Here is a 288,358-nt window from a genome sequence, read left to right on the forward strand (position 1 = left end):
CTGCATTCGTTCATTACTAAGGCACAGAGTCATATACAGAAGGACTAGAACTGCACAGGCAGTTTATCTTGCTTTCCTCACAAATACAGAATTTATGACAAAAATATAGGGAGGAGACAGAGAAACATAATATCGGTGAACAGCATCAAGGGAGTCTCCACAGGAAATGCAAACTACATCTGTATCTTTTTGAACATCAAACATATTCTCCCTTTACACTTCATTCAGTAGAAAAAAGCCCAACCATTTCAGCTGAATGACTGGATTTTATATCTGTGCTCTGGAAGAGCTGCTTAGCAAGGAAAGGCATTAATCTATTTTCAAGCTGGTACTAACAATTAGCTCTTAATGAGTGTTTTTCGTAAGAAAAGACAGAAATAATCTGGTTTAAACTAAGGCGATTTCTGTACCTACTGCAGCACGAGGCCCCGGCAACACATGTCAAGTGCTCGAGAAAAGATTGGCTTGTGACCTGCGTCAGGGACACAGATAAATAGCAGATTTCAGAGTTCAGCTAGAGGCGGCATCACCTCCTACCCTTGCGTTGCCAGCGCACTTCATCAAAGGCCTGCAATGAGCAAGCACCCACTCCACAATCTAGAAAGGGAAGGGAATGGCCATTTTTCAGCCAAAGATCTAACAGCACTCTATAAACCTGAAAGGGCTTGACTGTTGCAGTGCGCTGGCAGCACACCGACTGAGAAGGGCTTTCAGGAGCAAAGTGAGACTGTAACTTGCCCGCCTCCCTGAGGGTGCCCCGTCTGACCCTACCCTGCGTGGGCCCATTCTGGTAGAGGCACAGACCTCTACCAGTTCTGTATATGGCACTTCTGGCACTGGCCACCGAGGCAGACAGATGGACAGACAAGCATTTGACCTTAATACTTGTGCCGATAAACAGGAAACTGAGCCAGTGAGTCAGGCTAAAGTGATGCCAGGACCCAGGAATTTTCTTCACTATTCCACGCACACTCGCTTTCACACCCCCATGAATGCTCCCCCAAGCCCAAAGTTCGTGGCTGGATCCAAGCCGTTTAGTGCTGTTTCAACATAAGCAATTAGCGCAGGGCAGACTATTACCACAGTGCTGCTTGATAATGAACTACTTAATGGTTCAATTAACAACTTTTAACAATTGCTCTTCTAATTTCCTCTTTTCACTGCTGTTTATTTATTTATTTTATTCTACTCCTCCTTCCTCCTCTTGTCAGGCAAATATAACTAGGAGATATCTAATTAGCTGAGGATATTGCTTCTTAAAAACTTTGCTAATGACTTACTCTTGCCTATAAACCCAGGGGTGTCAGCTTCTCATGTGTCAACAGCTTCTTGTGAAGCCTCGTCATTTCGTATGTGAACTTTGATCCACACCAGAAAATTAATGACTAACTCGTATAGCTTAATGTATCAAAAGAAGGCAATTCAGAACTAGCTGAAGAGATCTGTTCATTTGTTTGTGGATCTGCTTATGTATTTGTCAAGAACATGCCACACAACTTTATCACATAAAAAAAAACATCACAGTGAAGTCTCTGACTTCAAATGGGCCTTTTTTGCCTAGTTCAGTGCTCTCAGCCTCAGCTGTCTTTAGCTCTTAACTTTAGGGCAGGCTTTTCCAAAAGGGCACACCTTGAATATGACCAGAATAGCAAATGTTCTCAGCCATGCCACATAAACTTCTGTCCGAAGCAGACAATGAGGCTCACTCCAAACTCTAGGTGCTGCCACCTTGGAAATAGACTCTTCAGACTTGTGTTTGTCTCACAGACCCTAAATCAGCTCTGAAATGCTGCTGCGTCCTCACATCTTTTTCCACTGGGAGGATGCAGGGTGATAATGCTTCTCTTTCAGTACTGTTGGTGCCATCCGAGTTTGCTTAACACAGGGAGAATACAGCTATGCCCGTACCCTCCCAGGGTCAATAACTCTCCCAGGGTCAATAACCCTCCCAGGGTCAAACCCGCTGCTTTCTCCTCATGCACCAAAGCACTTTATCCCAATGACTAGACCTATTCCCAAGCATTCAACTGAACCTCTCCTTGTTTTAACACCTCCGTTAAGGTCCATCTCAGTCCCAGAGCAAGAATGCAGCCTACGCCATCTCCAACGGCGGAGTTTCAGATGCCCTTGCTATTTATTTGTAAGGCTAAACTTTGATAGTCAAGGAAATGTAATAAAACCCACTCTGCTGGTTCCTCTGTGGTATGTATCATTAGCATGGTACTATGGATCACAGGACATGACCTGGCTTGAATTAAGTCCTTCAGTTGCATTTGTCCCACCATCTCCTCCTCATTCATGATGTAACTCATGACTTCTAAGAGGTATTTTGCTGTAATTGTCCTAAATGGTGCTATTACCACTTCATAGATTTCATCAGAGCAAGATAAGCTTTTGCCAACAGGAAGGAGAGGGTGCATTTCTGGGCAACAGCTTTGCCTGGGAAAGTTTCTCTGAAGTCATATGAAAGAGAATCAACCAAAAGTATCAAAGAAAATAAAATATTGGAAAATATTCTACTCCTCAGAAATAAATAACCTATACTCTACAGAATAATTATATAGATGATATGGCATCCATGCTCAGGGTGGTCTGGTTGGTAGAAGGTGGCAGGACTGGCGAAGCATTCATGATCACAGAAAGCTGCCAGAACACAGATAAAAATGTTTACATGAGATAAGAGCCAAATCAGAATCAAATCATTCGTATTTTCAGTCAGGTTGCAGTTTCCCCTTGTGTCAAAGCCAGAAGAGGGGTTACTATCCTGGGTGTATAGCACCAGAAAACCAGAAGGAAAGCTGTTGCTGCAGACAGAAGATCAGGCAAAGGCTCTCAAAAGCTTTCAATAGTTCAGGAGTTACATGAATTGCCCTTGTCTCCAGACCCTGCATATGATTTCACCTCCAAGACAACATGAAACCTAGGTCAAAATCAGACCAAACAAGAGCTTTCAGCTTATCTTTGAGTAAAGGATGGTAAGCAGGAAAATCGGTTCAATGCTCTCTTTCCAGGGTATTTTTTTTCCCCACTGTATCAGTTATCTTCACACTTTTCACACTATAACGCGCTTCCCTCCCCTCCCAACCATATGCAACAGAAGAATCTAAAAGTACTTTTCCTTCTTTGTGAGAGGCTGCAGCCTCACCAGTAACCAGTATAAAGCAACTCTCTCTGTGACAAGGACTACAAGCAAAAAATCTGAAATGCAAATCTTACCAACATTTATGTTTTTTATAAACTGTATGGACAGTAGCAGATTGAGAAATAGGGAACGGTGTGCTCTAACTTTAAAAAAATGCGTGCCGCAGTTTCATTGTGTCAGACAGTAACTGAAAGTCATCTGAGCTTTAGGGGAGGCACAAATGGGAACTTTTAAAGATATAATATACACCACTGACATTTAAAAAGACAAACAACAAGTACAGAGCAAAGGGAGCTCATTTAATAAAATAAGGGCTTGGCAGTGAGTGTTTATTTGTCTTGGAGGGCTTTTTTCTATTTTTTAAAGAGCACCATTCACATTGCTCATTTTCAGGTTTGGTTACATCCCTGATGGATAATTTTCCAGTTACTACCCTTATTAAAAAATACTAGACTATTTCACAGCAGTAGTCCCAATCACTGTAGCAATACAATACTGTGTATTATGCTATTCATCTTCAAAATGCTCCATAAATATTAAAGACTAGACCATAACATTGCAATCTACCTTGAATAAAGGTAGCCCGTAGCTCTTCCAGCCTTAGAACTTCATTCTCTGGACCCAAACACTGCAGTTTCCTGCTTGCATCCTTCTTGCTCTAAGGGATTCAATGCAAGTAGGAGTCTGTTTTTTCCTGAGTTTTTATTCCTGAGGAATAAGAGCCGAGGACTCTAAAAATCTAAGTGCGAGAGTGAAAACCCATGAAAACTGGCCTTTCTAAGGTGTCCTCGATGCCCTATGAAGGACTAAGTGGCCAAGGTAGAATCTCTACTAGAAGCCCATGTACTAAAATGGTTTTCCTGAATTTAAACAGCACTGCATTATACTACAATAAAAGCTTTCGAAGTGGCCCTCTGCAAAAGCCATGTCAACACGTAGTCCTTAAAAAGCTTTTTCAAATCATTCTCTAAGATGCTAGGTCCACTTATTGGCTTCAGAGGAAACTGAAGAGGAAATGCAGAGACAGGATAAGAAACTAAGTTTTCCCAGGTTGGAGGTTGTTTCTAACATTACTCTTTCATGCCAACAGTGCTATTAAGAGGTTATTTCTCATGAAGACCACTTCCTATAACCTTCAATAGGCTTCAGCTTGGTTATCAGCAGCTGCTTACCCAAGACCTTGGGGGGCAGAGGGCAGGTAGCAGGCTCTGTCTGCACTCCAGTGTGAACACACACGATTTCCAGGTGGGGAGAAACATTTTGATGTTGTTCTAACATTACATTGGGTCTACATAAATATATTCTGTACCAAAGATGAAGAATGTCTTGTTGGTAATTTATCTTCCATCACAACAGATATACAACATTGTATCATTTAGATGTCTATTCTATCTTCAGAAAAATGATAGAAGAAAGCTACAACTTCACTAATACACTGTTTATTTTAATGCAGAAGCACCTACAATTATATAAATGTTAAGTAACCATAGCTGATTAACTCTGTTAAGGTTAATTGCAGTTGAATGTAATTTAAAGATTCATTTGAAGTTAATTATATGTTCTTTTAATAATCAACATTTTCATATTGCATAAAACAGCTGGTAGGAAAATGTTTCTATGACTATTAAGTCCCTGTTGATGTCTAAGAGATACCAGGGAGATTTCTCTACTAAATGCATGCAACTATATTCCCTCTCAGCTTCAGACACTGGAATAGGGCCTTGTTATCACAAAATGTTGAGCAATTTTTTTTCTGGACTCCAGACTACCTTCGGTACCTCAAACTGGTATCTCAAAACTTGAGTAATGTATCCAAAATCAGTCTGGAAAAATCTTGACTGCAGGAGGCTTGTATCACAATAGGGTGACAGTCACTTCTGTCCTGGATATACCAATTCATCAACGATCCAATCCTTTAACTTTTGAAATGGATTATTCAAATGATGGGAGAGTGAATATTCTAATCTCACAGGATGAAATGCTTTCAATGAGAGTGGCAGTTGACTCGAGATTTGTGTAATGATACTAAGACATTCTGAGCATTTCACTGCAGAATACAGTCTCATTACTTTTCCTAGTCCAAATCTTTGTCATAAGCACCTGGACTTCCAGAGTGGTATGGCCTTGTAGTCTTAATGCAAGATCAAACACAAAAGTTCAAAAATATCATCATTTCTTGTTTTTCCAGCGTGTTGCTTCAGGGAAGCAGTTTCGGTTACCTGCCCTGGTTTCTAGGAGCGATAAAAACTTTCATTTAACGTTTTAGAGGTGATATTTTGAACAGTTCATAAATTTCTTGTAAAATACCTGAAGTTACTATTCTAAAAGCACTGAACACTGCCAAAGTGATACTTATGTGAGTTAGATCTTTCACCTACATTTAGGCTATACTTATTAGAAAGTATAGCCAAATTCTGCTATGGGAAGACAGGCTCTCACCTCCTAATAATCTACCAAACACTGTGTAAACAACTAGAAAAAACAGCTGTAAGAAACAGAAAAGAAAAGGGATGCTGACAGCAATATTTGTGAATTACAAGCAGGGAGTTCTACGAGAACGGAGACTGGAAGTGAGAAGTCCCTCTTCATTCTACAAGCTATAAAAAACTAGCTGAGCTATTAACCAGCTTTTCGTTGACTTGACGGTGGATCACGTTGGGTCTGTGTTCATACAAACGTGAACACCTTGCTGCCGCCAGAGTATAGAACTGTGCTGCTTCTGCTTCACACGGGGGTAAGACACAAGGTGTTCTGGCTCTTGTTGAATATCTGGACCTTGTCACTGTAGCTGTGCTAAATTAGAGAAATTCCACATCTGAGACAGTGTACCAGTCCTATGAGAGGGAGCATTTCCATGACTTAACATAATGGTGCTGTACACAGAGGAGACAGCCAAAGCTCAACAGAAGGATGGCCAGAAACAATTGTCGAAACTTTGTCTAAAATTTTTTCCTTCTCTGCATTTCTGTTCAGCTAGTTTAGCATTTTTTGCACATTGTTTAACTCTAACAGGCTACATGCTGAACAGTCAACTATATTAAAACAGGTCTTGTTGGTTTTTAAGGTTAAATTCAAAAGGCAGAAGGAAAACTACCGGGATTACTGGGGGAGGAGGCTCAATTAATCAATTTCCACATCTCTAATAGAACCACAGATTTTCTTTTTTAGTGACACTTTCTACGTTTGAGGAATACAGATGTTTATTTAAATAATTCTGTAGCATATATTTCTTTCACAGAAGGCTGTTTCTAGTGGACTGTAGATGTAACACAACACTGGCAGTAGTTTTCTAAGGTCCTAGTCCTAAAACTCAGACATTACACCTGGTTATACCTCTCTTAATGCCATAAATACTGAAATTTTACTCTGTATATCTTGAACCATGAATAAAGCTGCACCATCTTAACAACATTATATGGATTCTAAGTTCTCTTCATGACAGCACGGGGCTATCTTGCAAGAAATACTATCACAGACTTTTTAAAAATCTATACAAAATACAGACTTATTTTGGACATAGTCCCATCCTTTTTCTAATACAGGAATGATTCAAAATACTTGGCCCAGAATACACCTATTTTTTAATGATTTTTCACCCTCCTGTCTCCTTTCTGTAAGCCGTAAGCCTCTAATATGAAATACAGATTTCATATTATACTGGTATAAGAGTTTGGTGGCTGATGCTGTAACTCTTACATTCTGGGTTGTCTCCATATGTCAAATTTGTGCTCGTGATTCTTTCTTCAATACTTCTGTAAGAATTTGCCAAATGAACAAAGTAAGTGCACATGGCCTTTAGTCAATTTATTCTGACTTTGATAATTACATGGAAGTACTGTCAGTCGGGGCCACTTGGTTGTATTCACATTGTTTTCTCTTCAGAGTGTCATCTTTGCAGTTCATGCAACTATCTCATATTTCTTTGCTTTATTCACATAACATACCTTTCAAGTTATCATCCTTCATTCTGTCAATGGGAACAGATATACTTATATGCCGTATCCCTTTTATCTTCACTGAGTTTCAAAGGCAAAGGATAATGTATTATCACACATGATAAATCCATTTTTCACTAAATGCCTTATCGTCTTTCCACCAGTGTGAAACAGTTCAGATCTGAGACACCCCTCGTCTGGCCACCTCAACACCTGCAAGACTGAAATGGTCACAAGGAGTAATTTTTAGTTGTTCCATAACACTTTAGAAGACTTCCTTTAAGTTCAAACAGTTCCCAAGTTAAACTCCCAGTTCTCTCCACAAGTAACACTAGTGTCAATCTCCTCTTCTGAGGACTGAGCACCAAGAATTTCTTCACAACATTATTTTCCTTCATGGACAACCCCAGCCGCAAGGTCTGGTGTCATCTGCTCTTCACAAGTCTTGTGTCCCACTAAGGAATACACGTGGTGAACAGGCAGACACAAGATCAGGAGAAACATTCTCTAGACCCTTCCAGTAAATTCATGCCTCCCATTCCCCAGTAATTACTGACAAATATAAAGAATAAAGCCACAAGATGATTCAGCTACCTGACACTACTAACTTTCAGAGACCTATTTGTGTGAGAGTACTCAAGAGGGTTGTATTGTTGGCTTGGCAAAAAGACAAACATTTATTCATGCCAAGAAAAACAACTTGTAATACCATCTCATCTGCCAGAGCATATCATCAAGATGATCTCTCAGAAAAGAAAAGTTAGCCAGACAGCTATTATTACTTCCCTTTATTGTGAAAGCTGTACCTTCTCCTTGCAGAATAATATTTCATCTTCAAATTCTTTTCCTTTCTCACTTACTGGCTTTGCTTGTATGCAGAATTTTTGATGCCTCCTCTCCCCACCCCATCCCCTCACCCCAGTGAACTGCATAGCTTCTGTTGTCAATGTTTCTGAGCATCCTTGTGCTAGATGACTATCCTATTTAATTGCTTGAGTTGAGGCATAAAAGCAAGGATAACTCCTTCTTAAACAAATCTGAAAACCTAAGCCCTTAACTGAGCCTCCTGAGTCATTCAGGCTTGGAAAATATGGCTTTTAGTTTGGCTGTTCTAGGAAAGGCAGAATCAGAGAATTGTACTTACAGGAGCTATAGTAAAAATCACTGCACTACATTAAGAAGTCCTCTATTTTTTTGGTGTTTGTGTTCTGCAGCTCAGAACTGTAAGCGTGCAGGAACATGTTTAAATTATGGGAACTACTGAGGGGATCCAGCAGTGAGTCCCAGTGCTTGGGATGAGGTTGCAGCCACCAGGCTGGGAGAGACGCTGATACCAACACTGTATAAAGGCAAGGTCGGGAACTGAGAAGTTAAGGTGGATACAAAGTTGAAAGGCAAGGTAACAACGTTGTTAAAAGTCAGAAAAATAAGGAGTCAAATATGGCCACAAAGGCTGTTGTACAGGAAACGCAGGACTGCTGGTCAGGAATCTGGCTCCAAAAGGGAAGGGACAGAGCAAGAGCAGAGCGTGCAAAATCCAAACAGCTGCTCGAACAAAGGAGCAAGGATCAGAACCGGGAATCAGAAATGACTGCCCAGCTCACACATGCAAACAATAAGCAGCCCAAAGGAACCGATGGGTTAAATCTTACATCCGTTTGGATGTAGTACATCAGCCAGCAGTTTTACAGATCAGTTCTCAACTGGTTGGGTTTGCCTGGCTCTTTACTGTCCCAGCTGAAGCCCAGACGGGGACAGAAGAGTTTGGCTGCCCAGATGAAATCTAAAAGACTAATAACAGTTTTTAAATAAATCATATGACTTTCAGAACTGCTCAGCAAACGCTGGTTCTTGTGACTTCATTTTTACTCAAGCATATACCGAAAACTTCCTTCACCTCCCAAGGGAAGCTTGGAGTCAAGATACAGACCAAAGCACCGAAAGCTGAAAAATTAGTTGCTGTGGGATATAAAATTCAGTTAACCCTAACCAATACTTGGGACCCCTCTTTAAGTAGCATCTAAGTTGCTCATTTCACAGCCTCCAACAAATGCAACTGATAATCTACCAACAAATACAATTTACTTATAGCTTTAAAATGCTGGTGTATGACACTTGTGGATTCAGTAATTGCAGGGGAAATAAAAGCCAGATTAAAAACTGCAGAACAGAAATTTCCTGACTTTGATTATAGTGGGCAAAATGACACTTTAGGATGCTGCAACTGCCATCGGTGTTTTACACAGAGTATGAAGTGCTGAGAAGAACAGTGTCTGATAGGGTAGGAGGAGACGCAGTTGTGTTCTCTGGATCTTAGTTAACCAGCCCAGAAACCTGTGAGAGGTATTACTGTCACAGCTCATAAGCTGCCTGCCCTCCGTGGCCTCTTTGTAGAAGCATAAACATGTCTATCGGGACTGTTATCATGACTGCTTGTCGTGGTTTGGGCATGGAAATTATTTGAAATTATTTCACTTAGAGTCTCTCGTCCTCCTGGAAACAAATGCTGCAAGCATGAACTGCATGTAGGTGTGGTTACACCTACGCAGATACTAATCATAGATTAAACTAGATACATGAAGCATCAGAAGTCAGCACCTTCTATAAACACAGATATTTAATGCATGGATACATGACTGGTAGAGTAATTGTCTGCTGATAATCTCTGTTAGTTTGATGTAATAATATAAGGCTTTATTTTAGGCTCAAGCCACAAGTACAGGATAACCTCAGACTTATTTAGCCAACTTTTAGTCCAAAGCAGAAAAAGGCAGGAATCCATAGTCTGCTAGTCCCTTCCGACAGCAGAGGGGACAGAAAATGCACTCTGTATCATACACTGACAAAGGATAACTTTGAGATGGAGTAAGGAGACTAAAACACCTCCAAAGACACACCTGGGTTTGAGTAAAATAACACAGCGGTGTTTTAAAATTGCATCCCCAGCTTCAATCAAGTGCATCTTGATGTAACAGGAATACAGTTCAGAGGAACTCGAGTGACAAAGTGCTAAAGAATGTTTTACATGAGAGAGTCACAGCATGAGGAGACTTGCTAAGAACTCTGCTGGCAGGAGTCAAGAAAGAGCTGAGCAACTTTAATAAGAAGATCAGGGAAAATGAAAGCAAAATTAAAAAAAAAAGTCAGAAGAAGAAAAGAAAGGCCAATGTAATAGAAATCTTGTCTGACTACAAAGGCTGAAGAGATGAAAGGCAAAAGGAACTTCGTGTGTTTTCTACCTTCTTGTTTTTGGGCTCAGATGCATTGGCGCATCTCTGCAAATGTCAGCGAGACAGAAAGCAAATCAAAAGAAAGAGCTCTGATCTGGGGAGTGTGCTTTTGAAAAGGAATACAGCTACCGAGGGTGTAATGTGGCACATCAGGCCACCTGGATAATGAGGGGCAGCAGATGAGAAGGAGGACGAATTATGTCAGCTCCTAAATGAGAAGGCTGATGGCAGAGATGGGTCCGTTTTGGTGGAGCTTTCATTAGGAATCATTTGTGTAGCAGCACTTTGGGCCTCAGCTTTGGCGCTGTCTTTGCTGTGCAGAACGAGTGCTGTTGGACGTGAGATTTCAGGGAGCTAATCTCCGGCTTGGAGCCATGGATGACCAAGCTCTCAGCTCAAAGCATTTCCAGAAAGCTTGCAAAACACCGAGCTGAAGTCCAGTTTTGTCTACATTTTGCTAGAGCTTCAGAGAATATTGTGAAGTTAAAAGGAATTGCCTACGTGTCGTGACTTGTGAACTGCATCTAAAAATGTTGATTTATCTTTTAAGATTGTTACCTGATTCGAGAATTTCGTCTGATATCCAAATATTTTTGACTTAAAATTGTAACAAGTAAGCAAGTTATATTTATACAGCAAGTTTCCGGTGGAAGTTCATTCCGATGAATAAAGAAAGGTTTCAACAGAGCACGTTGAAAATGGCATAAAAAGGAATAGCCATGGTCTCTTTCGTTTACTTTTAGCAACATGTTCATTTGAAGTCTTTACCTTTACTGCGAAGTAAAAATAGGATGGCTGTGTAAGCAAGAACAACTTGTTAACTTGTGAGAAATACAGAATTAATCCTGTAATGCTATTGCTATGGGTTTTCTCATTGAATTTTGTGTTTTACTCCTGCAAATATTCATGCAACTACATTTACTATGCAAAGGGAATTTCATCACTTGCTTCTGGTATGCACAGAGGGAACTTTACATTCAGTCATGTGAACGTTCAGGCTATTCAAAGTGCTGAAGTAATTGAAAAGCATCATCTGACTTAATTTACAGCTAATCAATTAAACTAAAATGGCTAAATAAAAGCAGAACAATATTAAATCTTTTTGATTACAAATACATTTGGCGAATTAATTTAGAAACTGGACATCACTATGTTTGTCATTAAAACAAATTCTCTGCTGGCTAATCATCACTTACAGACACCATGACAATGGGACAAGAAAGAGGGTGGGTTGAGTCAGATAATGATTAAGCACCAGCATTACATTTTGACCAGTGTTTGGACTTCCTCTGCTGTTTGATTGCCTCCAGAAAATTTGGTTCTTTTCTCTTGAAATTTTGTATTATTCTGCTACCCAGTTTCACTTAGAGCTACAAATGGAAATATCGGGGAAAAAAACCCATACTTGAAAACAAAGCTATGAATGAGGCTATTTCTGTTCTGTTTCAAAGCCAGCCAGGGATGACAAAAAGCTCAAAGGAAAGTCTGTTCTAATGAGGCTTCTCCTCCAAAGATTTTTGGATGCACTTGGATACACATTTGAACCCTTCAGGATTTATCTGACCAGAAACAAATTGCTGGGAAATCCTCGTATGCTCATGGGTCCAAGTCATGACCTGGAATCACGGAATCACGGAATCTTCAGAGTTGGAAGGGACCTCTAGAGATCATCTAGTCCAACTCCCCTGCTAGAGCAGGATTGCCTAAACCACATCCCTCAGGGCTGCATCCAGGCGGGTCTTGAAAATCTCCAGAGAAGGGGACTCCACAACCTCCCTGGGCAGCCTGTTCAGTGCTCTGTCACCCTCACTGTAAAGAAGTTTTTCCGTGTATTTGAACGGAACTTCCTATGTTCTAGCTTGTGCCCATTGCCCCTTGTCCTGTCGCTGGGAACCATTGAAAAGAGCCTGGCTCCGTCCTCCTTAAACCCACCCTTTAGATACTTGTAAACAGATACTTGTAAACTTGGACCAAGACTTGGAACACCGTCTTGTGCTAGAAGTGGTAAAGCAATGAAACTAATGGCTTTATCAGAATTAAAAGGTTGAAACTGAATCAGGAGAAACACCAGACAATTAATTGTAGCCCAGTAACTTTTCCAGGGTGCTTGGTATCATATCTCAAATGCTATTGCAAGGCATTTGTACAAAAGCAAAGGATATATATTTCTCATGTTACAAATGAAGGTGCAATCTCTCTTGACCTAGACACATCCACATTGATGCTGGCTTTCATTTGAGGATGCAAAATTGAGGTGGCAACAGAATGACAGCAAGACCTTAATTTGCGTGGTCCAGGGCAGAGTAAATTGATGGAAATACACGGTTTTGCAGAAAGCAAAAGGATCTGCTGGCTGACAGCTTTTAAGCACAGCTGCTTTCTGGGCACTAGGGAACTGTACATTTTGCAGTTGCTTCAGTATGTTGCCACTTTAGTCATTTAAATCTCTGCCCAGGACTGCAAACATTTGTGAATGAAATAGTCTTTTTCCTCTCTCAGAGGAAGAATAAGCTACAACATGATTGCAATCTGTTAACCAAAGTCCTTGTAATATCATGGAGACACAAGTCTTACACGCAGCTCAAAAGCCTGCCCTCATTCTGACCCAGAAGCTCCAGCTGAACAGAACTGTGGGAAACGCAGACGGTTATGGGTGGTGATTTTGGGGACTAATGCAGGTTGAGGTGGAAAGAAAGTTTGAAGGAAAAGGGACATACAACTTCGGTTTTATGGGGTAACCAGCACTCAAGCACAAGTTTGTCCAATGAATAAGTGTTGCCAAGAGTGAGGGAGATTTCTCCGTCACTTTTTCTTCTTTCTGTTCTGAATAACAGTAGGGAACACACAGCAGCAGAGAAACACACAGCAGCATCCCCAGTCCATGGGGCTGATCTACAGTTCCCATGGAGACAAGTAAGGTTACTTAGTCACTGAGAGAGAAAAGCCCTTTCTCCTGTCACATTTTCTTTAAAATTTTAGTCACTGTATGGTATTGTCAGCCTTCTTATTTTTTAAAAAGGTAACGCAGTTCAAATCAATCATTGCAATTCTGCTCCTTACAATTCCAGATTCAGTTGAAGTGGTTTTAAGACTTAATTGCATCACCGCTCTCTCATTGAAGTGAATGGAGAGAAACAATTAAGGGCAGAATTTGCTTCATTGCCTGCAAAGCCCAAGGGCTTTCTGCAAAGGAATGTAGGGTTATGTCAGGCATAAAGAATGAACGAGTCAGTTCTGTTCATCGTTTCTGTGTACTTGCAACATTCTTGCTATGTACACATACTCCCTTTGCTCTCTACAACAACCTTTTCCATTATTATCAACTTTACCTTCCTGAGCAGCATCCTGTGTTTTCCAAGCCAAACACAGTGTGTTTTGTCAGCAACCCTGCATTTCTGGAGTGGACAGGGATGGGTAGTATTTGCATAGATTCGTTTGGCCAAAGATTGCCATATGTTACTTCAAAGATAGTAGTTTACCTTTTTTTTTCCTTTTTTACCCCAGTATGTTACTTGCCAGAAGTTTTTGAAGGTTTTGAAGCCAAGAGCAGATTTTAGTTGGTTCTCAGCACTGATCTCTTATCTTCATTATTAGAAGTAGGAAAAAAAAAATCTGGAAGAAGAATAATCCAGACATACTATTCGTATTTTGACATTAACTGCTGTGACTGTGAATAAGCTTCAGAACAAGAATTTCTCACAGAAGCGAGCCACGAAGGAATCAGAAAAACTGATCTACCTCAGAAACTTTTAAACATAAAGGGTGAGAGATTCTCTGGATAGTGTATTCATTTTCACCGAGCATGCAGAGAAGAAAGGCTTTGCAGAGACTCAGTTGAAGGTCTAGGTCCTTAATTAGCTCAATGGATTTTTGCACAGAGATGAGCAAGGGCCAGAAGGATGCCAGATGGGAGCAGCAGCCAGGCAGGTGATACAATCATCATATGACAATACAAAATGCAGAACCAAGTCAGAGACAAAGAGCTGTTGTATTTATCACAAAGAACATGGGCGACAACTGGAAGGAAGAACTGCAAGTCCTGATGTAGGACACGAAACCGGACGACTGTAAACACAGTAAGCATGACTGGACATTGCACTGAATAGGATGGGCTGTTCAGAAAAGATGGAGATGGCACTAAAGCAACAGAAAGTGATATGGATAAACGAATTCAATGCATGTCAAATCAGAGACAGAAACATGCAAGTCAGGAATCAGAAATGCGGTGGCATTATTAAATAGAGGAGGAAAAGTGATAGTGGCAACTGCAAGGCCTGATCTCAATCAGGAAAAATATGAAGGAACAAATACCGGTAAATAGAAAACACCATGAAGAATAATGTGATCTTATTTGTTAGGGTAACTGATTTTCTAGGTAAATTAGGTACCATCTAATCCATCAGACTTAAGGAAAGCAATCAAATGGTCTCAGATGAAAAATTATTATTTGGCATGAAGAAGATACGATGTAGTTCTGAATTGTAAGATGAGTAAAGAGCTAGCTAGCATGAGGAGAGAATTGTTGGTGATTACAGTTCTATGAGAGTCTAATGTAATATTTTAATTAATTAACAGGACATAACAAGGAGATGCCAAAGGTATTTTCTGGTGGCAAAAAATGGAGAAGTATTGTAAACATAAATGAAAGCTTTTTTATTATTTTTTAAGTTGCTGATGATAAGTTCCAACAGCATTCAAAAAAACAGTATTTCATAGCAGAGAGATGTGATTCTGGGCTCTGTACCAGAACTACAATTGTGCTATTGAATGAGGAATCATCACTTGGAAACAAACAGAGAAAAGCCCAACAGTCTGGGAGTACTATCTCATCACTGTAAACATCAAGAAATGTGACTCTGAATATGACAAACTCAATTCCAGGATATGTACAAGGTAAAATATTTCCAGGGAAACAGAATGGTATTGTACAATCGCATTGTACAAGGCAATAGCAGAATAATGTGACTGTACTCGTTCAAGAGAAAATAATTTAAATTGGAACAAAGTAGTGCTCCTGAACGGAAAGATGTTTTTTCAAGAAATGGCAACTGTTTGTCCAAGCAAAGTGTGAGCTGATGGAGGGTATGACTGCTCTCTGTAAATATAGAGAGGGGTAAAATTCATTAGTTAAGCTAAAAAAAAAACCCCAAAACCAAAAAAAAAACCTTATAAAAATGTGTACAAGCCAACAACAAATACAGCCATTCTAACCTTTAAAGCAGACGGGGTCTGGAACAATCAGAAATTGGTAGGAGTACCAGAAAAATTGCCTAGGTTTACAATGGAGCTAATATGTGACGAACATTTTGTGATAGGACTTGAAAGACCCAAGCACCTGCTCTTTTCCCTTCCTTGGGTGTGCCACACTACTCCCTCATTGATCCATGCCAACCTCTCCACAGCTTGCCAATTTACGTACCACCACCTAGGCAGGTGCTCTCTCACATCCAGCCTGAGCCTGACGCAGCGACTGCTCATCTCAGTCCTGCTACCAGGATCCTCCCATCACACAACCTTTTATCCATGCCCCCTTAAATGGAATTAAAATATATATAAAAATGTAAAAGGGTTAACAACTAGCTGTTGTATAGAAAACACTTTATAAAGAAAAAAGACAGTTGCACATATGCTAGAGATATAGTGTTTCTATTACTAAAAGATATTCTGGAGTGTAAGTAGGGGAAGGACTAAACTGGAATCAACGCTACATTCGCTGGGCTCTTCATTAGAGCCACCAGAACGCAAGGTGGGACAGATGTCTCTATCAAACACTACAGAAACATGACAACATTTGAATGTTGGGCAGAACACAAATTCATGCATTCTCGAAGACCAGGCTCTGACTTATAACTGAAAGGGTATTGCTGCAGCAGAGGGTCTATGGTGTGCACCTGAGCAGTCCAGCTCCCTCCCGCTAAAGGACTTAACACTATGCACCACTGACAACACAGTGAAATTGAGACTGATGATCATCTGCTAACTCCAATGATTTGGTGACAGCGCACTTGAAATCTTTATTATCTGTTTTCTGGCACATTAACTGGACCGACTTACACCCTAAACTGCCATAACGGTCAGAGAAGTCCCTCTGATGGCCATTATAAACAGTTGCGCTGAATTCTTCCTCATTATTCCTTGTGAAAGAAAACCACTACGTCTGGATTGCTACAAATCCTTTTCTGCTAAAGCTGCTCTGCACGAATCATAGGCTGTGGCAGGGAAAATACTGTAGCTCTCCAAGCAGCTCTATAAAAAAACTCCTTGGAAATAAGGCTCCTTAGTACTGAGAGCATGTGACCTGCAGAGCTCTGTTCCGTACCTTCTTTGAGCCAAGTGGGCATGGGATAAGTAACCTCAGCCAACAGTGTGGGAGCTCTTTTTCTCTTCAGTAAGTGGTATTAAGCGCATTCACCTTACCAGTGAGTTGTACAGGAACCCATTGAGTTCAGGAGATGGTGTAATCTGCATGGAAGAAATGGAGACCTCAAGAGAAAAAGAAATAGACGAAATGCAGAAAGCATGAAAGCCCAGGCAGGATCACAGGTGCCTCCAAGAGTTTCCTTGGTCAGGGTGAGTTTCTCTCAGCAGCTGCTGATGCCCCTGACAGATAAATTGACAGCTTCCCCTCTTCCTTTCCTCCCCATTCAATGTGTTGATCTCATTTACAATAGCAGATCGAATTTAGAGGATACAAACATTAAGTTATACTGAGTCTTATTCAGAAGCGATCAGAGAGCACTACGTGTCAAGATTTTCTCTGATGAGGATATGACATCAGAAAGGATGCCCTGCTCTGTTTTAGAGACAAAAATTCCACAAAGTAGAAAGAGGAAAACAGCGAAACTCTGTTTTAGAGTCAAAAATTCCACATAGTAGAAAGAGAAAAACTTCTTTTTTCTAAACCATAACAAAAATACACATTTTGTCTTCACTTTTTTTCCATGAGATTCCCTGTAATGATTTCAAGAACACCATTGTCTTGCTAGAAACTCAAATCCTGAAAGGCACTATTGTGCCACAGTCCAAAAAAGGAAGTATTCCCTTCCAAAGTATCAAAATATGTTTAAAATCATCTATGTTCTGATAAGACTGGCTGGTAACGCAGTTGGACAAAAAGTTGTTCTGTACCTTGCACTTATACTGTCTTATTACTGTGTGATGCATTTATATTTGATGCTTTTCTCAAAGCTTCAGTTTCTAGAGGCCTCAAATCCCTAAGGCTTTCTACAGGATAAAAAATAGAGTGTATTTTTTAATGATGTGGTGAATTTCCGTGAGGACTCAAGATACTAAGAATCTTCAGTTGCTCTAGTAAATCAAGATTCACATTTTGAGGTCGGCACATCAGCCCAAAATTTCAGGATTTAGGCACCTCTTTCACGATCTTTTCTTGGAAGTGTATGTCCTTTCACCCACTGACGTAATGCTGTTTCCCCATTGCCTCCATGCTGTCAAAGTCAAACCACTGCACAGACAGGCTGTGAGATGTCTCCGACTGCTTCACGATGCCGTTAAAAAGGGCATTCACCCTCTGCCTATTGTCATCTCTCAAGGAATGTTTTTTCAGTATGTCAGCCTTCTCTGTCTGTTAGAAAGGAGAAAAACAGGGATGTATAAACATACAAGGTCAGGATGCAGAGGAATGCAGAAATTCTTTGGAAGAACCATATTCAGAGAGGGGTTTGGGCCATCATGGTGCATATATATCCATGTTTCCTTCTACTGCAAGCAATTTCATGGTTCTTAATTAAACCTCTCAGATGAGCCCATATGACTTAGGACTCAACAGCTATTTAAAGGAGTTTATTTCTCATCCCATTGGGGAATCATCCAAGAGCTATCTGTTTAGTTCAAATATAAATCATATCCCTGTTGGGTCATCTCTGAACTCTTTACAAGATGGCATCTGTGCTGATGCACAAAAACAGTAGCACAGCTGACAGTTCTAACAGATCCTGTGTATTAAGAGTGGATGCAAATCCAACAGCTCTACTGATCAATTTATATGCAGAATAACACATGAGATGCCTAAGAACTCTTAGAGGAATCTGACCAGAGAAGAGGAAGCAAGACAGGAGAATTCTCCACTTCTGAGTGTTGGTCACAAAGAAGCTAGCTGGATAATTAGTTTGTCGGATAACACGACGTTCAGCTTAACAAAAAGACCACAAGGTCAACAGGCAGAACAGCTACATTGCATGAAATTCCTTCTGACAGAATACCACCCACAACTTCACTGCACTGACGGTGCTTCGAAATGTGTGTAGGTGGCAGAATATTCCAGGCCCAGAAATGTGCAAAAGCAAAGTCCTGAAGTCCCTGAAAATTCTTTCAAAAGTTAAATTATTTTCCATCATCATCACACCTTCTAAGCAATTTCATCCAGCATCAGTTGTATCTGTGACTTAAGACTTGAAAGAGTGCCCATGTGTTTTCATATTCCACACTTCATACATACAGCAGAAACACTGCTTAATAACTTCATTAAACTCTGCAAAATTCTTATCTAATGGAACAATTAATTTAATTAGACAAAGTTAATACAAATACTCTTTACTGGGAAATAAGCTGTGCTATTTGGTGGTTCCCGATTCCACAATTCCCATCACACACCAATTTTTCCTGATCAAGATCCTTTCCAACATAATTAGAGGGTGAAGAAATATGTGAAAATTATATTAATTGAAAGGCATTTTCAAAGGTAGTCAGTGCTAATGAGTCCAACAAGAAAAACTATAGCCAGCTATACAAGTAAAATAGCATGACTTAACCCTTTGCTAAGGATGGTAATTAGCAGGAAGGTCAGGCTTAGTATTAATGAGGTAGCATTTTTATTTCATTGAGATTAAGTTTAACAAGGCAAGTGGTCTAGGCTGGGGAGGAACAGTTGCTAAGTACCACCCAGAGCAACATGAAGAGGCAGACACAAAATACTCTTATCAGGAAATATTAATGAACACACTGTTATCTATGGAAACCTATGGCATGGGGATACCTCTGGTGGTTTTAAAGGCATATGCATGATTAAGGAGGCCAAACCCTTGAGCTTGTTATCTGAAGTCATTTGGCCACTCTTAGAATTCCCAGCCTACAATCTATTCTCTGCCAGGAGCAGAGCACTGTTTCCCACAGCATTCTCCTGGAGAAACTGGCTGCTCGTGGCCTGGACAGGTGTACTCTTCGCTGGGTAAAAAACTGGCTGGATGGCCGTGCCCAGAGAGTGGTGGTAAATGGAGCTAAATCCAGTTGGTGTCCGGTCACAAGTGGTGTCCCCCAGGGCTCGGTGCTGGGGCCGGTTCTCTTTAATATCTTTATCAATGATCTGGATGAAGGGATCGAATGCACCCTCAGTAAGTTCGCAGATGACACTAAACTGGGCGGGCGTGTTGATCTGCTTGAGGGTAGGTTGGCTCTGCAGAGGGATCTGGACAGGCTGGACCGATGGGCTGACACCAATGGTATGAGGTTCAACAAGGCCAAATGCCGGGTCCTGCACTTGGAACACAACAACCCCATGCAGCGCTACAGGATTGGGGCAGAGTGGCTCGAAAGCAGCTCGACAGAAAAGGACTTGGGAGTGTTGGTTGACAGCCGGCTGAATATGAGCCAGCAGTGTGCCCAGGTGGCCAAGAAGGCCAACAGCATCCTAGCCTGTATAAGGAATAGTGTGGTGAGCCGGACTAGGGAAGTGATCATCCCCCTGTACTCGGCACTGGTGAGGCCCCACCTCGAGTACTGCGTTCAGTTTTGGGCCCCTCGCTACAAGAGGGACATTGAGGTGTTGGAGCGTGTCCAGAGAAGGGCTACAAAGCTGGTGAGGGGTCTGAAGGACAAACCTTATGAGGAACGACTGAGGGAGCTGGGGTTGTTTAGCCTGGAGAAGTGGAGGCTGAGGGGAGACCTCATCACCCTCTACAACTACCTGAAAGGAGGCTGTAGAGACATGGGGGCTGACCTCTTCTCCCTGGTGACAAGTGATAGGACGAGGGGAAACGGGTTCAAGTTACGTCAGGGGAGGTTTAGATTAGATATTAGGAAACATTTTTTCACTGAAAGGGTTATTAAACATTGGAATAGGCTGCCCAGGGAGGTGGTGGATTCACCATCCCTGGAGGTGTTTAAAAAAAGGGTAGATGGGGCACTTAGGGACATGGTTTAGAAGTGGCTCTTGTCAGGGTAGGCTAAAGGTTGGACTCGATGATCTTAAAGGTCCCTTCCAACCTCAACGATTCTATGATTCTAAATGCGCAAAGTGGAGGTAAAATATGGGGACTCCTTCCCTTCTCCCAGTGCAACCAGCAGACCAAAACCTTGGCACAGCACTCAAGCAATCTAAACTGCACAGTACAGTCTGATGAAGGACATCACAGCCTACTGCCCTTGGCCTCACAATGACTGTTCAGCATCTTCATCTAAGCAATGATTTTATATTAATGAGAATGCTACTTTCTGAACTATCTGCATAACACCTTGACTCTTCAATATACTCAAAAAATGCTTTGTAGAGAAGGGAAATATTATTAAAAGGAACCTTACAGATCATCTCCTACTACTACGTTACGGTTACTTCACCAACTAGATGGCAATGGATTTGAATTTTCTTTCTGGAGTGCTGAGAAAGAGGTTACATACACATCACACCACCTCTGCAAAAGCAACCGTGAGGCTTTAGCTGGCTTTGAGTATTAATTTTCACACCCCGTGCCACACTCACAGACCCTATTCTCATTGCATCATGAAGTGCTGAGCTCGACTTTTCCTACTAAGCATATTTGCGGCTACGTGAGGAGATAGTGCAATGGAAAACACAGACTTCATTCTTCACTCTTCTTCTATAAGAACTTCTCTCTATTCTTGCATATGGGCATAAGGGCATATGTAGAACAGCATGCATCTGGCATGTGACTCTCCCCAGGTGCACACCAGTGAGAGCAGCGTTTATAGCCAATGTTTTTTGGGCAGGGATTCTTCTTGCCACGCCTTGTCCATTAATTCAGTATCCAGGGGAGCTTTGAATTCTCTTTGTATGTTCTCCTTGTTCTCTACACCATGAAGCATACGCCAGGCCCTATCCTCCAGACACTACCATCCACTTCAGAATTAACAGGGCTATTAACAGGGAAAAGGAAGAAGATGTGTGTCATGGTTTGTGCTGGATCGGCCAATGATGAGATGAGCCAATGATGAGATGACAGATGCTCTCCTCCACCTCTCACTCCAAGGAGAGGAGGCAAAGAGATAAAGAGATTTATGAGTTTAGAAGGAACTAAACTACTTTAATGAAATATTAATAATAAAATAAAAATGAAAGAATGAAATAGATACAATATATACAAAACCCTATCAAGCTCCCAGGATGACGATCACATCACCGGCAGGCACTGGGGAAATCCCAGACTGGACTTAGCAATGGACGGGAGCTGGACTCTGGATCTGGATTCAGAAATGCATAGATCAGGATCAAAGGCAGATGAACAGACAGAGCCCTCCTCAGATAGCAACCACTGAAGAAAGGGGCTGACCCTTTGATCCCTCAGCTTTTATACTGAGCATGGGGCAGATGGGATGGAATACCCTGACGGTCAGATTTGGGTCACCTGTCCTGTCTGCTCCACCCCACAGGTGCAACCCCTCTATGCTTTTCTGTTTCCAAACCTCCAATGGGGCAAATAACAAAATTAGCTGACCTTGGTTGTTATAGCAATAAGTATAAGCAAGAGCCTCTCTGCATACCATTCCTTGGCATAAATTATAAACATAAAAGAGAACACTCTGAGAACGAACAGTTTCTGCACAATATGCTGTTAATTCCAGAGTCAGAAGAGGCTTAGCTAAATAGCAAAATTACTGAACATAAAATTGGTTCTGTTTTACCTCAAACAAGGACAATGTGGTTTGATTAGACCTATCAAAAATAAGTTCTGGGATACTGGCTGGTATTTGGCCAAGTGGTTCTTTGTCTTCCTGTTTTAGTACCTTGATTCTCTTCAGCGAGCTCTGTACCTTGGCAGTTGCTCAGGAATCCTGAGTCGTTTTCAAATACCAAATATCATTATTGAGTATGATATCAAATATAGCCTCCTACTCTCGAAATCCCATCTAGACTCAGATAAAACATCTCCTCATAGATCATAAGAAGACCTGAACGTTCAGGAAACAAACATTGGTTCCTAGAGCTCTCAGATCAACCTTTTTCATCTGCCTACTAGCAACAGATTTTTATCCAACAATTTCAGGTGGTCACAATATTCCAGAAGGCCTTATGAGCAACAGACAACCTTGAATAAATAATAATGCCACAGGCATGGGTCTGACACAAGTACTGGCAGATAATTCTCACAATCAGGTCTCTAAGAATCCTCCCCATTTTTTCAATACAGAGAGTTGTACATATTACATAAAGTGATTACTGAAATCTATAAAGCTTGAGAAATTGCTTATCTCCAGCAGTTAACAGACAAGACTGCCTGTTATTGCAGGTTAATGTGCTAATAAACCACTTGTTAACAGCAGTAATTGACCAATTGTGAGAAAATATGCTGTATTTAATGAATGTCAAAGACAGTGCCCAGAAACTTGCTGGCATTGCTATTCATATTCTTGCTATCTGTGGTAGCGGATATGGGTAAATGGCTACTTCTAATGGCAAATTGCTGTCAGAGCCCATTACCCCATGCAACAACAGTGCTGGACTCTGTGATAAGCTAAATAAAAACAGGACCTCAAAGTAAACACAGAAGTTCTGTCTATAACAACCTTTGCTCCCTACAGGTTAAAACTTCATATATGATCTCCCCTCTTCATGAGATTCACTAGTTTAACGGAAGAGCTAGCTTTTCCAAGCAGACCAGCAAGTCCTATATGTTAAGCAAGAATAGAAACAAGACCTTTGGGGCTCTGTCCTCTCTTTCGTTGAGCCTCTGAAAGGGCTAAAACATAATATGAAGTCCCAAATTATAAGGGAAGGGGGGAAGAGACAAGTGTTTATGTTAAAAATTCCCCAATCATTCTCATATCCTCAAAAGATAAAATTTCCTGCCCAGCTTGCTACCAAAAACTAACAAAATTAGTCCTGCCTGATGAACCTGATCTCCTTCTATGACAAGATGACCTGATTATTGGATGAGGGAAAGGCTGTGGACATTGCCTACCTAGACTTTCGAAAAGCATTTGGCACTGTCCCCCATAGAATTCTTATGGAAAAACTGATGGCTCATGGCCTGGATGAGCATACAATCTGCTGGATCAAGCACTGGCTGGATGGGCGGTCCCAAAGAGTGGTGGTCAATGGAGTTAAATCCAGCTGGCGGCCGGTCGCAAGTGGTGTCCCTCAGGGCTCAGTGTTGGGACCATTTCTGTTTAACATCTTTATTGATGACCTTGATAAGGACATAGAGTGTATCATCAGCAAGTTTGCAGATGACACGAAGCTAAGCGGGAGTGTTGATCTACATGAGGATAGGGAGGCTCTACAGAGAGCCAATTGGATAGATTGGACCAATGGGCCAATGCTAATGGAATGTCCTTCAACAAGGCCAAGTACTGGGTCCTGCACTTGGGCCACAACAACCCCATGCATCGCTAGAGGCTTGGGGAAGTGTGTCTGGAGAGCTGCCTGGCAGAAAAGGACCTGGGGGTTCTAATTGACAAGCGGCTGAACATGAGCCAGCAGTGTGCCCAGGTGGCCAAGAAAGCCAATGGCATCCTGGCTTGTATTAGAAATAGTGTGACCAGCAGAAAGAGGGAGGTGATTGTCCCCCTGTACTCAGCACTGGTGAGGCCACACCTTGAGTATTGTGTCCAGTTCTGGGCACCTCAATACGAGAGAGATATCGAGGTGCTGGAGCGAGTGCAGAGGAGGGCAACGAAGCTGGTGAAGGGCCTGGAGAATAAATCTTATAAGGAGCAATTGAAGGAGCTGGGACTGTTCAGTTTGAGGAAGAGGAGGCTGAGGGGAGACCTCATCGCTCTCTACAACTACCTGAAAGGACATTGTAGAGAGGTTGATGCTGGTCTCTTCTCACAGGTAATTAGTGATAGAACAAGAGGGAATGGGTTCAAGCTGCAGCAGAGTAGGTTTAGGCTGGACATTAGGAAAAAATTCTTCACAGAAAGAGTGGTCAGACACTGGAATAGGCTGCCCAGGGAGGTGGTGGAGTCTCCATCCCTGAATGTGTTTAAGACTCATTTAGATGTGGTGTTAAGGGATATGGTGTAAGGGAGAACTTTGTAGAGTGGAGTTGATGGTTGGACTCAATGATCCCAAGGGTCTTTTCCAACCTAAATGATTCTATGATTCCATGATTGTATGAAAATGTGCTTCAACAGAATTTCATTATTTTTATCCTTCCTCCCCTTCCCACATTTCTCTTACACTCTTATTTGCAATTGAATGCAACAGATTAAATAGCATTCAGACTTTCTTTCGTTGCTTTCTTATCACTCTTCTATACTCCTTTTTGACAGTACAGTTTTTCAGAGGTTGAGGTCTTGAAACACCAGTGAGAAAGAAAAAAAGGGTAAACAAAAAGGAAACCATTTAGTTGTTTGCTTCCACTAGCAAAAAGTAGGAAAAAAGGGACAATAGGGAGGACAATAAAAGAACTGTATGGCACTGATTCAGCATCTCTAGTTTTAAAAGGCACGGATGGGAGAAGGAGGAAAAATGTTTGTGGAAAGTTTTGCAAATATACTTTAAAGACTCATGGCAACTTCTGATATTACAAAGACAGTAGAGGCTCTGAACACAGTCAAAAACAAGGTAGGGCTCCAAAAAGGTGTAACCAGGTAGCACTCACACAGTAGAAAATCTAGGTAAGGACCATCAGCTTGGAAGTTTTACAATATTTACATAACAAAAAATTAATCCTTTCTGATATTCCCAACAAAACAAGGCTGTTGTAATTCCTATTGTCGCAGCAGAAATTAATTTCTCTATGGCACAATTAATTATCATAATTTTATTCCATATTTTTACTGAAATTTGATTATAAAAATCAATTTGAGCTCTCATTTACCTTCTTGTTTGCAACCATTCTGGAATCATAATTCATCATTCACAGGCACTCATTGGATTCCAGGAAAAAATACAGGATTTCTTTTAGAGTATGCTTATCAATAACTGTGTAATGGCGTATAAAGGAAATATGGCTCTAAATTGAGACAGTTGAATTCAAGTAAAAAACCTACTCTAACATAATTATACCCTAAAAACAAACAAACAAAAGTTTCCCAGTTTAATTCTGAAAAGTACCAGTTTGAAACGAATTAATTTTGGAGACGTTGCTAATAAATCTTAATATTTCCCAAGGAATAAAGAATGGCTTGTAATTTAATTTTTATTAAGCTGTTACTAATTCCTATGCTAATTAAATCCAGGCATCAATAGCAATTCCTTCTAAGATATAAAAATGTAAATAATGTATTCATATAAGTAAATACCATCTCGTTACCCTGAACAAGATGAGCCAAGAGCACAGAGAGAGAACTAAGGAATTGAGAAGTAGAGGAAAATTCTATATGCCTGTCTCTCTCGTGTAGATTTGTTCAATATTTCATAATGCCCACTGAATTTTGCATGTATTTCACATCAACAAATCTCCTCTCCGTGTGTTAAGAGTTGGCAGCTGAGGTGCCTTCTGTGAGCAAAGGGCTTGTGAAGGAGCCTTTCCCTTGGGGCTCAGATGAAATAAAAGATAAGGAGGGATGAGAGAGGATCACCAGACAGAAGAGCTGCCCCCAGGGGCTTACAGGAACAGACTCTCAGAGCATAGAGACTCTGGTGCCATACGCTCCTCTCTCTATGCCCAGACAGACCTTGTTCCAGCTGTGCCAGGAGTCAGCGACAAAACTCCAACCGATTGCATGGGAAAGCAGCAGACTCGGTGAGAGCAGAATTTTAGGTATGTGCATGTTAGGTTTTAGGAGCGTTCATGGGAAAGTTTAATAGATGGATCACATCATAAACGAACATGGAGGGAGAGACTTTTGAATCCTCCTCTCCTTCCCTTGCCAATATATTAATAAGTCTTCTTATCTGTATTAGAATAATCTCTTGATTGAGAATAATCTCAATCAAGCTGGAGTTCCACTATATTAAGTATTCATATGGTAAGAGTGAATCCTGGAAGATCTTACAATGTAAAAATACAAGGCAGGAAAAAAAGCAAGGAAAAACTGTTTAGCACCAGATTTTGGAGCTCAGTTAATGCCAGAAGATTCCCAGCAGCACCACTGGTATTTGTTCATCCACCTCCTGGCAGACAAATTAACCATGCTAATTTTACAAATTGAAAGTGAAGGGCAAAAAGGCTGAAGAAATCATCCAAGCTCACATGAGAAGTTGCAGAGATAGCAGTAAATAAATCCCTCTGTAAGATGACCAGTTCTTTAGGTCTTTGAGAAATGCCTCTCTCTTAGGAAGAGTTCAGCTTCCACGTTTATGTTTGGTAGTGAGACCAAAATACTGAATCTGAATATCTGGTCAGGTATACTATGATTAGGCATCCCAATGAGAGATTATGCTGTATACTCAGATAACAGGACATGCTAAAACATTCTGCCCTGAAATGAGGCAACAAACGCAACAAAGCAACAACAACTAAAATGTTGCTGTTTTCTTTTTCTTTGTAGTAGAAGAATGTTGAAAAGTCTTGTGAGTGAGCTGACAGCCACAGAAAAGTTTTCCATTTGTTTATGTAACCAAAACCAGACTGTGTAGTCAGCCATCCAGTCTCTTCTGAACAGGGATGGCGTACAGTCTTCTTAATGCACTGCTTTGTAGACACGGCTAACCTCCTCCCAGACACAAATAATCCATGCTGAAGAATCGTTTCTTTGCTGAACCATATCTAATTAATAAGGAAACTAGTTCCAGCCCTCCCTCAGATCACTCTGAAGTCTGTCTCTGCCCCAGTTCTCCTGACAAGAGTTGGGTCTTGCAGAGCTGGACTTTGGGAAAAGATAAGAGAAAAAAAAAAGAAAAAAAGAAAATAAAAAAGTAATTATTCGATAGGAGGAGAAAATTAGAAAAGAAACTGGGCTTTACTTGAGATTCATGCTACTGCATGTCCTTCAGGTTGACTTCCCATGATAACTCCACATTGCAACAACACAGAGGCCAGAGACGTCCACAACTAAGGACCAGCCCTATTTCAGAATGTGAAGAGCAACATCCTTCGGCAAGACCCAGCGAAGTACAGCACAGAGAAGTGGCCAAGACAATAGGTTCTATTTGCATGTATAAAAGGGCCTCCAAATAACCAATCACATTAAAGGAATGTTATTTCTTAATACTCCACTGAAACAGTTTTTGAGAGACTCAAATAAAGCCAAGACTTCTGGTCAGCATCTACCTACAGGCTGCGGGAACCCATTAATGCCTGTGATCTGGATATCAAAGCTGAGAAAAAGGACAGGGACACCCCAAGCCCTGTTTCCGGTCTCTGAAACAGCAGGACGCATTGCCCCTGCTCCATGTCTGCAGCTAACTAGTTCCCCAAGAGGAGTCAGCAGATGATCCTGAAGACCAAACAGCCTAGTCCTGTGTTGTCCCATTACTGATTCTATCTATCTCATGTATTTCAGTTATTTAACATCAGTCGTGATTTGGGCTTTAAGTTCTTCTCATGCTTTTACTCATCTTAAAAATTCTAATGCTACTCAGCTCTCTTACTATCAGTCAGTGGAAGTGCAGAGGCCTCTTTGCATGTTACGGAACAGGTTGCAATGGAAATGCATAAATTCCAAGAAATTAATGCAATAACACACTCAGAATAGATGCAGAGAACATTGCCTTGCACACATGCTAAAAGCCAGTGACTTTATACTCTTGCAAATATCCTGTGGGCTTTGAGATTATATGTCCCTGCCTCTTGGAGAGGCAAAATTTGAGATCACCCAATTTGCTGTCTCCTGCCTTTGCAAAAGGCTCGGGCTCCTCTGCTGTCCTCCCAGTGCCACACTGGGCAGACAGTGGGAGCCTGATGGAAGCCAGCATTCCCACAGAGGGGAAGGCGCTACAGACACACGTCTCACTTAGGTGAGAGACAGCAGCTCCCAGTTCCCAGTGACCTCTGGGACCGCAATCCCTGCTCCTAGCCCTGGAATGGGTTTCCAAGGTCAGAGTATCTGCTGTACCTCCAGCCTGTAAAAGGCACAGGATCCCACAGAGTTTGTAGGAATATTCTTCTCTGACTGCCAGCTGTTCTTGGTACATAAAAAGCCAAAAATAACGGTGACAGTGCATGAACACGTAAAAATGAAAGCTAATTGTAACAAAGAAAAGAGCAGAGTCTCTTCTCACTGTTCAAGGCGTCACTGCTCTGTGCATACAAAGAAAATGCAGATTCTCAGGTTAACACATTTGGTGTTTAATGTTAGCGTAGGAGTGGAGTGCTCTTCTTCAGAAATGCCTGGTGGTTTTAGCTCACTTTTTACATTTTAGCTGTATATTTTCTTGGCTTTGCATTTTTAAAGTAAGTTCCAAGAGCTTCGGCAATCTTCTGTGTTTGAATTGTGTTTTGCTTTGTTCTGAATGCCAGTGCATTTCTAGGCATTAATCCTGCCTGTTTATTCTACGCACATGTTTGTTCGTTCAGTTGGCTTGGTATGTAATGAGGTTGTTGGCAGTTGGGGCTTTTTTTATTTAGCATCATTAGGTTTTATGATTTCTACAAGTTCCACATAGCAAAACATTCACCCAGATATTAAAATGCACAGAACAATAACCACCAATTAATACTGGCTCCAGAAATGACCACGCAGACACCAGGAAATAAGTCTAATGAAGAGAATGTATTTTTTCAGTGCTGACCTCTCTCACATTTTGTCTTCTGAAAGAAGACAAATGTTTCTGGCTCTTTCCAATGCCACATCCTCTGGTAAAGTACAGAACAAATACATACAGGCGCCACGTTCACACACCCTCACAAGCTCACTGAAAAACAGACAACATAAAAATAAATTTTAAAAAAATCACCTTTGTGTCCAAACACCAGGTAGTCCCTCTAGAAACAAGAATCAACCCAAGATGACAGTAAAAGAAAAAAGCAGTTATTAGAGTAATGACTGTTCGCAAAAGGCACTCCTGTGACACAGCTTTCCAGTCTGCACACCTTTGCAGGTAGAATCATAAAATCATACAATCGCCTAGGTTGGAAGGGACCTTTCAGATCATCTAGTCCAACCATCAATCTAACTCTGACAAAAACCATCACTAAACCATATCTCTAAGCCTTATGTCTACCCGTCTTTTAAATACCTCCAGGGATGGTGCCTCAACCACTTCCCTGTGCAGCCTGTTTCAATGCTTAATAACCCTTTCAGTGTAAAAATTTTTCCTAATATCCAGTCTAAACCTCCCCTGGCGCAACTTGAGGCTGTTTGTTCTTGTCCTATCACCTGCTACTTGGGAGAAGAGACTGACCCTCACCTGGCTACAACCTCCTTTCAGGTAGCTGTCGAGAGCCGTAAGGTCCCCCCTCAGCCTCCTTTTCTCCAGGCTAAACAACCCCAGCTCCCTCAGCCGCTCCTCATAAAACTTTTGCTCCAGACCCCTCACCAGCGTCATGGCTCTTCTCTGGACCCACTCCAGCACCTCAGTGTCTTTTCTGAAGTGAGGGGCCCAAAACCAGACACAGTACTCAAGGTGAGGCCTCACCAGTGCTGTGTACAGGTACTTAAGACACCTCCCTCAGCAGCTGCAGGGTAAGGATCCAAAGTTACAGCCACCCCAGATGTGCTCGTTCCTGGGGCTCTGTAGACGTTTACACCTACTTTGCTCCTGTCACGCTCCTCCACACCCTGGATGATGCATCTGCAATAAATCTGTGTATGGAGTCATGCTGTGGTGGGGAGGACAGAGCACTGTGTAGCAGAAGAGAGTGTGCTTTTCCTAGGGATAACATGGACAGACTATTCACCCATAGCTGCTGGTATGGAGCATCCCAGCTCTCTTCCTTTACCAGGACCACTGCTACGAGATGTACCCAGCCAGCCCAGAGCCAATCATGTGTTATACAGAATTAAAGATGAGGAAGAAGAGAGGCCATGGGAGCTGTGCAGCAAGTATTTGAGATGCAGATGCAACAGCCAAGAACACGCAGAGTGAATGAAATGTAAAACTCCCACTGAGTGTATGAGAATGGATAAGCTAGATCTAAGAGGCGTGGAAAAGGGCTAGCCGAATGGTGTCCTAACCCCTAAAGATGGAGGAAGGGTGTAGGGAGCGTGTTGCAGACAACTCATTCCAAGAACATCGTCATGGGAGCAAAAAGACCTTGTTAAAAACATTTTTAAAGATTTTAAAGGGTACTCAGGAAGAAATTTGAACATTTTTAATAGTTCTTGTAAAAAAATCAAGTGGTCAGCCTTCTTTAAAATTATGAGGCAGGAACCACAACCATGGGTGGTATTGTTCATATTTCTCTGACACTGCAGAACACTCAGGCATGGGGGGTACCACACTAGGGCTACAGCTTTTGGTCCTGTCTGGATGTGCAGCTTATGTAGGCTGCTATGAAGCATACGGGCTCGAGGCAGGGTTGCTCCCTAGACCTTTATAGACTAAATGTCTCATTACAGCGCTGTGCTGGACTGGATTCACTGACCCTGGTGATACATTCCTTTTCTATGCATCTGTTTCCTAGTGCAGCGTTTATGAAGAACAAATGGAACATTTAGAACAACTGCACAGAGGATAACTTTGAAAAAGGCAGAACAAGATTTGTCATCTTTGGTCATCAGATTAAACATGCTTAGGCTAATTTACCTATGTATCACCGGCATAACTTCTTTTATATTGCTGATTAGTCTGAGTTTCATAGGTAAGGTCAGGGTTAATACAATGCAGGCATGTAATATAAATCCTGATGTTTCTTTGGGTGGTTTTTTTGGTGTTTTTTTAATGTCTGAATGCTCTATTTATCATACTCCAGCATCTCATAAATAATTGTATACATTGCGCTGTAAACCCTAAAGAGAAAATCAGCTATTATAAAGAATCTACAAAAAAACTCACATTCAGAAAACCAACCCATCCATATATACTTTTTTCCTCATAAAAATCTCCCAGCCACTTTCTGATTTGTTTTAGTTACAAACTTCTATTCAAGGAACAAATGGGTTTGTGCACTATGCAAGATAAATAAAAATAGCCACACATAGAAATCTCTTTTCCCCTTAGACTGACTGAGCTTTTCAAATGTTTGCCAGCAGGTTAACAAATGCTTCTCACAAAAGCAATTATAAGTAATGCTACAAATAGTCATTTGAATCCAGTCTCCTATACCCTAAGTATTTGTTGTCTGGACAATTGTGCTTAAAATAAAAGTTCCTGTGTACTCCCTCTGTTTTGCACTCTCGCTCCTGCAACGTTTTACTCTCAATACTCTTAATGCATTCAGCTCTTCCAAAAAAAACCCCAAAACGATGCATTTCCATGGAGGGTTTATGTGTCAGATTATGTTACTTGCTTCTCTTCAGTAATTCTTGCTGTCATCATCCTTTGAGATGTCACTTGGAAAATTACCCAAATCTAAAGTCTCTGAAAGGTGCTTCTATTAAACTGCAACAGGAAACCATGGATAGAAACAAATTCCAGGTCTCCGCTCGGGCACAGACTAGGGCTGCCCTGACCTGCAGTTTTCCCCGGCTCTGCTCTGCCCCAGCCTGCCCAGGGCGGCTCACCCGACTGCCCACATGATGCGGACATACAACTGGGTGTCCCACGCTAAACTCAGCAGCTGGCTGGGGGTTTTTTCTGCCTTTTCCTTCTTAAAAAATAAATTCAAGTTCCAAACAGATAGACGACTTTTAGGCATAACACAGTAATGCAAACAACTGTAAAGCAACCTTAAGAAGCTGTCCCATTAACATGACCATCCCATTCTATCTAGCACGCACTTCACAATTTCCCTGCTACAGAACAGCACGAGTTCTACTAATGAGCTACATTTAACCTTCATGTACTACTTTTATGAGCCAAGCTTATACCATTATGTCAGGCTGCTAAACACAGTTAGAGCAATTTTGTAGCTGGAGAAACTGAAGCACTGAAAAGCAGTACAACCCATCACAAAGCAGGATCATGTTGGAAAGACGGGAATCTTCCATCTTCCTTGTTTTTTCACTCTACCCACCTTGCACTGCTATATGTAACACGCCAGAAGAAAACTACCACCAGTATAAGAACAGGAAGAATTTCATCTTATTTCAGACATGGGAAATGGGAAAGTCATATATTAGGCAGAATGGGAACATGCATCTGACAAAATCAATTTCAGGTATCAGGCACCACAAATCAAAATGCTCCCATACACCCAATTCTTCTATTCAAACTCATTAATTTATTGTTATAAAGTTACATATAATTAATTCACCTTCTAGTTGTGCTGCCAACTCCAGAAGGTCTAAACAAGGATTCAGAACTGGAGGAAAACAAAGTTTTTTTCAGTTATATTTTTCTGCCTGTTGTGGGTTTTGGATACCTCCTACTTTCCACAATTCTTGAGAAAGATTCACAGGTAGAAAAGTCAACTTTCCATGCATGTACAAATGAAGGAAAAAAAAGACAGAAAATCCTGTGATCACCCACCTCACTGCATCCCCTTTGCAAACAGGATAGACAGTAAAATTATTGTGCTCGTTGCCTCACTGTAAGATCACAGGTACCCTTTTTCTTTGAAAAACTGTTTAGTAAGTACTCTTGCTCTTCAAGTTGCTTCTCTACCCTCCTGCTTACAAAATTTAAAATCTACATGAATAACACAGAGCTAGAACTGTTTTCTTCATTACTGGTTAAATACCCATACTTCATATGAATTTAGTATTTATTATTTCATTTATGTGCAACTGCTTTGTAATTTAGAGACTGTGAAGTCTGCTTCATCAGGTGATGCTGTATCCAGGGAACTTCCAGCAGAACTGACATCCAGCCTACACACTAACGGTGACAAAATCCTGCCAGCTGTAACCATGATAGTGTCAGCTCTCCACGGGGGCAGGGGGATTGACCAAGTGTCGTCCAGAGCTTTCTTCCAGCTCTGCTATGCTATGATTTCTATGATTGACCAAAAATTCAATTTTAAACCAGGCTGCTGAAATGCAACCCATACGCCTAGTGGTGCATAGTCAAGTAGATGCTGTCTGCTCACATCATAAACCTTGCAGGTCTTAAGCTGCAGCCTCCTGGCTTTGGTGCTGAGTGTGGTGGAAAAGCCAAAATGAGGCATGAATAGATGGATCGTCTCCTACAATTAGGGTAATATGCATTTCTCCAGTCTTTACAGACTTTATGCTGCAAACATCTATATCGAAGCTAATTGTTTCAGCTTTTTCTATAATCAGTGGAGATAACTTGCTGTTTAATTCACCTAATATATTTCAGATGTGTTTTAACAATAGTATCCCCCTGAGAGCCTTTGGGGGCTCTGATGCACGGAGCAGAGGGGAAAACTGAATTATATCAGGAGATCCACAAATGTATCGGATAAGGAGACCTAGAGCCATGAACTCCTCCTTCATTGCATGGTACAGCTGCATCTGTCCAAACCTCTCACCCAGTCAAATCAGAGACACATATACCCCAGAGGGCTACAGCGTATACTATCAGAGGGGCTCTGGACAGCATTACTGTCCATAAAGAGGATAACTTAGTGCAGATTACTATTTCTGACAGGCGTCACTATCTCCCCCCCGCCCCATTTTCTCCTTAAAGACAGAGGAGAGACTGTGTTTTTAAAACCAACAGAATATGGCTGCAATCGCCAAGCCACACACTAGATTCTTAGTGGTAAGAGCAGATTTTTAGATATGACATATGAAAGAGGCGTTTATGATCACTCATTAAAGAAAAAATGTAGCACCCCAGGAGTACATGTGAATATATTCTCCAGCTCACCCACAGCCAACAGTTCCCATTCTGTTAAAGAATAAAGCCCTTCTAAGACCGTTAGTAAACAACTAACTTCTTTGATCTGTTATTTTGATTCTGGAACAAAGAGTTTCTGAGCAGCATAACAAATTAGTTCACCCGTATTACAGTATGTCAGACATACTGTTGTCTTGAACATTTTTCATCTCCCAGCTCTGTTTAAGATACGCGGTACCATCTACATCTTTTCTCAGCAATCATATATAGACACTGACCTCTCTGCACAGTCCAGAACAGATACTGAGAAACTACAAGGTCCAAGGAATTAACGCAATGAGCCCCACATTCTCCATTTCTTTTATTTTTAGACTGAGTTAAGTCCATTATATTTCCTCCAATTCAAACCAATGTGTTTTATTTAGTTTTAACCTTTATTTGAACTCAGTCCAAACCTCTTCTGTCTTCTCCAAAATGCTCCTGTGTTAGTAGGTGTGACACTTTCACCCATACACCAGAAGCCAACAAGTAATGCACTAAATATTAAACCCACAACACACGCAGCTCAGGAATACTGGCATTAAGCGCTGGCAGAGTCTGCAGGAGCCAAGAGTGCCTGGACTCTAGTGACAATGATTTTTAGCAGGAGAAACCTGTGCATCGTAGCTCATTACTTTAATGCTTTGTGTGGAGTATTATATTCAGTACAGATAAAGGATGACATCCTTCATTAACAGCCTCAAGACAAAAAGCCCTTAACTTCCTATTACTCTGAACAGAGTTGTATCCCAATTCAAGAGCCACTTACAAAGCATACAGCACCTTGTTTTTTCTTGTAGGCACTTGCATTGAATTTAGTCCTCACTTCTGCTTATGGCAAGGATGACACCTTAGACACTTTCACTGTTATAAACTGTCATGGCAGAAGAGTAATTAATTTATTGGGGGATAAGAATATTTTGCCTCCCCTCCCCCTTACTACCCATTCCTTTGTCCTATTCTTGCTCCTTGAGCAGAGTTACAGAATCTATGACGTCTTCAATTGAAGCTTTTGTTTTTTGAAAGATGTCCTTCTATTCCAATTAGAAAAATCTCAAGAAAAGATATTAGTACTTCTTAAGGAAACAAAAAATCAAACTTTTGGAGAGTTGCACTTCCTTTATGGCAAGCTACATTAAAAACTAGATGATCAATCACAAACTCATGTTTCCTTGTGCCACTGGGCAGCTGTTCTAACCCTGGAGACAGTTTGAGAAAAGGTAAGCACTGAAATAAAAATGAAAACAAAAATTGAACAAATTTGGACTTTAACACATACTGCACTTATTGGCAAGAAGAAAAGAATTGGCAGATTAGAAGCATGAAAATTTGTTTTCCCCCCTACAGAACATTATGCTTTAAAATGCGCGTGCACCAGTTGTTTCCTTTTCTAATCTTGTTCTAACTCTATTTTCTGACAACGTCCTGAAGAGTTGATTCCTGTACCCTCTACTTGCATTGTAAAGCATTTTACTTTGTGATTACTTCCAATCAAAGGCAGAGAAATAATTTGCAAAGCGATCGCTAGCCTGATTACAGGTGACAAAACCCAGTCTGTATCTTGCCAAGATCATTAGGGAGAAAAAATCCAATTTGGGAAAATCTGTCTTCTTTTTTTTTTCCTTTTTTCTTTTTTCTATTTTTTTTTAAACCTCTGAGAAGCACAGAATCAAAAAAGGGAAAGAAAGTATATATAGCCAGTCCTCAGTGCAAGCTAGAATGATCTAGAAGACAGACCTGCATCCTGATAGCAGCTGTCCTCAGGCACTTTTGCTAACCCAGAAACTCCAAAGAGTTTCTTCCCCTCTCCTGCTCCATTATGTGGCTATGGGTTGGGTAAGGGGTTTGTGTCACTCCTCTCACACACAGAGACACACAAACCCCTACTGGGACTGACACAGTCGTGACTGTAACCTGTTAGACTCAACGCAATACAGCCTTTTTCCTAACTTAGTGTCCCTTGCACCAAACGCTCCTCCTCTACCCTTGTATCACCATCCATATTACCTTAACACCTCAGGCACCTTCTGCAGGCCATTGCCACATGCTCTTCAGCATTTGTTTGTGTAGCATAAAAAAAGCTTCAATGAAAGAGAAAACAGAAATTTAAAGTCCTAATAAAAGTTTATTTCATTATCAGTAGCAATAACTACTATATTTTCAGCTGCCCAGTAAGTTACAGACTTCCTTACTCATTAAGTTATAAAACAGACCAACTCCTTTGAGTTCAGGCACAGTAAGTCATAAACTATAGAGCTCCTCATCACTGCCACACCATGTAACTTGAATTCTGCTCTCTTCATTCAAAGCGGCTTCCTCATTACCTGCTTCTGACATTTTTTCGCCTCAGTTCTTATCTGCTTTGTTCTTTTCCCATCAATTCCAGCCAGCATTCCTTTTTCTTAACTACGTCCTCCTTTTCTAGACACCATATTCACTGGGCAGGTATGCTGTGATGACAGGGGCTGAAAACGTGATGTGTACTGGTATCATCAAAAATACTTGTTTCGGTATCATTAAAAGCATTTGTTGAAGCTTTCCTTTTCTAGCTACGCATGAAAATGCTAGCCTGAAATGGGAAAATACATGCTTCTAATATTTCGTTCCTCCCCAGTGGATAAAAAAGCCTTGATGGACTGTAAAGAAGTGGATGGGAGTAGAAAGCAAAAGAGGAGCACTGACTTGGGGTTGAGGGGAGAGCAATTCAAGTCTCTATTGGATGGACTGTTCTTCCAGACGCTGTGCATGAATGACCAAAAAATGTCAGAAGGAATATAACACCACAGGTTACAAACAGCAAACCTTGATTAGTTGAGAAACGAAATTTTCCTTATTATCTTACCTATTTAAATTCTTGTATAAACATTAAAGTGAGGTAGTAAGGGGGCAGGGGGGAAATAACAACACGCTAACAACTAGTAGGAGAGAGTTCTTGAGTGTAATACTCAGTTCCCCTCACCAGCATGTTGAAGGGATATGAAAGCTCCCAATCTATTTTACTCCATTGCTATCTGTCTACTTCTATGACCCTGCCAAAGACCCTGCCAAAGTCAAAGAATCACTCCAATTTTTTAAAATTACAGCTATTGATTTCTCTCTTTTTCCTGTCCTTGTGGGAGAAATATGACTTATGAAGGGTTTCTCTGGTTGGTTTGGGCTTTGTTATTTCTGAAAGAAGACTTCTCATTCTTCTTCCTATTCGTTCCTCTCTGTATTCCAGACAGACCCGTACTGAAACCAAGAAAGAAGAGACACTGACAGCCCTGGTCTTTCTAAGGTTAACCACCATAGCAAAGAACATCCTCTGTGGTTTCCTGACTCTACTGGAAAAAGGGCACACACAAAGCTCTCACGCTAATTGCAGAGACACTGCACGCAACTGAATCCCCACATCAGATAAAATTTATTTGGACAGCAGGAATCGCATTATCAGCCTAAGGAAACAGGGATCATTTGGGAATGAAATAAACCCAAACCTCTGTATCACAACAAACAAATGAGATCACCCTGTACTACCAACCTCAGCACTTAAATACAGCTCTTAGTTACTCTAATTATTGATGAGAATTCCTGGTCCCAAGGAAGAAGTTATTTGGCCTTCTCAGGGCTCTTCTAAGGGACATAGCATTTACAAATATTGATTCCCTTTCTCTGCTTAGTGGAAACATTGTTCACAGACAAAGAAAGGCTGGCTGCTGTGCATAATCAGAATTCATTTTGGTAGGATTTCTCTTTTCCATTTTCCCAGTTTAATTAATATATCCTGATTTCAAACTATTTTTAACAAATCATTTTTCTTCAATCAAAGGGCAAGTGCTTTTTCAAGAATGTCATTCATTTAAATTACCCATCATTTTAAATTTTCCTGACAAGCCACGACAGATTCTACCACAGAAATAAAATCTACAGCTGAATTAACTTACTGTCTTATAGGGGCCTGCAATAACAGCAGTGCACTGAATCTTGAAGACCACCGAATGCTGTGGTCCTTAGCACGAGCTTTAGTTTTTGCAAAAATTATCCTATAGTACACAAGGATACTGGGACCAGAATTTAACTTTTGTTGAAGCTACATAAAGCTGGAAGGACTCTAATACCATCAGTGAAATTATTCTGCATTTACAATGGTAAAATTGAAATAAAAACTTGTCAAAGCTAAGAAAACCCTGTTTAAAAAAGGGGGGGGATAAATGGGGGAATTTGAGAACACGTAGATGGCCAACTCTGTGTTTCGTATTTTTGTTTAATTGTTCTGAACATTAAATAGCAAGAATGTCTAATTTCTCAAACTCAGGCTCTCCTGTCAGTGCAAAACCGCCACCAGCAGCCCAGATTTCTTTCTTGCTTGGCTGATGATTACTGATCTTGACACTTGCTGGTACTCTGTGTTGTGAATAATTGAGGGATGCTGAGTTGTTCAGTGACAAACTCTGGAGGGTAAAATGAGATCTGACATCTCAGCCTACCTGTTTGTGCTTCAAAGCAGAATTAATAAGCAGGATCTCTCTGTTAAGCCCCAGGATTACTGAGAAGTCTGAATCAAAATGCCCTCACATGCTCCAAAGTGTTTGTCCTGCTCCAGCTGAAAGGAACACAGCAAAGAGGGTCTTTGCCCAACATTGTTGAGGAACTTAAAGTTATTCCCTGATTGCTATAAATGAAGCATTTGACTGAAGTCTAGAACAATGCTGTTTGCTTCTCTGGAAAAGAAGGAACTGAAGGTCACAGACGCTTTCTGCTAGATCCAGCTATGCCACTGTAGAAGGGAATGGTTACCATGTTCTGCTCCACTCTTTGCTGGAGGCACAAACATCTACAGATCTGCCAGCTGAGCCCTTCAATACTTCCAAATTTGTTCAGACAAAATCACTTATGTTATCTTGAGCCATGATTTGAGTTGACCTGCATGATTTTACCTGAATTAGCAAACTAGAGAGCCCTTTCAGCACCTACTCTAGAGGAAGTTGATAGAGTGAGGTTAAGCTCCAAAATGGACCCTGTCTCCTTAGGCTGAGAGCATTTGGAGAGGAGGAATCTCGGGTCCCACCTGATGTGGCTGTGGGGAATCTGTTGTGTGTACCAGTGCTGCATCCTGTCCCCATCTTATATTGGGCTCTTTTTACACTAAGGTTAAGAAAGCCCTAGAGTGTGTTCTTTACGGAACTTGTTACTGGACTTTAGAAATATCAGCAGAAATACTGGGAACAATGGAGCATAGCTGAGGTCAGTAACTTCTTCCACAGACATAGCTGGATCCAGAAAACGATGTCTATGAAGGACATTGCCTTCATAGCGATGGAGCCAAAGGCCAAGAGCCTGTAGCCCAACCTGAGAGAATGCTGTCAGGACACAGGCTGAGTTTTTTCTGGGGCAGAGCTGCAAGCCTCAGGACTTTTATAACATGAAGGGCTTTTGCAAAGAAGAGACTGGCATGAACTGAACCATAGTTAAAGAAAGTCTGTACGGCTACTGACTGATAACACTGGTCACCTGCGCGGAGTCTGGCCTGCTGCATTAAGGGGTTTTCCTTACCTCAGTAATATTTATGTTGACTTCACATTTTTGAGGAGAGGGGTTTGGGGACTGGAGTCATCAAAACACACTTGGATGAAAAAATGCAAATCCCTGTAGTGCCCTGCGTTTTGGCAACATAAAACAATGGTTTCTCCCCATGATTTGCATAACAAAGACACCAAGTCCCTCTTTTCTCTAAGCCCATGGGGAAGGTTTCCAGTGTGCTTGAGGCACAGCAGATTGGTCCAGCCAGGCTGAGGCAGAGGGAAGAAGGCATTAATACTCCTAAGCTTTCTGTAGCACAAGAGAGGGTAGACAGCGAAGCAGTAAGAGCTTAGTTTCTTTAAATCAAAAATAAAAAGGGATGCTAGTACAAAGCATAAGCTTTACAAAATAAAAATGAGGTTCTGTAAACCTTAAAGTGCACCTGTGATTAGCAAGCATTAGTAATAGCTCACTGTTAAAGACCACTAAAACTTTCCCTGAAGGGCACCAATTCAATTAAAAAATTTATCTACAGCATTAGAAAACCAGTACCATGTCCAAGACCGAGAAATCTTTAGCCAATCAGGTGCTGGCCATTGAGCTGACAACTCTCATTTTACTGCCTCAGAGGCAAATGGATTCACACAAAAACCAAAAACACAGCATCAATAATGAAAAATAAATGAGATGTATAACCTGCATCCGGTTTTACGGATCTACCTTTCCGCCACATCTATGTGGTGTCACCGAAACACGGTAGACGTCATGAGCTTAACAGTTACTGGACTAATTTTGTCACTTGATATGAAAAACTTTTTGATTAGGTTAAAAGTACTTTTGCTAATAATAGTGGTGAAAAAAAATGATTTTGTCTTTACTTTATATAGTGCTTGCAGTAATTTTCTTTCATTTTTTTTCCTAACTTTTTATTCCTTGGTTTGATTATTTTTATGATACCTGAAATAGAGACGCTGTTATCCTCAGCTGTTTTAACACTTGCACTGACCCCTGGCCTGAGAAGGCTGGCTTTGTACTATGTCTTTGCTCCCATACACTGGATGCCATACACAGCCCTTGTTAACATCTACTTACTCAGGAGTCCTCCACTGAACAGAAAAAAACCTGCTGCTGTAGAAGCACTTCTAAGTGCAAGATGACGTGCTATTTTCTCATTTTATTTCTTTATGAACCCTGAGTTGGACAAAGATGTTTTTTAGTGTTGCTAAAGAGTCTAGGGCAGGCTAAGCTGGCTTACCAAGGTCATTAAACTTTATGAGTTAGTTGAATTGCTAGATAATTGTGGAGGGAGGGTAAAACTTTTTTTGGAAACTTTTGGCAAAAAGCAAGCACAACTGTATCCTAATTTTTTTCTCACACATATACACATGGTCCCCATTTATATATTTATTACCATCTGCCCCAAAGCTGCAAAAACTCCAGGAAATGCCCGGTATTGTCCCGCTGCCATGTAAGGCTGAAAGCTTGAAGCAAATCGTTAGGCTGAGCAAATCTCAAGGGAACTTTAGCCACGGATCAGCACTGCTGGGCAATAGCACTGACTTTCTTCAGGCTGCTTCTGCCTACTGAGGGTTCCCATTCTTTTATTTTCTAAATTTTCCATGCATATTTCAAATACAAAAGAAAAAAAAAAAAGTAGAAATGGAGATTAGCTGAAAAATGACCTTGTCCTATCCCCCTCTTAACTCTTCAGGTGATACAGTATTAATTTTCCATGCCCAGTAGGGAGCCAGCACACTCTGTTGCATAGGTGGAATCTTTTTTCAGGTTGAAAAAATGAATTTGGGCCATTCTGAGCAGTAAATATTTCATGACAAACAACATATGCAGAAAAGCCCCATACCACAGACTCGGCCAAGCGGATTTTGAATTTTCCATGTCCATATTGAAAATAATGTTTCCTGTTCTATTTTTGCTTCTGACATAGTAAAACTGGTGACCTGAAAGTCAATTTGGTTGGGTTTTTTCCCACTTCAGTTCTGACCTGTTCTGTGCTCCTGAGATACCCATAAATGTCACTAAGACTAAAGGCTGACAATAAGTGAGGAGATCAAGGAGGAGGGATCAAGTATCATTCACGTAGCTGCAGGAGTATTGAGCTGACAAAAGTCACTTTCAGGACCATGCTTGACCTCAGGGGTCAGTGTTGGCGACATGGACAGTGGGTGCACCTTCAACAAGTTTACTGAAAACACCAAGCTGTGTGGACCAGTCAACACAGTGAAGGGAAGGGACGCCATCCAGAGGGACCTTGACAGGCTTGAGAGGTGGGCCCATGCAAACCTCATGAAGTTCAACCAGGCCAAGTGCAAGGTCCTGCACCTGGGTCATGGCAATCCCAAGCACAAATACAGGCTGGGAGGAGAATGGCTTGAGAGCAGCCCTGTGGAGAAGGACTTGGGGTGTTGGTTAATGAGAACCTCAACATGAGCCAGCAATGTGCACTCGCAGCCCAGAAAGCCAACTGCATCCTGGGCTGCATCAGAAGAAGTGTGGCCAGCAGATCAAGAGAGGTGATTCTGCCCCTCTACTCTGCTCTGGTGAGACCCCACCTGGAGTACTGCATCCAGTTCTGGGGCCCCCAACACAAGAAGGACATGGGCCTGTTGGAGCAAGTCCAGAAGAGGGCCACAAAGATGATCAGAGGGCTGGAGCACCTCTCCTGTGGTGGCAGGCTGAGAGAGTCGGGGCTGTTGAGGCTGGAGAAGAGAAGTCTCCAGGGAGACCTTATAGCAGTCTTCCAGTACCTAAAGGGGGCCTACAGGAAAGATGGGGAGGGACTCTTTATCAGGGAGTGTAGCGATAGGATAAGGGGTAACGGTTTTAAACTGAAAAAGGGGAGATTTAGATTAGATACTAGGAAGAAATTCTTTACTGTGAAGGTGGTGAGGCACTGGAACAGGTTGCCCAGAGAACCCCATCCCTGGAGGTGTTCAAGGCCAGGCTGGATGGGGTTTTGAGCAACCTGGTCTAGTGGGAGGTGTCCCTGCCCCTGGCAGGGCAGTTGGAACTAGATGATTGTTAAGGTTCCTTCCAACCCAAACCATTCTCTGGTTCTATGATTCTATGACCCAGATTCATCCCTGGCTCTGTCAGCTTCTGACAGCCTACATTTGGGGAAGGACTCTGATTGTGACAGCAAAAAAAAAGACTTTCAGAGGTTTATTTTGGACAGTGGAACATTCAAGCAGCCTTTACAACACAGAAATGAAACATGACATGTTTACATTTTTAAAATAAATGACAATTTGCTGCTTCCTGCTGTGAGTCAGATCTCCCATCAGAAACAAGCCAACGCTACGTAGAGGCAGAGGCGGACAAGAGCTGCAGCATGTCCTTCTGCAGAAGGGCAAAAAGACAGAGCAAGGTGCTACCTATCAGCAGGCCTGAACGCCACTCCACGTGGCCACCACTAAAAGCTCTATTAAAGCTCCTCTGACACAAGGGATTTGTACTTACTTATTGTATAATATGAATTGCCTAAAGGCCTTTTATTCTTCAAGGGACTGTACCTGAAATACGTGGAAGTAACGAATATTTAGCAACAATGTGCAGTCTTAATTGCTTCTCTCCAACTGTTCCAAAACCACAGCATTTTTGCCTGGAGGTAAGCTTGCACGTACAGCTAGATTTCTTACGACATGTCATGATAACATCCCACAGTGCTCTTGCATTAATCAGGACAATGGTCAAATTAGTATCATAAATGAAATAATAATATTCTGCATTCAAGGGTAGGTGACAGTAAAGGCAATGGCAGCTGAACTTCTGTCTCTCTCCCCACTTCATTTTGATGCTTTTGCCTACTAAATCAGTCTAAAGACATCCTGAAAAATGACATAGTTTATTGAAATGTATCTGAATAGTTCTCACTTATGACTCTCAGAAATAGCATTAGCACATGTTCTCTTCATAAGTTCACAGCTTATGATAATATGAAAAATAAAATTATAAGAGCATATGAGAGATCCTGAAAAAATGAAGCAAATGCAGAAATATCAACTTCCCATTGGCAGAAAATAAATAATGAAGAAAAAAAGACAAACTTGTAAAAGCCACTGCCTACATACTTCTGATATACCACCTGCTCTGACAATAAATTTTAGATGTCTATATCTTCTATAGGGTCTTACTCTCCAACCTAACTTCTTCCCTTCTTTGTCTGAACTATATACTTCCTGAGACACCAAACACTTGTCTGTAAAGTATTGCACGCATACAAATGTAATATTAAATGGTGTCTACACCATTAATGGTGTCTACACAAAGAGCAAGACAATCTTCAGAGGCTTAATCAACCTCATTTTAAATTGAGAAAAACTACACAAAAGGATGAAGAATATACAACAATATATTTTTTGAGTCTTTTCTATTGTGTTGTAGCATTGTGGTTTCCATCATGTGGGTTTTTTTCCCCTGTAACATCATACCTACATCCCATCTCACAGACTTCAACTGAACTTGCAAGAAAAGAAATCTCTCATAATGTAAAGACTTCACAGGAAACAGAGTTGAACCAAAAAAGCACACAAATTGGACTTTGGATATTTACCCTGATATGAACTTGGTTAAAACCTTTTGGTATTTTCTCATTCAAGGCCCTACCTTAGAACAGGATTTTCCAATAATCTCCGTTTGCCTTCAGTTCCAGAGAACAGCAAGGGCTATTTTCTTCTCTGTGCTCTTTAATACATGGCTTCTGTACTGGATATATGAAAAATGTTTGTGAATCTCAAGTGGTCTTACGAATTTGTATTGTAAAGATGCACAGAGAGGAAATAAAGGAAGGCTGAGTGTAGGGAGCCCAAGTACCCCAGCATCCCATCCCCTATTGGCCTGAAGAAGATGCTTCTCAGATCTCTCTACTTGCTCTAACACAGCCACATCAACAGGAACAATATGAAACTCCAGTTCTTTAAGGTTGTCCTACCTCATCACACAAAAGGTTCGCATGCTGATGTCCTCTGAGAAGCTCATCATGAGTGACTGCATTAGCAGAATGATGGCAGACCTAGATTCTGTCAAAATTTTCCATGTCAGAGCTGTGACATAACACCTTCCCTCCAGACTGAGGAGTGTGGGAAATTAAGGTATATTATTAGGTCAACTTTCTAAATTTTATATCTAGGTAATTTTCACAGATAAACTACTTTTCTGCCTTCTCCCTCCACATCAGCCTTTTTATAGTCTCTTTCAATGCTGATTATCAGTGGTTGTACTTAAAGTGTGGGTAGAACAGAAAAGTAGTCAAGTTGGCAGCCTGTAAATCCTTGTGTGGATATCAGGCTCAACGACCCTTGTATTATTTACTTCACTTACGCATGCTAATGGTCTTAAAAGCGCTATACAAACTCATCAATGAACCAGACAAAAGGTTGTCTTTAGCCAGCTGCTGCAGTGCTGTATAATTGCACATAGCAACTGGGTGCAATACCTCCAGAGAGAAGTGACTGACAGCCCAGCCGAATGACAGCACTTGGAGATTTTACTTCACTGACCTATGGCAGTAACATTCAGCCCAACTGCAAATTGTTCTCCTGCTTCTCACACGGTCTCACCACGGAACATTTACAAGTACGGCTATGGTTGTATCACCAGTTGTAGAGTGTCCCACCAGCACAGCTGTAGTCTTGGTATGCTACTCTCCCTGACAAAACGTAAATCCTTACAAAGGTACCAGAGATTCAAGCTGTAAATGCAGCCTGGCAGCAACCCATTCAAGAGCAGAGTAAGCATAAACTTTCTACACTGGTGTAAGAGACGGCCTGTACACTCCCTGACGAGGGGTAGAAGGCCCTCCAAGCCTTCAGTGGAATGCCTCAAACACTCGCAAGGAAATAATTAATGCAGGCCTGACATTCAAAGAACTGATAAGGCTCACAGGCGCTGGAAAAGCAGCAGGACTGTCTTGTGAAGACAAGATAGTTCTGCCACTCGTGTGGTGAGCTTGCTAGTTCTCTGTTCTCAAGGCCATTGTGTCTGACGTGACCTTTGCTTCATTATCCGTGAAATGCATATGAAAGTGCACACCCTGCATATGCTAATGAAGATTATAGAGATCATGCTAAACATGTAAGACTGTGGTGCTCATCTCTCCACCCAAATCATGCTACACATCACCTGGGAGAAGGGAGAAACCTGAGTCAAGGCTGTCCTCAGCAAGAGGGGGGTGGACTGTGCTAATTCAGCAAACATAAAAGGGGACAATAAGTGCCCCTAGAAGAAGAACAAAGAAGATCATGCCTAGGAGGATTTTTCCCAAGAAAGAAGATTATGCCTGGGAAGATTCCCTGGAAAAGACACTGGAACCAGGACCAGTGATCTCTTTATCTGTGTCTTTTTCTCTGTCTTTTCCTTTCTCTATCCCTCGGTTTCTCTTTTCTCTTAGAGTTGTTAAGTACGAGCTTGCATAAGCTTTTGTATACCTGTTGTTAAGTAACACAATGCATACCTCACCGCTTGCCATAATTTGTTTTATACCTAACCAGTTATCATGGACTTGTTAAGACCTATATTAATCATTTTGGGAAACTAATAAATGTTTGTATATGGACCTTGAGATTTATCCACGCCACTGGGGATTTACGAATCTGAAGTCACTTACCCCCCCTCTTTCCTGAGAGTGGGACATGACAACTGACAAAACTACTATTTTTGGCTATCATTCTCTCCTGTAATGCCTCTCTCCAGAGCATGCCCTAGCCATGGGAAGCGGCAGCAGTAGAGGAAATAGGCTCAGCAAGTGCAAGAGTCTTCATTGCACAGGCTAGTACAGCTGATGCCACATCCAACAGAGGCAAAACAGATCATCAGCTATGCCCGACAGACTCATGTCCTTCGGTCAGCACCTGCTTTGCCTAGTGTTTTGAACTGGCTCCGAGAAGCGGTTTATGTTCCAAGAATAAATCCTTGACACAGAGTACATTCAATTTCCCAGAAGTGCTGATACTTAGCTATACTGTATATGCAGCCCGGAACTGGTGTCAGCCAAGCAGGCAGATGACCTTTCTGCTGATAATTATCTTCAAATAAAATTAAAACCTCAGCCAGCTATAAATTTGCTTAAATGTTTAAAAGTCACTTTCATTGACAGTCCTAGCTGGGGACTAAACACTTCCATCCACCAGTTAAGTAAAATATAGCCAGTTGCAATGCCATCTCTCCAGTGAGACAGGACCAACTCTGTAGATGACAGAAGGGTTCATACCTTTTGGTTTATTGTGTCTTGTCTCTCAAGTGGCAGTGTCAGCCAGGGGACCAGCAGGGATATCTTCTCCTGCCTTCCAGTAGCTCAAAAAGAACTGAACAACTAGCCCTAATGACCTGGACTGCATTTGAACTAGAATCCTACATTGTACAAAGAGTCTCCACAGCTGCAAGCAGTTCCTTGCCCTACTTAAAGCCAAAAAACAATCATCTTTCCTATACACAAACTTGAAAGTTTACCTGAGTTGTACGTTCTCCTGATTTTTCCTCACATGTCCACTACAAAAACAGGTTAACGGAAACTTTAATAGATACAGAAACACAGGTTCAAAGCACACTATATGGGTAGAAGTACAGAATTGCAACATTAACCACCTGTAGCAGTCTCCTCCCCCTAACAAATACTCTGTCCCTTGTAAATAAAAAGAAGGAAAATAAACAAGCACAAGCATCTTACAGACAGATTTAATCATCTAGAACTCCTCTTGTCAAGCGGCTTTATATAAGAAATTGCTTTGGCTCCTCAGCTGCCTTCAAATCAGATGTGTGAGAGGATTTCAATTCAGAAAGGTGCTGACCAGTCTCACTGTCCTCATAAAAAGTTTTGCCATTTCTTCATTCACAGGAAATGACTGAAAACAAAACGACAAAGAAAGTCAAACGGAGAACTGAGGAATAGCTCCGATTTTGAAAGTTGGTCCAAGGTCAGAACAGGCATAGCCTAAGCTTTAGGTACATTTCAGTACAAGAAGATGCCAAAGATGCTTTTCCAATTTTATCTCGTGGTTGCTTGGGATACCGCTGAAAGAAGAGAGAATACTTAATAAAATAGATGCTCTTATGGACAATTTGTTCTGGGCCTGGCTAAATAATAAATGAGCATGTTATTTTGAACAGTGACAATTACGTCTCTTCAATAATAGCACTCTGTTGCTTTTAAAACTTTTGAATGATGGATTACTGGGGTGATCTCCACCACAGAGAGAACCACTTAATCCACTTGCCATGCCGCCCAGTGCCCCAGCGAAGCAGCAGCACCGGGCTGCTGAGCGTCCCACAGGCAGAGACTGAGCCAGCGCACACTGTGCTGCCAGGCGTTCTCCGGGCTCAGGGCACTCCAGCAATAACCACCTGTGGGCAATAGCTGGATTCAATGCCCACAGGATTTCTTATAATCACTCATATGTGTTGAAACAGCGCCCATAACATATTTTACCCTCAGAAGCAACAATTCCGAGAAAAATCAACTACCCCAAAAAAAATAAAAAGGCACACACGAAGAGAGAGATTCCTCTGGCACAATTCAGAGCTACTCTCTTAACATAAAAGAGCAGTAGCAGATAAGGATCTGGCCCATCCGATTTCAATTCTTTAATATATGCATTCTTTAAAAATAAATAATTGAACTGTCAGCTCCATCTAACTGCCTCATTACTGTTCATTCGTTTCCTGTCAGCACCACAAAAATAGTTAGGAGAAGGGTTTTGCATAAGGAGAGAGCTCACAAGGGAAAAGGGAGGGTGTTATACGTAAAGGGAGAGCGCAGTAGGCAGCGCAGAGACGAGCGTAGGGGGAGCAGAGCAGTGGGCCAGTCAGTGCTGAGGTATGGCATCAAACACCAGAAAAGTAAACTATACCTGGGGCAATGAGGCTTGGAAGGTGTTAAGAGTGTAGGCAGCTATTTAAGTAGCTTCAGTTAAAGGAGACATTATGTGCCAAGGAAAGACAAATTTCACATCCCCTGTGTCCTCTGAGCATAAAAAAGGCCCCTAACAAGACAATTCTCCACAGCGGAAGGAGACTATACTAATGCATACCCTCCAACCCAGTATTATCACATCCAGAGATCTCTATGCCACTAGCAGAAGAAAGCCTCACAGGCAGCGGTTTTCATTGAAAACAGCACTGAAAACTACCCACCAGGCAACTAATGAATAGGGCCTTATTTTCCTGCCTTTCTTACATTACAGGCTGTGAGACTGGCTGATCATCTGAATTTCAGAACAGCTCCTGTGTGGAGAAAGTTTAAAGCTTTAACGCCTGCCTGTCTGTATCTAGTGGCAGCAATCCCTTACAGTTCCCCTGACCTGCCGGGAGGGAGGCCGGTGTTCTTCCCCTGCTCTTGTTAGCGAAGAACAACAGCCAGCACCAGAGAGTCAGCCAGAGGTGTCAGGGTGAGAGGACATCAGAGTTCAATGCTCAGGTCCTGCTGAATCCCAGTCCGACCCGCACTGCTGCTGTGTGTTCAGAGGACAGCTGGGGAGTGACAGAACAGGTGAATGACAACACAAACGGGAACCACTCACACTAACCAACTCTTCTCCTCTGCCTTCTAGTAGGAGGGCACTTAACTCTGTCCTTTGTTCTACATGGGCAGTGGATTCATATATTTGCATATAGGTGCTGGAGCACCTCTCCTATGGTGGCAGGCTGAAAGAGTTGGGGCTGTTCAGCCTGAAGAAGAGAAGGCTCCAGGGAGACCTTATAGCGGCCTTCCAGTACCTAAAGGGGGCCTACAGGAAAGATGGGGAGGGACTCTTTATCAGGGAGTGTAGCGATAGGATGAGGGGTAACGGTTTTAAACTGAAAGAGGGGAGATTTAGATTAGATACTAGGAAGAAATTCTTTACTGTGAGGGTGGTGAGGCACTGCAGCAGGTCGCCCAGAGAAGCTGTGGATGCCCCATCCCTGGCGGTGTTCAAGGCCAGGCTGGATGGGGCTGTGAGTACCCTGGTCTAGTGGGAGGTGTCCCTGCCCATGGCAGGGGGGTTGGAACTACACAATCCTTAAAGTCCCTTCCAACCCAAACCATTCTATGATTCTATGCTTTTTAATAATGAAAAAATAGCTTTAACATTATTTTGCAGTCCTTATGACTGCATCACTACTGTAGAGTGAATTGCAATCCCTTCTGGCGTTAAAGCAGCACTGCAACGGCTTTGCCTTAGACCCAACGCTAGGGGAAGTGCCATCAGGTTCATTGAATTAAATAAACTCTGTATATAGCACAAGAGTAACTATAGACCTTCAAACCACCATTCAGCTGCAAACTTTGGTCATCTTGTGTGGATGTCTACAAAGTTCACATATATATGCAAATCAAACCGTCATAAAAATAGATATCAAAATAAACAGTGGAAATACAATTGATCATACAACTATAGTAAATCTTTGTTTCTCTCCTCCTAAGTGCTGACTACAACAGTAACTATTAAATATGAACCATCACTGTATCAGGTCTTGGTTCAGGAATAACACTTCTCTGCATCGTGAGAGTTTAAAAAATGGAGTACTTATTCAATTGTGTCTGATTATGAGACTAATGTAATTGATTCTCTTACTAATAAGCATACTAGTGGGAATTTTCTTGGTCCAGAGAATTCAGTGACTAATGATGCAAAGCCATGTTTTGGCAGAAGCACCATACAGATGTTTTACATAAAAGTCCATAGTCTAGCCAGCTTTAGAAATCCAAGCTGAGATCCAAATACATCAAGTTGATAACAACTGCTCCAGTACCACACAGTAACACATGATTATTACATACCGTTATCGCACAATGTTATCATATGTAGCTTGTTTCTCTCTACACTGGCAAGAACCAGACTGTAGTAAGTGATTACCATATTACTAGGGTGAATAAAACCACAGTTTTCTGGGGCTGGGTTTGTGAAAATGATTGCTGCAGATCAAAGTCTAATGCTTACTGCCATTCTGCTCTTCTCAGAATGCTGACAATGTCTTAATTGTCAGTACGTGTCTGCATAGGCAAGGACCTCCAAGGCGTTTCATGGTGCAACAGATACGCCAAAAGCTGGGAACCGTTCCTCTTCAGCACAGCTTCACGAGGAGGGTTCTTGGGAAACATCTATAGTCAGGGAAACATTTGTAGAAGGGGATGGAAAGTCTCAAAACACTGTACTTAACATATAAGCACTTTCATTGTAGCATTTTGGACCTTTCCTGTTCCCCACCTTAACTGCCCATTTAAATTGCATTTTCAGCTTTCAGCAGAGCTGTGTGAAGAAACATTTATGTGTTTCATATGGTCCCTCCTCCTTCTCCACAAATTATCATTTCCCCACAATAACACAAGGAACTAGCTTTCTGTTAATTGCTCAGTAAAAGAGAGTGCCTCGGGGCTTTATTAAGAAAGATTTCTGAGAGACTGAACCATGTGTGACCTAAATTGGCTTCATAAGTGGTTTCTGGAGGGCATAGAGCAGTATTCACAAGCATAATCGCCTTTCACCTTGACGTTAATTATATACTTTACCATTCAAAATAAGTCATGGCCATGAGCTGAAGCATTTGTAAAGTAAACATGTCAGGAAAGCAAGATACTGTAAAATGAACGAAAATAGTCAATTCAGCACTATTAAAAATTCCTTTTCTTTTTACCCTCAATCTCTAGTGTGGCCTGAGCAGAAAACAACCATTGGCCTCTAAAAGGAAGGCAGCAAATTTTCACCTCTTTAGGTTGCTTTGTTTAAAAATAAAAGTATAATGCACAGCTCTTTTCCTCCAAATATGAAAATAAAAGGGCCTTGCTGGTTAATAACAACTTGAAGAGCTATAAGAGCCTCAGGGTCTCATGAAATATGTTTGCCCTAAAAAAAACCCAAACAAAAGTTTTCCACAACCTACCATGTCTGCATTTCAATTTCTTTTTTCCCCCTCCCTTTTCTAAATCAGGGATATTTATACAAAACCAGGATCTTTATTTCTGGAATGTGCTCTACTCCACCAAAGTCAATATGCCCCATTTTTGAGAGTGGCTTTTTCTGCTGGGGTTTGTTATATACTGCATAAGTGGGGATCACAAGAACCCAACAAAATTCACCATGATCCAGAAAGCAGTCTTTGACCCAAATTGATGGCATCCGGGATTTACTGATTGCCAACAACAAATAATGATGAGTTTGGAACGGCAGGTTCCAGAGCTGGCCAACTCTAAAGTACTGGCTCAGCTGAGACAAAAGTACTACATTTTACAAGCACATTTTTTGGCCATTTAAGAAAGATCATAAAGAAGATGCATATCCAAAAGAATAATATGGGGTTTTTTGTCGGTTTTAAATTGGCATCTGCCAGTCTGTTGCCAGTCCTTTGAAGATACAGTACAAAGAGATAGTTCAGTTTTTTCCTGTCGTTTCAAGCTTTGAATCACCCCACTCACATCCTACTGGGTAGCCTGCCTGAGCTCCTCAGTAGCCCGCCTGAGCTCCTCAGTAGCCCACTGGGGCACTGCCTCTGAATCCTGGCTGTGCTCTCTTCTCCTAAGTCGTCTCCTACTTCAAACTCCAAAATTCAACGTGAACAATTCCTTTTCTCATTTGATCAAGATCTCCATTTCACTCTCTTTTCTGTCCACCAGATACCTAAATGCTGTCCTCAATTCTCCTCTGTAAGCCTGCAAAACCAAACTAAAATACAAAAATAAATGTATGCAGCCTCAGAAAAGCGAATTTATGACAGATTTATGGAAGACAAATCCACTGAAAGGTTCAGTACCTGGGAGAGTATTTTGGGGAAGTTTATTTTGTCTTTTTGACGTTCTCTAAACAACTGCTGATGGATCTTGTTAAAACAGACTGTTGACACAGGTAATCCTTTGATCTGAGCCAGTAGGGCTGTTCTTATGCGCTGTCTGTACAATACTTCCATTCTCTGTTAGCTCTTTTATGTTCCTTTACAGAAGTGAAGACTAAGCTTCTTGCAGAACAATGTTGTTGATATCTGACATACCCTATAAACTAATATTTAATAAGCCTGCAACATCACCCCGTTTAATAGATCACATTAAAACTAGAAGTAGTATTCTGAAGCACTTTCTCTAAGATTACAATAATAATGTTTGTTTAGATAAAGGATTTCTCACCTCCTTCAGGATATTAACTACAGACATAAAAGGATGATGGCATTGACTAAGCACACAGTAAAATAAAAAAAAAATGTAAGGAATATTATTAAGACTCTTTTAAGTCATTATTTTCATAGACAAAGTTTAATTTTTCCTTTATAGGCTACAGTTTAAGTCTTCAGTCAAAACTCTGGAAAGGCATTCTCAGTTTTCAATTCTCTGTCCAAGCCGGTCCTCATCTAAAATCCTCTGTGAGATTCTTAGCGATTTCAGCACATTTCCTATCTCCTTTGTAGCACTTCACTTTACACATGCTGCTTGAAAACATACTTAGTACTAAAATCTGCTCATGCTGATAATGCCTATGACCATTTCAAGGTGTTTTGAAGGAAGATGCAAGAATCCCCATTACAGATTATTAGCAGAATTATTGTATTCCACTCTGATTTTCTTTCAAATTTCACTGATTTCTGTTTCCTTTCTTAGGAATATGAGTGAACACCAATACATAGCTGATCATTTTTCTAGCACTTTGGATAACTATCTTATGCCCCATTATTAATATTGTTTCTGAAATGTATCTTTTGGCCGGTACTATATTCCTCCCTATTTTCAAATTGTTAAGTAACAGCTGAGAAGTCTTATATGCAGCAGTTGATTCAGATGCATTATGTTCAGGTGGCACTATCATACCTTAAGGCATCGCTCTGTTTGCTCTGGCAATCAACCTTTTCCAGGTCTTGCCATAAAAACTGCTGGCTCGTAGCAAGCGGTAAACATTTTGGAGATGACTCTAAGCCACTCTCCTAATGTGATGTTTTAGGCATATAAATCAACACCCACCACCAATAATAAAGATTCAAGGCATCAGGTTTCTACAACAGTGATGCAATTTATTAAACTGCTCACTGTAACTTGCAAAATAAGCAAAGTCGAGTTGAGATAAATAAGCTTAAAAATGTCATAATGAGGAGTTGTAGCCGAAAGGGCTAAATTGCACATGGTAATGAACTGAGACAAAATGATCAGACAGCATTAATAAGTCAGAGGAAGACAGACCTTCACCTCATCATAGAGTTGTACCATCATTAACTATCAAATATCACATTCTTAAAGTATCTTAAGAGATACCTTACCTTATACTGAAATGTTTTTAAAGTAACCTTTATTAGGAGAGTATTTTACAGAAACTAATACATGCATGTAATCAAGCATGAGTGCAACAAATACTGACTGACTGAGCTGTAACTGAAAAAGAAGGAAGAAGGTAATAAACTACTTGGAAAATGCTTAAGTGTCAACATGAGAGAGATCTGATGCAGGTAAGAAAGTATACGTGAAAGTACAACAAAGTCTAGCTGGAGCTGCCTAGGTCTCACAGTGACAAGGAGGTTCTATGCAACAGAAGATGAGGTATTAGTTATTCCTCAGTATTTATTACTATTAGCTGTAGTAAATCATTTAACACATTTCCAGTTAGTTACACCATACTCATTGCATACACAAGTTATGGCTGCAGTAAATTATTTCAGTAGTTATTCTTAAGAGTAACTTTACTCCAAAGAATAAGAAATCATAAACAAATCAATATTTTCACCACGGTTGGCTGAAGTACAGATAAAAACCCTATAATTATATCCACCAGCTTATCCAATCATTGAATAGGATCTAGATTAATATGAGTACAATGAAAACTATGACATGGAAACTAGCAATAAAAACCAATCCCAAACTGGTACAAGAACACCCTTTTAATTTCTTTCCTTTGTTCTCTTCAAGCTCGAGGCTGCAAAAAGAATGTGGAGGTCACAGCATTAATGAAATATACAAGTAACATTCATTATTAATCATAAAGCAGTGTTTAGTTTCAGGGATTTACTAGGACATCTAAAATTCTTCATAAATTATTATATGTCTTTTTCCATTTTGATCTCATTAAATTGACTGGGAGCCATTCCATAGACTGCCTTAGGCCTGAATGGGATGCACAGACTCTCCAATAAAAGAATCCAAGTAAAAGCAGTACAAGTAATGAAAGGGTTTATGCAGCAAATATAAGAAATATATAAAAAGCTAAATGAGCTAACATTAGGTATGGGTATAGTTTAGCATGCCGAGTTTGGCAAAATGAGAGCTATCTCCAACAATGAGAAGCCAAAATTCTCTCTGTTGTTCTTCCCGATTGACAGAAAATCCAGCTCTGTGGGATAAGAAAAGTTTAGTTCCCATGGGCCATTCAGTCCCCATTCCCCTGCTAAGAACATTAGCTGGTCTGCAAATTAGAATCATAGAATCATCTAGGTTGGAAGGGACCGTTAAGATCATCCAGTCCAACCATTGACCTAACACTGCCAAAACCACCAATAAACCATGTCCCTAAGCACCGCCTCTACCCTTCTTTTAAATACCTCCAGGGATGGTGATTCAACCACTGGGCAGCCTGTTCCAATGTTTGATAACACTTTCTGCAAATAATTTTTTCCTAATATCCAGTCTAAACCTCCTCTGGTGCAACTTGAGGTTGTTTCCTCTTGTCCTATCACTTGGGAAAAGAGACCAACCCCCATCTCGCTACAACCTCCTTTCAGGTAGTTGTAGAGAGTGACAAGGTCTGGGTGGATCCCATCCAGCCCCACAGACCTGTGTCTGTCTAAGTGCCATAGCAGGTCACTCACCATTTCCCCTCAGATTACGGGGGCTTCATTCTGCTCTAAGGGCTAGTGATTGTGAGACTTCTCCCAGCTGCTTATAGAATGCATTATCTGCCTCTTCATCCTGGTCGGGCCATCTGTAACAGACTCTCACCATCATACCTGCCTTGTTGGCCTTCCCCCTGATTCTTACCCATAAGCACTCAACCCTATTGCCACCATTATTCAGTTCTTGACATTCATAACACTCCCTAACATACAGGGCCCACCCCACCTCCTCTCCTTCCTTGCCTGTGCCTTCTGAGGAGTTTATAGCCATCCATTGCAGCACTCCAGTCATGCAAGCCATCCCACCACATTTCTGTGATGGCAACTAGATCATAGTTTTCATGCTGCACAATGGCTTCTGGCTCCTCCTGTTTGCTGCCCATGCTGCATGTGTTAGTGTAGGTGCATTTCAATTGGGCTAATGGTCCCACCACCTTTTTGCTGGGAGAAGCCCTAATTCCTACCTGACCATTCCCAGGCGCAGACATAGTTTCCAACCCATCAATAACCCTTGCATCTTTGCTGCCATATGGATCTCCATCCCCTACCTTCACTGAAACAGCATTTCCTAGAATGACATTTCCTACTACAGGGGTGCATGTCCCACTAAGGCTACTTGGACACCAGATGGTACAATCACCTTGAGGAAATTATCAAAGGCTACTGGGATAATCATGTACTTGCTGGTATCACTTATTCTTGCTCCTCAAACAAAAGCCTTTTCGTATCACTAACTATACTAGAGCTTTTGATATCACTCAAACACAAATGACAAACTACACTGTTCATTTACAGTAATACAGGTAGTATTTCTAATGTTACAAAATATTGTAAAAAACAAAATCCAATGACTCCTTTCACATTAACCATTAAAAACATGTTGGATGCTTTCACTTGCAGCTATTACCTAACCAACTGGGATTCAGACCAGTTGCCAGGTATTAAGAAACTGCCATCTCCTGTCACCGACTCAGAAATGTTTTCAAAACTTCTGATGAGCATTTCTGTTCTTTCTCTCTTTGCAAGAAAAACCTATATACATCATAGCTCCATCTTCAGTAAATTCAGTAAGCATACCAGGAATTAGCTGTTCATCAACATTTGTGAGATAACAAGTAAGGACAGGGACAGAATTAAAATAAATAAATGCTGCTGAGAAAAGAACTCTCTCTGTCATCCTTTTGATGATTCCATCCCCATTAAACTTTCACTATGTGTTCGGTTCAGTGCAACAGAAAGAGAATAGTATTCCTTTGCAGTTATTTACCAAGAGGTCAAATTAATCAAAAATTAAAGAACCTCAGCTCTGATGAAAAGTTTCACATGTCCTACTTAAAACTTCAATCATACCTGAAGCCGTCTACCAAAAAATGAGTTACTTTTGCCAGGCCTTTAATTTAACAATCCAAGATCATAAATATCCATAAGCAGTATTTCACAGCATCTCCATTGAGACAGTCATTGTTTACAGGTGAGAAAAACTAAACTAGGCCAAAAAAAGTGAAACAATTTTTTCCCACACTTACACAGGAAATTGGTGGCAGACCTTTGGAACCAGAAGCCTGGTCTGCTGTTAAGCCATGAGGCCACACTCAACCACGGCACTGAGGAAGACATTAGAGTTGCATTACTTTTATCACTGTACTTATTTCATGCCTCTCACATCTTAGATAGAGACATGATAAACTGCACCAGGATAAAAAGTAGTGCTCATTGACTTCTCAGAGGGCTTTTCCTCAAGCACACATACCGAATCTCCTGAACACAGTTTTCAGAAGCTCCCTTGAGGTCTTCCATAGCTCTTTTCTCCTATCAATGATACCATACGCTTGAGAAGCAGCAATGTTTGTGCCAACACTTACGTGTGTGGCAAACAGCTGGTTATAAGCCATCATGGCATGAAGTTTGAAGCATACCAGGTAATTTCAATTTAATGGAGTACTTTCCACCAGCAAACATTGCTAGTGACTAGTTTGTAATTATTTATTGAGCATCTTTTAACGTCTGCCAAGGTCTCTTAAGCTTCTGCTACCATGACAGTAGCAGCTTCTTGTCTGAATAATATGATCTAAAAGAATAAGAAAAGAATGGCAGAACCCAAAAATTCTAGACTTGTATTTTTGGATCAGACTGCAATTTTAAGTAGAGTTAATAAGTGCCAACAGCAGTGAGGTTGCCCGATCATTCCTCTAAAATTCATTTTTCAGTATGAAAACTGTCAAACTGCAAAAAGTTCCAAATAAAGTTTTTGGTAACAGGTGCCTGCCTCAAGCTGGCTCTTTATAGTTTCACCTATAACCATTTAGCTATTTCTAAGAATAAGGTTAAGAGAAAACCATGTAGGCCATCATACCCTTGACCCTCAGCCCCAGAACCATGCAGTCATTCTTGATATGCTCCAGGTCTTCTCTGGGAGTACCACCGGTGCCCCCACAGAAGAGCAGCAGGGGAACAGGCCAAGGGCTGGACAAGCCTCAGCAGTCTCTTAGCAATTTTCCAGACCATAAAGTGGTTTTAAGCAAGTGGTTACCTACTAATGCTAATATTCATCTGTTCATCCCCGAACACTTTCAGAACTCCTGGCTGAATACCATCCATACATTTTTACTAGTATGTTTTATAAAATTTATAAATATCTTTACAATATTCTGTATATTTATTAACAGCTATCTAATTTTGAGTATAGATGATCTCCCCTTAAATCTGCTCAGATATCACTCCAGCAGTGGAATTTCACTTTATTAAGTGGAAAGTAGTTTACCGATGCAACTCATGCCATAGGTGCTGTAGCTAATAAAAGTTTGCCTAGATTCAAAAAGCAATCATCAGACAGATCAAGGGAACAAAAATCTGTCAAAGGCTATTAAATATTAAGACTTCCCTTCAGGCCCAGGAATACTTGGGAGTATACTCTAGGGAAGTATCATTATAGGTTTTACCTGCTCACACAGTGCTTTGGCATCCACCATTGACCACTACTGGCCATTCTTTTGTAATTATGTAATAGAACAAGAAGAACAAGACAGGTCAAAGAGAAAGAAAGTTCCCTCTTTTGCCTGATAAAATGCCAGACACTCAGAAATATCCATCAGTGAGAGCCAAATCTCAGGATATAAAAGAAATATTTATTTCTTTATTTCCTTTGTGTAGCAAAAAAATATCTCTTTATCAGCCTGCTCCATTACGTCAGCTCTGGTCTGACATGCACTGCAGCAGATGTAAAGTTACTGTGATGCTGATGGACAAGTGTCCTCTGCGTAGAAGCAACAGTTTTAGTTTAAAGTTTGGTGAGCTCAAAAGACTCTCTAACGAATCAATGAGACTGAACTTGCTGTTCTGTCTCCTGGGGACCCTGAAGATGTGATGTAAATTGTACTGCTATAGGCTGTGCTGCATCACTGCATAAATGGAAGCAAGGCTGTCAGGCTGAAAACGTTCACCAGCACAAAATACCCTCGCAGACTCAAGAAAAAATATAAATATGAAGGATGGGAGGAGGGAACAATCCAACACCGAAGATAATTGCTAGGGATAAAGAATAGAGCTGCTTAGCATTTCAAAAGGGGCCTTTCTTCTTATATATGTTCACAGCGTTCCAAATCCGTCAACAAACTCAGAAATCCTCAAGCTAGAGAAGCAGCTGGTCTGTTCCAAAGGAGATCACCCTGACGGATTGTAATATATGGAGCTGTATGTCATTGTGGGCTAATCTGAAGCTACAGGGGCGATCTGTCAATTCTAACAAAGATAAATACAGCTTCTGCCTCACAGTGTTTTGTAACGCCAGGCACTGGCCATTGGTTTCCCCAGTATGATGGATTTTATGGTCAGGTGTGGTGACACCTCATGACCTAAATAGCTTTCAGAGAACGCTGGTGTGTTTTGAATGATGATGGATTACACTCCAGAACTCCCTGTGAAAAACGATGTCTCAGGCTTGCAAGTATTGCATGGATATGGATAAACCCCAGCCAGCTCTTGGACTTTCACTTGGTAAAGCGTCTTTATGGTTTTATTGCAAGTGCCTGTCTGTATTTTTTCCACACCTTATAACTCCCTCCCTTGTTTCTCAGTCACCTTACACAAATTGATAATTGTATCCTGCTCCGTACATCCTTGCAGGGTTACATATGGAAATGTGAGGAAGACACTGAAGTCAGAAATATTGCTAAATGTAGGTGCTAAGCAACATCTGATTTCAGATGGAGATCGTGAATTTTAGCCATGATGGCAACCGTGACAAAGATATTAACAGCTGGGAATCTACTCTGACAAGTGGGTTGATCTAATCCAGACTTGAATGAGGCGCTAGCTATCCCCTCAGCAGGAAGTATCTAACTGAATAAATAGGAGATTTATTGGAAAAAATCAGTTCTAAAGATAGCTCATTAACCCAAGCTTAATCACTCGATAAAGAACTTTAATCACTTGATAAAAAAAATTTGTATTCTATTTGTCAAAAAGATCCAAGTCTGGCATACTGCAACATTTTACATTAGAATTTCTGCAACATTTTATCATGTTAAAATCATCTTTAGGAATGTAAAGGTAAGGAAGGAAGAAAACAATAAAATCCATCACCTACGACTGCAAATCCACCCCTTCCTTTCTTGTGGTAAGTCCCTGTGGAGCAACACTAGTGACGTCTCTCTCTGTCCTAGATGTGCATACACGAGCCAGCACAGAAAGTACCACCACTGTCACTGATTATGTGCTCCCACATCCCCAGAGGAAGATCCTGTAAGTAGCACCGTCGGGCAGAGAGAGCACAAGGCAGGAAGCTCTGAAGGTGACGGAGCCACCTCTGCTCAGAACCAGACCGAATCCAACAGATTCCTCTGGTTACGCTGCATATGTGCTAAAGCTAAATTTAGCCCTCTATGCTTTACCACCTGTCTACAAAACTAATGGAAAAATTGACTACCACAGAGCATTGATACTGCATCACAGAAGAGGGCCAAGTCTGAATTATCTGGAACAACAGTTCTCAAGCTACATCTCTAAATAAATCTAACTGAGTTGTGGACTTTAATATGGACTGATGATTCAAGCTTTCTTGTACTATAGGCTAATGCACACCAATAATTTCTGTTTTGACCAGGCAGAGCTGCTGTTTTCCTCCCTTTCCAGCATTTTCCACTCTTTTCTTCTCCAAGTGTTGTGCCTTTCTCTTTGTGTTAGAAATAAGCATTTTCAATGGAAGTTGTTTCTCTCTCTGAATGCTGAGTGTCATATTTTAAATATCAGGCAGCATGCTGACAGCAGGGGAGAGCAGGGAAGCTCCCACCAGCGCTGCCTAATGGAGTAGACAAACACCACCAATTGCAGGAGAATAAACGGAACTCCAGAATATTCCTTCCATCTGTTTGCTATACTCTTGCAAAGTCCCTTTTCTGTGTAATAGCCAAAGGGAGTTTAAACATGCTTCAGTACTGAAGGAATGCATTTCCACTAAAGAAGTTACTGTACCACAAGCAATGACCTCTTTCCTGTTTGAAACGCATTAATTACTGCAGTTCTTCAGAAAGCGAGTGACTGCCTGTGGGCACAAGATTAACCCAGGTGAGTGTTACACAAGCTTTTCACGCACTGATTTTTGGAGTGCCTGCCTCCGACCTGCAGCCCCCAAGCTGCTCCAGCTCTTCCTCAGCCCCTCATGGCAGTCACACCACACATCTCCATCCAGACTTTGCTGTTCTACTACTGAATATCTATTCAACACAGTTCAGCTTGTGCCAGACCCTTCTCCCTCAATGCAAGTACATACCCAAAGTGATTTCTGCAGAGGAAAGATCCATGCTAGCAGAGCTATCTAAAGCCCCTTAATAAACTAGCTTGAAATAGAGCTGAAACCCAATCCTACCATTCTGATACAAGCAAAACTGCCACGGAAGACACTGAGAATATTGCCTAAGCAATGATTGCCTGACTAGACATTCTGGCTCCTAGTTTCTGCTATTTTGTTGTTTGGAGTGTGAGTGTTTTACAGGACTGGCAATAAAGCCACAAGGAGATTAGCTGCTTTCTGTTGGATTAGTAACCCTGCAGGCTGGAGTCTCATCACTCGAATCAGAAAGAAGACAGGGAATGCTAGAAGTCAGCTTTTAAGCTCAGCCAGCCACATACCAACCCTCCCCTCTTCCCAGTAATCACATATACAGTTCATGCTGGGAATATCCAAATTCAGCCACGGTCACACTTCAACTTCAGGTTAATCAACTGTATGCCAATCATGCAGGCAACGCTCCTGCAATGAAGAAGTATCAGATCCATCAACATCAGGGGCATTTAACATGACATACAGACAAAATAAGCCCTAACCCAAATCTTCACCCAAGAGACAGTTCCTGGGAGACAGCTCCCATTAGTAATTTGCATGTACTGCAATATCAGACAGACTCGTTTCATCTTCATTTGTTTAAACAAATGCAGCGCTACCTACGAGCAAATGGTCTCACTGACAGCTGAAGGTTATGATCACTTGTTCTCCTCTTCCCTTAACAACCAAAGCCTTCCTTGAATGCCTGCTCACTCCGTACACATGAAAACTGTGTTTAAAGGATTCCCAAACTAGGCCATGGGAGCATATATACGCCTAGGGAATTTTTCACAGGAAACAAATACAGGAAATCAAGCCAGTAAATCTGTACCAAGGAGCTAAAGATAAGTGGTTCGGTTTTGTTTCTTTCAGAACTTGACATTTAAAAACAATTCCAGAAACTCTTCGGGATTTGTTTCTTTAAGGGATGGAGAGTGTTTTACAGCCAAATTCCTCTTTACTACCTCACGAAAACTGCAAGGAAAAAAAAACACAAAGCCATTCAATTTTATTTGTTACAAGCAGAACTCTCACTGCAGGATGTTTAGTATATATCGGAATCCCGATATATCCTCTTCTGTGCACGAAGAATAAGGCCAATGTTGGAAAGATTTTCCTCTGACTTAACTAAAAAGAAAGGGAGAAAGGAATAAAAAAGTGAGAAAACACAAGTTCATCGCTTACCTTTCTTAGACACTTAGTAAAAAAAAAAAAAAGCAAAGCCAGTTTCCCAGTTGCTAGTATGCAAGATATTATAGACATTCCAATGTATCTGGGGACAGAAGGGGCAGAAGTCCAATCCCGCCTGCTTCAAAATGCACAGGTTACCAATCTGAGCCTAAGAGAAATGTCCTCAAGCTATTACCACTGCAACAGCCATGAGATTCAGTAAGCACTTCTTATTTTATTGATAATGTTTGTCCCTGCCCAGAATTTAAGTGCATGGCTTTATTAATCTGAAATATTCAGTACGTGGTTGTCATGCCCTAAGGTTTCCTTAAACAGGCTGATATCTTCAGAGCTTTCTAACGTTCAGTCTGCTTGTTAACAGCATGGCAACTTCTGTCACTTCAGCAAAAGACTTCTGTTGTACTTTATGAATTCCATTGCATTAAAAAAAGAAGCAAGCAAAAAGCTTCTAAGGATATTTGGAGAGATTTCTATTTCTCTGCTGCTCAAATTCCCCTAATGCAACACTCATTCTGATTTCTGGACCACATGCAGGGACAGGGGAAAATAGAAGATGAGCTGAAGAAAGCAAAAATTATCTTCAGAACTGCAAGCAGATGTCTAATGGGAAATACGTCTTTCTCAAAGGGTAGTGGAAGTCCCATGGAAGTTAAAAGTAAATTTACTCAAAGATCAGCCTCAGGACTCAACTTATTTAGTATCATTAGTAATTCAGGCCCAATAAGGAGGAAAAAGTACCTATGTCTATTCAATCTCAACATAACCATGAGTTACTGATGTGAAATGAACGCTGAAGATCCAAACATGATTCTGGGAGGTTTCAGGTAAATATTGACAACACACAGTAAGTACAAATGTCACTATGATCAGCAATGTCATGCAGTTGCTGTGCAGGCCCTCTGCTATTCCCACATCAAAGAATGATATCACAGAAGTAAAAGTTCGGGGAAGGGTGATAAAAATGGTCAAGCGCTTTGAAAAGATCACACAAAGAGGCTTCAACTGTTTGCCTTAGAAAGGGGCTACAAAGGACGGAACATGATAAAAGTACATCAATAAAGAACTGTACTAGTAAAGGGAGATGGGGAGTTTCTGTTCTCTGTTGCATAATACCGTAACAGGGAGACGTGCAATGAAACTGTGAAAGGTGGAAATTGAAAACCAGCAACAGGAAATCATTTTTCATACAACATGTAGACAGATGGCAGGATTTATTTCCACTGGAGGCTGAAGCTGCCAAGAACTTAACAAAACTTTGTAAGGAATCGAGTATTTACAGGGCATAATCCTATATTCTGAAACCACTGAGACGCATGCACTCGTCAGAAGATGCTTCTTCCTCACTAACATTCATGTTATCAACCCCTAAGCCTGCCTATCTAAGAGAGAAACATCACGTTATCCTTGGGTGTTAGTCTGTATTCGAGACCCTAAGACTGCATGAGCAAGCTCCTACCCCACTTTACGTAACCACAATAACCAGAAGGCAGCTCTGAAACCAAATTTAACCCAAGCCACGGTGAAAATAAATCTACTTGCAAAATACAAATACAGATTTTAAAAATACAAGACTTACAGTGGAAAAAAGTAAGAGACTTATATTTGTATCTACCCACCCCTACGTAAGCTCCAAAGGTTTTTTTTTCATTATATACTGCCCAGCTGGACAGCCAATCTGAACTCCTATGTACCCGTACGGCTGAGAGACTTCCCTTGCAAAGATCTTTTTACCTGAAATGACTGGCCACCTCAGCGCTATTAACAACTACTAACAAATCATCCACTTTCTGTAAGGTGAATGTGTACCTTTATGCCTGACCAAGCGATGTTCAAACCTGAGAGTGAAGCTTTTTCACACATTCAAGCACACACTGTGACCCTTCACTTTGATATTTAGTTAGTATTGCTAATACAAACCAGACTCCTTTGCCATTTTATGAACAACAGAAATGTTTCTAAGAAGGATGCTTGCAGAAGAATTGTATGATTAAATCCTGCATTCACTGTGGCAGAAAAATGTGAGGGTAGATGTGAATGACCACCTGGGAGGCTAAGCTGGCTTTTGACATACCTCTTGATCAAAGCATAAAGTGTCCAAATGTATTTTTCATTTCACTCTTAAACTGAGAAAAGAGGGGTAAAAAAAAAAAAAAGATAAAAGAGGTGAAAAAGGTATGTAGTGAGCACAAACAAGTGATACTCTGCTCTTCCATTCAAGGGCTGTGGTGGGCAGGTGTGGCCTTGGAAGAGGACACCTGACATGGTCCAAGGGAAGGAAAACTTGTTGGAGAGCCAGACTGCCCCAAACATGTTTACTGTCCATCTCAGATCTGCCCCCAGATCTGTTTCTCTAAGCTACACATGCCCAGAAGGAAAGGATTCCTGGTGCCTGCACCTTGCTGCCTCTCCACCACTCAGATAGGGGAAATCTGGAACATGAGAGAGGATACCAGAATTAAACAGTAAAAATAATACCTCGCCTGAACAGTTTTCTTCTCACTCAGAGAAACATTTTCTGCTCTCCTACATAGAAAAAACAATGCAAGCAAGATAGCCACCTCAAAGGTGGATACTTAACTGATAGGGCAGATATTTACCTGCCGTGCCTATGGGGAAAGGAGAGAACCTGACCTTAAAGTCTGCCCGTGTTTCTCTTTGCTACTGTTTCCTGACCTCCTATCAATTATAGCTTGAATTAATTTTGCTTCCAAATTCCCTTCATAAACCACCTCCCTCTATCTCCTTCCCCTCAGTTGCTTTCAAACCTGGTAAACATGAATGAGCATCTCAGGCACAAAATACTTCAGCAGAGAGCATGACTCCATCAAAGCTTAATAACTTCACTCCCAGCAAGAATAATGGAAGGGGAGCTTCTTGGGCTGTATCCATCAATTTTTATTAAACATTTCCTCAAAGCTGTCAGGCCACTCATTCCCCCATCTAGTAAAAGAAAAGCTCTGATGTGGGGCAGTGCTGAAAGGCTCTGGGAAAAGAAGATGAGAGCCAACAACGTGACCACAATCACCAAAACTTCAATCTCACCAAGGCTATTAGAGGATACACTGCTGGTTGCTATGAGTCACACAGGAAGATAACCACTCTGCAGACTTCAATACACCTTGAGAGAATTAGATTTTTCTAAGCTGTGGATTGCATTTTTTTTCTCCCTTTTCCTTTTTTTTTTTTTCCTTCACAGCTTACTCCATACCTCATTCAATCAATTTTGCTTCCTGTGTGCGGCAGGCAGGGGACACTGCGCTAAGCATATCATCGGCTTGGCACCCAACGGACTTTGGTATCATTTCAACAAGGTTCTGGTGTACACCACAGGAATGGTTTCAGTATTTAATAAGGATGACGGCAAAGCTGGCAGCTAGAGATCAGAGTCGGGCTAAAGGGAAGCCACAGGAAGAACAGATTACCTCACATCTGCTTGCAACAGGGTACAGTAATGTCCCCTGAGCCACCTGAGGACTCCAAGATACAAGAGAGGATGAAACAGACCTAGACCCTGATCTGATCCGCGCATCCCATGCCCTCAGGAGAACCCAACAGCAGAAACGAGTTAAGTGACCTGCTTTTCTAAGTCAAAGAATATCTGCTACAGCCTTGCCTTTCAGGAATGCAGAGCACTCACTGGAACAGACCCAAACTGAGCCATGGTGAACGTTCCTGCGGCAATGGTGACAGACCTGAAAAGCCTATAATGAGATGCCCTGCAGTTAAAGAAAGTACACTAGAAGCCAGAGCAGGGTCTTCCACGTGACCTACCGAGTGACAGTCTTCTTAATCTATTCTTTGTGTGGATTATCCAGGTTATCAACTGTCCATGTCATAGATGCAGAGACAGTTCAGGTCCAGGTGGATAATAAATTAAGGCACAGCACCAAAAATGTGTCCAGACTGGTTTTAGTATCATCTTGGTTTCAGTAATGGCACAGCCACTGAAACACAGCCCAGAGCCACAACTAATAAGCCTGGCACCGTGCTAGCTCTGGGATTCACAATACACGGATGGCCCAATGCTTTCCAACGTAGTCAGCCAAAGACCAGCTGCACTTCCTTGCTTTAGCCTGACCTGACTCCAGACACTCTCCACTCTCAAATCCCAGCAATTGTGTACTTCAGACCGAGCTGTCATGTACCAGCATCGCTCTGTGTGGAGACTGATGAGCCGTTCTGGAAACCAGAGTACCGGGGAACATAATGAAGCAACCCTCTAACTCTGGATCCAGCAAACCTGGTCCACAATCAGCAGTGATCACAGCAGTGGGTTCCAAGCCCTATTTATGATGGGAAGCATCAAACGCCACACCACATACTATTAAACAGAAGCTATTTAGGTTTCTCTGTTTTCTTGGATAGCCCAACCATCTACTATACTAAGTAATGAAAAGCTTTAAAAATACATAAAAGTATAGTAGAAGTGACATTACATCTGTGGGTTCAAGGTCTTATCTGCTAAATGTGAATGATTATTGTTCAGCTCAAACACTACTGCTATAGCAATCAATTGATTAATGGGCTAAATTCATAAGTGAATTCATCTCCCACTGACTTACAGTAGAGTCAAGGTAGGTCCCATTCAAAGCTCATAAAATCCATGATAAAAGTTGCTTAATCTCATATTTTAATATATAGATCCTGTTTAGAAAGTAGAGAGATTGGAAGTTTGTGATCTGTGTACTGAAGTGACAGACTTGTTTAGCTGCAGGAATTGCTGTGTAAATTACCCTTTCCCCAGTAACATCAGAAACCTGGAAGATACTTCATGACTCCATCCTTCTTTCCTCTCCAAATACTCGACTATATTGTAAATTATATCTGTGAAGGAATGCTTGAAAGAGAGTACTCGATTACAAGATGAGATTCTGGCTCTACTACCAGTCATGACACAAGATCTGACAAGACCACAATTGTATGTGACAGGCTTAGCAGAAGATGCTTTGGATGTTTTGAAAACACATCCTGAAGACTGTCAGACCAGGATTCGCACCCAAACCCAAACTTCGCCCAAAGTAAGCAGTGTTTGATTCAGAAATTTGCTCCTGCCCACTAGTACATCATATAATCCAGAGAGCGTTAATTAGAAGTACTTGTGTAGGAGGGAGCTCTACTCCAAGCTCTGCCATACAATGCCTGTGCGCGCCTTGCCAATTACTGCTTTCTTCATGCCTCGGTTTGTTCCCCTGCAAATAGGGCAATATTTTTTAAACTGTGGAACACTGAGACATTAAGACAGAGAAGTAGAAGAATACAGACCAAATCTCCAGATGACACGAAGCAAAATTATTCTTCCAGTTGTTACCACCCTACCAAAATTGTGAATGAAAAAATGTGTAACAGGAAGCCATATTAATATCCCATGATCCACAGGATATCAAAGGAAATAAAAAGGTTCAGACCCTTGCAATTGCAATGAATCACATGTGGAATGCACAAATGTGGAAAACTGAGGTCTAGAACAGAGAAGCACACTAAGCAGGACAGCCCCTTCTTGTTTCACATCCATTTGCCTTAGGCTCTGAACTCTGTAGTACCATGAACTTTCTTGGGCACTCAGCCATTCAATTCAAGGAATGTATAGAAGATCTTCAATTTTTTGCAAACACTTCCGATATGTCTGTTTCTCTAAGTATTCTCCTCAGTTACTTCTTCATTTTGTGCTGTTCGCATGCAGTCATAAAGATTCATTGTGCTCTTTAGCCTCTCAGGTCCTCAGAATTCAAAGTTAGTCACCCTAAACTTCAAAAGAAAAGGTGTGAAATTCAAGCTGGAGGGTCACAAGCTCCAGAAACCAGGAAATATCTCATGTTTCAAATGGACAAAAAATGGATCTTAAGTATCTCGCTACCCCCCTTTTCTGAGAATCTTTAGAAGGAAGCTTTGAACATTTTTCCTCATTAGTTCTCCAATTTTGTGACTGTGTTTGTCTCTCCTGACCTTCCTCCAGGATATCTGGCATAAGATAGGCCAGCTTTCTGCAGCTGAGATGCCTACCAGCCCCAGTCCTTCAGCTGGGTCCTAGTGAGGGCTCAGACTATTCACCAGCTGGAACAAGCGTTCCATTCCCCCACCTCCATGATACCAGCCACAAATGGACTTTGACTAGTATGTATTCCATACAGTATAAGTGAGCACCTACACGTTTGAACAGAAAATGCTACCCACCCACTTAGTAAATACATTTCAGATTTGATGTCACTGAGTGCTGTGGGTTTGTTCTTGTGGTTACCTCACCTTAAATTCCACCACAGCAGAATTTTGCTTCTCTATAGCCATCTTATTACTGGTAATTCAGTCACAGTGGCATGGGGCTGAGCTGTGCCTGGAATCTGCCCCATGACCCAGGCACTCAGCACAGCCCAGGGTCAACCGATTACTGTTTCACAGTCTGAGGAAATTTATCCTTTTCTAGCTACAAGTTAGTTAAGTCTCAACCTTCCCACAAGGAGTTGAGTGAGAATGAATGGCTCTGTGTCCAGCATTCCTCGCCTGAGGGCAGATTCATTTTGGTCACAGTTATTAGTTCCAAGATCTTGCAGATGAAGGAAGCTTTAATGAAAAGACACTGAACCGCATCTTAGGCTCCCAGCTGTTTTGTGATGCGGGTGATGAAACAGACTTGCTAAAAATATCTCATCAGAAATATGATCCAACCAAATATAGCTCTAGTTCCTTTATGTAATTTTAAGAGAGTGTACATGGAGACGAGACATCTTGGCACACAAGCTCAAGGGCTGTGCTATTATTTCCTTCCTTTAATAAAGCCTTCTTGCAGCCATGTGCTAAATAGAACAGCATTGAAAAAAACAACAAATGCATTTTTGGCCCTGAACCTAATGGGCTGAAATAACTATACTTGCAGTACTCTGTTAACGTTTTCTGGTATGTTTTCATAAATCTTACAATCTTCTTCCATGAAAGAAGACTCCTTCACTGGGCACTTGAGTGCAGACACTTCTTTAAAGAACACATTAGCTGCTAAGCAGCACGAGGAAACAGCACGTAGCTGGTCAAAGCAGGAGCTGAATGAGACTGCTCCATCCCTTTGAGCTAAAAGGAGGGTTTTTTAGTCTAAGAGACAGAAGACTTGATATAAGTCAGAGGACTCAATGTACCAGCTTTAGACAAAGGGTTTGAATTAGGGAATCCTCTAATCTCTAGTAGCGATTTCAGGAACAGTTTGTCTCTAGGGGCTCTGTATTCTTGTTCTCACATGCAACATTACTGAGGCCACTGAAGTGGGCAGTAAGAACCTTTCAGATGTTTTCATTGTGTTCCAATTCTGTCTAAAAACTGAGACAGAATATAGGATAACTAAGAGTTACTTAGATCTTCCATTTTTTAATGGGGTTCTCTTATTCCCCAGGGAAATATGCTGGATAGGGTAATATTAGCTATATTCTGCCTCAAGGTCTCTACTCCATTCTAATGCAAGACCTCACTATATTCTGTATGCACAGCAATAAGGATGCTACGCAGCAAAATCACTGCTTCTCTCCCGAAGGCAAATGTCAAGTTCCCCACCCCAAGCAGGATGCCATCTGCTTCTGCCCCCAATGTGTTTCTGCTAACCCTCAAAACACCTGCTTTGTGACACACAGAAAATGCAGAGCTGCCAAGCAGGAAGAAGTAGGAGTCAGGGAGCATGGGAAGTCTTCAGGCCCTCCCTCTCACCCCATTACCATTCATCCTGCTGGTCCCAATATTTGCATGGTCAAGATCTCTTCCCAACAGTGACAGGGTCAGGTGCTTGACTGAACCAAGATGCAGGCGGCATAGCTGTTGTCATTTATTTCAGGGACTAAGCAGTACGTGCTCTTTCTCGTCGCTTATGGCTACTTACAGAGGACAGTGCTTCTAGCTGCTTAGTTACCATCTCTGAGCCAGTAAAGCCCAAACACAGACACGAACAACGCCAGGAGACTGAGTTTCCTTGCTTGCTTACCACCATGCTTTAACCACCACTCACACTGTTGCCCCAAGTAACTGCCAGTTTACTCACACTTAACGTTGGCTCTGCTCAGGGATATTCATACTCTACCTAGTCCGCTAAGAAATAGTGAAATAAAACCTAAAGTAAATCAGGTATAGCTAAAAACAAGCTCAAAACAACAGGATAGGCAAAAGACATCTTACCATTGGAAAATTCTGCTATTAGAGTTGGGACAGGCCAGGCAGCAGTCATCTGATTCTACAACTAGTTACAGGCAGAAAAGTTTAAGTAATTTTATACAAACAGCTAAAGTTAAGCTACAATAGATTTAAAGACCATATAAACCCAGACAAGGCCTGACAAGTTTTAAGGCCTGGTATGGCTGATCGTTATTAGAAAACTTGAGGTCTGTTACCAGCACTTGGCAAAACCAAATTGTCTGGGGGACAGGACATACAGAGCCATGGACAGGAAACAGACAAAGCCAGGAAGGCACCATTTCAAAACACTATAAAAACACAAGCATTCAGTCCCAGTCTGGATCCCAGCTAGTCTGCATGGATCAGTCCAAAAGGACAGAGCAAGAACACAGAGAGCAGCCTGGAAACCAGACAAGGCACAGGGAAAGCCAGGGTGAGGTTTGCAATAAAATCACAAAGCTGAGTAGGAGCTGGAACAACTGCTCAGGAACCAAGGACTATCACGGAAAAGATGGAATCGGGCAGGGAAGTGGCCTGAGTAGTGAACGGCTCTCATGGAGCTTTTGTGCAGATACCTGCTTTGTGCCAGCTTAATACTCACCATTACTGGGCTTGAGGAGTTCACCACCTTACCCCCTGCTTGACTGTAAATGCAGTTGCTCTCTCCATTCATTCACTCCAAGTCAAGGAAACAAGAGTCAGACATTACAACAGGTCTCCTATAAACAAAAGGGCTTTTGCATGACCCCTGACGCATTCTTATTTTTCTGGATATTGTTGGAAGCATAAGCTTTCAATTTAAAAGATAAGGAAGGCACAGCAGTGAGCTAAGGGTATGTAGTCATAAATATAGCCAAAGTAGGTAACGTGCCTCCAAACTGAAAGAGGCAGCCAGGGCAGTATCTCTTACATATAAATCCCATAATACATTTGACGTGGCAGCTCAAGCACAGAAAGTCAAGACAGAAACAACTCTATCTTATAGTTCATCAGCAGTAACTTCTTTGATTTCATTTGCTTTCGTCCTTCCTTATAATTTTGTAATGGCAGAAATAAAGCCAGAAACCTCTTAAGGCAAAGCGAGAAAGAAACAATGCATGAGAGCACTTCTTTCTCCTAATTGGCAGACATATGTATTGTCTGATCTCATCTCACCACCAGGGAAGGGCCACAAGTCAGATCCTTCAAGGTAACATCAGAAGATCTAGTTGTGTTCCTGACAAGTGAGAAACGCCAAACTAAGGATAAAAGATGGGTTGCTGGTCTCCACAGGACATCAGTACTGACAATGAAGAAAATATAATCCCAGCAACCATTAATTTTACTTCGCCCTTTCAACTTGTACTGACACATAGAGACAGAGAGAAGAACATGATGAAAACACACAAAGGAAATTATCAGAGGAAAAACCTGCTGTAGGTAAACTTTATCCTAGAAAAGCCCATGCATTAATCAGTAATTATTTAATACTCCTAGTAAAGCTAATAGAGATTCCTACATCTTACTTTATGATAAATGACTGTGTGAATTGTAACCAGAACTATGTGTAGTCCTTGTAGACCCACAAGAGGAAAAGGGGGAGGGAAATGGGCTCCAGCACTTTCTAGGTGTTTTTTGCTTCCTCTGTACTCACATTTTTCAAGACAAGACAGCTCTACTTGTTAGGCATAGAATGGCTTTGCCTCGAGGTTACAAGGTCTTCAAAAACTTAGTAATGAAGCTGACAACATCTAGAGAAGGACATGTCTGGTAACAGGAAAGCATTGTGAAATTCAGACAAAGCCACACAGTATTTAATGCATCTGCTCCTTAGAAATGATTGATTTCGATGGTGATTGAAGGAGAAAAGCATTTCTATTCAGAAAAGTATGTCCATTTCCTTGAAGGAGCAGTTATTAGTCTAAAGGTTAAAATAAAATATTGTCTACTTGCTTTTGTAAAGGTCTAATTATTTAAAGTGAGAGTTAAAAAAACCCTGTGCCACTCAAATATGTGGCTTTTTCTCATTCTGTAGATATTTAACAATACAAATAGCTTGACATTCACCTCTCATGACCACTTTCACAAGCACTAAAACAAGTTTCTTGTCCTGATATTGCAAATGCTGCAGGAAGATGTTTATTTAATGTGGGACCAAAGGTTTTCTAAAGCTTTGTGCCTTTTCGCTTCCCAAGACATTCACAAGCCTACGATGCGCATACCAGCCTGAAGAACGAATCCATAAATTCAAAGTAATCATTCAGGACTGAGTGGGCATTACTGTGTAAGAAGCTCAGACAATTGTGCATACAGAGAAGACAAGCTTTATTCCCACTCAGATTTCAGAAAGAACTCCGGAATTGCTGTTACGAGACAAGTTATGAACTGCATATGCCCACCATCTACCTCTTTTGTGACAAAATTTGATTCCTTTAGCCCTATTTCATTGCCTTCTCCTATTTAGGTAAGCGTAGTACTGCTTGTACCATATGCACATACCTACAGATTAAAACGCACCAGTTTTAAATTACATTCCTTCCCCACTGCAGATGTGACAAAACTAACTCATTCATGTGACCAGAGTAGGAGTCAGGCTAAATGGAAGAAAGAAGTGCGCATCAAAATTACCGCTGAAATGCAAAGAAATTCAAGCTGGCAATACAGCTCTGACAGCAAGAGAAGCCGCAGCGCCCTGCGCCGCTGTGAAGCATTGCTGGCAGCAGGGATGGCAGCTCTGGCAGCGCTCCCACGCCAGGGACGCCCACAGGTATCTGGTGTATCCCTGGTGCCTGCTCAGGTGCTCGTTTGCATCCAGGCAGCCAGTCCTTGAAATTAAATGCAAAGTCAAGAGACTAACTTCTAAGTGCTTTTCTGCATAATGAGTAGATGATTGGACTTGTTTATTGCTCCAGCAGTTAAGAAATACCTCTGGTAATACCCATTTCCCAGAATCCCCAATCCCATTCCCCTCCCCAGCCGAAAAAACTTCTGTGTTCTCTACTGTTTAACCATCATCCTGATCACGAAGTTTTCTCACTGTGGATAGGAGTTACTACTATTTTAATACAGGCTGGAGGAAAGTAGGTAAGCTTAGCAACATGATTTCGCAAAGCGAGATGTGAGCACTGCTTCCTAGATACGGTGCTGGGTGTGCACGAAGAGCCATACCACTAGCCGAGACGGGACGCGGGTTGACGGGATTGTGGGTTGGTGAATGACGGGGTGACAAGAAAGACATGTAGTTCAATAAGGGGAAGCACAGTGTCCTAGGAAAGCAACAACCCCATGCACCAGTACCTGCTGGGATCCACCCAAATAAAGTTTTGCTACTAAAAATAAGTAGAGCTTTTCAAATGATGTGAGCATAAAAAGTGTTTGCTTTTTGGTTCTTCATATTGTGTAACAGCTCCCCTCCCCCATTCCCTAAGTAGTAGGGGAAGGACGATACAATTGCCTTGTGTTGTTCAGGAAGTGGGTAATTTCCTTTTTGATGAGTTTTTTAATTTTTGGCACAAGCTGCCAGCACATATTTGTTGAGCTTCTTGGCATTCTGATCTTGTCTCTGGCACTAATGCCTACTTAGAGCTTGTGGAAAGTGTTTTGCTATTCTTTAAATTTCATCCTCCTTCTTCTGTCCACTCTGAAATCTCAGTAGCTCTCACAAAAACTGGCTGCGATACCAGTTCTCTTGCTGATACACGGTGAACTCTTCATCTCATTTTTCCCCAGCAACACATTTGCTAATTTCTCCCTGGCACTGCGTATAACCAGATGTTAATAGATACTGGGAGAACCCAATAGCCAATGATTTAAAACAAGCACAGAGGGAGGACACAGGAAAGGTGACTTTTACAGTGGTTTGCTAGCTACCAATTTTGACCCAGTATCATCTTGTTTCCTCCTCTTCTTCCTCTTGTGCCTGGAGCAAGGAGCAAGCTGCTGCTTAACAGGCAATTTTCTGCTTAGATAGCTTTGGGTGTGGAAATATAAAGCAAAGAGATCACCAATAGATGCCAGCGTTAGTTACAGGAAGTTTCCCAGCCTTAAATTTTAGAACACGTTACACACGCACACACTCACTCCCCTTTCCCCACTATGGTTAAAATAATGGACCATCATTAATCCATTTCGGAAATGGATCCTCAATGAAACCTCCTGCCAGCACCTAGAATATACTTAAGGCCAGCACTCAATCTGACCCCTCTCGGGAAAGCAACAGTCCAGATACTTTGGGGCTTCTAAATACCCCAAGCCCGATTCAAATCTGTTGATATTAAAAGTCATGTAACTTCTGCTATCTCAGCTCTGGCCAGTCAAGCTGCTGTTCTCATCTCTTCTCACTAGTAATAAAGGCTTTTGCAGCAAAATGGTCAGCTAAGTACAGCTTTTTGTATACATGGCGTAAAACCATGTATCTTACTGCCCCGTGGTTGTATTAGGTCTGCAGAACTAACAGGAGAATTACTGAATTATATGATTGTTTTATTACAAGAAAGAGCTTATATCCTAATATTTTTAGGAAGCTGCTGTCGAGACCTAATTCTACTTATGTCAAGATTTTAACTGGGAAAATAAATATCAAAAGCTATGAAAAGTATGAGCAAAACATTCTGTTCTGATGATGCACTACTATGATCTTCAACATCTATAAGTGATAGTACAAAACTGGACGCTAGGGTATAATTAATTTCACTGCCTGTTGAATAAAAATGGGCAATTTTCATGATACCTTTTCAACAGTAGTGAGTTTAAGATGGGAAGTTATCTATTATAGCTTTGATATTTGGCAACATGCATTTGGCATGCTGTATGTTTCCATGTAGGATTGTTTTATGTGATTATTAAATAATACAGATGATCAATCGCTCACAAATATAGTAGAGCTATTACTTCACATTATATCACCAGCTGACTGCAGGTTTGCCTACGTTTAAACTTTTTAGGAAAGTGACAATGAAGGAAGTGTGGCCTTCTCCTCCTGGCTTTCAAGCATGCAGAAGGCTGTTTCTATTTTGGCAGATAAGGTTCATTTGCTGCCGTAAAGGTTTCTGTGAACACTGTGCCTCCTTAAAATTATTCAGGAGCAAAATTATTTGTTGATCACCTTGCGAAGAAGTGAGAGCTCCTTCTAAAAAACACTGGAGAAGGTTTAAGCTCACACCAAGCTGGGAATGTAGGACCACCTGTTAAACAGCACAGCAGAAATGTTTGCCAGTCTTCCCACAAGGGGAAATTCCCCTTTCATTTGCAGCATTTCCACAACTCTGGAAAACTGAGTTTTGAAGTGAAAGCTGGAATACAACCTAAAAAATTGCAGGTTTGGTTTTTAAAGGGAGAAATGATACTCTGCTCGCTCCATCACACAGGCTACTCAGCAAAGAGGAAAGGAAGAGGTCCTTTCCATAAAAGAGCCAGCCTCTAGGTGCAGGTAGATCACAGCAGTCGGGAAGGGATTCCAGCACCATCCTCCAACCCTTGGACCGCGCTGCACAGGTGGCAAAAAATTTAGTTGAAAAGAGGTAGTAGAAAGAGAGAAATCAGAGCTAAAGTCAAATCACCAGTGAAAATGCACCACTCGGGTGCATCGCCATGGATTGGATGATTTCAGCCTCTGAACCAGGCAGGACTGGGCTGCAGCAGGTATCACTACAGTCCACACTCTGCGGACGGGCTACTGTGCCCCACGGCACATGGCTTGCATCAGACTGTGGTGCACGTACACCGCTGTAGCTGTGTGTAAATTACATGCTATTTATGTCACCTCTGAATTTGGCTCATGCTGCTTTTTCCCTTTAACACAAATTGGCTTCTACATATGGCAATTAAAACTAACCTGGCAAGTGGGAAAACACCTGTATAAACCTCTCATTAGCCTGGCATCCCACACTACTCATACTACATTTTAAGAATTTAGTATTGCCTGAGGTGGATGATTTTTGTGATGTTCTACAGCCAACAAACTTCCACCAGATGAGCTGCTGCTTTCCCTAATCCCAAAGTTTTAACATTATCAAATCCTGATTAGCTTTGTGGATCAACCAGGTTCCAGGCCTAACAGCCAAGATGTATTTTACCTAAAGCTCTATTCACAGTTGACTGGGAAATACCTGTTATAATTTATAGTCACTGGCAGATCTGCTTCAGATAGCTCCTTGGAAGTAATTATCTGCTCTGCTTCGTGGATGCCATATGTAATATATTCCAAACCCCTAAATTGCATAGAATTTACTGATTTCTGAAGATTTTTACTTTACAAAGACTCTGATCACATTCATCAAGAGGATCACCAGCCTGGAACCAGTTTCCAAAGAACTGCAGCTGTTTTATCATGCAAAGATAGTGCCTTCACACTGCTTTGCTGAAAGAATAAAACAATTTGGATTTGGAACATGTTTTGCTTTGGCAATTTAAGACTATTTAATCCTGAAACTAACAAAATTCACATCAACTAACAGATATTTGCCTGAGATTTGAAGAGAAACTAAGCTTCACTAATCCTACTACCAAGGCAAATTCCTTATAATGAAAGAGAATCTTTGTATAGGATGCAGTTGTAAGGAGTGAGGAATACAATGTTCTTACACATCCCCTCCTCTGTTCTGCTAGAGGTCAGTAATGTTTTAAGCAGGCAGAAGACTTCATACACACAGAAAAGGACAGAGATATTATTTGGGTTAAGCCCAAGACTGAAGCCATAAGAACTGGACTTTGTTCTCAGGTCTGCCAATAATTCATCAGTGACCTTGAAGAATACTCCCATACCTTTAAAAATAGAACAAATAAAATACCCAGTCATTAACAGGCTTGTTGAATTCATTAGAATCAGTAAACTGCTTTGGAGTTCAGAAATCTCAGTTTTCTTCCAGCAATAACCTTAAGAGTGGTAGTAAAATTAAGCCTGTTTAATACAGAAATCTGCTCCCTAATAGCGATGGAGATAACAACAGCTAAATGAACATAAGACTTAGTAGTGGAATACACGTACTGATTTTTTTTTTTTAAAGTTATTGTCCTGGATAAAGAAAGACAAAATAAAGAGATGCCGAAGAGATTTGAAGAAAGGAACAAGATACCACAAAGAGGACATTAATGTTTTAAACTCTTCAGGCTTGCAAAAAGACTTGAAAGCCTCATGAGGAAGTCTGAAGAATATCTCAAGAGATCAAGTTATGCTTTTTCAACCACTTTGTCGATCAATCAGGTAGATACTTTAATGATTATTCATACTTATATTACTATACGACAAAACTTCATGCTGCTTGCTCTTTTGAGCCTTGAGGGCACTTTTTGCCTGACCTTCACAGACCAGCAGTGATCTCCGTATTGGGTCTGAGGAGGGAAGCAAGTGATCATGTAAGATAATCAAGCAGGGGAAAAGCTCATTAGTTCTTGAAAAAAATCCCATACCCAGGTCCACTATGGTTTTTTGTTTGTCTCACCTGTGATACCTTCTAAGAGATCCATACAAATTTCAGAAATCTATCTCCTGTGTGATCCTAATATACTTGGCTCTTCAAGAACTGCAGACATTCTAAATAGTCCTTGTTAAAGAACAAGGGGAAGGGTGGGGGGAAAAATTGCAGTGCAATGTTTCATTTTTTAGTAGCCAAAATGATGCATGAGCCACAAGCCAGTGTATTATTAATCTCACTACAGTGAGAAGAAAAATAATCATAAAGAACAAATTAATTCATTATTTGTGGGTTGACAGTTTCTTCATTCTACTGAGATGAAACACCACATGAAACTAGTAACACTAGAAATTCAAATACTGGTGTACATACTTTAGTATGTGCAACAGAAACAAGCACAGATTCCCCAAAACAAATCTCTCAGTACCAGTACCCCTATTAACCTTGAAATGTTCAAGTATGCAGCTGGGCAAAGGTCAGCTACTCCAGTGTGTACAGGTCTGAGAAGAGTCTAATGTTTTCATGTCAACCTCTGTCCTTTTGTTTTGCCATTTTACCTGCTTTTCTTTATTAATTTCCTTTTTTATTTTTCAATAAAATCTGCAAGTTATGGATTCCTGGGGAAAGACGGACATTTCAAACGTTGTATTTCTTGTCCTAGTTGTGAAGAAGACTCCAGAGAGGTTACATTAGACGTCTGGAAACAAGAAGACAAATCAAAACCTCAAAACTTTTGTCATTTTTTGATCTTTGTATTCATTCCATTGAAGACAATCTGCATCCTCACCTTAAATTCCTGAAGTGGCTAGTAATGGCTTTGAGTTTGACTTGGTCCTAAAACGTAAAGCACGTTCCATCGAGTTTTACATAACAGAAACAATAAACTTCTGTAACCTACTCTAATTTCACTTGCATCTTTTAATCCAAATTCAGTTCTGGGAAGTGATAACAGTAGCAGCTGTAAAGTTTGGATTCAGATCCATTTTTGCCCCTAATGCTCAGACCCAGGTTTCCAGTGCAGCTTGCTACAGAAATAAGAGTCATCCACAAAACAGCTCAAAATCCTGAAGTTTTTTAGCCAGGTGCTTTTCAAAACCTATCTGTTTAGGAATACATACCTCATACTTATGAATCCTCAGGAGACATTAGTGAGTGTCAGCATACTTTCTCCCTTCTAACAGTTGAAAATTCTCCTTTGTACTATCCTGTCCATAAGGAGCTTTTTTTTTTAAAAAAAAAAAAAAAAAATCTGTTTCTATTTACAGCTTCATCTGATTATGTTTTGAAGGCAGGTCTATCTGAGAGTGAAGGATAGTGGGAAAAGCTAGGCAAAGTAAAGGAAAAGGACAGCATGATTACGATTCCCAGCAAATCCCGGCCAAAAATCCTGAGGAGAAGGATGCAATAGCGTAGTGGGTTGACCCTAGCCAGCAGCCAAACACCCATCCTGCCTTTGCTCACTCTGCTTTCCTGTGGGACAGAGATTTGGGAAAAAAAAAAAAACCCACAAAAAAATCAAAGGAAGGCAAAGAGCTCATGGATAGAGATACTGAAATTTTAATAAGAACACCAAAAGCTGTGTGTGCAAGAAAAGCGAAAAAGAGGTATTCACGTCTTGCCATTGGCAGGCAGGCCCGTGTTCAGCCACTCCCTGGGAAGCGCTGCCTCCCCACCTAACAGCTGCTTGGGAAGAAAAATGCCATAACCACAAACGTTGCCCCTTCCTCCTCTTTTCCCTGAGATTTATTGCTGAGCCCAACAGCATGCGGTATGGAATATCTCTTTGGTCAATTCAGGTCACTATCCCCACTGTGTCCCCTCCCAACCTCTTGCCCACTGCTAGCCTACTCGCAAGGGGACACTTTGACACTGGGCAAAGAGTGTTCAGCAGTAGCCAGAACACCAGTGCTACCAACACTGTTCTAGCCACAAACACAAAGCACAGCACCATATGAGCTGCTAAGAAGGTTAACTTCATAACTCCATCCCAGCCAGACCCAGCATAAATACACGTCACAAATGTTCAAACCCAGTCTAGGGTACTTCACCCCAGAAAGTTACTTTCCTTTGCTTTTAGGACTCCACTTCATGTATTTAACTGCACCCTCCCATGGTTGTGGGACACACAAGAAAAAATGCAGAACTTCATTTTCAAATACTTATCTGCAGAGTAAATGCTACAGAACATGGGTAGGATGATTTCATGAAATGAAAAGGAAGAAGTAAAAGCAGGACAACCTTTCATTCTTGCAGATTATTCTTAGACTTTAACACTTCCATTTCTTGAGAATTCTCACCCTCATGGTCACTTCTCACCCAATCTACCTCCTTACAATCACAAGAGCCCAACCAAGTTAAGGTTTTCTCCCATGTTCTGCACCATCTTTTTTCCTTTAATTTTCAGCCTTAGCTGAAAATGCCCCCCCATCAGTGATTCACCTGCCAGTCTTATGCCTGATTGCTTTAATTAAAAGGCCAGAGGGATGATCTAAGAGTCTCATCATCAGGCTTGACATAATTAGACTCCTGGACTCAGTGTCAAACGCTCACAGGGCTGCCTCAACCTTTCATCCTTCTAAGGCAGCTGTAGGCAGTCCTATACAACATCCTTTGCAGCAAGAACCATTTGTGAAAAAAGCTTTAGAAGAAAGGTTTTGTCTTCTTTCTTGAGACATAAAAGATCCCCCTGGCACTTTTTTTTCCACAAAGTCCAGATTTGCATTTATAACCTCAGCCAAAGCAGTCCTAACATCTATGCCAGAAGTAGCTTTATTTTAGTAATGCCAAGTGTATGAAGTTGAAAATTGCCTAGTGATCCTCTGGAACAGAACACAGTATGTAAATAGCTTCACTATTTATATCCTGTATAGGGCCAGTTTTAAACTAAAATGAGAAAATTAAAGGGGAAAAAGAGGTCATTGCACTCTCAGATATTCTCCAGCACTTGTCAGCATCAATTAAGCACAAAAGATCAAAGCATCAGAAACAGAACAAGATTGTTTTCAAGGTGTCTCAGATTCCACTACACTGAGTTGACAACTGGGTATGCACCACTGAGGTTTGCCAAACAGAGCCAGAAGTGATCCACTTGTGGACCACCAGTGGTCATTGATATGGCTCTAGTCTCCTAATTACTACATTCTGACTCAATTGTTAAAAATTCTTACTTGTTGTATAAAGGTAATATCGTTACAAACACAAACAAGCAGCTAAAATGTTAGTTTCTGGAAGACCAAGTTAAATAGGACATACACATTACTGAAATCTCACAGCTGGGGTCTTGTAGGTAGAACTTACAAAGATGCAGCCAGCTTAAACAAGGTACATAGTATTTTAAGTAAGCAGTTACCGTAAAGGATGTATTTTCTGCTGAGGAACCAAGCTTTTCTGCACTCCCTATTTCCATAAGTGTTGTTGTACTGCCATCAAGTGGGGAACACACAAAGGAAGAAGGATAAAGACGTATGAACTGAGGCACTACAATGAGCAAGAGTAACGGAATTCTGAATTCCCAGTTCCAATAGCCACATCTTACAAGCCAATTCCAAAGTACCATGCAGATACCTGGATACCTGCCGTATCATTTCTACACAATAAAGAAACAAGATGCAGTAGTTTAACCCCAGCTGGCAGCTAGGACCAGGCAGCCACTGGCTCACTGCCCCCAGTTCAGATGGGAGAGAATCAGAAGAGTAAAAGTGGGGAAACTCGTGAGTTGAGATAAAGACAGTTTAATAAGTAAAGCAAAAGCCGCACACACAAGCAAAGCAAAACAAGAAATTCATTCATCACTTCCCATCAGAAGGCAGGTGTTCAGCCATCTCCAGGAAAGCAGGGCTCCATCACGTGTAATGGTTACTTGGGAAGACAAACACTATCATTCCAAATGTCCTCCTCCTTCCTTCTTTTTCCCCAGCTTTATCTACTGAGCATGATGTCACAGGGCATGGGATAGCCCTTTGGTCAGTTGGGGTCAGCTGTCCCAGCTGTGCCTCCTCCCAACTTCTTGTGCACCTGCTCACTGGCAGGGCAGGGCAAGGAGCAGAAAAGCCCTTCAGAGCATAGCAACAACTAAAAACACCAATGCTCTATTAAAAGTATTTCTGATCCCAAACCTAAAACAAAACAGCTGCAAATAAAAAAGTTAACTCTATCCCAACTGAAACCACGACACAAGATCGGGAGACTTGGACTGAGTATCAGGGAGAGGTACGACACAGGCACCAAAGGCTTGTGACCAGACCACAAAATTAAGACATGTGAACAGATACTGAGATAATAATCTGAATTATCTGAAGGCCCATATGCACAGAAATATTTTCCAGGGGAAAGAGGAGTTTAAGTTCAGTAACTAAGTCATCAGCTAGGAATTATTCTAAAAAATTATTCAGAAGTGCACAGTGCTCAAAAGGCACATGTATCTCTACGGATGTATCCCTCCTTCCCTTCTTTGGGTTGGTCTTACAGTCGAATGCACTTAACTGAAGGGCAAACCCCAGCCAGTTTTAGTCAACTAAACAAATTAGTTTCTTGCTTGTGCCACAGGCTTTAATTGACTTGGGAATACAGTGCCCATTCCAACTTAGAACCCGTAAAAGGGTCTTATTTACCCCATCTTCCCTTTGTGAAGCCCAAAGCCAGTAAGGTCCAGAGAGGAACGTCTGCCCCTCTTTAAGCAGGTGACAGGTGCCACAACTGGAAGTGGTGCTGATTTTTTTTCTCTGCAATGTCCTGCCCCAAGACAGAGGGTGCAAGCAGCTCTGCGTGGCTGGCTCTGAAGAGGCAGCAGAAGGGATATTCCAGGGTAGAGAAAGACATCCTCTCACATCAGTGAGAGCCAACTTCCAAAGACAACAAGAAAGTTTTCTGAAGTTTTGAAGGTTTTTTAGCATAAAATGTATTCCCTTGGTTGCCTTTAGCCAATGAATTTCAGGCAGGGACTTTAGATAAATGGCATGGAAATATAACCGATCTATCCATTAAAAAAGCATGTCACCACCAAATGATATTATTTATGTTTTATGAGCCTAAATGTGTTTTATATGTTGCCGAGCGTGCTTCCATTAACTCTCAGGCACAAAGGAACACATTCACATTTGGCAGCAGGTTGTAGACAGCATGCGAAACCAGAAACTCGGAGAAATGCAGCTGAGGGCTGCCATTCCCAGCAACAGGCACTAACTGGCTGGATAGCAAAACTCTGCCTTTTACAGTCCGTGTTGAAGACCAAGGTTCATCCTTTGCACATACCTCCCAGGAAGGCACAGTAGAGTTTAAGAGGTCAATGCTTTCAGAATGACTAATCTGTTATTGTAAAGAGAGCATAATTCAGTTTACACATACGGAGTTGTCAACCAAACCAAGGCATTCTTCCTCTCTGGGCCATGTCAAAGTTGAGATACCGGGTATCTCTGGATCTACTCCGATGGTAATACGGTCCTCTGGGTAGGTTATGGGCAGTGCTTGATCACAGCCTTCAAAGAGGAAGGGACTGATTCACTCTCCATGACCCTGTTTTGGGTACAAGAACACATTGAATTACCGTGAGGTCTTCTCCTGGACCATTTTTCTATGATTTTAGGAAACTAACAAGTGACAGAGCAAAGAGCGTGCATCTCCTTTGCTATTTGGAGGACAAACTGATGACCTATTCTGGCTAAGTACTTAAGATGATACAGAGAAAACAACACAAAAAAATCCAGAATATGCCACAAATTTTGAATAACATCCTTCAACAGACCATCAAGCACTTCTAACAGTGGGGCCCACCTAACTTGGCTAATTCTCTATTAAATGGGTCAGATAATTTATATGCATAGTCAGGATTTGTCCCATAAATTATATCAATTTATAATCCAGTCGTGAGTTTGTTCCTAGGTGCCGCAGAGATCAACTGTTTTTTCTTTTTTTCTTTTTAAACATGCGATTCTGCAGCCGCTGAAATCCACAGACTCTCCCAGAAGAGTATCTTTTCACTTAACAGGAGAGGTGGCTGACAGGCAAAAATTCACACTACAGTAAGCAAGGGAAATGGGGAATTTTCAGAAAATTGCAATTACCTCCTCAGGAACACCATACAAGCTATCTGCTCGAACAGACAACAATGCATAAGCTGAGGAAAAGGCCAGCAAGAACTTTCTGAGCAAGAGGGAGGTGTAGGGACAGACTAGTGATGAGGAGGTAACAGTGCTGCCACTGTTAGCATCTTTTGCTGTTTGCCTGGGACTTTGATTAGAAACAGATAAAATAACCTACACTTACGACAGTGAAAAGGTAACTGAGTAAAACCAAATATCTCATCAACAGATACTTCAGGAAGAATCATAAATGCAGATGAAGCAAAAGTGGAAGCAGATGCACCTCTGGGACAGAAAAGACCAAAATATGATGAAGCTGTACTTCAGAATCTAGAGGGAGACAGACAGCCTGAATGAGTTGACTCAAGTCAAACATGTCATATCTCCAACTGTGTGAGACGGATGGTCCAAAAAAAAGAAAAAAAATAAATCAGTAAATTTACTTTCTTGGTGATGTTATTTTCTCCATAATGGCTTATATAAAAAAGGCTCAAAGACCACAGGCAGGAAGGTAGGCAGATGGATGAATGGATAACTTCACCCTGCAGTTCCACTGTGTGGAGTGTGATGGATGTTTAAGCGTTCCCAGCCACACTGTCAGAAAATAGTGAGGAAGAGCCTTGCCTCTTAACTGCAAATGCTCAGGAGATTTGGGAAGAGAGGATGCCATTACTCAGTGGGAATGAAACAGTGACAGAGTATTTGCAACAAATACTGCCTACACATTCTACCTTCTAACAACAGCAGTGACAGTCCATTGCCTTGGAACTTCATAGCCTGGAAAGACAAACTGGCCAAAGAAAAAATGCCAGGTGTAAACCAAGATCCAGACCTTGTATTACTACCCAGACTTGTACCAAATCAGACTGCTTCTGAATTTCTCAACAAGCTCCTATACTTAACAAGTTAAATCCAAGTAACCTTGAACTTTGTGTTTAGGGAGCAGACAATCCGAAATCCAGATCTGGATCTAAAGCATGGACAAATACTCCTGGAAACATCACCTGTTCTTCCAAGAATTTCCAACTGAGTAGAATTCCTTTACTTACCAATGAATCCCTGCAGCGCAACCTGCTTCTGCCCCTGCAGCACAATGAATGAATGAATGGATGGATGAACCTTCAGGTTCTCTGGCTTTATGAGCCCCCTGCCCCTAAGCTATTTGCAGTCTCTGATGTCTGTGATTCTTTGAGCTGGGCATTCCACCATAGCCCTTTGGCCAGACTTCATACTCTGAAATCCTTCAGCCAGGGACCAAAGGTAACAGCAAGGTAAAGTCTTCTGATCCTCACTTTTAATACAAGAATATATGCTAGCGATAAAAAGCACTGAAAAACCATCCGTAATTCCACTGTGAAATTAACTGGGCGCTTACAACCAAGCTGAAAAAATTTCCAGCTATTTTATGCTACTCATTTAACTTCAAATATTTCAACCTTAAGGTTTGTTATAATGTACTAGAGGCAGAGAGTCACTAAGTTTCTTCCAGTTCTCCACTCACCAGATGGTTATTATTCTTAATAATGCATACAGAGGCAGAAAGCACTTCTCTTCCCATCACTTGATACAGCATGCAGCCTTTTGGACTTTCCATTGTAACCTGTCCCCTGTCACAAGTCTACCACATTTCTACATAGCAGGTTCCTCCTGCACCCCCCTTGGCATCTAGAATGCTTTTAAAATAGAACAAAATTAATTTCCAGGGAGATTGCTGTAGTTGGATTTTATTCTTGTGTTGTCTCACAAGTCTAGAGCTATTTTGGGAGTCTACTAAACATTTTTCTGCAAAAATTAAGGAATGTCAAATGAAAGGAAGATATAAATTACAGGTACTGTATTTCACTCTTAGCTACATAGACTTCATTTGGGATCGTGGCCTTGTTGCACGAGGCACACAAGATGATTAAATATGTATTCAACAATACAGTGGAACATTATGAGCAAACCTCACAATATAAAAAGCCTCACCAGTTGGTGTCAAACTTCTGTGTTATTTGGCAGTGGCTGCACAGTTCAGATCTCATATTATGAGACTGTTGCAAAAGAACATCTGAGTTGTATCGTGTCTCCACAAGATCCTGCCTAGCGACCGCGCCAGAAGACCACAACCGATGTTGTCACACAACACTGTGACATCTTACAGGGACACTCCTGAATCATCGTTGCTTGATAACAGCACCTTTCTGTTGTAAAGGCATATCATCTCTGGGCTCCAGCACATGAGATCATTAACATCCAACATGTAGTCAGATACTGCAGGGTATGGTGAGAGATGCCAAAAGCAAGCAGGTTTCATATCATCTGCTTTTGGGTGCCTAAATTAGAAGGTTAATCACCTCATACCACCCAGAGATAGCAACACAAGCATTCATAAGAAAATTTATAGCTACAGCTTAAACGACATTGTTCTTAGCTGCCTCCTGAAAGAATCCATTTCTAACACTAGGGAACCTGGGGAAACTAGTCTAAGATAAATGTCCACATTTATATATCCAGTGTTTGACACAGACTGCAATGATTTAAATAATCGTTTGCAAGACTATAATGCATAGGGCACAGGAGAGGACACACCGAACTGAAAGAAACAGAAGTAGTGAGCAAATCCTTGGTAGATATAAGTTAACATAAATCCACTTACATTGGTGGAGCTTTGCTAGTTTCAACCTGTCAAAGAACCACAGCAAAACTAGTTTGCTGCCGCATTTGCTTCCTGTTACAAACGGGCAGCCAGCCTCCCAGTAAGGGTATATTCAAAAAGTAATTAAAAACCGTAACACACAAATGCAAAAAAACCCCCAAGGATAAGTTGGTGCTACAGCTGTTGGTGTAAAGTTTCCTTCATTTTGACAGCTTCCCTTCACAAAGCAAAGTGATTTCTTACAAAATGCATTTATAATGGTGTGGACACGCACCTCATTGCCCTCACTGAAAGCCCGACTGCATTATCACCTTTTTAGTCCTGTTGCTAGAAGGAACTGCATCATGTTTACATGCCTAATAAAGCATATCAAACCAAGTTTTTTAAACCAAATAGAATAATTTCTTTGCAGTATTCTTGAAATACACTGTCCTCCTCTTTCCTTTGAGCTGCAATTGAGAATTATCAAGATCTCCCATAAGGCTACATGAAAAAGATGAGCAGCAAGCAAACCAAGCCAAATGCTTCCCCAGCTCTGCCAAGAATTAAACACACAGCTCCATCAGCAGGAGGGCTCGCGTTAGTAACAAAATCTGTCTCAGCCTGTACCTAAAAGGTTTTCTAAGGCTGCAGATTAAAGTTTAAAGGGCACTAGTAAAGCCTCAAGACAGAGAGAGCTCCTATAGGAAAAATGCTATATAGAATTTCCAGAAAGAAAAAGGTAATTATTACTTTTAGTAACAACAGCAATAGCGGCAATAGTCCCTATCTTTAATGATTCTCTTTCCCTAGAGATCTCAGTGTGTTTCATAAGTTATATAAGCACCAGTGTGTGCTTCACATAATATTGAAATTCAGCCATCTCTGAGCACAACTGCAAACGACAGTATTAAATTTCAGTATGACAAAAAATGCTATATTAATTTGAAATCACAAGGGAAGTTTCACAAGACATTTGGAAAAAACACCTGGGCTACAAAACACTCCCTGGAAAAGCGCCATGGAATATTTAACAAACTGAAACGGCCAATATTTCTTGCATGTCAAATGCAAAAAGAAGGTGGCACTTCATCCCCTTCCCCTTGCCAGTACCACACCGAATAGAACGGGGAGGCAGTTCATCAGTAACTAAAAGGGAAATGCAAGGGCATAGGAGCTATTTAGAAGGTATGCAAAAAGCACAGGCACTCCTTGCCCTGGAAATGGATTGATTAGCAGAAGGATGGTGCAGTCCGTTAGTTCTGTTCTGCATTGCATACATGCAAGCATGGGCTGTCACAGACTCACAGCCGATACCTCTGACTGATAACGTAATATTAGTCTGCTTTGTCTTAGCACAATATGAAAATTAAGACAAAGGTGTGGTATGATGAACAAAACTGTGGTAACACAACCTATCTCTGAAGGAAATTAGTCTGATTTGACAAGAGTCTGCAACCTAAAGATAAATGCTAGCTTGGTTTACATCTGTCCTACAGCAATTCTGCTTATTACTTAGTGACAGTGAAGAAGGAGGCTGAGCATTTCACATTGTTCCCTTTTCATTAATAAGCACAGTAAGTCAAGGCTTCCATTGTACAAAGCGAGCTGGAACACTCTTAGATCTAGCCCAACCGACCACATGGACCTCCTGTGATGTGTCACATAAAAACTCTTCTGCTCCTTCTGCTCAGCTTTTCCATCACCCATTGTTCACTCTCATCACTGAACGCCACCAAGCACGTGGTATGACTCAAATAAAGATCAAGTGCTTACGCTCAGAAAGTATCATAAAGTTAAAAAAAATTGCAACTGGAAGTAAAAAAATTAAAAAAGAAAATTCTTTTAAATCAGTCTTATGTTCTCCCAGACCAGAACCACTAGTCTTGAACATCTAGGCTTGGAAAAACCTACTTAAGCTATCTCTTTGCAGCTCCTGTCATCTTGGCTGTTAACTGGATTTTAGGGCTAACCCCCCTCGCACCCCCCAAAAAAATAAATGGGAAAAGCACATCAGAAACATACTTCAACTCATTTTATATTGCAGCCAAAGCAAAGGGCATCAGTCCTAGAGCTGATAACCTAGTACCACCCCACCATGATTAAAACATGCGCCATTTACTTTAATATAAAATAGGTAAAGACAGCAAGACAGAACTGTCTTTTAATTTTAACCTGCTTTGATGGCTCAACAGCCTCTGATTACATGAGGCTTACAAGTCATCTGAACACATTAGTATGCAACTATTTAATAACACTACAGTGATTAAGTGTCTGAAGTTATCTTAACCAGCTCAGTAAATGTCTAGCGCAAAGTGAGCTAAATTAACAGTGGAGGCACAATGGCTCTGATTACGGCAAGAGTATTACAGCCATTTCTTTTAATAGCAATCTCCTGTCAAATTGATGCCCAAAGATAATATAGAACAGTTTAACACTGAAAAGCGGCCATATTGTTGTCATTCACAGAAGACTTGCCACCAAAAGGAATGGACCACAGAGACGTTAAACTGCCCATTAATGCTCGTAAAGAGTCATCTTAGAAGGTGAAGCCCTGCCAGTGCACTGGATGGAAATTTTTATTCCCCTGCTGCAGAAAAGACAGCAAGTAGCACATTTTATTAAGTTCAGAAACTTAGCAAGGAACAAAAGCCACAACTTTAAGTAGCTTGGGAAGTTCACAGTGAACATGAGGAAAAGCTTCTTCACCAGGAGGGTGGTGTAGCATTGAAAGAGGTAATCCAGAAAGATGGTGGAATCTCTAAACTGCATCTAGACCTGGTCTATCGGTACCAACAATCCTACTCCCAATAGGACACTGTGTGAAATTAAGCTCAGAGGCCCCTTCCAATCAACTTTTCTAAGATTCTGTGAAAAACTAACTGCAATGGGAAATGGCTGCAACAGCTCCTGATACAGCAGTAAGGCCATATGCCTGGACAACTCTCAGGTAAAGACCCATGGAAGATCTTGCACAGAGGCTTTCAGCAGCAGCTGCTTCCTCCAGAGAATGATTATGGCATTGACTTCCATCTATCAGAAAATATTTTAGATGAAAAATTGAGGCATACCAGCCATCTCCTCCTTTAGTCTTTTCCCTGAGAAGCACTGTTTTGCCTATCAGACATGCCTTTGCTGAAACATGAAGACGTTCCACGTGTTCAAATTATAGGGAAAGTCTGGCACACTTCAGTTCCCTCCAGAACAGTTGGCATCAGCATGTAGCTGGTTACAAAGGCACAAAGAATCTTAGTAGACAAGGGGAGTTCAGCAGAAGTAAAGTGCTTTCTTCTTTTTCTATGACGGTCTTCATGGTTTAACTTTGAAAAAATAATCTCTGCTTCAAAAGCCTTTAACGCATATGAATGAGATTTTTAGCTTGTCTTTCAACTTCACTGTTACAAAGGTTTGTTAGAAAAAAAGCAAGTGGTAGGAATAGCTACTCGAGGGTAAATGAAATACACAAACTGACAAACCTTTCTTCAAGGAGTGCATGGCTGCACCCTTGCAACTCTGGATCACCCCACTGATCCAGAAGATCTTCTTTCACATCTTTGAAAAATTGTGTGCACGTACACACAAGTGTGCACATGCCAGTAAACGCACTTCCATCTCAAGCTTTCTTGTAGTCACTGGCATGATTTGTTCTGCTGACTAAGCATAATTTTAATTAGCTGTTGAAGTTGAAGACACAAATAAATATCTATTTTTACTTTTTTTTGTTTGTTTGTTTGTTTGAAGTTGTGGCCACATGACCTTTCAGAAGAAAAAAAAAAAAAAGGAGAGCTACAGGTGGTATCCAGGGGGTTGCCTTGGACTGCAAAACTTTTGCTCAATCTTTTACACCTTACATCCTCCTTATTTCAGTAGTACAAGAAAGAATTGACAAGAAATACAGCTATTGCTGTGACTACAGTGGAAAGTCTTTGCATCAAGCTAAGCTCTCAGATACAGAGTGCTACTGTAGGAACAGCGTTCAGAAATCCATAAAACTCCAAAAGATACATCCTGTAGTCAAGGAATGGAGAGGGTTAAAAGTGAGCCCTGAATTCTTAATGATCTGCTGCAAAAAAAGGATTTGCTTTGGCCTATATCCACCAAATTAAAAGGGAAGTTATTGAAATGACCAACAGAATGTATGTGGCAATCAAAGTGAGGTCTTGCTCCCACATGAAGCATTTTATTCTTCCCCATAATGAAAAGTGTTAGGCGTAACTAATAAGTAAGGTGTAACTAACAGGCATTAAATATGTGCATGCTGAGACTGGGGCATCTGTTTGGAGTCATTCATTCTCTAACATCTTCTCTTTTCTTCTTAGCCTTTTCTCCAGCCAGTTTGACGAGTTTGGGGCTTTTTTCTCCTCCTAGCTCACTAATACCTCCCTCCTTGTTACTTCAGTTTCATCTTCCTCCCTCCAAAACATGGCTTTACATTTTGCCTCGCTCTCTTCCTTCGAGATGTTTAGGATGTTGCCACTAGACAAAGTCTTGACCTCAAACTCAGTAAAAACCAGCATGCTTCCCCAGGTCTTCACAGGTTTTAACACCTGCAGGGTTCATTTAGCATTTCTTTCTGTTTTAACATAGCTTTCTAGGAATTATATTTAAGTATGCTCTTTAGCAAGATAATGTTAAAATGTTAGAACTTCAGAAATTAAGGCAAGTCCACCATATTCTCTAGTGAACTGTCTGAAACTATCTTCACCCAAATATTGCATCTTTTTTAAAGTAAACTTACCTATTTCATGGTGCTATTGCAAAGACGACGGAAAATTCCCTCTACTAGGGCATCTTGTTTTCATCTAGAGTTATCTGTATATATTAAGTCAACTTTCAGACTCGAGAGAGAGAGGTGGAATACATCAATGTATTCAAATTCATTTCCAGCTAAGGATCATTTTTATGCCCTTCTCTGAAGTTTCCCCAATGTTGCCATGTCTGTCTTGGAGTAGAAAGCCCAAAGCTGGACATAGGAATGTAGCAAACTTTCCAGTGTTGCACGCAGAAGCAAGACTATGTCTGTGTATTTACCTGCTATTCCCCTTTTCAGAGTCCCAGTGCTCACAGCAGAAACTTTTTGCACATCACTGTAGTGAAAACCAGTATCGAGATAGTTACTCACTTTAATAATTCCTGCTCTAAGTTCTTCCTTTTCAGGAATTTCTTGGGAAGTTTGTTTAGGTGTAGCAAGCATTCTCTACTCCTATGCATAGTATGTCGTATCTATTTGCAGAAAATGTTCAACTGTGATGATTTAGATAATTCAGATTGCTCTGTAATAACACAATAGCATAATCACGATATTATTTGCTAGTAAATAATTTAAATAACATTTCAGAACACTGCTAAAATGCTGAATAATATAAAAGCAAACAGATTCCTGAGGGACCTTGTCAGAAAGACACCCTGCTTTCTTCCCAACAGCACTTTTTTAGATCTGCCACAAAGCCAGATTTTAATCCATCTAACATATAACCTCTTAGAGCCAAGTTTCATCGGTTCCCCCTGCAATCAAGATGTTACAGTGATAAGACAAATGCCTTTCAGAAATTCAAGTACCCTATATTCATTCTGCTCTCTTTATCAGCCAGATCTGTGATCTTGTCAAGTGATGACAGTTTCGTTTGACAGGACACATTTCCATAAAACCATCTTGACTGACAATAATATGATCTTCATCTCTAACCTTTTGTTGATGGCATCCAAACTGTTCTGCTGTGTTGCCAAGACATGCCAAAGTAGCTATTCTCTTGGGTGTTGGATAGTCCCTTACAATACTGTTAAGTACTGGTATTATGATGGCACTCCTATTCTGTCACGGAGCTTCCCTGTTCTCCAACACTCTTTAATACGGAATTAATGGCTCAAAGAATTCAAATGCTAGATTTATCTATTTATTTATTAGGATTACAGAACTCCTGGTCATAAAATACCTACTTTTAGCTGGTGCTCCCCACATTCCACTTTGACTATAATGAATAAATTTATACTATACATAATCTCATCGGAGGGTTAAAAAACAGAGCAGAAACAGCCTCTGGATATTTCTATCTGTTCTGCATCACTATTTATAATTTTACTTTCAGTTTAGCAACAGATAACTCAATTGACCCAATTTTCATCAATCAACTGGAGGGGTATTGTTCCTAATATACCTTAAAAATGCCATCTTACTCCTTTTAATCCTAATATCTTTTGGTATTCACTTTTCCCCCCCATGGCTTGCTTTAACACAGGGAAAAAGTATAAATTAAGCTAAACAAAAATGTACTCGTGTCAGCTTTATCATGAAAGCACAGGGAAAAAAAAGATACAATAAGATTGTCTAAGCAACAATGCAGATGGAAGAAATCACACTTCATTGAAAAAAATCAAATGAAACTGCAAGCAAAATTTAGAGAACTTCTATTTCAATGTTTTTCACTTGACTCACGCTTTGAATGTCGGGAATTACTTTTTATTATGTTTGTAAGATACAGGCAAATACATAAACCTAGAAGTTGCTCAGTTGTTTTACAATGTAAAAATAGAACTGCTGCCTGTGAGAAACACAGCCAAAAAAACCCAACTTTAAGAGAATTAGAAAATACTTCATCTTGGATACCAACATCCCTGACACACAGTCTCCATCTCCTGGTTTTGAAGCAGCACACAGGGAGCTATGAGACAGAACTCTGCAACCCTAACCCCATCTAACAGAAACCACAGGTTTCTGTGCTGTAGTTCGTTAAAAAGGACATCAGTGACCAGCAGAGCTGGACAGACACAGAGGTGTTCAGACTCTCTCTCTTGATTAGATCCTTGCCTAAGGGTTGGTGAATTTCTACTACAGCGTTTAATGCAGCAAAAGTTTGTTCCACTCTGTTTATCTAAGGAGTGGGAGGAGATGGAGGAGAGGCATCCATACCTCTCCCAATATGTTCGGTGCTGTTGTGCTTAGCTGTGCATATGCCGGGGACATGAAGCATATGGCCTGGGGGCTGGCGGTGTCCCGCTTAGCAGATGTCTTCAATGCATTCTGCCATAAAAAGTCTTTTTGGGGGCTGGTTAACTGCTTTTTATCAGACAATTCTATGTCTCTGGTTGATAGAGAGTTATTCACCTCAACTGAAATCACACTAAGCACCTTTGTAGAACTTGTGCAGCTTTTCGTGTGCAGGAACTAGAGAATAAGACTTTAGTACTTTCTCAAATTAAGAGTGCACCTAGCAGATAGATTGACGGCAGACTGACTACTAGGTGCCACAGGAAGTCATAAATCTCCCTAAAGTAGTTATGTTGCTTTGTTTTTTTGGACCAAGGAGTCTGAGACAGGAAAAAACAGTCAATCTTCCAAGGCAAAAGCTCTTCCCCGTGTGGCATTACTCCAAGCAGCCAGGGATGCACACGCCAGGTAATATATTTGTGCAGACCTGGCAAGCCAAGAGGTAAAGAGGAAGTCCCACACATCTTACAGAAATGCAAGAGAGCAAGTAAAGTACTGATGGTAAATAATAATCTTGCGAGCTATCTGGAAATCCACTGCAAATTAATCTTGCAGCTTGGCATTGTAAGGACTCATTGAGTTATTCAAATGGCAAACAATATTTAATCCTGTTTACAAACTCCTTTACCTGAATTGTTTTCTGGCCTGTTAATTCCCACTTCGTATTTGTGCATTTGACAATCCCTTCCCCATAGGTCTTCCAGTGTTTGGGCACATCCATCAAGATAAAGGACAAAATAATCCTGCTAGAAATTATTCCTTTTTGCCTTTGTAGAGGACAGATCAGACTGTGGAGTAATGGCTGGATGGGATAAGAAAATGCTGTTGCACAGTATCAATGCTTGTGACAAAAACTAGAAAGTCAAAGCATTAAAAGTGATTAGCCTCTAGTTGGTGAGCTTAAAGGCAGAACACACAAAAAACTTCTTAATTTCTATTTTTTTTTAGTTTTTTTTCTTGTTATAAAGGCTGGACACTTTCACCAAGTATCACAATCCAGTTTAGTTCTATCTTGAGCTCAACATCTGTATCACGCTAAAACTTTTACATTCTCACTTTCAAATTAGAAGGGAAAAACTAGCACATTTTTTGAACCCTCATGAAAATACTTTACAGAATAAGACCCAGGAGAACCCAGAAGAACTGCCCTTCAAATGCCTCAAATCTGGAAACTAATATTTAACTTTGAGCATTTTCTTCCCCTGAACCAGTGGTAGAGAATTCCCATTCCCTAGCTGGTGATGTGAACATGCCAGGCTTCTCCCAGGTACTGTGTCTGATAGTCACGCAAACACCTCACACAAGAGATCTCATTTATTGATTTCCTTCTTATTGTGGTCAAACACCCTGATTAAAAAAGAAGTTAGATTGCCTCAACAAAGTCCACTCTTCAGCGAGCAAGGTCTGCTCCTCTTGCCTTAGAAGAACAACGGGGAGTCTTTTATAATTATCTCAATAAAATAAACAGTATATTTTCAATCAAATTAAAGAAAATCTAGATTATTTCCCCCCACCCCTTTCTATGAACCCTTTATGCCAGGTTCAGCATTACTTCCTTGTGTCTGAATTACAGAATAATCCACGTTTTAAGAACAATAATAAGCTTAGTTTTCCAGCTCTTTCACTATGTAAATACCGCAGTGGACAAAGCTTCTCCTCCCTTCTTTGAGAAGCTTTTCCCTTGTCTAATACACTTCACCATCCATTTGGGATTCAGCAACCCACAGATCACAAATTCTGAACAGATCAAGGGAAAAGCGTATAATTCTCCAGACAAATTACACTCCACAGTAAGCTTAATGAATTTTCCTGTATCCTCCTCTGAGAAGTTAACCACTTAATTTCTCAGACTTTCACTACTGTGCTACCATTTAGATGCAACACAAAATATAAAATTATAACAAGCATATATGAAAATATTCAAATTAACAGAACTATTTTTATTGTCTTCAATTGCTGCTTAATCCTTAGAAAAATTTTCCATTGGCCCTGATTCAGCAGAGCACTTACAAGCACATTCTTCCCCAACTATATGCCAAAGTCCCACTGAAAGAAATCACGCTTTATGTTTTCCATTCAAGTCCATACATAGACAAGATTATTAGGCCAAGGGACATACTGACCTACTTCAACCTAATATAAGCCCAATCTGCCCAAACCACTCAGACATCTGCTGATGACTAGAGTGAGGAGATCACTTGAGTAATTGATGCAGGTTTTACGTATTCGTAATCACCTGTTGAAATTCAGGAGTGTAAGTGTCCATCTAGTCATCACTATCTACATAAATCCTTACTCCCCTCCAGCCCATGAGAACTATGGGTCTATCGGGTCTATGATCACAATCTTTGAACGGCCCTTGTCTTCTGACTGTTCAACTGTTCATCTTTGCAAAACCACGATAACTCCATGGTTTGACAATGGCAGTGCAGAGTAATAGCTTCAGGAGACCTCAGCTATGTCACACTTATATTTTCAGAAATTAGAAGTTACTTTAAACGTTCCTACCCACAGTCTTCTGATTAGTCTGTGAAATTTCCTTATCAGACAAAAAAACAAGAACAAAACAAACTCCTGCCATGACTGAGATTACTAAAGAAAAAAAAAAAGCTGGTAGAAAAAGTACTTTTCTTGATGCAACTCTTCAAAGAAAGGCTGCAACTGACATTTTTCAATTATACTAAAAAAATTGTATGATCATTGTGGTGTGGGGGGAGCTTGACTCAAACTAAGAGAAGGAAAGGGAAAGAGAATGTCAAGTACTGCCCATCCGTATATTTTCCAAGGAGAGAAAGATGCATGCTGGTGGCAAACTTAATAGCATGTGAATGGAAGTGAGGCAGTGGCACCGCGCCAGACTGGTTTGCTTTATTTGAGAAAGCCCTGAACACTGATATATGAGATCACTTACTAGAGGAGCTGGGAGAGCAATTCACAATAAACAATTTAGTCTCCAAATGTAGCTCTTTCACTATTCAAACTGTCCACAAAGACCATGCCATTTTTATAGATGTTTGCTATTTGTAATTATCCAGACAAGTATTTCCTTCTAGTCCACATCAGCGGACATAAGTGCTGGCTTAAGTATTCAGAGTTCACAATGACAGCACTGTAACTGCTCAGGCAAGTCAGCTGGTGGGGTTTCTACAGCTTCTGCTTAGCTGCATAATCTAAACTCCTTTGCACAAGGAGTTTACAAACTTCTGAAAGTTCTGTCTTGGCATCTACAGGCCTGGGGTTATTTCTCCCAAAACCTTAGCATAAAAACCCCTGCTCTTTCTGTACACATCACAACTGATGTGAAGAACATGTCACCACAGGATTTTACTGTAAGGTTAGTCAACAAATTTTACTCATTTCTCCTGCTCTTATTTAAAGCACACTGGGAGAAAAGGAATTTAGTAGACAGTCTGAGAGACAAGACATGCAGAATTAGTCCTTTTTGTCATATGTGCTTTGTCCCTTTCCTCTACCCTTTGAAATTCAATTTCTTGTTTGCTGAGATAGCATCTCATAAAAACTTAACCAGAATACACATAAAACATTTCTTCTCTAAATCTGACATTTATCTTATCAGAAGACGTGTAAGTGCAAGAGAATTGCATAGCTACTTTTCTAAATGTAATTTCATTTAAGACCTCATACAGCTCTCAGGATTATGGCATGGTAACATCATGTATGAGACAGGTAATTTGATGTACGTTCACTGTAGTTCACATGCATACTCTGTTTACTCATACTAAGCTGCAGCTGTTGAAGTACTTATTTTATGTTTCAAAAAATGAAACTATTGGGGGTTAAGCCCTGTGATTTTAGGGCATGTAAAGGGCATTACATTTTAGATGTAAAAGAAACGGAGAAATATTATGATTTTATTTCACAGTTCCCAGCTATGCTCAGGTCAGGTTCATCGATCCTTAATGAAGCCAATGGGTCGGAAAAGAACTTGGCATGTTCCTCTGCAACCTCAAAGACTCACACTGAATCAACACAATTGCCTTTTCCAGAAGCAGGCTGCTAAATTTCTGGAAGCAAGTTTACAATGTAGACTTGTTTGTTTCCCAAAGGCACGCTTGCCTAAGTAGGGAGAGAAAAATCACGTGAAACGATAGAAAACTGAGAGAAACTGAAAAGAAATTTGTTAAGACTCTTGTTCCAAGCTTGCAGATCAGCTAGAACCTAGCATTTTTCACTACAGTGGTTACTGAAACGAGTAGGCAGTTATGTGTTTTCTAAGTGTTGAACAAAATAACTCATGTTGGCTTTAACACCGATATTTGTGGTTAACTACCAGATGCACTTGGCGCTCAGCAAAGACTAGCTTAATCCATCAGGAAGCAGTAGAAACTTACCCACATTAGGGTCCATGCTGCTGCACCAGAATAACCACCCGACCAGAGCTAGCTAGTTTGGTAGCTCTGTACTAGACATACCTTAGCCCACGTTAATTCAAATAAGCAAGTTCATACTACTGCTGTTGGCATGGCTTAAGGTACTCTTCTGTCAGATCAAGAAGAAAAGGAAAAGCAATGCATAGGTGGTACAAAGGGCTTAGACATTCTTTTTAATAAGATGGATGTTGCAATTGAAAGAACTACAAAGAGACTCTTGAAAACTGCTCCGTCTGACATTCTTGTGCTTCTAATTTTCTCATCTCAAAACTGAAAAAGAAAATAAATATAACTTTCTGCATCCTATTCTGTGGAAAAATAGGGATGATTGCTTATTTTGGCAGGGAGAAGGGGACCAGCGTCTCATACTGTAGATGCAGGAAAAACACAGAAAGGGAGAGGCAATATGTTTGCGCAACTACGTTTTGCAGTCATGTCACAAACCACTCATACGTGACAACATGTTGACAGTTAATGCGTCCTCCTTAACTTTCAGTTCATGCTAAAAGAACCTATTATGTACCATTACATTTTATATTACAAAAAAATAACACATCTATCATATGATATGATCTGATGGAAAAACTGCTACTAGGGAATGACTCAAATAACCCACACAAAGCTGACCTGAAAATAATAATGGAAAGCTTCTAAATCATAGAATTGTCTAGGTTGGAAGGGACCGTTAAGATCATTGAGTCCGACCATTAACCTAACACTGTCAAAACCACCACTAAACCATGTCCCTAAGCATCATGTCTACCCGTCTTTTAAATACTTCCAGTGAATCAGTGGTGATTCAACAGCTTCCCTGGGCAGCCTGTTCCATGTTCTCATCTGGACTGGAGAAGTAGAACAAAAAACAGATTCCATTTAGCCATATTTCTAGATATATTTCTTTTTATGAAGTCTGACTCAGTAAAGCATTCACCACACTTTGATTTTACCTACCAGTGATGCCATGCATTTCCAGAAGATTATTCACACGGCGTAAGAATTCACAGAGTTCACAGTTTGCTTCAGAAGATCAAAATAACTGAGTTCTTGCAGGATGAAACCCCCTGCATTAATCCTGTGTTAATGATGCCAGCTATCTGAATGAGAAGACTATCAATTTCCCTTAAATGTTCGGTCCTTTTCTACCCTGCTACCAGCTAGAAAGATGTTTTCCATATTAAAATTCTATTGTCTGTTTAGAGAAGTTAAGAAAATTGCTGTTGGTTAAGGAAAACAACAAAACTGTGGTTGTAGATAATTACAGTTACACTGACCTAAGACTCATTTTGCATAGGCCTTTAAACCAAATTATACCAAATGACTAAATTATCCTGAGCTGGATTCAAACCAGTAACCTCTAATTAAAAGGTACTAAACCTCCAAGGCACATGCTTTCACTGGCACTATGTGAATAGTTACACTGCTTTCTAACTTGATGCTTTCTGTCCCAAAAAAATCTGTCTCACTAATTACATCTCAAACCAAGATTTTTAGCAACCCTAACAGAAATGAGCAAAGTCTGTTACTTGTAATTCACATAAACAATATTCTACTTAACAAAGTCAGATGTCTGTTATTTCTTTTTTTCTGGGACAAAAGTACAAGTAAACACATCAGCATAAGGGGAAAAAAATGTTTGACAGCAACACCTCCTTTCTAAAGCTATAAAGAGATTTTTAATGCATGATAGGTTTTATAATAATTATAGTTCCATGAGATTACTCAAGGATCACAAGTCTCTTTTGAATTTATTAATCTTAATCTAATTAATATTTCTATTTTACAGATGGGGAGATTGACATAACTGGCATTTTCAAATTAGGTGTCCTATAGTCAGATGACTACATTCACATTGAGAACTGAAGGTACTCAGGATCTTTCAGTGTCAAAACAATTTTTTAGGAACCTATCCATTGGCTAGGCTAGAAATCATAGGACCCCACTTTTGGAAATTGTGGTCTATATGACTAGGCAGTGGATATCATAGGAACATGTGTGGCCAAATACGTTATTCTAACTATTACCATTTCTAATCTTGGACTAAATATCTGTTGGGTTTTTATATATACATTTATATACACCTGAAGGAGAAGAATGGAACAAGCAGGTAATTTTGTCATTTCCTGTGAATTATATAAACTAGGTAGGAGCACTAGGTTTATGACACTCTAATTGCGTACCACTTAACACAACGCTCCTGCTACACAAGCAGGTCTGCCCTCGCTTTAAGCTACTTGTAAGTAGTAATGGCAGTCTCTACTCATCAGGAAGACTTCAGGAAGACTTCAGGAAATGGGTACCTGTTCAGTAGTTTGACCAGTGTCTGATTATGAAGCTAATAGCTTCTTGGTCTGCAAATGAGAAGGAAGGACAGAAACTTCAGATCTAATGAGATTACCCATTAACTCATAATACTGGGCCTTGGAATATAGCTATTATGCACAGGTTATGCTAACCAGACCGTAGAACAAAAGCCACTCTCGGTTCAAGCACAAAGTCAAGGCTCAGCTCATTAACTTCATACTAACTAAAAAACAAATCATGGAGCTGAGTTGTTTCTCCACAAACTTTGGGAGAATTTGAGTTTAAAGCAGGGAATCAGCAGACTACACTATTTTTCAGGCACAAACTCTCAGCATGGTAGAGGAAGCAAACTCAAGTGGCACTAGTCCATTAGATCCAGAAAAGCATAGGACATGTCTGTAATGCAGCAGTTGCAGCCAATTAAATATACAGCCCTAAATATTTAGGGCTGTCTCCAACCTTATTTCTCTTTTTTAGAATTTCATTATTGTAGTACTCATGCCCAAAGACACTCTAATCTTTGAACTGCTCCTCCTCTTGGGATATTTAATATAAAGAGAACATACCAATCGGTATCTCTATCTTACTGTTCCACAAAATAGACTAGAAAATACATACAAAATAACAGTGTTATCATGAGATTAGAGTTTATTCATTCTCTTTAAAGCCACAGCATCTTTTGCTAACCTCCTCTTTCTCTTTAGAGAGAGAAGAAAAAAATAATATAAAATATCCACATACGCAACTGTCCACAGGTATCTGCATGACGTACATCATCTATAAAGGAAGTCTCTGCATAACTGTAATCTTTTGTTGTCTTATTCTCTCCCTTTCTGTTTGTTCAATTGAGAACCCAACATTTTCGCATGCTGAAGTAGTGAAGAATTACATAGTTACACAAGGTAATCAAGTCCACGTTTCATTGCTCATCCATCCACTTACTGGGACAAGAAACTCTGAAGGAATCCTTCCTCATGAAAGGGGGAACGGATTATCTAAATTATATAGGGCTTTCTTCCCTTCCTCAATCTTTCCTCTAAAACATCCATCAGCAAAATCTCAGTAATCCAAAATTCCACTCCAATTATGACACACAAGCTGAAATCAGGCACTGCTCCAACAGGTGATGCTAAGTGTAGAATCAGTTCTTTGCAGCATCTGACCTGAACACATTACCAGAGCTGTATGGAAAAAAATAGCCAACAAGTGTTCATACAGTTCACTTAATTTGAAGCTCCGTACTATGTTTTCCATGTGCAAAAGAGCAGAACATACGGGCCTTTCAGTGTAGATAGCTTCTTTTAAAGAAAAAAAAAAAAAAGCTTGCAAGTTTTCTTTAGCAGGTACACTATAGGTTAAATGCTGATCTATTTCTGCCCTCACAATATGCTGGTTCACTTCAGCAGTCAAAAAACAACTAGGAAGAAAGAGATAAAACTTGAGATAAAAGTGAACAGTAATCATTGCAAAACTGAAACTGGAAGAACTTGTAACATCAAGCTTCAGTTACATCTCCAGCAAGTCTGAAAGATCAGGTTTAAATTAGAAAGCAAACCTTAGCAACAGTCAGTCTGGAATGTGTCGTATAAAAATTACACACTCACCTGTTTTTCAGTCCCAAGTCAGAAAAGCGTGCTTTTTCAAAATAAAGTTCTTTTTGAGACCTAAATTGCTCAGAATTCAAAAGTGAAAACAAAGTTACCACAAGAAGTCGGCCCCATCTGGATTAAAAAAAAGAGTAAAAGTAAAGAAAAAGTGTAGCACCACAAAAGCATAAACTGTTCCCCATGCCTTTGATACAAATACTTCCCAGTCCCAGAAGTGAGATAAAGACGCTTCAAAAATGTTTAGAGATTGAAACGTCTAAGTCTCTGAATCATTATGAAGAAAACTATTATTCCACAACTTGGTGAGGCAGACTATGCACAATGATGCTACGTGTTATTCACTGTACTGAAGTTAATTTTGCCCTGCATTTACTTTCTTTGTGGTGTTTACCTAGAGATTTAAAGATCTTTATTATCAAAATATCTGACTATTGCCCCACGAGCAGGTTCTTGTTCAGTAAAGAAGGGATGCATTACTAATGCCATTTCACAGTTGAGCAATGAAATTCTCGAGAGATTAAGGCAAGACTTCTCAAAAAGTGGATACTGAAGCAGAAAAGCTTTTCATGTTGTTTTTTGGGATACTAAGTAGCAGTACCCTTGCTGAAGCTTCCAGTACTCCGCAATCTTTAAAAAGTAGTAGCCTTCAAGGTGTTTTAAGACACCCAAAACGAAATCCACTTGACAAGTATAACCGACAACGGAAGCCCCTCAGCAAATGCTAGACATTCAGAACTTTAGGTGAGGTTAACCGCAGATCCCTTCCTCTCTTTCCAGCGATTTCCTGATGCCAGGAACACCGTGAGCGCCTGTAAAAGCATCACCGAGCCCTGTCCCCCCCATCCCCGTCCCCGCTCCCCGGGCAGCCGGCGCCACAGCGCCACCTAGCGGCCCGCAGCCGCCACCGACCGCTCCGAGCGGGGCCGGGGGCTTCACCCCTCCCGGGCGCATCTGGAAAAATCTGTCCTACACATAAACATAGGAGAAAGCACCTTCAAATCGTTTCTGGGGTGTCCAGCTTTCAGATATCTGGAATTGTATATTTTAGGTTAGTACCTAACAGGGAACTTAAGTACTTCAGTAGGAAGGGCCCCCCCCCATAATTGAGGACAAATCCAATTTACACCCCCAAGCAAGTTACTTTAAATTGTTAAGATTTTACTTCAATGTTTAGAGCGGGCACTGCTGAGGAAAGATGCCCAATTACTAATCTTAAAGCGGCACACATGGCAGAAGCAGCAGTAAAGACAGGTTTCTGCCAAACTGAAAATTGCTCTTAAACCTGAACTGCAGCGCTCCTCCTCCTGCACAACAAACGGAGAGCTGGATCTCCAATCTAGGCAGTCTACAGCTGAGCATACTGAAGTTTGTAACATGAACACTCAGCTCCATAAAAACTGTACGTGAGCTGTGGGTTACAGAGCAGCTCAGCAGACAAAAACCAGCCTCACGAGAGAAGTGAGCTGATGGCCAGTGCCACTGTCCAGAGGGAATGCTGTCAAGTCAGAAGACTGATACACCAAACATTTAAAACTCACAATGACACCAGAGGGGAAAAAAAAAAAAAAAATCTGAAGTGCAGTTTGTACTCATTCCCACTGTGAGAATCACCTGTCTATCCACTGCGTGAAGTGATGGATGCTTGCCCTGCTCAATCCTGTAGGCAAGCTCAAATTCTTGCAGCAAGAGATGAATAATCCGTCTTAAATCATCTCTGACTGGTGATACCTTAACCTCAGTGCCGTAACTCAAAAGCTATTTGTGACACCTGTATGTCCTTTAAGAAGGCCCAAGATTTTATGAGGTGGCACGCAGCAAAAAGCAAAATTAATTTCAATTTATTTTCCTGCTGTCTCTTACAGACATAGCATCTAACTCGGGTTTTGAAAAACAGAAACATGAGTCACTTATAAGCCAAAAGCTGTGTAACCATATTAGAATGACCTCACTAAAGGCCATGCCTATGAAGCCAACCCACAGTGTTATAATGGTACAGTGATGTGTCTTCCAGATCTCATTTGGCTTTGATTTGTCTCCTTAGAACACACTGAATATACAAAATGAGCCTAATTCACTGGCGCAATTCTGGCTCAGTCAAAAGTAACATGACTGTTACAGAAGTTACAGCCCATTAAAATGGACCAGCAACATGTACACATTAATGTTGTCACCCATTTGCTTGGTAGGGGATACAGTTGTGACTCTCCAGTAGGCAAAAGCCTTAAAGTCACTTAGCCCTGATTACATGAATTCATAAACGTTAAATTCGGTATAAACTCAACCACAGTTCACTCACACACTGCATACAAGACCTTCCCACTTTGCAGCTTACACTTGTAACTACAGTTAAACCATAAACAGGAGCAGCTAAACCATTAGAGAAAAGCCTTTTCAACAAAGCAAATATATTTAAAATAAAAAAGGTCTGATACTCTTCCATAACTGTCTCACTAGACATCTGATCACCATTTCCTCCCCAGGACAACAGTCCAGCTTTCCTCCAAGTCTCAGATGCCTGATCAGAGAAATGCCTTTTTAATGGCTTTTAGTAAACTGAACATTGATTTTCACAGCCAAAACAAAGCTTAAAAAGCACACTATTCTGCCTGATTTTACTCCCCTGCTCCCTTACCGCATGCTTTTACCACCAGAATCATGCCTGAATACCTTTAAGCAGGACAGCTTGTTGGGGCATCTGGGGCCTGACATGAGAGAGAAAACTGACAAGGAAACTGATGGCAGGAGAAACTTTGTGTGAATCCATGTGACAACATAATTTGGTGGCAAGGTAACACCAGTACAGGCTTCGGTGGAAGCAATTAAATAAGGCTGCACAGCTAGCCAGCAACCAATGACCTTCATCTTGCCATCTTCAAAGTCCAGTGGCCCGTTCTGCCCCGTGGGCACAGAACTAGTTACACCACCTCACTCATAGCAGCTACAGAACCGAGGCATGACAACAGCCTAATCCTGCAATGGGGAAGTTCTCCTCAAAACTCTTCCAAATATCCCTTGGCAAAACTTGTGCTGCTATTCTACTCCTGAGGACCAGAGCTCAACTCATACCCCTCGGTCCCAACACCCTACTAGTACCATTTTTCACCCTCAAAGTTAGTTCTCTGATGATGCACTTCAAACGGTCTTGGGTGGGCTGACATCCATCCTGAATATTGATCTCTTAATCTGTCAAGTCTTACGTTCTTTTAGATACAAGTTATTTCTACATATGTGTTTCTAAATATATACAGATGATTAGTTTTTACCATTTCCTGTTCCCAAATAACCTCAGAAAAAAAACTACTCCCCCAAGCACGTTCATTATTTGCAAGTGTTTGTTGCATCATATTTCTGAATAAATTACACCCTGCATGAGTGCTAAGATTGTTTATTTGTGATTGATAGTTTAAACCTTGTGATTGTTTTTTGTTTTCCCAGCTGAATGATTCAAATTTTCTAAACAAAGCGATATAAATAGTAAATAACCATACTTATGAGCTAACTCTTTGCCACAACGTGAACACAAATTAGATATCCAAGAGTTCACAGAAAGCTAAGGGATGGTCAATATAGCAAAATACAACATTCTTAGAGATGCATTCTCCTTCATCTGGCTTTGTGTTCCCACAGAATTACAGCTCTGGGGATGTTTCCCAGTTAATACCCAACCCTATTCCCATCATGAATATCCACCGTGCGTCTTTGCCTGCTCACCTCATCACTGACCAGAGCTTGCGCTTTTGTCCTGGGCCTGCAGGCAGCACAGAAAGTTTAAAGAAAGGGACTCATGAGCTGGAAAGGAAAACATCATATCCAGGTCCCACTTACCCCTGAGCCCATCTCCATGCTGTACTCATTATCTTGTCCTATTTTACCTTGAAGGGTTTCAGTCCCTTTGAGGTTTTCTTAATTTAAAGTAACTCAGGTTACACTAGAAATTGCCATTAATATAACTGAAACCACTACATCTATAAGTGCAAGTACAGTGCAACATATATGGAATTTTAGGCTGTAGACAGCATTAGTTTTAATTTCCTTCTGCATCTGCACTGCAAGTCACGAGACAAGTCTCAGGAAATCAAGTCAAAGACACCCTAATACACCTAAATTCACATGTATGTGCAGCAGTACAGAAAGGGAACGGCCTATCTCTTGCAATTTCCAATTATAGACCCTTAACTGTCGGACTATGTTTCTTCTAAATAAAACTGTTTTCCTCATTTTATCCAGCTTCCGAAATTCACGAGCCAGAATAGAACTATTGATTTTACACAGCATTACTTCAATAATTAAAATGCTTTTTTAAAATAGAAACACCAGACTTTTACACAGATCGGCCCAATGTCACTACATCTCTGGAGTAGGCTGGCATTTGTTATGCTGTAACACACTGCAAACTCATTTGTGTTTGCTATTCATTGTCATCTAAAGACAGGACATTAAGCACACAGCCAACTGGATAACATTATTTTCAGAGCAAGCACACCAACTGTCCTTGCCAGAAGGTTTCCACACTAGGCAGAGAGCTGAAGCTCGCAGCACAATTCACAGACATAAGAAATCTATACAAGCAAGCAACTCATGCCCTCGGGACCGTAACATTACAACTCTGGTAAGCATGTAATACTCAGGTTTCATTAAATCCTACAGGAAATCTCACTGAAGATAACTGGAGCTATTCCCTTAAGAAAATGAGCAGTAAAAAAAGCAAGTGATAGCAGTAACTCAACAGCAGAGGCAAAACCAGAACCAATACAAAAAGCAGTATGATTCCAGGACCTGAACCAAACAAGAGTATTTTTCTCTATGCCACTGTTAGAGTGCGTAGAATGTAAGAGCATCTGGTTCATTAAGCTATCTAGTTAAGGACTACCCAGTGTAATAGAAATAACAAGCAACAAGGAAGGCGATAAAGCAATAAAGTAAACAGATGCGCAAACATTAATGAGCAGGTAATAACATAGACAAAGACCAGAACTCTTCAGTCACTGATTGACGGGCCCTTAAACGGAACTACTCAGGCATACTTGGGGTGGGGGAAATAGGAAGGAAATCAAGATTTTTGTGAGTATGATGGGATATTTGAGGGGGTTTGTGGGAGTGTACCAAAAGCATGGAATAATAGAAAGAACTTGTGGGGTTATGTAAAAATTATGGGATCTTTTTGGGAAGTGACAAGACAAGGAAACTGAGGGATAAGGATGGATAGCAGAGGGAAAAACATGGGACACTTCTCTGAGCCCTACACTTGATCAACACAGTATATCCTATCTTCTTATTAAGTCCTATTATCGACTTTGCCTTTGTAATCTCACTGCATCCTATACGAGTGCTACAATGTGTAACTGCCAGCAGCTGGAGAACAAACCGTGGGTCACCAGGCCTGCAGATCCAGGTGCCAACAACAGAGAGACCAGAGTACAACAGAGACCTGGGTGCCAGCAATTGGGAAGGGGATCATACACCATTGGGAGCGGGGTGTGTGCTGCTGGGGTCTAAGCTCCAGCAACTGGAATGGGGACAGTGACTCACAGGGCCCATAGATCTAAATGCCAGCAGTTGGAGAGACCAGATCATTTGAATTTCCTGAGGGAATTTAGTTCTGCTCGCACATACACATAGTTTGCTAGCAAACCTTAAGCTGGACTAGCTAGGAAGTAGAAGATCTATATCTAGAAGACTCCAGGTCTGAGTCAGTAACCAGGTAAGGGACACAGGGTCCATGCACTGCCATTAAACCACCACCTGGTGACCTAAAATTCAAGGGATGCATGAGCAAGAGGTGCACGAGAGAACAGCGCATGAGCATGTGCATCTGTTTTGCTACTGAACATCAAGCCAAACCACTTGCTAAGTAGGGGAAGCCCTGCATTACCGCACAGGGGCCAAGGGTCTAGACACAGATATTAGAGCCCACACTGATATTAGAGACGTCTGTGAATGTGGATCTATTTGGGAAGCTAGAGAGCACAAGCTGATGTTTTCACTAATGAGCTTCAACCCTTACCAGCTGTACAGGAGAAATAGTACTTGGCTATCTGCATTTCTATTTATGTGAATGCCTGTAGTTCACGATGTTGGCTAATTAACCTTTACAATTTGTTACCAGTCTGGACTGGCTGACAGCTCTTAGAGGTACATCCTTCTTGTTCCTCTTGACTGGAGTTCTCACAAAAGCCATGCCAACAACTTCTTTTCTAACATAAAATGGAAGAATGTTCCTTCCTCTCTCCATCACTGCTTGTCTCTCCCTCATTCCCTGCGCTTGGACACTTGATTATCACAGATCAGGTGATATTAAGTTTGGTAATTTTCACCTTTGCTTCCTCAGGTTGCTTAATTAACATTTGTATTATGTCTCTTACTTTGCATATGGGCCTTGCAGGAATCATAACTCTCCTATAGCCATGAACACTGGAGATTTAGGAATGTTATTCTCCTTGTAATCCCTTCCTCAGAAATATGTGTCCAGAAACTTTAAAAACACAGAGTAAAACAAAGAAAAGCAAAAAAAATCATTAAAAGACTACGAAAATTAGTCTGTCTAAAACTATATATTTTGCACTTTAATAGAAAAAAAAAAAAAAAGGAAAGATGTGTCCTTTTTTGTCAGAAAAATCTGCCAGAAAGCCAGGATATTTTGGGACAGAAATCTTCCCTGAGAGGTGGCTGAAGCTTGCTCCTTTTTTTTTTTTTTTAAAGCAAGCTGTAAGAACTTTATGAAAATACCCTGCAAGCATAATTCTTGGGAAAATGCTCATCAAAATGCACCAAGCTTCATACCTCTCCCACTTTTGCAGTTTTACATTAAGAAAAAAAAAATGTAATACAAGAAAGTTTCCACAATCAAAGAAAAAAGCGGTGTTGCTACAAAGGAAAAAGTTGTGTGATCAAACTATAGAGACAGAAGTCAAGCAAGAGGGTATGAGAAATACTCATAAAATTCTCATGCCTATCACTAAACTACTCAAAACTTTAACTCACACACTTCCATTCTCCTACCTGGAGAATGACTAATATTACATCATGCCATACAAGTAGCAGGTAGTATTTAAATAGGTCAAATTCAAAAACCTCTTGAAAATTCAGATTCAGACTTTGAGAAACTAAACTTAAGCATACCTAAAACACAAAGGATACAATTTGAGCCCTTACTATTTGCCAGTCATTTGGACTGGTCCATAAAAGACCACCACATTTTGGTATAGAAAAGGAACACAGCAAAAATACCTAAGCTTCCATTCAAGGCTTCATAGAAGAAAATGCAAAACTGATTAAGAAAAGTAATAGGAATTTTATGGCTGCTGCACACATAAATGGAAAGGCAGCAATAAATTTACCACACTTTTAGAGTACAGCATAGACTAAAGTAATTGGAACTAACTCAGTCTGCATTATTATCTGTTTGGTTTTTTTTATTTAGGCGATTAATTATTTCAGAAAAAAAAAATCTCCTTCCCTCATTATATTTTTCCTCATATTCCTCCATTTCACTTAACCAAGCACACAGAGCTTTAGACATAGAATAAATTTGGTTAGAAGAGACCTCCAGAGATCCCCTAGTCCAACCCCTGCTTGCAGGAGGGCTGATGAGGGATTTGTTCCCTCAAGTCTTGCACACCAGAAGGGCTCTGATCAGCCCGCCCCAGCACCTGATACCCCTTGGTCAGAGGAACATGGGCATTGCCCTTCGGGGGTTTCCCCAGCCCCAGCACTGCTGAGCTGCTCCGCTCTTCTCAGGGCAGCAATGTTCACAAGCAGGCAGGCTTTAACATGGTTCTGTTTAGCACACAGGTTAAACTTTGGTCTGATCCAAGCACAGGGAAGCTCTGGTGAAACCCCCTCAGGCCTGTACTGGAACAATAGCACTCCTACACCATAGTGCAGCTTGTTTTTGTCTAAGTTGATGGACACTGTTATAGCTGTACTGTAGCTAGAAAAAAAAATTAACTAGTACTCAGCATTCTCCTAATTAGAATCAAAAGCACTTACTAGATCTGCGCAAGGCACTTACATGCTACTCAGAAGCATCCTAGGTGGAGCAGTACGGGTGCTCCCCTGACTGCAGAGCCGGTCCCAGCAGTAGAAAACCCCTCAGCCAGTCTGGGGTGGGACTCTATGTCCCACAGTCCTCTCCCACAGGAAAAAAATCCCACGGCCACTGGCGGCTACTCTCGCCCTGCAGAGACCACAACTGTAGAGATGAGATGGCTTAACGCTATTTAGATGGTATTGTGTTAACAGCATGGTCCTGTGATGCAGTAACACTTCACTTACTACCAAGTTGCAACTACCAAGTCGCGTTTCAGTCCACTGCAGGTTGGGACGCTGCTTCCCTTTCCTCGCCTGTTGTTGCTTTTTAACTGACCTACAGAGAGATGCGATTCTTGTAAGAATAAGAGTTGCATCCCACGGTCCCTTCCCGGAGCTGACACCTTTCTGAAGGGAAGGTTCAACTAATTGCATTCTTTGTGAGTTCCACATGCTTCAGCTATGCAGGGTTAGATAGGTTTTTCATTTACTGCTGCTTCCCGTACAGCTAATCAAGAGTCTCTTCAGCCACCTGGAATTCCATTGTCTGAAACAGGGCTCCCTGTTGCTTTTAGAAACAAATTAAAGTCATAAACCCTTCAGTTTCCCACTGGGGGGAAAGAAAAAAAAAAGGCTGATGTAGAAACCTACTGGCAGAGAATAAAAACGTTGTAAGAAAAGAAAAAAAAGGCTTAGTAAATTAAACTAAACCATTAACCTCCCTTTCCAGGTTCCCCAAAAGAGAGGCTGGAGCTACTGCTCTGACTTGTGCCGGGCGGCCGCCGGCCGCATCACCTCACGGCCGGGCGGCACGGCCACTCCCTCAGCGGTTCGGCGCGGGGGGTTATGGGCGGTGGCAGGCTGGCCCGTGCCCCGCACCGTCCGCGGGCCACCAGCACCGCCATGGCCGCCGCAAGGCGCCCTGGGCCTTGTAGGAAGGGGCACGCCAGCCAATCGGCGCCGCAATTTCGAGAGGGCGCCCTCGCGCGGCCGCTACGCCCTCTGAGGCACGTGCTTCCCGTCCTGTGATGTCATTGGCCAAGAGGAGGGCGTGCCCGACGGAGCCGTGCGTGCGCGGCGGCCAGCGGTCGGTAGCTGGCCGGCGGCGCGGCCGGCGGATTGGTCGGCGCCGGGGGGGGGTGGGCGGGGCGAGGAAGCCGGACCCGGAGCCCCCTCAGCGGCGGCGGGCGGCGGCGGCGGCCCCTCAGGCTCCCGGCGGGATGGGGCGGTGGGCGCGCCTCGGGCTGGTGCTGAGCCTCACGCTGGTGCTGTGTCTGACGGCGCTCTGGGCCGGAACTCTAGCCGCGGCCGGTTAGTACCGGGGCTCCGTGTCCCGCTGGGCCTGAGCCCGGCGGCGGCCTTGCCCCCCGCCGTGGCCTGCTGCGGGGGAACGGGAGGGTCCTGCTGCGTCCTTGGGGACGGGATGCTGCGTGCTCCGCTGGGGCTTTGGGGTGCGCGGGGGCACCGCCGTCCTCGCCAGGGCGCTGAGGCGGTGGAGGGGAAGGGAGCTGGGCTGCTGTCAGCTGCGTGGCCGGGGGTGGCGGGCCCATCGCTCACCCTGTGCTGCTGGCTTTGCCTCACCGGGAGCGGTTCGGTAGGCCTGACAGGGGTGAACGCGTTGCTTAGTCTGGCTTCGGCCTTTAAACAGTTCGGTAGGAGCCTACCTTGTAATGCTTCCTCTGCTCAAAACCGAAATGAGACTTTTTTTTTCCTTCCTACTACGTGTTTTCCTGCTGAGGAGCTGATAGTGCTGACGTTAGCGTTATCAGAACAGTTTTCATATGCAAATATATCGAGAACATTTCTGGGGCCTGCGTTATGTCGCTGTGATATATTTTTTTCCTGCTTCTTTTTTTGTTATGCAGTTTGGGCTTTGTGTGCTTCTCATATGTTGTCATCTACTTCCTTTCCTTTCTCCCACACCCTTTGCACCATGGGCGGGTGGGGGAAATGTGCAATACTTTTATTCATATAGTGTTTCTAAAGCTAGAAAGTACTCCTTTAGTAGACAGCCTTATCCAGTGCTACTGAGGATGTGCTTTTAGGCTGTCAATGGTATTTCAGGGAAGTAATGTTTTCTCTAGAGGTAAGTTCTGTGGTTTGGGTTCATTTTCATGTATGCAGTAAGAAGTTGAAATTTAAAGTTCTGTTACTGGAGTTCAGATCGGATGTCAAGCACAGTTATAGGAATTTTGTAGGTAATGTTATATGCCAGCAGGGCACTTCCCAAGGTGTAGAAAGGATATGTACAAGTTCTGTGCAGCCAGAGAAAGGTACCTAGGCTCTGAATAATGTGTTCTCACTATGAGTGTATATAAAGAAAAAAGCTAAGGTGAGATGAGACTGTTCATGTCAGATGAACCATCTGTTGTGTACGTGGAAGTTAGGTGACAAAGTTAGGGGCTGTTCAAGTGTGCATCTATAGCTGTGCTAGCGTGCAACTCTTCTGTCTTGACTGCTTTTCCACTATCACAAAGTTGTGTTTGTGAATATGAAGATCCAATAGCTTAATTCAGCCTTTAAAAAGCATATATTTAGAGTCAATTGAACTAATACAATTAGTAGGCCCAAGAAAGCACATGGTACAGTACATGAAGGATTAAGAGCTGTTGCCAAACGTAAATCGCTACTATGAGGTAAAACTGTTCATTAATATCCAGAATTAATTAGGAGAGGGTGTTCAGAGTCCAGCTTTTGGCAGCAGATTAGAACAGGAAGACCTCTCTTCCTCCAATTTTTGTCAAGAATCATTCTGAAAGAAAATAAGACATCATCACTTCATTGAGGTTTTGATTTCCTACAGTAAGAGTAACACTTTCTCTAGTAGAGTCTGTCATAAGCCTAGAGACTGTGTGTTAAATGCGTCCGTGAATACCTGTTCATTCCTAATGTCTGGTCTGGAAACAGTCATCTGGAATGTGAGTACATTGAACGGAGGGGTTTTAAGAAGGATGAGTAAAAATGGTTTGAGTGTTACATTTCCTGAGTTCAGAAGATGTTCTTAATGAGGATTTTTTTTTTAGTAGTGAGTCTTTTAACAATAGCTTTAAACCCTAACTCTATAGTCATAAACTTTGCTTAAATCAATTTATTGAAAACTTGAGCTGAATGCATGAAAACTCAGGCCTAAAGAAATGGGCACTATTTTTTCTAAAGATACAATATTAATACAGATTATGAAGAAGTTGAACACTGGGGGCTGGGGAAAGAATATTAAGGAGTCCATGGGGAATTGGCAAAATCAGCTAACAGAATTGGAAACTCTGTGTTCCAGCCAAAGCTGGCTATCTCATGCGTGTTAACAGCAGTCATGGCCTTCTGCTTCTTCTGTTACCATTCATTAAGAATGTTGAAAAAAAAATCTTTTTTTCCAATTGCCAATATTATTTCATTCCTGTGGTGTTTTCCCTGTGTTTGCAGACTAAGAGGTAGAAATTCTGTCATTCTGCCTGAAGAGAGGAGCTGATGCTTCCTTCCTCTGACTGTCCTGCATCTTCCATAGCTGACTTCGGTGATAGGCAGAGGTTTTCATACTGTCTCGTTAAGTGGTAGGACAAATGAGCACAGTCATATACTTGTAGGAAACTTCTGTATCTGTTCTCTCAAAAGCCAATAATGGCTTTCCCCGCCCCTTCTGATTTTACTTACCTAACTAAAAAACATTCCCTAAACTTGTTGCCTGATAGGGAATCTCAGTTCCTATAGAGGGACTGCTGGAGACTAAGTTTTGTAAATAGTTAGCCAGCAATTGCAAGGAGACTGGAAAAAAGATTTGTATTCAGGGTGAGGGTTGACCTATATCTTAAACTTTTAGTTGCACTAAAATGAATACAGTGCACAGATTGTAGCTGGGAACAATTTACTTGCTGCAAGGGATACTTCAAAACTAGTCTCACTGAATAGATGCATTTACGGATTTTGCTTAACTCACTGCAGATTTTAGAGGTTCACGTAACAGGAATAGAAACAGCATAGAAACATTTACGCTATTGAGTCTGTTTCTGTGCTGAATTTAACAGTTGAAAAATTGATGAGGTAATTTTCTTAAGATTTCTTTTTTGTCCTGCAAGAATAGGATAAACAGGGTTTGCACTCTTTCAAAGTCTAACTAGTCAATTGCATGAAAAGAGTATTGAAAGAAATAACTAAAAATACCACAGAATGTCTCTGATGGGTGCTCTAAAGCAGTTGTCAAACCTTTTTTGTTCATGCACCCCTCTCGGTAAAAACATTTTTGAGCATGCATCTTCGATGTTTAACTTAAAAACAAACAAAAAAAAAATGTACTACTGTACTAGCATATTACGTACATCATAAAACATACACAAAAACAGAAATGAAAAAAGAATATGATAAAAATGAAATAAACACTGTATTAAGAAAAGTTTTATTTATTAGTGGTACAAAAAGTATTTTCTTCCTGCATGCCTGGTGGGTTGGCTAGCACACCCCCTGGGGTGCACACACCCCACTTTGGAGATCCCTGCTCTAGAGCATGCAAACTCTTACTTGTTGCTTTGTTGTGATGGTGTTTGAAGCTTGAAGAGCTTGGCAAAAAATGGAAGGAAACTGACTCCAGTGATCAGTTAGGGCATTCCTCAGAGCTTTGGGAGATTGCCAACTGCTTGCACTTACTGAATTTTTGGCTATTTCCTGAAGATGAGTGACCATTCTAATGTTGAAACTGATAGTATTTCTTGTCTGGTAGTAGCAGTCCTTTAGCCTTACAGGCTGTCAGTTGATTTGTTCTTCTAATACAGCAAAACTCTGGAACTGTTGGGCTCCCTCCAGCTAATGACATTCTTCTTGCTGAATCACATGGCATAGCCCTTCTTGTTTCTGCCCCGCTCTCCATAGTGCTCTCTTGAAAAAAGTAATTCTTACAAAATGGTAGGATCTTTATCCAGCATATGGTAGGAACTTTTTATCTGGCATAGGCTGCCAGATGACTTTTGCTATATTTAAATAGGCTGATTGAACACTGGTATTTCTAATTGAGGAAAATGAATACATTTTAAAGATGATTTTAATTATATATGAACTGGTGGATGGTTGAAACAAGTGTTTAGCTGTATGAAGTGCTCTAGAGTCCTAGCTGGGCATGAGAGTACCCAGCAGTGTCTACAGCTCAGCACTGTTTGACAGTGAAGCATTCTGTACAACGTCGTCAGCTGCCCGTTTCAGCCACAGGTATTTTTGCCTACTTCTTCCTTTTAATATATCATTGCATCTCCCTAATTTGTTTAATAGAAGGTAGGGTTAATTTCCAGTTGACCTTTTCAGAAGGGGTTTATAGAAGTAGGCAGCCTTGGTAACAGATCCAAATTAAAAAAAAAAAAAAAAATTAGTTACTTTTTTAAATTTAACTGTGGAAAACAAACGAAACTATCAGGTTTAATCTCTGAAGCAGGTGCACAAACATAACATCTGTGACTTTGCCAAGTAGTTGAGCCTTGAATAATAAGCAGTTCTTAGGTCAAACTGTGACCTTCCATAGATCTTTCATTAACACTTTCAGAATAATTTTCTTAACTGTTTCTTAGAAGTAGGCACACTTCCATGAGTAGCGGGTACATATTAGTCAGCAGTTCTGTGAAATAACAAGGCTTTAAGTTATCCCTCCTCTAGTCACGTTATTGATCATCACTGCAACCTCATCTGCCTAACTTAGAAGAAGTCTCAGAGCTAAGAACAGTTAAACTAATATTTTGTTGTTGCTTTAGTGCTATTTTGGAACCACTGTTTTGAAAACAATTATTCAAGTACAGCTTCTTAATAACAAATCTGGTTCCTTCAGAGAGAATTTAAATGATGCAACAGAAACGAAATAGGTTTATTTACTTTTAAAGAAGAGCAGCGAACATTTAATGAGCTCTGCCACACGTTGCTCAGATGTCTCTTGCCTTTCAGTTTAGTAAACCTTTTGCTTTGCATATGAAGTTACAATAAAATTATCCTTTGATATGTGTGCATAGATAGTATGCCCTATTTATATTTGACCTTGTGTGGTCTTTTGTTGTAAAGTCAACCTTCCGCAAGTTGAAGTCAGTTAGTAAAGCCTTTACCAAAAAGCTAGAATGGTCTAGTGCTTTCAGCCATATAGGCTGATTTTGAACAGACAGAAAAAAACACTCTAGCTGGTATAGCTGTTAAAAATAACATGATGTTTGTTACTGCAGTAACAGGTACAGTATAAGTGCTTTGTATATATTCATAACAGCACACCAGCTACTGGGCAGGTTAACCCTGTCTTATATTTCCCCCATTCCAGAAGCATGTCTGAATCTCTTGGCAAGCTCTGGAGTTTGAAGTTGTAGGGGTGGCATTTGGTTTTAGATTAAAATTATTTAGGATAGTACAATGTAATTTGTGGGAAAGGTAGCTTCAAATTTGTTTCATAGTTTCAAAGTAGAAAGGACCAGCAAGTATCCTAAGTTCACACCTACTTTTTACTGTGTTTAATAAACAACTGTTACATGGTGATCTGAAATGTTGAAGTTCAGTGGTAGAACTTCTTATGACTTATCACAACCAGCCTTATCTGTTAGATTCCTCAAGCTGATAAGCACTGGGGTCTCTGATGAAAATGCAGCTAATTTGTTTTTTCTTATGCCTTTTTTGGTATTTTCGAAATTACGCTGTCTTGGCTGCTACTTGCAGGTTCTGTTTCATCTAGACTGTTCTTTTCTTTCTCCACTAGTTTTTCCTAAAGGGCTCATTTTTGACCCTGTAGGGTACAGCTGCTTACCCACACTGACTGTTATAGATCATTTTTAATCCTGTGTCTGCTGGCAGTCAAACTTTTTGAGCTTTCCATCCTCTTCAGTACGCTCAACAGACTGTTATCTATTTGTCTCAGTTGCACTGTCAAACTTCTTGTCACCTTATTTTTGCAGCTTCACTTATATGTTTTAGCATTTTTTCTTGATTTTCATTATGCTGTTATGGCTTAAAGTTGATCCTTATCTTTTTACTTACTTGTTCTAATCAAAGGTTATACTTCAAATAACAATGTGGAAATAACTTTCTGGAATCTGGCTTCCAAGATTAGCTCTTTCATTGCAAATAGCCACAGTTGCTCTGTTACAATAATAGTCTTCAAAACATGAACTGATAAAAGTGTCATGTTTGTAGTTTATCACTTCAGAGATGATTTATCTCTGGTAAGACGCTTCACTTGCATGAGGATGGAAAGTACGCAAGTTTTGTTTGCTGTCAAATGCTTATAGAAAGTCAGAAAAGTTCTATGAACTTTTTGAGAGTTTTGTTGGCATTTAGTATTTGTGCAGGTAGTCTTTAACAGCTAACCATAACATGCTGAGTGGTGTATCTTATGTACAGGGCACTAACTTCTATCAGTTTAGGTGGTACTTGTAGTCATAGTGCTGATCTCCAGCCTGACTATGCCTTACCGCTGCTATAGGGCATTACACACCCCAGAGTCTCGGAAGGGAGGAATTTCTAAATATAGTAGGAGTTAGTGGCAGCTTTTCTTAGTCATCTGGTTGTGTTTTGAGCTTTTATTTTAAGTGAGTTGTGTGCCAGAGAGAGGGAGGCCTATAGCATCTTCTTTCAAATGTGTGGGGAGTTTCTTTACTGAAATGAGGTGGAATCAGATACTGGGAACAGTCACGTTTCAGCTGTGATAATTTCAGAGGCTTTCAGTTGATCGTGCAAACCCAGTTGTTTGAAGCACAGTGCCCATTTAATTTGCAGGAACAAAGAAAATAAGAGACACAATTCTGCAAAACAATGGCAAAACTATAATTAAAAAAAAAGCTTTTCTGGTTATCTTCTCCCTCCTTTTCACCTCTATTCCTATAGGTTTCTGCCTAATAACCTTTCTTTGCCATTTTTTCTCTTTCCGATCTTTCTAATCAAATATCGTATCATAGCCCATTCAGGTAAGAAAGGTGACAGTTAAACAAAGCTTGCAGGTTTTGAAGAGTACCTTAAAACCAAAATAAGTTCTGAAGAGAGACCTCTATATAAAGGTCTGAATATACTGGTCAGGCAAAATTAATTGGCATTCTATGAAGAACAATGTTTAAGCGGGGTGGTAGTAATGTAACTTTCTGGTTGCTACTGAAGCTGTTTATACTAAAGCTGATTTGGTGACTAAAAACCTTAGCTTCCGTAGGTCCTTTTCGCTTGATGTATAACTTTTTTAAAGTAGTTTAGTTGGACTGGAACAATTCAGACTGTGTAGTAATCTAGAGGATTGGTTTTGGTTTAAAAAAAAAAAAAAATCCACACTTTTTTTCCAGTATTGGTCACAGAGTTGTGTTGGCATAGTTTAAGGAAGAAGTGGATCATCTGTGAAACAGTTGATTCTTCCTGACAGCACTAACAGGGTCTTTCTGAAATGCATTAGTCAACTTAGTACACTAGAATATTTCAGAACCATGGTACAATATTATAGTTTAACTTATTTTTATTTTTGAGACAATTACTCATGGAAGAGCTTTTCACTGACTTATAACATCTCTTCTAGATGAAGAGGGAAATCAAGACGAATCACTGGAGTCAAAGGTGAGCAAATAAGTTTCTAGTCATTCTGTTTTTCTTGTAGAGTGAGACCAAAGGTCTGAAATTCAGGACTGTCATTTGATTCCTGTTTTAAACTGTTCTGTGGCTCTTACTGTCTCATTAATTCCTTCTGTGCATGAGAAGAATTAATGTTGTGTTATATCTTTGAAAAAGATTTTTTTTTTCCAAAGAACTGAAAGGGGTAAAGTCAATGAGAGCTGGTAGAGGTAGCTCAACTTACTGTTGATACTACTGTTTACACTTAATATGTTAATTAATCATACCTTTAAAAAGTAATGTTGTTTTTGCCAGCTGCTGCTCTTCAGTTTCTAATCTTCTAAATTATGTGGCTACTTTCATTCAGACTTTATCAGCAGAGGACCAAGTAAAGGACCATTCCACAGGAACTCGAGTGGTAGCAGGTCAGATCTTCCTTGAATCAGGGAAATCAGACTCTCAATCGGAAGATGAAGAGAACTTTCACAGTCAAGAGGAGGAAAAAGAGAATTCACTGGAAGAGTTAAACTCTCTAGAAGTGTCAAATCTATTAAATAAGGATTTGGAAGAAGCAGAAATACAGAGTCCAGGTAACTGCTCACAGACTTTTGAACAAGTGGCAAGAAAGATGCATCTGAGTAACTTTGGCACATGGATGAACACAAATAGTAATTCTGAACATATGAAATAACTAGTGTCTTAACCTGTCTGGAATGAAATGGTAACTGCTGCCTTTTCCTTTAGAAAGTAATTCCAGAAAGTTTTCAAATATATTGTGAACGAAATTTGAGTGTTATTTTTAGATTCTCATTTGAAAGAGTTTTCTGTAGTTATTCTTGTTTCCATCTTCTTGGAAAGCTTTAACTATCAAATGGAGAAAGCCCTAATTTCTTCAAATAGGACTCAAGTACACATAATATGCTGTGTGTATGTATACCAGCCATAGAAGGAGAAATTGCATCAGTGTTTCAGCCTGCTGGCTGTTTGCCTGGGGAGTCAGTTGACAGAGAAGGAACAAATTGTGACGGAAAGCAGACTTGCTAGGACAGCATTGGGAGCCTTAGGGCAGCATCGAAATTGCATGTAAACTTCAGTAAGTTTTTAAATATAGGTAAAACCTTTATGTGCTTATGCCTAAATTCCCAGGAAATATTAGTATTTCTTTTTTACTACTAATAAAAATATAAATGTAATATGTTTTTTTGACTTGCAGTTAGTAGTGGATGATAGTTAGATGGCACAGTTGGGTACCCTAGCCTGTGCAGCAAAGACTTTTCACTTGTCCATAAAAAGTAAATCTTCAACTTTACTGAAAAAATATAACTACGGGGTAATATTAGTATTTGTCTGTCTTCTGAACTCCAATTCAAATGTCAAAAGAAAGCAGGAGTTATGAAATGAGCTCTGTTATATGCTTTCAGTGTTTTCTAATAAGCCTTCCTTATTAATGCAGAACTAGTACACAGTTTGTAAAAACTCAATAATAGGATTAAGTATTGCTGTTGATAGGTGTGGTGTTATACAGGAGAAAGGTATATAAAAGCCACTAAATAGCTTGTTGACACAAAACAGTGAGCTAAGCACCATATTTAGTTAGTGCAGTCTGTTTCAAAAGTAAACTTTAAGATACTTTTAATCTCACATTAGAAAGGTGTAACCAGATGGCTTGCTCCCTGGCAACTAAGATTTTTAACTACACCTGCCAAGGTACTGCAAGTGACTTTCAAAACCGATAAATTTAAGTCTTGTGCAGTTTTCGGAACCTGTTATGAAGTAAGAGATGTGGATGGAAGGATTACTGGATTAATCTAAAAAGCAATTCTGAAGGAAAGGTACTTGTATTCTGCCAGTTAAAAAAGGACAGCTTTACTGACAAATTTTTTAACTGAGCAGGACAGGAATCTACTTCAGGTACAGATGTTACATCTCTTGAATGAGCTACTGGTGACAGGACTGCATTAAGGGAGATTAAAGCTTTTCTAAGTACAGTTTGGCTCCTGCGCATGGTCATGAGATTGCATGGAAAAAATAATATTCTTCAAGTTTCTATGTGTATTTTTCAGGATATTGAGCAGAAAAAAAAAATTCATCTTCATTAATTTAGAATTAATAACACTAAGGCTTTTAAGCTTCTAAGAAAGTTGTCCTGCTCTCTTCTGATTAGTGAGGAGATCTTGTGTGTAAAGAAAATGGTATTTTTTAAGTTATCTTTTGTGTTGTATGTTTTTGTAACAATCAAGTTACATACTGGAAGTTTTTGCTGAATACTGCCCACAAGTTTATACAGAGATTCCTGCAGCGTTTGTTTTCCTATATGGAGGAATCTTACAGTAATGTAACCAATACTTATAAGTTATCTGTATTTGGGTTTCCTGCAGTATAGACTATGAGATGAGATAGAAGTAAAAAAGGACAAAATATAATGATAAAAGACCATATACATTACCTGTTTTACTATGTCTGAATAAATTGCTGCTTGCACGCTCAGTTTGACAAAAAGTATTTTATCCTCTGAGTAAATAATTTGCCTCAGATTGTATTTATCACTCTGAAGTACATGATAAAGTAACTGTGGTGAGCATTTTATCCTGTGATCGCATTGCTGTGTTGCTTTAGGGGTTAGTATCTGGGGGGGGCGGGGAACAGCATTATGGTTGAATTTGGAATGCAAAAAGGCAAGGGGGAGGACTGGGGCAGAGTAATTTCATAACTTTAGTGTACAGCTAAGTCTCCTGCAGAGCACTATGTAAGTGGTTCATGTCCAGTTGCTTTCAGTACAGGGGACAAGGTGCTAAACAGCACAAGTAAGACTTCAGGTTCTCAAATAGTGTTAATATCCTGGACCTGGAGTTTGTTCAAATGACAGTGATAAGTGGTCCCATCCATTGTAGTTATATGTACCTTTAGCCTGAGTTTGTGCATTACTCTGTGGTTAACAGATGTCTAAAATTATTCCAGGCTAACTGCATCTGGACACGTTATTTTTGAATGCAATTTCTGAAAATAACACTTTTCCTTGTGTGTTATGGGATAATTAACTTGGAGTGGTGTGGTGGAACGTCTGCCAAGGAATCAAATTATGAAGAGCAATTTGAACAGGCTAACTAATCCTGGAGACTTCCTTATGCTTCAAAAAATCAATATGAAATTTTTAAATTAGTATGGTCTCTAGGCCTTACAATTATAGACCCTAGAAAAAAAGAACTAGCTTTCTCTATAACCACGAGAATTACAAAATTAACTTGAAAAAACACCATGTAATTGACATTCTCAATTGCCTGACTCTGCATGTATCTTCAAATGAAGCTGAACCCAACTGCTGGATTTAGCTTAGTGAAAGAGAAGAACTTCTATAAAAGGCTAATTGAAATAATTTCTTTTTCAAAAAACAAAGATAATTCTTAGTCTTTGTAGAAGATTGATTTTATTTAAAAATATTGCAATATTGGAATTAGTAACCTTTGAAGTTCTAGTACATGAGAAATGATAAATCATGCTGTTCAAAGTAACTTTGAATGCAACTTAAATATATTGGTGAAGTGAAATAAAGTTTTCAGTATAAGTATGTGCAACAGTAGAAAATGACTGGACTTGTAGTGATTTCATTTCAGTCTTTTCTTACAGTTGCATATTTTAAGCGTACTCCCTGCTGATATTCAAGTACTTTCAGTATTGCATTTGATGATGTGGGTGGTTCTGTCATGAATATATCTCTAGCCCTGGGGCTGAAATGCTTATATGCGCTGGAATGCACTTCAAGGGTAATCTTTTGCATGAAGAAAGGAATGCAGAGAAGAGAAAGTGAAAGGAAGGGCTGTTTATTTTGGTAGGCAAAAATGTAACAGATTTACCTTCCCCAATCTAAAGAAAAATATTTTCTTTGATTAGAACTAAAGAATATAAGAAACCACATACCTTCTGTTTCATTTTCTACTTAAAAATAATACTTTTTCAAGTGACATTTGGAAAAATAATTGCTTTTTCAGGCTTTTATAAATTACAAATTTTACTGAAAACTTGATTAAATGCAGTACATAGAAATTAAAACCAACATAGGAGTGTTTTCCTATATGTAGTAGATGACTTTATTTTGTGGAATAAAGGAAGGCCTTCTAATTCCTGGGTATGTATTTTCAGTATTGACAGCTATTGGAGGCACTGCAGATGGCGAACCTTGCCACTTCCCCTTTTTATTTATGGAGAAGGAGTATGCAGAGTGCACTGCAGATGGGAGGGAAGATGGCAGGCTTTGGTGTGCCACAACTTACGATTACAAGAAAGATCAAAAGTGGGGCTTCTGTGAAAGTAAGTAACCTGATGTCTTGCTCTTGTCTGAGGCATGCTTTCTTAAGCTAGCGTTTTCAGTCCTCTTAATGCCTTTTATTTTAGCACCTAGAAGTCCCTGTCTTATGTTAATGGCCACTTTATACTGTGATATACAAGTAATTAGAAAGGTGAAGTTCTTGTGATGGAAAATATTATAATGGAAATGCCACTTTCTGAAGCTATTTGGGAAATCTTGCAGTGGAGGCATCTATGAAACTCTTAGTTTCTGAGGCTGTAGGAATATAGGGGTTTGACAGTGTCTTCTGTTACACTCGCAGATTTGTTGCAGAGAGGCAACCTTTCTCTAGGAAGCATCCTTCCTTGCACAGGTTGCTTTGGAGCAAGGAAGAGAATATTTTAACAGCAAATTCATACATGAGAGACATCACACTAGAAGAAACTGTCTACCAAGATATCCAGCAGCTCCTTTAGACAGGTTTTTGTAATCGCTTGGGTTGTTTCTTGGTCTTTGCAAACAATGCAGCTCTTAACATACTCTTTTCCTTTTTTTAGCTGAAGAGCAGTCTAATAAGAGAAGGCAGATGCAAGAAGCTGAGGATGTTTATCAGACTGGAATGAAAATCCTTAATGAAAGCAGTAAAAAGGCTCAAAAGAAAGAGTAAGTCTACCTCTCCACCCCCACAAGACAAGGATGATTTGGCTGATCACTCTGGCTTAACTGAAAAATAACTTAAATGAGTTGCCCTGGGACTTTGCACTTTATTGGACTTAGCATCGACTATGCAGTGATAGTACTGAAAATAAATAGGAATTTCAGGGTATTTAGAAAAACAAATTTATGCCTGCTTTCCTCTGCATCCACTAAAAATTGTATAAGATTAACTTCTGAAAAGTGGATGTCATCAAAATATTGACTTAATGCAAGATGGTGCTGCAGCTCTGTAGCTACAATTTATATGTGGCAACTGCCCAGAAAAAAACTGAGAACGTGATACAAGATAATTGTCCTTTTTTAAATGTTTCTTACAGTCTGGTTCTCTTTCTGCTTCAAAGATTAAGTGGGAAAAATCAGCATATCTTGTCCTGCTCTGTTTTTGTTTCTGCTTTCTGATATTTTCAGTCACCATAAAAATAGTATTAAACATGATCTCAACAAATTGTTAAAACTCTAATAATCAACTTTGTATGAGAGAAAAGGGTAATGCTTGTAGATGAAACAAAAAAAAAAAAAGAATGAAATGAGTGTCCTGTTCATTCTGGTCTGTTTACTTTCTACTCTGTATATATCCAATTACTGATGAAATAGTTGTCAGCTTACCACTATAATTAAGAATAACTGTGTTCATTTAGAACTCAGTGGTACTCATGTTGACAGCTTCATCCGTAAGTGGTGACTTCAGTCTGCTGGTTATTATGTGAGCACTGCTACCATGTTAAACTTGGTAAATAAGGGAGCATATTTCTACTTTATGTATCAGGGAAACTGAAGCACAGCGTAGAGATTGTCCATCACACCTTGGCAAAGACAAAGGGAGACAGTATCTGTTAGACTCTGACTAGTATTCTTTTGTATAAAATAGTGTAGAAATTGTAAAACAGTATTAGATCTTAGTTCTCTTGAACACCTTACACTTTCTTAGAAGACAAAATTGTGTGAGGAACCACGTGTGCCTCAGCCTGTCCTAAAGAAAACAAGGCTGAGAATGGAAATGAGGAGAGGTAATGAAAAATCTTGGAATGCTATCAAAGGCCCATGAGAAATCAAGCCGAGGCATGCTTGACAGGACTGTGTTATGATATTTAAGGTTACAGTTCTCTTAAATTGCTGTGAAACTAGCTGCTGTGAAATTACTTTGGAGGACTACTGTAAGTTCTGAGGCTGAAATAGAAAGGGGAGTTTGCAGAGAACTTTCTTATTGTTAGCATGACTGTTTCATCACAAAATTGATCATGTGCACAGTTGGCTTGGATCCAATGCTTAGTGTTTTCATTGAAATGATTTTATACTCAAAAAATCAAAAAGAGTCCATAGTCTTTTTCAGGCTTCTTTTTTCCATCAGGATCTGTGGAGCATCTAGTGGTCCTACTAGATGCCCAGTACAGGCTTTAAATTGTTGCTACAAAATGTGAGCATTGGACCTTAAACTCAATGTATATCTTACAGGGGAGGAAATGCACACTGCTTTGCATATGGAGTAGAGTGAACATTAAAATCTAGTTTGTCTGTTAGCTAAATCATATGAGTTGTTGCATAGGTTGATGATTTGGAGCTGGAGCAAATTACTATAGATAGATGCATTTGTAGAAAATAGAAGCTAAAACAGAGGAACAAAACACCTCCCCACAATCCTCAGTTTTATGAATGGAATCTGCTTCTTTGCCTCAAGGTGACTAAGAAATTGTTTTCTTTTAAGAGCGTATCAATATCTTCTGAAAGCAGCTGACATGAATCATACCAAGGCAATGGAGAAAGTGTCTTACGCTTTGTTGTTTGGGGATTACCTGAAGCAGAACATCCAGTCATCAAAAGAATTATTTGAAAAACTAACAGAAGAAGGTTCTCCTAAAGGACAAGTGGTAAGTATGTCCTTCAATTCTACAGAAGTTTTTATAGGTTTATGAATTGTTTTATAGATTGTACTTATTCTAGGTTCGTTTTATAGATTGTTCTTGGATCCAAAATAGAATGAGAACAGTAAGTGGTATCTGTTGCCTGGTTAAAAAAAGACAGCAGGCAGAGTGCTGCGTTTTTTAAAATTGTTTGAAAACTTGATGTAAAACATTTGGTTCAGGCTCTGATTCAGGAAATGTATTTTACAATGCTTGCCTAAGCGGTTCCTAGTCCTGACTGCTCATTGCCTTTACCTTTTTAAATTTCACTAGTGCCTTGCTTTGGTTCAAAGCTTGTCCCCCAAATGCTTCTGCTTTACCTCGCTTCTTCATGCTGCTAGCATTACTGAGGGTGCAAGAACAAATGGCACCTGCACCCTCAAGGTAAACGCATGGAAATAGGTGTTCTCTTTGAGTTTAAAAAAACAGCATTAAATTACTAGTAGTATAGTATGATGGTGATCTTTTCATTTCATTTCTTATCTGTTGTATGACTGACTAGATGGGATGTATAAGTCAAAAAACAGGTAGATACAGGTGATCCCAGCCAACAAATCTTCTCTGAAACTGTTACTTTTTTCATGTGTTTTGTGCGGGCTGTTGTGGCTTTTCATCTGCAGTTTTATCTTTGTGATATATACACACAAGATGTGTGTTATACACACAAGTTCATAATATAGGAAGTTACAGGAAGTCAAGATCCTACTCCTAGGATCTTGAATACTGTTCATTGGAATGGGACTTTGTCCACGTGCCTTTGCCCATTATAGAATTGTTCATAGGTAATTGTTAATATGCAATGTCATAAAATAGTGGTGTTATCAATTTTAATGTCTCAATATCTGCATACACTTATTTTTAGTTCTCTCTTGTTTTGGAAGTGTCAGCTGTTAGGAGTTACCCAGTTTCTGTTAGCTCTTTGGCTACCAAGTCTCCTGCTGTTCCCTGTTTAATACTGGAGTGCTGATCTACCACAGAAAGCAGGAACATGTTTTCTCTAGAGACTTTATATCTCAATGAAGACCTTGACTTTCATTGTTCTAGAATTCAATATTGTCTGCATGAGATGATTTTTTTGTGTGTGTGTGTGTGCTTTCAGAATTGCCTAGAATAGTCTTAGAACACGCATGAAATACAGACACCTTTATGTGTATACTGTTATCTTCTGGGCTAGTAGTTTCTCCTCTGAGACACACAGCTGTAACAGGTGTTATAGATAGAGCAGTAACGACATAAATTTTAAGAATAAAAATAACTTTTGAAAAAACCTCAGCCAAACAGCTCTGTGTGTTCTCACTGCTTATATTTATAGTCATAAATGCAACTAAACCATGGCAGAACAGATGCAAAATGGTAAATTCATAGGATCTGTTAGACAGTAAATAAAACAGCATGACACTTCTAGAGAAGGTTCATGCGTGTTTGCACTGGTGTATGAGACACATAGGATACATGGATAACCTGACAGATATTGCCGATCTTCACTTGAGGGTCTTTAAACTGGGATACTTTTACTGTTCAGGACCTTTGGATCTACATTTGGCATTCAGGGAACTAGTGGTTTCTTCCTTGCATTCGATCCACTAGACTGAATTCTGGTGAGATGTATTTATGCTAGTGTCCTAGGCAACTGAATCGTTTAGAAACTCCATACTTTAAAAGGGGCAGGGAAGGGCCTACATAGGAGGTACCAAAGTGAAGGTAGAGTTCGGCATGTTCTTTGAAGCTTTGAATTATTGTTAGACAACTTTATACTTACGTATTCCAGGAAAACTGATCCTCGAATTTTCAAAGGATGTGCTAACAAACTTTGTTTTATTTCTAGGCTCTTGGATTTCTATATGCCTCTGGTCTAGGAGTCAATTCCAGTCAAGCTAAGGTAACTTAGAAACCTTCAGTGTGTGCTCCTGTATTTTATCTTGGAGGCACATGTTAAATAACCAATGATTTTGTTTTAAGGCCCTGGTGTATTACACCTTTGGAGCTTTAGGAGGAAATCTGATCGCCCATATGATCTTGGTAAGTAAGTTAAGTTAGTAATTTTATATATGCAAGAACTTTTTTGTACTCTTAAATTTTTAATGTAAGATTTGCATTCATGTACTACGCTGTCCAAATAGTAGATCATTATACATGCACTGGGTGGGCAATAGGATCTTCCATTTTACTCCTTGTTAACTTAAGGAAAAGTCTGCTCATTTTAAGTTATATACCACTATGAATTTAGATGGACCATGTTTACCTCTCTTGACTTAAAGCAGACGCATCAGACTTCCAATTTTTATAGGCTAATGAGAACTGTGAAAGCCAGAGATCTTTGCAGAAGATGCTCTTTTAATCAGTATTGTGAGATTTAAGACAACTAAACTGCAACATGTGTAAGTAAAAGGCTTTGGGTTTTCACCCATCAGTATCATTCAGCTTTTTTGCTTTTTCCTGAGTAATATCTGAAGTATATTGGCTACACTTAAACTTTAATGATGTTGGTCAGTTGCTTTTAATGCAGACACAGTGGACTTGTGGCCTTTGTTTTGCCTATTGTCTCGTCAAATCTTACTCAAATAATGTGAAAAAAGTTTGTAACCTGGCAAGTGGTATGTTGTCAAATAACCAATAGTCCCATATTTTTATATTTTCCTTTCTAGGGTTACCGGTACTGGGCTGGGATAGGAGTCCTTCAAAATTGTGAATCTGCTCTCACTCACTATCGACTTGTAGCTAACCACGGTAAAAAATTTTTACTAGGCTAACCTTCTTTATTTTCTATGTATTTCTATATCATTCACCTAGAGGATACTAGAAGTACTATCAACACTACTAGTATAAAAATAGAGAATGCCTGCTATTAAACAAATTATCTGTTTGACTCTGAATCATGATATGCTATTTTAATCTCGGTCGAAATGTTTTTAATTCTTACAGTGTCAAAGTAATTCATTCTCTCTGAGTAACAGTTCAAAGGTCTGTAGAGATCTGTTTTTATTAAGTAGCAGTGTAATATTTGTATTGAACAAAACTGTCTGAAAACTTATCTTCTCTGTTTTCCAGTTGCTAGTGACATTTCTTTGACTGGTGGCACAGTGGTTCAGCGAATTCGCTTAGCAGATGAAGTAGAAAATCCAGGAATGGCAAGTGGGATGCTAGAAGAAGACTTGATTCAGTATTATCAGTTTTTAGCAGAGAAAGGAGATGTGCAAGCACAGGTAAGATTAAATTCACCTGATGGCTTGCAAAGGTTTTCAAGAATTAAAGGAACAGCTTTATGAAATACAGAAAGATGTTGGAGCTTTAGTTTTCTCTTCCTCCTAAATCAACCTGATTGTTATTTCCTGACTAGTTTTTATGAAAAGAGGTTTATATTTTAGTGTGTTTAAGGTAGAGCTTGGGCAAAAAATGCAAATTTTTGTGGAAAATAAGTCCAAAACATTACAACTTTAGTATCTTAGGAAAGAGGATTTTGGCTTTCACTAGAAACCAGCCAGACTAGTTTAAGGATAACTTTAGAGGTTGTGGAGGAAGCCTTAATCAAAAGAACTGGCCCTGACAGGGCTCGTCAATTTCTCACTGCTTCTGCTCTTGTATGACTTCTGTGTGCTGCAGGCTGGACCTCTTCTACACACAATGCAGGAGTGGAGGACACTAATATAGGCAAATTGTCACAATTCAGCTTGGTCATATATGACTTAAAAATTAGGTAGGCAGAATTCAAATGAGCAATTATTATTTTGTATCTAGGACAGTCATGTCACTTTCATCTAGGATAAATTTGTGCTTAGGCTAATGTGAAAAAGTAGGACTGTACTGTAGTTATGGAAGCAAATCTGTGCCTTGAGACTCAGTGGCATCTTTAATTCTGATATGGTTTGTCTTTGTGCGTGTAATTAGCTCACTGGTATCTGTATTACTAGAAACAGAAAGTCCCTAGGGAAAAGTAACTTATTTGCAATGTAAAATTTATTTTTAGGTTGGCCTTGGACAGTTGCACTTGCATGGAGGAAGAGGAGTAGAGCAAAATCATCAGGTACCCTGTCTGTGTATATCTCTGATGCATGTTACACTTGGCAGAAGGGGAGAAAGTATAGCTGAGACCACAATGAAGCAGAATTGTTTAAGTACCACTGTAAGGTATTTAATGACTTCAATAATCTCATTCAATAAAACTTAATTCATTCAATAAAACTTAATCTTTATGTGACTAGTAAATGGAGCTGATTTTCTTACACAATTAGTTTAAGTAGTTTGACTAATCATCTTAGAAATGAGGAAGTCAAAAACAAAGCAGGCTTTCATCGAGTAGTACTTGAAACCGGCTGAGCTTTTGTACATGTGGTAGAATCTTCATGACACACTCTGCGTGCGTTAGCGATGATAGTCTAGTTTATGTGGCTTGCAAGAATATTTTGCTTCTATAGGCGAAACAGTGCAACTTTCATTAAGGATATTTAAGTGTGCACAGAAAATAGAACTTCTACTGATGTAAGCCAACCTAGCTACTGCTTATAGAAGTTAAAATACCTAACCTCTTCTTAAAGAATGCATTGAAAAAATGGAGAGCTGAGGATTATTTCAGACTCAGCTGCCAACAAGAAATTATTTAATGGTCATCACATTTAAAATACCTTATAATGACTGCTCTATAAGGGTTCAGAGATATCAAGTGCTCAGAATGACTATAACCAAGCTCTCTGTAAAACTGAAATAGGAACTGACAGATCGCTCCTCTTCTAAACGGGGTTTGGAGGTACAGTAAGGAAGTAAGATTTACCCAGGCAGCTTGTGCATCCTAGCAATTGTAGGGCTTTTTTTCCTCTGCTTTTTGGAAAACACTGTTGAGAGGGATTGCTGCTCAATATTCCAATTATAAGTGGGGAACCCTGTTACATATATTAAATTAGGTGGGATTGATAACTTTTATCCCAGGAAGAACCTGGTAACTTGGCAAACAACCTACTTCCAATTGCAAGAAAAGGTACTCAAATCATAGTCATAGTGGCTAAAATACTTGTTTTCTTCCCTATAGCGAGCATTTGAGTACTTCAATCAAGCAGCTAATGCTGGCAATTCACATGCAATGGCCTTTCTAGGAAAGGTAAGATATGAACACTCTCAGAAGTAAGCAAACTGACTGCCTTTCAATGAAAAATAACAAATATTTCTTACTTCCTGATATCAGGTATTCTAAAACTTGAATGCTGGAATCTAAGTACTTCTGGTTTGCTGCTGTTCTGAATTGTCCTGCAAGATTTGAGTGTCATAGTCTATTCTATGTAGTCTAAATTTTCTACTTGCTCCTTCACATTAGGAACTTTTGGTTGTTTTTTTTTCTAAATAGTGCTTGAACTAGATTTTTTTTTTTTTTTTAAATTAAATAGTTAAATACCTAAATATCCTTCTGTGGTGGAGCTCAAAACTCAGAGTAGGCCACTATGCTCTTCCATACAGTGTGTGGGGAAAAGCTAGGCTTCTCAAAAAATTTGCCTAGTGGGAAATACTAAGTTCAGGAAGGAAAGGGGAAAGACATCTGTATTCTTATTCTGTGTAGAGAACTGAGGCATCTGAGTCAGAGTTGCCAATTAGTCTGCATCTACTCCGAATCAAAGCCAAAGTCTATTTGCGAGGTGGGCCATTGTATGAATTTTCTCAGATCTAAGTCCTTTTTTTCATGTAAAACATGATTGCTTTTGGTGCTGTTTTGGTTACTGCTTCAAAAGGCATTTAGGTCACTTACCTGAGACCTGGGTTGCAGGCTACCTTCACCCTGTGAGGAGCTAAATCCTTATTACTCCATTGGAGTACCCTCTAAGGTTAGGCCACAACACACAGCAGCTCTAGCTCATCTTTTTCAGGCTGTCACTGCAGTAGAGGATGCAAAATTCATGTCCTTAGAGCATGAAAAAAATAGCATAATGTGATAGTCAACAGGAGAAATTGCACGTCCCTGCTTTGTTTATGGCTTGAGTGTTTTGTATCTAATAAATGCTGAAATGAACAGGGTTTAGTAGTCAATTTTTTTCTTTGTTTTCAAGAAGTATTTTAACTGCCAATCCACTGGTCTCACAAGAGTTTTGCCTGATTATGTGTTCTTCACTGCACAGTGGTAGAACTCAAAAATGAAGTGTATTTTCATAAAAACTTTTTAATTTTATAGGCAGTTCATTCTCTATTAGAGAGTTAAACCCTCTGAATCTGAATTTTACAGCATAGAGATGTGTTCTCTGCTTCTGGGCAAGTTCTCTAATGATTATTCAGTAATGCAATAGTCAGAATAGTCTAATAGTAGAATAGACTCCCTCTCATATGCGAAGTGAAGATACTTCATTATCTCCATGCTAAACCAACTTCTTCAGCTGTTCTTTAATAATGCCTTTCTCCTTCAGATGTACTCAGAAGGCAGTGATGTTGTACCTCAGAGCAACGAAACAGCTCTTCAGTATTTCAAGAAAGCTGCTGATATGGTATGATTATCTGTAAGCTGGAAATGCAGCATATGCATGAAAAACTTGATTAGCTCAGAAATGCTGCTAGTGCTTCTTTTTGTGCACTTCCATGTGCATACACCTACTCCCAACTTCTGCCCCAGCGTAGCCCATAATTAAGCCCTGCTTGTTTAAAATGTCAGAAACTCCCGCCAGTTCTGGTCATGGTGCTTCATGAAGTTGTATCCAGCGCAAGGAGTCTAACTCTCAGGAATGCTCACATCAGTATGAAATACTGCGCACCTAAATAGGCTGCAATTCTGTTAAGTGTTAATTTTCATTAATCCAAAGTTATCTTGTCACAGAAACTATTGGTTTGGTTCTGTTTTGCGGTCAGTGAATAGACAATGGTTTTGGTTTTATACCTCTCATCTCGTTGGACTGTTGGGGTTTTTTGGCTCTTAATTCCTTGTGTCTGTTTTTGACCTATCACTTACGGTAGCATTTGTACACTTAAAGCATGAGTGGTCCTTCAGGAAAGACGCTCATCTACTGTGTTTCACATGCTAAAGTTCTGAGGGGTCTTCATGGTTCTTGCATTCCACAATTAAATTGCTGTTCTACACCTCTGTCCTAGGACAGAGTAAGGATCTCTCAATTTGCTTATTTCCTACATTCGCTGAAGATTTCTGAGGTACCTTGTTGCCTGTCCTGGCACTGAAGGAATACCATAGTGCATACTTTTGCAGGGGCAGTGGTCAGAAATCCAGCCCCCAGGACAGCCACCAACCTGGCCTTAAATTAAGACAGATTCTCAGAGTTCTTCTGGCTGTTTTGGGAGCTTCTCTAGCATCCAGAACATCTCAAAAAGATATTACTGCCTCAGCTTTCTATGGGTGTGCGTTCTACATCTCATACAACATTTTGAAAGTGCACAGTAGACTTTCATAACAAGTGTTGAACGCCTTTCTTTTTCTTATTTATCACCGGTATAGTTACTGAATAAAAGTTACTGAAGATGCTATTTTCTCCCTAAATAACTATTACTAGGAGCAAAGTTACAAAGCAGATCTATCTTAAGCACTATTTGTTTTAGTGATTTAAAGACATAGCCAAAACTTGAAAGATGTAGCTGTATGTTTTACCTTTCCCTGCACAAATGTTTTCCTGTGCTTTCAGGGTAATCCAGTTGGACAGAGCGGATTAGGAATGGCTTACCTCTATGGAAAAGGTGTTCCAGTGGTAAGCTTTTGACAGTCGTCTTTCTAATCATAGGTGATTGTGTAACTTCTTGTTGTCAACAAACTTTTTCTCTGGTGGGAAGTACTGTAGAAAACTTAGTTGTAAAGTTAACTGTAATTGTGAAGTTAATTGTTACACTGAAAACTCCATGAGGAAATCTGTAATATTAAAAAAAAAATTACTGTGGAGTTAGCAGCTATGAAACATGCTGAGTTCCCTCTAACATTTGAAAATGTTGTTGAAGCTATTAGAAATGCATAGCAGTGTGAATTTTTAGTAGGAGTTTTAAACTTGTCTTGGATTTTCTTGTGAAATTAAACAAACCCTAACTATCTTTATTTATGTATCTTGTGAGAGTGGAGGAACACTTTGAAACTTTTAATGAGTTCATTTACCTTGTTGCTTTTCCCACAAGAAGGTTTCTTGTCAAATGTTTTGTATTTAGCTATGCAAACAGATGTTCAAAAGTTGAAAATCAGCCCAAAGTTGAGGAAATAAGTTAAATAATTGTTCTAGAAACAGAATAGGGCATCCATTCTGTTAAGCATAACTATTCATAGCAATGATATATATGGATGACAGCTTGGACATAAGCTTAAGACAGACTTAAGACATGCTAATATGATTGTAGGCTATTTCATTTGTTGTTTCCAAATTTTGACCAGATGAATATTTTTTTGCTAGACTATCTCACTGTAATCTTTCTGTAATATAGATCTGTCCATGCACTGACACATGCGTGCATGCGTGTTTTCTCTCTTTACTTAAATTGTGGTCTATTGCAAGGCTCTAATGACTGGAGTAAATCTTCCTGCAGAACTATGAGCTAGCACTGAAGTATTTCCAGAAGGCTGCAGAACAGGGATGGGTTGATGGACAACTTCAACTAGGTTCCATGTATTACAGTAAGTGGAATCAAAATGATGATTTTGCGGGTCTAAGCATCTGCCCTTTCAGTAACTGTTCACTAGGTGGCATTAGAAGTATAGATATACTGCATGTAGAGTGGTTTTACTGCATTGAATTTATATTTTATTCTGTTTTTTCCTAATGCTTTCACAATGTTTTTCTTTATACAACTCTGCTTTTCAAGAGCAATGAATAGCAATGACTTATTCTTTCTTTTAGATGGCATTGGAGTCAAAAGAGACTATAAACAAGCTTTGAAATACTTTAACTTGGCCTCCCAGGGCGGCCACATTCTGGCTTTTTATAATCTGGCTCAGATGCATGCTACTGGCACTGGAGTGATGCGATCCTGTCATACTGCTGTTGAGGTAAGGTTATCCATTTATAAAGGTCCAATAATACTGACTTGCAAAAGGTTGGATATAACCACATCAGCTTATATTGGAAATTTGTCTTAGCTAAAATCCACTGGTGACTGCAGAGCCAAGGCTATCAAAAGGAAAAGTGATATCTTTATCAAACTCCTTTATATCTCATGAGAAAAATCTTTATTTTTATGTTGGTATGGCAAGTTTGTATTTCCTTTATTAACTTGGAAGAAAATGAGAATCTTAATACAAAGTAAGCTGGTATTTTATAAGTACTGAATTCTTCAATTAGACATGGGTTTAAGTGTAACAAAAAGCTGATATTAAGAATAATTCTGAGCAAGCATCTGAATCTTGGCTTGTATTTGCTTAGTAACCTGCATCTTAAAGTAAGCCTGTCTTAACCAGTAAGTTGTCTATCAAGTTTTTCCTGTGAAATGTAAATATTTTAAGCAGGCATTTGAAGGTTAAAGGTTTACCTCTTGCAAAACCTAAATTTCTGAAGTTCCTGACAACCGGTCTTCCCCCCCTTTTATTTTTTCCCCCTCTGCAGTTGTTTAAGAATGTATGTGAACGGGGACGTTGGTCTGAAAGATTGATGACTGCCTACAACAGCTATAAAGATGGTGATTCAAATTCTGCTGTGGTTCAGTATCTTCTCCTGGCAGAACAAGGCTACGAAGTTGCACAAAGCAATGCTGCTTTCATACTTGATCAGAGTAAGGACCTGAATTTGTACTGAAAGTTTGGGGAGTTGGAGTTGATCTGCAGTAGCCCGTTTAGCAGAGTGCTAGTGTGCTTGAAGATATAATTACATAGCTCTTGTTCAGTTAGAACTTCAGTGAGAGTCTTGTCCTCTTTCTTGCTCGTCACACTGGGTAGCAGTCAGTTTTAATTTTCACCTCCAAGGATAGCTTTCTGGCCTAAAAGTTAGAATACACTTAAATTCTAAGTTACAGGATTTAAAAAATGGAGAACGCTTTAGAAAGTTGCACAGTGCTGAAAATTTTCTTCCCTGGGCTTCCCAAACACAGACTTAACACTCATTTTTGAATCTATAAAGTAGGAGTTGCATTAGTTTTTCCTTTGGCCTTTACTATGCATACAAGCTTCAGTTTCCTATGTTCTTTATCCTGTAATGTCTTTTGTCATTTTTTTCCAGATTTTTTTGTAACTTCACTTTTACTACTATTGAAGCAGGGATGAAGAGCTGGGCAGTTAGTTCTGTTAGATTTGAAAAACACTTGTCCCAGGTCTCTTATTGCAACTAGGTGGCTAGAACTTGGATTTCTTAGTTTGATGTCGTAGGGGAAACAATGGAAGAACAAGTGACAAATCTTTCCAGAAACTACAAAACCCAGAATTTTTGAACTTTCTGGATCTCAAACCTAGAAACCTAGGTGTGTCCTTACCAGCATTAGGGCTTTGTATCTTAATATAAAAATCAGGCTATTGGTGGCTAATAGGCTAATCTAACATCTTAATTTCCAGTGAATGTTTTTCAAAGGTGCCTCAGTGACTCGTCTTTAGATAAGCTACAGAAATGACAGTCTTGGCTGGGAGTAGGTTCTTGCAAAGAAATAGCATCTTTACTTGTGTTAAAATTCTGATTGTCATTACTCAGATATATTTGCATCTCAACTGGAGATGAATTTAAAATTCTTTTATACGCTTTATACAGAAAGTCTGTATGTCAACTGTGAGATCGTATAGCTGAGACCATACTTACACTAGAAGCGAAAAAAGTTACAAATCCTTTTAACTGAATTCTGATACTTCAACAACCCTCAATTTATGACATGGACAAGTAAAATACCTTGTGTTCTGAAGTAGCTGTAGCACTGCTGTGTAAAATATGCAGTCTCTGGCTGTTAAGGAGTTTAAGCCTTCATTTTACTTGAATAGTCCTGTTTTTCAGATGGTCAAACTAAAATAGCTTATACTTTAGCCTTGTATTTGAGTGCAGCTTTGTCAGAGCTCGAAGTATGTGCATCTTCTGGCATTCTCCAAGGATGCTTCAGAATTTCCTGGAGTAGGAATGGGAGAGACACTTGGTAAGCAATATTTCAGGGTGAAATGGTACAACTTGTTCCTAGCTCTTATGTGGGCAGATATATGGAAGGAAAGACTATATAAATGAAAGGGGATTTTGTAAGTTTTGGATGGGTTGAATCTTTTTTGTGCTGTAGCACAGATTACTTCAAGTTTTTAATTCATTTCAGCAGGCTAAATATAAGCATGGGCTTTTTTGTGGTCTTGTGTGCATGTACCATGCTTCTGTTTAACTGAATTACTTTCTTCTCTAGAAGAAGCCAGTATAGTAGGAGAAAATGAAACCTATCCTCGAGCTTTGCTTCAGTGGAATAGAGCAGCTGCTCAAGGTATGTCCATACCTCACAATTCCAATTAGTTTATTATCAGCAGAGCCATTAATGTTTGATTTCGTGCTTTCTATGAAATGGGCAAGGAGGGAAAGCTTACCTCCTTCTGCTCAACGTTAGTTCTATTCCACATAGAGTAGTTGCTGTTCTTTGTTCCACTGTTAGCTGTAACGTCATTGCAATATGCTTGCAGTTCTGAGCCATTCTGAAATCCTGAAGATTAAAAGAACTAAAACACAAATGTACAATGTGTTTCTTTTGCCATTCCATATGGAATTATAGAGCAGTGTTAAACAGCGTTAGGAATGTTTACCCTGACTTTTCTAAAAATAAATTCACTTGGAAAAACAGATACAAAGTACCCTTTAGGATTTTGGTACTTGTCAACATTTATAAGAAATGCAATTTCCTATTCAAAGCAAGCAAAGCTCAGTGATGAAGAATGCAGTCTTGATGTCCAACCAACCCAAGTTTTAAACTCTGGTAGTTGTAATCCTATCATAAAATAAGCAAAACTAAATTTAGTAATTAAATATCTCAGTGTGAGGTCTCTAACTTTTGTATGAGTGCATCTACACTAATGTCTGTCTGCTAGCTTTTTACTTAACAGCATGCGTATCATGCAAATGCTGCCTAAGAGTTTTGTCTGAAAATCTTCAGACCTACTTGGTTTTTAGTAGAAACTTAGAAATTGAGAGGATGAAATGGGTAAGTATTCAATTACCAACTGATAATGAGAGACTTTATTTTTCAAGTTTTCAGTGTATCTGTTTTAGAAACAAAGCTGAAGCCCTTAATGACTATATAACAAATGAAAAGTTTTTCTGTAATAAGCGATGATGAACAACATGATATAGATTTTCGACTGATGCCACTAAATACCCATAAAAATGTTGGTAGGATTACTGGGAAAAGGACTTTCCTGAAAATAGAAATCAGTTATGTTTAGGTTAGCTAAACACGATATTTAAAAAAAAAAAAAAAAAAGCTGTTTATGTGAGAGTGGGAAAAAAGGAAACAGTTTGTGCAAGCTGTGGAAAGTAATAATAAAGTCCTTACTGCATCTTCATATGAAACTGAAAGGCTTTCTTTGCCTAACTATTTTATCTTTTTGTGTTGTTTCTTGATTTATAGGATATACTGTTGCAAGAATTAAGCTTGGAGATTACCATTTTTATGGTTTTGGTACTGATATTGATTATGAAACTGCATTTATTCACTATCGACTGGCATCAGAGCAACAGCACAGTGCCCAAGCAATGTTTAATCTGGGCTACATGCATGAGAAGGGATTGGGCATCAAGCAGGTGAGTAAGCTGTTGGCTGATAGTCTGATTAATTATAGTTAGTGCATTTGCTCATATTAGATTAAATCCATAACCACTACTGGGCTTTGGGCACTATACAACCCAAAGTAGCAGAATTAGGAGAATTAGCATGTCTCCCAATACACTCTCCAATAGCAAATGGATAAGTATATCCACTTCACGCTTACCAATGTGAAGAAATGAGGTATAAACAGGGAAAAAACTATTTGCTCAAAATTGTGAAGATTGGCAAAGAGTGCCGTATGCTGTTAGTAATGCTTTCAAGACTTTGAAGTGTAATGAAATGAATGCAAATCAATTACAGGTTCAAAGTACTTCAGGACAACATTGTTCTCAACCTCTGAAACACTGGTTAATTTGTTTTCTGTATCATGACATTTTGAAAACAAGTTCTGTGCATCTTCAAGTAACAAACCATAAGCACCAACAACAATGTGATTATTAGCTATGGTTTTTCAAATTAGGCTAGGCCACAATTTGCTTTACAAACTACATTGCCTAAAAGAAGGCAGTATATCTGGTTCTCTTAGGAAGCCTATGGTGTATTGCTGTCCATGAGTTAACTAAAACAGTGAAGGGCAAGTCTTAGGTCAATATTGTTATTTTGGCAGCAGCAAGCAATCAACCTTTGAAAACTGCTTACTGACCTACCTGTAGATGTGACAATACACAACAGCATTATTTTGAAAGCTTACCTTCAAATTTTGTTTTAGAACTGTTTTCTCTTTTTAACTGAGTCTTCAAAACTAGTTAACTTCTGAAAATGTGCTTGCAGCTAAAAGCAGTTGTGGTAAAGTTGAGAGGTTTTCTTTTTTTTCTTGTTTTTTCTTTGAAATAAAATCCTTTCAGACACGGACTTTTTTTATTTCCTTTGCTTCTCCCTTGAAAACAACCCAATTTAGAACAAGTAATAAAAACTTTGAAAATGTTATTACATCACGTTCAGCATAACTGCTAAGAATTTGAGAAAAATGAGTCCTAATGCTGTCATTTGCACAGAGTATTCTCCAACCTGAAGCAGAGATGGCTACACATAAACAGACGAAATGAGTACACAGGGGCTCACAATGAGCATATGCAGCCTTGCTTTAAGCAGATGAATAATACTTTCCTCTCCACTGTGGAAGGAAGAGTTGAACTGCAAGGGAAATGGAAATTGTTCGTGTAAATATGGGAAAGAAGCACTGAGAATGTCTAAACAAGGAAATTCCGTGTATAAAACCAGTCTTAGGAATTCTGGATAAGTAATGTCTTTGCTTGCTGTGTGCCAAAACTTTACAACTGTAAGAGGAGAGGATGGGGATTTAGGATTGGTAGGCTATTCTGGAAAAAGGCTGTTTTTTGAATGAAGCAAAAGAATATTTGGCTTTCTTTTCCTAGAAAGGAAACTGCGGAATTTTGAGCACCTCTGAAAATCACTGATAGTTAAAATCGTGCTTCCTGGGGTAGCAGGTGATGTCTACCACTAAAGTCTGTGGAAGTGGCATATAAAGATTCTAGCACTATAGTGTCTAACAAATTAGGGATTTAGTCTGTTGAAGAAAGGGATGTGTACTCTTACTCTCTCCCCATCTATGTCCATGTCATTAAGACTGCAAGCACTCCAAAGTTAGAATGATCCAATAAGGTGGCCTGCACAACTTCAGTTCAGGTCACTGCTCTTTCTGGATAATCCTGAATAAATATGGTGTGTTTTACTAGGCTTTTTTTCCACAAACAGCTTTTGATGTATTCTCTACTTATTGAATAAATAGTCTTTCTTACATACAGGATTCTATGCTATACTTCCTATACGTAGGTAGTTTTCAGACTCACACCTGGTCAATGCCAAATATTAAGCTGCCTCAGAAATCTCACACATGTACACCGTTATACGCTTTTCATAGATTTAATGTTGTCCAGTTCCTGAGTCTGCATGTCAGAATGAAGACTATTTCCACATACTGCTCAAAATAGAATTAATGATTTTCTCGAATTAATTTTCTTGTGGTCTCCTCTTAAGATATGGCATGCTATTTCAGTGCTATTTGTGTGTTAAAGCTCAGAGTCCTAGAGGTCTCACTTGTCTGAATGAAGTGCTTGCTAATTAGAAATTAAAGTAAGCCATGATTTAGGCTCTGCTTCTACACTGACACTAGCACAGTACAAAGGAGGTAAGGAAACTCTTCTAAATAGTTACACGAAAGACAGACTTTCCAGGCTCAAGGAATATTCAGAGTTGTTCTATTGAATTAAAATACTAAAATGGGAGCTAGTACATCTCATTCACATAATGTGTTGATTTTCATACTGTTATTTCCACATGTGTTATGGAACTAAGCCTTGCTGTTTCAATGAGCAGAAAATCTTTATGGTATTTCACAGTCAGGATAAAATATAAAATGAACATGTGGCATGAAGTCCTGGAGGTTTCTCTTATTTTAAGTGTCCAACTTGGAACACTTCCAGAGGTAAGTCTTACACAGGCCTGTCCTTCACATCACTGAGTGAACATAGGCAGTTTGTATCCAAATATCCTAACATTGCACAGTATGTATCTGAAATGGAACCAAAAAAAGCCCCAAACAAACAAGGAAAGTTACACTATTCAGGCACACGTATCCTCTGTTCGTCTTGCTACAGTTGCCTTCTTGTTCCAGCTGCCACAGAAGAGAACACTAATTTAAGCTCTTCCTAAAGTTGCCAGCTGTTTGTGCTCATACTTTTGCCAGGCTGCCCTCACTAATGCAAGTTATGTCTGTTTTGGATAAGGCATAGAATCTAATTTGGGAGTATGTGCAGAAATGGTTAGAAGCTGCACTGTGCAGCAGGCATACTGTAGTATAGCAGGGAGGAGTTGCTGCTGTGCATTCCTCCATGGCTTGTGTTTTCTTAGTCTTTCACGTTTGATGTGGTGTTGGAGATGTTAGAGTGTACTGTATGAGCCTTAGTTTGCAGTGCATGCTTTGATACGTCAATACGAATCTCTTTGTGAGCTTCAATTCTAGCATCAGTTACGATAGGTTCATCCTTGGATTGAAGCTTCCCTTTACTTGTCTATGCAAAGGTGAACATCCCTCAGAAAAAAAGGGGCAAGTTTTACTGAATGGCTTGCGTTTAACTTTACCAAAAACCTTGTATTCAAGTGACAGTATAAAATAGCTTGTAGAAAAAGCTCTAAGTTTTATGGTTGGTTTTTCCAAGTTCTTCAAAATTGAGCTTTGTATTTTCCTAATTTTAGGATATTCATCTTGCAAAACGATTCTATGACATGGCAGCTGAAGCAAGCCCAGATGCTCAAGTTCCAGTCTTCCTAGCACTTTGCAAGCTTGGAGTGATTTATTCCTTGCAGTATGTACGAGAAATCAATGTAAGTAAGGCAGAATTAAAAGGAAAAACAACAAATGTGTTTTCCATCTTTAAAAGAAGCTTGAGTTGTAATCTTACTTAAGTAGAAGTCTTACTTGAGCCTTCTGAAAACTTCATAGGTGTGTTTTGTGTTGATGCATATTAAGAAAGTTACTGAAGCTGTGATTCCTATTTCTTATTTGTGCAATTGTGTGAAACTGAAATGTGCACAGCCAGTGCTCTTCTGTGCTGTTCTTCCCCTGAAGAGAATTTCCCTAACCTGTTTGACTGTTCTTATCCATAACTGTCTGCTATAAAAGTTAAGCAGATGATTACAGTGACATAATTGCTGTTCAGAAAGAATACTTTTTTTTTAGCCCTAATTCTTATGCTATTTTTTATTCAGTGGTAACAATTGCACTTGAGTTGTGTTTGATTTCTATGGGGAAAGAATATTATTTATATTGATAGTTTAGCTGTTGTGCAGAGTTTCTGCTGAGTGATGGCACTGAAAAAAATATTTGCCTGGAATTTACGTGCATTCTTTCCATATAGTGTCTGAAATATTTCCAGTATTCTGACATCTTCCTGCCTTTTGGATTCCTTAATACATTCAAGTGGTACAGAAGTTATTACCCCTTAGAGCAAACGCAATTTCAGGCAATCCAACTAAATTTGACAAAATTTAGTAGTGTTGAGACTGGTGACTTCCAGAAGCGGACAGTCAAAATACTCTAAATCAATTAAACAGATACCCATGTAGCACTTGCAGAAGCTAGTATGCAGAACATGGATATTCCAAGTTTTAAGTCTGCTGATGCAGACTTCAATTGACAATGACTCTGTAGTACCATCAGATACAGTAGTGAGGCATAAAGTGTGTGTTGGCTAATGCTTATGCGAATGGAAGTCTGATAAAAAAGCACTTCAGTCAAAGCTAAGAGTAAGTCCCTTTAACTTGCCTGTACCTTATCTGTACAAACCTCAACATTGTGCCACAGAAGCCCCACATCCTGGGGCTTAATGTTCCTTCATTCATGGTAGTCTGCTGCTGACTTCCAGTTTGGCTGGACTGACCAGTTCACTGCCTCTGTGTATGTGGTACTTGCTCCTCTTTCTTTAAGACAACTAGTGTGGTTACATACCTCATTCTGATTAACATTGTGTACTCTTGTGCTCTGTATGTGAAAGTCACAAAGCTACCTATCAAGAACCTTCATCCCTAGAACAGAAAATAAAACAGCTCATCCTATGTAGCGTGGCTCTTAGTCTTACTGACATTTAGTTCCTGGAAATTAAGAACGTCGCTGATGTGATGCTATTTTTTCAGAGAGGAAAAGAGCTACTGAAGTTTTAAAACTGGTACTTGTATGTGAAAATGTTACAAGTCAAATTTAAAATCAAAGTAACTTCCTATTCTTGCTCTTTGACATGATGATGTGGACTTCTTGTTTCTTAGATAAGGGAGGTATTCTCACATATTGATATGGACCAGCTGCTGGGGCCTGAGTGGGACCTTTACCTTATGACCATCATCGCCTTGCTTCTGGGAACAATTATAGCTTACAGACAAAGGCAACATCAGGCAATTCCCAGACCAGCAGGACTGCGGCCAGCTGTGCCTCAACAAGAACCACCACCAGAGCATCAACCACCACAATAGCAACAAGAGCCTCGGTGAAAGAACTGGATTTTTCCAAAAGGAACAATTTTCATTGTGATTTAGGACTTTGGATCAGCGGTCCCTCCCCCAAAAGAGGCACAAAGAAGTTTAATAAAACAAAAAAAGTCTGAAAGCTGCTTAGAATGATGCCTTTTTTCAGGGATAAGAAAATTTTTTTGAAACTGATTTGAATGTTATTTCAGTGCCAATGGAATAACACTATGGCTTTTTTCATGGAAACACAAGAGTGCTACTACAAAAATGTTGCCTGCTGTATCTAGTTCCTCTTTATTCAGAGTCCTTTTCATCTCCTAGAGAGAGCAGAAGGCTAGCATTGGAAGGCTTTTGCCTGCTTGATAGCAGTTGCCCTATATAAAAATAACAAGAAGAATAATTTTATGGCCAATTAAAGTCCAAGAAGCTGGACTATATTCAAACTAAAAAGACTAGAGCTGTATGAACTTATATTCTGATCTGCATCCCAAGTATTTCTACAACCCTTATTTCATTATTTCTTAGTATTTCTTACACTTTGGTCTTTTATGCTGTCTTGGATGATTTAACATGGATTATTTATAAACTCTGTAAAACTAAGCCAGCAAACATGCCACTCTCTATTTGTTATTTTTTGTTTTGAATATTTTCCTCCATTCCCCTTAGACTAGACAGTTCTCAGCAGATAGTACAGAGCCCAGGAGGTGGTTTGGGACAGATTGGGTCTTTAAAGCTCATCAGTTGGAAACTATCCACACAGTGCCCAGATTTTGCATCCTTCTAAAACTTTTTTGGAGCCTATATACTTTGCAATACTTCATGACATAAAAACAAATTGGTAGGGTTCCTAAATTATTTAAACTTTGCTCTTACAAAGAGGCTGAGTTGAGGTTGCAGAAAGCACCAGTATTATTGTGGATGCTGAAGAAAGGATGGAGCCAGAAATCTCAGTGAGTTAGCTTACTTTTTTTTTTTTTTTTTTTTTTTTACTGTTTCTAGAGGTGGAACTTCTGTATTTTATTTTCAACAATCCTTTAAGTGATCTGCACTGCAAGAAGGAAACATATATGGTATCTCATGCATGCATCTGTTTAATGCATCTGCAAAAAGGGCCCTGAAGATGTGTGCTCTCTACAGAGGGGCATGGAATTATGCCAGTGATGCTACTCCAAAGTTTGGCTGACTGATAAAAATTGTATGGTAGATTACAACAGTGCTCTGGCTGTAGCCAATCTCTCTTGTACCTGGCATACATGAGAAAGTGAAAATAACATCTCTGACTGTGCCATCTTGAGGATCCCCTGTAACAAGAAAATCCAAAGAGAAAGAAGGCAAGTGGTTTATGGCTTCTTGATACCACCAGGTCAGTGCAAAGGCTTTTTAATGGGTGTAAAGGATATGACCTGTGGACTGCTGTTTTTAGACTGCAAGAGGAATCTTCGCTTAGTAATGATTTTCAGTGACCTATAATTTCAGGGGTTGGGGGTGGGAAGCAGCGAGGCAGTAGCTTAGAGGGAAGAAATGCAGAAGTTTCTGTTCTTATTTACCAATGGCTGTTAAATATTTGTTTCTGTACTAGCATTAAACCCTCTGAATATACTGTCTTAAAGCTGAATGAAATACAAATGAGGAAGCTTTAATTGCTTTCTGACAAAAGATGTTGTGTTTAAAGGGTTAAGGGCTTCTTTTCATGCAAATGTTTTTCCAGTGGATTGGCAGCAACATATCAATATGCTTTATTTAGAATTGAGATTTTGGTATGGTTTCATACTTAGTACTTTTGTAAGGATACTGTTGCACAATAGATATGTAGTTTGGGAAAGAAGATAAGCAATCCACTCTTTTGTAAACTGAAATGTCATGGATGACTAGTATTAAAATATAGGTAGAACTTCTCAGTACTTCAAAATGCTTATGCTGGTTATGTGAAGACAAATCTTTCATTTTAGTTTGAAGGGTTGAAACGTGATAGAGGAATGTCTTGTTCAGTCTTAATCATCATTAGCAGATGGAACAGTATTGAACTTAAATGTAGTGTCTAAAATGTACAGCACTCCCAGCTGCATTTCTTAAGATATCTGTGACTTATGAACACTCCCTCTGAAGTATTTTTGCCTCTGTCACTTAATAACTCTTCTTAGCTTGGCGTGAATAAATTAAAGATTATATGGAAAATGTTTTTCAGTTAAATACCATTGGTTCATTGGTATCGGTCTCTTAGGATGTTTAACAGTTTTGTTACTGCATTATTAAAATGTTTTGGTTGTTTGATCTGTTAGAACTACATTCTAAAAGCTCTATCCTATTTGCATGAGAATCTCTCATCATTGCTGCTATGGGACAGTCTTATAGCTGACTTTCACTGAACCTGATGCGTTTTTACATCCAAGAAATCAGCAGAAGAAAACAATTGAAGATCAGCAAGTTATTTCACTTTGAAGAACTGCTTTTTGAAGAAGCAATAAGGAAGTCTTTCTCCTGCTTTTTTCCCTTCCACCAAATTACTACCGCTAACTTTTTTTGGATGACATTCATTTGAATGAAGTGGTAGTAGTAAAAGGGTACTTACCATAAGTAATGGCAAGTTAACTCAGGGATTAAAGAAATGAATACGTTTTCTAAATCAATTGTCTACAACTTAAGTTTTTGTGACTTAAGTTTTTGTGACAATCCCTTGCTACTCTGTGCTGAAACTTGCATTTTGAGGGAAGTATATTTAACTCTTACTAGCAATATATTTCTTGGCTTGCACTCAGTTTATCAAGCAGCTTTTTTCCTAAAGGAGCTGGGTTGGTCAGTTTACTGCAGTGAAGTACTATTCCCTTGTGGTAGCGCACAGGTTGTCTTACAGTTTATATGCAGGAGTATTTTAGAAGGGAAACTTGATGTAAGAGAAGCATTTCTGGCTAAGTTCAGCATGCTTTGAATGGAAAAATTGTATTTTTTGTCTGTAGTAGTGTAGGCCAGCACCTGCCTATTTGACCTTCCTGGACACATGCTCTTCTCTCCCTGCACAGAGAATGGAACTACGGAGCTTTAACTGTTGTCAGTGGGAGTTTTATGTATAGGAAAACCATGGAAAGATATGGGGGAAATCATTGTTCTGTATCTCAAATTATTAATCAAATACACTAGCTGTTCTTGCTGATTGAAAGAAATGCTGAACTGTTGAGAAAACAGGATTCCAGTTCATCACTCTGAAACTTGTCCCAGAGCTGTCTTGAAATAATTTTCCTTGCTTTATATTGTCCATCATGGGACAACGTAATAGAAGATAAGGCCTTTGATCCAAACATCCCAATGAGACTCTTATGAGATAGTTTTACTCACATTTTAGTCATCTTCCATCAGTCAGCTGCTCTTACTAAAGTAAAAAAAACACCTATCAAATGCTATTCTTTTCGGAGAAGAACATTAAAACATGGATTGTGAAAGGACTTTTAAGACTATGCATTATCTAGTTTCCACCTATTATATGCTAGTTTTGGCCTATAAAAGGGGATCGCACTCACCTTTGCAAGTTGCTTCCTTTTTAAATAGGCAACAATGAACTGAAATTATATTTTTGTTTCAGAGAATATTAAACTAAAAAGATTTAGTTTGATTTGAACTACTGCAAATGCATATGTCAAATAGGGACTATTGGGGGGAACCCTTGGTTTTTATCAGCTACAGTTCTTTAAAGGGTCTTGTAGGAGTTTTGTAAATTTATTTTGTATTTAAAATCAGTATAAAGGCTGGTCAAATGTAATATAATTGTATAAACAAATTATGTTAATAGAAAGATGTACAGATTCATTTTGTACTGTATCTCTAATCTTGTGAAATAAAGATACCACCTGTGTGGTTACCCTCAGTGTTCACAGTGGTTCTGATAACAGAGGATGTCCATTGTTAGTCGTATGCACTGATATATGCTACTGCTAAATACATCCCTTCCTATAAGGATTCTCACACTTCTCTCAGTTCTATTCCTCTTCAAAAAAATAAATCTGTTAATTTAGGAGGGACATAGCAAGGGGTATAGAAAATTATGCATTGTATCTTCATCTGTGCTAGCAGTTTGCCCTCTGTGTGTGTGTACGTGTGTGACCCTCTCTTCAGTGCATGTACCATGTGTGACAGACACAGAACTGCTGTGTGATTCGAGAATAGTGACCAGTAACTTTAGGATTACTACTGCATTTTCAATAGTAATATGGGGATAATACAGTGACTAGAAACAGATACTGGGGGAGGGACTACTCCAAGCTGACAAGTTTGCTTGCTTTTCAGGCCTTTTTTGACCCACTCATCCCTTCAGGCTCCACTTGTTGAGACTCTCGAGTCCTCCCTCATAAATGTATTGCACTGCTTTGCTTTCCAGTGTGCCTATTAATTTGGAAGAAAACAATTAGGGAGAAGTAAGGAGAATGAGGGAGCAATGATGATGGCTATGGAAGGCACCAGTACGTGAACTGTCTTCGGCATCAGCCCAAGTTACTTCGTTTTCTGAAGTATCTGGAGGCTTCTGGTGTGGTCTGCTGCTGCCAATAGCGCGTCTTACAGGTGGGAAACAGACCGGCTGGTACTAAAATCAGCTTGAGTCTGACTGATGTCGCTCAAGCTTAGTGAGGTCATCCTTCACCTTCCAAAACAGCCTGTGCCTTGAGAGGCAATCGCTGACATGCTCAAGTGAGATGGGGTCAGAAGTGTAGATACCTTATTTGACTTGCAGCCTGTAGTCAATAGGAAGTTGTTTTCTGTGGTGGGGTGGAGTACCAGGTATATAAACGACTGTGGGGTTGTTAGTTTTTGGGTTTGTTGTTGGTTTGTTTTGGGTTTTTTTTAAAAAGAGCCACTGAATAATGTTCATAGAAAACAAGTATATTTGTTTTGATTTCTTGGCTTGGTTGGTTTTGTTTGGTTTGTGTTGCTTTATTTGCCTCAGTCTAAGACTAAAATACTTAATTTAAAATCAAAATATTAATAGAAAGTATAGTTTGTAAACCTGCAACACCTGTTTCATTAGAATGTGTTATTTGGTATAATGCCAAAATGTTCCTCCTAATCTCTAAATGACTATGATCTTAATGGCATTTTTGAAACCTGACTTTAATTCCTATTTTCATAAAGAATTATTGAAGAAAAAAGTCACTCTAGTTTACTTGTTGCAGAAAAAATTCAGAAGATGGTAAATGGTGTCTTCCAAAGCTAAGCTGAGGGAGGGCAGTGTACTGTCTATCCAGGTAATGAATACTTTAACATCTGGTCTTAATTTCCATATTCAGAAAGAAAAATAATTGGAGGTAGAGCACCATTGTAGTTGCATTTCAGGTAGCAAGAGGTAAATGCGATTTAACATTTCAAATGCGATTTAACATTCATTACGGTACCGTAATGAATTCTGTAGTGAGTCTCAGACAGAATGTTTCTACCCCGAAAGGTATCGGTGCCACTGCTGCTTATTCCTGGTAAGCTTTTCTGAGTGCAGGAGCGTTTCAGGCAGACCTCCGTTTAAGGAATAGGTTGCTCATACTTGTATTTCTTTGCTACCCAGCTTTTTGGGGCTTTCCACAGAACACAGGTTGTAACTCCAGGTTTTTGAAAATAAGTTGGAAGAATATTATTTTTTTTATGTTGCGAAGCAGTTAAATTATATTTCTCCAATTCTCTGTCAGGCATTTTCCGTATTTCCTTGCTAAGTGGTGTTTTTTTTCTATGCTTGTTTTTCTTCATGCTCATCCTTCCTTCTAAACACAGGCATAAACTGCACTGTAAAACTAGATGTTCCAGTTCCCATGTGTTATTTATGATTGTCGCTCCATCTTTGTACAAGAGTCATACTAAAATTTTTCTCCTCGTATTGCTTATAACTAATTGCTTTTGCTGCAAAAAAAAAATTTGTACCTGGGGGGAGGGTGTGTGTTTGCAGCCACAAGGGGGCAGCAGATATTAAATGGTGACTCGGACTCGTTAACTATTTCAGGACTCAAAGGTTAGGAAAGGAGTAACTTCTACACTTTCAGTCATTGCCACATCATAGGAGGATGTGTATGTATATCTACAATAGGTGTGTATGTGTGTGTATATGTATACACACAGGCATATATATTGAGAGAGAAAAGAGTGTTTGGTTGCAGGAACTTCAGAAACTTACTTATCAAATAATTCAGTGCTCTTATTTCTCTCATACTTGTCAAACAAAAGGCCAAAATTAAAAATCACTGTAGCTTCTGGAAAGACCACGTAAAGAAGTACCTTCCCTGAACTGTTAAAGGTTTTTTTTAATATGTATGTTCATGAACTTGCTGACATACTAATCTGTCTTGCAACCTCTTTAGGAATACGTACAGATAAAATGTGGACTAGTTGGACACAGCTTCCAGGACAGTGGCTATTTTTGCAAAGTTAAATCCAAGTACAAATTCTTAAAGTACAAATTCTTTCCCACTAAAGGAAGTGAAAATACTTAGGAACAGGTGATGAAGATTTCTTTCAAAAATCACTTTCTCACTGAGACCATCTGGTGAAATATTTAAGCCATCCAAATAACTTGAAATCTGTATTTTATGATATTTTTACAGTATTTGTTTCTGTCCAATCTTACTTTAAAGTTTGGTAGGCTCTAGACTTTGCTATATACTGAAATTACATTAATTAATGGCACTTTAGGTGCTTCTAAATAAGATTATTATTTTTTTAATTTGGAAAGCTTCCTCAGGTGTATTCAACAACAATTTTAAAGGAAAAGCTTGCCTGCATTACTAGTCTTAGAAATAGATACGTGAACAGAAAAAAAAAAAAATGCAGTTCATAGACTTTAAAGTCATTATTACAGCTGATGTTATAACAACGAAACAAGTATGTAGCATGTTCCAGTTTAAGGCTGATAACTTTGCATTATAAAAAGGATACTTCTTGGAGAATCATTCAGCTTTGAATTCAAAGGCTAAAGGCCTGAAAACCTACGTGTTTGGTGAGTTTTCCAGTAGCTGATTGCCTTTGTTACTGATGCTGTGAGATGAAGAGGACTTGAGTTAACTCTTTTCAGGTTGTATTTAGTTTCATCTCTGGTTGTCATCAAATTTATCATAGGACTGGACAGTCCATTGGGAAGAATAGCCACACCAAAATAGGTATACATTTTATTGTGGAATCCAGAGTGTAATGTTAAATGTTCATCTGTAATTGGATAACTAAAGGATTTCACATCTTCTACAAATAATTTTGAGTCTGACTTGATTGTGGAAAGCTGGGAAACATTGCACAGAAGGGAGGCGACTATAGTAAGGGAATTCAGACCCAGTGAGATAAAGGTGGTGATCTCACTGCACGCAGCTGTGTTGGCTTTTTCTGCCCCTTTGCTAAACAAACAGCCTTGCTGAGTTTCCTACAAGGAGTCGATCTTTTACTCTGTGGATGGCAAAGGATGCAAGTAGGTAGGAACTTCTCAACAGAGAGCAAGAAAGAAGGGTTTCAGAAAATGCTATATATTAACTATGTTTGCCTACTCTGGTAATCTTGCAAACTCAGAGAAAAGCTCCACAGAGATACAAAAAATATTTAATTTTTTTTTTGCATATATAAAATTTCTTTCTGTTACTGTTTTGGTTTGGGGCCTAATTATTACGTTTGAGTTTACAAGCCCCCAAAAGTTTGCTCTTCTCCCTACATTTGTAATTCTTACTTAAGCTCCAAAAGATAGATGGATAGGAAATACTTTTAAATGTTTGTGGTGATACTAGTTCAGCATCGTAAAACACAGCTCTTGTATTTAGAGTAAACAGTATGCAAATAATCCTTTGGCTGAAAACTGAAAAACTGTATGGTAAATACTGAAAATGAACAGAAAATTCAACTAAAAATAAATTCCCTGTTTTAACATGTCAAATCTAATGTCTCACTAGTCTTATCTTTGTGACTGAGAAAGATGCTAGAACAAAAGATAGACTGTGTCAACTTAAAATACTATTCCTTATCTAAACACAAATAAAATATTCATTTCCACTGTCTCCTCAGGATTTCTAGATGCCAAATTATAAAGACTTCCTTGCAGCTACAGAAAAGGAAGTTTTCAAATTACATAAATCAACATGTTTGATCAGTCTTTAACTCTCTGTGCTTCTCTATTACCAACATTTGATGCTTCCAAATTCTTCCACTAGCCATAACACTCCTAGCACTGCTGTTCTGCAAACTCTTTGCTTGCTTGAATCGCAGGCAGAACATAGAATCATAGAATCGCAGAATGGTTTGGGTTGGAAGGGACCCTAAAGATCATCTAGTTCCAACACCGCTGCCAGGGGCAGGGACACCTTCCACTAGACCAGGCTGCTCAAAGCCCCATCCAGCCTGGCCTTGAACATCTCCAGGGATGGGGCATCCACAGCTTCCCTGGGCAACCTGGGCCAGTGTCTCATCACCCTCATAGTAAAGAATTTCTTCCTAATATCTAATCTAAATTTCCCTTCTTTCAGTTTAAAACTGCTACCTCTCGTCCTATCGCTATGCTCCCTGATAAAGCGTTCCTCCACGTTTCTCCTGTAGCCCCTTTAGGTACTGGAAGGCCGCTATAAGGTCTCCCTGGAGCCTTCTCTTCTCCAGGTTGAAGAACCCCAACTCTTTCAGCCTGTCTTCATAGGATAGGTGCTCCAGCCCTCTGATCATCTTCATGGCCCTCCTCTGGACCTGCTCCAACAGGTCCATGTCCTTCCTGTGCTGAATGTGCTCTGCAGCTACTGATTACTTTGGTGTGCTGTTACATGGCAAAACAAAGGTGCCTGGACATGCGAGCAATTTCTTTCCGTGGGGAAAACGCCCAATCTCTGAATGGGAAATGAAGGTGATGGCCTACCATGCTGGAAACAGCGCCTTTATCCCCAAGCTATTGGTTTTAAACTAATCTTGCCATAACTTGAGACATACAATTCCACAAATCTCTCTCAAGTGTGGTGTTTCAGGCTTGCCTGTGCCAGCTGAAGCAAAGGCGGTTCACGTGCCTCCACACGTGTGCAAGGTGAGGAAGCTGAGCAAGCGATCTTTCAGCACAACGCATTTCTTTCCTCTTACTGCTCTTTGGGTCGTGTCAGTAGCAACCCATGGACTGAGGAGCATGCACGAGCAAGCACTCCTGTGAGGCTGCACTTTGTGATACGGTATAAAGAAGTATGTGAAGTACACACTGACTTAATCGTGGCAGCATGTCCAGAGGGGTAAAAAAAAATCTGGAAGTGCCTCTGTGCCTTTCTGAATTGAGTCTCTGTTAGGATACCATTAAGGCTTAAATCACACTTCCTCACTTCCTTTAATGCAATGAAATATATTTAATTCTGTTAACTGATTAATACAGTTAAATCTGCAGCAAAGCTTGCATGACAATCATTGTTTCGTATTGGAATAAAATAGCATAATTAAGAGTTTTGCAAGATGTAATGAATTATTTATATCATCTTTACAATGAAATCTTAACATTAAAAACCCTCATTATCTGCCAATTTGAAAGAACAAAAAGTCAGGTGATGTGTGTATTCAAAATAAATCAGAATTGGGATTGTTCTAGCCTTTAGTTATTCGGTACATGTGTTTATAGTTATGATCTCACATGCTCTGACCCTGTAGAGTCTCATCATAAATACATTTTCAACATAGGTCAGAATACCAGCAATAGAATGCTGTATTTTTATGGTTAATATGCAACATTATGTCATATTCTAGAAAATGGAAGGACATAATCTTTGTTCTTCAAACCTAAACTATTTGAAGTAGGCAAACCAGACTATCTGGAGAGTGTTAGATTTTATTATTTTTTTTCCTTCTTTTCCTCCTTACTTTGAGGGGAAAAAAGTTCAAGTATGTTCTAACTTGTAACTTCTCTTTCTGTTGTATGAATAGCAGTTTTCAACCGGAAATTTAATGTATAATTATTCAAATGGAGTAATTTCATTTCTGATTCTCTGATATAATAGAATATTTCAGTGGAAGGGACCTACAACGACCATCTAGTCCAACTGCCTGACCACTTCAGGGCTGACGAAAAGTGTTCTCTGTGTTTTTAATTCCAAGAAGACGGAGGAAAACGTAAGAACCAGTAACAGGTATGTTACCTGCTAGTCCTTACATTTTAGATCTTACTAGTAAAAGTATTTCAGAAACAAAAAAGTAAAAAATTTCTTACACGAGTCCAAATAGAGTAATGGTGTTAAACAGAGCTGTCTGATACTATGGTAATGGTGTAATGACTTTGATGGAATAAATAGTTTAAGGGAATCAAATATTCTAAATCATCACCTTCTCTCCCTCACCCCCCGTATTTTAAGAGGATGTTGAATACAGGAACTTCAGTTTACTTAATATCAGAAAAAGTAATCAGTGCTAGAGCCAGCTTAAGCCTATTAATCAATCTACATAAAAGAGAGAAAAGTGCTAAAAAAGCAATACATTATATGGAAGCCTTTTTCCTTTAATGATTTTTTAAATGAAGAAACATCCCTTTCCTCAATCTTTAAACCATCTAGCGACTATCAGTAAATACACTTGGGGGGTGAAAAGGGCAGCAAAGATGGAAAACATAACTTACTTCTCTGGTGCTGAGCCTTAAGTGCAACCTGATTGATGGGATGTCATGCTGTGTGCTTTAGCAATGCAGATATGGCAGCCACTGCCACTGTTGGTGACAGCATTTGTGGCTGCCTTTGTGACTAGGACCATATAGGACCATAGTGGAAAAGTTACGCTGTAATGGCTGATCCTGATGCTGTTATTCAGAAAACAAACAAGGAAAAAAGGAGAAATGTAGTTCAGGACTTGACCAAAACCAGGAAAGGATTGGAGTCTTTTTCTAGCCAGGATCTCTCCCAGGCCAGTACATCAGAGGTCAATGACGTTATTCTAGATCTTGGATTTATTAAAGATGGGGAAGATAGAAGGAAACAACTGGAAAACTAATGTGTATTTCTTTTGTCTCATAAAATAATTATGAGAAGAAACAAAGACACTAGTTGTACCTGAGCAGATCTATCCTGTGTCCTTGTTGTAGTTCACCTTTGCACATGTAAATGAGCATGGCTACCAGCCTAAATCCATCTTGGCCCATGGGCAGCATATGCAACTGAACATATTTTTTAATGACTACTTTTGTTTGGGAAATTAGCATTCTATACTGCTGGATAAAACTATGCATGATCTGCAAGTACTGTTTGGAAACGTTTGAGTTGTGTGTTATTTCCTCCCAACCACCTCTAGCTGCCACTCGTGTCACTGTTCTGTGCCAGAGGGCGTTCCCAGCTTGTATCACGGGGGCTTTGGTTTTTTTGTTTGAGTGTTGGCGTACTTTTTGATGCATGTCCCCAGTTTAGTCTATACCGATAGTAAACCTTCAAACCTCTTTGAAAGCTCCTTCAAGACCTCAGGTGAACCAGATATGCTAAACTGCCAAGCGTAACATCAGTTAGCATAATTACGTGGTTATCTTATCCTTATCATTTGAGATTTTTCTGGTGTTTAGTTCACCTGGAGAAGAGTTAAACTTGTGTAATTTTTTTATTTTTTTTTTTACACTCAGTCCCCACTACTAATTAAGGCTGTTATGATAACGTTTAACACAAATGTCAAGGTTATTAACATTTCTCAGCTTGTGAGGTTCAATTTTCTAGGAAGCTCTGCGGTGACTTGATGCTTCCTCAGCTCTTCAGAGTCATTATCCAAATCTGCTAATGGGTGTAAACGAACGCGTCGGTGCTCACATTTGTAGGTGTGATGCACGTGTTCAATTTCCATAACTTGCCTTTCATCAGCAGCCTTGAAATTGTAACAGGGTTAGAAATTAAAGCCTCCATAAAGACATTTGCATATGCAAATTTATAGAATCCTAGAATGGTTTAGGGTGGAAGGGACCTTAAAGATCGCCTAGTTCCAAACGCCCTGTCCTGGGCAGGGACACCTGCCACTGGACCAGGTGGCATTGCCATCTGAAATCTTTAAAGATAAAGGCAGAAATGAGATTAATATTTTAGATTTTATGTTATTAGATCTGTAATACTACTGCAACTTGACAGCTTAAAACCAAGACGTTGCAGTTAACTTTGTTAGTCCTGACTAAAACGTAATATGGGGATATTTGCTGACCTGTGAAATTCATTGGGATCTAATGAAATAATTGAGACAGATGTTAATTTGCATTAGGAGTGGGTACACAAAATGATCCGTTACAAATAAATACCGTCATATTTAAGAATACCGGTTGAATGATATTTTTTATTATTATGTTTTTTATCTACACGTTTACGTTTATTTTCCCGTTTGTGTAAGAGCAGGCTGCCCCCCTTCCCCCCCCCCCCGGCAGGCAAGCGTGTCGACTTTGAACCGTGTTCAAAAAACACATAATATTTAAATGAGTTAATTCCAGGAATAAGGAAACAAGCGCCCGTTTCGGCCCCGCCACCGGCAGCTCCCCGGACGCCGCCGCCGCTCCGCAGGGACGGGCCCGGCTCCGGGCGGGGCGGGGGCGCCTCCAGCCAATGCGGAGCCGCGGCCAGCGGGCAGCGACCAATGGCGGCGGCCGCGGGGAGGAGAGGGGCGGGACGGGGGCCGCACCGCCTCCGCCTCCCCTCAGCGCGCCGTCCGCCAGCGCGGGCGGCGGCAGCGCGGCTCCGCGGAGCGCCCGGCCCGCCGGCGGCAGGTAGGTCCGCGGCGGGGGATGTGGGGAGCCACCGCGGAGCCGGCAGCGAGCGGCTGGGCGGGGAGAGCTGCGTGCCCCGGTGCCGCCCGGCCGGCCCCCGCCGGGGAAGAGAGTGCGCGTCCCACTGCTCTCCCTCCCTCACAGCCCAGGAGGGGGGACCGCGGCTGTGGGGAGCGGGTGTTTGGGCTGCGCAGGCGGAGGACATCCAGAAACCGGAGCCGAGGAAACCTAAACCGAAGGCAGGTGGCCCCGCCGGGGCCGCCGCCCCCTGGGTGCGTTGGCCGCTCCGCGGCTCGGAGGAGGGGGCGGCCTCGGCTGCGCGCCCCGGTGTAGCCGGAGCTGCCCCTCCGCGCCCTCTTCCCCTGCCCTGACCGCGGGGCCTCCCAGCCTGTCCCCCCGCCCGGTCCCCGCACCCTCCGGCGGGGCGGTCCTCGGTGAGGGCTGTTGATGAGGGGCAGCCTAGCAACCCGCCAGCCATCTTCCCCCAAATGAGAGCTCTCCTCGTTTGTAATCACGCACCCTTGTGTTTCCCTGTCAGCGCCAGCAGTTTAATTGCCCCGCGTCTGCGGAAGGGTTAATGAGTCATTAACGGCGGCATGTGGAAGCTGCTTGTGTCCACCTACCCCTCAGCTGCTCCCTGCCATTACTCATGTTTTGGATTTTTCCTTTCTTGAGCCTGCCGAATTGTGCCGCTTTTCACATGTGTTTTTTCCTGTGGTTTAAGATCTTGCAAGGCAAAGCAAAAGCGCCACGCATCTTTCTGTTGTCTCGTTTGAGTACACTACGGAAATTGTAGGTTTGAAAAGCTCAAATTACATATTTCTGAGCAAAGTGGATTTTTATGTTGATAGCCAACCAGACAGCCCCTTCCCTGCATATTCGCCTAGTTCACGTGTTATATATATTCTTTCTGTATCGCACCTCCACTTTTCTCTGTTCATTTTTGTTATTTTTTTTTTGTTGACTGATTGTCTGTAATCAGACTCAACTTCTCTGATTTTTTTTTTTTTCCCCCCATGGTTAAATCCTTTTTGAGACTTGAGTTTTTCAGAGAGAAACAAGTTAAAAAAATGCTGGGCTGCTTGACACAATCAGGCAATGCTTTACAGCTCGTGTCTTCTCATACTTAGTTGCGCCTTTTGCTGGGAATTATCCTTAGAATAGCTTCACAGTATTGCTTTGAGGGCATTTTTAGTGTTGTCAAGGTAAAAATTTAGCAAACATTGGCATTTCTTTACTTATGAATCAGCTATGAATCATTCTTGTCTTCTGTGAAAGATGCATTTGGTAAACTTACTAGTTTGGGCAAGTAAATTTCAAACTACAAATGCTTGCAAAATGCTTGTGTTCAACTCATTGTGGCACATGACTGATTTTTTTTTTTTTTTTTTTTCTTTGCTGAGATGACTTGTGATATTCTGTATTGCACAGACAAGTGAGCTCTGGACTTTGCCTTAATATTTTCCAGATAAACAGGTTTACGTTAGTAAATCAATTCTGTGTTATCACAAAAATCTTGAAGAACAGTTTCCCGCATCTCCAGTGAGCTGTATTACATGGGATTATGCAATGCATGTGATTTTCTTAAGTACTTAGTTTCCAAATGGCTAGGTTCTCTCTTCTCCAAGAATTTCCAGATTTGATTGATTATAACATAAAGCGGTATTTGCAGTGAATTACATATAATCTGTTATATCATGCTTTTGTCTGGTAAATCTTTGACTTTTTCTCTTTAAGAGCGTAACGTGATAAAGGTTTTTCATTATATTCTGGTGGATCTTGGGTACAAAGCCAGTAGCAATAACTCCCAAGCAAATCTAACGTACTGTTTTCCTTAAATATAGGAATACAGTTGGCAACTTTAGTGATTGCTGCTCTTTTATAGTTCTATCTCTTAAATTATTCTTAAAATATGAATCAAGAACATGACCATTAAAATTTTCAATAAGAGAAATGGACAGGTTTTTTTTTCCTCTCACATGTTGTACTGTATCTCAGTTCTGGCTAGCTGTACTCTCGTATGATTCATGTTCTTAATTATCATTAAGGACTTCACAGCATACCTAGGTCTTTAACTGCAGTTCTCTGCTTTACATGAGTTCCTTGGATCCCTCGTTACTTCAGTGGCGTAATTAATACCCTGCTGTGTGGTTGGTTTAGGTAACAAGGGTTAAGGGGTAACAAGGTAAGGGGCGCAAGGTAAAAAAGCAACAGCTACATCTCAGTTGTGGCCAGCTCTCCATCTGAAGTCCTTGTTTGTGCTACCTTGCCAGCTATCTTGTTAAGAACTGGCAGCTGGTACAGTTCTCTGACTGAGAAACCCAGACTGTGTGGGGGTTAAAACCATATTGTGAGTGGGCTAAATACATCATGTTTATCGAGTCCCTAATTTTCAGCGATCTCAAGTCTGGCATCGGAAAACGAAGATGAGAAATGGTGTCTATGTGTGTTATAAATCTCTCAAGATGTTCTGCTCCGCGAGGCTTCTGTTGCCCCTGTTGTAGAAGTGGTGACTTTTCCAGTCAGTGAGGCAGTTGCCAAGGTGGCATCAGCTGCAAGATGATGGGTTGTAGATTCTCCTGCTCTAACACTTTTCTCCTGGTAGTACCCTTTCTTCTTGCAGCTTTTAACCCAAGTATTGCACCAAGGCTTTGTGCAAAGCACCTGTCATGATCTTTGCCAATAAACTAACGAAGTGAATTTTGAATTGTTGAAAAGCTGTATTTTTAAAGGCAGACTGAAAGTAAAGGTTTTAACCTCAGGAACACTGCAACAATGTTATCCTTCTCTTTGGAAGTTGGAAAGCTGAAAAAAAATCATCAGGACATAAGCTATAGAACTGTAAGTATTCATGTGGAGGTGGCAATGTTCTAACATAATCTTGGCTGTCTAAAAGTTGAATGTATCTAAGCTAATCACTTAAGCTCACTCTGTGGGCAGCTAGGGAAGGAGTGCCTTCAGAAGGCCGTTCTTGGGCAATTTGTCTGAATTGTTAGTGCATTACAAAAAAAATAATCCAGAAAGTACTCAATGGCAAAACCAGATTATTATTTTTTTTGTCCTCTGATTTCTTAATACATTTTCTTTGGAGTCTAACCATGCTGGATGGTTTCTTAAAGGATTGCAAGTTCTGCTAATGGATGTAATAACTTCACAAGTGGTTAACCTCAAGGAAGGAATGCCTGTCTTGGTATGTGTTGGTTATGAGCATGTGTTGTCTTCAGGACTACGGCTGTAATTGTGACCAGATGAATTTGAGTTCTAGGAAACACAACTAGAAGCCTTACAGCTCAGCTCATATGTCTGGAAACATTAGGGGTTAAATCTTTGCTCCTTGTAGGTGGTGAAAGTTTTGCCAGGACCTTAAACAGGGACAGAAATCCATCTGAAGGTGTCTATATGGGTAAGATTGCTTCTCTGCTAGGGATTATGAATCCCCTATTGACTTCTGTGATCAATTTTCACTGTCTTTTAAATGTGCAAATAAGGTGAATGGTGTGGAAGGTCCTATTTCTTTCAAAACTTAAGGGTGTAAAAAAACTTAAGGGTGTAAAATTTCAGAGATTGAAAAAACTGAGAAAATGCAGTCCTGTGGAGATGCCAGGGGACAAGCATCAGGGTTCCAGGACTCCCTTCTTTTCTGAAAAAGTATGGGTGCAAATACATTAGTGCGTTCGTTAGAGGAAGAATGCACTTTTGAAATGAACATCCTGGTCATGTGCGCTTACTGCACTTCAGTGTGCATCTCAGAGCACATAAACTGATTTTCTTTGGGATAAAACTGAGTCAGAAGAACTCCAGGAGCTCATTTAATGTACTCCAAGTGCTAACGCAAATTCAGTCTACAGGATGAGACTGGAGATAACTAGAAGTAAAAGCCACAAAAAAGTAGTGTGAAAGCTATGTCCGTAATGCTCCTATTGGTAAAGGTTTTACACTGCTCGCTAGTGTAAACTTAGGATATAGCAGCTTGACCAGCTTCTTACCAATTTTTGAAATGTAACATAATCCTCAGTATATATTTACAGAAAAAAACACAAGGGAAAATATAAACATCATAGCATAACGTTAAAAAAAGTTAAGACATCAATGCATGTGTCCCTTGGATAACTGCAGAAACAAATAGTGCTTTATTAATAGAAAATACTCTTAAAGGAAGTAGGTTACTGAAATGTATACATTTCTTAAATGTCAGTTCTATAAAGATACAGTTGGTGAAAGGGAGTCATAAAAGTAAAGAGCTTTTGCCCTCACCCATCCCAAAAATCCTTCAATAGGTACTTTTCTGACAGTAAAAATTTCCTAAAACGTTGAAAATATTTTCTCAGCAGTTATATATTAAGGTTCATCGGTCCACTCCAGTGATATGTTTAGAAATATGTGTAAGACTCTCTTGAAGCTTAACTTCTTATTTTCTGGAAGAGGTCATACTATAGGAACGTCTCGATTAGTTGTGCCATTACTTCAAATCAGCACTTGGTGATTTCATCTTCTGTCGCTCAGGGGCATTCATATGGAATGAGAAATAAATCTCTGAGTAATGAACCACTACTGAAGTGCCCCTTGTTCACTCTTTGCAGAGTGAGGCAGTCGTTCTGTGTTTGATACTGGCAGGGAAGGTGGGATAGACAGATTGCTGTCCTACTGGTATGTTTTATTGTATGAAGTCATTTATCTTGAATATTAAATGTGGTTTTTTAGCTTTGTTGCAGGCATTTCCCTCTGGGAAGACAGAACTAAGTGAAACTCCTAGGAAAGTCCTGAAAGAAACAAATAGCAGCAGTAATGCAGGAAGGAGCCAAAAAGCAGCATGGGACAATCATCTGAAAGTGTGTGTGTGTGTAGGTTATTTAGTAATAACAATAAATACTTGCATAGAAGCCCTGTGAGATCGGGAGTGTGTGCTGTAGAGTTTGGGGAATGAGAGTCCTTGGGAGAGGGGAGGATCTACACTAACACAGTGTATCAGTGAAAGGGGAAATAGAGTACTGGTACCACGGTATTTTTGGCTGTGATTCAGTTGCCTTAATTTAGTGTGGAAAAAGACACGCAAGCCTAAGTTAGTTGCTGTAGTCCTTCTGGAGGGGGATTCACCTCGTTTGAAAATAGATCAGAGGAAGGATCCTCTGGAGGTGTTGTGTTCCTTCTATTGACTATAAACAGAGCATCAGATGACTATCTCTCTCAGATGTCTAACCGGGTGTCCGGAGTTAAATGAGCTGTGATTCATCTTGCTTTATTAAGGTGATTGAACCAAATGTCTCGGCACAATTCCTTCGGCTTGAAACAGAGGACAGAACTGGCCGGTGTGCTTCAGGATCCTGTGAAGGTGCTCTCGTAGTACAAAACTATCCTGAGATTCAAAGAGCAGGTGGGGTCTGCTACAGAGCTTAGATTCAAAGTGGAGCTCCTGGTCCAAGGGCAAGAGACCTGCCTGGTGAGCTGGAGAGAAAGGATGTCTTTATGCTGAGCTGTCTTTCTTCTTTCATGGCGCTCTTTTAGGCCAAGTTTTAGTTGGCATTTATAGACGTGAATATTTATAGAAACTATTTCTCTGTGGGCTCTTGGGTTTGCCAGCTGTGAAATGAAAGAATTATCTTTAATTTACTTTTGAAAATGGGGGTGGGCATACGATATAGTAATTTTGTTCTGTTGCTATCTGAACCAGGGGCCTCTTGTGAACAGAAGGTACCACTTTGCAGAACTGCATGGTGGTTTTGTGGTTGTGTGGGTGATGGAAACATGTGGAAAAAGCACTACTAAGCATTTTTTAAGAGAAAAAGTATTACTAGCTGCATAACCGAAACTTGAGCTGGTCAAGCTCCACAGCAGAAGGCCAGTTTATTTTCTAATGAAGTAGTTTCAATGGAACAGCTGTAGGGAAGAATTTGGCCTATGAAGTTTAATGATTAGTTGCTGTTTAATTGCTAGTTGCTCCTGAGTACAGAAACTTGCCACCAGAAATGCTCCTTTCTCTCTGATCCTTGCTATGTTGTTTCCAGTTCACCCAAGTTCAAATATTTACCAGGCTAAAAATTATATCCAACATATAAAAATTACATACGGTGGAAACATTGGGTGTGTGTTCTTCAGTCTCATGCCAAATTATAAGGTACCTGAGTTCAGCATGAGGAATAAGATCTCAGCTGATAGGTGCATGGATTTTTTTGGGGTATTCCCTGCCAGAATCTCAAATGTCACTGAAGGGGATAAAACTGAGGAGAATAGATTGGGGAGATCTGGGCTTTCCCCTTCTGAATAACTCATCTCTGACCTCTGCAATTTAACTATCCAAGTCTCTCTGAATGGAGGCAGCTGTATTAGTTTAGCACACTACATGTGTGCTCAGAGTTTGGCACCAGCATTCACTTTTTTTCCAGAAAAGACTGCAAATTCTCCCTGTATTCAATCCAGGCTATTGATACGAATATGCTTGGAGCTAAGACTGATTGAGGGTGGCCTTTGGGAGGTCCTTTGGGACCTTTTGGAGATGCAACTCCTAACAGCTGCAATAAGCTCCTCAGTGGCACTGAAGCAGGCACTAACTTTCAAGTGAATAATCCCTTCTTTTCAGGGAGTTTGTCTGGAATAAAACTGAAATTCTTCTAATTCTGCTAATTTTCAATAGTTTGCAACATGGTTTTGTTTGAGTCTGTGTGAATTATGCTGGTGTCAAATTTACAACTCAGCCACAGTGAATCACTACCAGTCTTGGTAACAAAAACAACAGTCACAGTCCCTTTGCGGGTCTGTGCCTTTATAAAGGAGAGAGGTAAATATCTCAAATATCTTAAAATCTACTTGTCTGCATCCCGTTTCCAAAACTTGTCCACTGGGTAAGGCAGTCTTTGCCAAAGGTGAGCTGGACTCAGCTTCCCCAGGGCTGGCAAGAGAGCTGTAATGCTGCGTTAATGTTGCCGTGAACTGGTACTTCCACATATCATAGTGCTGTGCCACTGAGACGTATCGTGGGCTGAGGAACAGAATAACCGTGGTCGCTTACGGCTACGTGAGGTTGGGTGGGGAGGTGGTGTGACCTGACTGTGTTACTTCCATTTCCAGGGCAGGCTCAGAAAGCAGCCGTGCTGCCAAACACACAGCACCACTGGTAGTGTTAACCTGAGAGGGTGTTGTAGATTGCGTAGAGGAGGATATTCCGATTCCAAACCTTTTGGTTTGGAGTGCTTTATATTGATTTTTTAATGAAGTGAATGAAGTCTTCACAAAGTTCTTCTTTCTGCTTTGTTTTCCTGACTGGACTCCAGAGCCTTCAAGGCAACAGTAACCCTGCCTTAAACTTCTGGGGACTCGGGTGGGAAGGGAGTGTTGAGGTTTTCTTGTTGGTTTTTAGTGTTGTGTTTTGTTGGGATTTTTTTTTTTTTTACACTGTTGCTCTACTAAAGCACATGGGTAATGCAAAACAGGTCCTGCATAAAACAGACCTGATGCCTTCCTTTAAAGAAAATTACATTGGGTTACACAATGTCTGACAGCACCCAGAAATGTGGCATGAATTAAATTCTTATCTAAAAATTTGGTAAGCAAGATACTGCATTATCCAAGTCCAGTTGAGAGATGAGTATGTTCATGCTTCACTTGTCTTACCGTGTGACTTTCATCTTACTCTTTTAGTTTCTGCATGTGTAATTTGAAAGTGTAGGTAAGTAGAACATACTTCTAGGTATGTAGAATGGCTGGTCACCTAATGCAGTTAAACTTTACACAATTTAGTGATAAAACAAATGGCTGCCATTTGAAACTGAAGAGTTAGTTGTCTGAGTAGGAAAGAATAGTGGAATCTGTCACTGTAGGTTTTGGGTTTGGTTTGGGTTTTGGTTTTGGTTGGGGTTTTTTTATAGTATTGATTTGGTGTAGCCAGCTAAATTATTCTGTATCCTCAAAACATGGAATTTTGAAAGATCAAGTCACATTCCTGTTTCTGTTTGAAAATGAGATTATTTTTTTTTTCATGCACCTGTAAGTAGCAGTCTGTTTCGGTTTAGGTTCTGTGAACTATGTGCAAGTACATATACCTACAGCGCTTGTGTACTGCTGGCTCAAGGCAGGCATATGAGGAGCTGCCATCACAGAAGTTTCCCCAGCAGTTTGGTCTACGGGGAGCCTTCTCCCCAGGGTGTCTGCACAGCTCCATCAGTGTACTCGATGTGCAGTGCTCCCTGCTATTCAGTTTTGACAGTTTACTTTGACAATAATGCCCCAACCATTGAGTGATTAGCCATTGTCTCTTAATCACTGTGTTTTATGATAGCCTCGCAAACGCAAGGACTGTTTGAGCCATTCCAAGCGCGGTGAAACCAGGGACTGTGCCACACTCTGTGGAAGCTGATTTATATGAATTTCAATGCATAATACTGTGTATTTGTCAACACCCTGAATGCTTTGTAACTGGGCATTTGTGTCAAATTAAAAGATGAGCGTCTCATGGAAGCCATACAATAATGTTGATATTAACTATTTGATGCTATTGAGCATGAGGTGCAGCTGGTCCTTCCTGCTGTTGATACTCAGACTTGCAATGGCTCCTTTTGTACCTTCCTCAGCAAAATACTGAGTGTAATAAAATATGAGTGATTTGCTGCCTCCATATGCCACAGGGGTCCACCTCTCGCTGTGTGCCCCTGCAGCGCTAACATGGTCTCGTGTAGACAGATGGCAACGTATCTTGGATTCCTCTTCTGGCATGCACGAGGTTGCCCGCTGTCTCACAGGCACGGCTATCAAAGGAGTAGTACCATAAAGACGAGCAGCTGCTGCTCGCCAAACCAGGAGATTCCAAAGCATTGGTAGTTAGAAAGCAGAGTATTCTGAACTTCATTTTCAGCAAAGGGTTCTACCCCTTTGCACCAGGGTAAAGCCACCTCTTGTGTTCTGTTCCCTGTGAATTTCCAGAGGTGAGTAAGCAACACTCAGGAACAAGTATTACCTCTACTATCATCTTACTAAACCTACTCTCTGCGTATGGACCTGCTGACAGAGATACTACAGAACAGACTCTTTTTTTCTCCCTTGAAACATGTTTTATTTTTACTAACACCACCTATTAATGTGTGATAGTAAAAACAAAACAAACAAACAAAAAACCCGATAAACCAACAAACAACAAAAAATGAAGGATTTTCTCATACCCTCTGTTCTACATCATGCTAGTATACCGTGCATTCTTATTTCGTGTTTTGACAATTAGACACAAATGTATTAGACAATAGAGTTGCAAACATACTATTTTGTACTGTGTGTGAATTTGACTTGTCAAGATCTTTGTTTCTACTTCATATATAGTTTTTTGTAATAGTATATAAAATACTGGGTCCCTTTAAATTCACTCTTTGCTCAAGCGTGTTGTGGTGTTTTTTTTTCTAGAGTTGCTTTTCATTCTCTTGAAACAGGAGTAGTCATGCTATACAAACAGCACCATCAAGTCCCATGGACCTATATTTAGAGTGTCTAAAATAGAGAGTGACAACAAATGCGATATTTGTGGGTTGCCCTGAAGGGCTGTAGTGTCCTGGCATAACACGAAGTTGCATAATCTCAGTTGACTCTCCAGACACTGGAAATGAGGAAAGACCAGTTGGATCATCCAAGGAATTTTTCTGCCAGGGCAGGCTTGTTCCCTGTGATACCTCTTCCAGAATTTTGTTTTTTGTCTGGCTCTAAATAATTAAGCAGGACTTCCTTAAACTGGGAGACAGCCTCTCATTTTAAGGTTGCCTTTAGATACAACCATCAAACAGGATCTCCCTCATAATGAAAATACCTTTTTAAACTTTTTTCCTTGGAAAGGTGCTGCTGATACAGCTTAGAAGTTATAAAAGGTGTTACAGTTATATAGAAGTTATTTTTATATATATAGTTGTTAGTTATATGGAAATACAAAGAAGGCTTGAACAGAAGATGGCTTTCTCGCTCAGTGTTCCTAATCTCCCTTTCCAGCCAACATTCAGCACAGGAAAATGTCTCTGCTTTCTTTCAGGGCTGCATCACTTCCTCAAGGGTCCTTGTCTTCCTGATGCTTTCACAGTTGGATTCTGTGTTTTTCCCTCACTCTGAATCTGTTGCCCTGTTCTGTGCGTACTCACAGCTCAGCTAGATGAATGCACACCCTCTCTGTAGCCATACAGCCTCCAGTGAAGCATCTCTGTCTGTAGAATCAAATTTCTCCCTTGTCTTGAATGTAGCTAGTGTTTGAGGGCTTGGCTTCTTTCTTTCATGGCTTTTTTTTTTGTTGTTTTTTTTCTTTTCTTCTCTCAACTTTCTTAGTCCAAAATGAGTTTAACTGATACTGATTGATGGCAACTAATTATACTCGGCATTTTCAGTGGAGATTTTTCACCTAACTTCTGGCATGAACTTATTTGTAATTCAGAAGATAAAGCCCTGATTTCATTTGTGCAATTGGAACCAGTCCTGAGGCACAGGAAAATTTATGCTAGCTTTCCCTTTACTAATGGAGGCAGGATCAGTTTTTGAGTTGTACAGTGAGTACTGGTAAAGCAGTAATTTGTTACGAGGCATATAGGCAATGCTGCAATATTAGTACCTGTCAGAAGAGGATGGCATTTCATACAAGCCAGGGTGTGTGTTTACTAGAAGAGTGTTTATCATCCAGCACAATATTCCAGTAAATTTATGATCGCTTACTCGCTTCCCAGTTTCTTTTGTCATTAGTCCCAGTTTAGAAGAAGGATGGGTACAGACAGGGCTTTGTGATGTGTGCTCACCTCTTGACGACCATCTTCAGTGATGTCAGGCTGCAATGACATAATTGGTTCAAGGGTGATTAATTGTAGAACATTATGCTTTTTACGTCAGTGAGATAACTTAAAAGCCACACCTTGATAATCATCACAACAGCAAGTACAGTACAATAGCTTTTGGAGGGCTTGGTAAATGCAATACATATGACTAGCTTGTCTGTGCACAATTTAGACAAGAACATACGAAGACGTCAATATCTGATGTGCAAACCAGGGTGCCTGGTGGGAGCTTTCTTCTGAAAAACAAGTTCCTTGTATGATTCACTTTTTCAGGTTCGAAAGAAGAAATCAGTTGTTAAACCCAGTTTCCTCCCCATACCATGGATTGGAACATCACTTACTGTAGCATCATGTTGTGCAATAGGTGTGACTATTGCAAATTTCATCAGGGAAAGTCTGTGACACAAGTAATGGTCAGGTGTGTGAGTCTGGGATCAGGGTGCTGCTTTGGAGTTCTGCCTTGTGGAGGCCTTGAGAAGACAAGGAAGAGTGGTAAAGGCCGTGCACCTGCCCTCTCCTCAGGGGGTGCCACCCACCTCTCCCCCCTTATTGCACTTAGATTTCTTGTTGCCTACTGTTATTACCAAGAGAATTTTGTTGAACAAAGAAAAACCTGATCTGTAAAAGTGATTCTGAATTAGTCTAGGCCTTGGGAACTCAAACCCTTAAATTAGTGTTTTGCTTATTTTTTCTCCTATTAGTACAGTACTGACGGGGGAAAAAAAAATCCCAGATTTTAGAGATGCAGAGTTCTGATAAACAAACTGACATGTTGCCTCTTTTCTGTGATCTTTTCCCAGTCTCGTTTTAAAGCACTATTGCTCTGTATGATAAGAGAAGCATTTGACTGATCTTTGCTTCAGATTATAGTTGGACTTGAAAGATTGGCAGTTTGGGAAATTATGCTTCAAGTTTTAATGCAATTATATGACTGGAGGCTTCAGTTACACTTTGAATGCATCATGGACTCACAGCAAGCTATATTTAAAGTCTGAAACGTAGAGCTTCTACTTTCCCAATGTGACTGGGGATGTGAACTATCAGTGCCAAACATTTTGTCTGGCACGCTCCCTTGCTTTCTGCCTGTAATGCATTATTTGTAATTGTAAAAAAAAAAAAAAAAATTTAACAACTTAGATTCCCATTCTTTTTCTGTAGTGGTCCTTTCTGCAATGCCTTCCTACATTTCTCAAGTTCTTGGGTGTGTAAGGAATAGAAGAAAAGGTATTACAATTTTCCTCCAGTGTCAGATTTTGAATCCCTCTAAGCAGTATGTTTGCTGTCTGACTGGCTGTCATTATGAGGCATCCAGAACCCATAAAGTATTTCTAAAGCATAGTATTGGCAGAAGGAGAGAGACCATTGCTTTCTGAACTGCCTAAATATCCTGGTATTGCCTGCAGGAGAGCATCTTAGGTGTTTTCTCTCTCTCTGGAAAACAGAGGAGCTTCTGTGGCAGATAAATTATGGTGTAGAGAAAACAGCAGCTGTTGACCTTTCAGATATTAGCCTTGACGCAAATATTCCTGAGGGCAATGCTTATGTCTTCTTACCAATGCATCTTACTGTTAGAAAATGTGAGCTTCCAGCAAAGCTGAGATGTGTATTTGCAGGACATGGTTTTATGTGTGGTGGTTGAGTTCTTGTGGCCTAGAGGTCATAAGAGCATTCCAGGTCACCTCAGCTCTAACACTGCTTCTGCCATTGACTTGTGCTGTGGATTTAGAGAGATCACTTCATATCCATTGGAATAATTGGATATGGGCATTAATTAGATTGGCTGCACTAGGTCCTGTGCTCAGGGAGACCCCCACCGCTTTTCTGTCATCCAGCGTGCCAGATGGCTCCAGTCATCTTCAGTACCACACTCTGCCTCACTCCGTCTCTGTCTAAAATTGCCAGGGGACAGTGGTGATGACCAACCTTGTAATGGCAAAAAGTGGATTTGACCAGGCTCTGAGGACAGAGCACTGCCAAAGCTCTTATTACTGTTCTCTTAGGTGTAATCTGTAATAGCCAAAGCCATCCTTGTTTCCAGAGAAGCTGCAGAAGTTTCACAAGGGACGTCCATTTGTCCCCCGTTGAGCCCTAATTCTTCTTTACATATTGAGAGCTTTCACATAAGCGAGTCTTACATGCACCAGGTGGTAACTGAGCTTCTTAAGCTACATCTGAAGTCATGGAGCTCATGTAATAGCATGTGTGAATCGGAGTAAGTCAAACTGTTGTAAGTTCTACAACCTGGTGTTACCAGAGATTTTCTCAGGGCAATTTATAAGGTGGGGGAGCCATATACGTGGAGAAAATGGGATTGTCAATATTAAAAATGCAATAATGAAATAACCAAATATGACTTTATTCCTGTCATCAACAAGGTCATTCATAAGGTAATCTTGGCTCAGGCATTTAGGCAGAGGCCAGCGCAATGATTTCTTCAGGAATAATAATAAAATCCAAATCCAGTTCCTTTATTTCATTGGGTTTCTCAAGTTTTGGGTTTTTTTCCTGTCATTTATCACTGGGTTTTGTTTTCACTGTGACACTGTGAAGTACTTGGGACTTTCTTTTGGTGCTTGAGAACAGATTTCCAATTTGGAGTTTGTTTATTATTCAGGTCATGATGTGCTGATGATGGTCAGTGCTTGTTACAGGCCAAGTTGAGAGGAAGAGCCATGAGCGCTCTCTCATTTGGAAATTTGCCCAAGGCAGCAATCATTCCTCAGTTCATGCTACTAGAATTGTTTTGTCTGTACAGGTTTGCCAAACACGGGGTCAAGATAAAATTATATATATTTTTCCTTGAGGCTTTCCTGGTGTTAGCGAAACTTGATTGTTACAACAAAAGCCGTGGTCGGAGTCTTTCCTTTTTTTTTACTGTCCCTTTGGCTTAGTTTCTTTTTCTGCTAGGTGGAATTTAACAGCTTGTCTAGTTGTTTTCCCTTCCATGGTCTCCTGCAATAGCCAAACGCGAAGCACAGTAACCAATTAATGTTTAGGTCCCTGGGATTGTAAAGGAATCTATAAGCAAGAAAAACACTATCACTGTATGGATTATGGGATTTTTTTTCAGTGGTGCAAAACAAAACCTGAATTTAGTCTTCTCAGGTTTTATTCTAATTTTTTTTCTCCTTCTGTTCTTCCATGTTACTGTAATACAGTAACTCTGGGTAGCAGTGATAAAGCCTACTGCAGCATTCATTGTATGTATGTAATTTGAAGCAATTGAAGAAATGACCCTTAGTACTTAAAACGATTAACTGTGCTGAGCTGTTTCTTCTGAGCGGAGTTGAAATGCACTGAGAAACAATGTTTGAGTTCACTGTCCAAACACATGAGTAATTAAATACTTTGAATAGCATGTTTACAAAAACACCATTCCATTGCAGATACTTATAAAATGTCTCAATGGTGCTATGAAGCATTACTAGTGTTGGTGTTTGTACTCACGTAGTGTGTAAAAGTCCCGCCTAAAGTGAGGGTTCATTGTGCAAGGTGCTGGGTGTGAGACTTCTGGCACAAGATAATTATGTCACTTGCTCAAATACATGCTTTTTGGCTTAGTAAAATAAAGGGAGAAGGATGATGATATTTCTTTTCATCTGTTGCTAGAGAGGAGTTGTACAAAAGGGCAGAGAGGTAAGCATGTCACAAGAAGAAATGGCTATAAACGGTGAATTTACATAGATTTGAAAGGAGAGGTTTCTAGTTGTCATTTTAGAATGAACCTTCATCAATTTCAAAAAGGAATTATGTAATGTGGTTGATCTAAACATTAGGAAGACTAAACAGAGAAGGAGTTTTGTTGCAGCTGTATGATCTCTGCCCTTTGGAGAACTGGAAATAACTGTCACCCACTTGCCACTCCTGATTTACATGTCCCACTGTGAAACTGTAATGTAAAAAAGGGACATTTCAGAAGCAGAAATTTCAGCTTGTTAGAGTTTTGTTGCCTCATGGTCAGATCACTGCACTGGAATTGATGGTAAGGATCATTGGGGTCAGCATGTATAATAGCTGCTTTACCCTGTATTTACTGTGTAATAGCAACAAACTTCTGATTTGCATTTTTTTTATGAAAAATCTGATAAATTAGTTCACTTTTTTTTTTTTTTTTTTTTAAACCAATTCAGCACCAAAAAGCTTACAAACACAAATCCACAACTAACAAATCCTGTTGATGTAGAGAGACGTACTGCTGGCCTGGCCTGAGAATATCTTGTTCCAAGAAATGTGTTTCCATCTCCCGTTGCTTGGGCTGTACCACATAAACTTTTGCTTTAACTGCAGCTCGCTTGGAGTACAGAGGATCCATTTGTTCCCTTAGTCCTTGTAGGCTCTGAAATCCATTTCTCTAGGAATAGCCATGGATGTTTGAGAAGCCTGAAGGACAGGGAGAAAAACTCCAAAATTCACTTGCAGACTCTTGGCTGCAGTGTTTAAATAGTGGGTGCTGGTTGCTTTGCTGTGGAGAGGATTCAGGTTTATCCACAGTGTCAAATGGTTCCTCTGGAGACACGTACCTATGTAGTAGTTCTGCAAATTGCAGCATCATGGTGTTAACGGAACGCACAGTGGTAATGGTATTGTGCTGGCTAAGGCTCCTTAGTTCGCAGTGGGGTTGGGCTTGAGGGTGGATTTTGGAAAGTAAATTAAGGTGAAAAATAATTTGGGGATGGAATTGTGTCTTTTCCATGTAGTCTGCGCAGGAGTTAGCTGTGCGTGATTCATAATTCTGTACAGGCCGTTAGGTGAGGGGATGGGATTGATGTTGTCTTGTGAAAGGTGAGAGAATGCAAAATTCTGCCTTCTTAATACTTTTTTTTTTCATTCTAACATATGCATCCTCAGAGTGCCTCTACTCTGAGAATCTTTGACGTTATGGCTGACTTTCTTCTCTTTCAGACAGCTTATCTAAAAGTTGTGATAACCCTGATAGGTCAACACAATCTCCTTAATTTACCAAACTGGGTAATCCATAGAAAATCCCAGCCATGGGGAAGTTGTATAGCTGAAGTATGCGCTTCATGCTACACTGCACAGTACTTTGATGCTTTTCTGGGCTCAGAGCGCTCACCGTCCATTTTAAGGTGTTTAAGTTTTGCTGCTTGGTACTGAGTAAATTTAAAAAGTATCCTTGTCATGGGGCAGTAGGGTAAAAGAGCAAATCCAACCTAAAATAATGATACAATTCTCCCACATATCTGCACATCTGAAACAGTCCATTTTCTTGCCTTCTTTCACAGCTTTTTTCTCTTGACATTTAAAAAAAGAGCTCTACTAGAGTCTCTGTGCATTAAGGGCAAGATGAACTGTTTTCTTTTTTCACTTCCTGCCATTTCATGCTTCCGTCAGGACTTTTCCAGGAGAAAGGGGAGGTCAGCATTCAGTTGTTTGGGAAAAGAAGACTTGGTTACAGATATTTAAACAAGCCCAAAACAAACAGCTTAATTGGTCACGTGAGGAAAGCAAAATACCAAGGTCTTCCTCTCCTTTCCTCATATGGAGTCCAAGTGACCCTAAACATCTGATTATTCTTTTTCTCTTAGCTTGCTTCTATGTTTAGCTTTGTAATTTCTATTAATAGCACCCAGAATGGATGTTGTGCAAGGCAGGCAAAGGTATCTACCCACACTGCGGGAAGGCAGACGTCCTGCCATGGGAGTGAGGAAAAGCTGTTGCTCCAGCATCAGGGAATTGGGTGTGTGACAAGGAAAAGAAATGCGGGATGACTGGCTGTGGGCTCTGGGGATCAACCTTCTGGCAAACTGCACTTAACCATCAGGAGGATTGTCTCTGGGAGTCCTTTTTTTGTGTTTGCAGGAAACTGTACATTTTGTGTTCAGTCTTGAAAAGGTTCATCTTCAATGAGCATGGACCCATGAATTCCTTCTGTTGGGTGTCAGGCTGGTGAACTTTTGAAGTTTTCAGCTCTTTCATGCAGCTCTTATTTGCTGACCTGCCTTCAGCAGACTGATAACTTTGTGGCCCTGAAGAGAATAACTATATTGGAAGCCATTTAATGAATGCTTAAAGAGTGAATGCGTTTAAATATTAGTCTGCTCTTTGGACCTAAATGTCGTTAATATAGGGTAAAGAGAAGTGTCAGTAAAATATCTGTTCCTGTACACCACCATGAAGTTTCACCCCCAAAACCCCTTTAGTTAGGTGAGAGACAGGGGTGCTACTTAAAGCTCTTTTAAAATAGCCAAGTCTGAGTATTTTCCAGTACTTGAATACCATGGCAACAGGACCTTCAATGCTTGAGATAATTAGGGACAAAATTCACATGCTTCCCTAGGAGGAGGCAGTAGTTCTCTGAGAGTTTTAAAGTGGTCTGCAGTCTGAGGCGGTCACGGGTGCTCGTCAAAGGTAATTTCTCTCCCCAGACCCGACCTTCCCCGTTCCTCGCCAACACCCAGAACCCTTTGCAGTGCCCCATTCACTCTAGCAGATTCCCAGATCTGCGTGGGGTATGTTCTGTTGGAGTGCATCCTAATTAAAGTTGCTGTGTCTGTGAAAACAGTTGCTGGGTTTACAGCAAAATCATGCTTATCTCCGGACAAGATTTAAGATGTTGGTTTTTAAAATTAAAATGTGAAGTTCCAGTCAGGCAGCAGAGTTGAAAGTGCAGCTAGCTGAGAGGGCGTCTCTTCATACCCTGGCTATGATGAGAATCATGGGCAATCCATCCCAATCCTGGAACTGGCTACATAAATGCTATTGATAATGAGACATGCAGTTTATTGCTTGCCCTTGAGAGGGATCAGACATTGCAAGCAGCAAGATGTGCAAGGACAGCTGACATCTTGGAACTGGGGTTAAGTTACATCAGAATTGAAATTTGATAAACCTGGGAGAAAATCCCCTCATCACCCCTCTTGCTGGGGTTATGAGGGACGTGGTTCCCTGAGTAAGGAACAAAACATTGTTCTCAGTGATTGACTGTTTTAACATGAGGATGTTTGAAGACCCCCCAGGTGCTTTAATCAAGGAGTAGCTAAAGTGTAGCCCTTCTCTAGACACAGGTGACATTCCTGTCTCAAAAGTGGCAGCACTTTGACAGTACTGTGCCTGTGGTACGTAAATTGGTTTAACATCCTGTATTATTAAAATGGTGGCACTTATTTCTCCCATTTAATTTTCTAAAAGACATTATTTACTCCTTTTTTATCTTAACAGCACTTGAGAAGAAAAGAAAGTTCAAAGGCGGTGTTTCCCTCTATTGGCTCATCTTCACCATACCTCTTTCCCATTCTGCTTCCTCCTTATAACCCCCAAGTGAAGATGAGTAGCCTGCTGCGAATATGACGTCTCTGACGAGTGTCATTGCCTCCCACCAGTCTGAGTGGGTGTCCTTCACTGATGAGGTGCTCCTCCCTGTTAACCCGCGAGGTAAGCTATCTCTGATTTTTCTTTGACCCTTGTGAACTTTGTTTGAATTAGACCAATTGCTGTCATACATCTAGCGTCACAGAGTTTGCCTTCTAAGTGAAAGCAGTATGTGCAGAGGTTGAATTATCTCCTGCTACCTCAATGTAATAGGAGAATTTGGGCCAAAAATATAAAATACTCTCCTAATGTGAGACTTCCTTAGCATAGATCTGTTGTAGGGTTTGGATCTGTCCTTTGAGATTTAAGGCAGTATCCAGCTGACCATGGAGGAAGTCTCACCTATTACAGTCGAAGCGCAAAACTATGCCCAGTGTTAGTCTAAAAACTACACTAGGTAAAGGAAGATTTTCTACCTGCATTTAATGGCAAATTTTAGCTATTTCCATAAAAAACAATGAAGTAATGGTGAGTCCTATCAATCTTTCTATTTTGTCTCTATTTTAGGTAGAACTGAGGAGCATCTGGAGAAATGTTTTTCTTCCTCAGACACCTCCTCAGAAGAGAACCACAATGCGGATGGAGAATTTCAAGACCTGTCCCACACAGAGCTGGAAGATGCAGCTGACCAACCCAAAGCGGATTCTGCTGTGCTTGGGAGCCACGTGTGTCCCAGCGCTGATCTGTCATCATCCATCAGTGCTTGGGTTCAGTTTGATGATGCACCATGGACCAGTGCTCCATCAACACACCCACAAGCAGGTGAGGCAAATGCATTGAAAAGGTCCATTCCAATACCATAACAGAATACAGTGAGAACCTATGCAATTTTTTCCTTGCTCTTTGATTTCTCAAAGTTTGAACTTTGACTAGTTTATACTGTATTTTAACACAATTAATGTTATCAGAGTTTCAAAAAGGGCTCATAATTTCATTCTGGGTTGAACTAGCAGTAATTTTTTTTTTTTTTAAAAGAAATTGAAAGGCTTCTGTGATTCATACCACCTATGTCTTGACCTGGAGGCTGCCAAAATGCATTCATGGGGAAAGAGCATAGTGGTGTTTTCAGTAGTGATGTTTCTTATGTACAGGTATGAACAACCATTAATAAAGTCTTAGCCATGTTTGCCTATGTAATCTGGAACTGAAAAGAAGGGTGATCACTGTCCTCTGTGGTCGTAGTCTTTATCTGCTTATAGTCCCCATGTGGTTTTTGCTAGAAGCTTACTGAGACCAACAACTCCTGTGCCAGCGCCTATCAATACTTTCTGCTGCCTTTTGATGCTATGATTTAGCAGCTGGAGAATTGCAAAGACAACCAAAGTTGATCCCAATTCCAGGACTGCATGCGCTTTTCTTCAAATGTAAAAGTTCTTCCTGACACATGCAAAGCTTCTGTCTTGTTGCCTCAGCTTATGCTAACTGATATGGCTATATGAGCTTCCAGCTTTTGTGTACAGATTTCCGTCCCTCCCTGTGGAAGGCTGTGGAGTAATCGCCTGAAAAAAACATTAGTTTACTTTTTCATGTTTAAATTGAGATTCTCTCTTAATAATTCCACTTCGTTACCGCTAGTTACTAAAGCAGTTTAAAGAGTTATAGCTTTACTCTGTTCACTGAGTCCATCAAATACTCCCTGTAACATGAATAATACTTCTGTCAGAAAACTTGTATTTGCAACTTTGCGTTGAGTTTTGGGTAAAACCCAACAGTTTTCCGTCTGCTCTTTTTGCGGGGGCTACAGACTAGTCTGTTTGAGACAGTAGTTAGACTTGTGTGGAGGAGCAGAAGTGGGTGAATCTTCTGGCAAAAAGAAGCTTCTCTTTAAACTCTGCTTAAGACCTTCTTCTCTTTATATTTATTTGTTGGTTATTGTTCTTGGTTGTAAATACTTAGTCATTCTGGTGATGAGGAGAGAAGGAACAGCACCTGTAATTGTACATCTGTAAAACTGAGGTTCTCTAACTGTCTATTATTTAATGTCATGGTTAGGTGATCCTTACTCATACAGCCATGTACTTCTTCATTTGGAGCTGTTGGTTGCTCTCACACCATATTTCCTTCCTAATGTTGTAATGTCCTTATTGACTGGAAAACTCTAAGTGCACTTTCTTATTAAACAAAACAAAAAAATATCCTTGCTCAGCCTAAATAAAGCTAGCCATAACAAAAAGACTTCCATAAAACTAATTTTATGGTGTATTACTTGATTTCCCATCCTTAAAGGGATGCGTCCCAGTCTTAAGGTATGTGCTTAGCAAAAGCGCTGCCTCTCAGTTTGTGTTTTCAATCACGGGGGACACTATGTTGTGGATAGAGGTCTAGGATATCCCAAAGAGATGATCGTAGAAGACTTTCCAAAAGCATTGCGATTTTGAAGGTGGCACCCATTTGTGCCCCTGTAAAGGCTTGTCCTAAGTGATCTATGCCACTGGGGGGGTATTTACACACTGACTTATAGCATCCGACTGAGATTCATGGAGGAGGATGGTTCCCTGGCAGTCAGATCAGGATGTACTCCATGTAATCCTTGCGTGGGAGGCTGTTATTCTTCAACTATATAGGAACCCTAAGGAGGTGATTTGAATATTTAAAAATCCTTGTTTATGAGCTAGTCCCATTCCTGTTCTGGACCCTGTGTTATAAATGGCCAGACCAGTGCAGCTGACAGCCTCTAAAGGCAAGGTTGTGGGACAGAAGAGATGACAGCTCTTTGTCTCCAGCCCTCTACTCTGAGGCACGTTTGACAGCAAGAGGAGGGATAAACTTCAGTGTTGTTCTCAATTAGTCTGCAGGTCACGTCTTTTTTTCTGTGGGTGGCAGAAAAGCTGGGAGACTTTGTGTTATAACCACGACACGCTGACATGCTCAGTGGAAAGCCTGTGGTGACAGCAATTATTCATTTCCAGTAGCAAACAGCCCGCATAAGAATAATAGTGAATAGCCAAATGGGGGGGGAAGAGTATAAAGGCCAAGTATGGACAGGCAGATTGGTGTGAGAAGGACGGAGACGTTTGAAATCTGTTTCCTGTGCAGGCAGCTGTGAAGAACAACGTCCTGAAGGCTCAGTACCCCCGGCCGCGTTCCCGTCCAGGCTCCAGCGCTGTTAGGAAATCGTCTGTCTGTCTGTCCGCGCTGAAGCAGCTGCACAGCTGACTACATAATTACCCAGGCTGATGGCCAGGCTGCCTGGAAACACATTTTGAAAAGGGCTCACAAAGTGGTATTTCCAGAGTGCCACGAGAACGGAGAGGATGGGCCCTGGGGAGAGAGAGATGCTGTCTTACACTGACCTCAGGGCTACAGTGGTTTTGCACGGGTTCTCCCAAATGCAAATCTTTGTCCCAAAGTGCTCACGGTCTAAAAAACTAGTAATTTAAAGACAACTCCCATGTAGTGGTTATCCTATAGGAAATACATTTAGAAGAAAACCATGGCTAATACTGGACCCTTGTTGTCCTGGGAAAAGTGAAGATGTTATTGGGAGAACAGCAATTAGGAGGACTGATAGCAAAGAAACAGGGCTGAAAACACAGGCAAAGAATTCGGAAGGTGAGAAGAAAGGTCAAAACCTGAGGTGCAGAAATGAAAAGCACCCACTGTGAGCCTCATAGTGGAAATTACCTTTATTTAGGACATTCTTGTGAACCCTTCAATCTACCTGGTTCAGACAGTGTAAATGCTAGGCAAAATCTTTCTTTCAAAATATTTCTGCTTTTCAGGTTTATGCACAGATAACTGACAGCTGCCAAATGATGTGGATTTCTTCCTGGGAAGCAGTAACTTTTGAGTGAGGCCACAGAAATATTTAGTCACAGAAATGATGCATTGTGGTGCCCTCTTCTTCATTTCCGTTTTGTTTGGAAAAGAAGAAATTTGATTTTTCTCATAGTTACTGTCGGGCTAGTCAGACTGATAAACTGCAGAAGTGAAAAATGAGATTTTTAGACTCGCCCAAATGTTCCTATCACAAATGTTACATAATCTGTAAATGATCACAGCCAGCCAGTGACACAACATTTGCATTTGTTACACAATGGGCCTCCAGCTTCCAATCTCATATTCTGTCGGTGTTAGCTGCACTCTTGAATTCAATGAGGTATTCAGCAAAGCGCCAAAATTAGAGCAAGGCAAGATCTGTTACATCATCTGTGCTACACATACATCCCCCCAGCCCCCCTCGCTTCTTCCCGAGAGCTTTGTCTGTTTTTAAGTGGCTTGAGTAACTTGGACTCCTACCATGTCCCTTGAGAGGCTATCCCACAGTAAGGCAAATCTTAATTTAACCATTTTGTGCTGTTCTGTCTGAAAATAGGAAGTACATGCAACATGAGATCAGCAGCTTAAAACTAGACCAACTGTGATGCTGTCCTAAAATCAGAAGAATATGAGGTCCTATGTGATAGGAAGGGAAATGATACTAACAGTGTTGATTGCTATACTGTGTAGGGATCAAGGAGCAGGTCCTCAAACCATCAGAGAGGAATGAAGGCTTAAAGGTAAATCTGCATATTAAAACCCAATCCATTGTATCAGGAACAAACATGTCAAAAAAAGTAAAATGCATTTAGAAGGAAACATTTTTCAATTTGGGAACAATGAGTTGATTTTCAGTCTCCTACGCATGCTACAGGATTTGCATTTTAGGGGTAGTTCTGGGACTGGTCTTTCAACGTAAACAGTTTTCTGAGAAATTCCTGCAGCTGGAAGGCCGTGACTCGGCATCTATTGACATTAGCGACCAAATTCCAAATTTCTAGGAAAAAAAGCATACCTCGTTTAGAAATTTTGTTTCAGCGCTTCCAGGAATCTGGAGAGCAGCAGGAGCATTTGAAGAGGGACCTGAACACGTGTAGATGTTTACTTTTGCTTGTCTTGCTTTTTGAGATTGACAGATAGTTGTAACTGACTTTTACTCGTTCCAAGGGTTAGCGTTGGGGAACCTAGAATGGTCATAGGTGAAGGCTGACTGTAGTAAGACTTTAAAGAACATCTGTTGCAGAGAAAGCTCTGTGTGGTTACAGTTTTCCAAAGTACAAGTCTCTTTCTTTAGGAAAAAAACAAATAATTATATTCTTCCAAAGTGGTACAACTTACCTGGAATAAAATTAATTTGCCCTTATATAGATGTATTCTGCAACGCTATTCCAGTCACTCTCCCTCTTAGACAAACATTGGTTTTGGAAGGCACAAACCAAGTTGACAGTATATGAGTTATTCAGTTTTACATGTTTCTGAATTACCTTATGTTTTTTGTATTGCTGTGACTGACTTTAAACAAAAAAAGAAACACTTCAAATCTACGATCTTTTTTATAAAATAATTCCACAATTTCTAGAATTGCAGATATACAACACGCTTTAAAAAAACCCTTTTCTCTTGCTTCTGGTTCACGTATGGAGCGCAGATTTTCAGCTTGTCCTCTGTGTCCAAATAAAGCACTCTGTCAGTCAAAGCAATTTCAGGTGAAGTTTTAAGGGTGGTTTTTCAGATGCCTCATGCCATGTTTAACAAAAGGGCTGAAAGAGGGACTGACAGATTACAATCGTACACTTGTCATCCTTTCTCTACAGGCATTGAGCACAGCACAGCGCACAGTTACTGGAGAGAGAAGTGGGGTTTTGTGGTCATGTCACTGTAACGCAACAATTGTCAATGTGTGCAATAAGGAGACAGATCTCCTGACTTTCAGCTCCTCATCCTTAGGGATGACTCTGCTCAGAAGCAACTCAGTGCATAGGCTCACAGCTGTACAAATGTAAATATATTAGTGCCTGCTCACCTGAGGCTAACAGTGCCGCTGTACAACATAGATTTGCACTTCTGAACCAGCAAGACAGGGAGCACTGTTTGGATAGTCCCTCTGTGCACACAGCAAGGTTTCCAGAATGAAATGGTGTCCCATCACACCACTTTGATGGAGCAGAGAGAGATAAATCGTCTTTAGCATTAATTTGACATTTTCTTCAAAAGTATCTGTCAATCTAATAAAGGTTACTTATGTATTACACATGGAGAAGAGAACCTCTGTATCACTGGTTGTTCTGTAACTGCAAGCTTTGGGGTTCATTGAGATCTTTGTTGCTTTAAAAAATCAACATAGATGTACTAACTTAGAAAACAGTTATTATGCTGACATTAAATTAGAATTAGTCTCTACCAATACACCTTTCCTTAGTTCAGGAAGACTTTTTTTTACTGCATCCTTTTTTTTTTATTTTTAATTTCCTCACTAGAGTCACCCGTTGTTCCTAACATTTGAGTGGTACTGTGGGCAAAGAGTATACAATACACAGAGTGTACAATACACATCCATAGCAGTGGAGGTATCAGAGAGTGTTCTGAACTCTGGATGATGGTTAGGCAGGACTTATGTTTGACATGCAAGTCTGACAAGTGAGTAGAACAGGATTTTTGGCCTAAACTGAACAGAAAAGTTACGCAGTTTATTCAGATTGGGACGCTCCATCCAGCATGTTCAGAAACAAAAGCCATTTCTAGTGCACATCAATAGGTCAATTTCAGTTTATTTTTATACTCCTCCCATGTGGAGCATTCCTAAGATGACGACTACATTTGAGTGGGTGTCACAGATAGAGAATGCTTAATTAAATATAATAAAACCACTTTATAAAATCTGTGGTACTATAAAAACTCCTCTGTGTTGCACAACACAGATATTCAGATCTCGTCAGCAGTGGCAGAGACATGAAATCTTCCTGCTCTGAAAAGTCCCAGTTTTGACAAAACTTTAACAGCAGCAAAACATACAGCTGCCAGCAGTATGGGATCTAAGGCAGACAGCTGAGTAGTGCCAGGCACTAGTTAAGTTGATGTGTGTTTGTTATAAAATAACTGTGTTGCTGTGGATGTTGTAATTTATATTTACAGAGTCTCAGTACACTGATATAGCACATCTTTGGAATAATTGTGAAGCTTCTGGAAGATCGCCCTGTAAGTCTCTAACCGATACCGGTTTGTTTTCTGCATCCAGTGTCTCCATCAAAAGCACCCAGCTGGACTTCCCCCTCTTCCAACTCTTCTGAGAGGCGAGCCCATGCCTCGGAGAGCAGCTGGACAACCAACTCGGAGGACACCAGCAGCCCAAGCATTGCTCCCTCCTACACAGATCTGCGGTCAGTTAATACTGAGGACTTGACCAGTGGTGGAACATCTGCAGCAGATTCAGCTGGTAAGAGGGAAGCCTCCAAGCTTCCATCTCGATCTTTTTGATGCTGCTTAAACTCACTGCTCCGAAGTGAGCTACAGGGAAGAGATCCAAAGCAAAAAAACTCAAGGGTTAGGCAGACTAACAGTTTGTTCTAGTCCAATTTCCAAAAAATCACACATGGATTTGACACACCCCTGATACGTGCAGGCTTACAAAGTAAGAACCAAATGCAACTACGTTGGCGCACTTGTCTGAGTGAAATGTTGGAGTGTTTCTGGTTTTTGCATACCACATCAGCTGAAGCTTAAGCTGATGTAGGAGCTAGTTCTCAGTACATTGTGGGAGAAGCTGGATGCCCTTCTTGAACTTCCATGCAGAAATTTTCTTAACTTGCCGGTGTATTCAGCTGAGGCAGGTCGGCTCTGCATGCCCCTCTCTGTTTCAGTGAGTGCCAAGGCACAGATCCAGGCTGCTGGATGCGTTCTTGGCACTGTGCTTTGCACTGTAACTGTAAAGTAATGCAGAGACAGTGTAGGAGGTGGCAGAGAGTGGTTCAGTAGCAGGTTTTGATCATTTAAGGATCCTTTATCTGACCTTGTAGGGATCTATTCCAATGGCATCCTGACTGTGGAAAAATGTGCTGCATGGCATTGTAGCTCATTGCTCCTCAGTGGTGCTCTAGGTAATCCCTGAAGCAGGAGAAATAAAGCAGAGTGGTGCCACCCATGTCATGCAGAGTTGGGATGACAAGAGCTCCTGAATGACAAAGCAGACTTTCACAGAGCATTAAAAGAGCTGGCATATCAGGACACAAAAAGGAAAAATAATACACAGCTCCAGGAGGAAGCACCTGCACTATGTTGGAAGCTGTTCACCCCAAGCTGAGGAAGGTCAGTAGCTACCCAGTTTGGTGATGAAAATTGATTCACTGGTGTCATAATAGCTCAGACGTGAGGTATTTAATCTGTTTTTTCTCAGGTGGTGAATGTAACAAATATGTGTGAAATAAGATCTGTGTTGGGAGAATGGAATTCCTAAGGCCTACTGAGGTCATATATCCCTTCTGTAAGAAACATAGACGTGCACAACTTGAAAAGAGTATTATTTGATGGTTCAGTGAAACTGGGTTGGACATTTAGGCAGGTTCATAAACAGCAGCATGGTAGGTACTGGCTGGGTGCTTAAGACAAAGGATTTGTGGAAAAATACTTTGGATAAGTAGAGACCTTTCTTTCCTCAAATAATACAGTTACCACAAGTCTGTCTGACTATTTTTATTTTAGAATACTCTGCTTGCCTGTACCTCTGAGTTTGGAAACCACTGTTACAAAGGTAGAATAGGCTAGCTGGCATCGTGTGCCAGCTGTTTGGATGCCAGTGTGGGCACCAGCTCTGTTCTGATGAGCTCATGTCTGTTAGGGGGAAGTGGAGGCATTTTCATCTGGAGTATGTGCTGGATATTGCTTTTTTGTTGATTTAGTATAGGTTGCCAAAGGGTGGCTGTTGTCACTGGGGCTGTCTCCACATGAGCAAGGGAAATGAGGGTTGTCGAGTTTGTATATAACTTTGCAATATATAGAGAAATGAAAGGCAAAAGTGGTGCTGTATGTCACTGCCACACATATGGAATTACTTGCTATATATGTCTAAAAGAGAAGTTGATACTTCAGATGACTGACACATTTATTAGCAAACTGACACATTTATTAGCAAAACAGGTACAAAAAATCATGCCAATCACCTATAGATTTTTAAAAGTAAAAATGTAGGTAATATAGGCAAGGCTATGTCATTAGCTAAAACGTAAGGTACACTACCTTAGTGGTACTGGAACTTGAAGTAAGAAATACATTGAGTATTTCCACCAGGTATGGAGTTTGTAAAAGGGCAGCTTAACAAAGCGGATCTGTTTGTTCCCATTCATGGAATGGCTCACAGCACACCTACCCCTGAGGTGCCTGCTGGCACCAGGCAAAGTTTGTGGAAGTGCGGGAGCTGAGGGCCTGGTGGCCATGGAACCATTGTACAGTTCTGGCTGCTTTTCTGTTCACTCTGCCTTCATCCCGCCCTCACAGTGCATAAGCGGACAAAAATGCGTGATCACTTTCTTCTTCCTCTCTGCCCCTCTCCAGAAATTCAGTTATTCAAACCTCACTTGATTCAAGCATTTGATTTGCATTTCTCTTCTCAAAAGGCTGGCTGCCTCAGTCTGTAGTGGAGTTTGAAGGCTCCATCAAGGCAGTGAAATAAGATTTATTTTTTCCATGAAGGAAAAGAGAGGAATTCTTATGCTTTATGTGATGGTGAACTCACATTAATTGTTAGCCAGTATGTTGACTCCAAGGCCAAGCTTTGATGGAGGGGGGGAAAAAAATCAGATTAATTTCACTGCTAAAAAAACTAATGAAAATAAGAAATGATTTTTTGGTCTACTTAGTGATGGTAAAGAATTGGGTCTATAAGAGTAGCTCAGGTTTAATATTGTTTCAAGCGAGAAAAAACTATTGGCATGAAAAATTCTACTCGGTGGTCAGAAACTGAATAAAATAACTATTTTAGCCGTGGTGAATTTTTATTGCCTGAACAGCGTAGAAGAGAAACCAGGTTATTCTGTTCCATAATTTCACCACTTGTCTTGAATTTATCCTGCACGCAAAATGCTTAAGTATCAACTGCCTGTGAAAGATCAAGGCACGGAGTTTTGCGTGGGAGCGGATACAAGCCTGAGGTAGGCGTGACTGCAGGCATACATGCAGGCAAGTCCCAGCAGCAAGAGAGCACAACTTGGTGTCCAGGGCTGTGTAGGCTCTAAGCAGGTGAAGTTGGCCAGGAATCAACTTTCTCACACAAGATTTGAGCGTAAAACAATTCCATGGGCTTGAGCTTTATCTAGTGCGTGTTTATGTAAGATATGATTTAGGAAGATACCTGAGAAAGACGGTAGAGAGCTGAATGATCCCAAGCTGAGGGTTTAACCTCACTACGGGGGGCACTGCAGAAAGCCTCCTGACTGATGGAGTTGGGGTAAGCTCAGTGACATCCTGTAAAGGCAGTGGAGTTCACAGCATTGAAGGCAAATAATGCATGAGCAGAGCTGAAAAAGATGATTTGCTTTTCAGTCACAGTGCAACTAGAAGATTCTGCACTTTGTTGCTCGTGCTAGTTTGAACTCTGGCACCAAGAAGCCTCTTATATTATCTCCATCCTTGTCAGCACGGGAGGCTATTTTAGCCTGCAGCAGCTAGCCAATAAATTTGGGTCAAGTGATAGCAGACTGCCCATTTCAAGTGGGCCTGTTGACATGGTTATAACAACAAGCGCTTGACAGCAGCTGGGGTTTCACGGTGTGTGTGTGAAGCTGTATTTCATGCTGGTGAAGTGGCCTGTTGCCTCAGAGCTTCCTACCACGCATCGCTGTGTCACTCAGCTTGGATCAATGAGCGTGGAAAGAAGTGGGAACATTTGGCATTTGTGCTGTACACTGCGAGATAAGTAACACAGGACATCTCTGTTACTGATACAATCCAAGTATTTATTCATTCTGAAGCAGATGCCTGTCTCAGCTTTCAAAAAAGGCCAAATATCTCCATGTCAGAGGAGCAAGGGAGAGGCTTTCTTGTAGCTATGATCACAGATCTGGAAGCAGTGGGATCTGTTCTGAGGGTGTGCACAAATACCTCACTGCTTGATTTGGATTTCTGCATTTCACTATTCAACTCTAAAATAATTTTTATTTATATAAATGAAAATTAGTATTGACTTGTACACAAAATAAAAATAATTATATATGATCAATATATATATATAATAAAATAGATAAGATATATTTGCATAGATCATAAAGTATATATTTTATTATAAATTTAAAAGAATATATAGTACAATCTATCTATGTTATATAATAATGCTCTGCCTGTGTAATATATAAAAAGCTGATTAGCCTTGCAGGCGTAAGTTCTCTGGTAGCTATTTTAGGTGCGTTGTTGCTAGTTCTGTTGTTGTTTCTGTTCTGATTTGTATCTTAGGAGAGCTGCAACCACACCATGTTTGAGGTTGATGTTTCAATTTGCTGGCCAGTTGTTCTCTTTGGCATGCTTCTGAAGCTATGGGATTATTGGGATACTGAGGAAATCGCTATGTTATTATTTTCTGAGAACATCTGCATGTTTGGAGATAGAAGGTTGCATGTATGACCCCTAACTGCTCAAAATCCAGAAAGTGAATAAATAGCACAAGGGATTAATTCTGAAAATGTTGTTATTTTCAAAGTAAGTTGTATGGTTTAAGAGGGTTCTGGTGCTTCTATCCTAAAACTTGGAGATGACAGTTAGGTCAAGCTTGGCTCCAGCTATTTCTTGAAGATAACTGAGGACAAGTACTAACTTTTCAAACCTTCCCCTGACACTTGTCTGCAGTAGTTCTCTTACAAATGTTTTCTGTGACTGTAGCTGGCTGGATACTGAGTCCGGATCTGATGATTGCAAGAATGGTGTTCTGCAGGTTTCAAACAAGCAACTTTGAACAGATGATGCGGCTGTGTAATGTGCTTGCACTGAATGCCAGAAACAGGCTACAAGCTCTGAAGATAGTACATGTTAATTACCAGAGCAAGGGGGAAAATAACCTATGCTGATGGTTACCACCTTCCACCCATAATTGCACTTCAGTTACGCTGTGTAACTATTAACCACTTGTTCTGGTGGCCCAGTCACAGACACATGAACGAATTTGTACGTGAGAGCTTGCCAAAGCCAGCTGCAGAGAGGAACGTCGAACCCTTGCTTCAAAGAAGAGGGGACTGCAGAATACCATGAGCAAATAGCACCTAAAATGTGTTTTTGCCCAACTCCAACCTGTAAGGGCTAAATGCAGCCCCAGAGGAAGGGATTTTTTTTCTTTCCTCGTGTCTGATACCACCCACCAGCTAGCAATTCAGGAGTTTTATATCCTAGTTGTCATCCCGAATTTTTCTCAAGGCATTTCGAACTTCTTTAAGAGTAGTGCATTGGTAGGGCAGAACTGGGAAGCTAGCTCTAGATAATTCATAGCGGTAGAAAAGTTTTGATCCCAAATCAGACCTGTGTACTGGAAATCAGCTCCTCTTCAATACTTTGTGGCCACTTTAAGGAATGCAGAGTATCCTGGTGACCTCTCCAGCAGTGTTGAATCCTCGTCCCCGTTTTCAGTGGGGGAACCTGCAGCTCGGTTGTGCAGGCTGGACCTAGGTGAAGTAGAAATGGTCTTTGTGGTATAGCCTGGCAGTCGTGCTCTCTGAAACAACTGAAAATTGCAGGTGGACCAGAGTCACTGTCTCAGTCCCTCCTTACGGCAGGAAGGAAAGGCACAGAAAATCTGTCAGGAGGAAGAGGGAAACGTTAGAGTGAGGAAAGAATAGGTACAACAGTAAACAAAAGTTTATTTCTATCTATTCAGTAAGAGAGAATTATAAAATAAGCTTGGTCTGCAGTCATCTGATTCATAGACTTTAAAGTCAGGAGGGAGGGCCATGATATCATTATCATCATCTAATCTGGCCTCCTGCACGTCTCAGGCCAAAGAACCTCGCCCAGTCATTTTGGCACCAAACCCATAACTTCAGTTTGAGATATAGCGTATCCTGAGCAAATATCTGCATAATATTTTTCTCATTAACCTCAACTGCAGCAAAGTTTGCCCCTGTTCAGCCATCTCCAACCCTTCAAAACTTCAGTTTTAAAAAGGCCTGTCCTTTAAAAAGGACTTAAAGCAGAATTGAGCTGCCACTGATCTCAGTTCTGCCAGCTCTTGTGTCCTCAGCTGGGGCTAAATGTAGTCTCTTAACCTCAAAAGGATCAACGTCTGCCTCTTCTATGCCCCAGAAAATAGCACTGATTAGCTATCTTCTCTATTACCCTGCCTCCCAAAGAAGAGTGGTTGAAGCTGCTGTAGGACTATCAGATTCTTGCTTTTTTCTTCAGGAATGATGAGGAATTTCAGGGTGCAGGAGGAGGGAGTATAACATTGTTCTCATAGCAAGAAAGGAGTCAGAAGAAAGCTCAAAAGGGTCTGCTCCTGATTATTTCTACAAGGCTGAGTCTTGTCCTGCCTACTCCTGTGAATTGATCACGCCTCTTGCTTGTCTGCTTTCTGAGAACACCAGGTTTAAGACAGGGAAGAGGCAAAGTGTGAGAGGAGAAAGTGGTAACATGAAAGAACTGGGTCTGACTTTCATTATTGCTTAGAAATGTTGTAATTAAAGCAATTTTATTTAAAAAGAATATTTTAAAATATTGTAATTTTGCTGTTTAATGGAGTCTTTTCTTGCTCGCATGCCAGTGTAGAATCAGTTCTGTTCTCATCCACGTCACTGGCCCTGTGCTGCAAATAGCTAAAGTAGCATCTCTTAGTTGAGGTACTGAGTTTTCTCCTCGTGGCTATTCTGAAGTGCAGGCTACAGTTACTGGATTTGTAGCAGGGTTATACTTTGTTATAGAAGAGCTGAGTGCTGAGTCTACATGGTGTTCTTGATGAATTTCACTCTTCCCACACCTATTCACTGATGGTTTTATATAGACAGATCAGCCAAAAGGAAAGCAGATGGAATTCCAGCCCCAGTGATGGGACTAACTTGCTGATCTCGCTTTATGTAGGCATTGTCCCTAGAGAATAGATGTGGGGTAGATGCTTTGTAGTTTATTTCATGCCAGTGAGGCAGGCTAGGTGATACGAAGCCCTCTGTTTGTGTTTGTAAGGCTGTGATTCCTCAGCCACGGTGTTTACATTGGCTCCAGTTGCTCTCTAATGCAGTGCAGAAAGCCACATGCCAATGTGATAAGCCAGAGGAGTTCAGTAGGAGATTTTGCAGCTGGGCAGGACATTTCAGTTTCAAGCTTAATTGGAGGTGGAATACTTAAGTGCAGTGGTTATCTGTGATTGCTGTGTTGAAAGACTTAGGTTTGTTTGGAGGATGCTAAATAGCTTAAAGCCCTGGGAGGGAAAAGCATCAAGGTGTCTCCCCACATCCAGCTCTTCGGAAGTGGGAAACATCAATGGCAATCTTCAGCAGCGTTATCTCCCCTTTCGCATTCAGTTCCTGGCAGCCTGCTGCTGTACTACTGAGAGGAGGTGACAATGGCACTACTGTAGCAATATAGCAGTGGTGCTGCACTGTCCCAGCTTCGTGCTGCATGGTGACCTTGCCAGTGTCCCGCGGAGCTGGCTGCACCTCAGGGAACCCAATTCTGCAGCTCTCGGACAGCAGTGGTGTTCGCTGCTGTCGTGGTTTTGGCTGGATTGGCCAATCAGAATGACAGATGGCCCTCCCCCCCTGCTCTCCAAAGAGAGGAGAGGAAGAGATAAGGAGATTTACAAGTTTAGAAAAAGAACTAAACTGCTTTAATAAAAAAATAATAAATAAGGAAATAATAAATAATAATAGAATAATAACACAATATATACAAAACTGATTCCAGCTCCTGGGATGACGATCGCGTCACCAGCAGACACAGGGAAAGTCCCAGACTGGACTCAGCAATGGACAGGAGCTGAATTCCGGAACTAGAGTCAGGAATGCTCAGATCAGGATCAAAGGCAGACGAACAGACACAGTCCTCCTCAGACGTTGGCAATTGAAGAAAAGAGAGTGAGCCCCTTGCCCCTTTGATCCCTTAGCTTTTATACCGAGCATGATGCAGATGGGATGGAATACCCTGTTAGTCAGTTTTGGGCCACCTGTCCGCTCCTCCCTGTAGGTATGATCCCTCTATGCTTCTCCACTTCCGACCCTCTAACGGGGCAAATAGCGAAGTGAGCTGACCTGGGTTGTTATAGCAATCAGTATAAGCAAGAGCCTCTGTGCATACCATTCCTTGGTATAATCAGGTTTTATCACTCTGAGAGTGAACAGTTTCTGAACAATATGCTGTTAATTTCAGAGTGTAGTCAGTTAGAAGAGGCCCAGCTAAAAAGTAAAATTACAAAACAGAAAATTGGTTCTGTTTTACCTCAAACCAGGACAGCTGCATGGAGAAATTACCCACCGGAGAACTTGCACTTTCCACCGTTCATTCTATGTGGCAGAGAAGTAAGCAAGGTTTCAGCAGAAGTACTAATTAACAGAAGCTGTGAATCATTTCATGTGCCCTTAATTAGAGATCCCAGTTCTGTGTTGAATTTCCTGTCTGACTACGAAGGGGCTGAATAGAATTGGCAGTGTAAAACAGCAGGTGAAAAGGCTGGCAGGAGCAGACCGCAAGTAAGAGTGAGAAATTTCATGATGCCCAAATGCATGGATTTGCTTGTTTCCTCCCTCACTGTGATATCATCTGAAACCTAAGAAAGGCTCAGGGGATCCCTGGGCTGTGCAGCACAGGAACTGGAAAAGTGCTGATGAACACATTTAGGGGATCAGTTATAGAGTCGCTTTTTCAAAGAACAGCGTGGGATAAAATGTGAAGCAGTTTTGTTAAAAACAAGAATAATGCAGGAATCATTTAAGCAAAACCTTCTGTGGTGACAATGTAATCTTTTGTGTGCGCCTTTAAATTTTTTGTGATTATTTTTTGTGTCCATTTTTATCAGAACTTCTCCTTCCTTTGTTCATTTATTTGGCCCCAAAGTTAGGGAAAAGATGTAATGCACGCTGTTCTTTCAAAACAGAAATGAAGAGAGCTGGATGTGAGTACTCTAGGGAGATTGCGGATGTATGCCTTTACTTCAACACCTCCATTTTCTAGCTGATCTACCCTTGATCAAACCAAATAGTGCTGGAACACAGGTATGACATGAATCTTGCATAATGAGATTGTTCTTCAGTTATTAGAAGCCATTTGGTCTTAATTGTCCTTATGTTTGACAGATGAGACCAAAATCCTCTGCCTAATCTTAGAACAGGTCTAAACTGATATTTGCATTATGACTGTGCGCGTTACCTGAGAGGATGAGGAGACTTCATGCTACTTTCTTCATTCTGATCTTCGTTACCAAGAATGATCCTGGATTTTTGCATGTGAGTGCCAGCCCAAGTTACTTGTTTTAAACTTCCTAATGATATTGCACTAAATCTCATGGAAACCAATTTGAACTATTCACTTAGGGTTTAATTTTTTTTAAAAACTCTTTCAAGTGCTCAGCACTTACCATGAAGGAGTCCAGATCAGGGTTTGGCACCTAAAACTGCTTCCAAAATACTCAGGTTCCCAGCTCTTCCTGTTACGGCGCAACAAAATTTTCAAGCAGCTGCAGCTCTGTGTACTCCTCTCCAAATCTAGCCATTTGGTTTAGTCCCTAGATGGAGAATAGAGATCCTTTCAACATATGTCCTGTAGCTCTCTGTCCTCATGCACGTTACAGGCTTCATAGAAATTATGCCATTTAAGTGCAGATTTCATTCACCAATTTATTGAGGCTGGTGTATTTTAACGTGTAGATGTTTGAGAGCTTTATACATGATTCACTTAAGATCATAGGAATTCAAGGAATGGAAGCTATTTCCCAAGACACCGGTGTAAATGTACTCATGACCCTTTCCTATCCATGTGTTCCTGAGCCAATATTGTCTTTCAAATAGCTTTTTGCCCTCTCCTGTGTAAGCCCTTTAATATGTTTATACAGTGTAATTATATCCCTCTCTGTTTTCATTTGCTAAATTGAATGAGACAAGGTCTTTAGTATTCTGGTTCTTCGTTCTCCTCCTCACCCTAGCAAGCTCATGTTCCTGTTTGAATTGATCCTTCTTGGATGTGATGACCTAAAACTGCACAGACTGAGGCCTCACCATGGCCTGATATCGAAATATTACTGTTTCCACATCTTCTGGAATTCTCTCCTTCATACATCCCAGGATCTTACTTCCTTTTGTACTAGTGCATCAGGCAAGTACCCTTTCACTATATTCAGATTGACTGTCTATATCCTAGAGCACTTTCTCTCATACATAATTGATGAGTTCCTTCATTATAACAAATGTATCTGTCCTCAAATGCCTTTTTGTGAACTTTATATTGTTTATTACATTTCATCTCATTTCTGTTAACCTCGGTCCTCAAGAAGAACCACTCCTTTCAGTATGATGTTCAGAGCTTTCTTTATATACCCAGTTCCTCCTAATTGTGTGCATTCAGCAAATACCATTAGCATGTTAATTTCTGCACCATGACTGTTATTTTAAAATATGGATAAACGTAGTCTTAAGCAAGAAATTCTACTTGTAGCTGCTCTAACCTAATATTTATCTTAAAACTCAATGGCCATCTTCATTTTAGCTTGGTTTTCGCTTCTGTCTTAATGCTGGTATCAGTCTCCATTTTAACTCCTTCCCAGGTGGCACCACATTAAATGCTTTTTTCTAATACGGACAGAATTATTTTTTCTTTAGAAAATCGTTTGTCAAGGAAATCTGTTAGGTTTGGTTGGAACAAACTACCTCTTCTACAGCTAGCTTCCATCCCCTCATTTATCTTCTGCTTTTCACTTATTCTTTCAAACCTTGCGTACTATTGCAGTCAGAATTTCAGCTTATGTTTTCTGAAGTAATTTTTACCCCTTATAAATATAATTACTCTATATGCAATTTTCCAGTTTTATGGTAACATCCCTATCTGAGCCAATTCTTTTAAAATCCTTATGATGAAAGCTGTACTTAAATATGACAGTTCTTTCAGAGTTTAGGAATGGAGTTTATCAGGCCTCCTGATCTGAGCACAGTAACTTCTCCAAAATGTTTTCTTACCTTATTAATGTTAGTTATTGGTTATCTAGCCTGCCTTCTGTGCACTTATCGCTATGTTCTTCATCATTGCTCTTATTAAAGAGCAGTGGCAAAGTGTTCATTAGCTTTGGCACAATGTCTAGATGCATTAATGTTTAATTATCACCACAGCCCCACTTCCTTGCTCTTTATATATATGCATATATGTGGTTTGCTTTAGCTTCAGTATGTAACATTACCACAAAAGATTATTTCTGAGAAAGGTAGGGCCCATTGAGACCCAGCTTTCCAGGTCGACTACTCCTGTGTTGGCTTTATTGAGCTTTTATCTTCAAGAAGAGTTGTAGTTGTATGGGAGAACTAAATGGTGAGACTGACAAAACTAAGTCATCTCTGCAAGAAACAAAAATATCCCTCATTTTGGTGGCTTAAACATTAGACCAGGGATGAAGCTAAACCTGCTTTGAAAATCAAGACAGGAGGGCAGGATGCCTTTTCTGTCAGGTTTACGTGCTGATTAGAGCATACATAACTAAACTGACATTTGGGAGTGAAGGAAAGAAAGGCATCTTCATCACTTAGTGCAGTGGCACAGCTGTATTACTGCACACTGTGCGCTCTGGTCAGGTGAGGAACACGGGGAGAGGAGCTGAGGTGGATGGTGTGGGCAGAGGTGGCCCCTGGTGGGGAGAAGAGCTGCAGACAGGTGAGAGGCCTGATGTGTCAGGCAGCTGTGGATGTGGTCAGGAGACACTCTTCACTCTTCCTCTGCTTCTGTTCCCCTCCTTACTACCTTCTGCTTCACCATGCCTGAGGATACAGGACCCGTCTCCACAGCATCCCGTGCTTGGCCCCTCATAGTGGAGGGTGGGAGCATGAAGGGAGTTGGGGCTAGGCTCTGTTTCCACTGCAGAAAGGGAAGAAGCACGGCCAAGAAGGACAAGGAGAAGAGCAGGAGGTGGAGGCTTTCTAGTGTGGGAGCTCTTGAGGGTGTGGGAGCTGCTGCTTGCAGGAGAACCTCCCATACCCTTGGCAGGCCTGGGGCAAGGACCAGAGGGCTGCGGCAGGCAGGAATCAGCTGTTGGAGGCAGAGCAGGCAATCTCCATCTCCGGCACAGGGCAGACAGTGATCTGCCGTGCCTGGCAGTCCCATACCATTGGCTGCCATTTGCTTTTAGCTGGCTTTGCACATGCAGACACACAGGTACCAGCTGGCACTCAGAAGAGGCATAAATTCGGTGAGCGTAGACTGTGAGATTGTGACCTCTGTGGGCGCAGTTGCCTGCAGGAATCTCCTCGCTGGTTGAAATCTCGGTGTGGGTAGCATCTGAGAAGATAGGTGCCTGTAATAGACACCTTCTGGCTCCAGCCCTAGGGTTTGTTGATCATTTTCACAAACAAGGTAATTACAAAGTGTGCTGTTTCCTGAAACATCCTAAGGCGGATTTTGGAGCAATGGAATAATTTAATGTATGAGCAGCATAAACACAGATAAATTAACACTTGGATGTCTTCAATGATCCATACCAAAAGTGAGAAGTGTAGAACAAGAGAAGATCAGTGGTTGCTAACAAAGGGTAACACATAATATAAAATGGGCATGTTGAAGTAGGTGTTTCAGCAAGTAGCTATTTTGATTATTATCTAAAATGCAGATAACGTGTAAGCTTAGACTTGCCACTTTCCCAGGTTTCAGATGATATTAAAATGGACCTTTAAAAGTCTTGGTTTTCTGGTGATGTGAAGAGGATGGCTCTCCGCAGCACCACTGACATGGCCAGAGGGAGCAGGGTCACTCTCAGTCTGGATTCAGACTGATCTGATAGATCTGTGAGCCTTTGGAAAAGATGGGGTATATGCCACGTTGCCATTAACTGCGGATGTCTGATAGTAGTTAAAATAACCTGTACAGCTATCTGTACAACTCTGTCTCTACACAAAGAACAGGTACCTAGCACAGGCAGATGCCAAGCTTTATGCCATTTCAAGTATGTGCACAATTTGGAATTAATCCATTCTTCCTGAAAAAATTTTAGGCAGTTTCATAATGATGAGTGTGGTGCTGAGATACACATGTTCTTACAAGAAATGTATGGCAAGAAGAGTGTCAGTTCTGAATGAAGTGAAATAAAGTCATATTCTTGCATAAGCACCAAGAATACTCATGATTTTGTTCATCAAAACACATAGCCTGGTCCTCCTCCTGAGATGCCCAATGGAAATGTTCCTTCAGAGCAAAAAGCAGAAGGATTTCTGCATGCTTGTGCCCTTTATGTTCTGCCTCCGCCTAATCGTGCACTTGTACACTGCGTGGTAGGCACGAGTCTTCGGGAGGGATGGGAATGGAAAGGGAGCACGTGCCAGCGCACGGGGTGTGGAGAGGCACGTGTTCCATCCAGCAGAGCAGGCAACTGGAGGCTGCTGGTGCGTTTGGCACCCCAGCTCCACTGCTTCGCTGCACTGCAGGGCAGCAGAGCCCCGTCTGCAGCACAGCCAGCTGGCTCTGGAAGTGGGACACGAGGTTGGCCCAGGGTGTTTGGCTGTGCCTCCGCGCAGCAGGCCCTTCGCCAGCCAGCCGGGATTGGGATCTGGGTGGGAAATCTTACACAAAAGAAGTAGGGGGGCTTTACTGGAGGCTTTGCTTTCATGAACCCATCACGCCTCCTCCCCCAGATTGGTGCGTTTGTTCGGGCACGGTTGCCTCCAGCAACACATTATTAGCATGAACTATGGTGTATCCTGGGAGACCTGCAGGATTCCCTGCAAACCTTTTGAGTTCTTCGTCTCCAAGGAGGGAGAGACACAAAGGCATTTCACGCTGTTGACGCGGTTGCATGTACATTGTTCCCCTTTCAGTGCTGGTGTGTCTCTTCAGGAAAGGCTGTAACTGGACTCCACAGTCTTCATCTTGCTCCTTTGTCTCAGTCAGTAGCATATACTTTTCTTGATAAAGCCACCAATCTGCACTGCTTTAAAGGCTGTATTTGAGACCAAGCAGTCTACTATGCTTAGTTGAAAAGGTTTCAGCAGGGCTGTGCACTTGTTACCTCGGGTCAGTCCTTACTGATGGTAGACTTTAGGCTTTCTGGGTATGTCGGGCCTTAAGGTAAATACAGATTGCGTCATTCGTGAACAGCTTTCTGCTTGATTTAGCATGGCTACCAAACCTGCAAAGACACAGTGACATAGAGTAACAACATGGGTATGTGCTTGGGGCTTTGCTAAAATCATATGTCTCTGCTAAAACCTGTGCCACTGCAAATTCTTTAGATATAAACGAGGTTTATGAGAGCCTCCCCACAATGTGGTCAAACCCTGTAGGTACGCTTTCTGTCTCTGCTCAGTTTGAAATTACAGGACTTGATGTTTTTCCTCAGAAATCTGCTTCAGCTCCTTTGGCTGTTTTGTGTCCTGGGCTTGCAGGGACCAGCTATTTGTCACAGCATAGCTAAAACATTGTGAAAAGCACTCAATTTCATGATGAGATGAGTCACGTGTGTGTCCAGAGACGGGAGGTGTCAGACGAGCTCATCTCCCATAAAGGTCAAAGCAGGTTAGCTGAGAGAGGTCAGCGTGCCAGTAGTTAAGGCATCGACACCAGATGGCATCTCAATAATGGAGCAGAGTCGGGGGCAAGGCACACGAGTGTTCCCGTGAGAGCGATGCTGGTGGTAATGGGGGGATACTGGGAGGGTGAGGGGGTTAAGGGAATGCAGAGAAGGTGTCTTGAGTGTGATCGCTTTCAGCAGGTGGTTCAAGAGACTTCGATGCGTGAGAGCCGCGCAGTTTCTTCCCTGTGCTGGCATTAAGGCTGCATGTGTTTTGCGGGAGTTTGGTGGTGAGGGACGGAGAGTTTGGTGGTGAGGGACGATGGGCACAGCTGGTTTCTAGAGGCCGTAATGCAGAGCAGCTGTGGGCACGCTCACGGCCGTGTCCCCTGCCCTGCCAGGCTGCCCAGGACCTCTGCGGAGCTGGATGCTGCCTGCAGCTGAGGCTTCATCTCTGCCCTCTGTTCCCCTGCCAAGCTGCTCCCAGCCTTCTGCTGAGACTGACACTCCAGCTGCCTCCACAGAACAAAACCAGTTTGTCTCGCGTGTCTGAGCAACCCGAAGGCTGAACTAATGGAGCAAACAGGTGTAAAGGGAGAGATGGGTTTTGTCTGAGCCAGTAGCTCCTTGTCTGCTGGGTAAAAGGAAAAGCAGGTCAGTAGGAATCAACACATCCCTCATCAAATGGCAGGGAGAGGAGTTGCTTTTCAATGAGCAAATGCACTTGAGATTAACCCATTAATTCCCCAGGTTTGCTTCCAAGGAGATCTCAAGTCAAACAGCATGGGACCAAGTCCTGTTACGCTTCTCCTCCTAGACCTGGAAACTCAGCTCAGGTGTCTCTTGCTTTCTTTTTCCAGGGAAGAAGTGAGGAGGAAGGAAATATGAGGATGGATGGCTAGGCTATACTTCTGCGTTTTAATTCTTTCTTACTATGTTAAGTAGTGAACACCTTTAATCCACGTGCTCCAGCCCATCCCCTGCTTTACAGAAAAGTTTCAAGGTGGCTCTTGAGCCTCCTGTCTGCCAGTACTTTCTGAAGAGGAAAGGGAGCCAGCAAAGGCTTCCTGGTGAAAGGCAGCTCTGTTTCTGGTATGATAACTGTAAATGATACTGCTTCCTTACATGTTCTCACAGTTTTAAGGAGAAAAAGCTATTTTTCACTTGCTGATCTTTTTACGCTTCTAGAAAGACTTTGTATTGTCTCTCAGAGGTGACTGTTATTTCACGATACAAATCTTATACTTCAATTAGTGCAGTCCATACAGTACTCTGGGATCATTTTGTTTGGAAACTGCTGTATCATATAGATCATTTTATAGATAGGATCATAAGTGAGGTCATTCTTTTCCTCCAGAATTGCCAGACTTACGCATTTACTAGATTTTAATAAAGCACTCTTAATACAATTTCTGAAGAGCCCAAGAGCCTGTCTGTTGTACAAACGGCACTGAAACACCATCTTAACAAAGTCAGGTAAAAATTATACCTTTTTGGGCTTCATCCAAATTTCTAGTGTTGTCCAGGATTTTTTTTGCTGTGTTACATGACTTTTATACGACTGTGGTGCAGAGGGATTCTGGGCAGAGATAAAACTTCACCTTCAGTTGCTGAAATCTCTAAAATCCATCACCTAGCTCTAAGAGATGCTCTTTTACCCACAAGGTCCATTGCCCTTCCTCCACCTCGGATTTTCTCTCTTCTTGTTCATTTTTCCTCTTCTGGGTTCTGTGTTACTTCAATTCCTTTCCAGTTTAAAATAACATAAATGCTTAAGAAGTGTGATGCAAGTGGCTTCAACTTGTTCCCAGTGGGTGAACCTGCTGCATCTTGCCTTCTGGCAGTGACGGTAAAATGGGTAAAGAGACTGTCATTTCCCTTTACTTGGCAGAAGAATTTCTTCATATTCTGCTCAAGAACTTAAATTGCTGTTCATTGACTGGGTAATTACAGTAGCACTGTTGCAGAGTAATGAAGTAATGGTACTCTTTGAGAAAGCACGTACCAATTCAAGCAGTACCCTGCAGTGTCATTTAAATTTCATCAGTGACGATAATTTTTGCACCTTACAGGAATCTGAAACTGCAATATTTTTCTACCCATGTTCTCTTTCTGTATTGTGCTCTAGGACTTTGACTCTTGTATCTGGATTTCTACTGTTGCATAAGTGTGTTATCTTTAAAATTCAATTTTCTGGATGAAAGTCTTATGGATATTTTCATTTTTCAAAATTCATTAAATCATTCTCCCACCCCCCAAAAAATCTTTATTTCCTATACTCTAACGCCATGACTCTAGTCCCACTTAAATTAGCAGAAATTGGGAAAATGCCACTCAAGTCAGTAAAGAAGTCTTGGAGGCCACTGATCACTACGCTTAACAGTGTAATCACTTATAGTGCCCCACGCAACATGCTAAAGAGCCACAGGCAAATTTGCTAGAGTCACACCAAACCTGTCATATAACCAAACTGAAAGTGTAAAATAAGTTCTTGAGCCATTTTTACTCTAATTGAGTAGTAATTGTTGGGAGGTAAATATTCCTCACTATTTTTCCTCAAAAATTTAAGAACCTACCACTCCCTCTATATTCCTTTAGCCTTTTGTTTTAAAAGCTGTCAACTCAGAAAGTCACAGCTCTGTTTGGAAAATGCTGTATTCTGTATTTTTTCGTATAAATGGAGTTGGCTTTCTGTTGTGTTTAACAGTTTCCATGTTGACTATGTGCAACCAAAAGGGAAGATGTTTAAAAAGAGAAAAACACAATGGTGAACATACAGAAATGTTTAAGAAGGTCTCCAAGGTGTGTGCCAAATCTGCAGTATAGTTTATTAAAGTATACAAAAAAATGGTGAACAAATGGTGAAAATGGTGAAAATATGAATACCGTTGAAAAAGAACGCCTAGAATCACTAAGGCAATGAACCGGGACTTGAACACCCACAGTATGTTGCTGTCTCACTGTCTTCTGTGATGAATGGCAGGACTGTTGGTAATTCTCTTTATTACTAGCACTATAAGGATAAAGTCATTTTTAATTCTTGTGATGAGGTAAGATTGTGGGAACTGTGAAGATCCTCCAACATAATTTTCTACTCTGTGGTTCCTCTGGCAGAAGTTTGAATACAAAGGCTGCCTTTATCAACTGCATGTTTATTTTCCTCAGCTTCTCATACTTTATAATTTGGCTATGAATTTTAAAGAGCATCAAATGGAGCAGAGATTAGAAATTAGCACCCTTTGTGTCCTGTTGAAAGCAGAGCAGCCCCTCCTCCTTAGACACTGCAGAGTTCTTTGCTAATAAGGCTGACTGAACAAGTCTTCATTAAACTCCATGTTGCTGGGCTGGGAGAATTTATTTGTCCCCATCATCCGTTCAGACCATGACCCGGACAAATCAACCATGATGCCTCAGATGTGAAAAGCCTTTGTTTGGCTTCTCGTGTTCTTAACACAATTAGTAGCTCTGCAGCTCATCTCCTTGGACAAGGTGGGGTCACGCTGTTCGTTGGTGTAGCTACTGCTCTCAAGGTAAGTCACTTGGAGCACCCCTCAAGTGATTCGGTAGCGTGTGATTTTAGCCATGTAGCTCCCAATCCCATGGAAATGAATGGCAGATGAGGGTAAAGCTGGTTACAGCCAGTTGTCATAGTCACTCAGTACTGTCTATGCTTGCAACCTGCTAGGAAACATAATAGGCCAAAATTTCCTTCAAATTGGTGTAAAGAAACTCAATTAAGCAGTATGTCTGCCATTAGGGTGACTGAGGCTTTTCTTCACTGCCCAACACTGTGGTCCGGATGTTCACCACCACTTTTTTCAACCAGGAGTACGTCACAAAAGGTGTGAATTCTGTGTGTCATGGCAAACCACACAAATCTTTGATGAAAAATCACCTTCCACTTGAAGATAAAGTTATTACAAATAATACCAAATAAGCAGACAGCTTTTTGTCATAGTCATTAAAGCCTTACGGGCTGTTTCACAAACAGGTAATTCCTTGAGCATGTCAGAGTTTGCATTGCTCTAGAAGAATTAAAGGTCAGAGTTTTAAATTTTATTTCTTCATCATAAATCCTGAGGATGATGCATTTACTTTGGCACTGGTTTTGCTGCTTCTTCAAATCAGGTCTGTCTCTGTTCCCTTTGGTGTTACTGCACTGGAGGGAGTGGTATGATTTCTATTCATTACGGTCAGGAGTTTAGATTTCAGGTTTCTTCCCCCAGGCGATGGCTTATGCAGCTTCGAAGCCTTTCCCTTTTCTGTGCCTTAAAGTCACAAGGCAGTGGAAGCATGCAGCAGGTGAGCCAGGCTGCTCCCTCTTTCTATGTGTCTACGCATATAATTATATATACTTCTATATATGTGAGTGTGTGCGTATATACATGCTCTTATTTGTAGATTCTTGCAGGACATCAAAAATCTAAGTCGTCATTTTTGTTGGAAGGGATGGCCGAGCGTCAGACAAACCTAACCGAGTGGCTGTGGAATCAGACAGGTCTTAAGGATGCTGAAAATAATACCCCTGTCCCACCCCTGGCTTTCTGGCCCACCTCCGTCCCTCTCTACATACGCAGATCCAGGTGTCCTCAGCAGCACGATTGCTTTGCAGCACCAGGAGAACCATTTTTTGTCAGGTGGCATCCAACCAGTATGTGAGGAAAAAAACATTCTCAGCCTCTTCTGAACCAGCCTCGTCTTTGAGGGGGACAGAGCTCCTGCCTGTAACTCAGGGTCAGAGAAGGGCTTGCTTACATGGGATACAAGAAGCATCTGAAGGAATCCATTTCTAACCACAGCAAGGCTGGCGTGGAGTTGAATGGCAGGCATGGTCAGGGCACCCTTGGGAGTGAAGAAGACATCTCTAAGTGTTCCCAGCATGAGAACTGGACCACCTGGGCAGTCGTCTGTGGCCTGTGAACTTTCTTACACACTCTTCCTATCACACACCTTGAACGCTTACTGGCAAAACACTGCTTCAACGATGCGGAAACATGCAACAAGCAGAAACCTATCTGAGACCATGTCTCATAGAGCTCCCAGATATTAGTGGGTTTGGCTATTCATATTTTCAGTCATGAGAAGCCGTATTTAGCTCTGACTAGTGCCTGGACTGAGCCATGTGTTATATAGCTGAGGATTATCTGGCTTTCAGTTAATCTTTCCTCCCGATGTATCTTGATACCTTTCATTCCTTATGTGCTTTTTCTGCTTTGAATATATCCTGGCCTAAACTATCTTGTCCTGCCAGGACATTCCTCCAGAAACCCGTTCTGGGTGACTGAGCTTTAATTTTGCCATCTCTTCCTCCTACGAAAAGGATCTTGGGATGGCTGCTGTTCAGAAGTCTCTGGTTGCAAGATAAATTATAAACACAAGCCAAATGCACAAGCCAAATGTGGCTGACAAGGGGGATGGTGTTCAGCTAAATTGTACAGGCTGGGCTTGGTTCCTTCTTTCTTTCTCAACTGCTGCAGGATGAACACAGGCCAGCAGTGACAAGATACTGCTTAAGAGCAAGTCCTTATCTGTTGTCTATACATCAAATGCCTCAGGAAACAGAGTTGAAACGGATTGTCATCCCGGTTTCATATTTTGTAAGGATGAATGTGAATAAAGCTTGGTGAGGTGTGGTGAAAAATAGAGCTGGTCACGGGTAGCTGGGAGAGCTTAGGGATTCTTCAGTGATTTGTTCCGCAATGAGATCCACTAGACTGTTAAACAGGCCCTAGAAGTAAGAGTAAAAGCTCCGCTGGTTAGCTGTCTACAACAATATCTGCCAAAGCAGCGTCAAACATCAAAAGGACAATCTTGGAATGGGTGAACTGGACACCCGATATTGATGAGCTGGTTTTAGTTTTTCTGCAGGGGTTGTTGGAAAAGTTTTGTGGCCTTACTGGTTTTGACAGAACTTTCATCAAGGTCCTAGGTGGGGTTTTGACAGACTGGACCCAAACTAGAAACAGCAGTGCTGGTAGGGTCCTTCTCTAGGATGAAGGACACGAAGCTCAAGTTGAGTTCTTGCGTAAACAAGAATAGAGTTGAACCTGGGTTTCCCACAGCCAAGCAGAAAGCCTGAGTCACCAGCCTAGCAGGCATTTTGGAGTGAGTTTATCCTTCTGATTTTTCATAAAGGCTGTTGAGAGTCTTTGAGGTGTTCAGCTTAGAGATAACAACAGCGCTTTAGTGCACGTATTTTTTGGAAAGCAGATTTTTTTTTTTTTATTCAAATTTGATTCTACTCCTGATTTGAGTTAATTGCTGTGCACATTTTAAAAATGTTTTTATCAGACAAAGGGTCAATATGTGAGGAAAAAAACCTCTCTTTCCTGAGAAACAAGTTTGCTTCAGTATATCCACAACATCCCAGCACCCCATGCAGTGCTCCGTTGTGGTGGCCAGATTAATTATGGACTTTAATTGGGAACAAGAAACAAAAGAGGGAGTCTAGGGAAAGATGACTTCATCTCCCTGCTCATCTTACATTGCTGTTTCACACAAAAAGATCGAGGCAACAGACAGAACAGCAGACAAAATTATCTACATAAAGGTTTCCCTTGGCTGAGGAGAGGGAGGATAAAATGAGAAAAGGATCATTGTTCATCTAGAAAGTCACAAGAGCAGGTCTGAGTTTTCATGTTTTCCAGCCAGCATGTTTGTTTAAGCCCCACACCTTCAAAAGTTTTTGTTCAAGCAGTTTGTCCTTGGGCTAATTTCTCCATCTTGTTCTGCCTTAGCCTCAACTTGCTACAAGCCTGGGAATTTTTAGCCTGTGTGAAACAAAAAGTGCTTTTTCTTACACTGATAAAGCAAGCTCTATCTGCTGTATGAAGCTGTTAACATCAAGGTGCAGGAGGGAAGCGAGCAGTGAAGGTGTTGTGTAAGGGATGGCTTCATGGTTGGCAAACCTGGGGGGTATTAGAAAACAAATGTTCCAGTTCTGCCATTAATTATCTACTTGCAGATAATAGTATAGTCTCCAACATGCAAAGGCCTAGATGGAGAGGCTGGCACAAGGGGAGTCAGTATGCGGCCACTCTTACTTTGTATTTTTTTTCCTGAGGAGGGGCATCTAACCACTGATTCTGCCACCTCGTCTCCCAACCCATTAATAAGGCAGTCATGTCCTTTCTGCGGGCTGGCAGGCACCAGCTTTGCTGCGTGCCGTTCTGCTCCTTTCCTACCTGAAAGAGTCCTGTACAACACACTTGTCCCTACAGTACCCGATCATGCAGTCATTCATTCCATTATCTGGTCCCGCCTTCATCATGTAATTCACTCACCGTTAGACCGAAACCCAAAAGTCATAGCTTGGGCTTTCCTTGTTGATTCTGCATGCTGTCACGCTCCGCCATTCAAACCATAAACCTTCTGCAGTTAATTCAGTGTACTTAAAATTATTTCTATGCTGATTTATTTTACTGGTTAAATGTCAAATCAATGATTTATTTGTAAGCCAGATAACTTCTGGCATGATTTCCAAATTATCCAGATAACCTTGCCTTCAAACAATCTGTTTGTTTTCCTTAGCGTGTCAAAATCCCAAGTACATTTTATTTCTCCATAGTAACCACTAAGGGGAAATGAGAAAAACCTCAGTAACCCTAGAAATGTCACAGCGGAGCGGAAGGATGCTGGCTGTTGCTCAGAGGCACTGACAGATTGTCCCTGTGGCTTTCAGTCTTACATCCGAACTGCTTGGGGCAGGGATGAGGGCAAGGACAGAGATGATGTAGGCTAAAACGGGACATTTGGGAAGACCTAGAGGTGTATTTGGCAGGTGGAGCGCTCTGCGTTGCTGGGCCTGGCTGCTTGGTGGGTAGGTTAGGTTTCCTTCTTCTATTTGGCTTTTATGGGAAGAGCTGGCAAGAACTTCCTGGATCGTAAAGTCTAAACCCCTGCTATCAAAAATGGATGTATCCTGTTATCACTGTCGTAAATTTGTCTTGTTTGATCTTTAAAAACAGGATTTTTATGCCCTTCATTTTCCTGCACTAGAATCTTTCATATTTCCAATGATGAGAAGACACCCTCTAATTTCTGTCCTTTAGTTTGAGACAAACATAGGGAAATATTTCTAAGGAGGCGCAAAAGTAGAGATTAAAAATGACTGAGTGACTGACTGCTTTAAAATGCAGTAAATACTTTGCATTTAAAAGTTATCTCTCTATTTACCCAATCTGGAATAAATCCAAAACAGTTCACCTGAGGGGACAAAAGAAAATCCCAGTCCTAAAACTAGCTGGTGTCTGAAGAGTTAACTGGACACGGAGATTCAACTGCTGACACAGGGAGCAGCCTGCTGCATTTCTTGCAAGGTGATCAGCTGAAATATTTTGGGGTTTGGTTTGGTTTAGTTTTGCGCCCCTCGAAAGGGAGCTTTCACACGAAAGAGGAAAAAACAGAACTCAGGATTTTTTTGTTTGGCAGGGCTGAACGTGAAGTTCCGCAGCCGTCGAGCCTGCTGCTCCCGGCCTTTCTGCCCGTCTCCCACCTCCGGCTTTTCTGGGTGTGCCAGATCTGAACAGTAACCTGCACATTTTTTCGCCTCCCCGCCCTGCCCACCCTGCGGAGAGGGGCGGGTTGTCAGGCGGGGAGCCAGGGCTCCTGCTCCGGCAGGCAGGGCGCATACCTCCCCGCTCGACTCCCACGGCAGGCAGCCATGGACAAATGCCGGCAGCCGGACTGACACGCCAGCCCCCAGCACTGACAAACCAAAGTTATCCCAGCCCCCCCGGTAAGTGCAGCAAGGAGGGAATCCATTCAGCTGAGCGATCGGGATTTAGGGTTTTATGACGGTGAGAGGAGGAGTGTGTAAACTTCTTAGAAGAAAGGTACTGTAGCAGGAGGGGCCGATAAGCGGCTGAGTAGACGGATGGATGGCTGGGGGATGAACTGCAGAGAGAGAAGACTGATAGAAACATCTCAGCCCATGAAGTCCGAGGGGAACCTCTAACACGATACCACTGGTTTGGGAAAGTTTTATTTACAGCAAGAGTTTGATGCTGTGAACACTGGTAGGATGAGGCAGAGATGAGGCTTTTGGTCCTCCGGGAACAAGTGGTTAAAAGGGGGGTTGTAAGTTGTACATGTACGACTAAATCAGCATGTAATGTCCTCCTGTGCCTTATTCATAGTGCCTGCTGCACTGGTGCAAATGCACCGTGGTTTAGAGTCGAGGAGGATGTGGGGGAGGAGGGCAGTTTGGTTCATGAACTTTTGTGGGAGGTTATTTCTTTTCTGATCAGACGGAGGAAAAGCAGGCTGTTTCCTTGTTGATAAAAGGTTTTCTGTGGTGTAAGAAGATAAACTGAAACACAGAAAAAGAGTCACGTTAATTTTCTCAAAATATTGCTGAAGGGATAATGGAAATCTGTGTCTGTGCGTGCTGAGGTGTTCAAGAAAGGGCGGGTTTGGAAGCAGGTTTTGCTGTGAGATTAACAGCTCTGAGCTGCTCTGTATAGAATTTCAGTGGGTGAGTGAGCAATTCAGATTCGTCAAGCGCTGCATTGTTAGGGGACTTCAGTGTTTCGCTATTTGTTGAAAACACAAGAAATGCATTGCCCTCGCGTACGCAGGAATAAGCAGCTGGATTTACAAGTAAGTACATTTGGAACCCAGTTCTGAAGTGCAAAACACAAAATTCAGCTAAGTGTGTTGTGATCTATAAGAAAGGATTTGATGCAACTCCTTTTTTCCTTCCTCTGTTATTTCTAAACAGCAGTTTGTACTGCAGTATCATGATGTGTAGGAACATGTATGTCTGAGCACTTTGAGATCAGGTTGTGTGAGGACATTCTCACAGATGATTATGTTTGGCCTCCTGAATACTGGCCTGGCTTTCTTTGTAACTTTTACTTTCCATTCCTTACAGCCAATTCCAAAATGCTCAATTCGACATCAACTCTCCATACTTAATCTAGTTACATTAATGTTTTTCTGTGAGGGAGCAGCACTAAAATTCATTCAGCTATTTCTAAATTCACCACGCAACGGGAGTGAGATGGAGCTACTTAAATAACCGTTGCTGTATTTTTTCCCCATGCAGATTAAAAGGTCAAAAAGCTTTAAAGCGATCATGTCGCTGGAGCTTCTGCATATCACAAACCGTAGCACATCCCTGATTTAGTTCCTGTGAGAACTAGAATAATCTCACCTGCCTAAAGCACTCCCGTGACGTGGGACTTCACTGTGCAGAATTTTTGGTAAATTGGTTCAATGGCTAATTGCTCTTGCTATTAAAACTCTGCATGATTTCTAATCTCAATTTCTCCATGTTGCCTTCCAACTATAACATATCACTTATTAGATCACAGCAGTTTTTCTTTTATAATTTTCTGTGTAGGTGCTTACAGACTGATTGTTCCTGAATCTCCTGTGGAGCAGATTAAATAGATTGAGCTTTTGTCTTTTGCTCTGCGGTAGGGTTTTTATTCCTTTATAGTTGTTGTGGATCTTTTCTGAACCCTCCTCAGGTTTTCTGCACACCTGAATTCTGGACAAAAGATTGGGTTATAGTGGTCTGCCAGGAACCAGGCCATGCTACATATACAAGTGAAATTATTTCCCTTCTGCTTCTTGTTTCTTTCTTCCTAAATACTAATATTACATCAGTTCTTTCAGCCTCAGGATTGCACCAGAGGTGATAATAATCCAAATCTTTTCCAGAATCGCTGCTTCTGAAGGTGCCCTCCATCCCATAACTTCCCTCTGACTTTCCTTACCTGAGTGAAATCCATGCATATTACCCCTAAGTACATGCTATTGAACACACCATTCACGGTAAAGCACATTTACAGATGACAGTAAATGAGATGCACAGAATTATTTCCATCTAAAAGTGGGTCCTACTGGCTCAGTGTAGCAGGAGAGGCTCCCTTTTGACTCTTTAGCAAAATTGCTGCTCAGAGAATACTGGAGTTCTGCTTTACATCTCTTTTTATCTGTTGCATCGTGCAGAGCGCAGACAGCCTAACCAGCCGAGGAGTGTCTTCACTGAGTAGTGGAATCTGCTTGGCATCTGGCCATCCACGGGCAGACATGGCAATCCCCTTTCCAGGTGGTCCCTTGCTAGCAAATGAATGAAGTAACGTAGATGAAAAGAATCAACCTGAACTTTCTCCTTCCTAAATTTAAGCCGAACTCCAGAGCTTTCCCAAAGCTGGAAGCTGTTCAGTTGAGCTTAGCTTATTTTCTGCTTTGCAGCTGCCTCAGCATGTACAGGTTCCAGCTGGGACCGACAGAATCACTGAAATGTTGTCAGGAATGCTGATCCAGGAGACCTTCTGTCCTGACCTGAAGTTCAGATACTCTCATGAGAGCTCCTGTTCTCAAGAGATTTTCAGACTGCTTTGCAGGCCAAAAAGACGATGAAGAGACACCCAGACTTTGGTGTACTTACATGAACGTAGTTTGCAAGCTGTTGGGGTAGACAGCTGCTGCAGACAGGATCCTTGTTCCTCCAACCGAATCAAAAGTAAGGCTGCTTTTGGCTGAAAAGGGATTTGCTTTGTCTCTGATGGGAGTTGTTCCCTCCATTTCTGTATCTGGGCATTACAGTAAATAAAAAGGGAAATAAGAGGATAACAATTAATCTTTTTTTCTTTTTTTTTTTTTTTGTTTCTCACCAAGTATCATCAAAAAATCTCTTGTCTATCACAAAAGCAACCAGAAGTTTTCAGTTTGGACAGGGAGTCTTTGCTCTGCAGTTTATAAATCTGCATGCACTAGAGCAACATGCACTCAATGCTGAGAGCCAAAAATGAGTTAAAGCATACAGGATTCCAGTAAATGCCCTCCTATTAAACTCTTATCCTGAATTTACAAATTATAATGCTACCAATGCTATCTATATTTATTCTTTCTGCTGGAGAAGTGTTTGCCATTTCCATTAAATGACTTGCTAATGGTTCACACTGTAGCACCCTGTGCAGGAGGAGGAGATAAAATATGCAGGATTAGTTCTTGCTGTATGTTGAAGTTGCAAAATCACCACTCAGCATCCCTGATCAGCCAGAGCTTTCTGGAAAATGACTATGACCGAGGACATCATGAGTTTCCCCACTCACGTTATTCTTTCTGGTGGACCCAGAAGGATGTCGGTTCCAGGCATGGTATTTTTTTTTAACCTGTTTGGGTGCTTGTTATTTTGATCTATTGCAAATTTCATAATGAGCACCAAGGCTTGTGTGTACAAGCAAATACTCACAGAGGAGCACCAGTCATGAGAGCTCCCCTGCACCCGCTCTGCACCTCAGATCTGCTGTTCCCGCTACCCACACCATTTACTCCCAGCATAGCAATCCTGCCTCCTTCCTCTTGCTGGCCGAGGGTGAGCAGGGGTTAACATCTCTCCCTATTCATCGATGCCTGTCCATAGCTGGTGGGGCAGCCCTGATGGCCAGGGACACAGGGAAGGGGGGGACACAGCCACCGGCGGGTTCACCCCGCTGCCACAGCAACGGGGTGGGAATGTCGCTGTCGCAGCCATCCCTGCCTCCATTCAGACACGTCTGGTTTGCAGACAGCTTTATTGTCCGCCGGGCACTTGTCTTGCCATCGGCTTCCAGCGAAGGCAGCCTCTGCCCCCAAGACAAAGGGCCCGGCACAAAGAAGGGACTAAACAGGGCTAAAAGTTTAAAGGGGAGGGAAAAAAAATCCCTTAATTTATGTTTTAGCTGTAGGGGAGAGAGGAGAAAAATTATTCTGGCTTCTCCTAAATGATAGTTCACGAAGGAGGAGAGGAGAGGGACATAATTAGGTTTTGCTGGGATTTGGTAATTGCTTCCTGATGCTTCATGAAACTACTTAGAAGGAGGCCGGCTTGCCCACAGGACTGTGTGACACAGTTTTTACCCCAGCGTAGTCAGGCTGCTGCCATCTGACAGCTGCTCACATCCTATAATAAAAGAGTTGGGTTTCAGTTTGCTTTGTGGGTGAACCAATTTTCATCTCCAAAACGACCCCGAGAAACAGTTTTGTTCTCATCCAGCTCAGTGAGCTCAGGCACAGATTTCGCCACGTGTCAAGTCGATATCTTGTTTTCTAAGGTTGCCCCCTGATGTTGTGGTGCACCGATGATGGGGAAATTTAGAGGGGAGGATACTGCTGAGTTAGTAAATACAGGATTTAATCTTCCAAGCTGTCAGCGTTTCTAGAGCATTAAAATTCTGGTTCAGATAAACACACTCCCTCCCAGTACAATCTCTTTCCTCATCCCAAGCAGAAACACACTTTCATTAAGCCTGAGTGAAGGCAGTATTCTCCTTCATGACTTCAAGCGCTCATATGCATGTTCCTTGACAAATCCTACAAGAAATGCCATTTCGCAAAAGATGTTAAATTCAAAGCTTTCCATAAGATGCACGTCCTTCTCCACATGACTGGCCTTTTTGTTTCCACCATTTGCCCTCGCTGTGACCTAGATGAGTGGTACAAACCTGCGAACTGGGGAGATGCAGCACAAAAGATCAGCTTAGATCATGTTCCTAAGCCCCATTAGATACTTCTTCTAGACTTGCTAACCTAGTAGAAGTCAGCTGATGGTACATTTTACTCTGACATCAGTTTCTGACGCTTATCTAAGGACTTATTCCACTATACCCAAGAAAGTCAGTGGGCAAAAAAAATTTCCCCCACCCCCCATTTCTATAATGTACCAAACCAATTCTGCAGCATGGTCTCATGAAGAAAAAACATCTCTTCTTCTAGGAAGTGGTCAGTTTATTTCTTGAAACATTAGAATGTAACACTCACTAGTGAACTGAGGCAGTCATTCTCATCCGTAGCAGTGTTGTTGTTCTTAAGCAGCTCCTCTCAAATCTCCTGCAACAGTCAGCGCCCCTATATAATAACACGTTGCTTTAGGGTACTTTAATTACATGTTAAGTGTTTGTTGCCCATTCATTTCTTGAATGTCCATTTGATCTGTTGATAGGAATATATTAATGATTATTTTTTCATTTTATAATCCGGGTACCTTTCTTTTCAAGCTCAATAAAGTCCTCGTATTATCTTATTATCCCATTTTCCTCGTTTCTCTAATCCCTGTTGTTTCCTTCAGGCAGACCTCAGTTCTTTCAGGGCTCTTCTGCAAAATCTCACATGGCCCTTTAGAAAGCCGCGCTTTGTTTACATGGCACAGCAGCTGTGAGGCCCCTGTTGTTTTCCTTCACATCGGTCACACTCAGTGCTCGGCTCTTGTCTCTCAGCCACCACCAAACCAGCTACACAGTTTGGTGATACAGGCGGTAAGGTTTCCTATTGCGTTATCTGTCTTTTTTTCTTGTTTTCTTCCCTATTCTTGTCCTGTACCCTGAAGACCTGCTGGGTCTTGTCCACATTTCAAGAATGCAGAAGTTTATTTCCACTTGGCTTTCTGTGGTGTATTTCCTACAGGGATTGGCCCATCAGAGTGCCCCACTATCAGAGCCCCATCCCATCCAGCCCCTGTACCCTGCCTAATTCCTAGTAACTGCTACCCCAGGACAGAAATTTTCTGGATTCCTTGTTCATCACCTTTAAAGCTGGCAAACTTATTGTCATATATATATGTGTGTGTGTACACATATATGGCAAGGGACTCACTAACTGAGATGGCTGACATTTGGGGTCTCTTCTTTACTTCACAGGATTATTTCAATGTTTTTCACTCTTTGTCTCTGTCTTACAAAGGAAAAGAGATGACCTGGCAAAGCCACTAGCTGAAATCCTCCCCCTCTGTGCCCCCATCAAAAGAATGGGGAGCATCATTTGGGAAATAAAGAGGACACACAGCTAAGACTGCGCGGTGGTGAGGGAAGCTAAAACTTAACAGTAAGAAAAGAAATCAGCGTGGCTGAGAAGTCACACAGGACTAGCGTAAGGGAATTTGGGCTCTGTATACCCTGTTTTTTGCCCTCAGGCAGGATCATAGCTTGGAGGGAAGATACCTGCTGGAGATGGGAAGATGGGAATTTGTGCAGAGAGGAAGGAAGCGTGAGTTTTCTCTTCGTTTCTCGCACAGAGCGCTGTGATAAAATTATGAGTTACTCCTTTCCGTTCTTCACACGTGGGTCTCTTTTGGTCAAACTTTCACATTTAATGGTGAGACCTGGGCCTTTCTGTTTGCTGTAATCACACCAGCATGGCCCAAGGGAGAGAGGAAGAAATGGCTTATTGGATCATTTCTGTTTGGCTGCTTCTGTGGAGTGACCCTGAATAATCCTGTGTGGTGGCTCCACACACAGATGCAAAAAGGAAAAATACACATCTCGAAATGACATAAAAAAGGTAACAGCCCAGTATTTGGTTCTGTTGATTTCCTGCAATTGTGAATAGCGGCACAGCAGCTGGGCTTTTATGGTGGGAGCCTGGGCTGAAGGAAAAGGCTGCACTAAGGTAATCCCAGACCTGGAACAGATGAGTGTGGAAAGGGGAGAATGACCTCATCAATGAGAGCAGTATGTCGTAAAATAAGCCATTCCATTATAACAGCCTCCCGGGCTGGTCGGCAGCTGCCTTGAGGTTGGAGATGAGGTGCTGATAGCACCACGGGATGATAACAAGGCTCTCAGGCTGGGTCAGAGGGCCTTATAGCAGGAGCAGTTAACTAAAACATAGTTAGATGAACGTGCTGACAAGTTTTCTGTTTTCCACCGTCCTTGGGAGTCCTTTCACTATTTCCATACGAAGGGTGTGAGCTGGATCAGCTCCGTTAGTTTCCAAAGTTGGCTGAAGTTGTCTTTTAGTATGGTTGTGCTGGTCATACTGGCAGGGCAGGTGCACTCTGCCGATACAGCCGTGCTGTTAGAAACACTCTCCAAGACAGCCCTTCTAACATCATTATAGTTTTCCTAGACAGACAAAGCCTGGAAACAGTCTTTCAGTGTCACTGTAAAGGAGGCTGAAGTTAGGTTACCACCTCTGGGAATATTTCTTCTTGCTGTGTCCTGTCTCCCTGTGCTCAGCATATCTCCAAACCACATCTTTAAAGGCGTCAAGAGGTGCAAAACAGCAGTGCAGCACCCTGGCTCAACCCTGCAGCTGCTTTAGCAGGAGCATCATAGTGGTTTTAAAGACAGTTTTAGTTTATTTCCATAGTAAAGTGCCTATCTGGCTGTAACAAGCATGTTTCAGTATCTGTTGCAGAAGGGTCTGCTTTCCAAGGTCTCGGTAACTGTTTGGAAACTCTAGGGTTTTTCTCAGTATTTCTACTCAATGCAAAGCTTTTCATGTTTGAAATCTCTGAGCAACCCCATAGCTCCTACTTTTGTCATCCCAATTTCTACCTCAGCAAATTTTTAGGTCTTTCAGGTGCACAGTTTAAAAGAGAGGGTGTAAGTAGACCTCATGCCCTTACAGTCACAGAGTGAGGAGCAACCCCATGCTCGCCTTACGCTCCTGGAAAAACTCCCAAACCTCTTTTCGTTTTATAAAATTTCTCCAGCCCACCTTACCCCTGGATCTTGGTGTCTCGGGCCTTTCTTTGTCCCAGGGATATTTTCTGTATTTCGGTTTTGTATGATAACATGTCTGCCAGAATGTAATTTTTTGTGTTCCAACATTGTGCAAGACAGATGCGTTAAAAATAACTGTGTTTTAAATCATTAATTCACATGATAGTTTCCATTGAGAACTGGTAAGAGATATTCTTTCTATCGATCATCAGGTTTTCCTCCAATTAATATCAGGTCAGACTTGGCAGAGGGAGCCGTGCCATACACACTCTCTTTTTAGAAAAAATCGTATTTGTCGTACTAAGATCTCAGGAGAGAGTATTGCTGACTGGTACTAGAGGCCTTTTTGGCTTGCCTCCAGTATTTTTGGTGGAATCCTTCCTGCTTGTGGACAGTGCTCTGTTTCTCAGCATATGGGAGGAACAAACAGTAAGAAGCAAATTCTCAATATTTCTCCTTGCGGTTCACAGCCAGTCCTGTACTCCATTTTAGCTCTTCACTGCAGCTCCTCCACCTTTTTATTTGTTCTCAACCAGATATACCTACTTGCAAGCAGACAGTACACAAGGAAATTCCTTGGCACGCATGAGTTAAGTTTTGCTCAGCCAAAGGCCACAGCTTCTACTGTCGCCAATTATTTTATTCCCTACAGGAGCTCCCTTGCTTATTCCATTTATCCTGCATGGTCCCTAGAAAGCCCACAAGCTTTCACATGACTTAGGATAGCCTATTCATCAAACACACTTGACAGCAGCCATTAACACTTTCCATCACATCAGTATTTTTGCTTTGCTACAGAGAGAAAACTTGCGGAACAGAGGGCATAAATTGCTAGCTGAAGGTCACTTAGACAATCACATAGTTCAGATTAGCACCTAGGCCTTCTGCAGCCCATTCCTATGTCATATCCTTTGCATCATGCTTCTTCTCAAGCGCCTGTAATTATCATTATTTGTTGAGGGTGGGGGTGTTGCTTTGGCAGGTGCATCCTCGGCAACATCTGCATGGGTCAGGCATTACACATAGATCAGGCTGTCCTTTCTGTTTTCTGTCACTATTTCCAGCTAGTCTCCTTCACTCCTTTGTGTTATGTGTCAAAAAACCCTCCAGGAATTAAAAAAAAAAAAACAACTTTACCTACACATGGCTTTGCTATAGCTGCTCTCACCTTTGCATTGAGCACCTCACTTGTTAATTCCTAAAATTTGACTGTAGCCTGGAGCTCCCACATGCTTTGAGTCAAGGACTGGCCAGACTGGCTGCCCTCGCATAGTTACATGATCTTCTTCACACTTTAAACAGAAAATGTTTGCATGATAAGCTACAGGGAGGAAAAAAATATGAGCATAAGCTTCAGGCAAAAGTGGAGCACTGTTGACCTCTATAATTTGTAAGTACGTATCAGCTGTGTTGTCTATGGAAAGATCTGTCTTTACAGTTAATCAGGTAACTAAATTATTAAAATACGTAGCTGAAGTTGAAGTTTCCACAGAGCCTTACGTTAGAAATTGGGAAATGAGTCTTTGGGGTTTTTGAAATAACAGCAGCGGCATAACTTGTAAAGCATTTTGATATTGCTCAGGATAAAGGTAGTATAAATATGAGATTACCTCTTGCCCGGATAACCTGAGATATGCAGACAAATCTGGCAGACAGGATGTGAGCTGCTGACTTGATAGGATATAAAACTTGATCCTGGGAAATGCCTTGGGTGCACGAATGAGGAAGTTAGTGCTGCTATTTTTAAATGTTGTGGGGAGCCAGAAGTGTTGGGCAATAGTGCATTTTGAAGATGCAAAATAACAAATGTCTGATTTTTCTCCTCTTTCCCCCATCACTTTTTTCTCTGCAGTATAGAAGTTTAAATCTTTTTCTATTGATATAAATTTCAATTTTATACCTTTTTATGTCAGTCATCAAGCAAAACGCATTCCTTCTCTTCCTTATATACCTTGTCCTGCCTCTGCCTAAATGATGTGCAGATATGGACACCGATGTTTATTTTTGTAAGCAGCGGTACAGACTTATTTGACATCCTTGTGTACTGTCTTGCCTTTTTTTGCTACAGAATCAGCGCAAGGCTGAGCAGATAGTTGGGGTGATGTTGGCTTCAGTCACGCAGGAACTGCCCACGTAGGAGTCAGTTATTTCACACCCACTATCAAGTTGTCATCAGCTGGTGTGACCATTTGTGGTCACTACCAGTGCAGTTTCTGAATTGATGGACTGGCAATAGCAAATCCGGGCTCTTTCAGACAGCTGACGCACTTGATAGTCTCCTGCCTTCGATTTTCCTATGGCTATGGCAACATTTCTCACATTTACTCAACAGAGCCAAACCTCCACGTTCATGCAATTCCGCAGCTGCCTTTCAGATCCATAACTTGATGCATGAGGCCATAGTGTGTTTTTTTGCAGTCAAAGGTTAAGCCGCTTAATGGGGTCCCAAACTGTGAGAGAATCCACTAGCTGGCACGTTTCCACCTGCAGTCTGGCACTGCAAATGTCAGGCTTATTCCACATGATGCTATCTCAAGCACTGAAGACAAAGTTCAAGAGGTCTGCAAACCTCTGTGTTTTGCTACCAGTCCATTACGTATTGCTTGCAAAATTATGATGTATTGTCTGTGTGTGAGTAATTTACACAACTGTTCTTTGCAAGAGAGCTTGTCCTACAACGCATGCTAGTATCAGCTCCTCCAAGCTGGAGTGGGATTGTCTTTGCCTTTGTAGGATTGTCTACAGATTTATTCAGCTTTCACAATATCATGAACTCCCTGAAACATCCTGGGCTAGCAGGAGCATTTCTCTTTCCTTATTTGCCCTCAGAATATTTCTTCACAAGCTCCATGGTCTTGTCTTGGTGGCAGTTCCACTATTGAAGGCTATGCTCTACGTACTGCTGATTAAAATCAGGAGGCAGACCTCTCTGGGTAGAAGCAAAGTCCAAAGTACATTCAGAGGCAAACTGACTTCGTTTATCTTAGCCAAGGCACTTTGAAAGGAACCGCTTTTGAAAAGTGTCGCAGGCGCGTCTCCTGTTGTTCTTGTCTGCTCCTTGTTCTCTGGATAAAAGGTGAAGCAAGGGGATTCTTTCTTCTCCAGAGAACCTGTTGCTCTCTTAGCGATTTCTCTGCTGGAAGAGGCTCAGCTTTGTATTTCCCAGCTCTGCTCTGTCCCTTCACACACAGGCTTTGTCTAGCCAGACTGGGAGCCTAATTACTCCACAGGTGGTAACGATGACTAAGGCTAGGGTGTAGTTACAGACTTGGTAACCTCTGGACTGAGCACACCTTGCCGAGAACAAAGTTAGACGACATCGTGCTGCAAATACGTCGGTCCTATCTATGCTGTGTCTTCAGGGGCGGAAACAAAGTTGCTTTGTAATGAATCACGTTGGTATGCTTAGTTGCCAAGATGTTTACTTCATGAGTATGTTTGTTTAATAGAATTAAGTTCTCAGGAAAAGCAAGCAGGTTTTAAAATGCTTTCTCCACCGCTTATGTGAGATCTGTTCACAACTTGACTTAAATGGTTCCTAATTTGAATTAGGAATTAGCCAATGCCTAATAAAACAATAGTATTATGTCACATATATATTGTGAATTTTTTGAACAGGCATAGTCTTGTCTAAATCATGTAAAAATCTCGAAGACTTCCTCTAATTGTATCAGTCCTAATGTACCACCTTCTGGCCAGCTAATGGAAGCACATGAACTGATCTTCAGGAAAAACACGTGCTTTCTAGGTCTGTGACTCTCAAATGGGTTTAAATCAAAAAGCCTTCTTTTCTTTAATAGTTTTGGGACCCATTCACCACCACTGTTTAACGTGTAAGAGAAGAACGACACTTTTTGTCAGTACGTTACAAGAACAAAACATATTTACTTCAATTTCTTTTTAAAGTAACCTTCTAGACTAAAAAAAAAAAAACAAAACAAAGAAAGCTGGGTTTAAATGATAAATAATGTTTTTTTCTTAGAGTACCTAATGTCTTTCAGCTATAGCTAGGAGAGTTTTATTCCCTTTTGAAGTTCCTTATTGCCACGACTTATTGCCACATAATTCCTACCTGACGTGAAGATCTAACGGTTTCTTCAAGACACTAACAACCTTGTCCATGACTTGCATGAACTATGTCTAATTTGGAACCTGCTGTTCAAATGATAAATTGATACTAATTGGAGACCAAGGCATGTAGGCACTTGTATTTCAAAGCCATGTGTCTGTCTTTACTGCAATGTTTTGGTGATTTATGGATAGGTTGTGTGTTTGTTCTTGACTGTAATTCTGTCTAAGAGTATTAGTAAACTAACTTCTAAGTGTTTACAGGCTAAAACCTAAACAGTATATTTGGAAAGCTGATTTTCTGAATATGGACATCTGCTGTAGGAATCCAATTTACCAGCTTTGTGCACGAGGTGCGTTACAGGGGCTTGGGTTTGTTTTATGACCAGCCAGATCCATTCTGATTGCCTAACCTACTGCACAGTACAGACTGCAGAACATGTAAGAAACTTTTACAAAACTGTAGTTATAGCCGAGAGCAGGTAGCATAGCTGAGGTCTGTACAAGGAAAAGGAGAGTTAACTGTACATAGATTATGAGTTGCTTAAATATTGTTTCAGTTACTCCATATCATATCTGAAGTGCTTTCTTTTTCATAAGCTGGAGTTTTAACTACTCAGTAAAAATAACACAGTAAAAATATTGAGTATTTTTAAATTAAATCATGCGTGAAAGTTCAAAGTTGCAAACTGATTTTGTTTTGTTGAACATTTTCTTTACTCAAGGAATAATGACAGGGCTCTGATTGAATTTCAGGTTTCATTTAATTAGTTTCTCCAATTGAATAAAGATAAAGAGAGGAGCGGAAAACAGGTGAGACAAAAAAAGGCATTCAGGTTGCTTAGCTGATTCCAGCTGCAGCTACCACTGTTCTTATGGGTACTCAAATACCAGTTTTTTAATGGTTAGGTCAGGCTTGGTTGTTGGAAAGATGTTCTCTTCGCTTTTCAAGCAGCAAGAGGCAATGTCAGTGAAGGAGACACAAGGCAAATAATTTACAGCAATGAAGCACAGCGAGCACCAATGCCTGAAATGCACTAGTCCTACCTTCTCATAAATACACGTGTTTGTGTACTTATAGAATAATAAGAAAATGTAATAAGAAAATGTCAAAACATCGACAAAGTCTGCAAAACCTTCTAGGGTCCTTTAGGATGGTACGTGGAGGACAATCCCTTTCAACAGGTTTTTTTGCAGTATGGAGGCTGCTGCAATCTGGCTGTGAGAGGCTGTCATAATTTGCTTGTATTTCATCTTCAGTTTAGTTTGTGCATGATAACTTCCATTTAAAATGAAATATAGCAGTTCTTATGAAGATTAGAGACTCATGGGGATAAACTAATTGAACGTAGATGGAATTCATTGTGTTTTAAATAGAGCTGGAAGCTCTGTGATATAACTTCTTTGTAACTTCAGATGATTTAACTTCTTTTGACAATTAAACTTCTTTTGGGACCTATGATGAATTTGCAGTAGTTAACCAAGCAACGGGAATCATATTTAAGTAGTCATTAATGCACTGCTGGGAACAAACTATTTAGTACTTCAGATGAGAACTACTGCAGATTTAGGATAAAACTACACTAGGTTTAATCAGGCCACTGATTTACATGGCCTAAATTTAGATACTCAAGTTCAAAGGGATGTAGTGGTAGAATATAACAAAGTATGATGAACTCAGAAGTTATCTAAGGATGAATCCATTCAATGTGATCTGAGAAGCCTGTCAGGTGGGAGGAGGAGAAGGAATAAGAAAGGGAACCGTAGAGATCAGGTCTGTGACTTCAGTCTTTCATCTTACACCTTCTGCTGGTTGCTTACTCTGTGATCATTTTGAAATGTCTCTTAGCCATGCCATAAAGTACGAAGTTAAAATCATAATTTTTGTATTAACAGTTCAACATGCCAGGGGACTAGATTGTATGTGGTGTGTCCAGCAGCAGGAGTAGAGGACAATGACTGTGTAAGCAGTCATCTCTTCCCCACGTCATATCTTGCAGAGACACTCAAAATCTGCAGGAGTACCTTCCAGCCTGTCGGGTGTTGGTGCTCAAGGGCTTTGGGGCTTTCCAGCCCCTCTCCATAATCCTCCTGAAAGGAGGCAAGGTAATTGACTCTTTTTCTGGCTCCGAAATCTGTTCTGAAACTCAAGAGAAAAAAGTGTCCCGTGAGCTGGGAGAGTATTTCTAGGTATTCCCTTAATGTTACCATACGCTGGTTGATAGCATAGGTACTCAGGACGCATGTGGAGGTAATAACTGTTATCCTCACAGGGATATCCTCCTTGCAAAATAAGCAGGTAGTAACTTCCCGTAGACCAGAAGCTGTCTGTGCTTTGAGTTGCAGATTCTTGCAACTGATTTCCCTGGCGCTTTTCTGCTGTGGCTTTGTTTAGCTAAAGTTACTGTCTGCACCAGTAACGTATTTGACCTTCCACCATTAACAGAGCTGCAACAGACAGGAAAGCTTACAAAAACAGGCCTGGCTTCATGGCTTGTACCAAACATTGAAACTCTTTGCAAGTGCATAGGTATAACAGAAATGTTCATTGAATCAGTTTATAGGTTTATATCCAACTCTGTGACATTTACACACTTAGACGGTGTCTTGTGAGAGTCTTAGAAACGTGCTGGATGCCATAGTATTTAACACTCTTATAACACATTTAACACTCTTATAGTCAAAAATTATAAAAAGTGGGAAGAGAACCAGAAGCTGTGAGAGTGAAAGTGATGAGGCATTTTCCTCAGAGCCGCGGTTCGGGTCAGTGGCCAGGCTGGAAAGAGGAGTCTGGTGGGATCACTTCAGAGCAATAGCCCCCTCACTTTAAACTACACTGTCTGTCTTGGGAGGATGAGAAACACGATGAACCACCAAAAAAAAAGTGTGCAGACACACTTGTTGTGACTTGGATATGGAAAAGAAATGCAAGGAAATGACCAGATACGGATGTCACAGAAAGTGTGTGAAAGTGTAACCTTTGTCATGGAGAGATAACTGCACAGCAGCCTCGTCCATGATTTCTCACAGATTCTGTCTGGCTGCACTTTCTGCTTTTCTATCATTGCTTATGAATAGAGACACGACGGGTTTTGTAATTGGCATCCTCTTGCCCTGGCTGATCTTTAAACGCCAAGTCAGCAGTATTACCTGCCCGTTTATCAATGTCTGGGGGACTTTATGTAGATCACTTTCCCAGCAAGGATCCTGGAATACATCCAGCTGCGCCAACAGAAAACTCAGCAATGCTTACTTTGAGGGACTGGTGTTGGCTACATCAAAGAAGCGAGTACCCCATTAGAAGGTGTGACCATGTGAAGGGTATGCCTGTCCTACAGATTGAAGTGTAAAGTAGAGCTATCTGCATTAAATGTAAATCAATGTATTCAGGTAATAGAAACAGTCACGCTATGAAGCTCTGAGATAATTTCTGTTACGATGCAGAATAGACAAGTACTCAGAAGTCTCACAATCCGGGCTTTTGCTCAGATCCATTTCCTAAAGTCTTTATCTGTCTTTTTTTTTTTAAAGGTGTGCAACACTCTCAGATCTTCTTCCTAATTCTGTGGCACAGTTTCAGTCATGAACAGTTTGCAATGTCAATGTCCTTTAGCAGCTGGATGGCTGCCTTTCCCCAGGTATTAGTAACATATTACCTCGTGGTCCTGGCCAAAATGGTTTAAACAGAAAAGTGAAAAGATGAAACAGTAAAGAGAACCAAAGCCATTTTCCTTCTAGTGAGTCACAAGGCTGATCAGTGAGATATTCTACATCCAATGCAGGTTGGCATTTTATTATTCACCAGGGATGTAAGCTTCCAGATTCTTTAATGGCTTCGTAATGATGTTCAGGCATGTGTATAGTAAGGTACAGCCAGTGCTGGTTGCAGGCACCGCTTATGTGGGGGAATGGATGCCGAGATGCATAGCTGTGTGGGCAGCCTGAGGCTGCTTGCCCCAGAGCTCACCTGTTACTGGTGTCATTGGGAAAGGAGACGGAATTGCTGTCCCCTTCACCTCCTTGGTAAATCTCCTCCTGCCTTTTGTAGCTGGCTGGAGCAACCTGTCAGGTTGGAATCTGGTACGGTCAGACAATTAAAACATATTTTAATTTTGCAAAGTAAACACTTATCAAAGCCATTTGCTTAGGAAAGCAAAGTCAGTTAGTGAAGAAGGAAAAAACAAGTGTTTTGGTTTGATTACTTCTTCCTTTTTTATGCAGATCTAGTCTTTCATAGAATCATAGAATACTTTGCGTTGGAAGGGACCTTTAAAGGTCATCTAGTCCAACCCCCCTGCAGTCAGCAGCGACATCTTCAAATAGATCAGGTTGCTCAGAGCCCCGTCCAACCTGACCTTGAATGTTTCCAGGGATGGTGCATCTACCACCTCTCCGGGCAACCTGTTCCACTGTTTCACCACCCTCATTGTAAAAAATTTCTCCCTTATATCTAGTCTGAATCTGCCCTCTTTTATTTTAAAACCATGGCCCCTTGTCCTGTCACAACAGGCCCTGCTAAAAAGTTTGTTCTCATTTTTCTTATAAGCCGCCTTTAAGTATCAAAAAGCCACAATCAGGTGGCCCCAGAGCTTTCTCTTCTGCAGGCTGAACAACCCCAACTCTCTCAGCCTGTCCTCATAGGAGAGGTGCTCCAGCCCTCTGATCATTTTTTTCAGTCTGACCAGTCTTTCTCAGTCAGGAGTCACTCTTAGCTATTGTCTTGATTTATTTTGTAGGAAGGAATTTTGAAAGCAGTTATGAAAGCAAGAAGTAAAACTAATGAACTTAACGTTCATCTAGGGAATCACTTTCCTAAGTGTCCTCTCCCAGACCTACTGGGGTGCTGCCAAATTGAAGGACATCCGCATTTTAAACATTATCATCCATATTCAGGAACTCATCAGAAGTCAAGAAGGGAAAAATCTCAAATCATTGTCTAAGCCATCCTCCAGCAAGGCCAAGATTTTTCACCATGCTGTATTTGCCTTTGCAGCAGTGGTGCCAATATTTCTCTTGGAATATACACGCTATTTCATCTAGTTCTCAGGAACTTTCTTTGGATCCTTAGCTGCATTAGCATATTGTTATTTTTATCCTCCCTGCTATTAGTCATTCTCTTACAGACAAAGCTAAAAACCTGTCTTTTGTAGAACAACCTCTGTATTCTTCAAGTGTTTGTAAACCCAACCATATGGTTGCTTGGCAGCAGAAGAATGTAGATTTGATTATAGTTTGGGAAAGAAAGATTATTTCACTTCCTAGATTTGACACTTCCACACATGACATCAAATAGCAGTTTACTGATTTTTCTACAAAATAAAATTACAGAAATGCTTATGTTTATAAAGCCATCTTCTCTTAATGTTTCTTCCGTATTTCTGAGCATCTGGATCAAATAAGCAATTCATTTTATAAAACTTGTTCTGTTTAGAAATAAATTTTGTCAGATGATTTCTGCGTGTTTTTCACATGGACTCTCAAGGAGGTCTTCTCATCTGCCTCTCTCAAACTTACCAGAAGTGTTAATACTTTATTTGTGGGATGAGATTTGGTTTCTGCAGTTCAAAAGCTAAGATACAGGAAAGGGGAAAGTTATAATTGCAGATGACAAAGAGGTGGTACTCTTATCACATCTTTCCATTGTCTTTGCTTTGCTTCAGAGGATTACATGCTTGCTAACCAAAGTACTGATAATCAGTTTATTGGGTTTTTACCCCCACAAATCTATTTATAGTCTTGTGGCAAAACTTAACAGATAAAGCACCCACCACTGTACCCAGTGGCACAACCAGTATTAGGGACTACAGAGAGGCATTGTGCAAAGCTGGGAGGGAAAGGGCAGAGTAGAGAAGAAAATCTGAGACATTGAGATAGTGACACTTCTTTTCAAATACACTTTGAAATGCACGGATAGTCTGTAAAAGCTATCTGTTCTTAGTTTTGCTTTGTTATTATTGTGGCCTGATGAACAAATTGGTATCATTCTGCTTCATATGTAAATCTCAATTATAATAACCCTTAGAGATTGCATGATGTTTTTTGTCCTTAGATCAAAAGGTTGGGTGAACTTCTATACAGCTGGGATGAGAGGTCCAGAAAATCATGTTGCCCAAGACATTATAATGAGCTAATGGCAGGATTTTGGCTTACACGAATATTCCCTATTTCATATTCTAAATGGTGACTGTAATAAAAATTCAAATTGTCGATTATGTTTGAGGCATAATGGAAATTAAGCTCATCTTTTTTGCAAACTGGTAGCAATTTAAATAACAACTTAAATAGTTTGTTGTTTTTAATATTGTAAAATATGCTCACATCACAGGTGTAGAGCTGTACCAAAGTGCTATGTCTTACACTCACTTTTCTGCTTGTACTGACAGTGACTTGCATAAAACGTGGGATCTATAGATTTATCAGAAACAAAAGGCACAAATGCTAGCACTGCTGTATCATATGTAGGACAAACCCATAGTGCAGATGCAGAGTAGAATTTCATGCTGGCTGCTTATTTTGAGGAGCACTCTGATTCATAAGCCCAGCGGGAATAAATGGGAAGAAAGCCTTTTAGTTTCTGAACTCTGAGAATTTATGCTCATTTTGGAAAACACTTTATTAACACTGTCGCTATCTCCTCCAGACGGAGTTGGGAATGAAATAGCACAGTATGATGCAGGCTTCTGGGAGGTGGCTTGGCAAAGCCTGAGACTAGGAAAATACAAGTCAGATATATGTTTTTCCTTATCCTAACGTACATCCCTAGATCACAGCTCCTCCAAGAGATTTTTCAGAGATATCCAAGGACTGGCAGACTCTTTCCCACTGGTTAAGTCAAAGAGTCTCTTTGCTGAACACATCCTGGGCAAAAATGCCACCTAGGCACCTTTTGTGGTGCCTTCACCATATCCCCGTGTGCTTTTGTGGTAACAGTGAATGTGCAGACAAGTATGTGGGGACAAAGTGGAGAAGTGCTTGTCCTCAATGTTCATTCCCTCTCCCCACTGGATTCTTCTGTAGAGAAAGGGTATGGGGACAGAAAGGGAGAGAGGGGGCAAAACAGGCAAATGACAGAAGATAGGCGGAGAGAAGAAATGCAGCCTGAAAGTTCAGCGAGGGAAGCTTTTTAACTACAACATGTAGGCTAAGTTTCTTTTTTAGGTCATTATGTTTGAATGAGAGCAATACCATCATTGCTGTCACTCCTCTTGTATTTCTTCCTCCATTCCTTTTCTGTGTTAAACTGTCCATTTAAAACTGGCTGAATCTAGTTCTCCATTCTTGCCAGGCTCTCTTCAGCATTTTAGCCAAGTCTTTTGATTATCTTTCTTGCCCAGCATATGAATAGGCCTTTCTTGAGCATGCAAACTGTTGTGCAGACTGTGTTTTTCTTTTAGTGGAGAGAACTAGGTAACTTCAGAATAATTAGCTGAAATTTCCTCCCCTCCCCTCTTTTTTTAAAGACAATTCCTCGTCTCTCCAGGAAGATGAAGAGGTAGATATGGAGGCTGTCAACTGGCAGCTGAACAACACTTCCGTGAATGGGCATTCATCCACCCCAACCACAGTTCGCTTTCCCAGCTGGGTGACTTTTGATGACAATGAAGTCAGTTTTTCACCACAGAACCTTTCTCCCTTGAAAACAGACACCGCACCTGCAGAAACACAGACTCCAGATGTTAACTTTAACCTCACTACATCCTTTAAGAAAAGAGAACGTCCTAAAAGCACTTTGGGTGACCTTTCCAAAATTAAAAAACTAGATCTCTCCTCCTTAACCAAGTTGCCTTCTGTTGAAACACCACCATGGAGTGCTACTAATCCCTTCCTGGATGAATCTCTGCGAGATGTCCAACCCTCACCCATCAATCCATTCAGTTCATTCTTCGAGGAGCGAGACAGACGTTCCAAAAGTTCTTCTGTCTCCAGTGCTCCAGGCAAAAGCCAAAGAGACTCTCTCATTATTCTCCATCAAGAGCCTGATACCATCAGTTTCCATGAGGCAAACAAAAGTGTAACCCACACAGATGCTGTAGAGCAGCTCAAGCAACTCCAGATTGGAGACCCAGATCGTGTGAGCAGCCCTACCTTGCCTGATGATGACCCCATGTTGCCATATGATCTGGAGGCAGCCTTATTTAACCTGGCACCAGCTCAGCCAAAGGATGGATGGCCAATGATGCTCAGGATCCCAGAGAAGAAGAATATTATGTCATCCAGGCACTGGGGACCAATATACGTCAAGCTGACAGACAGTGGATGTATACAGCTTTTTTATGAGAAAGGACTGGAGAAGCCTTTCCGGGAATTCAAACTTGAAATCAATCATGAGATTTCAGAGCGCAAACTCCAGAACTATGATGAGAATGGAAGGATACACAGTGTGCGGTTAGACCGCACAACCTACAAGGAGAAAAAGAAGTATCAGCCTAAGCCAGCCATTGCTCACACAGCAGAGAGAGAGCAAATTATCAAGCTTGGGACTACAAATTATGAAGACTTCCTTAGCTTCATCAGTGCTGTGCAAGACACACTGATGAACTTGCCAGCCTCATCAACAGGTCTGAGCACAGTGGGACTAAACTATCAAGAAGAAGAAATCACAGTTGACGTCAGGGATGAGTTTCATGGTATCTTGGCCAAAGGAGACAGTGTGATTCTCCAGCACAGTGTGCTGACCCATATCTATGTTCTCAGCTTCCTTTCTGGCCTGGCAGAATGCAGACTGGGCCTTAACGATATCCTGATCAAAGGGAATGAAATAGTTGCAAGGCAGGATATTATGCCCACTACTACCACTAAGTGGATTAAATTATACAGCTGTCAGTTCCATTCATGTGTGGATGAGGATGTGTTTAATAACTCGCGTATTATCCTGTTCAACCCTTTGGATGCCTGCCGGTTTGAACTGATGCGATTCAGAACTGTCTTTGCTGAGAAAACTTTGCCTTTTACTCTGAGGACGGCTGCCAGCATCAATGGTGCTGAGGTGGAGGTGCAGAGCTGGCTGATGATGTCCACTGGGTTCTCTTCCAACCGTGACCCTTTATCTCAGGTCCCTTGTGAAAATGTGATGATCCGCTACCCAGTGCCAAACGAGTGGGTGAAGAACTTCCGCAGGGAGAGCGTCCTGGGGGAGAAATCTTTGAAAGCCAAGGTGAACAAGGGGGCCACTTTTGGATCAACCAGTCTGTCTGGTTCTGAGCCAGTAATGAGAGTAACTTTGGGAACTGCCAAATATGAGCATGCCTTTAATTCCATCGTATGGAGGATAAACCGACTGCCTGACAAAAACTCAGGTGAGTGGTGCATACCATCCCTGCAGGAGTAAACTAAAAGGAGTTATGTATTTTGGAAGATAGGGAATGCTGTGTTTACGTGGTGAGGGATAAATCATCCTCTGTAGCATACCAAAGGACATCAGTTAGTTGCATGACAAGTTTATCTGACCCTTCATTGCAGTAGCTTTACGTAGCCTACAAACATTGCTAATGAGAAAAACAGGCTCAGGTTTTCCTGATGCAAAAATATGCCTTCTGTCTCTGCTTTTATGAGTACATTATGGGACTTAGGCATCAAACATCTCTGTGTGCTTAGCACTGTTATTGGAAGCAGGGCTTTTTTAGGTAACTTGCAAAGGCAAGATACTACACTACGGGGCTGAAGGACAGGACCACGTAAATTGCTGTAGTTCCAGCACATGTGATTTCTTTTCCATGTATTGCCAAGCATACTGGGCCAATGCTATATATTTCAATGTGTATACCACAACTAATGTCTACAAAGTGTCTGGAACGAGGATTGTAAAAGGACAGAAGACATTGTGCAACCATTTAAAAAAAAAAATTTCCAAAAGCCCGTTAGTGGCTATGTTTCTGTAATCAGTGCAGACACATAAATGCATCTTAAACCTGAAGAGAGAATACCAACATCAAATCCACAAGTCTTTGTATTTCTAGTAACATGATCATAATTAAACATTCAAATAATATGAGCGAGCTACTGTTCCCTTTGGTCATTGCTGCCAGTCATTACACTTCCTGCCTTTCATGCATGGTGTGCAATAAAGCTAGACAAATCGGGTTTATTTTTATTTGTTGTGAAAATTCTACTTCTTGATTTCTCTGATCTAGATTAGCTTTTTACAAATGAGATTTGTAAAATGAGATTTTTAGTACTAATGCTGTAGTAATGCAGCTGGGTGACTGGGTAGGTTTCCATATTCAGAGTTCCCTGCAAGTTCAGTGTTGTACCAGATTTGGCACTTTCTAAGGACATATGTTTTTCCTGAGTTTGAACTACAGTGTCAGCAAAACAGTGATTCAAGTCTTCTAATCTTTAGGATCACAGCCCAAGGACGCCAGCTTACACGATAGGTTACAAATTTGGAGGGATATCATTGACAAAAATGAAGGCTCCGTGTTTTCTGTAGTGCAGGGCATAAGAAGAGAGAGATTGGGAACTCGAGAGAAATACCACAATGAAAAATTAACCTCAGGCTGTTTATGAGCAATAACATGCTTGTGAGGAAAATCTCACTATGCCATCTGCACACGCTCTGGGAACGAGATGCTGTGAAATTGGGCCTTTTGTGGCATCTTCTCTCCAAAGATCCCCATATACCATATAGACATTGCAGCTGGGGAAACAGAAGTCCCCAAACTTTAACACAATCACAGAACATACTGGTAGCAAACCAGGAGAAGAGGCAGAACTCCTGGCTCTACTGCCTCCTGCGAGGTGATACCCCCTTACCCATTGCAGCTTTGAGGGAGATGTTGACCTGTGTCTCCTATTTCCTTGACCTCATCTCTCCCAGCGTGAAGCTTTGTTGTATGTACCCTGTGTCAGGAGGAAATGCATCACAGACTTGGCGCTGCCGTTGGCGCCCAGCCATAGAGCAACTATCCATCAGTGTCACCGTGCAGAATGCAGGGCAGTTAGTATTTGTTTACATCCTGAGAGGAAAAGAGTGTCCTCACGCCTCTGGTCAGATCAGATGTAATTTCAGGGAAAGGAAGGGCCTTGCAAGCACTGTCTTGGCCAGGATACATGAGGTATGTGAGAGAGCGGGAATCCCAAAGCCATGAGAGGGCAGGCCAAGTGTAGTTTAAATCTAACCTTGCCTCTCAAGGTCTATTTACATTGCTTGACAGTACTTGTCCCATGGTTTTCCTTACGCAAAGCACATGGCAAACAAAGAGGGATGTAAATGGTACTCAAAAGCATTGATTCCCACTCCTTCTTAGATTTGCCTGATGGACCACATACACTTCTGACCATGTGATACTGACGTGATCTACTCACAACCTTGTGCATGCTTGGCTGTATCCAGCCCTACCCGCAAGTCATATAACAACTCACCTCCACCTATTTGCAGAAGTCTCTATAAATGATGCATTCTCAAGCATTAAGTACAAAAATATTCCCCTGACTCGCACTCCATGCTGTCTTACTGTGGCACCTGCAACTCACCTCTTACAGTGCTCTGGGTCCTCCCTAAACATCTGGTCTGCTAATGAACTGTTCTGGTGCCCGAGACTCCAGAGCAGGAGAGAGGTGGTGGCATCACACTGCAGCTGGTGAGAAATGCTGCAGGTAGCCACAGTCTCCAGCTCCACCCTGCCTCCAGAGGCCACACAATCCGTCCACATGACCTGGGGCGTATGCATTGCATGACTCCCTCCAGCACATGTGCCTGTCTGCCAGCCCCGTGGGCCAGACAAAGTACATACATAGGCACAGACTTACTGTGGGACCCTTTGTTCATCCACATTGTGTGCCCTGACACATCAGTCCCTTGCAAACACGATCCCAGGAGCTCCAGAGGTCTCCAGGTAGCCACTTGGACCTCTTGTGCTTCGCCCCATTGCCTGAACGCAGGCTGGTGGAGGCTCTGTGTGGACGTGAGGAGTGTGACACCATCAGCCCTGCCCGGAGTCTGCCCTGAGGGGGCAGGCAATGCCACAGCCCCGCAGGGGAGGAGGGCTGCTCGCATTCAGGTTGTGGTATCCTACCACCTAAATTGATAAGAATTATTTCAGCAGCTTTGCTGCCTTATCTGAATGTTTTCTCTTTGTGCTTTCTAATGGGGACCTTTGCACTCTCACTATAGGAACTTGTTATCAGCACTGTCTGTAGTATTTTGTAGCCAAAGCATCTGCTTATGACTGGACATGGAAAAGCATATGACGAATGAAGGACTGTGTGTACTCTGGCTATGATTTGACCTAAAAAAAAAAAATACGGACTGGATTCTACTGAGCACATTGCTGAAATCCTTTCCAAAATAGCTGGTTAAACTTTATTGCCCTTCTCATATTCACAATTAATATGATCAAAGCACTTGATAAAGAAAGCTATTTACGGGCTCTGCAGAGCTTCAGTTGCAGCTGGCTAGGCTCCACATCTTTGGGTTTTTTTGATCCACCAGCAGAATATTAGGAAAACATGCACCCGGTCTTCGTTCGTGGGAAAACACTCTTCCAGCAAAGCAGGGATGTAGCCTCTATGCAGAGCCTTGGATCTGGATATTTGAACTTTGGTCTAGTTTGGCTGTGGATCCCAGGCGCCTTGGTATACTTTCTGAAGTAAATTAAATCCTTTAGTCCAAACATGTTGGGACATCAGAGTGGTTTGGAACAGATTCCCTCCAATCACAGTAACCCATGCGTATATATGAATTTTGTTATCAGATCCCTGATCATCAGAATGAAATGCTAGTATCTCAAGGAAACAAGAGATGCAAAAGCAGTCTGTTGATTTCCTCCTGATTTTACTAAAAAGCATACCTGTCTGTTAGAGAAGGAGCTCTTAATGAGCCTGTTGAACAAACAGAAGGGCTATAGAAGTTGTGCCTTGTGTGCCTCATGCTCGGGACACTAGTGAACTCTGATGTGGTTGGTATTTTTGCTGTAGCTTTGGTGGAGGAGTTGCTATCTTAATCACTTCATCTGTTTGCCTACCATGCTGAGCTGGTTTAAATTAATAACTTCCGTATTTTTTTTAGTGTTGTGCATGGTCTTTTCTGTTAGTGGGTACTCCTACTAGAAGAAATTAAATTACTGAAAAATTGCTTTGTTAATTTAATTGCATTCTTTTTTTTTTTGCCTTTTTCCCCCGTTATTCCCCCCACCTCCTTTTTTTTTTTTCTAAGTCTGTGAATATCCAACATTCAGGTGTGTTAGAAGAGTGGTTGCTGGTTCCATGTGTCCAGTTGCAATTATGCAGAGTTGAAAAGCTCAGATCTCCAAAGCACCTGTCACACAGCGTGCTCAGGCCCAGTTAAACACTTCCCAGTGTTAGCTTCTTATGTGTCCATCCCAAAAGCAACCGAGCACATGCCAGCTCAGGAGCGTAGTGGCACAAGCTGAACGTTTTGTAGCTGTGGAGCACAGAGCCGCCTCTCCTGGGCTGCCGTGGGACCCCACTGCAAGCCAGGCAGTCTGATGGAGGGAGCAAGCCACGGCAAACCAGAGGAGAGGAAAAGCGTAGCAAAGTGGATGAGCAGGAAGGATTACAATGAGGAGTCTTCTGAGGCTGATACAGGGTGAGGAAAGAGATAGGAATGGATGGGGAGCCTGAGACTGGGAGTTGGTTGCCAGTACTAAGGGCTGAACACAGAATTTTTGAGCCAGGAATGACTCATTTTTAGGCATCTTCCTAAGGCAGTGCCAGAGAGCAGTGATTGCCGGGTATGTGCAGTGGCACCCGAGTGTCCCGTGGCAGAGGCTGATGTGCACAGCCACCACAGGTGTGCCCACCACCACCAGGCTCAAGAACTGGGCAGAAGCAAAAGCCCTGCCATGCTGGAGGGCACAATGTTCTCTGTGAGAGCACATGGGGCTGCTGCTAGCCCGTGGTGCGTGGGATCATCTTGAAGGTCTGCTGTGCACTGCTGCTTTTTATCCAGAAAAAGTGTGCTCCAGGTATGAAAAGGTTGGAAACACTGTCAGAGAGAGATCCCATCTCACTTTAGAACCAGGGCAACTGTGCTTGGGATGATTAATCCTGATGAAAAGTGGGTGATGTATTTTAATGCTTGCAGAACTCAAGCTTTTATATCTGCTTGATATTGCACCCACTCACTTGGAACTTGGCTCCCACGGTGGTGCTGCATATCTCTGTGGTCTCTGCTGAACTGCATAGCCTCTCGTTGGATTTGCTGCAGACAGCACTTTATAAACAGACATAAGTGTATAAACCTTCCAGTTGTGAGGAAACTCTGGCTAGACTGTTGGGAACTATGAGGCTGACTCTAGATGAAATTTTTACCCAGACTTATACCGGGTTGAAACTTTTTTCCAACTCTATTTCAGAGGTTAAGTGGGATGTTGCAATACCTAAGCCCTCTAAAGACTGTTCAATTTCATCCTGTTGGGACAAGTGATGTCTCAAAAAAACACATCTTGCTTTTCAAGCTTCAGCTCGACAAGGCTGATTTTTGGGCTAAGATCTGAATGAGGAGCTGACTTCCTTTTCAAGGCCCAGGCTTGCAAGTCCTTCACAGGTGGTGTTTTCCTCCTCTTCCCAGGGGGAGCTTCTGGGCTTTCCCCAGTTCTTTTTGACTGTGCCTGCCTTTCTCCTTCCTTTTCTCTGTCCTGTACACCTTTCTGAGCTGTATGGAGAAGAACTTTCCCAATTAATAAGTAGGCAGAAATCCTAAAGCCTGTAACAGTGGCAGACAAGGATTCCGTTCATTTATTTATACATTATTTTCACTTATGCATACTTAGATAATAGGATCCCATCAATCAGAAAGCCCAAGGTGGCTTTGAAGACTCTCATCCTCATTTTGCTGACAGAGAAACTGAGGCGCAGACCTTAAATGACTTGCTCAGGAGCTTAGAGAGTTGGCAGCAGTCAGAAATAAAACCAGCCTAGCTTGACTCGCAGTCCTTAATTTAATTTTTAAACATCACTGCTGTCCAGCAAAACAAAGGGGAAAAAAATAATGACAAAGGTTATCATTTACAGATGACAGAGCTCAATGTGATTGCTTCCTCACCTTGCCATCTTTAATGACTAGCCACCTTGTTGTGGGGTAGAGTAAGGAATAAACAGTTATTTCCAGGCTGTGCACGAATTTGCTTTTTGAAACCAGAAAAATTATTTAATCATATCCAGTATATTTTTTTTGCTAAAAATGGGAATAACAATCTAAAATAAATGTGAAATATCTGCCAAATCCCACCTTTACTTACTGTCAATACATGACACTTCAGAAAGATGTGCCACAATATACTTAGCATGTTACATACACTGGGGAAATCAGAAGAGGAGAAATACCTTTACCCTATGATGCTTAATTTACATCTTGTATTTTCCCCCACTAAAAAAAAACTAGAGTGATCATCAGTTCTTTTTGCATTTATTTTGTTTAATTCCTCTGGAAAGTCACAACATTATTGAAGCAGGTAAGATAGATACTGTCACTTGCTGCGAAGTAGTTCACTTAGGCAGATTCTGGGTTTCTTGCAGTTTCGTGATGTTGCCTCCTCCTAGGTGGTGTCTTTTTTGATCCACCCAACACAATTTCCATGTCTGTTTGCTCTCTTTTTCCAGCTTCTGGCCATCCTCACTGCTTCTTCTGTCACCTAGAGCTTGGCTCTGACCGGGAAGTGCCTTCCAGTTTTGTCCGCTATGTAGATGTGGAATTTGACATGCCCACCACTTCTGCGTCCAAAGCCACTGTTCGGTCCATCTCTGTTGAGGACAAGACCGATGTGAGGAAGTGGGTCAACTATTCAGCACACTACAGTTACAAGGTAAGACTGAGCATGTGGCAGTTGCCACGGTTACTTTGCATACTACATTGTCTTGAAAAGCAGGGGCAGACAAATAAAATACCATGGGTAAATGAGGTGGGAATTTGGCACATGCCAGGCTCTGTGCAGTAGCTACACATGCGCAGCCTATTGATTCATGGCAAACAAGCAGTGGATTATTCCTCAGCAAAGATGGAATAAACTTGCTTCCAGTTGCTTTGTGGAAGAGTGTCCTGGTTTGAAGTAAAACAGAACCCATTTTCTGTTCAGTAATTTTACTTTTCAGTTAAGTCTCTTCTAACTAACTGAATTCTCTGAAATTAACGGCGTATTCTTTGGACAGTGTCTGCTTCCAGAGTGGTAAGGCCTGATGTTTATAGTTAATACCAAGGGATGGTATGCAGAGAGGCTCCTGCTTATACTTATTGCTATAACAACCAAGGTCAGCTCACTTTATGTACCACGTTGGAGGGTTGGAAGCGGAAGAGCATAGAGGGATCACACCTGCGGGGAGGAGCAGACAGGACAAGTGACCCAAAACTGACCAACAGGGTATTCCACCCCATCTGCATCATGCTCAATATAAAAGCTGAGGGATCAAAGGGGTCAGCTTCTTTCTTCAGTGGCCGGCGTCTGAGGAGGACTCTGTCCTTTGATCCCAATCCATGTGTTCCCGAATCCAGCTCTGGAATCCAGTTCCCATCTGTCACTGAGTCCAGTATGGGACTTTCCCAATGCCTGCCGGTGTTGTGATCTTCATCCTGGGAGCTCCATACTGGTTTTGTATATATTGTATATATTTCATTATTTTTTTATATATATATATGTATATATAATCTTTTGTTTTTATTATTAATATTTCAATAAAGCAGTTTTAGTTTTCTTTTTGACCCATAAGTCTCTCCCTCATTTTCTTTCCCTTCTCTTCTGGGAAGGGAGAGAGAGAGGTGAAGAGAGCGTCTGTCATTCGTTTAGCGGCCAGTCCAGCCCAAACCACGACAAAGAGCATACACATACACACAGGCAGCTACTGGGGATTAGCTGATGTGGTAGGAGTGTGAACAGGGAGTTTTGCTGTTCTTTGTAGCAGCTACAGTGGGAGTGCTACAGCAGACAAAAGGAACACGTTATTTCTGTCCTTAAATATTTCTTCTTCCTGCCTGCCCTAAGGAGAGGAGCAGATGGGAAAATGCAATATGTATATACCTGCCAAGAATCTCAGTATGCCAAAATTTGCATGTTAGCTGATCACTCAGCAGAGAAGTTGGCATCCTACCTGCCTTCTTTAAGAGCACTGATGAGGGATACTGAAAAGATTCTCATGGCAAATATTTTTAACAGTAATTGTAATTACATTTTTAGTAGTCTCTTAAATTCCCTGGAGATGGTATTTGGTCTTCTAAATATCCCTCTTAAGAATGAAACAGTGGATTATCCCTGAGTTTTCGGAGGCGTTGAAATCTAGAACACAAATGTAGATGTAGACGTGCATTTTATAAATTGATCTCTTTGCTTTATACAAGAGTCTTTGCAGAGTTTAAAATTGAGGCTGGTCATCTGCTGTCTCTTGGGAAGCCACCTGTCCTCTGCAGAGTTGGTTCTGGGTCTGGATTCAGAGTACAGCTGGGGATGGTAATGAATATAAAATCATCGGAGACCGGTTCTCTGCGTGACATTTTCTCTTCTGGAAATGATGTCATAACACTGTTGAATCGTAAAACTGTTTGGATTAGACTGAAAACACTTACAGTAGATCAAATCCAGCTTTTCCTCCTCGGTCCATTTCTCTTCACAACCCTCTCAGTTTACCAAGAGTTTCTTCACCTGAGTAGGACACAAGTCACCACTAAGGAAGATTTTTGAATCTTTTTCTTTCCTTTCTCATTACAAATGTTCTCCCTCTTTTTCCTCTGCCAGGTTGAAATAGAGCAGAAGAAAAGCTTGAATGAGGATCTGAAGAGAGAAGATGCTGCAAATGTCAATGAATGTGCTACGCAGTGAAGGAAGATCAGTCTGCGGGTCTCAAGAGGGGTGGTCAAAATAACGACCTGGAAGAAAGGACTTGCAGGGTTTTGGTATTTTTCTTTAAGAAGCATGGAGTACTACTTTTAAAATAATGCTCTGAAGAGTATTATTTTTCCTTGTGATGATCCATACTTTGAGAAGAAGCTCGCCAGTGGTTTGTTTGGAGCGGACCCATGGGCTTTTGCTGGAGTGATTTAAGTACAGTTAGTGTAGACAGAACGACTTGTATTACAGTCAAGCCTGCCTTTTCTGCCTCTTCACTGTCTAGGTTCTGCACTGAAGTATGGTCTGGCCACCGTCACAGCCAAACCAGAAAGCAGCCTTTATCTCACTTACAATCTTGCCCTCCTGCGTTAACAATTTTTTTGTGTGCCTGTTGGTTTGGTCATCACCAGATTCTCTTCCTTCTGAGCTGCCAAATAAAACTCAGGGAGCATCGAGGTAAAAAATGATACAAAATCTCTTTTCTGAAGTGGTCAACGGAGTGAAAACCCTGAGCATCCTTCTGGAGAATCAACAAACTCTGCATCTTAAACACAGTAAATGGGCAAGCAGATGAACTACAGACAGGACAGCTAATTATGTAGCTGTTCTTCTATTCACCCTTTCCTGTCCCATCCTCTGAACGACAACGTGTCATTGTACACATTATTCATGGCGTCTGCACAAGTTACAAGAAAGCCTCTGCAGTTCCTTAACATTTTTGTTTGTTAGTCTGGGCTGTTTTGTTGTCTTGACTGAACATGGTTATAGCTGCTAGTAACAGGGAATGTGTGTTATAATAGAGGTGATACAGGAGGGACTTTGCTAAGATTAGATCATTCCTGCCTAGAAAGATATTTAAGGGGAAAATATTGGGGTTTGGGTTTGGGTGGGTTGTTTGGGTTTTTTTATGTTTTCTTGGATGGGTAAGTTGGATGGTTATTGAAAATGTCAGAACATGATTACTTTAACAGACAACGTTGTTTGCCTTCCTGAAACTCCTTGGAGTGTCCTTGCTTGCAGTGCAATATTACTTTCATGTTCTATCTTGAACCTACAATATAAGTAAGTTGTATCTTTGTAAAACCCCCACTAACTGGGACCCCAAATCTTTTTTCAAAAATTAAACAAGCTTCCATCATGGAGATTTTTTGATCTCTATTTAGCTGAAAGTAACGGCAAGTCTGACATCTTATTTCTAAATAAAAATGCAGAAGGCAAAAATCACTCCTTCGTATATATTTTCAGATAAAACAGTACATTTTTTGTAGTTGTTTCCATGGCTTGCATAATATTTTATCTCAAGGTAATTTTAAATGTAAGAAAAGTAATTTATTAAGTCATTCATCTCGAAAGGTTACTGCTGACTTTAAAGTCACACATTTGGAAAGCCTTAGCAGTGTAATTTAAAATCATAATGAATTAAAATGAAAGCTTTTTTTATAAATTTATACATTTATTTTATTTTACATTTCATATAACAAAATTACTGCTTTTACTGTGACTCCTATAAAAATCACTATAACGTTAAGATCCCAAATAAAACATGAGATTAATTACAGTGGTAGAATTTAAAACAAATTATAGGGAACTTCTATGCCTTTTTATATGCGTCTAAATTCCAGGCCTAGATCAGCCTAGTGATTTATATTTACACCATTGTAAATATGTAAAGTCTCAGTCCTTCAAGGACTTCTTAATAGGCATATAATACTCTATTGCGGGTAGTGCTCCTGGCTCGGAGCACGCCAGTTAGTACTAAGCATTTGCAACACCTCTCTGTACGTGGAAGAATGCTATTAACTTTTAGGAAGCATTCCAAGATCAGTGGATTAAAATTACTGATGAAGTGCGAGGAATCGTTATTTATTAAGTAATTACTTGTATAGGTTGTGAAACTTCTGAGAGCAGGGGGCTGAATTCGTGACTGATTCTCAGCTCTGTGACAGGCTGGCTGTGATGAGTTGCATGGCAACTCCAGTCTGTGAAAGTCACTCTTCTTTTCAAAGGCATTCAAAGAACTTCTGGGTGTTTTCCCTGTTTTTCACTGCAGCTCCCAGTGTACAGTTTCTGAAAAGGACCAGCAAGAAATCCAACAGAACCAAGCTGAAGGAGTGCTGGGATGTTGCTGAGGAAGCGTGAGAATGTTTTGTGAAAGAAACAGTCGGGAGAGCCCCCACTCTGATCTGCACTGATCTGCTTCAGTCTCTGAATTTTTGCCTGTTGCTCCCCAGCCCTTGAAAACACAAATATGTAATAGCAAATAAGCAAAATTATGTTGTACTCCTTAAAGAAGGGAGAAAATCAAAGGCATATCATTTTCCATCTCTCTTGAATTCTTAAACTACTCAATCTCTATCATACTCCCGCCACAGAATATTTCATGCCCCAAAAATTGAAAGATGAACATATTGGAGGTTTCCAGATTTACTTAATTTCTCTACCTCTCCATCACCGATTCTTTTTTTTTATTCAAAGTTAATGAATGAAAGAAAGAGCATGGGCCTGACTCTGATCTCTTTTACGTAGTTAGTTATACGATGGAAGTATGTCTTTCAGTCCTCATGGAGTTATGCAGGTAAAACTGGAAAAGTGTTCTGGTTTATAAAAAAAGCTATTTTAATCCATTCTGATCTCTGGAGAACATCTTCCTGGTGTCCTTGCCACTGAATTTTCAAGAGTTTAGGATTAATACCTCGACCAGAGTTTCAAAAGAATTTATTTCCTATTGAAGCACTAGAGTAAGTAGTTTGATTTTTCAAAAGAGCACTAACAACCAAAATCTTTAGATAGTCTAGTGTTGTTATCACCAGGTGTCACCACTGAATTTTTTTTTTCGGTCCAGCACCATTACGAGCACTGAGCATTTGAATACCGGGATCCTAAGTGCTCTTTTTGAGAGTTACACTCTTCTTATTTGATTAAACAGTGCCAATTTTTCAGTGTTAGATACTGTCACTGTATGAACTTTACGTACGTGAATTATATACTCTTCATCCGTAGAGGTACAGTGGTAATTTGAACGGACTGTTGATGGGGGTGAGGGGAAAAGAGCTCAGAGTTCTGTCAGTTTTAGAGTAGCAGAAATGATTTAGATACAAGCTATGCCTGTAGTGGAGTTTTGTGTTTTTTTTTTTTATCTCGGGGGAAAAAAAAATCTCTTTGAATAGTTTCAGTTTAGTACTCCTTTTGAGAAAGATAGAATCACAGTCCTTTGGTTTATTGGAAAACCTTGTAGTACTCAAACGCTCCGTGCAGGAAATGTGCCTTCAGGGTAAGCATACGTTTACTCCCTGAAGCTATTCCTCCTCTCAGCCTTCTTTCTATTTCTCATTATGGTTTTGTTTCATTTTTGTGCTTTGATAAGACTTGAGGTATTGCAGGGAATTTTGCCTAGAAAAATAAACTTCAGCAGTCTTTGATCACAAGGGGAAAAGATTAAAAACGTCTCCAGGCAGCTGAGCTTATTCTAGTGAATGCCTCTTACATGTATAAACTGTGGACAGTCTGCTAGCAAAGGCAAACGGGCAAATTCAGCTGAGAGTTACTGTGACTGACTGATGCTATTTTTGTCCTTTTATTTTATTTAGACTCAAAATTTAGTCATCCTATGAAGGAGACAGATTTTAGGTTCTTCATCGTAGCAGTATCATAAGAAACATTGCGGAAACAATTCACCTTTTCTGGTGGGTTTCTGGCTGACATATTTGCTTGACAGGACATCCAAGACCTGTTGGTCTTCCCGTCCACATGACTTAGTAGCTGCTAAAACTCCCTTTTGATCAGTCACCTCCCAGGATAGAGAGCAATTGCACGCAAAAGAGCATGAAAGCAGGAGGAAAAGGTATACAAAGTTCAGCCTGGAGGTACTTGCTCTGTTGCTTGCATGAAATTCTCAGTAATTTCCTTGGCCCTTGAGCGCACACAAATTAATCAAGCCCTTGATAGGTAACCTCTGTTCCAGAGGGTGAAAAATTCCTTTCAGTGACCTAGCAGCTCATGTTTATAGCTGTATTCATCTCCAGAACTGGCCACTGCAAGAATCTGCAGCGCACAGAGAACACTTAGGGATGAAGTACTTAACCCTCTTCTGCCACTAAAGTTAAATCCACGTCATGAGCTTTTTGAGATACAAAATTTTGTATGATAACAGGCATAGCTGTTCCTAGCTTTCCTGTTTTGTTCAGCCACCCACCCACCCACCCACCCATCCATCCATCCATCCATCCATCCTACCCTCCCTCCCTCCCTCTCCTCTACTTGCAGTTCATTCTTTGCACTATTGACATTGATTGATTTGATGATTATTTTGTAACATGTCCTCCTACCTTTTCGTTTTGTAAAGTAAGAAAGTCTATACACTGGCTAACTTTGTAGAAGTGGTTTATTTTTTTTTCTTTTTATTTTATCAGTTGAAATGGGATGTCATGTTTTGTTTGAACTGTGGGAAAACTTAAATAAATGTTAAGATGAAACAGCATATCCACATTTTCACTGTGAATTGAAGTTGCGTGTGCTGTACATTCTGCTAAGTCAGAAGTCTTGAATTCAGAAGAGGAAAAGGGAGTGTTTTGAATGGCATAAAGAAGGACATAAATTACAAGTAATGGGACTATATACGGAAAAGAGACTATTTCATTTGATAATCCAGACTGAATGATAGACTGCAAAGGAAATGGAGCAGGCCTAGAGCTTGAGCCACGTAACAGGCGTGTGGAGCAGTGCTCACATAATATAGAAGAGAATCCAACATTTGCATGAACCTTTCCTGAAACAAAGTAATTGAGAATTGAACCTTCTGCTCAGTGGGTCTTTTCTGCTTCTGTTCTCTGACCACTAAAGCCAGGAGTGCATGCGAGGGCAGTGTCTTCTGTAATCAGAACATCTCTTCGTAAAGGAAGTGTAAAGATAAGGTCTAAAATATTTGCAGAGTCCTCTGCTGTGATTCCGTGTTCTTTCAAACTCGAGTAAGCCATGTATCATTCCAGACATCTTTCCACTTCTCTCACAGTCGCTGAGACCAGCCTGCTGTTTTTCTTGAAAGCCCTCCCTGAATCAAACTGAAGAGCTGGGCAGTCCCGTTGACCAGAGAAAATCGGATACCCATCGTAAGGGCTGCTCAGGTTATTGCTCTGAGCCCAGCACATTCTCGGTAGTGTGCCTCAGTACGACTGACCCTAAGTCAATCACAAAACAGTATAAGAAAATGGAGGCACACAGGGAATGGTGCCTCGTGTTCGTTACTCAAATCAGGTCAGCCAGAAGAATGAAGGAAAGTTAAATAGAAAGATTCGGGGCTGTTAGTAATAGCAGTTTATTTGCTGTAATTCAGATATTCAGCGACATTTGGAAATGATACTATCAAATTGGGAGGGTATTAACCGTGATAGCTTGATAATATGCAAAATAGTTTTAAAAAGAGAGAGTTACAGAAAAAGCTGAAAGTTTGAAACCAGGGAGCTGAACGCTCTTTGGCAATAGGGCAGTCCTTCGAGACAAGCCAAAACACTCTACAAGAGACGGAGAAGGTAAGAGTGCCAGCGCGATGGCTACGCAAACAAAAGACATCACTACGGTGAGATAGCGCAATCTGGGGAGAAAAAAAAAACACCACAGCTTTCTTTCAGTGATCTTAGTTGCCATGATTGCCCTTACCGTCTAATCCAGGTATGTCGTAAATTTATGAGTAGGGCAAAAGCTGCTGTAGGTCAGAGGTAAAGGAAAAGATGGAGAAGCAGCCCATTGTTTCAGCTAAGGTGCAGGTCTGTGTCACAGCAGATGTCTCTGAAACATGAAGCGCACCAGTCCCAGAAAAAATTCCTGTCCTTTTGGTCACAGTATTAGAAGCCTAACAGCAACTGCCATATATAAACAAAAAAGTAGTTGGAATAGTGGATTAAAGACCAGCTGTGAAAGGTGTCTTTCTGGATGATGGGACCGCAGAGGCTGATGGAGGGGGGTGACTGTGCCACTGCCTGCAGCTGCACTGGGGTGACACAGCGTGTGGCAGACGCAGGCTGGGGGCCAGGGGGGTGGGCAGGCTGCTCCTTCCCTCTCAGGGACTTTCGGCAGCCTCCCGGTTGCTGCTGCCCCAGGGGGCTGTAGATAAACTGGGAGCAACCAGCTTGGCCTGAAGAGCTTCTGAAGGGATATGAAGAACACGGGGTGGAATACAGGAGTAAGCTGGCAGTGATTTCCTAAGGTGAGAGCCTCTTTTGTAAAGGTTTCCCTTACACAGAACAGAAAAGGAGAGCTCTGCTCCTCTGCATGGACACAAAGAAGTTTGTTAGGGCATGGTCAGCTCAGCAATTGTATTAATACAGAGAGTACTTGGATTAAAAAGGAACGAAATGGGAAAACCTCGTGTCAGCGCACAGATGCAGGCAGAGCTGTAGCAGAATACTGGCTTCTGGTCAAGAAGAACAAAAGCAAAATTGCAGACAGTTTTCAACTAAGAGATGAATAGAGCTAAATCACTACAGCATCCTCCATCCCCGCCTCCCTTTGATCAAAATCTTGTCTAAATTACCACTGCACCAGCCAGCAGGCTTTCTGCCCCCCCGAGCTGTTACAGGTACCCTTTACCCAGGAGGAAGAAATGTCCCTGGCACTCGGGAAGTGACAGCTGGTGCAAGAGGAACAACCCGGGGAGCGCGGGTGAGCAAAATAGGATACGCTGAAGTTACAATCTCAACAGAGAAAAATGTGTGCTCAAACCTCATGAAGTCCCGTGACAAGTCAGGAACTATGCAAAAAATGCGGCTTGGGGAATCCCAGTCTACACACACTGACCCTGGGAACAAAGGGAAAAACCAGTCAGGAAAAAATTTAGTATGAATATTATGTGAACAGATAGACTTGGATTTGGAACTGAACCATTGTCAGAATCAGCTCTCAAATAGTACGGGGCCAGAGGGCCTAAAAGATACGGGATGATAAAAGTGTGAGTTGACAGTGACGTTTCTGCATGGTAAGTTGTGGTTGGTGGTATGGGTCCTACCTAGCGAAGTGAACTGCAGAGCGGAAAGGCGTTCAGCTGTGTTCACGCTCCCCGGGTTGGCCGGAGCTGAGGGACTGTTGCTCTCTAGTGGCCATTGGAAGCTGCCAGGCTTTTGCCGGGACCACGGACCCGCTGGCACCAGCCAGACTCCATGAAACACAATTCTCACTGGTTTTCAGGACTGTGAACCCCGTGCAGAATTTGGCCCGTTGTTGACATACTGAAAACCAGTTGGATGTCAAAGCTGGGTGTGGGAGTTGACTACCTCAACTGAGTCCATGTTCAGCTGAGAAAAGCCCAACAGGCAAATTGACTTTTGAGCGGTGTTGACTGCGCTTTTCACCCAAGTAGCCCTTACCTGTCTGCACAGCCATGCACAGAATCAGTTTCAATTTACATCCATAAAGCGCTTCAGTATCTCCGACAGAAAATGCTGTAAAAGGGTAACTTTTGACTACTGTCTATTAAAAAACAAAAGCATACGTCTGTGTTGTATAGACATGCGTAGGCCTATACAATTATGCATTGTATGATGGAAAGTACAGTAGTTCGACCTTTTTATTTTCTGGCCACTCTTTTAAAAGACAGACACCCCCCAGTGCCCCAAGGTACGCCACTGGGGGTAAGTCCAAGTCTGGGTGTCCAAGCCCACTGCTCCCATCTGGTAAACCCCCATGCTGCATTCTGGAAGTACCGAAATTCCCAGGAGCTCTCATAAATTTGCATGAAAGATGTCTATAGACCTACTGTTCCTGAGCATGCCTCAAACTACCGCAGTCCTAGACGGTTGTATAGCCAAGTCCAGCTTGGGGTTTCAAGCCAAGAGTTCTCCTGCCTTCCGTCTCTCGAGGGTTCTAATCTGCTGCCTGGCTTGGAATGAGCATTGTGTGCTATAAACCTGCTCAGCGGCCAGAGCGCTGCGCTGCAGGTAAACCAAGGGGGTTTGGCTTCCTCTCTCCTCCTTGTTTGGGGGTACCCAGAGGGCTGGGACAGAGGTAGAGACAGTTCAAGACTGGAAAGAGGGACTGAAGATTTCGAGGGTTTGGAGTACCGACCAGGTTTCTCAGTCCGTGACTGCGGTCCCTGAATTGATATTGAGTGAAGTATGGAGATAGTCCTTGGAGCAGGAACTGGACAACAGACCTGCCCTCTCCCTCCATAAAAATTTCTTTTTCTAATGAATTCACTGACCCTCGGCAGCCTGCTGCCCAGTGAGTGTACTTTATAGGATAAGAAATAGCACCATTTGAGGATATTGCCTTATCTGTTTGCTGAGGTGCTATGGAAATAGAAGTGTTTAAATACATCACGGAATCACGGAATCACGGAATCTTCAGAGTTGGAAGGGACCTCTAGAGATCATCTAGTCCAACTCCCCTGCTAGAGCAGGATTGCCTAAACCACATCCCTCAGGGCTGCATCCAGGCGGGTCTTGAAAACCTCCAGAGAAGGGGACTCCACAACCTCCCTGGGCAGCCTGTTCCAGTGCTCTGTCACCCTCACTGTAAAGAAGTTTTTCCGTGTATTTGAACGGAACTTCCTATGTTCTAGCTTGTGCCCATTGCCCCTCGTCCTGTCGCTGGGAACCATTGAAAAGAGCCTGGCTCCGTCCTCCTTAAACCCACCCTTTAGGTACTTGTAAACATTAATCAGGTCCCCCCTCAACCTTCTCTTCTCCAGGCTAAAGAGTCCCAGCTCTTTCAGCCTTTCCTCATAAGGGAGGTGCTCCAGTCCCATAATCATCTTGGTTGCCCTTCGCTGGACTCGCTCCAGTAGTTCCCTGTCCCTCTTGAACTGGGGAGCCCAAAACTGGACACAGTACTCCAGTTGTGGCCTCACCAGTGCAGAGTAGAGGGGGAGAATGACCTCCCTCGACCTACTGGCCACAGTCTTCCCTATGCAGCCCAGGATGCCATTGGCCTTCTTGGCAACAAGGGCACACTGCTGGCTCATGGATAATTTGCTGTCTACCAGGACCCCCAGGTCCTTCTCCTCAGAGCTGCTTCCCAGCATGTCCGCCCCTAACATATACTGGTGTTTGGCATTCTTCCTTCCCAGGTGCAGGACCCTACACTTGCTTTTGTTGAACCTCATTAGGTTCTCCTCTGCCCAGCTCTCCAGCCTGTCCAGGTCACGCTGGATGGCAGCACGGCCCTCTGGAGTGTCGGCCACCTCTCCCAGCTTGGTATCATCAGCAAACTTGCTGAGGATACACTCTGTCCCCTCATCTAGGTCATTAATGAATATATTGAACAAAATTGGCCCAAGTATTGACCCCTGAGGGACACCACTCGTTACAGGCCTCCAACTGGACTCTGTGCCGCTGATCACAACCCTCTGGGTTCTGTCACTCAGCCAGCTCTCGATCCACCTCACTGTCACCTCATCTAGCCCATACTTCCTCAGCTTCCTAATGAGGATGTTATGGGGGACAGTGTCAAAAGCCTTGCTAAGGTCAAGGTAGATGACATCTACGGCTCTCCCCTCATCCAGCCAACCCGTTATAACATCATAGAAAGCTATCAGATTGGTCAGGCATGATTTGCCCTTGGTAAATCCATGCTGACCACTTCCAATAACTTCCTGTTCCTCTATGTGTTTGGAGACGACATCCAGAATGAGTAGCTCATCCTTGTGCTGTATTTTCTAAGAAGCAACTTGTTACAAAAAGTCTCCTTCCTGAAACAAAATGATCCTTCTGTATTAGAGCCTGGCAAGAATACAACTATATGCCTTTGAAGTAAATCCCTTACAGCATGGGAACAGTTTTCCTTCCCAGCACCCACAAAAAGCACATGAAAATCGGTTTCAATCTGTCTTGAAGGAATTCCTTACCTAATTTTTAGGTTTAAGAAAAAGAGGTACTGGTTACTAATTTTAAGAAAAAGATATACTAGTTACTAATTTTCAATTTCCGTTAATCGTTTAACATTTACTATGCATTATGAATTTACTTTTGTAGAAGTTAGAGCCAACAGTCATTGCTCTCAATGAGAATGCTACTGGACAACTCTAGCAGAAAGAGGGAAATTTTGAAAACGTTATTTCTCTGATTTGTTATGTTTTCCGCTGGGGTTACTACACCGGCACAGGAGTTCTGCCTCCCTCTTGTGGCTGCATCTTTTACTTTCGATTTGGAAAAGAAACATTTACAGTGCAGCCACCATCAGGGTTCATGATAGTTACCCGCCTGATAAAAGCCTCCTCCTCAGATTTGCTAGGAAAGCCCCATTATGTTGGGAATCTCCCAGACAAAAATTTTCTAGCCAAAGGAGAGATTCTTTTTCACTTTCATGAGGGAGCAACTGAACACGTTTGATAAAATCAGTGGTGGTTCGTGCTGGTTACTTTTTGTAATTGAATCCAAATGTTCAGCTTCGAGTCAGCCAAATGTACGAGGAGTTATTAAGGGATATTCCAGGTGATGTAATATGTTTAAGTAGTGCAAAAACTCATGGCCTATACATTTTAGGACTTCACTTTGTCCATTCCTATCGCCTTCCATTTAAATATCACATAGTCCTTTTCAAACATTCAGAAATTAAGCTCTCTGAAGAGTTAAGTGAAATGAAAGACTGTACCTCTCAGACGATAAGAAAGCTATGATAGTCTTAAATCACTGCCTTGGAATGATAGAGCCCCAGCTGAATGCAGACCTAATGTCTCTCCCTTGTTTCCCTAACCCAGAAGAACATCTCCTTCCAAGGTCCTTACCAGACTGACAGCATTTGTAGCGTGGTTTACCTTGAGTGTCTCTACTCTGTGCCCTTGCATTCTGCGTTCCTTAGCAATTTACACTGATATCAGTAGAGCACATTGCCTGCCCCAATCCCGAAAGTGAATTGTGTCTTGAAAGCCATAGCTGGAAACTGGGCAGGAGGGACCTGGAAATTTGTAGCAGAGGTCTACAGTAATGGAAAGAGAATAAGCTGCACAGCTTGAACACTACTGCTCGTCTTCTTGCTTTGGTAGGTCTAAAAGAAAGTGACTCTGTAGTCCTGCACCACTGTTACTTGCTCGCATCCTCCAGCTTCATCTCCAATTTCAGCTGGTTTTGGCAGCAGGGCAAGGGACTTGCTTTGACCTGTCATACGTTTATGTAACTGTCCGAGTGATGTGGATAGAGATATTACCACTTTGGCTTTGAAAGTACTCTCATCTGCTTCACTTTAGATGATACCCATCAGCACCTCCTTGGCAGCTGGCCGGTGAAAACATTCACGGGTGCTGAGCCCAGCCCCGCCCAGACTCTGCCAGGGGCTGGCTGCAGCAATGGGTAGAACTTCTGGGGAAAAATCATCCCTGGTGCCTACAGACCACATCTGATCAAGGCAGCGTTGGGCCCTCACCCTATAACCTGGGGCTGCATCTGTTAATGCAGCATCTGCACCTGCTAATGCAGCATCTGCATCTGGCCAGATGGGTCAGAGCATGGACCGGTCCTTCCAGCACAAATGCAGCTGTCTGAAAACTCTATAAACTGGAAGTGCTGTTTTCTGCTCATCACGTGCTCTGCCCAGACCATAAAACAGGGTGCAAGCAAAATTGTAGGTATGGCGGGTACGATGGGATGCCTCGCTAGGAATGTTTTCTCTCAACAGAGACACAAACGTGCTGACTACTAACCTGCTTAGAGCCAGTCTGTGGGAGAAATTAGATGGCTGATGACAGTGGGTCGTATTGCAAATCTAGGAAGATTTGTAGCGGAAGATGATACTTAAGATGGAAAAACCATCTTTCATGCAAAGCAGCAAGGCAGGCAGTAGGAACAAGCAGCTGAGGGAAAATGTGAGCTCCGGTCTATAAGCGCAGCTTCACATTTTTTTACATGTTTGCAGCTGTCAAAATTTTGGTGTGCTCAAGATTCCCAGGTTACACCTCATTCAGCATGAAGACTCAAGCGGAGGGGAGCTCTGGAAATGGGTCACGGGTTAGAAATGGCAATAAATGCCTAGGGTCCTACGGCTCCATTACAGGATGAGCTGGGCTGGCTCGTTCCTGCTGTTTTCCTTTCTCTCAAAGCCCGGGAGTCCAATTGCCCAGCAGTCCTCAGACTAGCACAGCTTTGCCAGTTAGATAATTAGCCTCAGCATGGGAACTGCGCATTAACTGCTCATAAGCCATAGGTTGGCCACAACTGAGTTCACGTTCACCGTTCCTCGGTGGGAAGGCTGAATGCAGCCAAAACTGAACTGGAGCTGTTTCCTGCAAATTCCACCCAGTCCCGTGAAAAACAACCCTAGGAGTCATCTAGGGTGGGGAAAAAAACAACAAAACAAAACAAAAGCGAAGATTTGTCTTGTCTGTCTGATGCCTCTCATGCTGGTTCCCAGAGGGGACATATGATCACCTCTGAATAGGCCGTAAAGTGCAGGGCACACCCATGGGTTTTCCATGGAAGCTGCAGCCTCTTTGCCCTTAAAGCAGCTCTAGGTGATCCTCAGTGAGTCAGAGGCTTGCGCGGTTTGCAGAGCTGCTCGCTTGGGCGCAGAGGAGCCACCATACTCAGCGGGAGGCAGCGAGCATCCGAAGGGGAGCAAACCTGCCTTGCACAAAAGCATTTTTAGTTTACGGAGACGTGCCGGTGTGGTGGCGGGACGAACCGCTGAGTAAAATACACCCCAACACATCTCTGCCTGGCAGCGGCCGCCGCTGCGCTGCCTGCCATCCTGCCCGCTGTGCGAGGGAAGCCGGGGCTACACAGCCCGGCACGCTCTCCTGAAGGGGTCACAGGGCTGTCACGCACACAGACCAGCACCACGCCATCTTCCATCCTGCCTGTCTGTATTCTGGCACACTCTAGGGCGATTACTTTATCCTAAGTCACCGCGTGGAGCCTGAGGTAGATAAGGCTTGAGAAGCCACACTATAAATCGCCCTGTGCATTTTTCTCTATGAATATTTCACTCTCTGGTGCCTGTATAAATCAGGAATAACTCTGATGAAGTGAATTCAGTTTTGCTGTGGACCTCTGCACGCTGGCTGGAATATACGGCACTAATCAGTAAAAACATTTATCAGCACGCTAGGTAAAGCATTGCTTGAGCTCAGTTAACGTAGTACGTTGTGCGCAGGGAGACTAATTGGTATTTTAAGTGCGGATTTTTTGTTATCTGACTTCTTTGTTGCTTGGCTTCATGGATGAGTGCCAGCCATGTTTTGGCTGCTGTCGGAACCTCATCGCAGCCGAGCAGCTGTGACTCATGACAGGTTACAGTTAAGGTTACTACTGGAAAAGCCCTCCAGGAAGGTGGTACTGGCAGAATGCGTAACGTGGTGAAGGTACGCCTCTAGCTCACGCCCTTGCAGAGAAGACACAGCCTACAGGATTTTAGGGGCTTTTTTTAAGCTATTTAGGAATCAGTACTCTGTATTCAGATTATGATTCATCTATAGAGACCTAAACATTAGGTCAAACATGTGTACACACGCGAAAAATAAAGGGCTGGTCTCTGCCCTAAGACCAGTAATCTTCCTGCTACAAGCATTAGAGCTTGCTTACAGCAAGCCGGGTGTGCATTTTAGTAATGGCCAATTCTTCTTCAATAAAAGGAAGCCCGGAGACTTTTCTACATGACAAAGCATTTGGCAACAATGTTGTTTTGAAGCATTTCCTCTTCTGGTCACTTATTTCTACTCCTGTCAGCTCTTTCAGTCGCGCTAACACGTCTTTTGTGGGGCTGCCCTATGAACTAGATGAGGAAACTGATCCAGGTTAAAAATTAGCCAGAACAGGAGGGGGGAAAAAAAAAAAAAAAAAAAAAAAAAAAAGAAAAGAAAAAAATGGCACAGCAAGAAACTGGCACAACTGCAAAAGCAGAGCGTGGTGGCATAGGGACGGGTCGAGCACAGAGCGGTATGGGAAGGAAGTGCGAATGCCCGAAATCCTCATTATCACTGAATGCTTGGGGGTCGTGGGAACGACGGGGTCAGTGTCTCAATTAAGTTTTGCCTTTACGAACTAAGCGTGGTTTTGTCAACCAGAGACATGAAAGAAGCACTCTCTGATCCATAAATTTATGGTGGCAGAAACCTCAGCTAAGGTGTAAATAAATGCAGCACATGGCAACAGCCTAGAAAAGAGCTTGTTGCCTCCTCCAGCTGTAACTGATCATTTACTAGAAACAGCTGTTATAAAGATCGTGGTGCAGCTGCGTGATTTTTTGAGGGATAGGCTGAGGGAAGTCAATTCCCTGAGCAGAGGAGGTACAAGTGGCCCTAGAAAAGGAATAGTTTTGCAGAATCTGACAGGGAGTTTGTGTATAAAACAGAGGGAACTGTGATTCTGCTTGAGGAGCAGTCACAGTGTTGAGAGGAGAAGGTCTAGCAGTAGGCTTAGAAGAAAGTCTTCTGGTGGGTGTACAGGCCGCTGGGTTTTGTGGTGGTGTTCCTCAGCGTTTGAAGGCCCGAGAGGCCTGTTGGAGAGATATGGGGACAGAAGGAGTTACGGTAATGAAACAACTATAGTAGCTGGTCACCTGCTAATGTAGTCTTCTGTGAAGGTGCAACTTGTATATTTTGCTTGGAGGAGGGAAGATGGCATTCTAATGCTGGTAGCTGTCTGGCTTTGACTGTATAACTAAGTGCATAGTTTTATTTGCCTGTTTAGGCATGCCCTAATGAGAAAGGTGTATATATAAGTTGTTTCCAAACAACTGTATGTATTCTAGCAGTAAACAGTCTCAGTCTATATTAAAGAAGAATTCCTTGTACTTCCTACTTCGCTTGAGTGAGCGCTCGGGATGAGCAGAGCAAGCCTAAAAGTCTCATCATGAAATATCAGCTGAACGTGCAGCAAGCTTCTCTGAAGGCCTTGCCTGCTCCAGCACTTCAAGCTGAGAATTTGCTGAGACATTAATACCTGCCCTCTGACAGGTGACTAGAGACAAACCACGCTGCTCCAGGACGACGAGGTTTGGCTCTCTGCGGGCTGTGGGGAGGGCGGCTGAACCGTGCCTGTGTTAGACCCTTACAGCTGGTGTTAGTGCGCTTTGGTAAAGCATGTTGCTGTGCTTCGAATTCTGGATGTGAGAGTAAATCCATCTAGAAAAATAGAGGTGCTATTTCATTCCATTTCTGCCTTGCTTAAAAGTTTTGGGACCGGAATCTAGTGCTGAAGGCAAGAGGGATACGTTCACTGGCTTTTGTTTCCAGCTACTAGATCATGGTGAGCAGGCTGTTAGAAGGAAAATGTCCCTCAGTAGATATATATATTTTTTTTTTTTTAATACCTTTCAATGAAAGAATGTTTACACAATACCTGAACGCTCTGAAACTAGTATCACACAAGCTCCATTATGTGTCAGCATCTCTTCTTATTCTTGAGGGCTGGCTGCATCCCGAAAAGTTCCGGTATGATGTCTCTGTTGTTAACTTGTGCCTATGCCCGAAGTTTTAGATGGCGGCTTGGGCCACCTTTATTTTTTTCTTTTGAGCTCTGTAGGGACACTTAAAAAACCAAGCAAACAAAACAACAACAACAAAAAAAAAACCTCCATCAACCAAAACATTTTCTCAAATTTTATTTAAGGTTATATTCTCTCTTTGGTACAGTGAGTGGAAGCAGTGAGAGGAAGTTAAACATAGAGGTGAACATAAGCTCCAAACTCACAATGTGTGAGCATAACTTCAAGCAGCTTTTTCCTGTTAACATTTTCTAGACTGACTCAGTTCTGTGTACGCCCCTTTACACTTTAATGTCTTTTATCCTTTTAACACATGCTGTTGCAATTTAAAGTTACATGTGTATCTCATTCTTCTGGAAAACTCATTTCAGAGATGGGGGCAGAAAGTTTACTTCCTTGACTAATAATAATATTACTGTGTTGCCAAAGCCTTCTGAAAAACGTTCAATGTTTTTAAGGAACGAGAATAATTATTCTGAGTGAAAATTTTATGTTGTCCTCATGCCCTCAGTGGGAGACTTTGCCAGCACAACTGCAATAGCAGATTGGTAACGTGGACAAGACTTAGGATGACATATCCGATAGGCCTGCTGGCGGTAAGTCTCATTATCACGGAATGGTTTGGGTTGGAAGGGACCTTAAAGATCATCTAGCTCCAACTCCCCTGCCATGGGCAAGGACACCTCCCACTAGACCAGGCTGATCAAAGCCTCATCCACCCTGGCCTCGAACACCACCAGGGATGGGGCATCCACAGCTTCTCTGGGCAAACTGTTCCAGTGTCTCACCACTCTCACAGTAAGGAATTTCTTCCCAATATCTAATTTAAATCTCCCCTCTTTCAGTTTAAACCTGTTACCCCTCATCCTATTGCTCTACTCCCTGATAAAGAGTCCCTCCCCATCTTTTTTATAGGCCCCCTTCAGGTATTGGAAGGCCGCAGTAAGATCTTCCCGGAGCCTTCCCTTCTCCAGGCTGAACAGCCCCAGCTCTCTCAGCCTGCCTCCACAGGAGAGGTGCTCCAGCCTTCTGGTCATCTTCGTGGCCCTCCTCTGGACTACTTATGCTGGGGGCCCCAGAGCTGGACGCAGTACTCCAGGTGGAGGTCTCATGAGAGCGGAGTAGAGGGGCAGAATCACCTTGCCTGTAGTTCCCCAAGTCTTCCTTTTTTCCCTTTTTAAAAAGGGGGCTTATGTTTCCCCTTTTCCAGTCAGTGGGAACTCCACGTGGACTGCCATGACTTCTCAAATATGATGGATAGTGGCTTAGTAACTTCATCTGCCAGTTCCCTCGGGACCCACGGATGCATCACACCAGGTCCCGTGGATTTGTGCACCTTCAGGTTCCTCAGATGGTCTCGAACCTTGTCTCCTACAGCGGGCAGTTCTTCATTCTCCCCGTCCCTGCCTTTGCCTTCTGTGACTTGGGTGGTGTGGCTACAGCACTTGGCTAGAGCTTTTCTGTTGTTTCAAGAACTAAGAAATTACACCACTGTGTCAGCAACGCCTCTTACTAGGTACTCTATGCTTTGCTGTATGATCAGAAATGTTTTCAAAGAAAAATGAGGGCATGCTGACACTGATCGGGTACAGATTTCTCCAGATGCAGGAGATCAGGCATGGTCTGCTTTTGGGAGGCAGAAGAGTAGCTTCAGATTTTTTAATTTTTTTTTGTATATTTCACCATTTTCAGATGAATTGAGAAACACCCATTTAAAACAAACAAACAAAAACCACACAAACAAAAAAACCCAAAACAAAACACAGACAAATAAAAATTGAAGATCACAAATTTAATGTGTTTTGACTTAGCATCAAGATTTTGTCGTTCTTATTTTCAGCTGAATAGCTAGCTGCTGTCTTTCAGTGGCCATCACAGGTACTTAGCACCTTTTGAGTTTCTAGATTCAAGTGTGTCCCATCCCTCCCCCCATTAGCGAATACTTATATACCAGTTATCCCTTTGCAGAGCATCTTTTTGAAAGATACGCTGTGAAGAACAACACATTAGTACTTGCCAAGAACTTTAGAATGGAAGTGCAATTAACCCCAAAATCATGCTGAAGAAAATTTATTTCTTCCTTTCCCCGCCCCAGCTTCCTACTCACAAGTTGAAAGATCTCTCTTCTAAAAGCTGTAGTTCTCTGAGGGACCACAAAGGAGATGAACTAAAAACATCACCATGTCCTAGACCCTTTATATTAACTTCGCAAGTACTGTTGTAGTCGTAAGTCACTTGTTCTGCTGAGGAGAAGCAAGGGATGCTTCTGGTACTAACAGGACAGAATCATCCAGGGCACCGAATGCAGAATGTGGGCCTCTGACTGTCGGCTATAAAAGACGATTTGTTTGTCTTTGTCTCAAGCATTTGTTAGAAAAAGAAAGAAGATCATGCCTAGGATTGAGTGTGAATTATTTTCTTTTATTTTCTCCCCTAGCGCACCAAGGATCAGCTTTTGATCTTGGGCACAAATGTGCTTTTCCCTACACTATCCCATATTTGGCACGATTTTTGCAGTGAAGGAGAAAGTTTACGTAAATGTCACCGTCTTTGTTGTGGGTAAAATGTCCATCATCACTGTGGAGTTCAAGTGCTGTCAAGAGACAGTACAATGGCTAAACTGGAAGTGTCCAGCCAACAGTAAAGCTGATGTTATTGCTAAACCCGGTGAAGCCGCCCTGAGTTGTCACCGGTAGAACCTTAGGGAGAAAGGAGACAGACAGGATAACACAAATTTAATATGATTCATGCCTGACTGGCAAACAAAAGAGAATGCTGGCAGATAAATAGTTATCTATAAAAGTAATGCTGTTATGCAGCCTATGCCTACTGATGCTGTCCAGATTATTAGTGTTGCTCCTGCACTATACATAAACATGTGTGTTATTCCAGTCTAAAAAAAATGCTAAATGAAGTAGAATCCCCTAGCGTCCATCCAGCAGGCAGCTGGGGATGCTGGGGAAGAACAAGGCGAAGAGCCTTCAGCAAGCAGCTACCTCGCTTGCTCTCCCCAGGCAGCAGCAGAATTGCCATGAATTAGACGGGCCGTTAGTCTGACTCAATGGGGCATTTCTCACAAGGGCTTGATTTTGTTCACACCGATATTCTTTAGAGACGCTCAGACGAGCTGCAACTTGACATTGGCGCCTGAGCAACTGTGACAGGCTGATGCGCACAGGTCTTACCTTCTGGGTAGACAGCCTGCTGAACTGCTGAAAGGCGCATGATACCAGACTGAGCCATTACTGCTATCATGCCCGTATGTTTAATTTTGTAATTATTCAGCAAGCCACTCTGAAAAACAGGGAGGGGGTTCCAGGGAAAGGAAACTGTAGCTATCCAGTGCCTCATGTCAAAAAGATGAAGAATATGAATGGCAATCTGATTCCTTCTTGGTGGTCTGCCAATCACGTCAGCAGCTTCACTTCACAGCGAAGTACGAACTCTCTGTGAGAGATTACTACCTTTTCATGGGAGGCATCGGAAGTCAAGTGACACTGGCAGCTCAATGGATCCCCATAGTTCATTCATCAGACCGTGCATTATGGCTTCTGAGGGCACAGACCCCCTCCAGTCCTGTTGGCTGTGCTATGCAGGCGGAACACGCCAGCCATAAGGTAGAGTTTGGCAGCTGAGAATGGTAAAACTTTGTAAACTATGCTATTTTTCAGCCGGGGCTCCAGCAGTATGCATGGTGAACAGTGACTTCACCAGCTGGCCCACTGTAAACCAGTCGTGTCCCTATTCAAAGGGTGCACTGCAGAAGGGAAGGTGGTGTTCATTACTGTAGAAATGAAGGATTTAGGGGAATGAGAGGGGAAGGTCTCCTGTACCCACTAACAAACTCCTTCCCGCCAAAAGACACCAGACAGGAGCTGCTGAATTTGTTACTCGGGCTAGTTAATAGGACTTCAGGCTGAAGGCAACGTAACAGACGTAGTCTGCACCACAGTATTTGCTGAAGAGATGTAACCCATTACACCTTGCGTATGCCGAGTCTGAATTCAATGTTCTTTTTCACTTACGCTTGAGTGGGACTCGCACAGGTGACTTAATGGTGGAGATCTAAAAGGGATGAGCGTGGTACAGAAGTTGTGCTAAGAAGGACTGAGTGGTGGCGGCAGCGGGGAAGTTAACTTTGATGGAACAGTTCTCGCGGTTGAGAAGATTTTCCTGTACTATGTGCGTCTCACAGGTTGCCATAGAAAAAGGGGATAAAGAGAGAGAATGGAAAAGGAAGAGCAGGCAATAAACAGGGAAAAATGGAAGTTAAGCCAGCTGGCAGGGCTGACAGCCTCTTGCACAGCTGGGAGATCCTATTGCCACCGATCCCACAAGGAACTGGTAAAAGCAGCAATGTTGCAAACCAGTGAGCACCTGCGGGCCATAGCGAGACCCCGATGAAGGACATCAGTAGTCTCAGATTTTGCTGCCTCCCTGACCACCCCTGGACTCAGTCACCAGCCTAGATGGCGGCAGAGACCCCAGAAGCGCTCCGGTGCCGGCGGCCTATACCAGTGGTCCCTCGGGCCTTTGTTTAACCCCCGGTGAGGGAGGGCACCAGCGCTGGCCGGGCCGGGCAGGGCTCAGGACCCCCTTCCTGCGGGTCGGTTCCTGCCCCTCAGGCGAGCGGCCGCAGTTTTCGATCGCGGGGACCCAGCCGAGGTGCGTTAACGTCTCCCGAGCCTGGCGCCTGCCACGACCCGGTCCCCGCCCGCCTCCCTCCCTCCCTCTGAGGCTGCGGCCCCCCTGCGACACCTCGGGGCCGGCCTGTCTCCGGCGGACCCCGCCTCGCGCGCGCCCTGGCGTCACGCGCCGAGAGGGGCGGGGCACCCCCCCCACTTCCGCCTCGGCAGGCCCCGGCTGCTGGTGGCGGGGAGGTGGGGAAGCTGTCGGCTCGGCGACTTCCGCCTCGGTAGGTGTCATGGCGGCGGGGCGGGCGCCTCACGTGACGGTCTCGCGCGCAGCTCTCGCGGTGCCTCGCCGCCCGCCCGCCCCCCCCCTCCCCCCCGCCCGCGTCCCCCGCTCGCCCCGGCCGCTCGCGCAGCTGCTCGGCTCTCGCTATATAAAGGGGCGAAGCGGGCAGAGCGGGCGGCTGGCGGCGGCGGCTGCAGCCCCGGGGCCGGCGAGCGAGGCCGGGCCGAGGCCGCGGGGTGTCTGCCCGTGAGCCGGGGGCTCGGGAGGCGCGGGCTCTGGGGGGACGCAGCCGGGCAGGTTTTATTGTTTTAGGGGCGTACTCACCCCCCCCCACCCCACCGCGGTTGGGGGCGTCCCGGGGGGCTCGGGACATGGCGAGCTCGACTAACACAAACCCCGTGGTAAGGACCGGGTCGGGGGGCGAGGGGGGCCCCGGGGGCAGCGCGGGCGGAGGGGGCCGGCGGGGCCCGCCGCCCCCTCCCCCGCACTCCCTTCCCTCCCTCCCGCCGCCCGCCCGGAGCGGTCCCGGCCCCCTCTCCCCGCCGGCGGGAAGGGGCGGCGGGGGAGGGGGGTGGTGGTGGGCGCGGGGCAGCCTCATCCCCCCCCACCGCGGCGGGGAGCCAACTTGTGGCGCCCGGCGCCGGCCGTCCTTGGCGGCGGCGGGGAGAGAGCGGAGCCGGGGGCGGCGGGAGAGGGGCGGCGGGGGTGGCGGGGCGGCGGCGGGGCGGGCGGCGGAGCCCCCGCGGGAGAAAAGGCCGGGGCCGCGCCGCCGGCCGGGGGTCCGGTGGGGCTGGGAAGGGCTGGCGGGCGTGGGGGGGGGGGGGGGGAAGCCGCCCGGGGAAGGGGCGAGAGCCGGGGGAGCGCGGTAGCCGCCGCCCGCCCCGCCGCCGCCGTCCCGGGGCGAGGGGAAGCGGCGCCCGAGCCCGGTTTCGGTTTTGCGGTGTCGGTGGCGGCGAAGCCCGCCCGGGCTCCGCTGGAGCCATTTTATGTTGTTTTATAAGAAGGAGGCGATGGTTGAAAAGCACTTCTCCCAGCCCGGCCGGGCGAGAGCCCTCAACTCCTCTCCGGCGAGCGAGGCAGTATTTATTTAAAAAGAAAAAAAAAAAAAGGAAAAAAAAGAAACCAAACCCCCCAAAACCCCCCTTCTCGTGCTTTCCGCGCCGTGGCGGGTGGCTCGCTGCTGCACTTGTACTCACGGAGGTTTGCAACAAGCAGTCACACGAACCTGCGCGGCCGCCGGGCCCCCCCCGGCCGCCGCTCCGCTCTCCGCTGCCGCTCCGCTCCCCCTTGCGCGCCCCCCGGCCGCGACCCCCGCCCCGAAGTGCTGGAGGAGACAAACCCGGCGTCCCGGCGGCGGCGGGCTCGGCCCCCTTGTTTGTGGCTCTCAGATCCATCATGGCTTCCCCCTGCCTTTCTGCCTGCCTGCTCCTTGTGTTCCTCCTCCCTGCGGCTGCCCTGTTTATATAGAGCTATTGCCGCTCTCTAATATAGACTCTGCTCGGATGGGAAGGTGCTTTCCAGCCCCACGTCACCGCCTCTCCATTTAAACACCACATCAGCCTTTAAATAGGGAGCCAGCCGCCGAGCGCCGGCTGGGAGGTGCATGCCTCGGCGGCGGAGGCTGCCGGCTTCTCCCGCCGATGCCGGCCGGGCTTTCGCCCGGGTTTCCATTCCCTCTTCCCTTTCTCCTCTTTCCTTCCTCCCCTTCCCTCCCTTCCTTCCCTTCCCTCCGCGCCTGCCGAGCGGCGGTGCTTTCTGCCGGCTCCGGCGGGGGCGTCTCCTAGCCAGTGTAAATGGACTTTTCCTCGCTCTTCTTACCCGTCGCACAAAGACAATTTCTGTTCTCTCCTTCATTTGAAACTGTTTACCTTTTTCTTCCTTTTTTTTTTTTTTTTAAATTTTATTTTTTGTCCCCAGCATCTAGCCTAGCGCACATTCCTGCATTCCCGTCAACTCTTGTGATTTTTCTGCTGGGTGGGGAGAGTAAGAGTTTGAACAGCCCTTACCCAGTATGTCAAGGAGAGATGTGGTACTTATTTTTATGGTGCTTTGCCAAGGTCTGACTACAGCTGTTGCCCCACAAGTAACGTTAGTGTTAAAGTTTTGTCTACGGGTCATGGGCTGCAGATACTACTCAGTGATTTCTGTGCCTTCCTGGTGACTAAAGCTGCCAGGTGTACTAATATTTTATTACAGATAGAGTAAAGGTTTTAGCACTTTCACCGATATTTGGTTTAATTACAATATTTGGTATACCGCAGAACAGTAGACAAATGTGAAGCATCCCAGTTTTCCTTTCCAAATCTGAAATTTTACAGACCTGCCTGCAGGTTAGGGTCATGCGATTGCAAAGTAGCATTGTTGCTTTGATATTTTGTCTGGTTTTGTATCAGAAAAATTTAGGAAAGTAGTCAGCCATTACATATGGGACAGTTCGTAGGATGTGTGTTGAGTGTGTATGATCTGAATCTGTTAGTTGCCCTGTTTATAAACTTCTGGCTTTATTTTTTGATTGCAAGAAAAGGATCTATTTCTGTATAGTAAATTAGAGGTTTTGCTTCTGTTTTTCAACCAAGTTAGTACTGAATGGCTATATACGTGTATATTTTGAATAATACCCAGATTATTCAAAATTCAGACTTACAACTACGTAAATGTCTTTGATTAAACAATTTACTTTCTCTCAGCTGTACTTCTGCACTGGTGTAACTTCTGTAAAGTTCTCTTGGAAGGTGTCTGTCTTTGACCATTGCATTTGGGATAGCAAAAGCCAAGCTTAGAATGAGCCTGCTTCAAATAGGTATGCTTTAGGCTCATTTTCGATTAAGTAGTAAAACCTTGCAATAGTGCATGGACAACTTTGTCAAATTCAGGTCTTGTTCGATAGCAAAGATCGCGCTGCTTACCCTAGGGTTACCAAAGATGAATAGGAACGTTTTGAAATATGGCAACCAGGGGATAACTTTAGGAAGCTAGTCTTTGAGCCTAATGTGTCAATAGTATCACGTCAGCATCCGATCAAATCTGAATTGCTAGAAATCTGTTCTTCCTAATAAAGGACAAATACAAGACAATAACAGTTACATGCAGTGTAAGATTTTGTAGGTGACAAAGGTAATTTATTTGTAAAAGTCCACGACGACATAAGAAAAGCTCAAATTTTAATGCTTGCAATGTAGATTATGTGTTACTTCTTTTTACACGCATCTTTGATGTAATCGTGACTAAACCCAGTTACCTTTACAGTGTGCTCTTCCAGCTGTCCTATAGCTAGCTCCCATCTGTAACTGCACAGACAGGAGAAAGATTAGCGATGTTTCAGGAATAACTGCAGAAGCAACCAGGGACAAACCGCTGTCAAATGCGCAAAGCGTGCCGCGGTGTATCTCTCCATAATGTGTTGGTTATTGAAAACCCAAACTGCTGAAATCGCAAGTGTTGTGATAATAATTACAAAGAGATGCAGTTTTTGTACCCTTGAAGCTGAAGGAATGTAGGAAGTGTAAGCCCCCGAAGGCATGTGGCATGTCTTAAAATAGCTTGCTGGTTGCTCCTTGGATTTGGAGTGTGTGTGCATGTGTAGCAGTCTCACCATACTCGGAGTTTTCTTTACGAGATGCACAGAGAAAGTGAAATATAATTGTTTCCTTATGTTCCCGGAGGGGGAAGCACTAGATTTCAAATCTTTTCTGTGTGTTTGTGGTTGTATCTAATAAATCAGGAATTTTAATTGTTGTCTTTAATCTGTAGTAAGTGTTTGGAATAGTGTTTATTGAAGAGTGAGTTGAGTATTTTGCTCTTAAAAGAGCTTGAAGTTTACAGCAATGTAGTCTTTATGAGGGAGGCACTTTAATATAAACCAGATGAAAGCATGATTATTTTAATAGCAATCTTTAAAGTTTACATTATGTTCTCATTGCTTTCTCTGAATGTGGAAATTTATTGGAAAGCTTAACTCACCTGCTGTCCCATCTTTAGATTTGTTCAGTAATTGTATTCCCATGTTTATTTTTTGAGTTAGCAGTGTATGAAAATAGTTTTGTCGTTCAACTCCTGAGCCTTAGGTGGTTTGTATAAACAGCTTGAGCATTGTATAAATAATGCTTAAAGCCAACGCTTAGTGTATATCTGAAACAATGCAGCGTACTTCCTTTTAAAGACCAGGGCTTAAGGTTGTTTTGTAATTTTACTTGCTGGATTTGCCTCTGTGGAGGTAGAAAAAGAGCGTTGTGTGAAATTCTTCAAAATTCTGTTATGGATGGCTCTTGAAGGCCTTGCTGCTGCCTCTGCGGAAGGGCTTGCATCCACCTGGGCTGCATGTTCAGTAGGAGCATGCACAAGAGAAAGTTTTCAACCGGACAGGATTTTTCTGGGTAGCACGTAAACATGTATAGGTAAAATCAGACACTGTTTCACTATAAGCATGCGGCTATTATTTTCTCTGTTCCCTTCCTTCTAACCATGCAGCCACGAGTCTGTTATATTGCGATACTGCGTGATGAGAACGGCCTCCAAAAATTCTGACCCATCTTAAGACCCAGTGCAGAGAGATAACGAGCACGTACAAATTGCTCGTGTGTTCGTTAACCCAGATTGCACTAGGCTTACTGTGTGCCCCTGTGGTGCTGCTGCCTTTTGGGGGAGGCTTTGCCGCTTGCTTGGGCTGTTGAGAGTTACGTAGAAGGACACTGTGTCACTGGCAGAGGGGACATCTGTGCTCCTAACCTGCCTCTCTGCTCTCTTGCTGAACTAATGCTGGAAACTAGAAACCAGCATCCTGGGCTCTGAAATTGTTTTTTCCCTTACTACACCTGGGGAAAAAAGGAAACGTTCCCAAGCAGACTGTTGGGCTGTAGGGTCAGTTTGTTGTATATCTGAATGTTGATATTTTTTTCCTAGGGCTTTATAGCCTGAGGGAGCTTTGTAGATAAACCTTACAAAAATTGCCTGGCTATGGAGATAGGTGGTGGTAACTGCTGGTGTAAATTCTTGAGGCCTGTTTGTGTAAAATCTGTTTTATTAGGAAAGCGGGCCTAATAGGCGATTTAAGGAGAGGAGAATTTAAGGAGAAAATGCAGTCTCCATCCTGCAGGAATTTTGATTGTGATTTCAAACCTAGAGGTAGTTCTCTTGACTTAAGTAAAGTAACTCACATGTCTGAGGTTAAGCATGTTTATTTGCAGAATGTGGTTTTGGCATCAAGAAACAGATACTTTTAATACAATAAGGAACAATATATGGAATACGTTAGGTAGCATTTCTGTGCTAGTTGAATCATATAAGCTTTATGCAATTTGTTTAATTATAGAAATAATAGGACTTAATAACATTAAGTAGAACGTCTTTTTGCGTCTGCTATGAATTAAATCTAAGTGGGAAAATAATCCTGTTAACGATGCTTGGTATTTCTAAGTTGCTCACTACGCAGATGTAAAATCCTAGGGCTCAAGAGTAGTCTGGCTTGAGAGTCTGTTTCAGACATCTCTATAAGCGCAGTTAATGCTGTACTTGAAGCTGGATATGTGAGTATCCAGTATTATTTTGAAAGAAAAAAAGCTGCTATGTTTTGTTTCTTTTGGAGAAGTTAAGTTTTGGATATAGGTGCTGTAAAGGTAGTTTTCAAGGATGGCAAACTTACCCTGTTACTTGAGGCCAGAAATTTTTTTGAGACACAAGTATCTAGAGGATGAATTCTAACACTTCAGCTACTTGATTTGCAGTAGCATGATTTAAAGCTGAAAAGTGGCAAAATGAGGAAATGTAAAATGAAGAAAAAAATAGGGTGCAGAAAGCATGCCATTTGCCAAGAGAGTGATGTGTGGTCAGTAACAGAGTGGTATGTTGGGTTTTGTTGTTGTTTTTATTATTTTTATTTTATTTTTACCCCCCCACCACCACCTTTTTGTGTGTTTGTTTGTTGGTTGTTCTTGTAAGAAAATCACTTGAGTATGCCCCAGTGCAGCGTTTGTTTTAAACACTAAGGCCATGAGACTGCTTAGGTCTTAGTTCCAGGCTTCCAAATAGTTTCTTTCCTCCCCTTGTGATATCAGTGCGGTTTTTAAAGTTGTTTTGTTTTTAAACATTTAAAAGCAAAGATGCTCAATTTCTTTTTGTGCTTATTGGCCATTCAGCTTTTTCCTGGGCTAGTAGATCACATGCTGCTATTCCCCCTTCGTTATTCCGTAAAGTAGGTGTAACAGTTCTGTAACATGTGCACAACGTAATCTTTAGCATATCTGTAGCAAATTCAACACTTCTGGGATGCATTAAGCAATTGCGTACGCGTAAAAGAAGTATTTCAAGAGTGTGTAGTAAATTTATGTAGTTCCAGCACTGCTGGACTAACTGCATGTGTTTGGTGCAGGTTTTCTGCATGTGCGTTGGAGGCACAGCCGTCCTGGGGTGCCAAACCCACTGCATGAGTACAGAATGATTGTTTTGCATATATTCAACATACGTGATGCATATGGCCTCATTTGGCATTTATTGCTTAAGGAAGTTAGGGAATGGGGTAGAGGATGATGGCAGCTTACAGAAAGTTGTAGCTACTTTCAGATCAGTTTAAAAATTGTCTACATTTTTAATGGTCTATGAGGAACAGCCTTGGTCCATGAAGTGTATGTGGTTCACAGGCTGCAGATTGATCAACCCTAACTTAGAGCTCGTAGTATTACCTTGCGATTAGATAGCACAGATATTTAAACCCAACCAAAATATCGTTGAGGTTTATGTATGTAGAGAGGCCTAAGCTGTGCAGCGTGTGCATGGTACTGTTGTCCTATGGTGCTTTAATTGATAAAATAAAGTATTTATAGTCTCTTTTTAAAATTGCACCTGCATTTTAAAATTCACAAAATGGTTGAGGTTGGAAGGGACCTCTGGTGGTCATCCAGGCTGGATGAGGCTTTGAGCAGCCTGGGCTAGTGGGAGGTGTCCCTGCCCATTGCAGGGGGGTTGGAACTAGATTATCTTTAAAGTCCCTTCCAACTCTAACCATTCTGTGATTCTATGATCTTGCAACCCCCACTTGCACAAGCAGGGCCACCGGGAGCCGGTTGCCCAGGATCAAGTCCAGACGGCTTTTGAGTATCTCCAGGGATGGAGACTCCACAGCTGCTTCTGGCAACCTAAAGTGAATTGACGATTCACTTTATCATTGACAGTTTAGGCATGAAATCAGCATAATAGAGTAATAATGTATTTGTAGTATTTCCCCCTGAAAAATTTCTAATGTAAAAACATAAGTACTGATTGAAAGCAGAAGTCTGTCTAGCCTAATATCCTGTCTTCTATAGTTTCTGTAAACAGATGTGTAAGGAAGAGCAAGACATTCACATGAATGCTTCCAGTTTTCTGAGCCTTCAACGTTTTTCAGCTCAAGATCATTCTGAGACGTATTTGGTTCCTGTTGAACTAGCAAACACTAACAAGTTTCTTGTCTCTGTTTATCTAATATCCTTTTGAACTTCTAATGTTCTTCGACATGAATACTTTGCACACATGCAAGTATTTTTGCATATTCGGTATGTACATTGGCAAGCAGGAAACAAATTTACTGAATGGAAAACAATCTCCTGTTCTGTGTTTTGTACTACACTCGTGGTTTGAAAACTCTTGTGCCGTAGTTATGTCACAGAAGATAGTGAACAATCCCTTCCCTTTTTACCTCGTTTGAGCTGATTTATACCTCTTTGGATATTTTAGTCACTCGGAAATATGCAGTGTATTCTGTAATCCATTTTTCAACGTTTTTTTTTTGTAGGGAAATCTTACTTTAACGTTAAAGCGATTAATTTATTTCAGAACAATGCTGACTAATTACTTCTTTTTTTAAAGCCTAAATTGTACAGGTCTGTAATTGAAGATGTCATCAATGATGTCAGAGAAGTTTTTCTGGATGAAGGAGTGGATGAACAAGTTCTTATGGAACTCAAAACAGTAAGTTGCAGCTTAAGAGGTCATTCTATTTTAATAGACCAATACAGCAATTGGTTTTTGGATCTGCTTACTGTTGTACACAGTAAAAATACTAATTTTTAGTTAGCTAAGCATTGTAGTATTCTGCTTATCTGTAGCCCCATATCATTTGAATTACACTGCTGTATAGAGAGATCTGCTTACCTTGTTTACTTTCCCTAACTTGGCACGTCAGACTGGACATAAACTGTAACGGCGGGCATCCAAATTCATGGTGTTATTTCAGTCTCCGACGCATTATATCTTTAAAAAGAAAGGAGAGAATATATTTATTTTAGAGGCAGACAATTCTTGAGGTTTCTCTCCAGGAAAAACAAAACACCTGCTCTGCTTGATGTTTTTGTCTTTCTGAAGAAGAGGAGTTTCATTGTCAGATTTTTGCGTGTATGGTTTGTGGGGTGCAGAAGTATTGTTTTTGGGGGGTGGTACATAATGGCACTGTGTGCATCCCACTTTTCTGAAGCTCTCCGGTTCAGAATTGTTTTACATACAGTGGGTTTGAACTGTTACCAAGGATCCAAAAGAACGGCAGGATGTTGACCTGAGCTCTAATGGGTTTCCTGTGGCTTGCTTCAAATTCTTCCTGAGTAAAAGAAGCTCTCAAAAGGAAAGAGAAAAGGCAGGGGAAAAAAAAAATAAAAGGAAAGTAGGTGCCTGCTTATTTCAGCTGTTGAATGAGGACTTCTTCAGAAAGTGGGATGTTCCATACTCTCAATATATTTAAAGTATTAAAAAAATAGATGGAGTGGGAAAGGAATTTTGAGTTTGGCTACTCAGAAACAGGTGAAGACCTTTTTCCATGAAACCATGACCTGCCTTGGTGGAAATGGAGTGAGTGCTATAAGAAAAGCACACTGGTGTTTGTGTCACAGTAGTGTTCTGCAAATGATGTCAGGAAAAAATTGAATGAGGACAGAGGCAAGAAGGGAAACAAAGTATTGAAGAGGAAGGCTCAGGGAGCCCTAAGCAGGATTTGAGATCAGGAGTCCTGGGTGCCTGTGGTCTTTTTGACTCATATATTACGAAATACTTGCATTGCTTTCTGCAAGAGCTGCTTTTGTTTGCATCAGTGGCTTTTCTTGGATGAGATGTCATCAAGAACTGAGGGTCTGGAGAGCTGAATTTGATATTGTGGTAGAAACTGTGTAAATGCTTGTAAAGAGGCATTATCTTAGGTAAACTGGTAGTTTCTGTTGAAGTGTGTTATGAGGCAGTAGTCTTCAAGCAACTTTTATTGCGGAGTTCCAAGGAGAAATGGGTTGAGGAAAGCTGTAATAAAGAATTATTTTTGTGATTAAAAAGGTAAGAAAGAAAGAAGGTAGAGAAGTGAAAACTTGAAGGCTTATTTAAAGTTAGCAGTTTATCTCTATTCATGCTTCTATTAGGGTTGTTATGAATCTTCCACGCTGGAAGAAAGAAAGAATGTTAAAGCTTAAGCTTGGACTGACAATTCTTAAGGGATATTTAATTCCTCCTCTTAAAACATTACCTCTGTGGAGTTAGCTCTTCAAGTCTGTATTTGCCTAAAGGCTTTTTGGCTAAGTAGACTGCACAAGATAAACGGTGAAAACAAATTAGATTTTGGAGTGCTGTCTTTATACTGTTACAAATCCTGTTGAGTAAAAATCGTACACAGAGATTTTTTCTTTCCTTTTCCAAACTAGCTGTGGGAGAACAAGCTGATGCAGTCCAAGGCTGTAGATGGCTTCCATTCAGAAGAGCAGCAGCTTTTGTTGCAGGTGCAACAGCAGCAACAGCAGCAGCAGCAACAGCAGCATCATCACCACCACCATCACACACAACCTCAGCCGCAGCAGACTGTGCAGCAGCAGTCTCAGCCACAACAGGTCCTTATTCCAGCGTCTCAGCAAGGTCAGACTTACTCTCTAATACCTCTGCCAAAAGACTCAAGTTAGACCAACTCCTTAGCATATTCTAAATCTAGGGCAGGATGTTTATCTGATGGATAACTTTTTGTCTTTATGTTAAACTTTGAATCCACTGGCCTCTATTTAATGGGTCAAGAGAGCTGTCTTGGCGAGAAATATCTCGGTATTTGTGTTAGTCATATTCTTCAGAAGATTTTTGGAAAGGCAGAATCCTTCTCTTGGTCTTCTACATCTCTTATGTTTTCAGAATACGTGACTTTCAGATTCTGTCAGAAATCCATTAGCAGCTGTGTAATTTCAAGCCACTATACATGTGCAGTTCGCAATTTAGTCACGACGTAGTAAGGTCATTAGGAGCAAATTAATTTAAAAAATACATTCTTGTTTAGAATAAGTAGATGCTATATACAAGTGAAAAATACTTGTATAACAGTCTATGTAGGAGATGGTTGCTCATCTTAGAATAGGTTTCAAATGAAAAGTGTAATGGCTGGCTATTTTCGTGGTCTTAAAAGGTTGCACACTGCGTAGGTGGGGATGTTCAAGGTATGTTTTAGCTAGCCGTAACAGTAGCATTTCTTGTAATAATTGTCTCGTGTACTCTCCATTAATAATTTAAGGGAAGCATTTTCACCAGTTACAATTTAATTTGAAAACTAAGATAAATACCAGTGGATTTTACTGCATATATGCTGTGTAAACAAATCTGCCACCCGTGAGATGCTTGAGTTGAGCTTTCAGTGTGCTATTAAAATTGTGGCATAAAATATTTATCTGTGGGTAGTCAGTCACAGACTTCAGTCTTTTTATTAGATTTCATGGATCGCAACCTATATTGTCAGAGGCACAAAAGATAGCTATGAGTTCTCCTCTGCCCCCCAGAAAAGCCCCAAAACCCAACCACTATATATTCAAAACAGGAGAGAACTAGTATGACTAGAACCTGTTGTTGGCGCTTTTTTCCTTCATGTGGATTTTCGGTGTTCTGTTTTGTTTTTTTCTTCTTATAGTACTATTTGTATTCTGGCTGGACATAAATGAGTTTTGATTGTTGGGATTAAACTTGTTTTGAGATTAAGACCCCCAAATACATATGGCTTCAAATGATCCAGGTGTCTCAGCTGAAGTTAGTGAGCAGAACCTGGAGATTCTACTCACCAAGACCCCTAGTGGCTCCTTAGCTGAATAGCTATGACTCTGCTGACCAGGTTTCCCTCCGCTAATATGGAGGTCCCCGTCCCGCTGTTTGTGCCTTTGGGTAGAATAAGATCCTGCCTCTAGTAATACACTTAAAACTGTTTTATTGTTTCCCAGTGTTGTGGCTTATGACAAAATGACAATGTAGAGGCTAAATGAAATTAGGATATCAAAGCACTTTAATCACGGACATGCAGTTTTATCAATTACTTGACTTAGCTGTTCCATAGAGGAGATGGTGTAGTACTTCTTCGCATGACCTCGTGCAGTCCCAGGAGGAGATCAGGATGATAGGCATGGCGACTCCTGCTGTCCTGTGTGTGGTCCTGGCACAGAGTCATGAGATTTCCTTGGGTTCTTTTGACAAAATTGTAGGAGTTGGTAGGGGCTTTCGGAGATCGTCTTGTCCAACCCCCCTGCCAATTAGAGCAGCGCCTTTTGCCCTCCCTGGGTTCCTTGAAAGTTGGAGCCATCAGGTTGTGGGGCTTCCGTCCCCAGAATCTTCTCCAGAAACTCTCAGTTATCCCCAGTGTTCTTTAAATGTTCTTGGTTATAGGATTGGATGGAGACTACCTTGTTGATGATTAGTTTGTTTGCATTGCTCTGTCACTTTTCAATTTGCTGTCACTGATATTAGCACTGGCAGCCTGCGTGTTCCATAGACTTGGTCACTTTTGCACTTCTAGGTGATCAACAGATTGATTGCATAGTTTAGCACACCAAAACTATTTTGTTGTTTGGGACAGGTAGTTGATCATATTTCATCTGCTTCTGCTACACTAGAAAGACAGTGAAGATCCTGAGCTTATGCTAACAGCTATGCTAGCTAGACCTAACTGAAGCTAACTGCTGCATCCTGTTAACGTACTCTTCATCTTGCAACAATCCTTGTTTAAGTCTGTTTTAAGATTTAACAGCTGTCAATTGATGTTTTTGGAGAACTCAGATATGGGACATCGGCAAGTTTATCAACATTTCACTAAAACCTCTAATTTCAGAAATATGTTTTAAGTCTTTCTTTACCTAGGGTCAGAATAGATAACCAAAGCCCTTGAAATGAGATCTGTAACACCAAAATACCCATATTGCCTTTCAGAGTTGCTCTTCTGTATTGTCTCGAGAGTAAAACTTAATAAGATCAGAGACTGCTTAGTAGCTGTTTTTGTTATGAAGCTCAGCTGATGTTTGGGTGACGTTCTTTCTGTTATTCTGGCTTGGACGTTAACTTTGGGCAGACTGTAGTTTTCATGAAATGCTTTGTTTTGTTTTGTTTTGTTTCTAGCACCTCAGCAGCAGGTTATTGTGCCAGATTCCAAGCTGATACCGCACATGAATGCATCAGGCATGGTAAGAAAAGCAGAAATTTATACATGCATGCGCTGTCATTATGTAAGTTGTTTTGATTAAATAGTAAACACAAATGTGGTATTGGTCTGCTTAAAAGTAATTTAGGACACACTGGTAAAGCTGTCTGCCATATTTCTGAGTTTTGCTGCTGTGCTGCCAATCTAGGAACAGTAATCCAGGACTTCAGTTTCGATGACAAATGTAGGACTTACCTTGATCCTCTGCTTTAAGTGTATGTAACCAAAACTTATGTTAATCAGAAATTGGCGTACTGTTGGTATGGATCTGCATGATGAGGTGCTCGTCGTATACGAACACAACACTATTAACTGATGCAAGTGTATTGTATTTGCTAGATGTGGGGAAAAAATATTAACTACACTGAGACTTAAGCTCAAATGAGAGTTTATTTAGCAATTCACATGGATCTTTTCTGGTCACATTATTTTGATTCTCTGATTTTGTAATAGCATATAAAACTGAGTCATTTACCCTTTTCTTGCAGTGTTTTATCTCTAGAGGTTAATTTTGGTTATCTTACCTTGCTTTAAATGCCCTGGCTTAATATAAAAAAAAATAAAAATATTGCTTGCATAGCAATGAAAACAACAGCAAATACAAGTTAAATATGTGTATTAAGACCAGAATTCATTACATTCTTACCACTTTCACGGTAAAAGCACATGAAACAAAATTTCATGATTAGTCAAAGCTGCAGCAGCTTGGTTAGCCTTCACTTCTCCATTACTGGCTGACCTTATTATAGAAAAGAGCCTGAACTTTGTTACTCAAAGAGCGTCATTTACCCAGAGGCTGAGAGCACATTAACATCTACCTCTTTCTTACATGTTTTACAACAATTTCAGTGTGATTTGTAGCTTCCCAAGTCCAACAGTTAGAGGGTTTTTTTTCTTTCTTTCTCATTCAGTTAGATCGTGTTGATGGGTGTTGCAAAAATGAGTATGCCATGCTTTTAAAACTGCTGCCATCAAAATACAGACGAATTGTATACTGCAAAAGACTACTGTTCAGTAAATAGTTACAGAATTGATTTGGAATTATTGTGTGTGTTTAGCAGAAACATTTAAGTTGGTATTAAAGAATGGATCTGACAGACCTTGAATATCTCTGAAGGCAGAGAGTAATGAGAGTTTATTCATCTGCCTTTCTCTGGGATGTGAGGATGCAGATGAACACTTTCAGTTTTGTTTGGTGATCTCTTAATTTTGGCAGTCGTAACTACTGTGTTGACCAGCCAGTACGGGGAGATAATATTTCTTACAAACAGGAAGTATACACTTTATTCAGTAATAAAGTTTAAATCCTTTCAGTAGCAAAGACTAATTGGCCATGCTTCCTTTATAACGGGGAAGGGGAGGCTTTTCCATAGGCAGCTGAAGTTAGACCCTTGAAATGGAGAGGCCTCTGGTGAAGTCCATCTCCCTCTGCGAGTTAAGGACTTAATGCAGGTTTTTGTGTGTGGAGCTCCCATAATTGCATTGGAATTCAGTCTTGTAAGTTCAAATCATTACTCATTCGGGAGTCTTTGGCTTTCTCTTCTAACCAGCAGCTGTCTTGAGAGAAAAAATTAGTCATTCTGTGAACAGTCAGTACACTGTATGTGTATATTCTCTCAAAAGAGCTGTGTTACGCAGGACTTGAAATGCAAATCATTTACAGAATGAAGAAAAGTGCAAACCTGATTACTACTCCTTGTGAAAACAAGACAGGCAAAGATGATCATTGCTTCAGTACCTTATGTTTCTTCAGATTTGTAGGCCCATATCTTTAGCTGCTTTGAAGAAGTGTAAGTAAAATTGCCACATGAGCAATGCAGTGTTGTACTCTATTAGGGGCTCAGCAGAGAAGGCAGAGGGAAAAAAAATCTGCTGAGCTTGCAGATAATCCAAGAAGCCATGTGGAGCTGGGCTAAAGTGTGATGGTCAGTGATCGTTGCTTCAGTCTTCTTCCTATTAAGGGGGAAGGAAAATGATTTTTATATGTAGTATAATGTACAGTTGATAAATGCCTGCATATTAATAGCTGCAGAAACGCGTGCAAACGTTGTGGACAGCAATAAAAAGGTAAATGTTTTCAGGCAGTATGTTGTGAGATGAAGCACTGGCAATAACGTCTGTGGTTAAAAAGCTTTCTTGTGTTTCAGAGTGCCGCAGCCACTGCAGCTACATTGGCTCTCCCTGCTGGCGTTACTCCTGTTCAGCAGATACTTACAAATTCAGGTAACTGTCTTAACATTGAGATCAAGCAATGGTTTTGAAGGTGCTTGGGAGGGAGAAATTCTGTTTTTTTTTCTCCCTGCTATATATTGGTAAAAAGCAAAACCTGGGAATCCACCCTTACAAGGTAGTGCAGTGCCTTTGCTAGACTCCTGGACTCCTTTGCCCACTGGCTTGCTCATCTTACAAACCTTGTGGTCCTGACCCATCACTGGTGTGGGTAACTTCTGTGCAAGTTTTCCTCACCTCTTAAGAAGCGCATGAAGCGAGATGACAGACGTTGGCTGTCTTTCCACATTGCCTGTTTCTGAGCTTTGTGATGCATGACTGGAGCACAGATACTAGACTAGTTATAAAAGAGCGGGATTGCTTCATCTGTGCCTTCAGATGAGGAATGGCTGAAGGTTTCTTGTACCGGCTAAGCACACACAGTGGAATTTCTAATTTTGCTGGCAATGCTAATTTTATTGTAGATTTGTCATTTTTAAAGAGTGTCTTGCTCTACATTTAGAATATAATGTTACTTTTGTGAACAGCGTATCTGATGCTTTGTGTACTTTTGTATTATGCTGATTTTAGAAGCTTGATTCTAGATCTCTTCTGCATGGAGAGTAAAGAAAGATCTGAGAAAGCTCATTTTCTAGAAGTGGTTGCTGCTTTAGCCAGAGTAATTCATCTAGTGTGCTCAAAATCAGCTGGGACGTAACCTCCCTGCTTCAGACATTTGAATGTTTAATGGATACGTAGTTGAAAGAAAACTTAAATGTGTAGCTGTTCTAGAAATTCAAATCTTTCAAGTTTTTAAGGACTCACATGTATGTTTGTCATAGTATAGAATAATCTGCAGCTCACACTTGTTACTCTTGTTACGGTCATAATTTTTCTTCTTCAGTTACAAATATTTATAGTATGTTTTCTTAAACAAGGGGCTAGGGTAGTCCCTTCTTTCAGATATGCTTAGTTATTTCAGTAAATAGGGCTTTGCATTTGCTGTGGAGGGAGAACAGGAAATCAAATCAGTCTTTGAGGGAAATGTATGAAGTTCAGGATTATCTAATTTAATTTCTTCTCCATCTTTCTGGTTAGAAGTGTGAAAAACTAATGGGATATATCTTAGCTCTTGCTTTTCAGAGTTGGAGGCCATCCTCAAAGATGTGCAAGTCTTGGATGTGTTTTCTGAAGTGAGGAAAAGTATAAAGGATAATAAAAGAAAATTGAGTACAGGGAACAGAAAGGAGAGGTGGATAATAAGTGTAAGGATAGATTTTTTTCAAAAAGGCAACTGCACAATAATATTGCAAAGAAATTTATGCACAGAAGAATTCCTTGTAATGTGGTAATTGGAGAGAAAAGAATCTGAGGGAAGGACATCATCTGACATGACCCTAGAAATACCACAGTGTTAAGAGTCGATAGAATTTTTGTGGTGTAAATACCTGTAGTCCTGTCTTGGTATATGTTCATCTGTCTTTCTATCTGTAAAATCTATCTTTTGAAACGTGAGGTATGTTCATAAGTGGGAGCTAATATTTAAAATACTGTGCTGCATTAAAGGATTAGACTTTGGCTTGTGTATGTAAATTTATTTTTGGATTGCATACCTCACGATCGTATTTAGATGGTAAACAACCATATTAGTTCTTTGTTTCTGATACAATTGCTTACAGCACAGTATCTTTTCACTGGTGAAAGTGAAATATAGATTCTCTCCTTTAAATGTCATTCGTGTTCTTCGAGGAAACAAGCTTCTAAACGAAGATAATTTTAAAAGTGAATTTCTATATTTGATTAATTTGATATTTATTTTATTACAGGCCAGATCCTCCAAGTAGTTAGAACTGCAAATGGAGCTCAGTATATCATTCAACCACAGCAGCCAGTTGTTCTACAGCAGCAGGTCATACCACAAATGCAGCCTGGTGGAGTACCAGCACCTGTTATACAGCAGGTAAAGAAAAATTTTAATAGGTACACTTGAAAGAAAAACCATTAGCAGTAATTATTAAACGGGCTTGCATTTTTTGTGAGCAGATTGAGATAGAACACAAAATCAGAATTGGTATATTAAAAAAAAAAAAAAGTATTAAGTGCTTAATTTTTTTTAATGAACAATTTTGAAATGCCATTTTCAGCATCTCTTTTATTCTTGCCAAATTCTGCCTGGCTACCGTTTAAAATTTCTTCTGTGTGTCCCCTCATGACAATTATATTTTGTGCATAAAGCTAGTCTATATCCTTTTAAAGATGTATTTATCAGTTAAAATGATTCTGTCACCTAACGTATAGAAGAAAATACCTGAAACACACACATGCCTCTTTTAGTAGTGAATACAGTATGTTTTATGATGATTTCTTTTCAGCTACAAGATCAACTGTATGTCCAGACTGTGAAGCGTTGAATTTAGCATTATGTCACCGTTGTGCAGTTTAAGCATGAATAAAAACTTGTAGAGAGTTTAAAGTTAAATGTTTTGTAGGCAAGGTTTAAAAATAATCTTTTACTTGAATTTAAACATTCCTCTGCTGTGATTGGAGCTCAAGTGCGGTGGTAGTGCTCGCATTTTAGAATAGAAAGAGAGTAGGTTTTCTTAGATTTAGCAGTGCAAAATGCAGAAAAGGAACACCGAGTAGTGAAAGAAGGTACATTATTGAAGATTAAATTAAGTATCTGATATAGGTGGAATATTTGTAACTCTTGTTTCTCCAATTGGTGCAAGTCAGATTGATATGCTTTGATTGTTTTCTGCGAGTAAGTGATGTGGCAGTCTGTTGTGGAAGCAGCCACAGTACTTGCAATGATATTCCATCAGGTTTTGGCTCCTATCCCTGGAGGGATTCCCCAGCAGACAGGAGTGATTATTCAGCCTCAGCAGATCCTGTTTACAGGAAATAAAACACAAGTCATACCTACAACAGTGGCTGCCCCTACACCGGCTCAAGCACAGATTCCTGCAGCTGGTCAGCAGCAACCACAACAACAACAGGCACAACCACAAGCACCGCTCGTTCTCCAAGTTGATGGAGCGGGGGACACATCATCTGAAGAAGAAGAAGACGAGGAAGAAGACTACGATGATGATGAAGAGGAAGACAAAGAAAAAGATGGGGGTGAAGATGGCCAAGTGGAAGAGGTAAACTGAACACTTATTTCGGAAGACTGGAGCATGCTTGTGTTTTGCTTTCAATATTTGAAAGAAAACTATATGCTTTAAATAATATTATGTTCTGATAATGTTGAGAGTATAACATTTTATCCTTGTACTTCAAGGTCTTTATTTCCCGTACTGAAGTTGTGTAAACTATGTGTATTAGCAAAGCACCTTGAAGTGCAGCTGGGGAAGTCGGGGGACACAGCAAATAACTGTTAGTTGTCGTGAATGCCCTCTAAAAACTGCAGCAGTAATATTTCTGATGTTATGGAGAGGTCAGCCATGAAATAATGAAACCTTCATAAGCAAACAGAAATAGCCAACTCCACTTGGGACTGAGTTGCGTACAAAAGCAAGGCGTTAGGAAGGTTGACAAAAAGGAGAGCATGTATTTAGTTCACCAAGGGGGCCAATAGGTGTGGTCTGACCTGTATCCTACTGGCCGTTCTGTTGCTTTCTGTTATGTTAGAACAAGCCTGAGAGCTCAAATTTGATTATAAAGCACCTTCTAGAAACACATCTGACCTTGTTTTAATGAAATCGGGAGATAGGAGCCGAGTGGATATTCTTTGTAACTGTTACGGTTTGAAGAACCCACAACAATTTGTTGTCATTTAGACAATTAATTCTCTCACCTGATGATCCCTCTCCACCTGGGAAGGGGAATCAAGGAGGAAAACAAGGAAACCTGAGGGCTGGAGTATAAACAGATCTAATCAAAATAATACTAAGTAATTAACGTTAGTAATACTAAAGAACCAATATTGATCCTGATACCAATATAAAATATACAAGGGTTATACTCAGCCAATTCCATCAGCAGGAAGTTGTGCACTCCCAGCAGTGGGCAGCAAATGTCAGACACTGCCAGCGCTGCGGCTTTGGGGGGAGAGGAAGGGCTCGGGGGTCCGGCACTGGGGCAAGAAGTTCTCAGGATGGCAGCCATCAAAGAAGAGAAGAAAATCCTCAGCAAACTTCCTAATTTATATTGAATGTGACACTCATGGTATGAAATAATCCTGTTGGCCAGCTGGGGTCAGGTTCTCGGGTCTCGCTTCTCCTTACCCCCTGCACCTGGCTAGGCTCAAAAATACTGAGACCTTGAAACCCGCATACTGTAGCTGGCTATAAAGTAAATATTTTCACAAATTCAGACACTAGAGTCTTCTAAATATTGCAATTTTCTCAAGCATTAGAAGAGACCTTACTAAAAAGTAGAATTACTAAAAGAGAAGTTAATCTTGGGTCGCTCAAACCAGGACAGTAACTTGCTGCATTCTTAACAGTATGTGTTTAATTTAGACCTTGAATTTTCTTGGGTTTGGACTTGAGCCACCACCAAAAAGCCCCACAAGAATAACAAGGGTGCGGGGGGATACTAATAAGCTAAAAGTAGTGTTATTTCAGGCTCTGACAGGAAACTTGGTACTCCCTAAATCTATCCCGAAAATGCATTTTGAACTGCCAGTTCACTTCCACAGTTCTCTGCACCCTTTGCAGTTATTTTAAGATTCCATTGAAAATGGCAATATGAGGAGCGTACGTAGCATTTCACAGTCTGTATCACCCATGCAGTATACGCAGGTAAAACTTCTAATTTTTGTCAATGATTTAAGTCAGGTTTCTGTAATACATCTACAGTGGTGTCTATCAGTGTTTTTCTGTTACAACTTAAAGGTTGGGTTTACATCAGTTTTCCTTTATATTGATCAGCATTGGTGTCAGCCATATTAAGTATAAGGTCATCATGCTTAAATATTAAGTGTTCTTTAATAGTGCCTTTATGCTAGCGTTCTTGTGGAAGTTTTTTTATGTGCCAAGACTTTATTATCAGTATGATGGAGATCTCCTGTTATTTTTGCTACTTCTGTTCATCAGCCACTTAATGAGTGGACCATTTCCTTAAAGCCTTTAAAATCACTTAAATATAGTATTACACTGGAAGGAATTAGGACCTCTGGTACACCTTTTTCTTCTCTCACTAGCGTCTCCACTGTTTAGCTTATATATTTGGGAAGGTGGAAGGATGAGGATTATACAGAAGACTTCGTAAAAGGTTTTTTGCTTTTATTAGAGGCTATTTTTTAGCTTTTGAAATGTCTGTTATTTACATGAGGTGAAAAAAAAAAAACAACCCAAATTTCTGCTGGGACAAACTGTTAGCAGAAAGAGGAAAAAATTAAAGTAATTTTTAAGGGACATGAAAATACATTCTAGGTGTAGAGAAGTTATTTTGTATGTATTTATCCACGATCATATCAAAGCACCTTTTTTCCCCTCCATTTCTGCATGTGTTCAGGTCTCTTTCTGTTTGTGGTACATCAAACATGAGTAAATCGTGCAGTTTCTATTTATAATGGCACGTAGGGAGAGGTGTGACTGACATTGCCTGTCCACTGCTTAGATGCTTTAGAAAAATGAAAATCTGCATAATGATTAGGTTTTTGTAAAGACAAATTACAAGCACCAGAACATGTACAGTAAAGGAGCAAGAATGATTGTGGTGACAAAAGGCTACAGTGCCCAGAACCTGGCCTGGACACTGAAGTTCCAGGCTAAAATTGGTAAGGACATCTTCTCAGGATGGAGGGCAGGATGAAAGTGTACCTACATCAGCCCTCTGCTGGAAAGCCTTATATTTCCCACCTGAAATGCATTTTGGGTCCTGTAGTTCAGAGACAGACTGTAGCCTCATGTGAGTAATCAAGGTAAGAGCTCTGATCTTACTAAACAACGTAAATTTTTGCATTTGTTTCTTTCAGGAGCCTCTTAACAGTGAAGATGATGTGAGCGATGAGGAAGGACAAGAACTGTTCGATACGGAAAATGTTGTTGTGTGCCAGTACGATAAGGTAATCTCTATAGAACAGAATGCAAGAATTCTGCATTCTCAGTTCTTCTTCCTGTCAAGTCATAATTATTAAGTAATATCTTTGTGACTGTTAAGTACAGGTAGATCTATAAAGATAATGTGAATGTTAATGTAAGAATTAGCTATTGTTTGTTTTAAAACAGATTTGTGTGACAGGTTTGTACTAAACTTGGTGATGAGTAAAGCTTAGAAAAAAGTGGCTGCATTTTCTTTTTCTTCATCATGTCTTTTTGTGACCTTTAACAAAAGGTCAGGCCTCTGGCCCCTTCCACAAGGGGAAGTGTACTATTGTAATTAAGTTTGTACATTTGCTGGGGCCATGAATGGAAGTAGTAGTCATTATGATTTAGACTTGTGGAAAACTTTTCCTTGGTCACTCAAAATACCTCTTCTTGATGATTCAGTAGTTATCAGAGGAGAAGGTCCTTTCTGTCCTATGCATTCTTTACTGAAATGGCAATGTGGAATGCTTTTGCTTATTTTGCTTTAAATTCTGCTGAACTCTCTTGCCTCCTCTATAATGACTAATTTCTTCTTACACAATTGCCCTGGAATGTGCAAGGATTCATCCATGTCTGAAATTGTTTTAAATGTGTCCAAAGGATATCAGAAACCTTTTTACTGAGGTAGTATGCATAAAGATTATTCAACATGGATTTTTTTTTTCCTTTCCTGTGGTAGATTAATTGGACTACGATGAATAAGGACACTTTTTAAAGCAGTAAAAAGCTGTAAGATTGTTGACTAAAAACCCCTCCATTGCGAAGAATGGCTTGGTTAGAAAATCTCCAGTTATGCCCAGATTCTGCTTAGATTTATCGTCAGATCCAACAGAGAATTAAAGATGGGGGAAAGTGGTATCAGCATCTATGTCCCAGACATCTGTATCCTCCAGACTGTAATACAAAATTGTTCGTTGTGAGGGATCTTGGAATACCAGTCAGAAAAGCTTGTTGGGAGCTGCGAAAGCTGAGCAGCAGAACCACTCTGAAATCCTCGCCCTCTTAAAAGTTAAGCATGCGAACTCAGTAGGGAGCAGCGTCCATCGTTAATCTCTGGTGCCACGTGTGCTGAAAGGGCTTCATCACTTATCAAACAATCATTGTTCAGTTTGTCTCTATAAAATACACAGGATCAGCTCAGTTGTTCTGAGCAGAGTTCTTGCACAGCGTGTCCTGTGTCAGCTGATGGTGGGTGCCTCTGGAACAATAAGAGGAGGGCAAACAGATAGCGATGCTCGTGTCGAGCATTTTACCATCCTTCTGTGAACCGTCTCTTGAGGGAGAGATAGTGGCTTTGTATCAAATGGCCAGCAGCGGATTTTTTACCTTAATTTGTCAGAAATTAATTTGATTATTCTTTTGAGTCCTTGTAAACTTTGTCTTATGACAAGAAGTTTCACAAATGAATTGTGGAGAACTACCTACTTTTTAACCCCTTAGTTTCATATGATACCTCCTAGTTCTTTGTGTAGAAGAGTGTTTCCTCTTTGCTTTCTTGGTGCCTTTTATGATATTGCAGACCATCACAACCCTCCTCAGTCATCTCTTTGAAATCAGAGCTACAGTTTTCTTGGTTGTTAACTTGTCCAGCTGTCCAAACATTTGATTATTCTTACTTTTATTCTCCCTATCTGTTTTATTCTTCTGTATCTTATTTGATACAGGTAGATAAGGCTGAGGGAGGATCAGAGATGTTTGTAACACAGGTGAAACTTCAATTTATTAAATGGTGTAGCAGTGTTCTGCAATAGTTCTTGTGTGCTTTTGATCCCACTGAACACAGAGCTGATGTTCTCATGGAAAAGTGTTAGAACATTGGGATCTCATTCCTGACTTGTAATTCTCAACTCAAACCCATCATTTTTTTCTACCCATGTAAATTGGAATTGTTTATTCCATCATTACTACCTTCGTATACATTGAATGCCACCATTGTTTTATTACACAATGAGTTAGGGCAGTAACATTGTTCTGCAGCTCTTCAGTAACTGTTCTTTTGTATCGTTGGTGATGTTTTGTCATTTTCCAGATGATAAGTGAATTCTTAAACCATGCCGACTCCAGCCAGCACAAATCTCTTCTGGAATGATCTCATTTCACTGTAAAAACAGTGTTCTTACCCTTGTTTTCCCATCTGTATTCAGTTGTTTATTCATGTGAGGACCTTCCTTCTTTCCTCATGGCGGATCAGATACTTCTGATGAGAGATTTTTGTTGAATGCCATTTGGAAGGGCAAGTAGAGTATATAAACTAGGCCTTTCCTGTTTGTTTATTTGCTGCTGCCACTGACTTTTTAGCTTAAAGTGAGCATGGACCAAACAATAGTACAATAATAGACACAAAAGACCAAACAATAGTACAATAGCCAAACAATAATAGATTGATTGAGCGCTATGGTTGTATCTGTTCTGGTGCTACTTTACTGTTTGCTTCTACAGCACTAATAGTAGACGATGAGACTTCCTGTCCTTGATGGAAATGGAAAAATTGCAATGGGGTTTCCTTGTTTTTAAGCCTTTTGTAAAATTTTCTTAACTTTTTTTACATCACCTGGGTAGATCTTTATGTTTTATCTGCAAAAGTTTATGATAATCTTTCCTCTTTTGATAGCTTTCCAAAGCTTTCTGAAAGATCTTTGCTTTCTTTGAATATCTTGTTGTCCTGCTGCTTAATTGCACTTGTGATCTTTTGGTCTTTCCGATGCCCTGTTTGATAGGTGGCAGGTATTTATCTGCTCTGTGCTTACAGTACGTGGTCGTTTGAGGGGTATATTTTTGGTGGGTTTTTTTTTGTTTGTTTGGGTTTTTTTTCTCCAAAATTTACTCGTCTACCTTTAGACCGAATTTTACTCAGTTTCCTTTAGTTTTAAATGAAATATTAGAACATAAATCTAGTTAAACGCTCTTCCAGTGGATTTATTGACTTACTACCCCGGTGAGAGTGTTTGTGTTATATAAATGCTGTTAGTTCTGATGATATTGTCTAACTTAAGCCCTGAACACTGTCTTGAACCAAGAAAAGGATTGTGTGTTTTGTGACTCAGCTCCTTCATGAAGAAGGATTTGACTGTATGGCAGCCCAGTGCTGCACACTGATGTTTACTCAGTAGGCATGAGATAATTGAAGTCTTCCAATACTACAACTATTTCCTGTCCTTGTATCTTCTCTGATCTCCACCAGATTGGTCGACCTGCTTCCTGTAGTCAGGTAGTATTTGTTCAGGAATAGGCATGAAGAAGGAAGAGTTACTTCTGTATGGAATATTTTTGTGAAGAGAATATGAGTAAAACTGTTGTTTTATTCTTTGTCTTACCCTGTGTCAACAGGAATATCCATTATAACCTGAAAACCCATTATGTCACAGGCTCCTGTAACTTCTCCTTTAAGGCTTTTAAACAAAGCCTTAAAAGGGACAATATTTTAACTAGGAAGACTATAGGTTAAAGTTGAAGCTTCCCGCCTTCATCTTCAATACTGGAGTTATTACGTCTCTCACTTGACACTTTACGATGAGAATTGGAACGTAAATCACATACAACAACTGTTGAGAGAAATGATAGAATATAAGACCAGTACATATATTCTCTATCAGCTTGTGCACTTTGTACCACAGAGAGTTTCAGATTGGAAACCGTGTAAATAATCCACTTGCCTTGTAACCAAGACTTAACTTTGGGAAGCCCAGAGTCAAACTCTAATACTAGAAGTAGAAAGCTGAGTAGGCCTGCTATCTATCTATACATAACATAATCAAACTAGTTTCATGCAGAATGGAGTTTAGACAAGAGGTGCAAATAATAAAACTTGGTGTTTGACCGTTTCAGGGCTAGTTTAAGATGTTAGTCATTCTATTACAGTGGTTGAAATGGGGTTTCTGGCTTTCGAGTTTCATGGCTGTCGTAATCAAAGATAATTTAATCAAGTTAAAGCAGGACAGACAGGTGGATGTATTTCCCTTCTTCCTTTCCAACCACCTCTAAAAATGTGCTATATCCTTTGGATTTTGTAATGCCTCTGTGCTTGCATGGTTTTGTGACAGTTGCTGTCCCTGATTTAAAAAAAAATGAAAACTACTATATTCATAATTAGTTTTTGTTTTTCGTAGCTAAATGTGGAATTGATTTTCAAGATGTTTGTAGTAGTTCAGTAATGTATGTCTAATAGTTACCTTCATTTTTTTTTCTTGCCCTTACAATTTACTTACGCATTATTACCTATTTCTGATGCAAAGTAATAGTTCAACTTTTCTCCCTTTTTTTAGATTCATAGAAGTAAAAACAAATGGAAATTTCATCTCAAAGATGGCATCATGAATCTTAACGGAAGAGATTATGTATTTTCCAAAGCCATTGGGGACGCAGAATGGTGAAGTTTTAAAAGACAAAACAAAAAAACTCATGTAAAAGGAAAAAAAAAATCAAAAGCAGGAAAGGTTGAGACTTGGACGTATACTCCAATCAAAATGTGTATCTGCACATCAGAAATAAACAATAAACAAAAGTATTGGAACAAAGGTAAAATGTGGCAACAAAGACACTACTTCAGATGAGCAAGCCATGGACTGTAGCAGCTATATAGCATTGTCTGGGAGCTGGTTTTGTGTGTTAGGAATACCTTAATTATCAATTCTACATACAGGTACCTACAGCTGGTATTTAGCATGTAAGGCTTTGTTCCTTCCCCCTGCCCCTTCTTCCCTTGATTTAAGATTTTAAAATACTTCTTCCACTGATTGAAGGAACTCTTCCCTTTGATAGATTATTAATCTGAAAATGCTTATTGTGTGTACAAATCTTTGCTTTGAACACTTCCTTTTGGTAGTGAGGATGGTCAGAATGTTACTTAAACTGCGTGCAAGCTTTGTACAGAAGGGTAAGAATTAAGGTGTTAAATTTTAAATAACTTGTATAAGGAAAATATTTTTAATTCTGATATGCTCATTTATTATTATATCTATTTGTTGTTTTCAATTCAGTTCCCCATAAACATGTTGTTGTTCCTAGCAGTTACAAAATGGTAAAATGATCATTTATATTTCAAAATTATTTTAATTTCATGTAAGTGATACCTTTTATTTAGGGCTGTATTTTTTAAATACTAAGCACCTGTAGCTCCCCCCAATGAAAGTCAAATTGCTTAACTTGTTAATTATGTTCTTGCTGTTTGGTGGTGGTTCAGCATCACTGAACTGAAACCAATTATATAGTTTTCATTGATTTTTTTTTTTTTAATTTTTTTTTTTTAAAAAGGCTTTGGCGACCTCTTGAATCAAATGTGCAGGTAATGGCATAATAGATGCATTCCTTCACCTGCTTACTACAGACGTAGTCCAGACATCCACAAATAATTCAACAGACCACAAGAATTTTTAATACAGAAAATCACATAAAAATTCTAACATCCTGGCTGCAACTCTTAATCAAAGATACGCTTTACTAAAAAGAGTAGCCATAAGTTACCTGCAGCAGTTAATCTCTCTAAAGTTTCCAGGTGGCATGTGATCTCATGAAGAGAGCTGCGCAGCTTTCAGAACACAAATTTTGTTAGAGTATCCTTAGGCTGTTTTGGTAACAGAAAGTGAAGCAGTTCAGGTGCACTAAACCTTGTGTAGCCACTTTCTCACTTGCCTTTTCCAGAGGTGTGGTTTTGTGGTGGGGTTGTTTTTTTTGGGCTTTTTTTTTTGTTGGTGTTTTTTTTTGTTTTTGTTTTGTGAAAAGCAACAAGGTTGCTCCCCCCTCCTTCTCTTCCTCTCCTGAGGAGTGAACACCTTTTCTTCATGCATAGGTTATTCTTGCAAACCCTGCTTTTGGAAGTGCTTTTGAACGAGGAGAGGGAATGGGCATTATACTTCAGAAACTGTTGAGGAAGGAATGTTCATATGGTTCACCATTACAAAAAAAAATGCCAACGTTACATTGGAAAGATGATGAAAAAAGGACGCAGCAAAGATAATTTTAATTAAATTGGGGAAGACTTTCAGAAGCAGACATTTGAATCAAGATTTCTGACCTTTTTTTGCTTGAGGATGAAACTTTTTAAACATCATTTAACAAAGTCACAAGTATATTTTAGCAGTATATAACAACTGCTCTAATTTTCATTCTCTCTGATTTACCTGCCTCCAAATGCATTCATAGTCTCAGTAGTACGTAGAAAACTCCAAACACATCGTAAAGAGGGTTGTTTTCTCTGTGATTTTGTAGATCTGTGCTCTCATTGATACAGACTAAAACTGCCTGTAGGCTGTGTCTTGAGCCATATGGTGTTAGTAAGCCATCTACATACATAAGCTTTATGAAAACTTAATTGATATTTCTTCTAATTCATTCTTAAGTAATGGAATCTTCATTTAGAGTGCGTTTTTTGGTTTGGGGCTTCAAGGTATCTCTAAGTGATCGGTGATTGCTTTCTTCTGAACAAAGCAGGTGTTTTATTTCTTTACCACTGTTGACACTTCTACGTGCAACCGCAATGAAATCAGTAATGTACCAACTATTTCCTTCCCTCACCTTTTCCATATCTGTTACCAGTAAGTCTTAAGTAGTGGACTTCAGAAAAATTCCCATAACGCTGCACAAGCAAACCAATAAAAGGAAAAAAAAAAAAATCCCTTCAGCTATAGATTCCTGTTTATACTACTGGAATCCAGATTTGTACTTTGGTTTTGTATATTAGTGATTTTTTTCCACCCACATACATATACTAGAAGCTGCATAGCCTTTTTATTTATTTTTAAGGGATAGCAGAACTTTAAAGGTAACTCCAGCTTAGCCTGTTCCAAAGGATGTTAGAAGCTTTCTGAACTTGCACAGTTTCTTGCGAGCTAATTGTATGGTATGCTCTTCAATAAGAAGTTTTGTCTTCAAATACAAATACCTGTGAAGTTTTCGGAAAGCCAGTCAAACATGAACATACCAAACTGTGCTCTTATTGCTACATCAAGTGTTCCTTTTTTTAAATCAAAAAGCATGTTTTAATTTCATTTTATTGTAGCAGCTTGCTGTAAGACTGTAGTTTGCTTAATTTTATTATTATACTTGAATTTTTAATCATGGTTTTAACAATGTAACTGAACAGACCATTTCATTAGGTTCCAAAGAGAAACCATTCCTTTCAGAGGGCAAGGGATTCCCGTCTTCATAATTCATAAATGACTTCTTCCCCCCTACCCCTGCCTTGGAAAAAAGGCTTTTTGTGGTCTTTTTGGGTTTTTTGGGTTTTTTTTGTTTTTTTTTCCCCCATTTAAATAGTTCAGTATTATGGAAACGATTAACAATTTCAAGAGGGCTTATGTTAAAATTTGCACAGATGATGGAGCACCTTTTTATGATGAAAAAATGGGGAAAGACAACTTCATAATTATAACTACGATGGCTGATGGAGACTTGTAGAGCAACTGGGCAAAACTGGGAGTCTCGTGCCTTTTCATTTTGCAGAATACCTGTTTTGCCAGTATGACAATGCTTTTTTCTTGATTCTTGAGAGAGTAAATTTCCTGCAGTGCTTCAATCAGAAAAGCAACTTTTTTCTCTAATTCTGTTGGGTTTTAGTGTGTGCAATCATTTAAAAACATCTAAGTTGAAAACAAATTGAAATATGTTTTCTGTTGAGGAGATAATAGAGAATTTAGTCACATAAGGGACTTTATATTGGACTATTTAAATAAAATATGTTTTTATTCCCCCTCAGTTGCTGGTTAGCGACAAGATTTCTTTGAGGCTTCATACTCCTTGTTCCTGCATTGTACTCACAAGTTGCATTTCAACATCATTCAGTTTCCTAAACACGATTTAACCTGATAATTGTGGTCAGAGTTTATTTCCAAGACTACGATATGTGATTCTGAAGCACAGTTTCTAGAAAAGAGCAAAGACCATGTTATGTCATGTAACAGGTTTTTTTATAAACATTGTTTTCTATTTCTGCTGCACAATTAGAAGTGTTAAAGCAAGCTTCGTTGAGTCTGTGAAAATAATTCCACCGCTTGACAGTTAGCAGTAGTAATGCCACCACATAACACTACCAGAGTAAAATGTCTTAATTCCAGTGAAGGAGTTAGAGACCTTGTTAGCTAAAGTTCCTTTTGATTCAGTCTCTTCAATTTGTAAAAGCTCCCTTAAAAACAATAAAGCCCCCCAAAACTTCCCCCAAAGCAAAAGCTTCCTAATAGAACGCAGCAAGAATAACGCACGCTGGATGCACACTGCCTTACGCAGCATCGTGGGGTTTGTTGTGTGCCACCCCACCCCACCCGCGCACCTCCAACTGAAGTGAGAGTGCTCTTCAGACTCTGAGATTAATGGCTCTACAAGATGAAGAAAGTTGCACATTGTTATGTATTGGTGTCTGGCACTTAAAGTCTCGTTTTCCCATTGCTGTGATTGGTTGGGAGATGTGTAAAAAAAAAAAAAAACAAAAACCAAACCAGTCCGTTGGTTTCCCTGTTGTCTACTTTTTTCAGGCAGTTCATGCAGTGTGTCTTTTAATTATTATTTGGTGGATTAGACATTGTGGAACAAAAGGAGCTTTTTTTAACAGGAAGAACTACCTTGGGTTAGCTGTATGGACAGTCATCCAATGAGACGTGTTCCAGAGTGCATAGGGTACCAATAGATTACGGAGTGGGGGAATATCCTTTTTTGCTGTTCTGAGCTACTATTGTCAACTGCTGTTGTACATATATACTGTTATGTGTAAGGGGGTAAATATATTTATTATGTTTGTAAAATTCATTCTGTACAATTGCAGATCAAGGTTGCTCCTCTGTGATATACAGGATATTATGTTTCAAAGGCCATGCTTGGAATACGATTAGAGAACTTAGTATTTTGATGTACTAAGACCTATTTTAAGTTTAATATTTTGCCTTTGCAAAAACTTTAATTAAAGATGTTATTTAAAAATGTTTGCCACTTCATTTACTATCTTGCATGTGCATTTGTTTAATAGATGAGTCTTAATGACTGAAGATTCTGAATTTATTTTCATCACTCGCAGGTAACTTCGCTGTTGTTACCTACTTGTTGAGTTTGCCTTGTAGACTTTCCATCTAACATCATCACAATGGTATAAAAATCATACTTTAATCTTGAGGTCCATATTTAAGAATTTTCTCCCTATGGTAACTTGAGACTTGGGTCTGGAGACAGAATGGGTTGAGTAACTTGGTCCGGCCATCTGGGTGTTAGTCCTGTAAATGGAAATGAAAGACGATATCGAGAAGTAAAATACAGAGTTCTTGGACGAGAGCCAGCTGACCATAAAGCTTTCACCTTCACCAGTGAAACTGATTTGAGAGAATTGCATTCTAGTGTAAGCAGGTGGCATCTTTTTAGTTTCTGACTAAAAGCAGTGTCTTGTGCTTTATTTTTAAACCTCAATTTTGAACTTGAAATTCTCAGTATAATTGGAAAGAATGTAAGCTATAGGCTATACTGCTTGTATGGGGCGTTGTGTTTTGGAATGCGGTGATTTTGAAGTAATCTTCTTGCTATAGTGGTTTAAAGGCACAGGAAAGCAAGAATCATGATGAGTGAGGGGTTTTTTATAATACTCAAGGGGTTTTTTTCCCCTAATACATTTCTTGCCTTCCAGCCCTCAACACTCGGGCAAGTCTAAAAAAAAAAAAGCAGTACTGCTTTTCCCAGAAAATTTGCCTTACTTGTCAACTCGAAAAGGATTTGGAGATGATTCAGGATAAATAAGTATCAGAGATTATGATGTTTTACCAAAAAAAAGATCATCGCTACTGAGCTTGCAGGCTGTGCAAGAAAAAAACAGCTTGGAATAATGGCCTGTTGTTCTGGCAAACACATTTTCAAAAGGACCCTAAAAAGAGGAAAGCAGAATGGTAACAAATTAGTAGCAAACTCAAGAAAACACAAACCACAAAAAGCTGGATTTCATCCCTGTAAGGAAAAGTGTGAACATTATAATTGTGAATGTTAATTGTACTCTCCCAGCTGTACATGAATGAAGTATTTCAAGGATTTTTTTTTTTTTGGCAAAATGAAGTGTATTTGAAAATACCTGATTTTTTCCTACGAGTATGATTTCTTTATGGATTTATTATTTTAATTGTAGAGGTACGAGAGCATAAGAATCTTGGATTATTAGCATAGCTTTCAGGATGTCCCTGTGTAGTTTCAACCACGTATCATTCCTTACAATTTATCTTAAACCGTATCAGCTTTGGAGTTGGTGTTCTGGTTTTCTTGTTTTTTTTAACACAGACTTTTGTTTGTAAAATACTCCGTTAAAGACTGAAGGTCCTGCCACTTGTTTTCAAAGCAGACTCTGTCACTCTTTTTTTCAAACTATTTTTTTCGCCACTAATGGGATTATGCCAAAACCACTCTAATCCTTTCGGATGTAATGACATCTCTAGTACAGCCAAACGAACTGCAGTTGAACTACTTTTGGCCTCCAGTGTGGCTATAGAACATTCAGAAAAGTGGGTTCATGACCTTTTTTTTTCCCCTTTGGAACGAAGACTTTCCCAGTTATTTTTGTGTGAAATGCCTGTGCAATTACATCCTTTTCTATAGTATAAATGTGCTCGTCCTGGCTTGCCCTGAAAGAGGGTTGTCTGAAATAGTGAGGTAATGTGGGGAGAGAGGATAAATAATTGAGAATAGCACTTTGTGTTACAAATGATACTAAGTTGCCCATTTGCGTCCATAGGTCAAAAACCCCTCTCTGAAGATAGATATTGGTGAGCTGATATTTTTAAGTGCCCTTTAGTGATAACTGTTTTTAAAAATACAAAGCTGAGTGTATTTGTTTTACGCTTTCTAGTTTTTGTTTTCATTTTTAGTTCACTTTTGTAAGCAAGAAGTTACTGAAATTGTAAACGGCAAGTGTTTGATTTGGATAAGTGTATTTCAATAACAAATCCAAATCAAAGACTATAATTAAATTCTAAAAATCAAAAAACCTTGTAATGCAAAAAATGTGTTACATGCGGGCACGTGGTTCTGTCAAGGTAGAAACGCTTCTCCTTTGCTAGAGGTACCAAGTGAAGCAGAACTGCACCATAGAGGAGCCCTCTGCATGTCTGGAACCGAGGACACGTTTGAATCCCAAGAGAGCCGGGATGCAGCTTTACAAGTGCTGGAGCCGGCAGGATTTAGCGCCAAGGTAAAGAAAAACCCATCCTAGCTGGTGATGGAGAAAACGGTCTGGACTAGCGAAATAAGGAAGACTGTCTTTTCTGCCAAACCACCTAGCTTCCTGATTTTTCCAAAGGCTTATTCCCTTTTCTCCTAGGAATCCTGCTGCGAGGTCCCTGCAGACAGGGCTCCTCGTGTCCTGCCCTACCTGTGTCCAAGGATTCCGTACAGACCTTTCCCCTCAGAGGCGCTGGCTCCACGTGGGCTGTCTGGGTTCAACAGGTAACGTCTCCTGGGAAGCAGCATGTTCTGGGGAGTACAGCGTTCCTAAAAAAGGATGTATGGCAGAATTCACCCTGTGGAAATTCTGCTTGTAGGTTTTGTTTTGTCTTGGGTTGCCTGTTTTTCAGAAAACTCAAATTTTTGTGAGTTGGAAGCTGTTTCCTTCTGCGCCTGCCTTGTTCCAGCTTTTAACAAAGACAAAGCATTAGTGCTGGGAATAATATTTTGTGGGCTAAATTAGTCTGATTTTAATAAGCGGTTCTAATCTTAGAACATTAAAGCAGCATCTAGTAAAATATCGTGTACGTGTAGAGAGCTGACAAATGGCTTGATAAGCGTGATGGTGATACTGATGTTAAACATTGGTTGGCTAAAGAAGAAATACGTTCGCATGGCAGACATGCTTCTGCGCGTATCACGTAAAATGGTTTTGGGAGGGGGCAGGGGGAAGGTGGAGCAGTTCTTAGCTTCAGCAGATGAAGTTGCTGTTAGTGTTCATTCAGAATGTCGTTTGGCTTCCGTGTTCTGTCCTAAATCATTGTCAGACCCGTAAACAGGTTTGCAGTTTCTCCCTGGGGTTGCTGCGTGTGTGTTGCCATGTACCTTAAATAATTTAAAATAATAGGCGGAAAATGTAAAGAACTTCATCAAATAGGGCGTGGGGTTTCTTCCACAGGAGAGAAAGGAGATGTAAAGAGAATCTGCAAAGGGGAAACTGAGAGAGCACAGAAAGATAAAAGATGGTAGCCAGACATTTTATTAAAAAAATCAAAGATTGAGTGCAAACATACTTAGTTGTTGAAAGACAAGTATATGAAGGATTAAAAAAACCCTTTTTTTTTTTTTTTCCCCAGACTCTTCATGGGAAGGTACCTCTGTCAGTGTTTCAGCCACCCTTCCTAATTGCCTTTTGTCAAAACATACTTCGTGCTCCTTTATAGCGACGTACAATTGCTGGGTTTAACTGGAAATGGTAGCTGGCTAAAAAAGGAACCGATCTGTTGTTTGCCCAGCTCCCTCTAGGCAGCAGCAGTAATCCACAGATGATGCAGGGAATTCTTTCACTACAGTCAAACTGAAACCAGCGTGGTACGTGCAGCCCAAACACAACCTTCATTCCTGCTGCTTGGTATTTCAGCACTGTCCCGCACACGCCAGTCAGCAGCACGCCGTGGAGAAGACAGACATTTAACAAAAAACAAGAGTTTTATGTTAAAACCCATGTCGCTGCTCGGATTCGATTCGCTGCTGGTTTTTGCCTTCACAAAAGACAGGGAGTGCTGTAGTTTTTCTTCACTTTTCAAAGAAAAGCCGCTGTTGTTTTAGCTGAAACTGCTCAGCTGGAAGAGAGCCAGCGTGGGTTCGGCAGTCCAGCCAGTTATCAGTCTGGGTGTTTGTGACAGGGAGACTCTTCTTGGCAGCAGAGTAGGTCTTACAAAAAGTATCACAGTATATAATGCAAGTAACGATCCAACGATTCCAGTCGCTTTGTAATGACTGTTCAGTGAGCTCTCAGATAATGCGTTGTGAATGAAGTTGATGTTCACAACAGATTTCTCTCCTTAGAGAAGAAAAATAGAGAACCTGGAGGAGATTGTCCTCATCGCAGCTGTGCTGCGAATAGTTGAGAACCAAAATGAGCGTGTTCCTCCTCCTCTAACTAATTAACAAAGCTCCATGAGCTTCAACTGAACTGCGCAGGTGTGCAACAGTAAGGATATGACTTCGGATGACCACACATAGAAGGCTTGGCATTGCATGTAGTCAGGACAGCACAGAAAGCTCCTACCCAAAAAATAGGGTAAGATTCAAGTTGGTTCATATTAATCCTGCAGAAGGTAAGCTTTTGGAAGGAGTAAATTCAAGATGGCCGTAATGAGGTCCAAGTCCTGTGCTACAGTTGATGAGATTTTTCCATGTTTTGGAATAGTTACCCAATATTTTCAGGGTGGAAAATAAGAACAGGCAGTTACAAAAATTACAGATTTCCACAGGGTTGGTATCCCATCTAATCTGAGAACCTGATAATTTGAGGTACTGTGGCAATTCATACCAATGTGTGTGCATGGGTGGGTAGGTGTGGGATGGGGATAGGGAGTTGGAGCTGAGATGGGTTCTGCTGATGAAGGACTCTGGTTATTGACCTCATAGAGCCTCTGCCTCTTCACTTTCACATCGTGATTTCTAGTCACACAAGAATAAGTTGGGTGAGATGGAAGTGACTAAACAGATCAAAAGTATTTCAGCTTTATCCAGATGTATTATTGAACCAGTGTGAATTGTAGGTTGACGATGCTGTCACAGTCTCTCGGTGTGCGTCACGAAGACCTCTTAACTATCTTCTGTTCCAGGGCGTGATGATGGCCCTTCAACACCTTGTGCTTTAGCCTGCAAAGCCTACACCAAAGTGCAGTGTCATGTCACATGTTT

General features: G+C 41.2%; 3 protein-coding genes across 8 annotated transcripts; all 3 read left to right on the top strand.

Annotated features, from left to right (window-relative positions):
- The first annotated feature begins 111,198 nt into the window (after positions 1-111,198).
- SEL1L (SEL1L adaptor subunit of ERAD E3 ubiquitin ligase) lies at positions 111,199-146,976 on the top strand. 3 transcript variants are annotated; one of them, XM_054199972.1, is made up of 21 exons: positions 111,199-111,356; positions 118,540-118,577; positions 118,939-119,161; positions 122,709-122,876; positions 123,411-123,516; positions 125,273-125,435; positions 127,294-127,347; positions 127,428-127,487; positions 128,114-128,195; positions 128,517-128,671; positions 129,433-129,489; positions 130,489-130,557; positions 131,846-131,923; positions 133,064-133,126; positions 133,944-134,031; positions 134,255-134,403; positions 134,957-135,122; positions 136,710-136,784; positions 137,919-138,091; positions 141,333-141,461; positions 142,899-146,976. In XM_054199972.1, exons 1-21 carry the CDS (start codon positions 111,266-111,268, stop codon positions 143,100-143,102), a joined length of 2,391 nt encoding a protein of 796 aa, XP_054055947.1. In that variant the 5' UTR covers positions 111,199-111,265; the 3' UTR covers positions 143,103-146,976. The 3 variants fall into 3 exon arrangements, with proteins under 3 accessions (XP_054055947.1, XP_054055948.1, XP_054055949.1); XM_054199973.1 differs by having other exon boundaries at positions 136,713-136,784; XM_054199974.1 differs by lacking the exons at positions 134,255-134,403; positions 134,957-135,122; positions 136,710-136,784; ... (1 more) ...; positions 141,333-141,461; positions 142,899-146,976 and having other exon boundaries at positions 133,064-133,159; positions 133,944-134,030.
- A 135-nt stretch (positions 146,977-147,111) lies between these two features.
- On the top strand, positions 147,112-238,233 carry STON2 (stonin 2). Of its 3 annotated transcripts, XM_054199970.1 has the most exons (8): positions 147,112-147,644; positions 153,044-153,172; positions 173,712-173,924; positions 174,369-174,623; positions 180,856-181,053; positions 223,232-225,067; positions 231,333-231,535; positions 233,453-238,232. In XM_054199970.1, the coding sequence occupies exons 3-8, from the start codon at positions 173,837-173,839 to the stop codon at positions 233,534-233,536; spliced, it is 2,664 nt and encodes an 887-aa protein (XP_054055945.1). In that variant the 5' UTR covers positions 147,112-147,644; positions 153,044-153,172; positions 173,712-173,836; the 3' UTR covers positions 233,537-238,232. The 3 variants fall into 3 exon arrangements, with proteins under 3 accessions (XP_054055945.1, XP_054055944.1, XP_054055946.1); XM_054199969.1 differs by lacking the exons at positions 147,112-147,644; positions 153,044-153,172 and adding an exon at positions 155,694-155,754; XM_054199971.1 differs by lacking the exons at positions 147,112-147,644; positions 153,044-153,172; positions 173,712-173,924; positions 174,369-174,623; positions 180,856-181,053 and adding an exon at positions 195,413-204,004 and having other exon boundaries at positions 233,453-238,233.
- Positions 238,234-253,775: 15,542 nt separating this feature from the next.
- On the top strand, positions 253,776-282,959 carry GTF2A1 (general transcription factor IIA subunit 1). 2 transcript variants are annotated; one of them, XM_054199979.1, is made up of 9 exons: positions 253,776-253,862; positions 261,701-261,802; positions 263,506-263,713; positions 266,210-266,274; positions 268,439-268,514; positions 270,326-270,459; positions 271,322-271,642; positions 274,423-274,512; positions 278,797-282,959. In XM_054199979.1, the coding sequence occupies exons 2-9, from the start codon at positions 261,788-261,790 to the stop codon at positions 278,902-278,904; spliced, it is 1,017 nt and encodes a 338-aa protein (XP_054055954.1). In that variant the 5' UTR covers positions 253,776-253,862; positions 261,701-261,787; the 3' UTR covers positions 278,905-282,959. The 2 variants fall into 2 exon arrangements, with proteins under 2 accessions (XP_054055954.1, XP_054055953.1); XM_054199978.1 differs by lacking the exon at positions 253,776-253,862 and adding an exon at positions 253,979-254,265.
- The last annotated feature ends 5,399 nt before the right edge of the window (positions 282,960-288,358 follow it).

Source organism: Rissa tridactyla, chromosome 4 (assembly GCF_028500815.1).
Source record: "Rissa tridactyla isolate bRisTri1 chromosome 4, bRisTri1.patW.cur.20221130, whole genome shotgun sequence".
NCBI classification, from domain to species: domain Eukaryota; kingdom Metazoa; phylum Chordata; class Aves; order Charadriiformes; family Laridae; genus Rissa; species Rissa tridactyla.

What these genes read in the sequence shown, in the direction of transcription:
- SEL1L (XM_054199972.1), top strand. Translation starts at nt 111,266, where the DNA reads ATGGGGCGGTGGGCGCGCCTCGGGCTGGTGCTGAGCCTCACGCTGGTG. An exon ending in TCGACTTGTAGCTAACCACG is followed by an intron (nt 128,196 to 128,516) that starts GTAAAAAATTTT and finishes TCTGTTTTCCAG; the next exon opens with TTGCTAGTGACATTTCTTTG. An exon ending in AGGGATTGGGCATCAAGCAG is followed by an intron (nt 138,092 to 141,332) that starts GTGAGTAAGCTG and finishes TCCTAATTTTAG; the next exon opens with GATATTCATCTTGCAAAACG.
- STON2 (XM_054199970.1), top strand. Translation starts at nt 173,837, where the DNA reads ATGACGTCTCTGACGAGTGTCATTGCCTCCCACCAGTCTGAGTGGGTG. An exon ending in ACTGCCTGACAAAAACTCAG is followed by an intron (nt 225,068 to 231,332) that starts GTGAGTGGTGCA and finishes CTCTTTTTCCAG; the next exon opens with CTTCTGGCCATCCTCACTGC. An exon ending in CAGCACACTACAGTTACAAG is followed by an intron (nt 231,536 to 233,452) that starts GTAAGACTGAGC and finishes TTCCTCTGCCAG; the next exon opens with GTTGAAATAGAGCAGAAGAA.
- GTF2A1 (XM_054199978.1), top strand. Translation starts at nt 254,236, where the DNA reads ATGGCGAGCTCGACTAACACAAACCCCGTG. An exon ending in CGACTAACACAAACCCCGTG is followed by an intron (nt 254,266 to 261,700) that starts GTAAGGACCGGG and finishes CTTTTTTTAAAG; the next exon opens with CCTAAATTGTACAGGTCTGT. An exon ending in TTCTTATGGAACTCAAAACA is followed by an intron (nt 261,803 to 263,505) that starts GTAAGTTGCAGC and finishes TTTCCAAACTAG; the next exon opens with CTGTGGGAGAACAAGCTGAT.